Source organism: Anomalospiza imberbis, chromosome 5, assembly GCF_031753505.1.
Source record: "Anomalospiza imberbis isolate Cuckoo-Finch-1a 21T00152 chromosome 5, ASM3175350v1, whole genome shotgun sequence".
Lineage (NCBI taxonomy): Eukaryota > Metazoa > Chordata > Aves > Passeriformes > Viduidae > Anomalospiza > Anomalospiza imberbis.
Genome location: NC_089685.1, coordinates 50,618,500 through 50,903,000, shown reverse-complemented (window position 1 = coordinate 50,903,000; position 284,501 = coordinate 50,618,500). Strand labels below are relative to the sequence as shown.

The 284,501-nt window shown below is 45.9% G+C and overlaps 10 protein-coding genes and 2 long non-coding RNA genes across 44 annotated transcripts in view; 4 read left to right on the top strand and 8 right to left on the bottom strand.

Moving 5' to 3' along the window:
* The window catches only part of STK38L (serine/threonine kinase 38 like), a 14,626-nt gene extending 1,448 nt beyond the window's left edge, over window positions 1-13,178 (top strand). Inside the window, exons 2-13 of the mRNA XM_068190725.1 lie at window positions 478-529; window positions 1,807-1,929; window positions 2,458-2,541; window positions 4,161-4,284; window positions 4,833-4,987; window positions 5,877-5,979; window positions 6,587-6,648; window positions 8,143-8,260; window positions 8,433-8,556; window positions 10,779-10,874; window positions 11,767-11,858; window positions 13,033-13,178. Of these exons, the coding sequence (XP_068046826.1) occupies window positions 478-529; window positions 1,807-1,929; window positions 2,458-2,541; window positions 4,161-4,284; window positions 4,833-4,987; window positions 5,877-5,979; window positions 6,587-6,648; window positions 8,143-8,260; window positions 8,433-8,556; window positions 10,779-10,874; window positions 11,767-11,858; window positions 13,033-13,160 (1,261 nt within the window). The 3' untranslated portion in view covers window positions 13,161-13,178. The remainder of the gene's footprint in view (window positions 1-477; window positions 530-1,806; window positions 1,930-2,457; window positions 2,542-4,160; window positions 4,285-4,832; window positions 4,988-5,876; window positions 5,980-6,586; window positions 6,649-8,142; window positions 8,261-8,432; window positions 8,557-10,778; window positions 10,875-11,766; window positions 11,859-13,032) is intronic.
* An 11,726-nt stretch (window positions 13,179-24,904) lies between these two features.
* Window positions 24,905-57,033, top strand: BMAL2 (basic helix-loop-helix ARNT like 2). 2 transcript variants are annotated; one of them, XM_068190727.1, is made up of 17 exons: window positions 24,910-25,125; window positions 33,202-33,349; window positions 34,597-34,632; window positions 37,437-37,475; window positions 39,895-40,052; window positions 41,733-41,812; window positions 42,710-42,802; window positions 44,693-44,810; window positions 45,663-45,806; window positions 47,390-47,630; window positions 48,556-48,662; window positions 49,218-49,368; window positions 50,579-50,640; window positions 51,423-51,531; window positions 51,989-52,076; window positions 53,376-53,484; window positions 54,495-57,033. In XM_068190727.1, exons 1-17 carry the CDS (start codon window positions 25,065-25,067, stop codon window positions 54,629-54,631), a joined length of 1,881 nt encoding a protein of 626 aa, XP_068046828.1. In that variant the 5' UTR covers window positions 24,910-25,064; the 3' UTR covers window positions 54,632-57,033. The 2 variants fall into 2 exon arrangements, with proteins under 2 accessions (XP_068046827.1, XP_068046828.1); XM_068190726.1 differs by lacking the exons at window positions 51,423-51,531; window positions 51,989-52,076; window positions 53,376-53,484; window positions 54,495-57,033 and having other exon boundaries at window positions 24,905-25,125; window positions 45,675-45,806; window positions 50,579-51,413.
* Window positions 57,034-77,868: 20,835 nt separating this feature from the next.
* On the bottom strand, window positions 77,869-80,001 carry LOC137474283 (uncharacterized). Its single transcript, XR_010999273.1, has 2 exons — window positions 79,435-80,001; window positions 77,869-78,929 (listed from the first exon to the last, which is right to left on the bottom strand). It is a non-coding gene; the product is annotated as an uncharacterized lncRNA (long non-coding RNA).
* Window positions 80,002-83,192: 3,191 nt separating this feature from the next.
* Window positions 83,193-85,705, bottom strand: REP15 (RAB15 effector protein). Its single transcript, XM_068190724.1, has one exon. The coding sequence runs from the start codon at window positions 85,019-85,021 to the stop codon at window positions 84,281-84,283; it is 741 nt and encodes a 246-aa protein (XP_068046825.1). The 5' UTR covers window positions 85,022-85,705; the 3' UTR covers window positions 83,193-84,280.
* A 106-nt stretch (window positions 85,706-85,811) lies between these two features.
* Window positions 85,812-188,090, bottom strand: PPFIBP1 (PPFIA binding protein 1). Of its 24 annotated transcripts, none has more exons than XM_068190705.1 (30): window positions 187,886-188,090; window positions 133,405-133,565; window positions 131,359-131,564; window positions 120,556-120,642; window positions 119,256-119,369; window positions 118,580-118,711; window positions 113,991-114,083; window positions 113,412-113,504; window positions 111,504-111,618; window positions 110,262-110,294; window positions 108,938-108,999; window positions 108,138-108,213; window positions 106,823-106,977; window positions 105,746-105,876; window positions 104,400-104,453; window positions 103,719-103,779; window positions 102,620-102,649; window positions 100,399-100,573; window positions 98,953-98,985; window positions 96,585-96,726; window positions 96,180-96,308; window positions 95,440-95,590; window positions 94,086-94,197; window positions 93,855-93,943; window positions 91,952-92,074; window positions 91,045-91,170; window positions 90,031-90,219; window positions 89,326-89,505; window positions 88,631-88,696; window positions 85,812-88,157 (listed from the first exon to the last, which is right to left on the bottom strand). In XM_068190705.1, the coding sequence occupies exons 2-30, from the start codon at window positions 133,466-133,468 to the stop codon at window positions 88,071-88,073; spliced, it is 3,108 nt and encodes a 1,035-aa protein (XP_068046806.1). In that variant the 5' UTR covers window positions 133,469-133,565; window positions 187,886-188,090; the 3' UTR covers window positions 85,812-88,070. The 24 variants fall into 24 exon arrangements, with proteins under 24 accessions (XP_068046806.1, XP_068046803.1, XP_068046800.1 ...); XM_068190702.1 differs by having other exon boundaries at window positions 108,129-108,213; window positions 133,405-133,496; window positions 187,886-188,087; XM_068190699.1 differs by having other exon boundaries at window positions 108,129-108,213; window positions 187,886-188,086.
* A 374-nt stretch (window positions 188,091-188,464) lies between these two features.
* Window positions 188,465-199,522, top strand: LOC137474277 (uncharacterized). 2 transcript variants are annotated; one of them, XR_010999270.1, is made up of 2 exons: window positions 188,465-188,771; window positions 199,125-199,522. It is a non-coding gene; the product is annotated as an uncharacterized lncRNA (long non-coding RNA). The 2 variants fall into 2 exon arrangements; XR_010999269.1 differs by lacking the exon at window positions 188,465-188,771 and adding an exon at window positions 195,483-197,173.
* Window positions 199,523-201,347: 1,825 nt separating this feature from the next.
* Window positions 201,348-224,206, bottom strand: LOC137474276 (NADH-cytochrome b5 reductase 3-like). 2 transcript variants are annotated; one of them, XM_068190697.1, is made up of 9 exons: window positions 224,058-224,206; window positions 220,590-220,721; window positions 217,488-217,560; window positions 215,164-215,270; window positions 214,244-214,373; window positions 213,325-213,408; window positions 213,115-213,200; window positions 210,723-210,822; window positions 207,735-209,706 (listed from the first exon to the last, which is right to left on the bottom strand). In XM_068190697.1, exons 1-9 carry the CDS (start codon window positions 224,076-224,078, stop codon window positions 209,534-209,536), a joined length of 906 nt encoding a protein of 301 aa, XP_068046798.1. In that variant the 5' UTR covers window positions 224,079-224,206; the 3' UTR covers window positions 207,735-209,533. The 2 variants fall into 2 exon arrangements, with proteins under 2 accessions (XP_068046799.1, XP_068046798.1); XM_068190698.1 differs by lacking the exons at window positions 207,735-209,706; window positions 210,723-210,822 and adding an exon at window positions 201,348-206,384.
* A 269-nt stretch (window positions 224,207-224,475) lies between these two features.
* LOC137474274 (poly(U)-specific endoribonuclease-A-like) lies at window positions 224,476-239,108 on the top strand. 5 transcript variants are annotated; one of them, XM_068190696.1, is made up of 7 exons: window positions 228,822-230,902; window positions 233,301-233,400; window positions 234,954-235,065; window positions 236,668-236,789; window positions 236,874-236,986; window positions 237,400-237,553; window positions 237,980-239,108. In XM_068190696.1, exons 1-7 carry the CDS (start codon window positions 230,628-230,630, stop codon window positions 238,235-238,237), a joined length of 1,134 nt encoding a protein of 377 aa, XP_068046797.1. In that variant the 5' UTR covers window positions 228,822-230,627; the 3' UTR covers window positions 238,238-239,108. The 5 variants fall into 5 exon arrangements, 1 of the variants encoding a protein (XP_068046797.1); XR_010999268.1 differs by lacking the exons at window positions 228,822-230,902; window positions 237,400-237,553; window positions 237,980-239,108 and having other exon boundaries at window positions 232,861-233,400; window positions 234,954-235,025; XR_010999267.1 differs by lacking the exons at window positions 228,822-230,902; window positions 234,954-235,065; window positions 237,400-237,553; window positions 237,980-239,108 and adding an exon at window positions 224,476-228,017 and having other exon boundaries at window positions 236,668-236,986.
* LOC137474273 (lactosylceramide 4-alpha-galactosyltransferase-like) lies at window positions 232,687-280,484 on the bottom strand. 3 transcript variants are annotated; one of them, XM_068190695.1, is made up of 4 exons: window positions 280,324-280,484; window positions 270,530-270,647; window positions 244,716-244,826; window positions 241,230-242,782 (listed from the first exon to the last, which is right to left on the bottom strand). In XM_068190695.1, the coding sequence occupies exon 4, from the start codon at window positions 242,777-242,779 to the stop codon at window positions 241,646-241,648; it is 1,134 nt and encodes a 377-aa protein (XP_068046796.1). In that variant the 5' UTR covers window positions 242,780-242,782; window positions 244,716-244,826; window positions 270,530-270,647; window positions 280,324-280,484; the 3' UTR covers window positions 241,230-241,645. The 3 variants fall into 3 exon arrangements, 1 of the variants encoding a protein (XP_068046796.1); XR_010999263.1 differs by lacking the exons at window positions 241,230-242,782; window positions 244,716-244,826; window positions 270,530-270,647; window positions 280,324-280,484 and adding exons at window positions 232,687-232,831; window positions 233,574-233,774; window positions 234,394-234,746; XR_010999264.1 differs by lacking the exons at window positions 241,230-242,782; window positions 244,716-244,826 and adding an exon at window positions 269,166-269,701 and having other exon boundaries at window positions 280,324-280,460.
* Window positions 249,514-250,738, bottom strand: LOC137474271 (lactosylceramide 4-alpha-galactosyltransferase-like). The gene has a single exon (XM_068190686.1). The coding sequence runs from the start codon at window positions 250,733-250,735 to the stop codon at window positions 249,602-249,604; it is 1,134 nt and encodes a 377-aa protein (XP_068046787.1). The 5' UTR covers window positions 250,736-250,738; the 3' UTR covers window positions 249,514-249,601.
* On the bottom strand, window positions 257,121-258,606 carry LOC137475015 (lactosylceramide 4-alpha-galactosyltransferase-like). Its single transcript, XM_068192010.1, has one exon. The coding sequence runs from the start codon at window positions 258,436-258,438 to the stop codon at window positions 257,308-257,310; it is 1,131 nt and encodes a 376-aa protein (XP_068048111.1). The 5' UTR covers window positions 258,439-258,606; the 3' UTR covers window positions 257,121-257,307.
* LOC137474269 (lactosylceramide 4-alpha-galactosyltransferase-like) lies at window positions 264,731-266,200 on the bottom strand. The gene has a single exon (XM_068190685.1). The coding sequence runs from the start codon at window positions 266,113-266,115 to the stop codon at window positions 265,024-265,026; it is 1,092 nt and encodes a 363-aa protein (XP_068046786.1). The 5' UTR covers window positions 266,116-266,200; the 3' UTR covers window positions 264,731-265,023.
* Window positions 280,485-284,501: the final 4,017 nt, after the last annotated feature.

Sequence of the window (284,501 nt, the reverse complement as noted above, 5' to 3'; positions counted from 1 at the left end):
AGTTTAGTTGGCATGGAAGGAAGGGGGACAGGACCGGGTGTGTGACTTGAGGGGGAGGTTGTCACACAGAGGGGATGGAAGCTGGAGCTGAGGGGATGGTGGCTGGTGTGTGGGAGATGAAGCTGAGATAGAAATGGTGAAAAAAACCCCAATTTTATTCTGTTTGTAATCCTAATTGATAAAAACAGCCTTAGTTCAATAAGATATAATCACTCTAATGACATACTTCTTCATATATGCTGGATGCCCGATTCTGCAAATACATAAGCATGTGCTTAAATTTGCTTCTACATTTTCCTCAGCTTTGTTCACAAATGTGTAACTGGGTGGAGTGGGGCTGTCTGCCTTCAAATTTCCATCTGAGGCAAATTCTTCAGTACTTGGAGTATGTGAAGCAAAGGTGTTGACTTGCTGTGGTGTTGTGTTTGGTTTTAATAAATAATAAAAGGTGTGATCCCCTGTTTCTCTCTTTGGCAGACAGAAGAAGCTGGAAGTGGCTATGGAAGAGGAAGGCCTTGCAGATGAGGAGGTAAATACTGCTTAAGTAACCTTACAAACTGCTTTGCTTTTGTCCCACTGCTTCGGATGGGCATTTGAAGAGCTCACAGAAGCATCAGCCGGAATGTCAGAAGGTTTTATTTTGTACATGAGTGTTGCCCCTGTTAATAAACTGTTTGTTAGGGAAGCTGGGAATATGCTTGACTGATATTTGCAATAGCTGTCCAAGGCTTTTCATGCTACCTGTAGTTCTGATGAGACATGGCCACAGCAAATAGCTAGCAAGCTTTACAGAGATTGAGATTGTTTGCTGTTGTATTTGGCAAGGAAAAAAAAGTGGCATGTGGTTAGAAATGGGTAGAAAGCAAAATGCTGACCTGTTTTTTCTTGATTTAAACAATAAACCATCACACCTTTGCTCCTTTTGGACACAGATGAGGAGGGATCTCAGTCTGGTTGCCACCTCGCAGAACTTTGGCCAATAAGTTGCTTTTCTGAGGTCCATTACACCATGTCTGCCTTCAGGATAGGCTGGGAAATAAGTAGGAAGAGTGTCTCAGTCCTTCTGGATTTTTTGTGGCTGCTGTAACTACTGAGAAGTGGGAAAATGAATGTGGGTGTGTATTGCCATCTTGTGGCTTTAAAGGATGCTGTAATCCCATCACGGAGTCTGGCAGGTGCCCGATCCAGGAACTTCCTTAGCAGACTCTGAGCTCTCAGCATCTTTGGGTGGAGCATCTGTCTTCTCTTGGGGTGAATCCCGGTGACATTTTCGTCAGACAAAATAGATTATGGCATTTGGACAGATTTTTCTTTCAGAATTGGTTGTTTGCCTGCTGTAAACCAAATGGATTTTGTTGTAGATCTGTAACCAGGGCCTCTGCTGCTTGCTATGCTCCTTGTTGCCTGTCATCACTTGGGGTACAAGTTTCAGCTTTTATTGATCCTTCACACTGCCCAAAATGAAGAGTCCTTGCCTCAGGCAGTGACTTTGGCCTTGGGACTGGTACACTTTGTTTGGACCAGTATGATAGCTTTTCTTCATAATTTTTCTTTTTTTTAAATAACCAAGTAATAAAAATAAAATACCACCTCCCACAAAAAAAAAAAAAAAAAAGGTGAAACTGTGCCTGAGGCTTCTATAGAAAAGACCATACTCGAGGATTATACTTTGAGAAATTCAGAAAGAAATGTAGAAGGAGAAGTCCTTCTCCTGTTGGGATTACAGAGAACTTCCCAGGAGGGGAGGGTGCATATCTTGACTGTCTTCTGCCACATGACTGACAATTCCTGTGCCTGTGTCCTCAGAAAAAGCTGCGCAGGTCACAGCACGCTCGCAAGGAAACGGAGTTCCTGCGGCTCAAGAGGACCAGGCTCGGCTTGGATGACTTTGAGTCCTTGAAAGTCATAGGAAGAGGAGCATTTGGGGAGGTTTGTGGCATTCTTCCTTGAACAGGAGATTAAAATGGGATTGACCACTGTAATGAAACATTGTAATTGCAACTTAATGAATTGTTTTATTGCAGAACGGCAGCTATGTGTGCCATTCTCCAAGTGTGATAAGTGTGGTGGTGATTAATCACATGCATTAGTTGCCCATGGCTTCCCACACTGATGTTGCCCACATGGCCCTCTGCAATTACGGATTTGCAGTGGCACAGCCTCTCTTGATAAACCTCCTTTCTGCCCTCTGTCGCATCAGTTGTTTCTCCTCCTGAATTTTAACATACACAGTCCAAGCTATCCGGAATTCACTGTGCCTACTGACTTTTCCTTAAACAGAAACTGTTCCTTGTTAGTGTTGTACATGGTGCAGAATAATTCCTTTTTCAATATTTAACATACTGAAATATGTTTTGAAATGTTTAACAAGAGAACTTTTCCATACCTGGCAATTGGGAGTGTTCCAGTGGATTTCTGAGGCAGAGAAGACTGACTGGGTTCTCTCTCTTGGTAAAGGTCCGCCTCGTGCAGAAGAAGGACACAGGTCACATTTATGCAATGAAGATACTGAGAAAAGCAGATATGCTGGAGAAAGAGCAGGTTTGTGATCTATAAGTCCCCTAAATTTCAAACTTAACCTTTCTAGACAATGTTTTCCACCTTTGAAAACCCATGCAATGGGCTGGAAGTCCAAAGGGTCTATGGTGTTGCTACCACAGCAAAAAAGCAGCAGGAGTTAGGAAATAAATAAGGTCATGCAACTGCATTTAAAAAATACTTTATTTACAAGCAGTTTGGAACAGTGACAAAGATTTTCTTTTTCTCCCCTTATCAACACGGAGCTTATAGTACTGAATCTGTAAAACTGCATTTCAAGGAAAGTACTTCGGGAAAAGTAATCCTGTGCCAAATTAAAAATGGAGGTATTTGATGTTTTCTTTTAAAGAAAACCAGCAGAAATCACATTGTTCATCAGCATTGTCCTCCTTGGGTTTGCTTTATAGTTGGGTTAATCTTGTTGGGGCATTATTAGTTTTGATTTTTTTTTTTTTTTGCTTTTACTTTTTAGCTAGCAATTCACTGTGAGGATACAGGAAGTACTTTAGCATCACAAAGCAAAGAAATCAAGGGTGGCTGTCTCAGGAGATAAAAGAGGACTTTTTTCATACTAGCCAAACCTTACCCATCATTTGCACATCATTTCCTTGCAGTAGTGGTACTTTTTTTTTTTTTCCTGACACGGATAATTTTGTCTCCTGCAGCCCATGCCCTGAATTTAGGGAACCAGAGGAGCAGCAGGGTGTGCAGAGCAGCCAGGATTTGTGTGGTGCTGCCCCCATTTCAGAACCTGATGTGGGAAGGAGTCTGAGCTCACGCTCTACGTTCAGTTTGGGACAGTGACCTTCACTGGCCAGTGTTTATCTGACAGAATTTTCATAGCCTGCCTTGTTCCATGCAGAGGCAACAGAGGACACAAGTAAAAAAAATAAATCTTCTAGTATTTTTTTCCAAGCCTAGTGGCACTGGGAGAAATCCAGGCTATTTTTAAGCAAAGTTTTCCTGTTGTATTTTAGAGCTGCATTGAGGAGTCGAGGGTGGAAAGAAATACTTTCTAATGAGACTAAATAAAGCCAGATAAATCCAGGCTGGAGTGTCTCCTGCAGAGGGAGAACCTTTGCCCCATGCAGCCCTCTGACAAGATTCATGGGAAGATGTTCCTCACCAGTAGAACTGGGGAACAGATGCAGAAGACTGTTGGCTGCTTTTCTTACGTCTGTCAAGAAGTATTTTTCCATGCATATGTCTTTAATTTTTCCTCCAGGATTAGGGTATATTGTAGTGAAAACACACACCTCTCCACCCAATCTCCATTATTCTTATGGGGTAGCAGCTTTCCATATATTTTCCAAAACCTTAGCTGGAACTGGAATACCCTGAGCAAGGTCAGATGTTCCTGAACTCACTTGCACTTTTTCCACCAAGCTTTGTCAGTTCTTTCTAAGAAACAGAACCAGCTTAACAAGCTGTGCTTTGTGTTTCTAGAGAAACCCTAGGATCTTGTAAAAAATAATGGAAAATGTATGGAAAGAGCTAGAAAAATAGTTCCTTTGCTAAAGGTCATGAAAATATGCTGTAGGGCTAGGAGTGTAATGTGATGTTCCTCGTTTAAATATTTAAATATTTGCCCTTTAATAATAATAATTTTTTTAAAATTTTAGGTGGCCCATATCAGAGCAGAAAGAGATATTTTGGTTGAAGCAGATGGAGCCTGGGTAGTGAAAATGTTTTACAGCTTCCAGGATAAAAGAAACCTTTACCTGATCATGGAGTTTTTACCTGGAGGTAAGCTGGGTGCTGTGGCATCAGGTGATACAGGTACTTCTTCCTTAGCTTTTGTTGGTAGCTTTACAAAATATTAGATAAAAACATGGTGTATAATTTGTGAAAATAAACTTGTTAACACTCTTTTAAAAGAAATTCCAGTCATATGACCATTCCTGGTTTTTAGGGGAAGGAAAAAGCTTAAAGGGGTATTAAATAGACTTGAATTAAGTAATTATTCTAATAGAAATTTCTGCTTTCTATGACTGAGGCTGTTAACAGTAAAAATAAACCAGAAGAAAAGCCCTTGCTCAAACAGTTTGTGCAATAAATTTAATGTGTGTAAAAATCCACTGTATTTTCCCAGGCTGTTCAATTAAAATTCCTGTTAAGAATTTTCAGCTAAAAAAAGTAAGTTGGGTTTGTAGGTCCTTGGAGTAATAGTTTTATGATTAGTAACTATAAGGCCAGTTACAAGGTTAAATTTAGATTCTACTGGGGTTTTTTACCCCAGTTTTGTGATTGAAAATGTTCTGATCCCTAAGCTGTATTTTCTTCTCTTTGATGAGGTGACATGATGACCTTACTAATGAAGAAGGACACTTTATCAGAGGAGGAGACCCAGTTTTACATTTCTGAGACTGTGTTGGCCATCGATGCCATTCACCAGTTGGGATTTATCCACAGGGACATCAAGCCAGACAATCTCCTGCTGGATGCCAAGGCATGTACTGGGCTCACCAACTGCTGGTGCTTCCAAGATCCCAGGCTGCACATCCTGCTGAGGAGCAGTGAGAGCCACTGGTGCCACCCCACAGGTTTAAACTGGCTGAGGGAAGGCAGGGAGTGCCCAATGTATTTTCCTTGGAGAACACCAGTATGTTTAAACAAAGGCAAATCTTACTCAGAAACCTTTTAACCAATTTAAGGCAAGGCTTTTAAGGGACAAAACCCACTCAGGGTGACCAGATGCTGATATTCAGACACATTAAAAGGTGCATCATTCCTTTCATGCACCTTGAAGTAGCTGGGGACAATTCAGACAACGCTAAATGTTCAATTTCAACAGTTCCATTTATTTCATCACCCACTCACTTGTGGAAACTCCCTCAGTTAGACTGACCATGCTGGCCATGAAGTGCACCCAGAAAACATCACCAAATCATGGAATTATCTAGGTTGGAGAAGATCTTTAAGATCATGGAGGCCAGGCATTATCACAGCATGCACAGGTCTGTCAGGTTTGATGGGTTCTATTTGCACTGATGTCTGGAAACCTGATTAAAGCCAAGGTTACTATCAAAACAAAGCAAAGGAATTTTGTCCTGAGGCTTTCTCAGTCACAGTGGTATCCAGTTCAAAACAAAACCAGGCAAAGTAGCTGCCCTCAGCTATTGGGAAATTGTAGATATAACCATTTGTGGGAGGCCATAGCCTGTTGGAGAGAAAACAGACCCTTCCAGTACACCAAGGTTCAGTGTTTGCTTCCCTGCTTGTCCTGTGCCAGTCCATCATGGCCTGAGAGGGCATGTGCAGTGATTAAAACTCTTTTTTTTTTTTTTTTTCAAGCACTACCTATCTAAGTAATGGTTTTGTGTTCTCTGTTTTTTTAGGGTCATGTAAAGCTGTCTGATTTTGGGCTCTGCACAGGTTTAAAGAAAGCCCACAGAACAGAGTTCTACAGGAACCTCACACACAACCCCCCAAGTGACTTCTGTGAGTATGAGCTGTCCTAGTTTAACATGTAAATGGTTTTGAGCTGGAGCTGTACATTGTACCTGTGTTTCTGCTGGGATAAGCAAGATGGGGCAGGCTGATTGCATTTAATTGGAAAACTGGAAATGCTTGTTCCCTGGGTCATGGGAGCCTTTCACAGACAAGAAATGATGATTTCTGCAGTGGTCATGTGTATTTGCACGTTCATACGCAGATATGAACACACACAATGTAAGGTATCTATATTTTAATGTATTTTTCATAATGTTGGTGAAGTTACAGAACTGCTCTTTCAGGAGGAGCATGGGTTCCATGTGCCAAAAGGACTGAAGTCAGTGACAGTCTCATGAAACTTTTCAGAAGCTGATCTAAAAATTTTAGCAGGTTCTAATTTAGAATTGCTGATATGTGTCCTACGTACATGAGTTTCAGCTGTGCATTGGACAATAGTTATTCTCATGCTCCCATTTTCAGTTATAATCAAGTATTTGTTTCTAGACTAGGGTTCTAAATATAAAAAATAGTTATTTAAAACTGGAGCCCTATAAATCTTTTCTCTTAATTCTCACAAATACACTTGTTATTTAATAACTGCTTTGTAAATTAGCATTTCAGAATATGAACTCAAAGAGGAAAGCAGAAACATGGAAGAAGAACAGGCGACAGCTGGTGAGTTAATTAAATAACATATAATTCTGGGATTGCTTTTAAACTAGTTACAGAAAGTGTTAAAACTCAGTGCTAATGCTCCTGGATTTTAAAACCTGCAAGGCCCTCATATGTGGCTCTCTACAAGCTCCCAAAATCACAAATAACTCAAAAGAAGGGGGTCCAGGTTGGAATAGCAGACCCTGCTCTTCTCTATGCCTTTGTTTGCCTCGTGCGCATCTGGCCCAAGCCCTCAGGTGTCCTCAGCCCCTGGCCAAGCTGTGTCTGGGGCTCTCTGCAGCACTGGCCTGGTGTGGACAGTGTGGACTCCTGGCTCTGATTCCTGCAGCTCAGTCACAAGCAGAGGCGTGGCTGCAGGATTCCTTTTCAGAGAGCTCATTCTGCTGAACAGGAGTGTGGTGGAAAGGCTGTGGGAGGGTGCTGGTGCTGGAGTGCTCCAGCCTGGGTTTGTGGTGAGGAGCGGTCACACAATGGGGGACTTGTGGCATAAACTGAACCAAAGCAAAGTGTCTGTCAGCCATGGCATTTCAGACCTCCCTCCCTGCCCATGATTTTCACCAAAAAAACCTCAGCTGTCAAATTTTGGAACCCTTTATTTTTCCAGGCCCTTTTTTAAAAGTGATCCACTGCAGTATTCCCCAAAAGCTTTCGGGTGGTCTCTTCTTTCCTTATGAGACAAAATGAGATTACATTGCAGCCACCACACTGCCTCGTGGGGCTGTATTTCACAGCCTTATTCCAGCCTGGAATTAGATCCCAAAAAGGATTTCTCTCAAGTCCAGTAAAGACTGATGTGGCAGAACTGTGTGGTGAAGAACAGCCCCACAGAGGCAATAAAAGGCCAAAATGACAACTTGCATCAACAGTGTAGGAAAAGGAGCCACATTTTCAGTTTTCCATTGGTTCAATCCTAAATATCTCGGGTCTGTTCAATCAAAGTGTTTCTTTATGGTCAGACAAATGAAAGTAAAATATTTTTGTGGCAAAACTACTTTTGGGGGACTTTTTTGTTCTTTTAAGGTTTTTTTGTTGGATTTTGGTTTTTTCTCTCCCTCCTGCCCCGTGGAAGATTTTTCATCAGTAAAGAGAAATTCCCAGTACATGGCTTGTGTATCATGAGTGTCACACCTGGGAATCTACCACTGATTATGCCTTTAAAAATAAACAAAGACCATAACAATAGGACTTCTTGGGTATTTTTGTAATGCAGCTACCTGAAACTTAAGCTAAGATGACCTTCTGATATTGCAGTTGCAATATTCTATGATTTCATCATGTTTAAAGAGGATGATTTCCATTTATTTTTGAGGTTCTCTGTGTTTATTAATATAAAATAATAATGTTCTTGGGACTTGAGTTCCTGTGAATTCTCACATTAAGCATTCTTGCTCACCCAAACAAATAATATCCTCTGTGTAAATCCCCAGGAAAAAGTATTGCAAAATGTAAAACCACAGTATTTCTCTTTTAAAGAGATAATTCTTTTTTTTCCAGGCATATTCTACTGTGGGAACCCCAGACTATATTGCTCCAGAAGTGTTTATGCAGACTGGGTACAACAAGCTGTGTGACTGGTGGTCCTTGGGAGTGATTATGTATGAAATGCTAATAGGTATGTTAAAAACCCCAACTTAAGAGTTGTTCAAAGGTAACAGAACCATTTGTTCAGAAGAGAAAACCTCTGGCTAGTATTTGTTATATTTGGGAGTCCCAGTGACAAAAGCAGAGGCCCAGGTCTCTGCTCTCCTGGAAAAAGTTTATTATTTTTTTGTTTGTTTGTGCAGGGTATCCACCTTTCTGCTCAGAAACGCCACAAGAGACTTACAGGAAAGTTATGAACTGGAAAGAAACGTTGGTATTTCCTCCAGAGGTGCCCATTTCAGAGAAAGCAAAGGATTTAATTCTAAGGTCAGTAAGAAAAACCCAGTTCTGGCCTCTTGCCCAGCCAGGGTCATCTTCCATCAGGGGAAATTCCTGTTGTGTGTGAAGGAAGCTTTATGTTGGAGGAAAGGCTGGTTTCTTCTGTCGCTGTCCTTGATGGATTTGTAAAGTCTTTTTCCCTTTGCCATTTGTTTAACATGAAGGAATAAGGTGGAATGATCTTGATTTGTACCATGGTATAAGGAGAAACAGAGCAGACCAAAAATAAAGTGATCAACACAGAATTTTTTTCTTCTCTGAGGTGGCAAGAAAATAACCACTCACCAGTATTTAATGCACTGAACAGAAATCTTGGGAAGTTTTGGATTTACTGACTTCTTTCAAAATGCCAATTTTTAGTTTGCATTGATGTTTTTGTGAGGGTTTTGGAGACAAAGTCAGGCAGAAATGGCTCTCTTATCCTGGAAGGGTTTGGGGGGCACATTGCTTTTGGTTTTGATATTTTTTTGCTCTTTTTTCTTTTCAAAGCTAATGTTATAGCTTTATATAATATTGTTACAGGCAAAAAGGGGAATGTGCTTTGCAAAACTAGAATTTATAGTTAGTTCCAGCAGTGCTCCAGTAACTACAAAAACATAACAAATACAAGAGGCAGTTATCCTGCATCCAGCTAGTGATACTAACAGCTCAAATAATTGAATTGTCGCTAATCCTCACAAATAAGTCTGTGTCAAGCAGTTAATATTGCATTTTCAGTATCTATTTCTCTACTGTTCTGCTCAACCTTCCTTGTCAGCATCCCAAGTTCTCTGCTGAAGAGAGTAGAGCGTTACTGCTGAGGATTTTTTCCTCCTCAGTCCTGGCTGTGTTTGGGGAATTTTTAGAGATTTCAGTGTATTTGTTAGCATGTGTTGCTCATGCATCTACTTACACAATGACTACTTGAATTTATCATTGCCTCCACAAGTAGAAGGGTTAAAACTGGGGTAAAACATCATAGTTATAGGTAATCTATTAAAATGAGGTCAAAACAGGCTGGACAGCAACCACCTTGGGCATTTTGGGTACTTTGTCCATTACAGATTGGAGAAGTTAGGCAATGTGTGTTCTAGCTTAAAGAGAGATGCAGATAAAGCTAAAGGGCTATGGATAGAGATAAATCCAAACTAAAACAAGCTCAAGTTCAGACAAAGCCTGACAAATCCTGTGGCTGAGTGTTGTTACAGGTTTGAGGTCTGTTGTTAGTCCTTGGCACCACCCAGCCTGCTGGGCTGCAATACAAATACAGGCAGGTTTTCTTCCCCAGTGACACCCAGCTACAAGCAAAAGAACTTTAATTTATAATTGTGTACAGTTTATTGCCTAACCTGCTGTGCTACACATGCAGAAGATGCTGGGATTTATTGAATTCCTAGGCAAATGTTGGTATTCCCATCTCCTGGATGAGATACTTGAAAGGCTTTTCCAGTCCAGAGGAGAAGGGTCAGCCTCTGCTTTTCCCTGGAACAAATCCCTGAGGTCACTGAGTTGCTGTCAGAGAGCTTCCACCTGCCTCTTTTCCTTCTTTAGGATTTTAGGCTTTTCCTTCTGGTCTGCTGGAGCAGGTAACAGTCCCCATCTCACCAATCCTGTGTCTCTTTTTCTTCCTGCTATTTCATGGCTGCTTCTCATAAACTGACAATTTCTTGTGGGGTCTGAGCTGAGGTTACGCAGCAGGGCTGTATCAGAAACAGGCTCAGGGTCTTTGCACCACCTGCACTTCTGAAGAGAGGGAAGGGGGAGAACGCTTGGAATGGGCTGGCTCACTGGGATTCCAAAATAAGACATCAGAGAGCAGTCCTGATTTACTAAGTATATCTATTCTTAGTTTGACTGTGAGACAGGGATGTTCATTTAAAATAGTTGAGAGCATGCTAGGGCAGTTCTCAGTAGTAGGGACTTAAGCCTCCATTGCAAAGTGATCTTGCAGGACCAGAACATGTAGCAACTTTTCACAAACATGGAAGATGGGGATGCAGCAGTTTAGAAAAGGTGTCAGTTACTGGCATCATAGCTTTTTGTTTCAGGATTTAACAATGTTCTGCTTCTACTGTTTCCCTTCTCTCTCAGATGCAATGGGCTGCTTTGATGTTACTTTGATATTAGTGGTGGAACAATTTGACAGAACTTGTTGAAATTCTTGATACTGGATACTGTTGCTTCTGTTGGAATTTATCGTAACATTCACTTTGTTTTTTCCCCTTTTCCAGGTTTTGTATTGACTCAGAAAACAGAATTGGTAGCAATGGAGTAGAGGAAATAAAAAGTCATCCATTTTTTGAAGGAGTAGACTGGGGCCATATCAGGTATGTATATACACATATGTTTTACAGGGAGAATAAAAGCCATGAAAGCAAGAATTTCATGCAGTGTGATGTCAAGGACAATTTTTTCCAATTTATCTTTCATTTTCAAAGGCAGCTACTGGTAGTAGGGAGGTGACACTGAAGGTTTTCTGTCCTTGCTGACATGCATAGAAACAGTCAGAGTTTAACTGACTTGAGATACCTCAGATTGTTCCAGACTGCCCAGAATGGAAAGAAATGGTTGTAGGGTGGCAGTGGATTTAATTGTAAGTGTAGTAATTAGAACTGTGGTGAGTTTGCAGGTGTAAATCACTGCCTTTCCCACAGTGCTGTGTCCCAGTGTGAACGTTTTGCTGGCACAGATTCCTTGGGCATTTTCAAAAGCCACCTTAGAACTCCTTCAAGGGCTCCCTGACTGTGGAGGTGCTAAAGCAGAGCCAGCCTGGTTTGGGAGAGAGATGCTGAGTGTCACAAAGAGGAGCTACAGTCCAAAGGTTTTGGATGAGCTCCATCCAGGCTGATCAGCACTGGAATTGTAAAGCTTTGGGTGCAAGTGCAATCCTGCTGGGCTGGGTTTGTGAAACAGGGTAACCACAGTGGTGGTTGGTGACAAGATCAGGGTGATAGCTGTGTGGCAGATAAGTGTGGGATGCTCTCTCACTTAAAGATGTTTGCTCCAAGCCTGCCAGGAAGACACCAATGGGGACAGGGAACCAAACAATCTCCCCATGGTGTCAGCAAACAGGAGAGTCAGATTCATCTGTGATGCACTCAGTGGAACCGTTGTGCTCTGCATTAGGGAAAGTTGTAAGTGTAAAAAGCTAAGTTAAAACTGGAACTTAATGTCTCATTTCCCAGTATTCACTCTTCTGGCATTTATCTTTATTTGCAGGGAAAGGCCAGCTGCAATCCCTATAGAAATCAAAAGTATTGATGATACTTCCAACTTCGATGAATTTCCTGAGTCAGACATTTTACAGCCAGGTGAGACTGCCATTGTAAATGCCAAATCTCCATCTGTGACATGCCCGAATACTGCACAGATGCCTTTGTTCTTGTTTATATTAATTTTTCTGATGCCCCAATCAAGTTAGTCTCTAGATCAAGTCTCTATATTTTCTTTGAAATATGAGTGTAAACCTGTAATCTTTCATAGCTGCAAAGCCCAGAGATTTTAAGAGTCCAAACTCTAGGTAAAAATGGCTTGCACAGGTAGTGAGCACAGAAAGCAGTGGAGTTTTCTGCCAAGCAGTCTGTCTATCCAGATTCTGGTAAAACATCATGCACTGATTTGCTTTTCATCTTCAGTGACTTTTGAGGTTTGTGCCAAACCTAATTGTTGAGACATTTGTGGGTAAGAATTTTCAGACAGTTGACTACTTAATGCAGTATTTGATGAACCTGAGTTGCTCTGTAAATCACTTCAGGGTTTTTTTTTTTAGTTGTTGATTTCTCTTGGCAAGTTACAGGAAATTTTCATATGTAAAAGACTTGCTTCTGTGACACACAAATAGTCCCATGTCCCACTGTTTTCAGGTACTTGAAGATTGGCAGATGCTTAACAGTGATTAATTGCTGTCTGCTAAGTGTAGCTGTGTTAACAGCCATAAGAATTATTCAGTAGCTGTTGTTTATTTTTTTTCTGAAATGGCTTTTATTTAATGGTGAGGAAGTTTGTCCTTTTGATGCAAAGCAACACATGTCCAGTGCCTAAGCTGGTTAAGTCCATATTTGGATAATGCCAAGAACATTTTTATTATTTTGGCATTGCAGACCCACTGAAAATGGTACTGTACATGTAGATACCTAAAAAATCAGAATATCAGAAATGTCATGAGGTTTGTAACTCTGTATCCTGTGGGTGTGTTAGAGGCTTCTGTCAAGGTATAGAAACCTGGTAGACTGTGTAGACGTAATTATTTTTAAAAAGGCAAAACAAACCCCCCCCCTTTTTCTGCTTCAGAATTCTCTGCTGAAATTATAACTCAGACCATTGATAAAAGGCAACTGACCCGATTAGAAACAGGATTTCTTCCAGGAGTTTCTGCTGACTAAGGAAATAAGAGTTCAGGGCTGTTTAGCTCTGTGAAAAGTCCTCTCAGAAGCAGCCTGGGTTTAACTCTTTTAATGTGTGTTTGCTTTTGTTTCTGAATTCTAGTGCCAAACACGACGGAACCTGACTACAAATCCAAAGACTGGGTTTTCCTCAATTACACCTACAAGAGGTTTGAGGGGCTCACCCAGCGTGGCTCCATCCCTTCCTACATGAAAGCTGGGAAGTTGTGAAACAGAACACAACCCCCCCCAAAGGAAATTGCAAACACAAACCTCAGGTAGCTGCATCACCAGGCCCGCTTGGCGTTAGTTATCAACACATCGACTCTGGTGCGCATCGATTACACACGGAAATTCTACAGGATTAGGATTTCTAGGACTACTACAGGAATTAGTTGGCAGTGCCAGCTGGCTTTTTTTTTTCCTTTTTTTTTCCTTTCCTTTTTTTTTTTTTTTTTAATATTTGAATATTTTTGTTAACTTTATTATACAAAGGTACTGGAATAAAAGGAACGTGCATCGCTTTTCCTGCACTGCCTACGTGTGGATAACGGTTAATTATGCCTCTCTGTACTGTGGCTTTGTTTGTACTGTAAACCATTTAATCCACCCAGGAGGGAAACATATCATTTGATGCAGCATTGTTGTTGTACTGCTCAGCTGGTGGGGTTTAGATATGCAATATAAAGAAAACTGTCCACATTTGCAAACCTCTCTGAGCAGTTGCTCAAGGGTGTTCCATTTGTGGTCTGCAGATCCCCCATGAGTGTAGCACATGGAATTATTTTAAATAGCAGTGTTCTCTGGGCCTCCTTGTGGCCTGCGTGCCCTCTCTTGCCCTGAGTGCAGGACTTTATCAGCCCTTCATCATCATCCCTTTTGTCCCCTTTCCCGCAGTGTGTGGCAGTGAGGCACTCCCTGTGATCTGTTTAGTGGTATTTCTGCTTTAAATGGTCATTGGCAGTATTGCTGTTGGAGGTGATGATGCCTGCTGGCAATTTCAGAAGAAAAAAGGAATCTGAGTAAAAAGTATCAATATTTTTAGCAGAAGGGAAAGGTTCTGATACGAAGTTTTGAGGAGATGGCAGAGTTTCCAAGACTGCATTCCTGCTTCTGCTCTGAAGCAGATCATCTTTGAGCTGCACATAATTCAAACATTCTTTTCTCTCTGTGCAAAATGTGTTCTAGAGAAGTGATCAGATTGGTGCTTTTTCTTTTTTTGCCTCCCTGAGCAGCTGCAGGCAGAAAGGATCCTGCTTTAACCTCTCCAGAATTGCAGCCTCTGCTCACATAGAGGAAATGGAGTGTCCCACTAGATTCAGACTCTCCAGTGGACTCCTTTTCTTCCAGGATCTCCACCTGGCATGGCCATGGGATTAGAAGGGATCAGCTGAGCCTGCAGCCCAATTTCCAGGGACCACCTAAATGTTCTTGTGGACAGTCTGCAGGATGGTGACAACCTGACAGCCGAGCCAGGTCTCCTTTCCCCAGGCAGAGGAAACAGAAGCAGAAATACCACCATGTGCAGGATCTGGTTTTGTTCATCAGCCCAGCAGTAGTCAGGACTGAGTTGTACTCCCTGAGCTGTTTGCAATTATCTGGTCACTGGTGACTTTCTCTGCCTGTATTTACAGCTTATCTGCAGGGCTTTGAATCTGTCACAGTACAGCAGAGGTCTCTGCTGTCATTTTCTGGTCAAAAGAGATGTACAGCAGTGAACAATTCCTCAGTGACTGAACAAGCAGAGTCACTGTTGCTGTCTCCCTCCTCTGAACACCAGTGAAAGGCACCCTAAAACCTCTGCAGCCTCCTCTGAGTGGAGCACAGAATGTTTTGGCATACAGCAGGAAAGATTCCACTGGACAGACTTTTGTAGCAATATGGGAACTACTGCTATAAAGCCATTAGAGAAATATTTATTGCTGTTAGGCACTGTGATATCAGCTGTTCTGAATTATTTGTATGCTCTGAAAAACAAAATGGGATGTTGATGTGTTGCATAAGAGCCCATTTGCCAGCAAGGTTTCTGTGCATCTGTGATGGGCAGGTATTCTTCCCTGATCCAGCCAGGATCCCTGGTCCAGCCTTTCCTCCATGGTTTTGTCTCCCTTGAAGCATCTAGTATCTGTTGTATAACTGTTTATACCAAACAGTTTCAGTCTTCAGCTCCTCAAAGAGAAGTAGCCACTGCCTCAGGCCCATCCAGTGTTACAGCAAAGCTAAGCTGAGCTTCTGCCTGAGTGCTGGACTGAGGTGGGAACAGCTCCTTGATCTCCCAGATTTGCTTCCCAGACCTTACACCAATTAACATCCCTGTACTGTTGTTGGGGCAAGGTCCTTAAAAATTCTCCAGTGTTGTTCTTAGCCTTGTCAGAATGCTGAGGCTCAACCTGTGGCCATCTAAAGGCTGTAGAAAAACAATAACTCACTTAAATCCACCTTTCAGGCATTGTTCTGCCAGTGCCCCAACAGCTCCTGAGGCTTCTCAGGAAAGGAAATGCCTTTCCTAAGGCCTTGACTCCAAAACAGAGAAGCTCAGGCAGGAGAAAAAAAAATCCTGAGATGCAAACTTGGCCTCAAAGGACACTGCTATTCAAAATAATTTTCATTGCAGTCTCATCCATGGGGCACCGTGTGCTCTGGAATTGGAATTCCTGGAACCACCACCTTTCAGAAGAGCACAGTAACCCCATTAACTGCAAAGAAGTCTTTGCTCAAACTTGTTGAGACAAGCTCAGTTTCATGGAAACTGCAAATGCTCAGTGATACTGGTGATTTTTTTTTCTTGTGGGGCTTAGGGGAGGGCAGAGAAATACACACTTAATTTAAAGCTATCTATTAAACAACTCTGTCTGTACATACTCACTGGTTTACAAACTCCGGAAAAAGCTCAACCCTTCTACTTGCAACACTAAAGACAATACTAATTTAAAACTGCAGATGATTAATCATATCAGTGCTCACATAGGAGTTATATCCATAAGGAAACAGCCTGCAGCCTATCTAGCATAAACTCCTGTATTGTGGTAGTTGAGTTTTTAAAATTTTTTTTGTAAACATAGCATTATTTTAATCAGTAAGTCAAGTTAAACAATATTAACTACTGCTTTTAGGATGATAGGGGTTTTTTTAAAAGGTGAAACTGTGACACTGTAATGGATTAAAGAGAAGAGCAGGTTAATCTACACTGGCTTTCAAAAAAAATGGAAGTGCAACATATCTTTAATTTTGTTTTTTCTGTCTGATTCCTTCGGATGGTTGTGTGTTTTCCTTTGGCAATGTTTGTCACTGTGCCATTTATTTTTCTTATTCTTGGAGTACCAAAGATCCTGAAATGGCTTGATGATTGCAACCATGTGAAAATTTATTTTCTGGAAGTATGTTTTGTTAAACTTTTGTTAAAACGTGAAATTGTGTATGCAAATTGTTATCAGAGGTTTGCTGGGACATTTACCTATTCCAGCAGGGAAAACTTGAGTGCATCAGTGGAAGTGGAGAGCCTGAATCCAAATTCTGGATTGGAATTCCCTGAAAGTGGGGAGGAAGCTTGGATTGGGAACTGCAGCTGAGCTTTTGCACTTCGTTCCATCTCCAATCAGCATGAGTGAGTGGCCTTAGGTACAGGACATCAGCAGAGGTTGTCTCATGTGCAAAAGGAGTTAAAAAAAAATTGCCAGCATTCAGAAATCAAATCTTGTTGATACTGCATTTGCACTGTTCAATTTGCCTTGCTGGAGAGTTATAGAAGTGTTATTTTTATAGGTCAATCGTTCCCCACCTGAGCCGTTGGAGACAGTCTGGGATAAGGGCACCTTATCTGCCAGGGGGAGTTCAGCCAGGGGGCACCAGGAATGGGCACCAGGAACAGCACACAGCTCTGCTGTCAGCTCCTTCCCCAGGGGTGGCATTCCTCCTGTGCTCAGCAAGCAGGGAATGCTGCAGTCTAGCCCAGGTAATGCTTAGGAAGTGCTCTCACTTTCTCAATAACACAAGCAATTACAGGCGGTGTAACACACTGTACCTTGTCCTTTTACTGTCGGGATCTCACAGCAGCTCGTTCTTGGAGTCAAAATGGCAACTGCTATATTTTTCCTAGACTGTTTCATTAGTTGTGGTTGGGAAAGTTACATAGAAGCATTATAAAAATTTATATGAGGCTTTTTACAGCATTTGAAAATAAAAGTAGCATTCTTTTTGTAAAGTTGCAGTTTTTGTTTCTTTCACCCCAGTGTACTGGATTTCTTTTCCAGAATGGGAGACGACTAAGGAATTGAGATCCTATTTTTTGGATTCTCATCTTGAATTCCACGGACAACAAAACACCCCAGTGTTGTTACACTCAATCAGAAAGTAGAGAAAGCAAATATTCTTTGACTTGTCCCACCTGCAGTCACGCGAAGAAGCTACTTCTCAAATGGATACTGAGGTTCTCCAGAGTCTTACCTTCCCCATAGGCTGTAATTCATCCAGGAAAGGCTTCCAGGGGCAGTTGTGTCCTTTGATCCCCTATATAGAAGCCTTTCTGTCCTACTGGTCCACTTTCCCTGCCAAGTTCAGAGCAGCAGCAGCAGTGAAAGTTGTGTAAAAAGATGATCAGAGTGGAGCAGCTGAAAGCTAAGAGAAGTGAGCAGACGCTGGCCTTTTCTGGAGCCCTCCTGAGAACAACAGGAGGCCTCTCTCCCTCCACTCCAGAATTGCTGCTCTCAGTAAAGGTAAAAATACAACAGAAATTTGCAAATTCTATTTAATGGGATCACCCTTTTCTTCCCTTGACTGTGCATGATTGTATGGCAGAGCTACACATCATAAGGAAATACAGGTTTAGTACTTCACCTCCTTGCATTACCAAATCATTTATTCCTCAGAAAAAAGCACTTGAATGGCAAATATGAAGGCTATGCTTTCAGCATGGGTAAATCTCTTTTTAAATCTAGTGTTAGTTTAGGGTTTATAAGACATACTGCAAATTTCTACATTTTTCATTTCTTTGTACCTAAGCAAAAAAAAAAAAAAAAATGCTTTGGACAATAAAAGGCTTTTTCTGACAATCTTTCTAAGGAGGGAGAAGGGAGGAAAATCCAAAACAGTCTGTCTGTCATGGGAGTGGGGACAATAGTGGCAAGGGTATATTTGCAGTTCAGTAAGTGCTTCATGTGTTTGGAAATGTAGAAGGCTGTCAGGCATTGGAAGGGGCTGCCCAAGAAGGTTTGGAGTCCCCATCCCTGGAGGTTTTTAAGGAAGGACTGGATGTGGCACTCGATGCTCTGGGCTGGGTGACAAGGTGGGGACTGGGCACAAGTTGGACCAAACAATCTTGGAGGTCTTTTCCAGCCTTCGTGGTTCTGTGATTCCATTGTTCTAAGGTAATGAGATTCATCACACATGTAAATTTTAAATATCAGAGAGGTACTAAAATGCCTGCCCCACAGCTGAATTTCCCAGGGGAAAGCAGGTTCTAAGGGCAGGTGCAGGCCCTGTTCCTTGTGAGCCACGCTGGGTTCAGCTGTGCCAGGCTCTGCAGCATGGAATGCCTGCTCCTAAAATCCATCAGCTTCCAGGTGCATTAATACTGGGACAGCTGAAGGGCAAATTGATGTGTCTGTCACACACTGAACTGGCACCAGGGTTTGGATGCTTTATCACTCAGGAGCACTGCTGCAGTGGGTGTGAGAGGAAATTATTCTCTCCAACACAGAGGGAGCTCATCCCTGCTGCCTCCTGCTCCTCCCAGTGCCACTTCTGGGTTATCTGAGCTCTTGGAGGTCTCTGTTCCTGGGAGAGATGGGGCACACAGACTTCAATCTCCTTGTGCTGAGGAGGGAATGAGCACAGGGTTCTCCTTTCCCAAGCAAGCCCGAGCTCTGCTAGGAACAGTTTGTTTCGGATCTGAACCGACCCTCGGTGCCACATCTTGTTTCTGTACCAGCTGCTTTAATCTGTTTCTAGTGAGCCACCATCTGCTGCAGCTTCTCCCTCCTCCAGGAATACGTGCTTGCTTTCCATGCTGTCCCCAGGCAGTTCACTTCCACTGGCAGCATCTCCTTCCCCTCCAGGTGCCTCTGCCCATCCTCCCTGCTCCAAAGACAAAGTCTTTGCCCTTGCTTTTACAGTTCCTGCCCTTGGAACTGAAGGATGAGGGCGGCTCGTCAGCAGAGTGAGCGCTGAGCCCTTGAAGCTGTTATGTAAAAGTGTAACCACAGCCCCAGCTCCACATCTTGCAAGAGAGACTGCAGCTACAGAGAGAGTGTTACAGACACACGGAGGTAACACCATTCCTTCCTTCCTTCCGGAGCTCTGTGCAGGACCTGCCCCCAGCATGGCTGTACAGGCTGGGAGATGGAGGTGATGGAGCTCCAACAGGAGGCAGATGCCAAGATACCCCCCCCAACCTCGTCTGGGCACGTGTGGCCATGCACAAAACCCACTGGAAATGGGAGCAGTGATTTACTGGGAGTGCAAAACTGCAACAGCTTCGGACACTTCATTTCCCCAGTTCTACTTCTGACTTCACTGAATCTGCTCAATACTAGTGGATGATCAGATAAGAACTTCAGTGACTCTTTTGATCAGGACAGGGTGAAATCACTGGCAATCTAGACACTCACGTCAAGATCTTCAGTCCAGCAGGCTTTCTTTGAGGTCTCATCCAACTCCCATTGACGTCAGCAGAAGATCCCTATCTAAAGCCTAAAGAAACCAGGAACAAGGATGCTCTTCAAAGCAAACTGGTTGCTGATGCCATGCCTTGGCGTTCCTTACAAATGAGACAAAAAGATTTCACTATTTATACAACTCAGCTAGTTGAAAAGCAGTGTATGGAGAGGAGGCCTTTTGGCTTCAAACACAGTGGTAACTCACATGGCACTTCTGCTGTTAAACAGGACAATATTAACTGGTTTTTAATAACCAAAATCAAACTAATGCTTTGAGGAAACTTTGCAAAATGTACTATTTATTTAAATGCCACTTTTAGGCTCTCATTAGGCATTCAGAAACTACTAGTTTCTGCCAGGAGCAAAAAGGCTATTTCAAAACTGAAGATTATTTTGTTTTTAAATCAGAAGTGGCACTGTCAAATTGAGAGACTTTGGGGTAAGAGATTTACAAGCCAGTGTATTATTTTGTGGGCAAAAACCTTGCAAGTCTGGACTCCAAAATTAAGCAGGCACTTTGGAAAATGTTAATCCTTTGGACTGCCTTTGATTTTGTTAGAAAATCACACACTAAATTGTCATCCTGCTGGCTCCAATACTGACATTAGGAGAGGGAGAGCAAGTAGGATTTGGATGCTTTTCTCAAGCTAAACTTGTTTCATAATGAAAGGAATTGTCCATGATTCCCAGATGTCCAAGGCTAGAGTATATCCCTGTCACAATCCAGTTGGATACTGCAGAACACAATCCATGCTCCTGGTATTGTGCCAGCACAGCACAGTTCGTTGCTAGTGAAGCCTGATTTTTATTTTTTGGTGCTGTTTTTTGCTTCTCTGAGGGGCTTCCATAGTAATTATTGAGCACAAATGATTTTAAAAAGCCTATTTTTACTGTAGGCCAATGACAGTATGATTATGCTATTTATATAATTTTTGAAGCTAAAGACTCTCTGATTTGGGGAAGAAATATTGCTTTAAAGTGACAGCAAATTTTACCGATACATAGACACAGAATTTGTAGCAAAGTCAGTAAATTGCTTGTAGTGCCCTTAAAAGTAATCCAGTGACCTAGCAGAATATAATACAAATAGACTGAAATAGATTTAAAAAAAAAAAAAAATTAATTCTTGTAACTAGCTAACTTGTTCATATGTCCTCTACAAAACCACACTTGATTCTGTACTTTCAGCCATATAAGCCCACGGTCTTAGGGGAAACCATAAACATTAGTGTTCTGGGAGAGAAGGTTATGAGAAAAATCTGTTTGAACTTACAAAACTGAGTCACTTCAGTTTCCTGCTATTAAGTTTCATCAGAACAAAGTTCTCTGGCTTGCCCCAAGCAGTCACTCGGGTGTTTTTGTGAGAAGTAGCACAAGTCACCCTAATAATGCAGAGTGACTCCCAGTGTTCCCCCTCCCAGGTCTTGTTAGTGAGGTGTGTGTGGGGCCAGCTTGGCCCCAGCAAATACACAAAGAGATCCACATCGTTGGGACAGCCTCTCCCACGTGCTGGGAAACAGCTGAGACATGCTTATGCTTTGGATGTGACAGGAGAGGAAAAAAGGAGGAATAATACAGACACTTTAACTGCTCAATCCCAGACGATTATTTAACTGCCCTGAGGTTTGATTGTTATTTTTGCCCCTTTAGCACGTTGTTGTATAAGTTGTTTGGAGAAAACAGGCTATCTGTGGCTTACATAAAGCGTTCTGTTCCCTATTTTATTGCTGAAAGCTACTCAAGAGAAAGTGTTCACCTTAAAATGGGGCAAAAATATCAAGTGTGGCCTACTCAAAATCAGTGCCTTACATAAATTGGGATCCTGCTCTGCCAAGACTGGAGGCAAACTGTGCTATAAACACCAGTTACTGTCAAGTATTAAAGGTTCGGTGAAGAGCCCAATCATCACCTTTGAATAAGAAACAAGTATAATAAATGATGTCTCAGATCTGTGTTAATGATCTGGCAGCCCTTTATGTTTGTAGGAATTATCCAAGTGCTGGCTGACATGACACTGACCATGGAGGAGGAACATGACAGGCAGAAATACTGCCAAGAGACTGATCTGATTTTCTGACCTAGTGCCAAAAACGTCCGCAGCGAGAATCTGCGAAACGTCTGCACTGAAAAATATGAAATAAAATGCTAATCAGGTACAGTAGTTCTGTTTCTAGCGAGGCAGTTAAAAAAACCCCAAAGATTTTAAATGTCCTCATTAATGTTCCCATGTGGAGAGTTTGTATTTAATAGCTGTTTAGCTATTAAGCTTGTTAAAACACTTTTGGGGAACTATTTAAATGTTTAACTCATCGAGCTTTATAACAACAGCCATTTTAAACTTTCTGTGGTTCCTGAGTCCCTGAAACATTTTTCAGTCAGTGTGGCTGACTCACTTCTGAAATCCCCTTAGCATTTGGGTGTCCACTGATGATGCAAACATGGAGGAGGGATCTCCCAGCTTCAAAACTGGGGCAAGACAGTATTTTAGCAGGACAAAAGATGACATTTAAGCTTCCTGGGAATAAATCCTTAAAAAATTTTCTCAGTATCAGTTGTGGTATATGAATAAAATAAGTGTGCATTAATGCTAGCAGTTTTCTCAAAGACAGCAACAGCGTCTTAACTGATCTTTAGCTCTCCCTTGTGTTTTTTATTTCATTTAGGGCAGAAAGGGTTTGCAATTCCTTCTGTTCAATGCAAACTCTGCAAGAGCAGCTGAACTCATAATGATGGAAATACCTATATACCTAGATAGATAGATAGATAGATATGGTTGCAGTAGTAACAGTGGGATTACATAAAGAACATAAAGCTCTAAGGAGAAAAGTCAGATTTCCAAGGGAAAAAAAGCACCCTATGAAGAAGTGTGCATTGAGACTGTCACAGAAGCACCATGGGATTTCTTCAGCAGCGACCCCAACTGGAAGCCACGGATTGATTCCCTGGCCTCTTCCCTGGAATATTCTGTCAGAGCCATGCACCCACTCCTTCCACGTGCTCTAACCCTTGGGCCCTGCCACAGGCAAGATGCTGAGCTGCCCGCTCCCACACAGACAAGGAGCTTCATTGAAGAATTTTGTCCTAATATTTAATCTAAACCTTCCCTGGCACAGCTTGAGGCTGTTCTCTCTCATCCTATTGCTTTTTACTTGGGAGAAGAGACCAATCCCAACTGCCTTTTCGTGTGTATTTAGTCACATTTTCTTACTCAGCTTTAGCAAAGGGTGTTTTTATCTTAAGCGTCTGCCCCTAGATCTGAAAAGACTGATTCCTTGTCTGCAGCTCTAAAGACATAAAATTTAACTTAGATAGTGACCACTAGAACTGATGATGAAAGAACATAATATCCTTTGCAAAATACTACAGCTACTCTTGCCAGCTCCACAGGATCCCCATTACTAACAACAGGCAGGGGAAATCCCCCAGAACAGTGGGAGAAGAACACCTGCAGAAGGAGCTTCCTCCACACACACACACACGTCACCAACTCTGCAGCTCTGGCCTCACTGGTGAGCAGTACCAGCTGCACCTTAAGTTCCCTCGTGCCTGAGTTCATAGAATCACGGAGTATCCTGAGTTGGAAGGATCACTGAAGTCCAGCATCTGGCCCTGCACAGACACCCAAACAATCCCATCCTGTGCCTGAGAGCGCTGTCCAAACGCTCCTGGAGCTCTGGCAGCCTTGGGGCTGTGACCATTCCCTGGGGAGCCTGTTCAATGCCCCAGCACCCTCTGGGGGAAGAACCTTTTCTGATATCCACCCTAACCCTCCCCTGACACAGCTCCAGCCGTGCCCTGGGTCCTGTCCCTGGTCACACAGAGCAGAGATCAGGACCTGTCCCTCCTCTTCCCCTCGTGAGGAGGCTGCAGAACTGCTGTGAGCTCTGGCCTCAGTCTGCTCTTCTCCAGCTGAACACCCCAAGTGCCCTCAGCTGCTCCTCGTGTGGCTTCCCCTCCAGACCCTTCACCATCATCTCCTTAACCCTACTCTGGACATTTTCTGAGAGCTTTAGGTTTTTCTTATATTGCGGTGCCCCAACAGAGAGAAGCGGCACCTGTGCAGCCCATGGAGATGGCACAGCTCAGGATTTGTGTGCTTGAGCAAAAGCCTCTTCTGTCCCAGCTGCAAGTGGAACTGAGCGGGCACAGGCTGCACTAACACGGGGCAGGACAGTGACAGAGGCTCTGTCACGTGGAAGAGGCACTGCTGAGGTCCACATGGCTTGTAGAGGTTTCATTTCCGACTGGTTCTCGTGGGATCTGCTGGAGGGAAGGAATGCCTGGGAGCAGCTGGAACACACTAATCTTTTACAGGTGCACCTTGAGGTGCACAGGGAACACCCCTCGCTCACACCAGCACTCCAGGGTGTGAACCAGAGCACCGTGACGGGCAGATTCACTTCAGAAGCGCGCTCCTGGTACTGCCAAAAACCAGCTGCAGCTCTGCTAACACACTTCAGCACACTTGTGAAGGTTATCTCTATTTTTGCTACTTTTCACTGATAGATGGGACTGCTCTCTGACCACTCAGAGGCCTCTGCTGACCAAAACTATTCCAAGATCCTGACGCTTCCTCAGATGAAGCATCCTCTGTACAACACCTGGCGAAAGGAACACCAGCCCTGCCCAGCCCGGGGATGTGAGCAGGGCACCAGCCCGAGTGCTGCAAAATGGGGAATATGCCAGGATTATCTTAAGTCAGGATATTCTTTCATGTAAGGTCTTTGTATATTTCCAAGCCTAAACAGCAAGAATGGAGACCTATCCATTGGAAGAGGCAGCTGCCAGCATCCCTTACTCAAGGACATCCTGGAAATAACATATTTTAAGGATGTAGTAAATCAGTGTTGATGTATGTCTCTGTATACACTGCTAACTTGGCAAAACACTCCAGGTCGATGTGTTCTACAGCTGAATTATATTCCTTGTAACACAAAAAAAAAAATCACGTCTATGTCGAAAAGACCCTGCCAGGTGAAGACATGCGTAGAAGTCAGCTGCATGGGAAACTTACATGGAAAATCCTAAACAATCCTGAAAGAGGTGCTGTGCTTGGAAACTTTGAATTTCCGTGTGTAAATAATGGCATGACAAGTCCTGCGGTAGTGCTGTATTTGCGGTAGCACCACAGAGCACCCAGGCTTGTGCAGCTCTGAAATAAGCCATCGGTGTGTCTCTCGAGGAATTACTCTCACTGCACTTGTCACCGAAGCCCGGGGGTCTCTGCAGGCCGGGGATCGAAGCCGCTCTGCGCGGCCACCGCGAGGGGACGGCAGCGGCGGCGCCACGGCCGCACATCTCGCGAGAGGCGGCGCGGGCCGGGGGCGGGAACATGGCGGGGCGGGGGCGCTGAGGGGCGGCTGGCGGGGCGGCCCGCGGTCCCTCCCCGGCGCCGGCGGCTCCGCCTGTGCTCACCTCAGCTCACCCCCTGCATGCCGGCGGTGCCGGGGGCGCTGTGGAGCGGGGCACGGGGCCGCCCGCCATGGCCGAAGCAGGAGCGGGAAGCGCCGAGGGCGCCGAGGAGGAGCGGCGGGCGGCGGAAGGTGGGAGCGGGTCCGCCGCAGGAGCGGGCGGTGGGCGCCCCGTTTCCCTCTCCCCTCTCGCGGTTGCTCCGTGCGTGGGGGGCGATGGCGGGTGCCGTGTGTGGGGTGTGTCTGCCTGTTTGTGTCTGTCTCTCTGTCTGTCCGCCCGCCCGCCTCGGTGATGTGGCACGGGCGGGTGTTGTCGTGGGGCTGGTGCCCGTGGGGCACCGCCGTCTTTCCGTGAGGGCGCTCGGGGCCGGTTCTGTGCCCGGTGCCGCTCTGGGGCCGCTCGCCTTTATGGCTAATTCCCGCTGGGCGCTCCTCGCTGGCTGCTCCCGCTCAGTGGAGTTCAGCGGAGATACCTGGAGCGCCCACACGGAAACACAGAATCACGGAATGGGGTTGGAGAAGACCTCTGGAGATGGTCCAGTCCACCCCCGTGCCCAGGCAGAGTCACCTGGAGCAGGGGACACAGGAGCGCGTCCAGGTGGGTTTGGAATCTCTCCAGAGAGGGAGGCTCCAGGCCCTCCCTTGGGCTGCTGTTCCAGGGCTCTGCCACCCTCAGTGTGCAGAAATTCATCCTCAGGCTGAGCTGGAACTTCTTGTGTTTAGTTTGTCCATTGCTCCTTGTCCTGTCCCTGGGCAGCAGTGAAAAGAGCCTGGCAGCATCCTCTTGGCATCTGCCTGTGTAATGGTCACTGTGCTGTACTGCGGTGACAGATGTGTCATCATACTGATGCGATGTGCACTAAAAATCTGGGGGGCTTTGGGGTTTTTTTGTTATTTTTAAACTTAGTTTGTAGTTCACTGTTTCTGGTACGCACGTAGCCTTGCCTTCCTAAAACTCTAGTATGTTTTTTTTTTTTTTTTTTTTGGGTAGGTAAACAGAATTTAGTATTTTAGGTATAGTGATTCTGGCTTTTCTCTGTGTGTGTGTGTATGTGTGCCCACGCTTGTATGGCGACCAAGGTTTGATCTTTCCATGTTTTTAATCATAAGTTTCTGGTACTAAATCGAGGCTGGTTGTAAACCACCAGCTGCTGCTCGTGTTCCTGCTTGGAAACTAGTAGAAGGGAGCGTTTTGCACGGGGTGTGGGGAAACACAAATGGTCAATCCCTCCTGAGCTATCACTGCAGCTCTGTGTAGTTAGCACCAATTCTTCTAGGCTTAGTAGTTGTTTTCTAAATGCCTCTTGGGTTATGTGTGCTTTAATGTATGTGGGGATCCTTGCTGTCTCAAATCCTTGATGTATTTCTGTCTGTGCTGCTTTATTGTTTAACTACTGTTGTAAAATTTTGTGGCAAATAATGTAACGTTTGAAAACAAAGTGGTGGTGGTGGGGTGGTTTGGTAGCGTTTTTGTAGTCTGCTCAACAGTGCTTAAAACTTAGATTGTTTCTACATCATGCATATACTGAAAGGAGAGAAAACCATCAAAATGAAGAAAGCTGCAAATGCACAGGCATTTCCATTTACAAGTAGATTTGGGAAATCAGTGAACCACAGGCTTTCATGTTTTATTGTGAGATAAACCCCCATCCCTGCTTTCTTCTGCTGCCTGTGTTTATACCTGTTCTTTTAGTGGATTTTAAAGAAACAACTTTTGGGTTTCTTTGTTTTCATGACAAAAGTATCTTAATTCTTTGTGGGTTAGTGCCACACTAAAATTACCTGCCTAAAAGTTTTTAGGTTTTTTTTTTTTTTTGAGTGTACACCTCATTGTTGGTACATTTGCACATTATAAAAAACTCTAAACTGAATATTTCACATTCAAGAATCAAATTCATTGTAAGAAGAAATAATTTGGTGGGTGATTTTGGAAGCAAACCATTGTGAACTTTTGAAAATTCCCTGTTTGGACTGCAGGGCCAGCTAAAACCATGGAAGTTCTGCAGCTGACTTGATAGGACTCAGCATTTTGCAATTACATGATTCCAAAATTCACAAGAAAACAACTCTCCACCATTATTCTAGGAGTATATAATTGAAGGGGATTTGTGGTTTGTTTTTTGTTTGTTGGGGTTTTTTTTCAGAAATGAGCTATGATACATGAGACGCCCGATTCCTATCAGTGCTTTCTACCTGGTGTGAGCATGAAAGTGCCTGGGAAAGCAGGCTACCCTTTCCAGGCCTTGGGGAGGATCTTTTCATTAGCTGGTTCCTGCCTTATTTTATTTTTTAATACACTGATAGATTTTGCCAAATATTTTGTGTTTGAAATCTGTGAAGTAAATGTGTCGTTTAACTGGTAAGTTGTGATTCTTCACTGCCTCTCTTCCAACTGATGAAAATAAGTAAAAATAGATGCAGAGTAATCAGTTGCCTGTGTTATTATTTGATTTAAATGTATGTAATTCAGAGTGTTTTAATTTTTTCTTTTTTTCATTTTGTGAGATTAAAACCAAATCCAATGTTCTTAACATAGACGAGTTTATTCTCTGGATAGTGTTGTTCATAAGATGCTTTCATTACTGAATTCTCTACATCTTGCTCCTGCATTACACATACTTATAAAATCTGGGCAAAGAATAAGCTGCTTTAGTCCATACATTTCTACTATTTTCAGAACTTCATTCCAAAGATTGTTGTCCCAGCTTTCAATAAGAGATACTGTAGGTGATGAGCTTGATGCCAGACTTGCTGTAAGTAATTTGAAAATGCTTTTCTTGGCCTATTTTAAAGGTCTGAAATAAATAAATTTAAAGAACTTTTTAGTCCAACTCTCAGCTATGTGTAGAAAATACAGTTCTTTGTTGTATAGGTGTTGAGATGTGCAGGACCTTAAGCTGATCTCACAGCACCTGTAACGTTCTTCCTCGCGCACTCCTGCACGTGTGTAGGCTGTGTGTGTCATTGTCACGCTCTCGAATGAATATCTGCAGCAAGAATTCATTAAAATAAACCAAAAGTTTAGAAATTTAACTCCAGAGTATAATGAAACAATTTATGTGGTGTGGAGTTATTTGCCTCTGTCAATGTGAAGCCATTCCTCCTTGTCCTGTCACTCCAGGCCCTTGTCCAGAGTCTCTCTCCATCTTTCCTGTGGGCTCCCTTCAGGCACTGCAAGGCCACAATGAGGTCACCCCAAAGCCTTCTCTCCTCCAGGCTGAACAATCCCAGTTCCCTCAGCCTTTCCTCCCAGCAGAGCTGCTCCATCTCACATCTTAGAAAAAGAAAAAAAACCAAACCCAAATAAACAAACAGAAAACAAAGCAAAACAAATAAAAATCAAACAGAAGGAAAAGAAAACCCAAAAACAACCCTCCCCCCCCCCCCAAAAAAAAAACCAAAAAAAAAAACCTAAACTAAACAAGAAAAGACCTACTCAAAAATGATGTTGATTGTGATAGAACTCTACAATCTAAAAGGAGCTGCTCTGGCTGGGCTGCACAACCCTCCGGGGCCACTTCACACTCACTTCTACAGAATTTGGAGTTCTTTAAAATTGGCAGAGCTCAGATTCCTAGGGGTTTGGAGGGTTTTGTGCATACCTTTGGAAAATACACATTTTAGGAGTCTGTGCTATCTGTAGTCTTAGAAATCTGAATTCAAAACAGCCTCTTTCTTCTCCTTTCCTTTTAAAGTGTTTCAAAATAAGAAGCTGGATTAAAAGTTCCTTATTTTTGGAAAGGTTGTGCCAGTGTTAACACATTATTAATTTAGTTAGTTGCAGAGCTGCCACATTTCTCCAAGTCTCACTTATTCCCAGACTATGGAAAGTGTCACCATAAGCTTTATAAATGTACTTCTTTAATGATATTTCATTTCAAGCCCATTTTACTGTAAGATCTTGGTAGCTGAATTGGATGTTCTTTTTTAACCTGGCTAATAAATGAGGGCTGACTGACAGCTCTTTTAATTAATTTATTTATTTATTAATCCTACATGACTTGTATCTTCCTGCTGATTTTGGAGTGCTAATGTGTATCCTGCAAACCTAGACAGAAAAGCTAACCCTGCTAGACGAGAGTGGCCTTGAGGTAGTGCATAATTAGGCCAGTAATTTGGAGAGCCTGTCTTGGGTTTGAACTTGTTGCATGTGATGCAAACAGGTGCTGTCTGTGGCTCTTTTGTTTTAAGAGTTGTGTGCTATTTCTGTACTTGGGGTGAGTTTCATCTCACTTATCTTTAGGTTTCCAAGTCTGAGGCAGTTCCTTTGGTCCCTATGTAATTACTGACAAGAGATAGGCACTCTTGGGCTGTATCTCATCTAACCAACTGGAGGAATCTATTTTAGATTGAGATGAATCACCCTAGAACTGTTTTATTTCATCTAGCCAAATGTAGGAATCTATTCTGGGGAGAGATGAATCATCCTAGAAATGTCTTCCTCCCTCCAAGAGGGACCAGAATGGCTACTTCAGATGTGGACATCATTATTGGTTCAGATGAATCTCCCTTTTTATGGCTGGTGGAGTTTGGCCATAAACCTTTTCTAAAAGCTTGTGCTTGCTTACGAATTGAAAACCCTAATGTTGGTAGAGAAAACAGTTCAGGAATGTTGCATGGGATTAGAAAATATTATTATCAGTAATTGGAAAAATGTGGAGTCTCCCAAGCCTTGTTTCTCAATGCATTGCATGGGATTGACACAGAAACTTTGACACAGGAACATGGCTGATTTTGTTTGTCTTTGTATCTCCCCCAAACAGCAGTTTCATGCGGTTCCTTGGCAATTGTTCCCTTCTTTGCCAACCCCTTGGGGACTCTAATTATTATTTCTTTTCCATGTAGAAAAACACAAGAGTAGGGGATGCTCTTGTTATGAGAAATATATATTGATAACCATCCCTTAAGTATTTTGTTTGCCCAGTTATGAAATACACTAAAATGAGTGTTGAACTAACATTTTTTTTCATTTCAGATACACTTACTGGGAAGGAGGTATTTTCCATTTGTATTTGTACTGTTTGGATGGTCTTTGCTTTTTCACAGAGGGAATGACTCCAGTGGGGGAGTTCCTGTATTCTCCTTATTTTCATCTGTCCCAATGTGCATAATATGCTTTAAAAATATTTTTGATTTTTACTATAGATAAGCATATAGACTTAATGCTGAGAGACACAGATCATAATAGACATGTATTTGAGGAACTGTTCACTTGCCATTAAAATCTGGTTATCAGTATTCCAGGGCATTGGCAATGGAATGAAAAGTAATAAAATGTCATTTTTCAGCTGGAATTTTATTTGGCTTGCAAACCAGACTAGTGTAAGTAACAGCATTTAGGGTGGTAAAACAAAACATCTCTAGTTGACTTAAACTGTTTCTAGTAGTTTTAGAATTCACTAATGATTTTGATTTTGTAGAAACATCAACTTGTAATAAAGATTGGTCTTCATGGATATAATTTCTTGTGAAGCAAGTGTGCTATGAAATTTGGAATGATTTCAGTTTGCTTCATGTGTGTTTAGAGGTATTTGTTGTGATGTCAGTGGCATGAAAATATTCACAGAAAATGCAAGTATAAGAAATTCAGCCAGGTGCTCAAATGACAGGTAAAAATCTGACTTTCTCTGATCATAGAAGCCCATCCTGGTTATTTGGGTACATTCTAGACCATTCTCTTTGTGAACCTAAAGAATGTTAAATCCTTTATTCAGCTCTCCCAAAGTGGTGTAGCCAGAGAGGGGAAGAAATCTTTCATCACAGCCTACACAAGGTTGGGACACTCCAGGGAGAGAGTGAGCACCCTGGAATCACCCAGTATCATAATGATGGCTCTTACAGAGCCCTCAGAGATTATTTTCCATCACCCTTCCTGACATCTCAAAGCTGGCTTGGCTTTAGAAGCTGTTTCTGCCCACTTCTTGCTCAGTGAGTGATAGGTATTAAAAAGATTTGCTCTGTTCTGTTAAACTCCACATAATCACAGTTCAGCTATGCTTGGTTGTTCTGAAGGTTTACATTTATTTCTGTGTTTATTTTCTTTTGCATTGTTGATGGGTGTTTGGGTTTGGTTCATGGGTTTTTAAAGAAAAAAAATATATATATGTATATATATATATATATATATATAAAAAGAATATAAGCTGCATGCTGAGCATGTCAGGGATCAGTACAGATTCTTAGCCTTACATTTTTGTCCAAGATCAGCCACCCATCGTACTGGCATTTAGTTTGTCCCAGGGATAGTGTTAAGGATTTAATTTATCAACTAATAATTGTAGTGTAGAAGTTTTTTATAGGTCACTGTTACTGGTAATCTGAACATATTTTGTTTTCTCACTTAAGAATAACGAAAATGGGTGTTGTTAGTAAAGGTAGAAGAGAAAAGTGCAGTATTCAGAAATTGTCGCTTGAGTGCGAGGAAAAAGATTTTATTGTTTAATAATATTGAAGGTAAATTGGAAAACCTGTAAAAGAGGCCTTGGATTTGTTCCTTTTAAGGGAAGTGTTTGGAAAGCAGGCTGGCCATCTGTGTGCAGAGCAGTATTTAGGTCAGTGGGTCTGTGCTGTCCTGCTTTGTTCCAGGACGGAAGGATCTGTTGTGCTGAAGGCATTCTGGTCTTGAAACCATGTAGGTTGCTGTTTAGTAAGTACTCTTTTATGAATATTCATCAAGACTGATTATACTTCAATAGCTTAATCCGGAATTATATGATGCTGTGACCTGGGCAAATTAAAACTACTCCTTCTAAATAAACAGTTCCTTTGGATCTGTCAGCATTTTTTGTTTGTTTTGGAATTGTGTTAATAACAGAAATGTAAAATGAGACTTTTAGGGAGACTCATCATAAAAATATTTCAGACATCTACCACTGTCTTGTATAAATACTTATTATATTTATGTCATTTCTTTTCATATATTTTTAACATCCTTAATTTGAATGTGATGTGTATTTGAAATAACTAGATTTTCTTGCTGTCACAGATGTCCAAAGGTTGTCACTTATTTGTCAAGTATTTTTTGATTCTTTGTTTCCACCTCTTTTTTTGAAACTTCCTGTGTGACTTAATGAGTTAAAGAGCTTTCTAAAATAAAACAGGGGCTGACTTTGTGTTGTCTGATTTGATAGAGAGAGGATTAGTGGAAGACCAGGCAAGCTGTTGTTGGAGTATTAGCCTATTTTCATTTAACTCTCCAGAGCTGTATTCCAACACCAAATGAAAACCTAGAAGGGAATTTTTCCGGTGTGAGATGTGTTTACATCTAAGAGGGGAAAAAAATATCCTTTGTATCATTGGTTTTGCACATTTCTACATTTTTGCAAACAGCACAGATGCTAAAAAAAGAGAGAAAGCTCACAAGAAATTGTCCAGTTTTTCTTCTTGCTGGATTATCAAAGTACTCTTCTTGGTTTTTGCTGCCTGCTAGAAGCAGGAGATGCTCACTTCCTTAATTGACATCTCCTCATCTCTCATTTGTCCTCGCTGGCACATGAAGCATAAAGGAGTTCCTGCATCTGCTGAAACAAAGTTAATTCTGGTTCTTTGCCTAAACATAAGCTGGGTGATTCCTTGTGATGGCTGTGTTGAGACAAAAAACCAGTGTGATACTGCTTATGTTCCTTGAGACTGTTCTCCTTTCCCAGTAGGTTGCTAGGATTCCTTTGGCTTGTGTCTTCTCTTCTGTCCTTCCCAGAAACAACAGTTTTCCTTAAGAGAAGAATTGTGAAAGGAATTTGACAAATTTTTGAGACTCTTCCAACTTCCATGGCAGATGTTCTGTATAACTATGGATTTTATGTCAGCAATATGATTGTAGCAAACTTCCATTTTTTTGGATATCCCACTTGATTAAAAAACATAGTTCACAATATATTTTTAATTTTCATTTAGTTTGAGGCACAGTATTTTGATCTGCTGACAAATGGCACAGCTGGTGATTTTGCAGCAGGATGTCTGAGGTGGGGGGGAATTTAAGAGCAAAGGTTGTGTGAGGGGAGAGCTGTTCTGTATTGCCTCGGTGTGTTGATGGGGTTGGTGAGATCATTGCAGCACTGTGGGAAGGTGGTGCACTCTTTGCTGGACTTGGCTTTTTGTGTCAGAGACACAGCAGCCACGCACAGACAACTTTTTGTCCCAGTGAGGATGAGAGTGGATGCAGAGCGATGCAGCTCTTGCTGGACACTGAGTCTTTATTGTCGCTGCCAGATAAGTTCTCCGTGGATGGAAGCCCGTGCGTGGCCTGTGGAGGGCCCAGCCTCATGAATCCGGTCTCTAAGGCTGCCACCACCACTCCTTTCAATGCCGCTGTGCCTGACATTCCCAGGAAACGCAAGGGAAGTGATTCTGATAACCAGTAAGTGAATCAAATCTCTGGGTCTCAACCTAAATCTGAGACATTCGTTTCTTGTTTATGCAACATGGTCACTGTCTTTCCTTCTCCTCTTCTTTCCTCCTTTCTAATCCTCTTTCCTTTGTTCATTACCATTACATTTACAATGTCTTCCAAATGTGTTCTTTGGCAGTCCCCAGTTATTAAAAAGAGAAAAAATAATCCTTAAATCCATGGGATATATGGAGGATTCTGTAATGCCATTTCCTGGCTTGAAGTGTCTGGATAATGTGTCTCTAATGCTGAAATTTCAATCCTAATTTTGAGGGTTTTTTTCTCCTACTTTGCCTACTAGTAAAAGCAAGTTCTTAAGTTGCTTGAAGTTTCCCAGGCACATACTAGAATTTTACCTTCAAGCATGAGACAAGATTGCTGGTTGAATTGTTTCATCTAGAACTGCTGCTTCAGTGACCAGAGCAGCCATTTCCTTAAATGTGGAGACAGACCAGTGACCTAAAAGTGGGGACTGTCCTTTTGTAGCGCTCATTCTTTTCAAGTGGGTCATACCTGACTGCTGAGGGGACACTGTCAGCTGTTTTATCCTGTTCTGTAACTGCCAAACAGATGCCAGTTAACCAAAAAGTGATGTGATGTGTTCAAAGCTCTGTAAATCAGGCAGAAGTAAGGGACACAAGGTGCAGGTGTAGTGCACTACAAATATCTCTAAACTAGTGCAGAATGTCCATGTTTAAAAAGTGGGGAATAGGAGATTTACATGTATTTGTGATTATTAAAGCTCTTCTTTTTAATCACTGCTTCTTCCAGAAGTAGTCCGTTGATCTGCAGTAGCTGTATTGTGGGTGTTGATGTAATTGCCAACTTGGAGATTCAAGTGTGTTGTGTGGATAACTAAAAACTCCAGCAATATGTTAGTTTCTGGGGAAAAAAACATAGTCTCCTCCATTCTTTCTCAGTATCACTTGTTGAATTTTTACCTGTTCAGTAAAAGTGATGGTTTCTTGGTAATGTTTCCCTGAAGTTTGGATCTTCCTGATAAAAAAAAATTATTGTCCAAGTTGAAAAATTAATTGAAAAAGTACTGGCTAATAAGAAGTAGTAATTAGGTTCTAGGACTAATGATCCTGCTGAAAATAACCAATCAAGTGAAGTTACCATAAAAATTTTTCTGTGACTTTGGTTTTTTGGGTCTATCAAGTCATCTTGTTGTGCTTCAAACTCCACTTTACTTACTTTGTGATCTGTTTCTGCAGAGATACAGTTGAAGTTGATGGTGATCCTCAGAAAAGGTACTTTTTTATGAATGAATCCAATTGTGTTTTGTCTTCTGTGAACTTGTCACCCTTTGCTGTTTGCCTAGATGAGCTGTGGGGTTCCTTGAGGAGTGCTTCATCCCAGGGCAGGTCTGTGTACAGCACAAGGTGATAAACATTTAGTTAAGGAACAGGATGGACAGGTCCATTCAATGTTAAGGGTTCCTAATAATTCTTTCTAAGATGATGCTCTTACCAAGCTTGTTAGTATTGAAGTTTAGAATGGGAAGGAGTGAAAAGTACCAGTTCAATAAGAAGACTTAGGGAGGTGAAGGAAATATTCTCATATTCTTCCAGGACTGGTAAATGTAAACATTTTCGTTTAGATGTTTTAACCTTCTAACCTTCTAAGGTGATTTTAAAATTACAAGTATAATAACTGTGTTAAAATAATGCTGTTACAAAGTGGCTATGCAGCATAAGCAAACCCTTTGTGCACTGTATGGGCCAGGAGGGTTGCTAATTACATGGTTACTTTGTTGCATTTTCTTTTTCTGTATCTGGATACCTTACTTGGGTAATATTGTTTGTAAGTAGCCATGCAGTGTTTTTATAGAATAGACTGTTTCACTTGGAAGGGTCCTACAGTGATCATCCAGTCCAACAGCCCGAGCACTTCAGGGCTGACCAAAGGTTAAGGCACATTGTAAAGGGCATTGTCCAAATGCCTCTTCAACACTGACAGGCCTGGGGCATTGACCACCTCTCCAGGAAGCCTGTTCCAATGTTTCCCCACCTTCTTGGTACAAAAATGCTTCCTAATGTCCAATCTAGACCATCCCTGCACAGCTTTTAAACCATTCCCTTGTGTCCTATCCTTGGATACCTGGGAGAAGAGCTCGGCACCTCTCTGTGCACTTCCCCTCCTCAGGAGGCTGCAGAGAGCAGGGAGGTGGCCTCAGCCTCCTTTTCTCCAAACTAGACAAACCAGGAGTCCTTGGCCACTCCCCACAGGACATTCCTTCTGTTCCTTTCATGAGCTTTGTTGCCTTTCTCTGAATTCATTCAGGGACTTTCCCATCTTCACCAAACACCTTCTCACATTTTGGGGCCCAGAAGTGCCCACAATATTCAAGGTGAAGGCACACCAGTGCTGAGGACAGCAGGACAATCACCTCTTTGCCCATCTGGTGTTTAATGAGCCCAGGATGTGCTTTACCCTCTGACTGCCTTGAACTGGGCCTGCTGTCAGCCAGCACCTCCAGGTCCCTTTCTGCAGGGAAGTCACTCTTTGGTACATAGCTTAAAGGAGAGTGTAAAAATCTTTCTTTGGGGTTTAATGGGTTGTTTCTTTGTGGACTTTTTCCATGGTGCTCATCATGGAAAGTGTGACTACAAAACCTCCTTTTCTGCCTTTAAAACATTTGCTTCCATTTTAGAAGAAGTGGGGAAGTAGATTTAGTAAATCAATTGAGAAAGTAGAGAAAAGCTGATGTTCTTTATTTTTTCTGATTAACACCCATTCTGTCCTTTCTACTGCCAATTAAATATACCCACATTATAGCCACAAAGTGGAATTTCACCCTCTATTCATGTAGTCAAGGTGGTTTTAATTTAGCTATTCATATCAGCAACACCACAGCTGTTTGGACAGAGGCTATAAAAATCCATTGAAAGCTGGGACTGATTGCTTGAGCAGCAAATTTGTGCTAGATTTTTTCCCCAAGTGGAGCTCCCGAGGGAGAAGGAAAGTTAATTAATAGGGCACATGCTGCATTGCAGCTGGTCTGGCTCCTCCTTACCTCTTCTCTTATGGTCAGAGAATGTAAATTCAGTTGGAATTCACAGTATATGGATATTTCTGGTAAGTTTCTTTTAAAACGGAAGGAAAATACTAGTTACTGCTAACTTGTTTAAATGTGAAACAATTTCAATGAATGAAAGTCTTGGGGTGTTGTGAGCCAAACCTCCTCCTGTGTTTGGGTTTATCAGACTGTCTAGAAGATTGCTAGGTTCCAGTGAAATCCCAGATTCTGCATTGTTAATTTGGCTTCTGGATCCTCACTGGGTTCAGTGCTCAGTTACAGGTGGCAGCAGCTTTTGGCACCTTTCCTGAAGCTGTAATCTCCAAGGATCCTCCTGCTTCCATTTCCTCATGGGAGACACCTGCTGCCTGCTTGGCCTCTCCTCTTGATCCTCATGGTACCAAGGCCATGAATTCTTCAGAAAGAGTGGGGAACAGTGCAGTAGTCATGGGGAAAGAAAAGCTCACTGCCCTTGCTTGAATGATCCTTTATAGTTTCCAGTTGCAGAGTGTTTATTGTGCTGCAGACACTTAGGACTGTGTTTCATTTACAATTTTATTACTTTATGACTTCCCAGTCATTGCTGTAGGGTATGGGAAATAGCTTAGGTGTTTTGGGTTTTTTTAAATATAATTTAGGATTGCTTATTTTATAACTTGACAATAAGATATGAGAAATAAAGCCGTAAATAGATAATTTCTCTTATAAAACTTTAAACAAAAAAAAAATCAAGTCTAGTCTTAAGTTATTTGAGTGTTCCAGTAATGTTGTTTTCTCCAGAATAAAAAAAGCCCCATAAATATGAACTATGCCTTTAATATGTTCACACAATTGTGAACATTGCCAGTTGTGCTCTGGTCTCATTCTGTTATGCATCACTTGCTAGGTCAGTTATGGTTCAGAGATTTTGTGGGTTTGCTTTTGCTGGAGCCACAGTAAATTTGTAGCATTTTCTATCTTCTGGAATTTGTGGGAGGAAAGAAGTGCCTAGTATTAAATATGTAATGTAAAACTCTGTATCTTGTTTTTTTCTAGGAGTGAAGATGAAGAACATGTTAAAGTAAAAGATTTCAGGTACTAATTTTCAATAGACATACATTTTGCTAGTGAATACTGAGATTCACAATAGTAAAATATGAGTTTGTGCGTAACATTCATTGAAACTGCCAAATATTTAACAGTAAGCTTTTCCTTTTCCTTGCTAAATGTATAGTAATTTTTAAAGCCTCCTTGAGGATTTTATTTGCTAATAATTGTGATAAAAGTTGCTTTAGGATATCTCAGATGGTTTAGCAAGGAAACATGAGGTTGAAGTTTTTAAGGTGAGAATTAAATGCAGTACACCCAAGTCATGTATGATCCTTCATCTGATTGAATTTGGGAATTGTTTTTTCTAGATTTGTCTGCTTCTGGAGGTATTTAGAATTTATTCCACATAGAAATGGATTTGGCTAAAGCATGACAAAGATTTCATGTTCCAGAACAAGCTTTTGTGTAGGAAATTATTCAAGTTTTGCCATTGAACTTTGAATTCACATAAATTGAAATTCAATTACAGCACTTGCAAGATTTGAAATATTGTGTGACCACAGTTCAGCCAAACAAATATTTTAAACTACAGACAAACCATGTAGTAAAACCAGAGCTGTGCTGTAAAGTCGATTTTAAAATAAATCTTTCATTTTTCTTGTGAGCAGAGATGTCAAACCAGAAATATATAATCCACTCAGCATGCTGTCAGAAGTATTATTTATATAGTATGCTAGCTACTAATTATGAAGTGTTCCTGTAATTGAAACAAACTTAAAGAAACTAAAATGTTCCAAGATATATTTACAGTTTCACTTCAAAATTATTTTTTCTTCACAGAGTGTCCCAAATTGCTCTATAAGATTGTTGTCAATTGCTTTAATGGTTTTTATGTGGTATTGTTAACTTTTTTCCTTACTTTTTGGTGCATTAGTTGGAGGGAAAAAGAATCAGTACAAAGGTGTGTGAAGGTTTGCTTATCAGTTATCTCCTTCCAGTATTATTTGTCTCAAGCTTATCGTGGAACCTGCTTTTCTCCCTCTGCCTTTGTGGCTGTGGCAAGCAACAGAAGGCTTTTTCAATCATTCAGTCATCCCCTGAATTTCTGCAGCCACCTGTTCAGTTTTTTATAATTCCTTATTGACCCTCAGAGATGTGGAAGGTTGTTCCCTTTCCTGGAATGCATGTATCTGTCTTCCTGAGGTTCACAGTTCAAGGAGCATACACAGGCTATTACTTGATTGTTCTTACCTGACATAAAGGAAGAGTTGGGTGAACCCACAGATATGAGCACAACTCAAAAAAATAAATCTAAAAAAAGGCTTTTGAGAGAGAAAAGCTGAATGCTTGGCAGAATGACCCAGAATTAGTTGTATGATTAAGACTTTTTTTTTTTTTTTGAAAAAAAAAAATTAGAATAGTATTCAGGTAGATCTTTAAAACTGTACTTTGTTCTTTCTCAACAGGCCAGCTAGTTAATTTTATTACCTTTAATAGCTTCTGTTGCAGTATGCCTACAAGGAAAGGTTTTGGAGATCAATCAACCAAAACCTATTCCTCATTTTGCATAACTATACTACTGTGTCTGGCCTCAATCAGAAAGAAAAATCATCTGGGTTTTAACTGAGTGGCTGGCTTGTCTTCTGTGTAAGGAGGAAGAGAGTGAATGAAACTTTCCATGATCTGTTGGAGGGTTCCAGAGGGGAGGAGATGGGCTGAAAAGCTGACATAGTGCACTAGAAAGAAGTAAAGAAAAGGTGACCTGAGCTATAAATGCACTTGTGATGTGCAGCCATGTGCCCTAGAAGGAGTTTCCTGATGAAAACTGGCTGAGAAGTGCTTTCTGTGGCTGAGTTCTTGACAGGCTTACCAAGAGATGAAACCTGAGACGGCCTTTGTACCACCTTATCAGGAAAGGGAAAGCTTTCTGAGATCCTTCTGGTTAATTACACCAGGACACCTTTCTTTTTCAGTTTCCTCTCCATCTCTTAGAAGCATGTGGAAAAGTAATGTTTATTGCTGTTGGGTTTCTTAAAAGGCAGCAGAAAGAACACCCCATCTTAGTTACACAGGCCAGGCAGAGGTGGGAGCAGGAATATCTTTCATTGATTCCCAATGACATCAAGAGTTCTCTGGGATACACTGAGGTGTCCAAGTCATCACTTGCATGGCAAGGGTCACAAGAAGGGTTTAACTTTTAGAAGTCTTCATAACCTCTTGTTCCTGCCAAATATAATCATACTGTTGCTCAAGATATCTCTTCTCCTCAGTATTTCACATCAATATTGGGGCCATTTTGTCTTTGTTGAAGTGAATCCAATTCAATTGTCCAATATAAGTAGCATATGAAGAAGTGTTTCAGTGCAGTAGTACTGGTGATAGTTTCATTCCAAAAATGGAATTTAATATTATGGGGGAAATCATGTGTTCTGCATCACTCTTTGAAAATAATTTTTCTTCTTAGAGAGGCTCACAGTCAAACAGAGAAAAGAAGACGAGACAAAATGAATAATTTGATAGAGGAATTGTCTGCCATGATACCACAGTGCAATCCCATGGCACGAAAGCTGGACAAACTCACAGTGCTACGGATGGCTGTGCAGCACTTGAAGTCTTTAAAAGGTGAGTTTAGGAAACATCATCCTATAAATCCTTGTTCGAGTAGGAGTTACTGTGTGTGTGTCTTCCCAGCTTTTAAATAAATCAAGAGTATTTGATTTTACATTTCCTTACTGTATTTAGTTCCGAGTCTGCTCCTCATTTACATGTACATGTCTGTAGCTGTCAGAACTTAATTTTAAATTTTTGCTTAATATAGCAGGAAAAAAGCCACCCTTCAGTGTCTGATATTTTCTGTCTGCTCAGGGCATGCCTTACTCTTGGCTCACTCCTTGATTCTTTTTAGAAAGTACAGGAGTCAAAAAGAAAGTTGCAAGACAGAACATAGCTTAACAAAATGATCAATGAGTTTGATTACATTAAAGTCTTAAAAACCCTCACATGTTGGAGAGTAGCAAGAAACAGAAATTTCTGATAGCCCAGTCAGCTGGCAAAGTTAATCATGGATCTTAGGGAATGCTTTAGAGTGGGGATCAACCCAGGAAATATTTTTGCTCTCCTTTTGCTATTGCTAGGTTTTGGGATTTTGTTTTTCCTCTCCCACAAAAAAAATATCCAAATACAAGTTTCATGTTGCAGAGTTTATCAGCTGCACACAATATTTAGGTGTTTTGGCACCACTGTTTCAGAATAATAATTTGGTCAATTCTAAGAAAAGATCAAAGATCCTCTGCATTGCAAAACCCGCTGATTATGAATAAACAGGTCTAATGAGAACCCAGTTAGTTTTGGGTCAAAGAATTGTAGAAAAATAATTAAGTTGCTACCTTGACAGTAATAGAATCATGGAAATGGCTCAGGTGTAAAGGGTTTTGAGGGTTTTCCAAAGGGCTGAGAGTTCTGCATGAAGAAATAATGTGAAGCAGCAGGAAATAATGTAAACCAGCAGGACAATAACTGCACTTGCAGTTTAAACAAGAAATCTTCTGATCAAGCCTTTGTATTTAACAACAGGATGTGAAAACAAGACTTCACCCAGCACAGTTGTATTTACCTCAAAACAAATGGTTTAAGAGAATACAATATACTATGTGGAGTTGTAGTTAATGATGAAATTGGCTGAAATGTTGGACTCTTACAAAAAATGTAACAAGAAAAAAAATCTAACGGATAAAAGTGTAATGAACAAAAATTATTTTACAGAGTACTTGCCATGGGTGCTAGGACAGTACATGCAGTGAGTCAGTCTCACTATATTTAGTGAGGCATTTGATTTAACTATAAGAGTCTGTTTTTTTGATTGTTGTCTTTATAGCATTAATGAACCATTATTAATGCCAAAAGATAATAATAGTAATATTGATAATATTGGAATTATTCTGTTTCAGCAAAGAGAATTTAGTTAAGAGGTCTGAAATATACCTATGAAATGTTTCTAGAAAATTCAGTTCTCATAATACCATTTCTCTAGCAGTACATTAATGATACCTGAACAGAAGTTTCCTTGGTTTGTGTTAACAAAGGGCAAGGAAAAAATGGTTGTATGTCTGTTTTCATTACCAGTTATGTTTGAGATTTGTTTTAATTTTCTTCTTAAAATTTCTAGAACCTTGAATTACTTTTTTAATTCAGCTGTTGGGGTCATAGAGAAAAATTCTGAAAGACATAACAAGTATAGCTCCACTAAAAGTGAATTTAAAATGTAACTTTTGGCATGATCTCTGTGAATAATCCATTTTCCAGGTTCCAGTAGCTCCTACTCAGAAGTCCGGTATAAACCTTCATTTTTGAAGGATGATGAACTGCGACAGTTGATCCTTAGGGTAAGTGGAAGGAAACTCTCAGGTAAATCATGTCCTTGTTAAAGCTTGAGTTTATAGTTGGACAGTGCTTTTTCTCCCATCTTTTCCTTCAGGCAAGTGTTTTGTTGTACTGATTTCTAAACTCTGTGCACTACCCAGGCTTACATGAAGGTGTGCAGAGATGGTTTGGGAGCACAGCAGGCAGCAGCCCTGGAAGGGCCAATAATCTGTGTACAGTCTGCCTGTTTAATACATCCATTATTAAAATCTTCATGCAACTGCAGAGAATGCTGCCAATTATGCAGGAACATTCTCACAGTTGTTGGCTGTCCTTCATGTACATTTTTAAAGATGTACTTTGAAAATGGTGTAGAAAATACCTGGAATAAAATCTTCCCTCTTGTTTGCACACTTCATCATAAACCCACACACCTCATTCACAGCTAGGTTTGTGGTTTTTTCCTTTGCTGCAATAATGCTTTGCCAAGATCTGTGAATGGCTCCCAAAAGAAGCTGTTTTGTAGCTAGACTTTTGCCAAAGATGTGAGTGTTTAAGAAACTTTAGCTGTGGTTGAAGGCCTCATTTGGTCCTTGCAATTTTAATTGCTTTTTTAAAATAGAATCACAGAACGGCCTGAGTTGGAAGGGGCCTTAAAGTTTATCTCATTCCACCCCCTGCCATGGGCAGGGACACCTTCCACTATCCCAGGTTGCTCAGAGCCCCATCCAACCTGGCCTTGGACACTTCCAGGGATGGGGCAGCCTCTGTCAGTGTGAAGCCATTTCCTCTTGTCCCTCACCAGCTTTCTTGTATTTAATTTTAAAAGTCAGGTTTAAAAGTGTGCTTCCTTGTAGTTGTTAATATTTATTGTTTATTTTAATTGTATGTTTTTAAAGGCAGTATCTTTATATTTTCAGGCTGCAGATGGATTCCTGTTTGTGGTTGGATGCAACAGAGGAAAAATTCTGTTTGTCTCTGAATCAGTTTGCAAAATACTTAATTATGATCAGGTGGTTACAGTTGTTTCTTGCTTGCTTTTACCTTGCATTTTCTTAGGAATTTTAAAACTTTTATATTTTATTCTATATTGCATCAAACCAATCCTTGTGTATAATTTCTTGGAATTTCTTTGATTTAACCTTACTTGGAGTAAAGCTGAATATCCTGTAAGAAAATATGTGCAAGAACATCAGTGTTCCCAACCTGGAGGAACAGCACCAGATTTCAGCTGATCATCCTTAAGAAAACTGCCAGTCTGAGAGGAAGGGATAATTTGAAGATGTCCTAATTTCTGTGTGCAAGAGATTTTCTCTCACATGGTGCAGTGATTTTGGTTTTTTTTTTTTTAGGCCAAGGAAAATGGGTAGTTCAGCAGTGGAAGTTAATGAAAGCTTTCCTTGGTGATGCCTTTATGCTCGGATGCACCACGTAACACATGATGCACAAAAACTGTCCGAGTGTGTACCCTTAACCTTAAAGAGTCTGAATGGGAGCCAGCTTAGCCTGTAGAACAAGGGAAATTGGAAAAATAGAAATACCTTCCATTAGTTGGTGTTTAACACGATGGGCAATTACCACAAATAATCAAGGCATGATAATTTGTTCTTGTATCAATGACTTCTGTTTCACAAACAGAGGCTAAAAGAGTTAGTGCTGCCATCTGTCTACTTTTGTAACTTTGAAACCATTTGTGCTATCTTTGTTTTCTTTATAAATGTACAGATAACCAATCTGGACTCTTTCATAGATTTATTTTTATCTTTCTTTTTTTTTAAAGTGCAAAACTATATGTTTTTAATGAAAGTAAAATGAATCATCCTAGGGGAATAAGCATAAAGCAGAGTTTGGTTTTTTTTAACTTCTACACTGATTTTGTTCAAGAACTAAGTGCCTTTCTGGAGTCACTCATGTTAGACATTCCTACTTCCAGACCTTTAAGATCTCCTCTATTCCAGATAAGGAGATTCAGAGGACATGACTGCCTTTAATAATACCCATGGTTTGGGAGTTGTTCTAGGTTCCAAATCCCATGCTGCAGCTTTATCTGTTTTGTTACATCTGTATACTTTGGCAAGGCTGCTGTTAGGCTGTCTCAGCAGCACTCAGCATTTTCCCATTGCATTAGGATTAAATGGGGACTGGGAAAAGGCAGGAGACTGGGTGTTCATCCTGAGTTTGAGTCTAGAGTAGATCTTGTCAACACAGCTCCTTTCTATCCTTTGATTTGGTTGCTGTGCTGAAGATAATCAGTGGAAAACCCAAACCAGCCCACTTCTGTGAGAATTCCTTCCTGTTTCAAAAGAAAGTGGTGCAGCAGGTCAGTTACTTGGGATGAACAGAGTGAGCAGGTAGAAGGCATCCCAGCTGGAGACATCCCCATAAATATCCTCTGCTAAGGAGTGCTGTGGTCAGCTGAGCCCTGCTTCCAGCCTGCTCCTGGCACAGTGGTGCCAGTTGTCCAACCAAATTAGAGCTCAAAGTCATTAGATAGTTGAATATTTCATCCTCCTTCCTATTTCTTCCCTCCTTCCCCAATAGTCCAAGAATGGAATTACTTTGTGTATAACCTTCTTTGGCTAGGAACGGGAATTGCATTATTTACATAAATAAAGCATTTGGTTGTACAGAACTTGTTTAATCTCCAACTAAATCTGCTGTTTTTCAAAGGGAAGTAACAAACTATGTTTTTACTACCCTTTTAAATGAAAATTATATTAAACAATGACAAATGAAATGTAAAACAAAATATTGATATTTGAAGTAGCTGTGGTGTTGACTATTTTTTTTAGTTGTGTAGACAGTTGTTTTCCTGAGATAAGTAATGTATGGGGTCCTGTTCCAAAATGGTGTGGTTCTCATCTCTTTTGTGTTTTGTTGGTTTTTTTGGGTTTTTTTAATAGGCCAGTTTAATTGGACAAAGTTTATTTGATTACTTACATCCAAAAGATGTTGCAAAAGTTAAGGAGCAACTTTCTTCATCAGACGTCTCACCTAGGGAGAAGCTCGTAGATGGCAAAAGTAAGTCAGAGCCAGACGTGCTCAGATTTTTTCAAGAGATGTTAATAAATCTAATTATTAGTCAGGGTGTGTTCAGGTGTTTGTATGGATGCGTGGATGAACAGACATGAGGTATTTCTATGAAACAAGCATTTGAATGCATATCTGCTGCTTAAAATGCATTTAGAGTTGAAAAGCTAGCCCAGAAGAGACTTGATTTTAGATCATAAGAGTTACTGAAATTCTGTTAAATTACTGAAATCACTGTTAAGCATTTACCAAGATGTAGTCTGACATTCTTCCTACCAGCATACTACTTTTTTTTCTTGTATTTGCTAGGTCTTGTCAATACAAAAGACCTGATGTAGTCGAACATGGGATAAAATACTTCAATATCAAGAATCACTGTCTTCTCTGAAAATGCTAAGTGTCAATCCCAATGTAACCAAACCTTCTTTAGTTTACAGTTGTTTCTAATAAGGAAAGCATTGTGTACTGTGCAGCTAATGCCTGTTTGCGTACTATGCAGCTAATGCCTATTTTATAGCTGGCTTTTACAAGCATCTTTGCAGTTCTTCCTTGTACCAAATACAAGATGAAAGTTTATAAAGCAGCTGTAGTAATATTCTAGTAAGAATATCAAGAAGGCTTTAAAAATAGTTTAGTAGTTCTTTCTAATTTTGGAATCTGTGTCAATCATGTTTTCTTTGCCCTGTTTAAACTATTCGACTTTTTAAATTTTAAGTACAAAATTTAGGCTGCTAAACAGTAAGGACAACGTACTGGGAGGTAAATGCAGAAAGCATCTTGTTTTTCTGAAGTTTTATTGCTTGGTTTTGGTTGTTTTTAACTACTTTACTAAATCTTTGTAAGCTGGCTTGCAAGTACACACAGATTTCCAAGCTGGACCAGCTCGGCTGAACTCTGGTGCTCGACGTTCCTTCTTCTGTCGCATAAAGTGTAGCAGGACCACAGTCAAAGAGGAGAAGGAGTGTTTGCCCAACCCAAAGAAGAAAGGTATTCAGAGAGTGGAGATGAAGTGGGGGCTTTGTCTCTTGAAACTCGTTTAAATTCCGAGTCACTAATGACTTCCTGGTTCCTACTGATCTCAGCAAGTAGCTGTAGAACAGTGTAAATGTGAGCCAGGGACACCTTTTGAAAAACAGTCTAATTGTTCTCTTTCTCCTCCTGGTGCCCTCCTGGAAAGAGGGAGGGAGGAACTTGAGGTACAGTGGCTCTATAGGAGCATGTGTTCTGTTGTGGTCAAATTTGAGAAGTTTCAGGGAAATATTTGAAAGAACTGGAGCAGATCAGAAGAATGAAACTAAATAACTTATGTCTTGAAGATTAACTGAGTGAAAAAGCCTGCAAACTCTACTATTTTGAAGGGAAAAAAGCAAGTAAACAAACTTCTTTTTCTGATTTTCTTTTTGTGTTGTGTATATTTAAGAGTATGAATTTTCATTTTTTTCCCCTTTTCATGGTAACGTTAATTTATTGGTGTAATTCCATTCATTTTCCCAGTAATTTTACTTTAGTTCATATTTTGGTATGCCCATAGAGCAGTATAATCTTGTCAAGTTTCCAGGGAAAATTTACATTTCAATTTTAAAATGCATTTTCCAGCTTTTGTTTTAATAACTTAGTATTGATTTTCGCAAAGGTGTGCTGAAATTGTTTGATCCTGAAAAAATCCTCCAAGTTCTGTTTTTCAATGTACCTGTTACTGTTGAGATACACCACAAATTTTAAGAGGCCCGTGATTGTAAGTAAATAGAATTTGATATCCCTTGATGTGTCAGATAACTCAGTGAGATAAGAATTTACCTTCTGTAAGTGTTTCTTGGGAAAGAAGTTTTGAGGGAAGGCACCTGAGCAACTGTGACAAAATCATAGTTGGATAACTCAGTTTCTCATTTTGCAGAGTTGATCTGTGTTTTTTTCTAATAGAGAGGAAAATCAAAGCTGTGGAAAGCATCCTGTTCAGCATAGAGATGTCAAGAATGCTTTGGCATTTTTTTGGAACGACTACTGTAATGTCAAACCTTGATGCTTATGAGGGTGTTTGCATGAGAGCAAAAAGGGATGAATGACAGTGTGTGCTGGAATTTAGGATATTTCAAATATTTGTATTCCCATAAAATATCAGAAACCTGAGATAAATAGAAAATAAGCTGATTCTTTTAACAACTGCAGTGAGCATATGTTCAGATCACTGTGCTCACCAAAGGTAAATTGATTTGGAAGCTACAGAGGGCCTCAGGTTAATTTTAATTCACAATCCATTTAAAACCATGTCAAACCAGAGTGATCTGTGGTTTATCGCTTTGTTTTCTGTCTAACTTGTGTTTGAACTGCCAACACCCATAATTCATCTTCCTAAATCTTACATAGGGTTACAAGCTCTCTCTGCAGGTAAGCCCAAACTGAATAGAACAAAATTAGTTGAAAAATACTCTGTAAAATAATATGTAGCTTTGTACAGTTAGCGTAGGTAAGCATGAAATATAGTTGCTGGTCTCACAGCCAACAGAATAAAATAAGTAGTTTGGTTTACTCTTTGGACAATAACTGCTTCTTATTTAATTTCTTTCTATTAGATCACAGAAAATACTGCACCATTCACTGTACTGGGTATTTGAAGAACTGGCCTCCTAATGAGGTGGGAGTAGAAGAGGAAAATGATGTAGAAAAAGACAGTAGTAACTTTAACTGTCTTGTTGCAATTGGGAGGTTACACCCTTACATTGTTCCACAAAAGAGTGGAGAGATAAAAGTCAAAGCAACAGAATTTGTTACACGATTTGCCATGGATGGAAAATTTGTTTATGTAGATCAGCGGTAAGCATTTTGTTCTTTAATGAAGAGAAATGACACAACTGCTTCCATTTTCTGATCCTCTGTCAAAACTGTAATTTCTCCAGCAGGGTAGAAGTTCTAATTAGAATTCTCGATTTTTGAGAATTTTTTGAGAATTCTCAAAAATTCCAATTTTTGGAATGTTTTTCTGCTCTACACAAGAAGCAGTTAATTCTTAAACTATGTGTACTTGGGCTATTTGTCAAATAATACATAACGGATAGAAGTGTATTGTCCTATAGAAAATGAACTCATTTATTCATAAAGAAAAATCTCAAGTTAGAGCTTCATAGCTCTGCACGTGACTGAAGTAATAAACATTTAACCAAAAGTTATTACTTCTGAGAGTCTTGCCATTTGTAACAAATACATTCTATCTAAATGAGATACCAAATTATTTTATTAGAAGTGAGAACTAAGTTCCCATTTTCTGTACTCTCTGAACTAGACTTTTATTTGTTGTAGAGACCTAGTTACCACTTTGCATTTGAAATTTCATTGTCACTGGAAATGTTACTCCTTTCAGTCTTCTTTTCTTTCTACTAAAAGTGACAGTTTGAAACTAATCCCTTTGAGTGGAAGAGCAAAATTCAACTGCTGAGTTTTTAATTGACTCTTATGTGTGACCAGTACTGTGACTGGCAAAGGGAAGCCACTAAACAGAAGTATTTTGTGTGTACATGTGGTTTGCATGTTTAAGCATTTTCTTTACCTTCGAATTCATTGCAAAGGGATCATTTGCTATGAAAAATAAATAAACTGCTGTTTTAGAGCTGTACTAATGCTATATTTTTTCCCCAAACATGAACACAGGCATCTGTTTGTTTAAATATTAATGTTCTGCTTTATCTGATACTGAAGAAAACAGCTTTGAGTCTGCTGTAGTTCACTTTTATATTTCTAACAGCGCAACAGCAATTTTAGGGTATCTGCCACAAGAGCTTCTAGGAACTTCTTGTTATGAGTACTGCCATCAAGATGATCACAATCACCTAGCTGAAAAACACAAAGAAGGTACAAAATAATTGGTCCTCCCATAGTACTTATAGCTGCGTGTAACTGCAAGTGAAAACACTGCAAACCCAAACTACCCAACCTCAGCACTGCCCTTTGTGATGTTTGTGTTAAGACAAGCCTGTGTAAGGCTTGTAATAAAGGTAGGGAGAAACTTGTGTTGTTTTGGCTCCTGGTGCAGGGCCTTAACTGTGGGGAAATAATGTCAGCACATCTGTCAAACCCTCTGCTTCCATTCTTTGTAAGGAAAAGGAGGAATCCTGAAAACGGGTGTCTGATAACATAATTAAAGACACAAGTTAAAGCTCACCAAGTCATGAGTCTCCTAGTGTTTTACAGGAGTTTAGTATTTGCTTTTTAATGTAAGATTTATGACCCTGCTGAAACTATATCATTTGATTTTAGAACAGGTCCCAGTTTGTTCTGGCATGTTTATTCTATGTCTGGTGAACAGAAACATTTTAGTTTTATGATGCTATAAAATAGATTTATTACTTCTAACTTTACCTCTCTAAACCTAAATATGATGATTATAACTTTACTTTTCTTATCTAGTGTTGCAGAATAAAGAAAAAGTATTTACAAATTCCTACAAATTTAGAGCAAAAGATGGGACTTTCGTTACTTTAAAGAGTCAGTGGTTTAGTTTCATGAATCCTTGGACCAAAGAGCTGGAGTACATTGTATCAAACAACACTGTGGTATTGTAAGTAATTTATATGACTCTCCATTTCTTTTTTGTCATAATTACAGCAATAAAATAACCTGCTTAGAAAGCAGAACAAGACTAGAAAACATCAGCCTTGCACAAAAAGGGGCTGAAAAACCTGGACAAAGATCTTTTTGGCATTTACTAGCTATTTTTGTTTCAGTCCTAAGTTGTGGATTTGACTCTGAAAACTATGCTGTTTCCCAGTAGGAAAAATGAGGTGAAAGAGTTTCTTGTTATAGAAAGAAGGGGAAGGATCTTTAAGAAAAGTAGATTTGAATAGATGGAACTGTCAAGTTAATGCTGCTTTTCCTTCTGGTCCTTACAACCCTCTGTGTGTCAGTTGACCCAATTCCAAGTGCTGCCCTACCCCCAGGTGTCAGAAGGTGGAGAAGCACAATTGATAGATGGTGGAAATGCAAGGCAGGACAGAAAGATCCTCTCCAAATTGATAGCAAGGGTGGAGCCTGAGTAAATGCGTGTGTTTAATTATTTTTATCTGTAGTTCTTTTTCATTCTCTGCACCTTGCAATGGAGCTGTAAATGGGATTGTTCCAGCTGCTGAGGATCTTTGCCAATGATTGGGGTTTTGAGTGGGAACAGAGGGGATTTTATTTCCATTAAACGAAGTTGTTATGGGGGCCTTTTGCCCATTCTGTATCTGGTTCATGCCTTAAGTCAACGTCACCCACCTCTTTTGCCCATGTCCTTATTCCCCAAGAAAAAAGAGAAGAGCAGTTCAGACAGTCTGTGCTGGCCAGTAGCCCAGGGACACTTTTTTGCCTGCCCTGGAAATGTGGGCATTTGCAGCTGTCTGCAGGAGGGAGGGAGGGCAGCAGCTGCTGACACGAGGCAGCCACTGACCTGTCCTTGTTCCTGGTTACCTGATTTCCCTCCTAACACTAAAAATAACAGTCCTATTCCCTTGTCATGGAACACAGACAATCCTACTGCCTTTCTTTTTCACTTGGAGAGTAAGTGGAAATTAGTATTTCACCCACTGCTCAGAAACATTACAAAGAATTGAACATGGAAATATGTGAGGAATATCTTATGTTTCCCTAGTTTGAGGGTGTTAGCTTTGGTTCTGTGTAAAGTCTTACTGAAATTAAGCATAAATATGTGCTGGATTTTGCTCTTGGAAAAAAAAACCCATGCTGACTTTTTGTGGTTTGTTTGGGATTTTTTTCATTTCTTTAAATCTTAGAGGTCATAAGGAATCGACTGAAGAAGAAGTCCTCTACAGTTCCCAGCCTGCAGAAGGCAAGTGTCACTTCTTACAGTTATCACAGCTCCTGATCAGTCAGTTTAAATTTATCCAGTCCAGGGTTTTTTTTTATTCTAGGTTGTGTGCAAAGAAGGATTAATTTTTTTTAAGTTACTTCTTTTTCATTGTCTAGTTACTTACAGAGTCCTAATTGATATAATTCACAGAACTCTAAAAAGAAGTGCATATAAGCTACTTGTAATTTCCAGCAGCTTCTCTTAGAGCTGGGGATTTGGTTAGTAGGATATTGCACTTCTGTCACAGACCTTTCATATTTTGCCCAGTTTTCTGAACAGATGCAACTGTGCTGAGTTTATCTATAAAATACAGGGCAATACTGATACAGAACATATTTTGTTATTATTTTTCTGCTATGCAAAGTTTCTGCTTTCTGCATGCTGTTCTACCATCTTGCTGTCAAGGCTTTATATTTGATTTCAAAATGTTCTTTCAGTAACTCATTTCAGTTGGTGAGAAATCCAAGGGTTTTTTTAAACTCATGTTCTTTGCAATGTCTGTGAGAGACACTGGAGGCGGCAATGATTAAATATATTTCACTACTGGAGAACAACAATTTTCACAAACAGATTATTCACTTTATATTGCAACATTCTCTGCCATGAATCAGTATTTAAAGGAATATAATTTCTGAATATATATATTAAAATATATACTTGTATATGTATATCTAGAACAAAAGCTGCTTTAAAATGAATCATTGCTCTGCAATGAAAGTGCTCTGGTTTAAGGTTTTGTTTGGGCTTTGTTTTTTTTTTATCTACAGATGCTGTAAAACAGTCTTTAGTAAGTGTACCTGGAATGTCCTCTGGAACAGTTCTTGGTGCTGGAAGTATAGGAACCGAAATTGCAAATGAAATATTAGAATTACAAAGGTAATAAATGCATAACAGCTTCATTAGGCTTTTCAGTAAAGATAGGCATGAGGGATATATGATTATTTGAGGGTTGCTCCAGTTTCACTTTTATTGTATGGTATGTGTAACATTTTTTAGGTTGAGCAATAGCATTATGAGATACCATTATAATTATGTCAGTCTCACGCCTGGCAGAGCACATCACTGTGCTGGTGATTCAACAGAGGAAGAAAACTGTGCTCAAGGAATAGAATTGTGACCCATGGCCTTTTCTGATCTCTTCTTTGTTTTCTGCTACCAAAACTTGGAGCAGGATAATTTAGAATCTCCAAGAGAATTTAAGATATTATTGTTTCCAATTATCAGACTCATGCTTTGTCACTGGGGAGGTCTGGTGGGTTCTGCACCACACAGTCTGTTTTTCAGTGTTGGATTAATGTGACCTGGTAAATCAACTAAACACATGCAATTTTAGGTTGCATTCTTCACCTTCTGGAGAGTTAAGTCCATCACATCTCCTCAGAAAGTCACCTTCTCCAGCTTTAACTATAAACTGCAGTGATGTGAGTACACCCCTGCCTGTAAAAAATCCAAAATGAAAAGATTAATGTCAGCTCAAAACCTGTGTTTGAGCCAGATTGCCCTGATCTGGTTTTCTGAGAGAATGTGTACTTGTAATCTTATTTGGTTTTGAAGAGACTTTTTAAAAAATCTGTGCTGTTTTGAAATGTTTAAAATTGTGACTTTGAAGGTACTTCATTACTCTTCTAAAAATGGGTAGTTACGCTAATCCAGTGGTGCTTGTAAATCTACTAGTGCTTGTAACACCACAAACTATAACTAACATTGTTAGTTGTATAAATAACATAGTTATTGCCCATATGGAATAATTAACATATCTTCTTACCTACATATGTTGTGTGTTTTGTACTGGACACAGCATGAACAAACTTCTCCAACAGCTCTTTGAAATGCAAATTTCTTTCCTCTTAAAAACAGTTTATCTTTCCACTGCAATTCTCATTTCCTATGAAAAAACCCCACTATTCTGGCCTAGGAGCTGCTGTGACTGCCCCCTTTTTTTTATGATCTGTTCACCCCTGTGTTACCATAGATCTTTCTCCTAAAAAGTTGTTTGACTTACTTATGCTGAACTCTCTAAATCATGTAATGTCTCATCATAAGGACAATTTAATCATATTCACTGAGGATTTTTCTTGATTCTCGGCTTTGGTATCCCATTTGTTCCTAAAATACTTTTGGAAAGCATTTCACCTTTATTAATTTCCTGGTAGAATATACACAAGTCAGGCAATCCTAGGAATCTCTCCTGCTAAATTACATGTATGTGTTAAAACAAATATCAGGAAAAAAATTATCTTTTTTTGGGGTTGGCATGACTTCCATCTCTATTGCTAAGATGAATACAGTTTAATGCATATAGAATCTAGGAGGTATGAGGGCTTTTTTAATCTCTTAACTGGGATGTTTTGACAGTGACAAACATCAGGTCACTGGGAATTTGTAGTTTTTGGTAGTAGATGTGGAAAGTGCAAACCAGTACATTTGGTGCTGGATTTATTTACTGAACACTGAGTTAGACCCTCAAGCAGTGCCATCACTGTGAAGTAGCTTTGACAGCTGTGTAAGTCACAACTATCATTTAAGCCAGGTCCAGTGCTATATGAACTTCTGAAGTGTTTGTTTCTAAATGCAAAATATCTACCTGATGAGGTATCTTTTTCACTTTCTCTATTCAGTTCTTAATAATTTGACAACCATCTATGATGTTTCTGTAATGTAATATTTGGGACTAAATTTAGGATCTAATTCTGTCCTTTCTACCAATTCTGCTCTTTCAGGTGCCAAATAAAGAGTTGATTCAGTTATGTCCTTCAGAAACAGAAGCTCTGGAGAATTCAGAACAAACCCAGGGTGCTATTCCATTTCCCAGTAATGAACCTCTCCTCAGTAAGATTTATTTCTCTTGGGGATATTCTGGGGGTTGCAGGGGCTGACATTTCTGATCACTGGTGTCATTTCTGAGCGCACCACTTCACAACCATGTATAAACTGTAAAGAGCTTTGGCTGGCTGGCTGAAGATGAGACCACTCTGAAAACAGATGTGTTACTGCTGCAAGGCAAACAGCAAAATTTGATCAGTGAGGCAATCTCATGACAAAAGACAACATCTATAACTAAAGTTTACCATTGCATTCTTACACTTTTCATGGCACTTTACTGTTCTCTCTCCAGGACAGAGATAGAGATGGGGAGGGAAACGTATTTCAATGCAATGTCAGAGAACTTACTGGAATTTGTGAATTACTGTCCTTTAGCACTTTACCTCTTTCTAAGCTGCAAGTTGGGAGTAGTTGATACAAGGATTGCTCCAAATGTTTCAGAAGGATTTTTTTTTTATCTTTCCCTTGTTAAGTTTGTCTGGATACAGGATTCTCTGGCCCTGGAAGAGGAAAATGCCACTGCATTATGTTTGACATAAAAGGCAAAATGCTGTAAAAGCCATGTTTATGCTGATCCTGTATTTCAGTGCTTAGAAACTTTTCCATCTTCGTCTTCTCCATCATTTGCCAGGGTTTTATTTGTTTATTTATAACCTACAGCTTTCTTCTGGTTGATCTATAAGCCTTCTCAGAGAAGTTTAAAAACCCAAACCCTGACAACCCCAAACCAACCAACCAAAAAAGAAAAACACCGAAAAAGGAACACAAAGGAGAAAAAGCTAATTCTTTAATAAGTGTTTGGGAAAAAATAATTAAAAGCACCCCCAACAACACAGAACAAGGAGTTTTAAACTAAAAGGGAGTCAAGTTAGGGGTTTTTTAACATAGAAATATTTGCCTTGACTTCATAGGCAGGTTCTGCTTCAAGCCAGTTCTGTTTTGCAAGTTACCATGTTCTCCATGCTTCACAGTGTTCATATGCCTGCTTCAAGCTCCCTGTTTTAATCACTGTGTAGGTGGCAATTCTCAGCTGGACTTCGATGCCATCTGCGAGAACGATGACACTGCCATGACAGCTCTGATGAATTACCTGGAGGCTGATGGAGGCCTGGGAGACCCAGCTGACCTCAGTGATATCCACTGGGCTCTCTAGAGCTGCTTCTGGGAGTAAGGAATGTCAGAAACCCCTCATGCACAACAACCCTACATCCTCAGTACTGTATTAGAGTTTTCTAATGGTTCCTTTGAATTCAGACTTGCTGTCTCTAAGTTTTTAGAGACTGGAGCCTTGTTCACAGAGAGACATCATCTGCTGCACCTACGGACAAATGCAATATTTTTTTCATGATGAGGAAACCTTGAAATTTTAATATTGAACCATCTGTAACTGGAATGCTTAGAACACATTAGTATATTTTTGCTAAGAAGCTTTAACCAAAAGGTACTGTACAATGTACAGGATTACTTTTTCTTAGTTTTAATACTTCAAACTTTTATTTATTGTTTTTGTTTCAAGTTGCAGAATATTTGTTATCCATGTTACTTTCTGTAGAATCTACTGTACTTACATGGTTTGAGAATATTTGTAACTATTACATTTAACTGAAATAACTATTTGCACACACTACAGTTGTAAAATAAGGTATTGTAATTCTCAAATGATGCAGTTTGTGATTCCTTGCACTTCTCAGCAGTGCAGTTTTTGCAGTCAAAGGTGAAAATGAAGCCTACAGTTCTGGGAGCAAGGATTGGGGTTGATCACCCTAATAAACAGAAGCGAATGTTTTGAGAAAAACACTCATTTTCCCAGTGCACAAACATGAGAAGGGTATAAGAAAAGAGCAACAAACTCTTAATTACTGTTTTGTATTATTTGTAATGTATTATTAGAGAGGTGGTGCATAGAACCAGAGAAAAATAATGCTCTATTTGTAATAAAGCACTTTGGTTTTGTCCCAGGTTCTTTACTAACTAAGAGAAGTGGGAATGGATAGTCTTGGTTCCAGAGTGAAGCTTGCACTGTCTGCTGGTTGAAAATGTTAAAATTCTAGAGCATCTTTTATGTTTTTGGAGAGATTGGGAGAATTTTCTACTGCTTGAGTGTGTGACTTTTTAAAATCTCTCTGTACTATAGCTTTGTAAGTAAATGCTATGCAGGATGATCTTTTGGGAACAGCTTTTGGATTGTATCCATTACAGCAAATGACTCAAGAACATGGCACTTTAGAGGTTGCATTAGAACAACATAGCACTAATATAGCAAGAGGATCTTTTTATCTCTGGTATTGAAGGTTTAAACAAATTTTTGCATCGATTATATATCATAAAAATACAGATTTTTTTCATGTTTTCTTCATGTTTAGTTTTTTTTTTTTTTTTTTTAATTCAGGTAGTGAAAGGAAAGCATTTGAAGATATCTGATACACGTGCATCTTTTTAATACAGACATTTAAATGTAGGTACAACCCTAACCTCTCTCACTCCAGGTGAGGATGGCAGCCTGGGCTGGTGTTTTTAGGAAGGCTGGAGTTGGGAACAGATGGATGTGGCTGTCACTAGATGTCATCCTTGTGCTGCTGGGGAGCCACCCTGTCCTCATGGGGACACAGTCTGGACATGAAGTGGCTTCCTCTGTTTGACAGAGCATATTATAGATAATATGACTCCTTTGGCAAACGATGCATTTTTGGTGGTGGTGATTTGCTAGAATGGCTTCTTGGATTGATTTTTTTTCTTTTTTATAACTCTATAGACTTTTTTTTTTTTTTTTGCATTTAATTTGGATGTCATTTCCTGCATTCAGATCTTTTTTTTTTACATACATGGGGCCAAAATCATCAATTCTCTTGCTTTATTAGAATAAACTTTTCTGCTTTTTCTGAATTTTGGGCTATATCATGGAACAAAGTGGAAGAAATAAACAGGCACTTTCTAAGAACTGTTAGAAGTCTATTTGTGTAAATGAAATTTGAGATTCTGCCATTGTAAAATGCATTTTCTCTTTTCTATTCTAGAAGTAAATTCTAAATAAACCAGCAAATACTGTAGCTCATAGATAAATGACTACATAAATAACTTAAAATTATACAGACTTTATTAGAACAGGTTTTTTAACTGGATTAGTTTGGAAACGTGGCAGCTGTTGTTACTGCAGGAGCAAATTAATTCTTTCACAAGATTTGTAGAAGTGTTTAGACTCAAACCACTATTTTTGGATTCTTGGCTATCCCTGAAAATAAAACCAGAAATGTAACTGATTCTTTTGCAGTTGATGACAAATATTGTGACTTTCAATTCATTTATTAGATTCTCCCTTTACTATTTGTAATTTTTTTTTCTGGCTTAAAGCAGCCTTTTCAAGAAAAAGTGTCACTTGTAAATATTTCTGGTGAAATTAATAGATATTTTTTAATACAATTGAGATAGTATGTGCTTATCTTTGTATAACAACACAATTCTAGTAAGATACTGACAGTTTGTTCCTGGCATGGTGCAGGTAGTGGTAGGATGTGGTTAAACTAGGTCAATAAATACTATTTTGATGCCCTGCTGTTAGTCTGCTGGCAATTCTGTCTAATAGTGAACTGAAATATAAAGTACTTGTTCTTTCAGATCCCAGGCTTCTTCCTCAAAACATAAACAGGAATGTGGAACTCCTGTGGATTTTGGTAGCTCAGTGTGATGCTCCCCAGGCAGGGAGAACCTGTAATCCAAGCTAATGTGCAATTTTGGGGATTCAAACAGAGCTTCAGAACACCCTTGTGCTTTCCAGGAATGAACTCTGAAGGTGTTTACACATTAACCCTGAACTTTTCCATTTCCTGCTGCAAGCACAAGGCCTGTGAAGAGCAGCTGAGGGAGCTGGGAATGCTCAGCCTGGAGAAATGGTGGCTCAGGGGAGACCTCAGCACTCTACAGCTCCCTGACTGGAGGTAGGTGGGGGTCAGGCTCTGCTCCCAAGGGACAGGATGAGAGGAACTGGCCTCAAGTTGTACCAGGGGAGGTTTAGATTGGATATTGGGGCAAAGAAGGGGTTATTAAGCATTGGCAGATGCTGCCCAGGGCAGTGGAGAAATCATCATTCCTGGAGGTGTTTAAAAGATGTGCAGGTGTGGCACTGATGGACAGGGGTAGTGGTGGATTTGGTGGTCCTGGGTTATAGCTGGAGTTGATCTGTGAGGTCTTTTTGACCTAAACAGTTGAGTACCTATGAACATTTGTCACTTGATGTTCCGGGGGCAGGGAGGATCCTTTTGGGGTTCCCTTGTAGGGTATGGTCAGGGACAGTGCTGGTGCATGCTACAGCAGAGATTGATTCCAGGTTTCCTTCATGTGGTGCTTTGTAGTTCTGGAATTTGCTGTGGATCTTAACACCTTTTAGAATACTGGAAAATTTGGTTTACTCACAAGCATAAAAGGCTAAAGTCATTTGAGTGACTGCTCACAGAAGGGTTTCTGTTCATGATCCAAAGTGGGACAGAAAAGAGAATACCTCAGCCTGCCTGATCTGTTAAAGGTAAGTTCAGGTATGTGGGCACTGCACATAACTTTTTATTATTCATTTGTTTTCACGACAAAACCACCAGAAACAGTCACAAAATCTTTGGAAATGGTAAAAGGTTTTGTGGGAAAGCTGTGCCTTGGCTGTTGCTGCCACAGTGCTGACCCTGTTGGGGTGGTAACTTTTCTTTCCTGGCACTTGCAGATTCCAAGTGTACAGGACCCAACATCTGTAACGTGTCCTACACCACTCAGGGAATCTTGGCACAATGGAGAGAGAGTCACATAATTGATGGGCTCTTGGGTAACACTGTTAATGGGTAACAGTGAGGTTTGTCAGGGTGCTCCTGGAAGGTGCTGTAAGGTGAGCAGCAGGACCCTGAACTCTACAACAGCTCAGGTAACGCGCAATGCTTTTAAACAAAAAACTGACTTCAAACATTGCTGCTTTCATAAACCTTACAGATAGGGAAGGCACTACCACTGGGCCTTTAATATTTAGCAAAATACTTTCAGATGAGGAATTATTTGAGAGGAATGGTTCCATCCTTAGACTTCATCTTTTCACAATAGAATAAGCAAATTGATTTCTTAATTATGCAATCATAGAATCTCCTGAGTTGGGAGGGACCCATCAGGATCATAGAGTCCCACTCATGGCCCTGCACAGAAACCCAACAATCCCACCTTCTGCCTGAGAGTGTCCTCCAAACACTCCTGGAGCTCTGGCAGCCTTGAGGCTGTGACCATTCCCTGGGCAGCCTGTTCAGTGCTTGACACCCTCTGAGGGAAGAATCTTTTCCTGATATCCAGGCTGACCCTGCCCTGGCCCAGCTCCATTCTCCTGGGTCTTGTCACTGGTCAGCAGAGAGGAAAGATCAGTGCCTGCCCCTCCTTTTCCTTTGCGCTTTGTATACATTTGATTTGCCAGATATTTAAGAATTTTAAGAATTTTTTTTTTTTTACTCTACAAATGCAGTTCCCAGTATCAGATGCTGTTTTCAGTATCATTGAAGAGATGATAAATCCCTTATCAAACACAAAGCCAGGTGAGCTTAGTGTTGTTTCAGCAAGCTACAATCAGCTTCTAAAGCTTTGCTCTGAACAGCTCTGGGCTACCCACACTTCATTCTCCATGGAATTTGTGTTCCAGCCCCTCTGCTGGTCAGGATGCCCATTCTGCTGGGGGCAGCAATGCACACAGACTGACTCCTAGGAAAATCGTTGCAGGAAGAGCTGCTTCTCCTCTTTTGGGCTCCTGCTAGTTTCATTTGCAGATTTCTGTTTGATTTCTGGATTGCTGCTTGTGGAGCTGGAGGAGCCAGCAGAGTTGTTTCTTATCTTCTGTCTCTCTGTTACTCATGACCACTTAGGTCTTTGTGACAGTGCTCCTTTATGAACCCCCAGCTTTCGAGCTTTTAAAATCACAGCAGTTTTCAGGGCTGCCTTCCTTGTGGTTTTTTACAGTAATTTACTGCCTGCTCCTAGATTGTCTTTAAAAAAACCAAAACAGGTTTCTCGAAGTGTAACCTTTCCTGTCCTCCTTTTGATGACAGCAATGATTCAGAGTAATGGGAAGACAGTAGTCTGGAACACCCAGTCTTTTCAAGCAGTTGTGCTATTGCCATGGTATGGATTCCTCCAGCTGAGCCTGATGTGATTCCTGCTCATGTCAGGAGGTTTTCTCTTGCTCACTTTTTACATAAAATATGCAGCATCTTCTGATTGGTAACACTGCTCTTTGTGATTTCCAGATCCACATTGACATCTCTGAGGTTCATGCTGGAGAGGTTTCCTGCAGCTAATTACATTTTCACCCTCACAGGTATGTGAATTTTATGGAAAGCTTCCTTGTCCATTGGAAAAGGAACTGGAGTTTGCTTTTTCTTGATTTTCAGGGGTTAATTACACAACATTCCAGATCAAATACACAAGACTGATCATCTGAAACTGGGCACCCGAAATGGTCCCAAGCGCTGGGGCGGATTGGTCACTTGTTAAACGACCTTCTGCTTTTTGGGGGGTTGAAACCAGAAACTTCAGGACACAGAAACTTTAGACCAGAAACTCTGCAGCAGAGCCAAGACAGGACAGCATCTCTTCCATCAGTTCAGCAGCAGGTTCAGCGTGCAGGGCTTTTCCTCGTGTGTTCAAACTGTGGAAAGAGCCAGGGATGGGACAGCCGAGGTCTGAAGATTGACTGTTTCAGGGGTACAGGTTGGGAGCACTTTGTATTTTCAGCTGCTCTGGATTATGAATCCTTTAGGCACCGAATCTCCCCTGTCCTTTTGGGGGGTAATTTAAACATGAGAAGAAAGGTTCAGGTATGGATTTGACAGCTAGAAATTGTTTGTGCAGCACTTTGTCCCAGGACTGAACAGGGTGTCACACCGAAGCTCAAGGCCAAAACAGTTTGCTCTCTTGGGTATTTAACAACAAGGATACTTCAGGCAGCTGAAAGCCAGGAGGACAGCTTTGACAGCCCAGCTACAATAGCTGGTCAGAAGAGCAAATATTTCCAAGATAATGACTCCCGTGGGGCGGTCCCGGGGCGGGACGGCGGCGGGGGCTGCCCGCAGCCGGCGGAGGCGCGGCCGCCGCGGAGGGTTCTGCGCGGTTCGGCCGCAGGTAAGGGAAGTTCGGGGGACCCGCTCCGAGACCGCTCGGAGCCGACTGCGGCAACTTGGTGTCCCGGCGGGATGAGCCCCGCCGTGCCCTGCCCCGGCGGCTCCTCCTCTGCCGCCGCCATGGCCCGGGGCCCCCGGCAGCGGGGCCGGAGCCGGCCCGGGCCCGGGGACGGGAGCGCCGCGTGTGCCCGGAGCGGGGGGCAGCGGGGGGGCTGCGCCGCCACATCCCGCCAGCCTCTGTCCCCGCTTCGTGTCCCTGTCCCTGTGCCATGTCCCACATCCCGCCAGCCTCTGTCCCCGCTTCGTGTCCCTGTCTCTGTGCCATGTCCCACATCCCGCCAGCCTCTGTCCCCGCTTCGTGTCCCCGTGCCCCGCCACATCCCGCCAGCCTCTGTCCCCGCTTCGTGTCCCTGTGCCATGTCCCACATCCCGCCAGCCTCTGTCCCCGCTTCGTGTCCCTGTGCCATGTCCCACATCCCGCCAGCCTCTGTCTCCGCTTCGTGTCCCTGTGCCCGTGCCATGTCCCAGAGCTTTCAGCACTCCCGACCTTCTGTGCCTTGTTTCTGTGCTGGACCTGACGTAACTTTTCGGGAAGTTTTGGGGAGAGGTTGGCGTTCTCCGGTTTAATCTTTTCGGGCTCTGGTCGGACGCTTCAGGCACTGGTGCTGTGAAACTGCAGTTATGAGTTTTATCTAGAGCTAACAGATGTGGTTTGATTTAAGGCCTGGGGTTCTTACATCCCGTGATTATTTTTTCGAGGTCTGTTTCTGTTGGAGCCGTGGCTTCTAACAGCTGAAGTAGCTGTGCTTGCTCAGGCCGTGGCTGGGCGCAGCTGGAGCTGTAAAAGGTGCTTTGCACCTCCGTGGCTCTTTCTGGGGGGAAGGGACGCGTTGGTGTTCAAGGCTCGGCTGTGCTGTAACACGTGTGTGCTCCCTCGTGTGAGTGAGGAGCACAAGGAAGAGTTTCAGGCTGGGCTCGGCTGTGCCTGAGCCTTCAGAGGCTCTGCAGGCTCTCCTCGTTCTGGCCCGAGCACAGCCACTGCCAGCAGCGCCGCGTGTAGGCTCTGTGATTGCACTGGCAGCACATTGAGCAATACAAGTGTCGCTGCATTCCAAAAAGTAAACAGCAGAAATGGGGCACGGAGTGGGAATATTCTCCATGCTTACACCGTGGAGCTTGGGGGAGGAAGATGTCCCAGAGTGTCAGCTCGGGATTTATTGCCTCTATTGAAGGGAGCAGCTGTATCATGAGGATTTGCATTTGTGGAGGATGTAAGTAGAGGTTTCAGTAAAAAGGTGTCTCACTGAGGCAGCATGGCAGGTTGGTTTGAGAAGCATTCTGGAAAGTAGGATAGCAGAAATCTGCTTCAACTCTCTGTTCCAAGTGCAGCAAAGCTTTTGACCTCTTGATTTCTTCACATCACTAAGAAATGAGGAGCCAGAGCAATCCCTACTTGAGCTTAGTACCCATCCCAGTGGAGTTTTGGATTTAGCACAGCTTCTTGAAAAGCTGTATCAGAGATCAGCTGCTGGCAGTGACAGTGACTGTCAGTGGAGTGCTGTGTGCTCACACATGAGGATTGATGCTCCCATGCCAGGAGGGTGAAGTTGGTGTTTCTCTCCTCCCTGAAGGCAGCAGGAGCCCCAGCTGTTTGCCTGGCTGTGCGGGGGGCCCTGAGGAGCAGCTTCCCCCTTCGGCAGCCCATCTCCTGCCTTGAGCCCTGGGATTTCATCCATTTGCTGCACCTGGGTGTAAGAGTTGTGCTGAGGAATGCTGAAGTTGGTGTGTCCTGTGCACTTGTGTCTGCAGCAGGTCCAGGCTCTGCTTGTCCCTGACACGCAGGGTGGAGCGCCTTGAAACCAGGGCTGTCCCGTGGGGCAGGGAACCGTGGTGAAAATCATCTTTTTTCCTACTTAGCTGCGAGTCCTGTTTCCTTTCTGGGTTGTGCTGCCAGGGCAGTGTGACACACACTGCAGGAAGGAGAGGGGTGCCCCTGGAAATGTCTGTGGAGGTGCATGGGGAGGCTTTGCCTGTGACCCGTGGCAACAGGAGGGTAATTGCTGGCATTCCTGAAATGACAGCCATTCCCAGGGGACTGAGGTCCCAGGTGGTGCTGCCGGCCTGGCTGGTCCCGTTGGTCCCTGCTGATGAGCAGGACAAAGTCTGGGCACTGCTCAGTGGCCAGCTCAGGGTGGCCTGAGGACAGGCAGAGCTGTGTGTGATGAGGTGCTCGGTGCAGTGTCCTTTAGGAGGTTTAGTCTCTTTAATCCATCCACGTGGGGCTTCTCCGGTGCTTCTGTCCCCACCTAAAGGAACACTTTCAGTGAGGTGGAAATCCTTCCCCTGAAGAGCTTTGAAAGCAGCGAAGGTTTAGTCACTTTCTGGTTGGTGCTTCGATTGCATCAAACCAGGCCTTTGGCTTGCTGAGCACAAGGGAGTTGCTGTGAACTCCTTTGAGGAACTGACTGATTTTCTTTGTTGTGCTTTGTGTGTGTTTTCTGGGAAGGTGGAGGGAGCACAGCGAGGAGACCAGATCCCAGATCTGGGACAGATGTTCCAAAAACATATCCCTGGCTCCTGAGGTGGTTCAAAAGGAGAGCAAAACCCCCAAAATGCCTCTGACTGGGGAGTCTGCTGTTTTGCAGTAGTTTTCAACAGAGAGAGTAGGAGCCAAATATTAGGCAGGATTTAGGTGGGTGATAAAACATCCTGCGGTGTTAGGGGTGGTCAGTAAAGCTCCTGTCCCACTGCTGAATTTGCACGCCCTTCCTCAAGGAGGTGCTGGTAACTTTTGCCTCAGCTGGTAAATGGTGATGTGCAGGTTAGGTTGGTGTATCTGAGACAGCTTCTTCTCGTACTTACCTTGGTGACTGTCAGGGCTTCAAAGCAAAACTGAAGTTATGTGGCTGCTTTAAAGTGTGCAATTATGATCTGACCCGTTTCTGCCTGGCCAAACCACATCTCTAAACTTACAGAAGCAAGGAACAGGTTTATTGGAAGGTTCAGGCAAGTTTTGTTTTGTTCACTCCTCTTGTGTGGAACGTGTGCATGCAGCTGTGCATTAAGGATACATAAAACCACTTAATACCTTCATAAGTAAAACTGCTTAATACCTTCCTGTACTTGTTTCTGTATATGTACTTCCTCTACGTGTACTCTGTCTGGCTGGGGGGAATTGTTTGTGGTAAGGTGAGGATGCTCCTATTCCCTTCTCTGCCTCTTCCTCGTTAAGGAGGGCAAGTTGTGTCAAGGAACAGCACCAGAGGCCACTTCAGCAGTCTCTGGCTTGTGGTGTTTGAGGGGAGATAAAAATAACAGACCCAGTGACTTTAAGCAGCACTTTGCTTGCATTTTGATGGTAATCCCTGTTCCAGCAGGCACAGAGTTGTAACTCTTGCATGAATAAAATCCCCTTGCCAAATGGTACCTGTGCACAAAAGGCTCTGAGGTCAGGTGTGCTGATGCAAAAGTTAGTTTGCATTTGCATCTCTCTTTATAGGTTTTTTCCCTACATATTAGTGGAGAACTGAAGGCTGAGACTGAAGCCGGCTGCTGCAGCATCTGAACTCCAAAGTGGAGAACTCTGTGCTGCCAGCCAAGCTGTTGAATTGTGTCACAGATGGGAAAATCTGATAACCACTAGTGTGAATCGGCATCTTTTAAATCCAGCAGTTCTCATGGCTCCAAGTGCAATGGATTTGGGAGAAGAACTTTGCTTTCTTGCTTTGTTACAGACACATCAAAACAAGAGGAAAGTGTTAATGGTCTGGTCTTCTCTGCCTCATCTCAGACTGATCAGTTCTGAAGCAAAAGCATAGGGAAAACCAGGGTATATTTTATATGTCAGTGTAGAATTAGCCCCAGATAGTTCATGGGCACTGCAGTGGTTGTGAAGGGATATACAACAGACACAATTTATGGTTGGTAACAGAAAAATAACTGTAAAAGTATACAAACTGCCAAACAACCAACCCTCATTCTCAAATCTTTCCCTTGTTGTGCTCTGTTATGGAAGACAGAACCAAAAACACACATGCATTTACCCAATCAGCACCAGAATCTGCTTTGGGGGATGAGGGAGGGCAGTTCCTTTCCTTGGTCCTTTGGGAGGCAGAGGGTGTGAGAACAGGAGCTTTGCCCATTGCCTTGGGGGAGTCTCTGATGTCCCAAAGCCCCACAGAGCAAACATTTATGGTTTAGCATCCCAGGGATGTTAAAAGGAGATGCCAAGCCAGGAACAGGAATGGGCCACAGAGCAGGGATGGTGCCCAGCAGAGGTGTGACCATCCAGAGGGTCCCACCAGTCTGTCCCTGCTGCCCAGGTTTGGAATAGGCTGGTGACTGTCCCTGTGTTTGCTCCACAGGATGAGGAAGCCAGTCCTGCTGAGGAAGATGAGGAGATGTGGAAGGATGGAGACAGCGGCCACCAAAGGCTGGGGAAGGCACAGAGCCAGGTAGGAGATGTTGCCTTCCAAGGAGAGGGACTTGTCTGTCCCATCGGAATTTGGGCTGTGAGGCCAATGGAACAAAGGGGTTGAGTTCATTTTCTTACTCAGGTTCTTATGTGCCTTGAAGAGATTTGTGAAAAGGTCGTTATCCCTGATGGACTCTCTGAAAAACAGGGGTTGAAGCTTTCTGAAGTGGCCCAAACCTGCCTGCACATATCCAAATGCAGCCCCTGTTTTTGTGTACAGTTGGAATGAGACCTCAGCTGCTGTTACTTACCAGCTCCCAAGATGTGTAGCTCAGAGTCTGCAGCCCTGAAGAGCCAGGCTGTGATTAAACAGCATGAGGTACCAGAGTGCTGGAGTAATTTCCTAGCAGGGAACTTGACTTGGAAGTTGCGTTCCAAACTTTTGTCCACATTTATTTTATCTCCCACATGGAGTTGCCTAAAGAAGCAGAGGTGGGGTGTACCTAACAAAAGAACATCCAAATTCATTGGTGGTAGAGGGCTTAAAATTCAAGTGTGAGTGGAGGTGCCTTTAGGACACTTCCTATTCTGTAGCATAGGAATGGAATTTAAATGGAGTATCCAAATCCTGACAACCTTCTATGAACTCCAAAGCCTCTGCAAGTGTTTTACAGCCAGGGAGGGAGACAAGAGCTTGGAGTCTCCTCCCTAAAACTTGCTGCTGGTTTGTTGGACCAGGCATAGGAATGATTGTGTATTCCCTAGGGCTGTCCTTATGGAGAAAGGTTTATTGATGTGCCCTGGGTTTATTCAGTGTATCTCCAAAATGATGGAAACTGATTTCATTGAAACGCCAGGAGTGCCAAATGCTTTCCCCAGCCAGAGCTTAGAGCCAGGCCTGTGGGAAGGGGTTTAATCCCCATTTTCCCAATCTCTTGAGGCAGCAGCACTGGAGCACTTGCACCCAAACATGCCCAAGGTGCTAAATGCTGGCAGGAGGCAAATCCAGGGATTGGACAGTAGGAGTTTGCACTGCTCCTGTGATCCCAGACCTGGAGTTGTGCTTTAGAACTCCCAGGAGATGCTGCCTCACTCAAACCCCATTTAAAGCCCAACATCCCTCCTGCTCCCTTGGAATTATTGTTGCTTCCATTGTTGCTCTATCCCAATACCATTATGATTATTATTGTAAATTCCCACTCTATTTCTTCCATAGCCCTTTGCTTCCCAGAGATGGTGCTTTAGGAAAACCCCTCCAGCCTGGGAAGATGCTTTTGGCTCTGGACACATTCCCAGTCCTGGGAAGAGCAGGACCTGTACTGTCCCCAGCAGGTGAGGCAGAGGTACCTTCCCACCCTCCCTCTGGCATCTCTGGAGGTCTGAGGGAGTTCTTTGTCATTCCAGGGCAGAATAAGCTCTGGTCCCACTAAAAGCAGGAGGAATAATTTTATCCTTGGTTTTGGATACACATTTTGTGTTTTCTCTCTTTTGCTGACACCATGGTGGTGAAGCAGCAACTCCCAACCTTGTCAGTGCTGCTCTCTGGAATAGTTTATATTTGTAAAACAATGAATTAATTCCCTGCTGGAATCCCAGTCACAGCCCCCCAGATCAATGTGCAGTTTAAGGTCTTACACCCTGACCTGGACATGGGAAAACTCAGCCTGGATTGAAGCCAGAACCCAGAATGGGGGAAAGTGAGGCAGCATGTTCAGCCCAGGCTGGGGTTGCAACAGGGGGTGTTCCCTGTTGGATGACTCCCATGTGGAACAGATCCTTCCCCTCCTTTGTCCAAAGTCCAATGGCAAAGCATGGAATAACTCACAAGTGGGGCCTGGAATGAAAATGGGTCTGTTAAAATTAGGCAAAGAATGCAATGAGAAAAATGGGCATCCTTTTTGTGTATGAAAAAAAGCAGGGGGAAAGAGTTGAAAAATGGCACTTTTATTTGGTGCCACCTCTCATTTTTTATGGATAAAACCCTATAGTGAGCAATCAGAACAGAAGTGGGAAAGCCAGGAGCCTTTGCCTTCTACAGTGGACTTAATTTCCATTTTCTCTTCTCTTTCAGGACAGGAAAAAAAACACTTAACTCATCCCATCTTTGCCAACAGCTTTGGTGTTTGAGCAGCCCAGCCCAACAGGCTCCAGAACTGCTGGCCTGCACTGGAGGGCCCCAGGTCCTGCCCATGGTGTGGGGTGAGTCCCCAGCTGTCCCCAGAGTGTCCCAAATGCAGAGGGATCTGCTCTGGTTTCAGGCTGTCCTTGCCCTGGTCCCTGCAGTCCCCAGGGCCAGGGACACAGGGAGAGCCCTGTCCACAGGGGCCTTTGGCTCCTTGTCAGGAATGTGGGGGCAGCCCCGGGGGCAGGTGGAGCTGAGACCTGGGGCAGTGTCTGAGGCTGAGCCAGGGCAGGGCAGTGTTTATCTGGAGGGGGTCGGCCCCACACGCTGAGTTTCAGCAGGATCAGGGTCACAGATGCTGCATTTTGTGCATCCTGGGAGTTTCTGTCCCCCCTGGAGATTTCCTGCTGGGATGTGGCAGCGAAGGGAGCAGAATTAAACCTGCACCTCCCCTGGGCATTGCTGGCCTTTGTCTCTCTGTTGTGCCATCAGACCAGGGGACTCTGCTGCTGTCACTGCCACTGCCACCCCGGCTGGGGGCTGTGTCCTCCTGGCAGCCCTTGCCAGCCCCACTCACGAGCTCCAGAGGTGCCTCTGTGCCCTGTTGGGAGTGTTTGCTGGGAATGTGCCTCATCCCTGGAGGATCCCTTTGTTCCAGAGTGGCCAGAAAGAGCTTTTGGGCTTGTCGGCTTCAGAGTTTGAGGGCAGGAGTCACTGAAAGGGAGAAGGACAAGGAGGTTTGTCAGAGTGGTGCTCTCAGACCCCACCTGACAGTCTGTGCTTTGTGTGTGAGGTCGTTGTGGATTTGCACTGCAGGGAATTAATGTCCCCTTCCCAATTCAGCCCAGCAGACCCTAAGGGCTCTTACAGGAATATTTATCCTTTACTTGCCTTTGTGACAACTCAAATTCCACCCTGCCATGAGCAATTCCTCGATTTCTCCTGGAGAAAACCTCATGGCAGAGGCAGTTTGCAAAGGAGCCCAGAGTTGTGTTTGGAGCAGAGGGTGCTGAGAGCTTCACCTGCCTGTGCTGCTCCAGCCTGGCAATATCCTCATGGAACAGCCTGGGCAGATGGGATTAGATGGAGCAAAATCCCTTCATGGAAGAGGTTTTCTCCTGTGCAGATCAGGCATGGGGCAGGAAGTGAGCTGTGGAAATCAGCAGATTTCCCCCAGAAAGCATCACTCAGCATCATCCTGAATGATGTGACCTGTGCCCACTGCTCAGGATTCACCCACCCAAAATCAAGGGCAAAGGTTGGTTTGGGTTTGAGGACTTGAAATAACTTTGAAACAGAATAAATCACCTTTTTCTTCTTCTTTCTTTCAGATGCTGGACTTGCCTCTGTGGATACGTGCTGAGCTCTCACTGCAGGGAACTGTCAGGCCTTGATGGCTGTGAGTTCATGTTCTTCTCACTGGGGAATTGGAAATAATTATTAATTAATTGCAGAAGAGTTTTCTCAAACCTTTCCCCTTTCTCCCACAGTGTGGAACAAGGGCAGAGAGAGTGAGCAGAGGAGCAGCCTCAGGCTACATTTTACAGGAAGGAAAATTTTGGGGGTAAAACTCGATGTAATCTGTAGGGGACAGAATGGATATTTTGGGGTAAAAATGAGCTACTCAGAAGTGGATAGGTGGGGAAAATTTTGGAGGCACAACCTGACGAAATCTCTAGAGCAGAAAACAAACATTTTGAGGCAAAAATAAAGTGATGAGTAGTGGGTGTGTAAGGAAAACTTGGGGGTTAAGTCTGAGATAATCTTTAGGGGAGAGCATGAACATAGTAAGGTAATATGAGGGAATCAGTTATGGGCAGCTAGGGAAATTTTGGGGGGTAAAAATAATAATAAATTATCTGTAGGGCAGAAAATGAACATTTTGAGGTAAAAATGAGGTCATTAGTAGTAGGCAGATGGAAAATATTTGGGGGGGTAAATCCTGAGAAAAGCTACACTGTAGAAAATCAATACTGAAGTAAAAAATGAGGGAATCGGTAGTGGATAGGTAGGGGAATTTTGGGGGCTAAATTTGAAATAATCTAAAGGTTAACAATGAATATTTTTAGTTAAAAATGAGGTAATAAGTTGTAGATAAGTAAGGAAAATTTTGAGGGTAAAACTTGAGTAAATCTCTAGGGAGAGAGTGAACACTGACAGACTGAGGCAGTCAAGGAAATTTTTGGGGGTATGACTTGGGAAAATTTGTAGGACAGAAAATGAACATATTGAGGTAAAAAGGAGATGATTGGGAGTGGACATGCAGGGAGAATTTGGAGGCCAAACCCTGATATGCCAGAACAATAAATGATTTTGAGAAAAATCTGATGTGATATATAGGGGGCAGAATGAACATTTTGGGGATAAGACAGACATAACTTGTATGGGTTTGGTTTTAAACTCTAGTTAGTGTGTAGGGGACAAAATGGACATTTCAGTCACAAGATATGGGTGACCCTGTAGAGGAAAAGAATGCATCTTTTGAGGTAAAAAGGAAGTAATCAGAATTGGGCAGGTAGGGAAATATTGGGAGGAAAAAAGTGAGGTAGTGTCCAGAGCAGAGAATGAATACTTGCTTGTAAAAATTGAGGGAAGCAGAAGTGGACACACAGGGAAAATCTGGAGGGGGAATGATAAATAATCCCCAGGGAAGATAATGAAAACAGAGGTAATCACTTGTGGACACATAATGAAAACTTTGGGTGTAGAAAGTGTTATTTTCTCCAGAATGGAGAACTAATATTTTGAGGTGAACAAGAGATAACTAGTAGTGGACAGGTAGGGAAAATCTAGGGGGTAAAACTTGAAATAATCTGTAGGGCAGAGAATGAACATCTCAAGGGAAAAATAAGATAATCAGTAGTGGACAGAAAAGGGAAATTTTGGAGTAAACCTTTAGGTAATCTCTAGGTGAAAGAAGAAACATTTGAAGGTAAAATGAGTTGATCAGTAGTGGACATCAAGGGAAAATTTGGGGGCAAAAGCTGAGATAATGTGTAAGGGTGAGAAGTATTTGGAGAAAAATTCTGACATAATTTGTAGGGGACAGATGAAGATTTTGGGGATAAGACAGACAGAACCCGTGTGTTTCTTGGTTTTAAAAATCTAGGTAATATATTGGGGAGAAAATGTACTTTTTGGTCATAAAATCAGAGATAACTTGCAGGTGAAAGAGTGACTATTTTTGAGGTCAGTGAGGCAGTCAGTAGTGCACAGGAAGGGAGAATGTTGGGGGTAAAATCCAAGGTCATTTCAAGGTGAGGGAATGACTGTTTGGAGGCCAACTCAGGACTCACCTTGTCCCCCTTCCTTGGCAGCAGCCGGCAGGGAAGGGAGAAGAGGCGCCTGTGTGGGACGAGGCTGGAGACAGCGAGCAGAGGAGCGGCCTCGGGCTGGAGAGGGGCAAGAGAAAGGCAGAGGGACCTCCCTGGTGTCACCAGGGCACCTGTGACAGAATGGACACTGTGAGGGCAAGTGGAGGTGAGGAGTGGACAGTTTGGGGCAAAATCTGAGTTCATCTGCAGGGACATAAGTAGGGGATATTTTGGAGGGGAAAGCTCAGGTAATAAATTCACCCAGCTTGGCCCAAGTTGTGTTTGCACAAAGTGGGACCAGAGGTGAAGGTCAATCCAAAGCCAACCCTGCTCAACCTCTAAATTCCAGAATAAGTTCTACAAGCTGCCCATGGAGGGACTAAAAATACATAAAAACAGAACCAAGAGCAGGTTCCTGGGAATCCCATCCCAGTGTTGTCACAGCCTTTTTAACAGATCTTTAAGATCTGCATTTCTTTGTTGGGATCATTCACTCCATGGGCTGTGAGGTTTGTTTGGATTTGAACTCCCTCACAGTGGCCCTGACCCTGCTCAGGAGCTGGGAGGAAAAGCAGAGTCAGAGCTCCTGGCAGGGTCAGGGTGTTTTCCCCCAGAGCTGCTGCCCACCAGCCTAGCCAGGAGGGATCTGCTTGGCTTCTGCAGGGAAAGAATGTATTCAGGATTCAGATGAGATTCCAGCAGCCTCGGCGCTTCCCAGGCAGCCAAGCCGCTCTCCCGCCCCTCCTGCTCCCAGCCCCCGCCCAGCTAAGGGAAATTTGTCCTGCCAGCAGCAGGGGAAGGACAAGAGCTCCCATCCTGGGGCTTGGATTGTCCCTCTGGGGGATGCTGGGATTTACATCATTCCATACATTTGGCTGCTGAAATTTCCCAGCCCAGGGGCTTTAGCTGTCAGGGCAGCACAAAGATTGTTCTCTGTGTGGCACCCAGATCTGGGGTTCAGTATCAGCTTTGCTGGTTCAGATGAATTATACCCACAGCCCCAGATTCCCTGCTGAAATCCTGCTGGAATAACCTGACAGTGCCTCGTGGAGTCTGGATGTTCCCATGCAGAGCTGCCACTTGAACAGCAGCTGTGGCAGGAACCAGCAGAGGTTCCAGGACAAGGACAGGTTTATATTCCATAGAATTTGCCATTTATAACCCTCATCCCCCAGCCCCACTGATGTCCCTGGGGGACACTTGACAGAGCTCCCTGGAATTCAGCTGATTTCATCCCCCTGAGCTCGGGCTCCAGTTGATGTTTCAGAGCAGGAGAAAGGCGGTGGCCGGACACGCTCCTGGCCCGTGCTGAGGCAGCCCCTGTGCCCAGAGGAGGACATCTCTCCCTGCAGAAGCTGAGTCCATTTCAGAGCTTCTGCAAGTTCTTTTCCCTCAGGAAAGGGATGCACATCCCTGCTTGCAGCACACCTCCAGTGGGACCCGCCTGTGAAAGCTTTCCATCAGTTCTGTGGTTCCGGCTGGCTCCCTGAAAAGCTCCAAACTTCATCCAGACAAAACTCCATCCGACTCTAACCTTGTATTTGAAGTCATCTCTGAGGGCATTGCTGGGGATTTAATTTCTGTGGGGAAGATTCCCTTGACTTTAACGCTGCTGAGGGATGATGTTCCCAGGCTGGAAGGGAAGGGGTTTGGGGGGCTGGGACACACCTGGGGGTGTGCGGGAGCTCCGGGAGGTCGGCACCGGGAATTGCTGCCTGAGCCTCTCCGCAAACGCACCGTGCCGACGTTCCCAGGCAACGCCAGCTGTTCCAGCTGTTGCTCCGGTAATTCCGGGGTGGGGGCGGGGTCTGTCCGGGCTGAAGCATCTCCGGGTGCCTGTGCAGAGCAGCCCCTGGCCGAGGAGCCGCGGGCAGCCCTTTATCCACGTCCATCCCAGCACTGCCCGGGCATCCCAGTGCCCATCGCCGGGATGTGTGGGTGGCACGCTGCCTGCCACGGGCAGGACACTGAGGCACAGCTGCTCCCCTGCAAATACCGAGGGTAGGAGGTGCTGGTTCCCTTCCCGGGGCTCCCAGCCTCCTCCTGCCCCGCATTCCCAGCCAGCTGGGACACACTGAGGAAACACCAAGGAACATTCCTGGCAGGGAGTGGGAGTCACCAAGGGCTCCATGCAGCTCTGGGCCAGAAAAGTGGCCCCAGCATCAGCACCTGCAGTGATTTGGGGCTGTGAACACTCACCTGCAGGAAACGCCCCTCTGCAGGTGGGAACAGCTCTGACACTCTCCAGAAGAACTCCGGCCATGGACCAAGTGAACCCTCAGGACTTGTCCTGCTCATTTCTCCTTGGAAAGGGACATGGAATGAGCACCTTTACTGCTGTGGGGTAAATCCTGGAAAGGGCAGGAAACCAAGGTTATTGGAAGAGCCTTGTGCTGTCCTGTGAGACACCAGCCAGTTCTGCTCTAGAGCCATTCTAGGGGCTGGTGTGCAAAGCAGCACTAGCAGGAAAGAAGGAGCTACATTTGCATAGGAATTCCTATGCTGGCAGCAGCCAACCCCATCCCAGGCAGGACCTTCCTCGTGAGCCTGAGACTGGCTCAGGTGCTTGGAGCAGGGTGCTGACAAGGCCAGGATTCTGAATGCAATCCCCACGTGGGCCAGTCACTTGTCACCGTTGGACTCGCTGATCCTCGTGGCTCTTTCCAACTCAGAATCTCCCGTGCTCCGGAAATAAAGAGCAAACAGCTTCCACAGGCTTTTTAAACCCCCTGGTTTTTCCACTGGGGAGTGCGAGGCACAGAGAAAGCATCAAGTCTCACCCGGCAGGTGTCGGATGAGCAGCTGGAGCAGGACCGAGCCCCGGCGGGGCCCCGGTCCCGCACCGGGCACGGTCCGGACTCGGCCCCAGCGCCCGTCCCGGAGCGGCTCCTCCCGCCCGCGGCGATCCAGCCCCGCTCGTTCGGCGGGGGCGCGGCGGGCGGGAGCCCCCGGGGGCTCGGGCACGGGGGAGGGGGAGGAGGGCGCTGCTCTGCCCAGGGCGGTGCGGGTCCCTCGGGGCTCCGGGGCGGGGGGGGCTCCGCATCCCCGGGGCGCCGCGGGGCCGGGACCGCGCCGGAGCGCGCTGCTGCCGCCGGGGGGCGCTGCGGGAGCGCCGCCGCTCCGTGTCCGCCAGGCGGCGCCCCACGGGCCGGGGCCGCGGGCGGCGCTGAGGGAGCGGCGGCGTCGGGAGGGTCCCGGGGCCGGCACGGGCGGTGCCCGCGCCCCGCCCGCTCCCGGCCGCGATCCAGCGCCGCTCTGGGGAACTGCCGCCCTACTCCTGGGCCCGGCACCGGCACGACCCCGGCTCCCCGGGCCGCGCCGGGACCGGACCCCAGCCCCGCACCGGCCGAAGCAGGAGCAAAGCGGCAGCGCCGGGCTCGGTCCCAGCGCCCGTCCCGGAGCGGCTCCTCCCGCCCGCCGCGATCCCGGTCCTCACCCCAGTCCAAATCCCGCACCCCGCCCGCCGAGCGGCTCCGCCCGGGACCCCCAGCGGACACCGGCAGGACCCGGGTCCAGGTCCCGGTGCCGGCCCCACCTCAGCGCCTCGAGCTCCGAGCGGCGGTCCCGCCGCACCCCGGGACGCGCATCCACCGCACCGAGCGGAGCGGGCGCGGATCCGCCGGGATTTATGGGCGGGGCCGGGCCGGCACAGGTGTGAGGGGCGGGGCCGGCACAGGTGCGCGGGGCCCCAGAGCGCCTGCGCGGGGCGGGGCCCAGGGGATTTAAACCGCGGGGAGGGGCCGGCAGAGCCATTTGCTCCTCGGCGCTCGCTGCGGCCGGGCCGGACTCTGTGTCTCTTTTCCTCTCTATTTCTTCTACGTTTCTTTGCTTCTCTACTTCTTTTCCTCTATACCTCTCCTTCCTCCCCTCCCTTCTTCCCCTCCCCCACCCCCTACACCCTCCCCCCCCCCACCCCCCCCTCCCTCTCCCCCCTAGCCCTCCCCTTCCTCCCCCCCAGCCGGGTCCCCCCTACTCCTCATCCCTCTACATACCCCAACCCTACCGCACTCCTCCATCCTCTCATTCCTCCCTTCCTTCTCCCCCACCCCGGCTCCTCCTGCCCTTTCTCCCTGCTCCTCTTCCTTCCCAGTCTCCCCCCAGTTGCCTTCAATCCTCTCCCTCCTTCCTCCACTTTTCCTTCCCCCCTCACCCCGGTTCCTCCTGTCCCCCTCTCCGTGATGCCTTCCCCCCTCACGCCATCCTCCTCTTTCCCCGCAACCTGCCTTCAATCCTTCCCCTCCTTCCTCCCCCTGCCATTCCCCCAGCCCCCTCCCCTGGTGCCCTGCACACCCCGACCTCCCCCCACCTGCCCTCCGTCCTTGTCACTCTCCTCTCGACCACCCCCTCTATTCCCCTGTTCTCCTTCTCCATCCCCCGCTCTCTCTCTTTTCCCCGCAGCCGCGGGGCTCGGGGTGCCGGAGAATAAAGCCCAGAGGGCCGGAGCCCGGCGCCCCCCGCCCTCGCTGGAGTCCCCCCACACGGGGCCGGACCCGCTCGGCGGGTCCCCCCATACCGGTCTAATACACCGCCCGACACTGCCGGGGTTGCGGCTTTCCCGACATCACACTGGGGATCGGGGCTTTGGGTCAGGGAGGGCCCCTGCTCCGGAGGGGGTCCTGGGGAGAGGGGTGTGGGTAGCTTAGGGGGGACCCCCTCCTCCGGAGGGGGCGGGGGGGGAGCGGGGTGGGTTAAGGGGCCTCCTCCGGAGGAGGGGGTCCCGGGGGGGTTGGAGGGGGGGTTAGGGAGGGCCCCCTCCGGAGGAGGGGGTCCCGGGGGGGGTCGGGGTGGGCCCCCTCCGGAGGAGGGGGTCCGGGGAGGGGGCGGGGCGGAGGAGGCCTTTCCCCCCTCCAGGCCCCGCCCCCTCCCCGGACCCCCTCCTCCGGACGGGCCCCGCTCCGGGCCCTCTCGGGGACCCCCTCCTCCGGACCGGGGCCCGGGAAGGGGGGCGGGTGAGGGGGAAAGCAGAGGGGGTCACGTCACCCTGCACCGTGAGCGCACGTACAGAAACGGCCGGACAAACGAACAGCCCCTCCTGCCCCGGGCCACCCACCCGCCCCCTCTCCCTCCCCCCGGGGGGCCCCGGTCCGGAGGAGGGGGTCCCCGGGAGGGCCCGGGGCGGGGCCCGTCCGGAGGAGGGGGTCCGGGGAGGGGGCGGGGCGGAGGGGGCCTTCCCCCCTCCAGGCCCCGCCCCCTCCCCGGACCCCCTCCTCTGGAGGGGGCCCACCCCGACCCCCCCCCCGGGACCCCCTCCTCCGGAGGGGGCCCTCCCTAACCCCCCCCCCCCTCCAACTCCCCCGGGACCCCTCCTCCGGAGGGGGCCCCTTAACCCCCCTCTCCAACCCCCCCGGGACCCCTCCTCCGGAGGGGGCCCCTTAACCCACCCCGCTCCCCCCCCGCCCCCTCCGGAGGAGGGGGTCCCCCCTAAGCTACCCACACCCCTCTCCCCAGGACCCCCTCCGGAGCAGGGGCCCTCCCTGACCCCCAGCCCCGACCCCCAGTGTGATGTCGGGAAAGCCGCAACCCCGGCAGTGTCGGGCGGTGTATTAGACCGGTATGGGGGGACCCGCCGAGCGGGTCCGGCCCCGTGTGGGGGGACTCCAGCGAGGGCGGGGGGCGCCGGGCTCCGGCCCTCTGGGCTTTATTCTCCGGCGCCCCGAGCCCCGCGGCTGCGGGGAAAAGAGAGAGGGAAGGACAGGGACAGAGCAGAGATGGGGGGGTGAGGAGGGAAGGGAAAGGCCAGGTGGGGAAGAGGGAGGGTGGACAGGGGAGGAGGAGAGGGGAATAGAAGGGGATAGCGGGGTAGTGACAGGAAAGGAAGGAGTGTAGGGGTCAGGTTTGGGGGGAGAGGAGGGAAGGGTTTCGGGGCGAGAGGGAAGGGGGAGAACGGGGGAGAAAGAAAGGGAATACGGGGAGAAGGAAGGAGGGGTAGAAAGGAGGACAGGAGGGGAGGCCGAAGCCCCCGAGCCTCACCTGCGGAGCCCGCACGGGAGCTCCCGCCCGCACCGTGCTCTGAGTGAGCAAATGGCGGCCGAGGCGATAACCGGGGCTTAAATCCCCTCGGCCCCGCCCCGCGCAGCCGCCCTGGGGCCCCGCGCACCGGAGCCGGCCCCGCCCCTCACACCTGAGCCGGGCCCGCCCCTCACACCTGAGCCGGCCCCGCGCACCTGAGCCGGCCCCGCCCCTCACACCTGAGCCGGCCCCGCCCCTCACACCTGAGCCCCGGCCCCGCCCCCGAAGCCGCGGCCCCGCCCCGGCCCCGCCTCACGGAGCCCCGGCCCCGCCCCGGGCTGAGCCCCGGCCCCGCCTCACGGAGCCCCGGCCCCAGCCCGGGCCCATTCCGGGCCCCGCCTCACGGAGCCCCGCCGTGCCCGGGATGGGGCCGGGCCCATCGCTCGCGTTCCCGCCCCTCACACCTGGGCCGAACCGGGGCTGGCACCGGCGCTGGGACCGGGGCTTCGGGTCCGGGTCCTGCCCGTGTCGCCGGGGGTCCCGGGGCCGGAGGACCGGGGCGGGATTGGCGCTGGGATGGGGACCGGGCTCGCCGCGGGCGGGAGGAGCCGCTGCGGGACGGGCGCTGGGGCCGAGCCCGGCGCTGCCGCTCCTGCTCCGGCTGCGGCCCCGCCGGGGCTCCGGGACCCCCCAGACCCCGCCGGTCCCCGCAGAGCCGGGGAATTTGTTTTGAACTTTTCATCCAGCCTAGGCAGATAATTCTCATGGAGAAACCCCAAAAATAAAGGATATGGGATCGGGGGACGGGGGGTCGGGGCACGGGCAGTGTTCTGCTTGAAATTAAAAACCCTCTGGGAAGAAGAAATCTGTGGAACAGCTCATTTCCAATCCTGGACCGGCTTCTGTGTGATTGCCTGTGATTCCAGCTGCTCCCGTGGCATTTTAAGCCTGTGGCTCTCTAATGAAGTGTCAGGTACTGAGCACGACAGAAAATAATGGGAAAACTCTCGGGATCAGGCAGTGTCCCAAAGAGCTGGCAGTGCCCAGCATTCCTGACTGGATTCTGGGGATCCCAGCAGAGCCCTTCCATAGTGTCCCCATGGAGCTGACACTGTCCAGCATTCCTAGCTGGAATGTGGAGGTGACAGTCCCCCCTTCCATAGCGTTCCTGTGTCTCTGGCACTGCTCACCATCCCTGCCCAGGGTTTGGGGGTTCCAGCACAGCCCCCCCAGCACATCCCACTGCTTCCTCAAGTCCCCTTTAACCAGGATCATTTTTCGGGGTGGGGGCACCCAAAGCCAGCAGAATTGGCTTTAACCAGTTTTGGGGGATCTCCCCTCTCCCCTCCTCACTGAATTCCTGCTGCCAAATCCCAGCCTGAGGCTCAGCTCCCCGTCCCCTCAATCCCTCTGAGGAACTGGACTTGGATTGCCCAATCCAGCAGGGCAGCAACGCTGTTTCTCCTCACTGTGTATCTTGATTGCAGGAACTGCTGAAGAAATAATTCAAAGAAATTCAGAGAACGAAGAGACACAAAGGAAGAGAGAGCTGCCAGCTCCAACCAAGGGCTGCTCAAACCCCTTCTCACCGATTTGCTTTAATTAACCAATGCAAATGAACCAGTCCAAACCACACTGATGCGGTTTTATTCTTTTTAATCAAATTATAAATACTGCAGAATATAAAAGAACACTTTTGACCCCAAAACTCTTCTAGGAGATACACAGGGCAGGGCTGCACTGCACCCCCAAAGTGAGGATTGGGAGAACCGAGAGAAAAGAAAATCCAGGCTGAGATTCCTGGGAGATTGCTGCAGCTTCTGCCAGCCAGAACAACCCTTGGTCTGAACACACCTGCGGGATCTCATCAGTATCCTCCCGGGCCTTTTATTAAAAGCAGATTTCCACAGAGAATTAATGACATACAGAAAATTAAATGGTAACGGAAAGGAGCAGCTCCCCCAGCCCATCAGGCTGCATCAATCAAAAGAAAATGAACAGGAAGATTATGGATTATGGATTGGGACCATCCCAAATCCCAAATTCCCCGTGTGGAATACCACTCTGCTCTGCTCTAGAAATCACCACCTCTCTTGGTGGACAAACCCTTCAGCTCTGCTTCCAATTCACCGAGCTCCCAGCTGTGCCACCGAGACTGTCCGCACCGTGTCCGGGGCGGGATCCAGGGAGACCGGCAGGGAATTGCCGCGGGAACGCTGCCCAGGAAGCTCCCGGCCCTGCCCTGTGCCTGCAGCCCAGAGGGAGATCTCTTCCCACAGCTCCGGCTGCGCTCGGCGCGTCCCGGCGCTTCCCACGCAGAGCCGCACGGCTCCCTCCGCCCGCTGCCTCGGGAGCGTCCCTGCGGTGCCAGCAGGAAAGGAGCCTCTCCGGGACACGGACTGGGGATCCAGGGGGAGAAAAGGAGTTTTCGGTCTCCAGCCTCACGCAGCAGCTGGGCCTGGCGATCGCTGGCAAAGCCCCGGCAGAGGCCACCTTGTCCAGGGCATCGCTGCCAGAGGCCATTCCTGCAAAATCAGGGGAAAAGGGGATGAACCTTGGAGCTCCTGGAGTTAGCCAGGAGCTTGGCCAAAAGACTGGAAGAAAACTCACATCCCCGGCAGAGATAAAAACAGAGGAGGAAAATGCAACCTGAGGTGATGAAAAGAGAAGGGAATGATCGGAACCATTTGAAATGGGTAAGAGGAAATGGCCTGACGTGATCCCAGGGGAGGTTTAGGCTGGATATTGGGAAGTCTCACAGTGGAAAGGCTGTCCAGCTGACAGGATCCAGCCAGTCCTGTCCCCAGCTGCTTGGGAAGCTCCCAGTCCCTTCCAGCAGCAAGAGAGGGAAATCACCTCGTGCCGTGGGACAATGACACGAGAGCTGTGGGGAGAGAGCGGCAGAGACGGGACAGGAACAACACCAGAGCTTTCCAAAGGGAACACCTGCCAGATCAACCTCCAGGACCTGTGGAAAGCATTTTCCAGCTGAGCTGTGAGTCCATCTACTCCTGTCTTCCACTCACTGACCTTTCAGCCACGGCCAGGAGCCTCTCTGGAAGGAAGGTCCCCTCTGTGTCCATGGATGTGGCTTTTCCCTCGCTGCCCCCGTGGTCTATGGGGAGCTAAAGGAGAAGAAAAGGATTGAACAGGGAATAAATATCCATAAATACAGCAGATATGGCCACATGCCCTCACTGAGGTCATATAACAAATAATATCCCAAGCTATTGTGATGAAAGTCCCTTTCAGCTGGGAAGAGCAAGAGGAAACATTCCTGATCCCATCTCTGACTCCTTCCCTTTGCAGTACCTGTCACCCTGGAGTGCCAGGACAACGGGGAATGGCTTCCCACTGACACAGGGCAGGGATAGATGGCATCTTGGGAAGAAATTCTTCCCTGGGAGGGCGCTGAGGCCCTGGCACAGGGTGCCCAGACAAGCTGAGGCTGCCCCTGGATCCCTGGCAGTGTCCAAGGCCAGGCTGGACGGGGCTTGGAGCAGCCTGGGAGAGTGGAAGGTGTCCCTGCCCGTGGCAGGGGTGGAGCAGGATGAGCCTTTAAGGTCCCTTCACCCCGAACCATTCCGGCATCCCACGGCTCCAGCTCTGGCGGGCCCTGCCGGGGCCAGCAGCGCCTCCCGGTCCCCCGGCCCGCGGTCCGGAGCTCCCCGCGTTCCCCGCCCGGGGTCCCCTCCCGGTGCCCAATTCCAGCCCCGCTCCTGCCCCTCAGGCCCTGGACTTGCCACGGTCCTTCGCCACAGCTGCCTCCCCAGCTGTTCCCCTCGCAGATCCCCGGGGCCGTGCCGGCCCTTTCCGCGCCCCTGCCCTGAGCTGACAGCCTTTGCTTTGCACCAGGGCCCGCCCCAGCGATTGCTCCCGCTGGAATATCCCCCCCACCGCGTGCGTGGCTGCTGGAAGCCGGGACGTGCCTCGGGGCTGGGGTTTTGGAAGGATGATGGGGATTCAGCACCTACTGCAAGCGCTTGAGGGACTGCCCAGTGTGTAGAAAAATGCTGATTTGTGCCCAGGGCTGCCTAAACGGCCATCCTGCAGAATTCCAGGGCTTCTTCCTTCTTTCTCCACTGCCATTCGGTTAAACTGGAACCTCTGGGAGATTGAAGGCTCCCACGGAGAGCAGAGTTCATCTAATCCCACCTGACCTCTGGTTCTTCAGCTCCTCCACGTAGTTCCATCAAGGGCCCAGGAGCTGGGCACCCGGAGCAGCGGGAGCCGGGGCTGGCAGGACTCTGCTGGCTGCTCCTCGGGGCTCAGCCCTGTCTGCAGCTGGGAGCAGGCAGGGCACGGACACGGGGCTGGCAGGCGGCTGCTGTGCCCCGCAGGATTTAATCAGCAGCTCCAGTGGCCTCCTGCTCCTCGGGGTGTCCCGAGGTGCCCTCACAACCCAGAACAAACACCCAGGCTGGGAGCTACCATCCCACGCATCCCTGCCTTTGGGGGAGCCCATTTCCCACCTCTGAGAGCAAATGTATTTTTCTGTCCCTCGTTTGCAGACCCTGAACGGCGAAGCTCCGGCTCTGGCGAGCACGAGGAGTCTGGAGCCACGTTAGCACAGGAGATGGCAAAGGAAACGGTGGGAACAAGGACACCGCAAAGTCCACGGGAAGGAGCAGAGGGAGAAGAGAGGCAGGGAGCAAGGGGCTCCTCCCCGAGCAGGCATTTAATGCATCCTCTGGCCATTTCTCCAAGTGATACCCGCTGTGCACAAAGATAAGGTGGCCAAAAGCAAATCTCCATCACCGGGCCAGTGCCAATGTCCTCTGACCTGAGGCGGCTCTGCTGATTCCAGCTCTGCTCCTGCCCATCCCACCTGGGTTATTTTCCAGCCGTCCATGGGTCACTTGTCCCCTTGGGAAGGACAGCACACAGCCAGGCCCAGCAGCTCCGTGCTTGCAGAGGGATGCATTCAGCCGTTTCATGCCTGGATTGCCCACTCCTGTGCATCCTCCTGGGAAATGCAGCAGGCCCTGGGATTCGGGCTCCCAGCCGTGCCCAGCCCGGGCTCGCTTTCACCTCGGTCCCTTGGGTTTCTGTCCTCACAGCAAATCCTGAACTGCACCCCGGATGACATCCCAGCGCTCCTCACCCGGCTCCAGAAGGCAGCAGAGGATTCCCACAGCGCAGCCAAAGGAGGAAAGGGAGGCAGAGCCAGAGGAAAGGGCCGGCAGGGGCAGTGCAGCAGCCGGAACAAACGGGGAGCACAGGGGGCTCGGACGAAGGCGGGGGGACACCTCAGCTCCCGGCCCAGCAGGGCCGCATCGGTGCCGCGGCACCGCCGCGATCCTGGCGCAGCAGCTCGGGAGGTGCCGCTGCTCCGGGGGCGCCTCTGGCAGAGCTCACGGAGCGGAGCCTCCGGCACACGGAGGGCGTTTGCCTTTCCCTGAGCCCCTCGTTTTCAGCAGTTCTGGTCTCAACACCCATTTCTGCTGTGCCTTCCGCACGGCAGGGGGATGGAACCTTCCCAAGGGGGATGCTCTCACCAATGTGTCCTTCTCTGCCCCTCTTCCTGGCAGAGGGAATGCTGACCCTCCGAGCAGGACCCCGAGCAAGGCCGAGTTCATCGACTGCCTCCAGAAACCAAACGGGCTTTGAACCTCTTGGTGAGACACGGAGGAGTTTCCATCCCATGCAGGGACAGGGCTTTTCTCAGTGTATCCCAGCAGCGAGTGTTCAGAGGGAAATTAGAGCAGAAAACACTGCCAAGGGACTAAGGTGTGAATTCCAGGTTCTTCAGAAACCAGGACAAACACTGTGTCATGTTACTACACAAACTGCCTGGGATTTCATGGGCTGGGGGCTGCACCTTACCTGGTCCATCAGCACGTGCAGTCACAGAAGCCTGGGGATGGCTGTGAGTCACCTGAGCTGAGGCTCCAGCTCAGTTGAGTGGATGAGAGTTACATGGTTAAATACTTTTCACTATTGCTAGCCAGAATCCAGAGCCTTGGCCAATTCCCACTATGGCTGAGGGCCCAGGGGCCTGAGCTAAAGCTCACAAGGGAAAGGGCCAGAGTGTGGTGCAGGCTGGGCAACATAACCCAGCTCCCAAAATAATGTACCAAGCCTATGTGACATCTCTGAGGTACCAGAGCCCTTTGAGGGACACAAATCAAATCAACAACTGCCCCAGTGTGTAACTCTCATAGCTCAAACTCTATACAGTCAAGACATTTTCCCCTTCCCCTTCTATTACTGAGAAAGCGTGCAAAGGAAAAAAAGCCCAGTTTTCAAGTGAGCCAGCTTTTCTAAAGAACTGGATAGGTGAAGTCACAGTAGTTATAATATACCAATTTAATGCAAAATTAAAGCTTTCTGCAGGTCTTTTATAAACCAGTCTCAATCCTGCTGCAGTGTTGATTATTCTGTTAGTTTAAACAGGCAAAAAATCCCAATCCCCCACAGCTATGCAGGGTCTCCGTGCAACACACCAGAACTGTCTCCTCTGTCCCACCAAACCCAGAATACACACACAGAATACAGTGACAGCAGCTCTTTAAAAACAATTCTATCTCAGTGAACTATTTCAGGACTGAAAGGTCACCCTCCTCCAAATCCAGCTACGTTTGTGACTCAGCAAAAACGTCACAGTTCTCTGTTTGTTTTTATTTCAGTTCTCCTTTCCCTGCCTCTGCCACGGAATGCTGCAAACACTCGTGGCACTGATGCCTCAGCCACTTAGGCTCTTTTTTAATGGCTTTCTAAGTAACAGCCTCTGATCCTCAGCTCTCACAGCTGCCCCCATCTTACAATGCTAAATAGTGAAAGATTAATGTGTTTTCACAATTATTTTTATTCTGTTAAATGACTGAATTTATATAAAAATTAGAGGCAGGTGAGTTTTGCACTGACAAGACTATTCAGACAGCTATAACCGAAGTGAGTTTATCAGTTTGAATATGGATCAGGTCCTCCTTCACTGGTTAACAGTAAAGCACGTAATTATAACTGCATAACCCAAAAGCCTGACTTAGTCCAGAAAAAGCAGAGGGAAATAGAATAAATCAAGCCCATAAATGCCATCAGCTGCTAAGCTACTGAAAAGAAATTCCAAGTGACATAATCTTGCCTCCCCCAGATTTGCTCTCTGCTGTGAATGGTCAAGGGCTGCCTCTGTTGCTGTGAAAAGGTCCCACCCACATCAGGCCTGGTTTTTGTCCCCACTGCTCGATTTTTCCTAAGTGCTCTTGAACACCTGCCCCTAGCTTTTGCCACACCTTGCCCTGACACAGCCACTCAGTGAGAAAAGCTTTGTAGCTGGCTCCAGCCCTGCCTTTTGTTCACAGCTCCAAGGTCCTGTGGAGCCTGGCACCAATTAGGGAGCAGGTAATTAATAAGTCTCTCTCAGAGCCCATTTCTGGCACTGGGAAGGGCTTTCCCCCTTAATTGAAACCAGCTCATTCCTTCAAATCAGTCATTTTAAGGCCTGGTATTGTCCTTCACACTCATTGCAACTCTTCTGACCAGCACCAGCACATTTCCATTATTACAGACTCACCCTCCTAGGACAGAAAAAAAATCTGCCACACTGCAAACAAAGGCTCCGAGTCAAATCCACCAGGACCTCCCCAGAGCTCTGGCTGACAAAGCTTTCAGCAGCTCCAGCCAAGACTTAATGTCTGGCGAACAAAATGTTCTGGAAAAACGTCGTGCCTTCTATAAACACATTTTTCTGGCAGGTCTGTCCCGTTGTTTTAAAACCTGGAGAGGCTGACTCAGCCTGGCTTCTGCAGGAGCTAAGGGAACACGATGGGTCGAGGGGAAGGTGGAGGGAATGGAGCGTCGGGAGGAGAGAGAGGGGCAGAGCTGAGCCCCGTGTGGCCCCCGGTGCTGCACGGAGCCGCTGCTCCTGCCCAGCTGCTCACACAAAGTTTATGTACACATTGCCCACGTCCTTCAGCCTGTTTTTGGTGCCCAGGCAATTTTCCAGCATGTCTTTTGTGGGCAGGAAGCTGTCAGTGCTGGTGACAAATTGCCGCAGCGCATTCCTGCCCGACAGGCGGCATTTTTGCTCCTCCTTGGCAACGCTGTCCAGCAGGACTCCTCGGATGTCCTTGGGCTTCCCTGGCACGCCGAACATGACGAACAAGCCCAGGCAGTCCCGTCCCACCAGGCGGCAGAACTCGGCCAGCTTCTCAAACCTGCTCATGTTCTGGAAGCACTCGTCGGCCAGCGCGGCCTCCCGGCAGCAATCCTCAGCAGGGCCCTCGCCGTGGAAGAGCTCGGCCGGCTGCAAGGCCTGCACGGCGATCTGCAGCTTGATCTGCTTGTCAGACCCACAGAGAGTCCAGATCCAGTCCACTCCGAACAGGGAGGACTGCTGCTTGGTCATTTTGCTGGTCATGATCTGCTCCTCCACGCCCTTTCCCACGCAGAAGCCGATGAAGTTGACCAGGAAGATCTCACTCAGTGTGTTTGTGGCTGGCTGGAATTTGCTTTGAGGATCCACAAAACCCAGATAATCCTTCAGCCTTTGAGATGCATGGAGCACACCCTGGCTGAAGACTTCACAGATGACCAGAGTTTCAGCCTTGTTCTCCTGGTTGTCCTCCTGGGAGACCTTCTGGCCCATTTTCTCTGCCGGAGGAGGTCGTTTCCACATGCAGACTGCCTCAGGGACAAACCTTTATTTTCCAGCAAAGGCTCTGCAGGTGCTGGGCTCAGCCAGACCTATTCAGCTGCACAAGGATACCTGCAGCCTTCCTGGTGAAGCTGATGGCAGAGCTGAGCTCTGTGTGCCCGCGGGGCAGCCGGGCTTTCTCCTGGGTGTGTTTCTCCACAGCTGACTGAGCAGGGACCAGCCCAACAGGCCCCGTAGCTTTCACACTTACTGAATTCATCTGTGCTTGTTTTCCTTATTGTTAATTCCGGCACCATTTCTTTGGTTGATGTTATCTGATTTCAGTCTGATCTTATCTCCTTGGATCTCCTTTCTAGGACTATTGCACAGAAACCATTTTTTTGGCACAGGGTGTTGCCTGGAGATGAAAACATCCTTTTTCTTTTAATCTCCCAGACAAGGGAGATTAACACTTGGGACTAGAGAGAGTCTCTTTCACAGCAGGAAGGGACAGAGCACTCTGGGAGGGCTCCCCCTGGAGAGCACACACTGAGCAATGATGATGCCACTTCTCACCACACCAAACAACCCAAGATGGTTCAAATTTGGATCGCAGAAATAACTAAAAAGTCTTGATAGAGTTGATTCCTTAGCTGTTAGTCAAGCCCTGCTGCAGGCACTACTGACAAAAAAATTAACGAGTCAACAAAAAAACATGTGGTTTTGCCCCTTTTCCCTCCTTTGTTTTTTGAATAGAACAGAACAAGCTTCCTTGGAAAAGTAAAAGAAAAAAAAAGAGGACGTAAAAAAGGGAACTGGCTTCCAGAAACACTTGGCATTTCCACAGACTTTATTGGATTTCACGTGGCGATACACAGCAGTTACGTTGCCCTCTCCAAAGAGGCACCAATTAAACACCCGACGGTATGGACAGCGTGCACACACGCACATAAAAACCTCCTGACTTCATCACCTCCCTCGTGTCCCTGCCCTGTAAGGGAACCAGGGCTCAGGTGGCAGCCCCAAGGGGATGACCTGGCTGCCAGGAAAGGGTTGTTTGGAGCAGAATGCTGCTTACACTGCACTTCAATAAACAATCACTGCCCTCGCTGATAACACTCCAGAGAAACTGGAGAGTGTTTGTGGCTATTTCAGCACACAGTATTGTGTCACTAGCTCCTTTTTTCCCCCCTGTGAATACCCAGTCCTGTCCAGTAGCCAGTGACTAGTGAGAGCCATCCAGAGGAACACTTGTTTGGAAGCCTGCATCACATTTCCCAATGCTTCCACAGGGTTTGGTGTTTAACTTCCATGTAAATAATAACAATATTGCAGAGTATTCACAGAAAGGGAGGCCTGAATCCACATCCCAAGCATCTGCACCCTAAACCTGCCCACATTAAATTTTGCATCTTGGTACATCAATAATCACCTACACTGCACATCCGTCAAAGGTCCAGGTTATCAGCTTACATCATTCTAGTGCTGGAATATTCCTCTAATCTGAGGGGAGTTCCCTGAAAATCCTGGCAAGAACCTTACTTCCTTTTCTAGCTTTTGTAACAGTGTTTCAGAAACACCTCCAAATTCAGCACAAACCCCAAATTCCCTGCACGACACCAGGAATGATCTCACATCCAGCAAGGAGAGCGACAAAACAAGTGACAAACGCTTGGCAAAGCAACACCACTGCAAGGAACAATTCCAGCTGGACTTTTGTTTGCCTTTTACAGAGCAAAGCAAAGCTTCATGCCATTGTGCTAAAATACATGCAATGTTCAACACCATACAAATGACCACTGGAATAAAAAGTTACTTTTATTTGTTTGTTTGCTTTTGGCTAGAACACTTTGCAATACTGGAAGTCTGACAAAAGATTCCCACTGGCTAGTTAGGAATTTTAAAACCTGATGATCCTCAAGAGCAGAGGAGCTGTGCTTTAAGAAGGTAAAATGATGAGCAACACATTTGATAGCTGACTTTTGGAGGAAAAGTCCCACCTTAGGCTTAATAATATGAAATAATATATTTCCTATACATTTTTCTATATAACTTTTTTTTTTTTTGCAACTACTCCATCTTCACATTAGTCACAGCACAGAAATATTCCTTCCATATGCAGGGAATACTCTCAACTTTAAGGAAATTTTTTAAAGTCATGGAAGTGTTAATAACCTTGCTGAATGCACTAACTACTGCTGCTGGGGACAAGAAAGAAGACATTCTAAAATGTGTAGTTTCTGGATGAGTCACTGCTAGAAGAAACATGCTTTAGAATAGTTTCATCTCAAATGGAAGATCATTAAACTGTGCACTCAGTAAAAAGCAACGAAAGCAAACAGTTCCAAAGGTCAGCCTGCCTTTCCCAGTAACCAGCTGGTCTGCAAACTGGCATAATTTTTTTACAACCTTCTCCCCTTCCCTCGCACACCTTCAACTTTCCATCACTCTATCTCACAAAATTTAAATTTTTGCTTTTATAGGTACTTCATATACTTATTTTTTCTTTTCTTTTTTTTTTTTTTTTATAAAACAGTATAAAAATAGGAGCAACAGTCAAGAGCTACTGGGGAGCTTACACAGGGCACAGACGACTAAAATCCTACATTGGATAGGGCTGAACTGGTGTTTGTGCCGAAGAAAAGCACTTAGAAAAGAGCAGTAACTTCTATTTTTCAGCTGGGAGCACAGAGAGAGCTGATGTGCGCTATCTACAGACGCAACACTTTCACCTAACACCTTCTGTTCTTTTCAAACACTATAAAGGATTATCTGAGGCCAGGGATAAGCAAAAGGAGCACTAGCATACCACATCAATTTCAACGCAACACTCTGAAACATATCACCAGTTTGTACATTAAATAGAGTGAAAACGATTACCATTCACCAGTGTCTGGGTGGTTTTTATGGCAACTTAAGTAGGCACCTTGTTTTTTCTCCTTTTCTCTTTAAAATTATCCACCCCTCAGTGTTACTTCTAACAAACAGAAGCAAGAGCAATGTGAAGTACATGATCTGCTGCCCGTCATGTGGAACAGGGATGTCCTTGCACGCAGGAGAACGAGCCTTTGTCAGTGCCTGGTGGTGACTGTCACACGTTGGAGTCCTCATCTGTTATACTGGTGCTAGGAGAGCGCGTGGCAAAGTCTTTGAACATTTCATCTTCCTTCAGCATGTGCTGGAAAGGAAAGGAGGGAAGAGTCAAGGTTTCTCACAGCTGGAGTCAGTCACCTGTCCTGTGCTGGGCAGCAAACACTGCCTGCCAGCCACTGCTTTGTTCTGCTGAGGGAGGTTTTCACCCACCCTGCTGCAAAGCCAGCTCACTGCTGTCTGCTGGCCCCACTGGCTCGGGGCTTCCACCCAGAAAATGCAGCCTGACTCCCAGCTGGAAACCCACCGACCCATGGGCAATGGCAGCTGTGTCCCCTGCCCTCCCCGGTGTGTGAGGAGCCAGCACAGGCCACAAACCTCTCCACCAGGATGGGCAGGTACCTTCCTGAACCTGAAAACTTGGTTTTCTTGTGCCCTCTGTCCCTGCAGGAGACCCAAAGGACCTCCCTGACACTGTTTAACACGAGTGACTGCCAAGGGGTTCACACCCATCCCACAGGAACAGACACCTTACTGCACAGACCCCATTCACACACTTACTGTCAGGTTGTTGATGCCTTCAGAAAATGCTCCTATTTGCCTCACCGTCCCTTCTGAATCTTCCATCTATAAAAACCAGAATGAATCATGAATTAATAACAACCTATTTGTATCATCGAATGGAATCATAGAATGCATTGGGTTGGAAGAGACCTTAAAAATCATCTCAGTCCAATCCCCTGCCATGGGCAGGGACAGCTTCCACTATCCCATGTTGCTCCAAGCTCTGTCCAACTTGGCCTTGGACATTTCCAGGGATGGGGCAGCCACAGCTTCTCTGGGCAACCTGTGCCAGGGCCTCACCACCCTCACAGGGAAGAACATTTTTCTAATATCCTAAACCTCCTAACATCTAAACCCACTCTCTGTCAGTGTGAAGCCACTCCCCCTTGTCCTGCTATGACAGAGTGACAATTAAGAGCAGTACACAATTTACTGATTACACCTGAGCCATTCAGACCAAGGGAGAAGCATGGCCTGTCAGGAGAGGATAGTTACTCCAGAGCAGGCTCTAACGTGCTGCATTCACAGCTTCAACCTCCTTGGGAGCAGACCTTTTTGTCACTAATGCTGTGTGACAGCAAGCAGTCAGGGCCTTCACGGGCCAAAGCAAAAGGAAGACTTCCCTGGGAAATGGAAGGTTTTCCCACCAAACCTGACAGTTCAAAGACTCAGAATTGTAAGAACTGGCTCACCTGCTCCAGCCTGTCCAAATCATCATCATCATACACTCGGATATCCAAGCCAGGTTTAAAGCCCTTCTTTGATCCACTCCCAGATGCCCGGCCCAGCTCCATAGGACACACGTACTCCTCCACATCATCCTGCTTCTTCTTCCTCAGGTTCCCAAAATTGCTGAAGGTAAGTTTCTTTGGCTTAAAAGTGAAGAGAAGTTTGCCAAGGAGTTAGAAAATCAGCAAAGAATTAACAGGCCTACTTGTGCCCGCTTGTGTTTCCACGATGAAGGGTCAAAACCCCAGTGCTCTCCTACACAGATCTTCTGAATTTCATGACAGTGGCATCTGAAAGGACAATGTGTCCTCTCATTCTACCACTGTTAAGACACCACCATTTAACAGATCCCAAATGAAGTGAAAATTCTACATTAAAGCATGAGTCTGTAAACAGTAAGGGACAGTCTCCCTCCCAAACATCTCTCAGTACAGACAAAAGGACAACACGAGTGCTGCCTCTTGTCTGTGCATGTCAGAGAGGCTGAGAAGTGGCCTGTTCATGGTAGACACAAGTGTCAGACCTGCCAGGTCCTGCTCTCATGCTTCTTTCCTTAGGAACCAACCCCTCTTCTCTGTCCTTACTGATGCGCCCTCCCAGCACGGATAAAACCAGAGATCCAAATGCTTCCCTGGAACTTCCCACTCCTCCCAGAACAAGTGGCCTACCTTGACTTTGGCAGTTGCTGTCAGGAGGACGTAGTCTGGGGACTCCATGGCTTCACGTTTCTGCTGCTGGGCCTCCTGCCCCACCAGGAGGTTGAAATGAGTGGCCAAGTGCCGCCTCAGCAGTGTCTTGTTGGGTGGGATGTTCAGCAGCTGGGCCATGGTTTCTACATTGAAACGGGGCTCCAAAACCTGGGAATCCAATCACAGAGAATCCAGCTGAAGCCAGTACTGTCAGATGAGATCTCAAGTACATCCAGGTCTATCTTGGTCACTCCCTAAGGCTGCTTTGGGATTTTTGTTAGTATTTTAGAGGAAATATACAATAAAGAAGGAGGAAAGAGAGTTAGCTAATAAAAGGATTCCTAAAATACTACCTCCAGGCTTTCCTTCTGCAGTTATAAATGGGAACAAATTGGCAGGTAAGAAGAAATGAACAGATAAATCCACCCTTAACTGAAGTACTGTGTGAAGCTGCCACAAAATGTTTACCCAGTATCATCTTCCAATTCTGGAAAAGGTAGCCAGAGGAATCATGGAAAATAAACAGACACAAAATGTCTGGAGAAGGGATACAACTCCTAATCACCACAACAAAACTCTGCAGATACAAGTCTCTTGTCTGGAGTATGTGATGCTCCAGCAATTAAAACCAATCCTGGTTTGGCAGTGCAATCCCAAATTTTATAAAGGTAACCAGCTTCCCCCACAAAAGAAAACCGTATCCAGGTTAGGAAGGCAGAAAGTGGTTGTTCAACAGCATGGCAGCACTGTAGGACAGGAGGTGGAGAATGCTGTACCAAAACAGAATTGTGAGGGAAATACAGAGTATTAAACCACACTACTTCCCCTCAAAGCATTCAGATCCTTTAAACCACAAGATAAAGAACTTCTTATTAAAAAGAATAAGCAGAAAAGGCGTGTGCAGCAAAGAAAATGTCAGAACATTGACCTAGTGATTCCCAGGCATCTTTTTTTTTTTTTCCTGAAATGGAAGAAGCCACCCCAAAAGCTCACCATCAGCCCCCCGTGCACGCCGCTGCCCCGCAGGTTGGGCGCGTACTCTGCCAGATCCACGGAGCGCAGCCACTCCATCACGCGGTGGTTGGTCCACTGGGTGACCTCGGAAGGTGTCACATTATTCTGCCAACAGGAGGGACAGGCAGGTAAGGAGATGTCCCAAATCAGCTGAATCCCAGCCCCAATCTTTACTGAAACATACTTCTCCTGCCCTTAAGAAATACAATCCTACTTTGCACTTGAGAAAAGACTCTCTTCCTGGATTGCTACCTTGCAGCAAGAGCAGCATGGGGATGGGTCTGGGCAGGGGGCAGGGGTGTGTCTGGTCATTTGATTCTTGTGCTGTGCACTAGGGTTATTTGCCATTTCTACCAGTAGAGCTGGAAATTCACCTGGTTCCATGAGCTGCTGTTCTTGCACATTGTGGATCTAAATCCAAGAGTCTGGGTTGTTCTATCATCCACTGCCCTATCCAGCATTCACTGCTTCCAAAACACAATAATGGAGTCTCCTGCTTGGTAATGGGGCCAAGCTCCTTTTACACAGAAAATTTTGACACAGCCATCAGTTTTCCAGAGAGTTGCACAAGACTCATGGCAACAGTGCACTGAGTTCAAGATTATTTACTTTCCAGACAGCACATCAGAGACTGGGCCAAAACAACCAGCTGTTGGCTTGGAGGAGAAGCAGGAGACTTGGAAAGGGGAACATGAGTTTGGGGTCATGGCAGGTAGAGGAAAGTAAGTGATATCAGGGCTTGAGGTTAAAAGAACAACATGAGAAACAGGAAACTAAAAATGAAGCAGAATGAGGAGACAGGAGGAGAGGGCAGAGTAGGAATAATCAAACACCATGGATAAAACCCTAGAGGATTCCTCTTCACCGTTTCCTCATAAAGCAGTACCTCATCGGACGGCCTCCTGCGCAGGCAGTTGGGCTCAAAGTTGTTTATTCTCAAAACCTGAATGGCTCTTTTGATGCTGAGGTGGTGAAGGACACTGATGACCTTCAAGGACAGCAGGTCATCCTGTCAAAGAGCAAGAAAAATTTGATAAACACAGATATGTTTATTCATGGGAGCAGCATCCTCCTGGAGGGGACTCCTTTAGCCCCTGGCTTAAAATCGCACATCTGACACATCTGGGGAAGATTTTAATATGTCAGACAGGCAATTCATATCACACCATCTGTCCCAAAATAAAAACTTCCTGTGTTGCACAGTACTAGCTCTTGGGGGATGTTTTTCACACAGGGTACAGAGCTTAGTACAAGAAACATGAGGTAACAAGGAGGGGAAAAGGGTGAGATGACACATCCTCAGTGACAGGATAAGAGCCAGGGCAGCACCAGCACACTACACTAGATTCACCTGGCATTTAAATCCTGCCAGAAGTTACCTCAAATGTCCAGCTAGAAGTTTAACTGAAAAAATAAATTACCCTGAAAATTGGGACATTCTCTATGGTTAAAATAAAAAAGAGGGAAGAAGAAAGTGTCTCAAATTCTAAGTGCAATTTGGCTAACTAAAATAAATGCATGCACCCTTGTTCCAGGGTTAGCCTGGCTTAATCTTTCAGTTTTACTTATATGTTATGAACACTGGAATCTATTTTGTTAGATATTTAAGACAAGATTCTTTGCTTACCCAAACATCCCACAGTGTCTAGCTAACTTTGTGATGAATCTGACAGTAGGTTACTATGTCATGGCTTGCTATTTCATTTATTATAAAATAATAAATGCTCCTTATTATTTAAGTCAGAGTAACTTCAAAAGATCATAAGAAGTATTAGTTTAATACTTTGCATATTTTGTTGTCAATCTGATGTCATAATTTGATGTTAATCAATCTGTTGTCATAACTTGATGGTTAAACTTGCTCTAAAAATATGCCCAGTGATCTACAGTTAAAGGGCAGTGACAATGGTAGTAAAGTCTCCCAACACAACATCAAACTTAAAGGAGGCTGCTGGCATCACACCTCCCAGGGTTAAAAGTAGAAACAATCTTATAATAAATAAAATTGCAAACCATGGCATAAAACATATGCAAAACAAATGCAAGTGTAGCATGAAAAGGTAACTCATGGTTCATGAGAGAGCAGGGCTGTGATTGATTTCTTCTTTCTTGTACAGAAAGAATTAATATTAGCCATGTTCAATTTGCATTTGTGTCCCCAGAGAAGCAAGGTCTTATCTCATCTTACCTGAGCCCTTGCACAAAGGAAACCTGACTGGCAGTGAAGTGGGGAGTGGGGAGGTGATGCCTGTTCTGAGCACTTTGAAATGCAAAAGCTGTTAAGTGTAGCCTGCTTTCAAACAAGCTGGCTCTCAGAACTGCAATTTTCTTCAAAGGAAATTGCTTGGGTTTTCTTCACCTAAGCTCCGCGTAAGTAAGCAAGCTGATAGAATACTTGCTCACTGAAGAAAAAGATTCCACCTGCTTCTATTAATTAATAACAACAAGAACAGCAAAAACATGAATGGCAACCACAGCATTTGCACACCTTTGTGTACAAAAGCCCTGCCTCAGCACACTGGTGTCACACGCAGCTGTTAAGCTCAGGATTGCCCATTTCTCATGCATGAGTCCAAATTCTTGTTTACCGTGTTTGCTCTTCCACCTCAACCTAGTAGCTCTAGAGATGGAAAGAACTTAGGAAATGCTTGCAGGTGTGCAGCAGTATCTGATTTCTATAGGTTACAGCTACTGGCATGAACACAAGTTTAAAGGGGTCCTTAGAACACTGGAAGGGACTGGAAGGGACATGGAAAGGACGTCAGGAAAGGAAGAAACCATTTACTCACCACAGTCATGTAATGGAGCATGCGGCCATCCACCTTCCCCTCATCAAACTGGGTCTTATACTGGGGCAGGCCAATGTCATCCAGCCACCCTAGGGCAGGACAGACACTCCTGTTAGAGTGGCAGCCACGTTACCCAGCACCACTTACTGTTCCCATCCTCAGCGCCCCAAATTAGCCACGGTTAGGGACCCCTGTGCACAGCCACTGCCTCAACATGCAGTAAAATCTTACTGGTAACCCAGTGGTAATCCAGTTTTCCATGGTTGTTCTCCTCTTCAGATCCCAATGCCTGCAGAGCAAGCTGGAGCTTCTTCCGATGCAAAGGGTGCTTTATCCCAAGCTCCTGTGAAAGGAAGAAAAGCAGTAAATCGAGAGACAATACTGTTTTATTCTTCTCTCTGCTGAATGACAAAAGGTTTCTGAGAGTCACACTTTCACAGCATTGCTGTTGACCTGGCAGGTGCATTTTGTTTTTGCTGAATTTCAGCATCATTTTAGCACACATTCAGCACTAGGGAAAGGCCCACTTACTGGGGTGGGTTAGTTTCACAGTGTAGCAGATTAATTTCAAGGAGTGATGGATTCCAAATTGCATTAAAATGTTGGCCACAATATTCTCATACCAGGCTAAAAAAGCCCCCAAAGTATAATAAAAATGTTAGCATTCAAAAAAATACTTGCTGGGATTAATTCATCCTCTCCCACTTAGGCAGGTAAATTTAAAATAATTATTTAGTTAAGAGCACAGGAATGTCCCAGGAATTACTGAAATTCATTAATGCTTCCAAATGCATAACATTATTCCCCAGTTTAGTTACAAGTGCAGCCATTTCAGGATCTCTTCAATCCCATTTTCACTTCCAGGAGTGCCTGCTGGTTAATGTTACCTCTGATAACACTATTGCGAGCCACTATGTTCATAATGCACTTCTCCTATTCCAGTTGTAGTGTAACTACCCAATTGAGAAAACAGGCTTACTATTTGATGAGGAGAGTGATTTTTTAAAAGCTGAAAATTCAAACTTGAGCAAATACTATGGATTAGAAGTGTAAATTGGATCAATTTCTTCTGTGTTTCTCATTTTTAAAAATAGACAAGCGATTCCGCAACAATTAAAGACAGAGACTGATCAACCTGTGTATAACAAATCCTCATTCCTCTTTGTAAAAAATGGAGAGAAAATACAATCAGGACAAAACAGCACCTTTTTACATCCTTCCCACAGGCATAAAATAACTGTAGCACATATGAGAGCTAATGAAGCAGGGCTACAAACCCATATGATAATGAGGCAGTCTCACACGCATATTTTTAGAGGGTGCTACAGTCAATTGATGTGTCCATGCTTAATGAAGTTAAATCACATATTTGCAATTATTAGCTTCATTACAGAGCATTACATTTCTACAAAACTTCAGCTAAAAAGAAATGGATTAGGCATCACTGCAAGTGACAGTATTTTGAAAACTCATCTAGTTTATATTTTTTACCAGGTGCACTTTACAGACCTGATTTACATGCAAAGAAATGGCGATATTTTTTTTGGTACCTTTATTTGAAAGGAGTGTTTCTGGTATTCCTCACCTTTTCCAGATCTTGCTGAGAAGCCTGCAGAAGTGTTTGCCCAGACAATATCCAGTGCCTGCCATTATTGATGTAAGAGCCAAGCCCTTGGTCCTGGAGCCAGTTGCAAACCTGCTCCTTGGTCCACTTTGCGAATGGCATGTCCAGCTCACTGCGGGAGATGTTACCCAAAAAAGACTGATAAATCCTGAGCTTCCAATCTCCTGTTCTCACAAATAATGAGAAAGCCAAAAGCTAAGCCTAATTCACATCTTGTGGGAGCTGGGACAATCTCTGAGGGGGAACCATCATCATGACGAAATGCTGGGCGCTGCTGATCTGTTGCCACTGTCACAGTAAACACATCTTCCTATAATCCTACTGAAAAGAGCCACCTCTGCTGCCTAGCATGGCTACAGCTCTGGAGTGAGACTGGAATGTTTCACTTTCTCCTTTAACCCCTGGAAGTGCCACAGAAAAGGCACAGAAGGAGGATCTGTCACTGCCACACAGGGCTCACACGCTGCCTCAGGGCCCCATCCTACGAAGGCGACAGCTCAGCAGCAGGACCCCACCACCCAGACCACCTCAACCCTGCAGGGACCCTCTCTCAGAGGAGGAATTGGCCTGGATCTGCCTGGTTTTGACCAGACAGGAGAGAGGACGTTTCATTTTGGCACTGCCCTCCTCCTTTGGGCCCCATGCTCGGCCGGAGCCGCCGGGATCCAAGCACCGACATATTGGCCCCACTGGTGTCTTACCTGTGGGACTGCCCCAGGTCCCGAGACCAGCCCAGCCGGGGCCCTGCAGTGGCTCTCGTCCCTCCCCTTTTGAACTCTGTCTCAGACATGTCATCTGGGTTGAAGGTGGTGGACTGACTTCTTTTCAGCCTAAAGAAAGTAAGCACATTCACATTTGGCTAAGGAAAAGGCATGTCACTGCTGCCACTGCACCAACACAGGCAAGATCTCCCCCAGGGCTTGTAGCCCCTCTTCTACCTGCCCCCAGCCCACTGTTATCTCTCCCAAATACCACATGGGCTCCTGCTCTCAGGATGTTAAACCATGGAGCCGCACGCTGGCAGGGGAGAAAGGAAGGTGTGTCCCCAGCAAAGCCCTGCCCAAGCCCCAGCTCTGGAGAATGGTCATCTCTCATCTTTTACTTACCTTCCAAACAGCTTCTTGATCCCCCTGGCCTTTTTCCTGGAATCTGGAGAAGGTGGTGTCATCTGCAGACTATCTGCTTCTTTTGGGCGAGGGGGCAAGCCAGCCAGATCCAAGTGGTCTGCAGATCCCTTCTCTGTTTCAGCTGTTAGAAAACAAAAGTTTTGTCAAGACCCTCTTGTGCAGGACTGTACAGACATGCGCCTGACCTTGGGAATGACTCCTGCTAAATCACTGACAGCCACCATGTCAAGAAAGTGGGGCAAAGAGGAATGGGAAAATGCATGAGAAACGCCACATGTTCCTCCTTCATGGGCCTGGCTGGGAATGCTCCAAGGCAATGCTCTGCTTCAGTTAAGTGCCTTGCACCCAAGGTGGGAAAATCCACCTCGTGAATCAAGCAGTGAATTAAATCACAAATTTACTCTTCCTCAGGAAGTGCTCCTACAGTGCTTTCACAGACAGAGCCAAGGCACGTGGGTGCCCAGAAACAATTCAGTGCAGTGGCAGGGAACTAAACCAGGAGTCCCCAAAGCACAGAAAGCCAAGTAACTTCCCTGCAGATATCCCTCCCAATAACCTATAGTATTTCATTCCCTGGCAAGGAAATTCCAGCAACAAAACTCCTGCTCCAGAAGGTGGTCCCTTTTCCCCTCACTTCTTCAAACTGTGGAATATTTTGTTCTTCCTCAGAGGAACACCATGGAGTTTAGGCTCTGTCTGAACTGTATCTTCTAAGTGAACAAAACATCTCTGATCAGAGACCCTCAACACTACCACCCACTCTAAAAGCATTAAATCCTTGATCTGTAGCTGATTTCCATGACAACAAACCTGAGGGCTCTTGTCCCCAAAGGGGAAGGTGCAACAAAAGCTAAACTATTAAAGGAAAAAACAATTTAAAGATCATTTAAAAAGAAAACTAATAGAATTGCAGTATCTACTAGACTACGTAAGCAGAGATGTGTCAGCAAGTGCCAGATAGCTGAATAAAACTACCACGTGGAGTTTATGCCAGTTGCTTGCTGGGGAAGAGTGAGAGCATGAGCTTGTTCAGCTGAAGCAGCTGTGGCAAGGCAGTCAGGCCTGGAATGACTTGCAGCATCATTTAATATAGCTCTGTAATTAAATGACCATCATTTGTGTTTGAAATTGACTTTCAAACTTCCAGGAGAAAAGTAAACAATGCATCAAGGCAGAGCTTATATTGCTGGCACACATGGTCTCAAGCCACAGAGTTAATGCTGAGATGGCCACAAAAGTGCCATGACCAGCAACAAACTCTAGGCTTTGCCAGTGTAACCTTCTGCTGGGCAAACTTTGGATGGTTCAACCAGAACACCTATGACCATGCCCCATTTTCCACCTTGTCAAACCTTGCAGTGAAGCAACAAGGTCACACAAAAGATCATTTCCAGGCACTTTGGTTTGGCCACTATTGAACACAGGGATCCTGCCAGTGAGAGAGACAGCACTAACATCGAACCAGGCTGTGGCATTCGTGGGTTTTGCTTTACTTGTAGAAGGTAAAGTGAAAAAAAACAAAAACATGGAAATGGCATTCTAGAGAGAGAACACCAGGACGAGGTTGGGTGCATTAGTAGCAGAGATTTGCGGGAATTGCGCTGTTTGCTCCTCATACCTGGCTCCTTTTCATGCACTGACACAACCCTGTAGAACAGATAACCTTTAGGGGGCCATGTGAGAAAAAGAGAGGGTCCAGAGCACTTGGTCTCTTTGCCACCCTGCGTGGCTGTGCCAGCACCCCACTGACACAGCTCTGCTTCCTAAGGCAGGCCTCACCTGCCCTTGCCAGAACCACCCAGGGAATGCTCACATCACAAGACTGGCTTTTATTTACTGTGTGAATGGCTCCTTCCCCATCCGCCCCAATTATTTCTCATTTGTTTTATTGTATCGTAAATACAACTACATTTAGAAGAGGAATTACATATGCTTTCCCTCAGAACTCCCTTAAATGAATGCCTGGGAAATACAGCTCATTCCCTACTTCACCACCCTTCAAACTCTTCCAGTGGATCCAGGACAGGTGGCAGCACAAAGGCAACTACTAAGCATCACCAGTTCTCACCTGGTACCTCAGTCTGTGGTAACTTTGTGCTCAAAGTTACAGCAAAAGTCTCTGCAAATTGACCCGCAATCTCTCATTAGTAGCAGCTACTCAGGAACAGCACAGCTGACTTTTAGCAGAGGGCAGATGTTACATGAAAACTCCTTTTAGTGATGGGCAGAAGCTCCGATGCAGAGCTCTGGTGCCTGGCTGTGGTTTGGGAAGAGAGTGGCCACAGCCAGCTGTTAGCAGCAGTCGGGGCACAGGGCTGGCACGGGCAGACATGCAGGATTACTGTACCTAAAGTAGGTGCACTGGCACTTCGACTGCGATCTTCAGATATCCACACAAGGCACAAACCCACACGCAGCACAACGGGAGAGAACACGCAGAGGCACAAGGTCAAACACAATTCAAAACCCATGGCGACACAGTACGGGACAAAAGGAGAGAGGGACGGGAGACACAAGCGCCACACGAATGCTGAATTCACACGGGATTAGGAGCACCAAGGCACTGGGAAACTCCCTTGCACAACAAAGGAGTGGAGCAGAGCTCTGTGGTGGGGAGGGAAAAACGGCACCGCAGTCACTTCAGTGGAAGGAGGCCACCTGCTCCAGGACCCACTGCTCCTGTGAAGTGGCAAATACCTGGACAGCAGCTTTAGAGATGGAAGCACTGAAATCTGGATAACATAAATAACTTAAAGTCACAGCACCCTGATTTAGGTGGCCCATCTTCCACTCCTTTATGGTAGCCACAAGTATTGCGCTTTGTTAGACAAATAAATTTCAGGACAACACAGGGGATTACACAAAAGCAAAGACGAAATAAACCAAAGTGAAGAGTCTAACCCTCAGAACAGACTGTACATCTATTCCAAGTAAGCTAGCAACTTCCCAGGCTGTATGTCACAGGCAAATATGCACAGCATATCATCAATGTGTAGGTATGCTACTTGTTTTGAACAAAAATCTAAAATTCTCTTGGAGTAAGTAACAAAGCAGAAGCTATCCCCCTTCCGGCTTCTGAAATAGAGAGCTAAATTCCTGAATCTCGTGCAAGAGAAAAACAAAAACCTCAGATGTCTGGCAGTAGATCTGATGCAGAGATTCACTGGATGCTTGAACTGGATCAGTGGAAAGACTGCTAGAGCAGAGCAGTAAATGTAAGTAGAATTCCAATTAATGGCAACAGCGACTTCTGCATTAAGCAGAACATTTTGTTTATTTCTTCATCATATGCAAATGTCACCAAATGACAATACCAAAATAATCCCCCCACCAACACTACATGTAAAAAATCAACGTGAGCTTGAATGACTTGCCAATCCTGTTCCTGTTGTCACCACCTCTTTTGCAAGGCTGCTTAAGTACAAAAAAAGGAGAAAGACTAAGTGCTGCTGTCCTGTTTCTGTATATAGGAAAATCTTACAAAAGATAAACCAAGGATGACCCAGGGGAAAAAAGCCCACAAATCCCATGTGTGAACTACTGCCAGACAGCATCAAGCCCCTACAAGGTCCCAGGGGAGATACCACAACAGAGTCTGAACCACATCAAATATTTACTTACATCAGTGATTTTCTTTTCTTGCTTTTTGATATTTTCCAAACATTCTACTGTCAGAAGTGCCACCAAGTCACAGTGAGACTAAGGCTGGCTTTTTTGCTTCTTAAGGCAGTTACAGCAGTTGTTAAGATGCTTCAAAATGCACAGAATCTGAATGCAGAGGCACGGTACCTACCCAGATTGGGGGCACTTGCAGTCCTCTTGTTATTTTTTATCTTGAAAAAGCCTCGGCCAAAGGAAGATCTGGCTTTGCGTGTGCCAAAACTGTCCTCGTCACCTGTGCCACCGTGAGAAGGAGACTTGGGAGGGAGGGTTGCAAAATTATTGCCTTCCACAGGAGGTTTAACCTGCTTGAATTAGGGAAAGAAAGAGTCAAAATAAGGGAATTGCAGAAAGCCTTTTGAGAGCCTGTAAAGTGACTGCTGACAGATAAGCTGGGAAGTCCTTCTTCTCTGTCATGACAAGAACACAAAATGTAAAAACCATAGAGATCTTCATCTGAATATGTTGTCCTGGTTTGGGCTGGGATGGAGTTAACTTTTTATTTTTGTTTACAACACTGTGTATGGGTTCAGTGCTGTGTTTTGGAAGTAGTAGGGAATAATGTCTTCTCTCTCTCTCGGGGCTCCTATAGGTCCGGGTGACCCCAAGAGAGATCCGAAAATGTCTTTGCTTCCCTAGCCCAAACGTCACCAAAGAAGAGGTCTGGAATGCTTCCAGTTGCTTTTCCAAGGTTGTTTATTTCTTCTTATCTATAATATTTTCTCTCTGACCTGCCGAGGTCCTCTCAGCAAGGCAGCCATGGCATTCTGCTCTGCCCTGTCGGGCGGTGTTTACCTTTTATATCAAAAGTTATGTATACTGTGTTTACAATTTATTACCAATACCTAAGATTTGTGTTGGACAGTGTGTCCCTACCTTAAACCAACAGAAAAGTGTCACTTTCACAACAAGACATGGAGGACAAGAAGGAAGAAAAAGGCTAGGACACGCCCAAATTTCTCCATCTTGACCCCCTGAATTATATTCTAAAAATCCCAAAATTCTACTTTTCCACCCTGTGTTAATCTGAGTATCACACTACTAAAACCCTTGTGACTTGTAATCTCCCATGCAAAATTGACAGCTTTTTCCACAGGCTAAAATTGAAGCCACAGGTGTTTTTGACTTCATGCCAGGGTCTCCAAGACCCCTGCCATAATCTCGAGACAGCCAGGGCAGCCAGAGGGATTCCTGGACTCCAACATTATTTTACTTTGTTTCAATTATTAAACTGTTCATATCTCAATCCCCAAGTTCTATCTTTTTTTTTGTTGATTCTCCTCCCTGTCCCACTGGGGCAGGGAGGGAGACCAGCTGTGGGGTCCTTTGCTGTCAGCTGGGATTAAACCCTGACATATGCTCAGGATCCAGGATTACTATCACTACCTGCTAAGAGTAAATTGTGTTTTTTAAGATGTTCCTCAATTTCTGTAAGGCTGACTTAAAAGCATGGAAAAGGCAAAAACAGAGTCCTGAAGGGCTTTGAACTTCTCCAGCTTTCCAGGGTCTCTGTCTCCCCCACTGGCAGCTGTAGGGGCAGTAAGTGGGAAGCAGAGAGACAACACCCCACAGTACATTGGTTTTCTGCCAAGTGTCAGAGAGCTCTTTCTGTCACTGCTCTGCAATTTCTTAATTAATGGATTAATTGACTGTGTCCACTGCCAAAGCAAAGAGGAAATTACAGATTAAGCAAGGAGTATAAATGCCAAGAGAGATATCAGACACTCCAGTTAGCCAATTTAAAGCAGTACTTTAACCTTGCCAGCTGTTTCACTGTCTCTTTGAAAGAAGGAAGCAAAACCTTTCACAGCCCAAATACAATCCTTTGGCTTTTGCTGAATCAATACAGCATTCATCCTATGAGTGGTATCTGAAGTCCGTCACCTCTGCTCAGGTGTTCCTAGAGGTAAGAACTGCAAGATGTAGCCTTAAGGTACCAGAGGGTGACTGTTCTGCAATGACAGGCTTTTCAGAAACACACTTGCTACTCACAGAAAACAACTGAGAAACCCAAAGGTTTTTAAAGAGACACTAATCAAAGATAATTACAGAGTCAGTAAAATGCTTAATGGTTATCTTTGCTAATTATCTAGTGGGGGAAAAACATTAGCTTAGCTGGTAACCTTATGCTCAATCAGACTGTAAGATACTCCGTGTGTGAGGAGGCAAGGAGGTACTGAGCACTGAGCAGTGCCACTGATGGTGACAGCCACCAGAGACTCCTCCCTGTCCTCTCTGCAGGACTTCCATTCCCCCTCTGGACCTGCGTGTGGCAATTCCACACCTCCCAGCCTGCCAACACCTCCTCACTGCCTGTGTTTCTCCAAGGACACATCACCACACACAGACATTACCTCTGTTGGCTTCTGTGCACAGTCTCTGTCCTGTTTGGGAAAGATTAAAACATTGGAAAAGTCATGGTTTATAGCCAGTATTCAATTCATTATGGTTAACCCCAGTTAAGTTCTGACAGAAATACCCTTCTCTGACTGTTCCTTTTCCCCAAAATAAATCTCTTCAGAGCTGTATTTCACACAGATTAAGCCTTGCTTACTTTGAGGTCAATGAGCTGACATGGAAATAGAGTTGCTTTGGATCACTTTGTGAAGGATTAGCTGTGCACATGATTAGTGACACACAGAATATTAAGGCACTCACGGGCAGAGCTGCCTGAGGGGACCCAGAGCAGGAACCAGACAGGGTAGAAGCCACGTAGATAAACCATCCACAGCCTCTACTTCTGTCTGTCCAAACAAACAAAAAATCAAAGATCCTCCACCCATGAACTCCAGCTCTTATCAGATTCTGGTGACATTTTCAGTCCTGTCAGCCTCCCCCCTACACTGCAAGGCACAGGAGGTATCAGGGAATTCAGGAGCTTCTTGGAGTTCAGGCTGTCACAAAAGAGCACCTGAATTGCACTGATTTGATTGCATTGCTAGAGTTTAGCTGCTTTTGATCACTTCCACAGAAACCTAAACTGAAGCTATCCCCAGCCATCCAACAGCTCCGTATTCTGTTTCTGACTACCTAAAACATACTCAGCCCAGATTTATTTTACAGCGCATTAATTACATAGCCTCCCAAAATTATTCACCTTAAACACAGGTAGGAAGTGGTGGTGGGAGTTATTTTTTTCTTGTCTTAAATCAGAAAAGCATATCCAGTAAAAAAATCCCACCTCATTGTCTGAGCAAAAACACAGCAAGAGAGTCTCAGGTAAAAGCCTCATACAAAGAGATAAAAAAAAGCACCTGTGTTTTCAAGAACAGATTTTCTTCTTTACTAGAATGTGGAAGACATCACATGTGTGTGACCACTGCCAACACATGCCACAAGGAGCCCTGCTCTGACTCAGAATTTCTCAGAAGGCAACACAACACCCACAGGGTCACAACAGAGATGTCACACCTATGTGCAAGGAGATGGGAGGAAGTAAGAGACCAAACCTACCACTTCAGATGCCTCTTTCCTCAAACTGCTCAGACTGCTGGACTTCTGCAGTGTGGAAATTCTGAAACAAAAACATAAAAACCAAGCTCAGTTATTAGAATTAAACTTGCTAAGATAAAGACACTCGAAGGAATCAGCTTTAAAGACAGCATTATAATACATGATGAGATATACTAAACCCAATGATATTTTGAATTAAGATGCAGTAATCAGTGCAGTAAATTCAGTAATCAGAGCCCATGCAATTTAATGAGATACTGTAAGAACTTCCACACTGGAATAACTGCTGCTTTAGGGAATATGGATATGTGGCAGAAACTAAAATTATTTTCTCATTGTAGTCAGCTGATCACCTTCCCCTCACTATCAAAAGAAAAAAGCAAACCATGTGTGCATGCACTGTGGAATACTATAAATTTCAAAGTATATTGACAGTCTACCACCAAATTAGAGATGCTTCACAATGTAACAGGAAGTACCACGTGCCCAGACAAAGCATTGGAAAATAATGATCATGAAAGCATGGGGCATGAGCAGACACCTACCATCACCAAATATCATCTTGGCTAGAATTAACTGACCTATTTACATAGGTATGGAAAATAAAGGGGGTGCTTAGTGGGGGTTCAGGTTGGCCATCACATTTAAATATGTCCCCTGAACAGATTTGATGGCACTTACATTGGACTATCACACAGATGAGTTTCAGGGGAGGAGCCTGCTGATCTTCCTTCACTGTAAAAACAAAAAAGATATGAAAAAAGGCTGAGACAGAAATCCTACGATCTCAGCCTGCTTTAATTCTGTTTTCAGTTCAGCTCTTATGGTACTAACACATGGCAAATTTCCCCTCACTATGGTAGCAAGCCTTGTAGAAGATAAAGGACATAGGTGAGGTCAAGAGCCCCAGGAAAGAGCTCTCACTGTAAGATGATGACAATACTGAACTATTCAGCTTCAATAAATGCAGAGGTTCCAGCAGGGTCTGCAGCAGCACAAGAGTGGAGGTCACCATCTCCTGGTCACCATCCACAGCACAGGGCACTCTGCTGCAGTTCAGTGCTTGCTTTGGATTTTTCCAAGAGGAGACACAGGTGAAATCCCTACTGCTGATGGCTTGAGCTGCATGAGGAACATGCACAGCACAAACGGAGCAAAGCTGGGCTTCTGGACAGGATCCTTTCCTCAACTGGAACTGGAAAAATCACACGTCAAATTGAGCTTGCACTGATGCTTCACATTGAAATTGATGATTGTTTCAAGTCAACAACATCCCCTTGCCTCTGGATTCTTAGTGTTTGATACTTCTTAAGATAAAGCCAGGGATTTGGACCCAGAAGAAAAAAAAGTCAAGCACAGTCTTTGTTGAGCTGTGAGTCTGGGGTGCTTTTCTGTACTCCCTGCAGTGCCAGTGCAGGACTGCAGGGACTGGGTTTCCTCCCAGGACAAGGAGGGTGCAGGATTAGAAATGCTGGTGAAAGGTGACAGCCACTCCTCACCCAGCAGCTGTCACTGGTTCCTGGGTGCCACAGCTCAGCCACAGCCCCAGGCTGCAGCCACACATCCCTTGGGTTTCCTCCCCTCCTCAGCTTAGAGCTGGAAGCCCTTTTGTCCTGGCAGTGCCTTACAACCAACTTTAGCAGCTGTGCAAAATGTCTGAGCACAAATCAGCAAGGTTGGCAGAGCCAGCCAGACTTCCATGATGCAAACCTAGACAAAAATAATGATTCTGTGGCCTTCATACATTAAATCAGCTTCCCTCTCCTTCTGTTCGTTCCTTGTGAAGCAGCTGGTACAGACCATGAGTGCTGCTACAACAGCAACCAAACCAGCCCTTGCTTACTCAGGATTTAATCAATGCTTAAATCCTGGAACATTAGCTTGGTGTGCTGCAGCTAGCCAAGGGACTCCTAGCCTTGTTTACCTGGCTAATGACTTGATAATTCAGTGACTGACAGATTATTGCTGTCCTTAAATGTCATAGAATACTGGATTTACAATTGAAAAATACACAGAAACCATAATACCTCATTTCACTTGCAGGATCTGGCCTAGGGTGTGTTTTCAGTCTCTCTACAACAGTTTCTGAGCTCTTGGGTGCTGATGAAAAGGAAGGGATTGAAATCTGTAAAATGCTGGTGTGGATCTGTAAGGAATTCTGAAAAGAAGGAAGAATATGTGTTACAATCTTCTGACCTGAAATTAAGCAATCATAAATGTAAATGAAAAAAGAGTAACAGATAAACCATGAAGAAAAGGATCTGAAATAAGGTTTCAAAAGTGATTTTTTTCCATATTCTAATAGAATTATTTGCTCCTTGAAAGATGGCACTGCAGATAAAGCATGAATCATTGCACAGCTAAGCTACAGCACAGACAAAAATCTCACAAGGCTCACAAGACTGCCTGCTAAATGTGTCTCTACCACAGACACCATGAAGGTTAGTCCATGTTTCAGCTTTAATCCTGTCCTCGGAGACTTAGAGAATACAAAAAAGCTGCTAAACATTTAATTTAATTCCATTTTCTTCATAGTGTGTTCTTGCTGTTTAAGTAAGTCAAGACCCTGCTCTGACTCAGAGCTTAGAGAAGAGGTCTATAGTTTTTGTACTGGAAAGTCTGATGGTAAAAATCAGAGATTGAACCACAACCTACATAACATTTAACTGAATGGATGCAATTATGATTGCATCCTTTTAAATACGACAAGATATATTTAGTAAGTCCCAACATATTTACTTCAGCTTGATGCCAAAGGAAATGTAGCTCCTAAAACAGCAATGTTTGATAAGAAAAATAATTTCTATGACTAACAGAATAAGTCATTTAGATCTGTTCTCATGATAAATACAGCTATTTCTGTCTCCTGATCCCATTTGCAGATTAAGAAAAATAAGTTTAATTGAAATTCCTCAGTAGTTTTCACAAGAAAACTACTTTCCCCAAAAGGATATGAGACATTACAAAAAACTGAGAAACCCAAAAAAAAAAAATCTTTTCAGAAACTTGAGTTTTGTCATCTGCAGCATGAATCCAGCACAAGCCAGTGTTTTCAAGGAACGATGGTATTAAATACAGCAAAAAAACCCCACCCAACAACCTACCTCTTCATGAATATTCATATTGAACTCATCATGGATTGGAGATGCGGTTACTGGGGTTGGGGATGGGCTTTTCTCTGGGTCAGTCAGACTTGGTGTGTCCAATAAACCCGTGGAAACAGACCCTGAATTCAAGTCTTCACTTTCACTTTCCTTGCCTGAAGGGAGAGAACATGGAAACTTGTTGGTTTTGCAGCCCTTGCTCCCACACAAGCTGCAGCCAGCGTGCTCAGTTATGGGCCGAAACTGGAAGGATTTGATTGTTGGGGTTTTTTAGGACAAACTACAATAGGAGAAAGGGAGTCATGACCAAGTGTCACTTCCCAATTCAACCATCACAACACAGCAGGGTTGGAACAGAGGGAGGTCAAAAAACCCAGCAAACACCCTCAGGGCATTTAGAGGCATCAGTTTCAACAAGCTGAATAAACTGGAGTACTACATTCCTGCCTGTTCTGGAATTTTGTTCTAAATACTTTGTTTCCCTTATTTACTACGGAAAAGTAAGACGGTCCAGTCTCCCTGAAACTTAAGACATCTCTGTGGTATCTTCAAGGTACCCTGAGGAAAAATGCAGCTCACTGCTCAGGAGTCTATCACCAGCCTGGAAGTGACCACATCAGGTCTGCAGCCTGTCACAAACTGAGTGTGTCTCATTCAGGTAGTGCTGAAGCCCACACCAGTGTCTGCATCCTCTGCTCCTTCCACCCTGGATGCTCCTGAGCTGCCTCAGTGCTACCAAAAGGCTTGGACTGGTTGTGAAAGACAACCAATACTTTCTAAAAGGTGAGCAGATATCCAGTGCTCGTTGCCAAAACACAAACCGAAGGCAAACACAAACCGAAGGCAAACACAAACCAAAGTCTGTTCACAGCAAAAACCTCTCTTGCCCATTTGTCACTGCCTGAAATCTCTGTCCATGCTCCATGAAGTGACCATGGAGCAGAGTTCCCAGAGAATCAAGGTCTGTTCTAACACCCTCCTGTGCTTGAAGGCACAGCACTGCAAGAAAGGGCAATACTTGTTTAAAAATTGCTCCCCCTCCAACACTCAGCATGGTGTGAACTCAACACAACAAAAATACATATTTTGCTTCCTCACTCTTATTGGGCTGTTGACAATCTTCACCCTCTGAAGGGGTCTGGAAACCTCCACCAGTCTTAGAATATATGGAATGGGCCATTACATGTTGTGATATAGATACAGCTTCTGCTTCAGTCACACGGTTAAGCTCACCACCACAACATACCTGGAGTTTAAATGACAGCGGAGTTGCTTTTTTTTTTTTGGTTTTTTGGTTGTACAATACCTTTTTTACCTTGAGCCAGTATCACCATGTCTTGGACTTTCTTGTACCTATTCAGAGATTGCCGAAGCTCTTCTATCTTCCGATCCTAAAATGAAAGGAAGTTGGGACTGTGTTTCCTCCCCCAGAAATAAGGAGTACAAATACTAGATCCTTTAGTTTAACTGGCTGTGAGACTAAAAATGGGAAGTGTGGATGGGACAAGACTCAGAATGCTGAGAGGATTTGAAATATCAGAAGTTGTATTAAGCAAAAACTATCATCTGGTTAATCACGAGAACTGTCCCAGCCTTGAAAGTGGATTTCAGCTCCCTTATTAAGTCAAAGGTAGAGCATAATAAATTTGCCATGTACAAAGGATTTAGGGCTTTGGTGATCAAAAGAAAACATCCTACAAAATGCACATGCATATGAAAGCATAAAACCATGTATGAAAATAATTCATACTTCACAGAAAAGCCCTTTTGGAAACAGCATGTGATCTTGCACTTGTATGGAGATCTATATATTTACAGAACACAGTGCAAATTAACCACACTGAACTCAACAAAACAACAGTGTAAGGACTCTGAACAGATCCTGTGCACATGCACAGAGCTCATAAATGCTCATAGCCCCTGAAAGGCACTGCAGTGCTTCTGACTGCAGAAAATCATCGATTTGTACAAATCTGATTTTTCTGACTGCAGAAAATCATTGATGCTTACAAATCTGGTTTTTAGGTGAATTGTGAAAAGCTCACATGTGAAGGTTTTCTTAGAGATTGAAATCAATCTGATGAATGATTACTGAAAAAATAATGACTTTGCTACCTTCTCTTCATTTGCTGCCATTAGAGATTCTACCGCCTTCTTCATTTTCTGTACCTCTATATCTAAAAACACAATACAGTTCTCCAAGTCAATTTAAATAAGACAGTGTAAGGAAGTAAGAAAAACAAAAAATCAAGAAGCAACTCAGGAATATCTGAAAGTAGATTCACATAGTTGCAAAACATAAGCCACTTAAATTTTTTTTTAGATGCAAACAAAAAGAAGGAAGCTATTTTTCTTCAAAACCTCTTCTCTGACATTTTTATGAAGGAAATGATGAAATCTAGGAAATTTCCTTCCTCCCCCCACCCCTCTCCAAGCCTTACAAGAATGGAAAACTCAAGAGTAAAACTACTGCTTGATTTTCACTATCTCCATCTTTAAAATAACCAAATACTTGCCAAACAAGAAGTTCAAAATAAACAATATACTACATTTGGAATGCAATAAAACACATCCTCAGTACAACAGTCAGTAACCACCCCAAAACCCACTCAACAAAACAAGGGGATTAATGGATGTGATGAAGGAAGCACCGTGCAGTGATGCTCAGCCCTAATTCAGCATGGATGGAGAAATGAGAAGGGCACAGTGGTGTTTGCTGTGATGAGCAGTCATGCTGGAATATTACATGGCAGTTCAGGCCTGGGAAAGGTTCCTAACACAGACAACAGTGCTTCATCTATAATCCTTATTTACCAAGAAGTATAAAGACATGGGAACATGTATGCTCTGGAGGTGTTCTGGGCTAGGAATTCAAAAAGAATGGAAATAATCTCCATTTTTTCCTAAAGATCTACCTTGCATGAATGAGGTAAAAGTCAAATTTCACTACAAATGTAGGCAGGTGGCCAAACTCACAGGCAGAAAAGCCCTGTTTCAACTTCCTAAAAATTAATGGAAAGCAAACAGGCAGGAAGAACATTCTTCTCCTTAATGAAATACAAGAAGAAAAGAAGCTGCCTGGCTGGCTTTCTAGATGAAAGACATTTAGACACATCATTGCAGTGATTTTCCCTCAGTTATGCTGGCTGAAAATCTGGTTTGCTGGATTGCAACTGCATTTCACTGAGAGGCAATTGCTTTGTGAGCCTTCCTGAGACCCAATCTTCCTTTATCTATCAGATTTTCTTCAGAAAATTTTGTGTTTTAAGTGTGATGTACTCCCCCTTGTTCTCCAGTTTTACTCTAAGTGTAATTAAGGGTTATAGATGATGCAACCTAACAATGTTTGTTAAAGCAGTTTTGCAAACACATGCAGAAAGCTATTCTGGAAAGCACTTCTGGAATGCAAATGCTCATGGAAAGACACCAGGAACCTTACTTTTATCTTTGAGCTTCTTTTTACAATTTTCATCTGCGCGGGAAAAACCCATTGGATTGGAAATTAGCATGAAGGTTATGACATGAAATAACTTTTAAGACATTATTGATACTTTATGAGTCAACTCTTCCTCACTTCATTCAGCTAATGAGGCAGATAATTTGTTATCTGGAAGCAGCATTTTTTAGTATCAGTCCAAGGCACATACAACATGTTTCATCACAGCAAAAGATCTTCTGCTGAGCTACACTGAAAACCATAAAGCTGAGGACCACAGGGTAATAAGAGTTCAAGTAGCTCCCCAGGGAAAAAAGCCCTATATAAGTGGTCATGAATGCAATGAAGTCAGACCCTGCTCACATTTAAATGTTCTTTAAAAAAAATGGAATCACAGCTCATTGTGATCATTTTTAGTGATCTTAGGCAGTGGTTTTGAAAACACCATTTCACGAAATAAAATGTGACAATCTACACATAGCATATTCCTCCTCAAGTCAGGGGAGGAGACTAATCTCTTGTGCATTTCTTTTTTAAAAGAACATACTTTAAAAGCACAATCTTAAAATCAGCAACAACTATCAGTAAGATGTATTTAGAATTGAAATTGCATCAGGTCAAAAAATCTGTGGAAAATTTCTGTGATGTTTTAACAAAAAAAATTCTGGTTTTAAATAAGATTAAGTCCTCAATCTAAGATTCCCTCAAATAAATACTAATAATTTCTTCTTTACAACCCAAAAAAAGAATTACCCAGCATGTAAAATTTTTGTCCTTATTCAAGCCTAATTGAGATTTAGACTTAATGAGCACACAAATCCAGAATCAATCCTTGATTTCACCTACTCACAGTTAGGTCCACATCATACTTTGCTCAGCAGTATGGCTTTTCCCCTTCCTTACCAGGAAGTTTCCTTTTCAACACAATGTTTTTGGAGCATTTGTACAAAGTAGTTTAAAAATTTCTCAGCCAGTATAAACTGTATATTTTGAGGCCCCATGCAAGCCATGTAAGGAGCTAATTAGGGATTTTTTTGGTCTTGTTTAAATTTGACCAAGACCTTGCTGTGACAGAACATTTAGCACTTGCATCATCAACAGCCTCTAAATATGTTTCAAGAGGTAAACATCAAGACAAAGTTCAGAAAAATTCAAGCTTTTATCACTTATTTCCTGTACAAGGAAACATGACCTCAGATGAAGTGACGGAGGAGGACACAGTGATAGAGCCTCCCTCTTTCTTACCTCTGTCCAGTATTTCAATTCCTTCTCCTTTCAGCTTGGAAACCAATTTTTCATGCAACCTTTTCACCTCGGCTTCCTTCTGCTCTAGTTTGTCTTTCAGAGCTGACAGCTCATCCTGTAAAGACACAGAGCCACTTAGTGACAGCTTCCACAGGCAGCTGAGATGTTTCCACAATTCCCTCCTAGGAAGCACAGTGGACAGGTCCTTAGCTGGTGGAAGTGACTGGGAGCCCCTGACATTTACCACTGCCTGAGGGTGCATCCACCAAAGTGACTCTGAACATCCCAACAGACTTCTGAGCCCACAGCAGAGCAAAATCAGGGGCTCTGTGGTCTGAAATTCTTGGTCTCGTGTATAATTGAAGAGAAACTTCACACCAAAATATAAAGACCAAAGAGCAAAAGGGAAAAAAAAACCAAACAGTTTTCTTATTTATTTAACCTTGCAGAGATAGGAAAAAAAAGCAGGTGAAAAGGCTGAATGCTAACATTTCCATACATTGTTTTGGTATTTATAGGGCATTTTGCGTGTTCAAAGCCGAACAATTCTGAAACTCTGCTTATACCAGGCTGAGGAAAGTTTCAGAAATAACCACTGCTTCTATGGAAGAAAAATCAATCACAACACCAGCAAGCACATGGACACATACTGGAAAGCAGTTGAGACGAAAATGTGGTACCTCTGCCACAGTTTGGGTTTGCTGATCAAGCATTAGGAAAGCAAGCTTGGAGCTGAGATTCTTGGGAATAAGACAGATGGTGTTTGCGGGAGTTGGGGTGTATTAGAAAAATGCTGTCAAGTTTTAACTTAGATCTAACCATCTGCACTAGCAAGTGACTGGCACAGATCCATGCATTTAACTTTTTAAAACTTGAGTCAAATCCTACCCAGTTTAGTAACATGTTTCTTTGATGTCCGAGGATATCTTGTGCAAAAGCATCATCAAGACAGGACCCTCATTGCAACTGTACCCAACACTGAAAATTTAATTTGTTCAGTTTGTAAACAAAGCAAAACAAGGCAAGACTCATCATTTTGGCACTTACAGCTTCTAAATGATGTTTCAAATCCATAATGGAATAAACCAAACTACAGTACTGTGGCTTAGGTATTTTCCTGAGCTACCCTCAGACAATCTCTTGCAAATACATAGTGATGTTTGCAACCCAAACTATGGCCCAGCTATGGAATATCCTGAAATTGGTTCCTGTTTGCTCTAAAGCATCATTAAAAAAAAAATAGATCAATCTTAAAATTGTCAAGAAATCAAAGCTTTTTCCACAAGAGTGGCTGGGGAATAACAATAATTCGCTGGTGCTCCAAGTTGGCACTGATTATGATGGGATTTCTGCCAGTGTAGGATCCATGTTACTCCAAAACAAGATCATTTCTTGGTCACTTGAGAAGCTGCTGTTATATCCACAGGCAACTAGAGCTGCATGTGGTTGTCAATGTGCATTTCTTTCCCTGAATTAGCAGTATGATATGCAAATTTATATGTGGGAGAGGGGACAGTATAAAAAAAAATCACTATTTCCCAGATAGTTTTCATGAATACATTTTCTGTAAAAGGGTGATAAAAAGTTCTGTTTGAATAATGGATGTAAGCTACAGACGAGGCAATTTTCCTTTGGAAGGGGGAGTGATTTTAACCCAAGTCTAATGTCATTATGTGTAACCTATGCACGGTTCAGAGCAGGAAAATCCTCTCCCCTGCAATATAAAAGCTGTTTACAGGGCATATCTACATAAAGAGCTATCCACATCTAAGGAGGAAGGGCACAACGCATACCGACACACAGCAATTAATGAAGAACAGAGCACGACAGCACAATGCAGGACAGACCAGTAAAGGGTGGAACATGAAGGATTCAAAACAGCCCAGCATTCCCCAGAAACTACCACACCTTTAGCATCTGGCTTTTTTGCTCCATCCGCTGCTTTTCATACTGCATCTGACCCACTTTGATTTTCATGCTAGAAAGTTTGGCCATTAAAGACTGGTAACAGAGACAGAGGAGTGAGAGGAAACTAAAGGTAGAAAAGAGACAAGGCTAAATGGCAAAGAGAAGTTAGACACTTAGAGAAACAGGCTGCTAGAAGTACTTAGGTGAATGCTTTCAGTTCAGAAGTGGTTTATTTTTAGCACGTTTAGGAGAAAATAAATGCTGTTTTTAACAGCTGTGGCATAGACCTTACATACTGCAACTGGTATTTCTTGACATACATGCAAAAAAAGGTCTAAACAGGTAATAAATTTATTATTAACAGCATGGTACGTTTACCCTTCATAAGAAACAATGCTCAAACTGAAAACCACAGCATGAAATTTGGGAATAGCCCCTGCTGCTAAGTGAGAACCATGGAACCCCAGGACCTGAGAGTGCTCAGGATTTTGCAGGGTGCAGGCAAGGATGAGCGAAAAGAGTGAATTCCTAAAACCTGATTTACACTTATCTCTGCCTCTTCCCCTCAGCCTCACTTACTTTGGTTGTTTTCAGTTTTTTCTCATACTGGAGTCTTTCATTGTCCATTTCTCCCACCCTCAACCGCAATTCGTTTATTTCCTGGATCAAATCCTGAGTGGAGGGAAAAAGACAACCAGAAACAACAAAGAACTTCAGTAAACAAAACAGAAAGATAGCTATGACTGTAACAACAAGAAAAGCAGGCATAAAAGGAACTCAGTACACAAAACCACACCCCCCAAATCCATCACTAAGTCAAGCAACTCAGACCTTCCTAAATATCCAGGGACTGAGTTTCTCAGTTTCTGTGTTACTGCACCAAATGTAAGAGGGCAGACGACAAAGGGGGACATAAATTGAAGTTATATTCCCTGTGCTGAGGGCCAGGAAAGGCCTCCTGCTTCTCCGTTCAGTTGTCTGGAGCCCAGTACTAAGGATGGGCAATGGAAAACAGTGGCAGGCATCCTTCAACACCTAGAAGCCACATCCTCCCTCCGCTGTCCCTCCTGCCCCAGCCATCACCTGCTCTTTCAAAATATGAAGCGATGACACTGTAAAACCTGTGATTCCACCACTTAAAATAGCCCTCTCACCGAGGGCTGAACAGGGGAGCCACCACAGGTTTCTACAAGCAAAAGCACCTATGTTTAAGCATCAATGGCACCACTACATCTGGGCTTTCCAAATTCAGCCTGGCTTGGAAGAAACTCGGAGCCAGCACAAACTCACATCTGAGCTCTTCAGGAGACCAGCTTGACCTCCTGGCCATCCTGATGGATCCTGCCAGGTTTGGGGGTCACACCTGAGTGTCCCCAGCTCCCTTGGTTAAACAAACCCAGAGTCTGACTTCTCCACCAAGCCTCCTCATCCTCTAGGTCAGAGAATGGTTTGGGTTGGGAGGGGCCTTAAAGCCCATCCAGTTCCACCCCCTGCCATGAGCAGGAACACCTTCCACTATCCCAGGTTGCTCAGAGCCCCGTCCAACCTGGCCTTGAACACTTCCAGGGATCCAGGGACAGCCACAGCTTCTCTGAAAAACCTGTGCCAGGACTTCAGCACCCTCAAATAAGGATTTTTTATGGTCCTTATGTTTGCTTTCCTTCCTACATCCGAGGCAAACCCTATCCATGTCAAGCAATGGTGTACATTGAGCTAACCGGTCTAAGCACAATTTCCCAGAGCTAACAGTATAATTAATAGAGATTTATATTTATAAATTAACAAGCCAGCAGCTGACATTTAGAGGGTATTCATGGGTCCCTGATAACACCTGCCTTCCAATCCCACACCACCCTTCCTAAGCTTACAAGCCTCTGTTTGTTGTTTTGTGCTTAATGAACCTGATGCTAAGAGAGCAGCATCTGTATTTCTCCAGAAAGATCCAGGTTCAGTTCTCAGAACTATGAGCAAAGTGAAAATACAGAACATTTTAATGCTTTTAGTAATTACTATTTCAAATCTATGACTTTCTAATTCAGCAGCACCTGAAATTCCTCAACAACTGATTTGTTTGGGGCTTTTCTCTCCTGAAGCATGATCCAATGTTAAAATATGCTGTGTGGAACTCACTGCTGAGGCTGTTCTCCACATATTTGTCACTTGAACTATGTGACTTTTAAAATACTCAGTGTGACCCAGGAAACAGAACAATCTTGCAACCAGATTGGAGGTGATGGTGGATAAATCGCAAAGAATTCCCTGTGAGTGAGTCAGTTTTACCCTCTGGCTGCTGCTTCAAAGGCCCAGTCTGGCTATGGACTTCTTCCCAAATAAACTCCCTCTCAGGGTATTTTCTTACATAAACTCAGCCCAACTCAGACCACCCGTGTTCCTCAAGGAAAATAATGCTGGTGTCTGCTGAGAAAGTGGAAATACTGGAATAATTCAAAGAACAGAACAATTACAAATCTCTATTAAGTACACAATTAGCTTTGAAAAAGCTGGGTGTTTGTGAACATCTAGACAGCAAATCCTAGAGCACAAAGATCTAGGGAGGCATCTGTTTAGACAAAGAATGGGGAATATGAGTAACCAACCAAGCTGGAATGGGAAGTTGTAATGACAGACATAAGTAACAAATGGATAATATGAAGGATTTAATCAGAATGGTAATTCTGTAGGAGACAGTAGCTGCACAAGTTGTCAGACATCAAATTTTTTTCTTTTCCCTAAATAAAACCAGAAGCAATATTCATAGTTTTGCTTGCCTAGTCTGGGTATGAATCTTTTTCCATTTCAATCACTCCACATAAATGCCATAATGTGTTTTAGGGTCAAATATTTTAAATATTCATTTAAATACTCAGCTCTTCTAAAATAATTGATAAACAGCAATATAATTAGATCAACACTGAATAAAATACTGCATACTTCTGAATAAGTACTGCCTCCAAAATATCTCTACTTCTGAATAAGTACTGCCTCCAAAATATCTCTTAGAGATTTTGTAAGGGCTGAGACCCTCCAACTAATTAGATATTCATATTTTCACTGAACCAAATGGAAATTAAGATATGATATCCCTTCCAGCATTTAAGCCTAAGCATTTTTAAAGCTATAAAGTGTTGAAATAAAGAAGAAACAGTATAATAATATATATCACACTAAACTGCATTATTCTGGATTTCAAATGGACGGAGAAACATTTTAGTAATAGTTCATTAGTTCTGGCACAAATATCCGTGATGTAAATCCATATAGTCCCTAATTACAGCAACTACTATTTAAATAAAATTTAGGTTATTTTTATCAAAGGATTTTAGTGTATTTCAAAGTATTTCAAAGAGGAATGTCATCATAGAAGATAAGCCTCTTGCACAGAGATTACAGATTTGCAGTTTGTGGTGTGCTCCCCACACTGGAACCATTTTCTGGGAACCTGTAGCTCCATGTCCACCTTCTTGGTATGCTGAGCTGTGCTATGAAATTATGGAGAGACTGCAGTTCAGGGGGGAAACAACAAAGAGGGAATCCAGGAGAACTCTACAATATTCAGTAAAAATAAAGATAGAAATAGAGGAATCAAATCACTCAAAGCCCAGTCACATTTGTTAGCAGTTCTGGAAAGCAGAAGAAACCACAGGGTGTTTGCAAATGAAGATACACAGAACCCAGGCCGGAAAGCACCTGCTCCCTGTGGTCATCTGGACCAAGCCCTGCCTCCCCACAGTCAGGTACTGCTGCTGCCAGCTCGCTTATCCCTCGTTTGGGCTGCTTAGAGTAAGTGTCAGCCCACAGAGAGTTATTTGCTGTGTGCTGTAATTCATGAACGAGCAGAGCTCTGTGTGGGCAGAGTCCCAGGAGAGCTGTGAGAGCAGCCAGCTCTCACACACACCTCCCACGGGTGCAGGAGACCTTCAGTGATTCCCTCCACCCTTCCCCCTGCCAATTTCTCCAGCGACGCCATGCACAGAACTCGTCTGCACTGCAAAATCAGCTGCTTTGAAGGCAGTGCTATGATGCTGTCACATAAAACCTGTTACCAACTAGAGGGAAAGGTAACAGGAGGCAACAGGAATCCATCCCAGAGCTTGACAGTGCCCACGGAAAGGTGCTGCACTGCAGAAATGAACACTGCTATCACTACCTAAAGAATCACTTCCAAACCTGGAAGTGATACAAGTCATTCGTTTTCAACCTGTGGATTTCTTTGGGTGTGCAGATTACTTCAGACAGGCCCAAAGAGCAATCCAAAAGCAAGACTGACTTATGTTTTTGTGCTTGCAATACAAGTGAGGAATGGTGCTTTACTGGAAACTGAGCAGTTGGAAAACCACTGGCAGAAGTGGAAACGGCAATTTTGTGTCCTGTCATGGCAATACGGCTTCTTTCCTTCTAGAAACAAATGACACCGGGATCATCCACAACCATAACAAACACCTGACATTCCAGCTCAGTTATGAATCCAGAACTGGAAATTTTGTTCTGCTTCATAGGCAGACATTGAGGTATTTCTGATACAGGCTCTATCATCCTGTCAGGACAGCTGAGCTGATACTTGGACTTTCCTGGGTTTGCCCACCTGCTTTGAGCCTTTCTGGTTTCCAACATGAGCGAGGTTCACACAGACCTGCAGCACAGAGGGAAATGCCTCAGGAGAGCACTGCCAGGGATGGCAGCTCCACCCGGCTCTGTTCCCCCAGCCTCTGCTTCTGGGCTCCCATAAGGCTGGGGTCTGAAGTCAGGCTTCCCAACAGCCCCACAGCGAGTCAGCTCACTCTCTGTTAGCAACCCCAAAAGTTCTGTTCCTGTGCAGTGTCTCTGCACATGGGTGCTTTTTGTACTTGCCTCAGACATGCCTTACTCAGAAGGTTACAGTTTTATGTGGGCTCAGGAGAGTGCAGTATGTTCATGATTTCATTTAAATCCAACCTAAATCCATCCCTCCTGAGACCTGACAGCCAGAATCAAAAACTGCCTTTGGAAATCTTCCTTGGTAAAACCAGAATTTAACAAAGAGGACACTTTTTACTTTAAAAGGAACATGTTCTAACCTTAAAGATGAGCCCCCTTTCATGCCTGACAAAAAAGAAAATAAGTCCCAGAAAACGTTCAGGTAATGTGAAGACACACAGCTTTCACAATTTATCTTGTTGGGGTTTACTCACCTCTGTGTCTCTGAATCTGTCCTCATAGTCCAACCTATCCTTCTCTACAGATGTAAGCTTTAATTTCAGAGTGGAAATCTCTGCCATAAGATCCAGCTTCTGAGTTTCAAGGGTTGTTCTACTTAAAAGCTCCTGATTCAAGATAAAGAGGAAGAGAATGGCATTATTTACCCAAGGGGAAGAAACCAGTTATTTATTTTGACAGCTAAAGGTCTCCATCATGGGGAATAGCATCACCCTCATCCTTGCACTATGTGAAGCTCTGAGACACAGCTATTATCCATCTGACAGATTCCAGGCACCTAGGAATCTGGGATCACAGGGGCACTAGCACGGGCTGGCTGCCAGGACAAGAAAAAAGCCTTTCTGCCATCACAGTGGCTCTGGGCAGCAGGGAGCTGTGAGGGCAATCCACCCATCCTGCCAGAGGCTTTAATCTAAGGCTCTTAGAAGTTCAGTGGGGAAGGACTCAAAGGAGGGCAGAACTGGATTCCTGCAGCATAAAGCAGCACTAACATTACTAAGTACAGAGACTTGAAAGCCAATGTGGTAGAAAATGATCCCTTAGTTAAGAAACATCAAGGGCTGCAACACCTTGGAGGGCACTGCTCTCCCCAAAGTTTGTTAAGACAGAAGGAAGAGAAGACAGCAAGGCAGACAAGGAGCTGTGAAATACCTGCTGCAGCATCTCCTCCGTGGCATTCAGCTTCTCCCTGTGCTCCTCCAGGCAGAACTCCAGATCCCGGATCTTTTCTCCTTGGGCCTCCACCTGGTCTGTAAGCACACTTACCTGGACAGCAGGAAAAAAGGGATGCATGTTTAACACCTTGCACCTGTGCCATATGTGTCAGCTGAAGAACTGCAGGTGAGCAACAGTGCTGGCTGGGCCAAAGATTAACTGGGACCATGCAGGGGGGAAGAGGAGGAGGAGCAGAGCTCTGCAGTGGACACACCACGTGGCAAAGGAAACAGGAGAGGAGGGAAGGCTCTCCCCTCACACTTACTAGAATTTCAGCCAAAGTTCTGGCAGATACATTGCAATTCTGCAACTCCTCTCCTCACTGGAGGTTTTCACAAAGGGTGGCTGCTGCATTTTACTACCAATAATTATGCCTTTGCTGTGGCAATACATTAACTCAACCCATTAGCTCCCGCCTTAACCACCACATAAACTTCACTGCTTATAATTTATTCTCCTTCCCAAGTGATTGTACACAGTGTATCATAACAAGCACTTTCCCCTTTTCAGAACAATAAAAGCAAAGAAGGTTAAAACACACAGCCAGAGGCTGGGTAAGACCAAGACAACATTTTTAAGACTGCAGACAGATTCCCATTTTGCCTTTTCTGAATGAATTTTTTCATTTTCAACAGGCTCTTCCTGCAGTACTGCTGGGAAGGAGGGTGAGCTCAGGGCTGTCACAGCCCCTAGGCTGGGTCCACATCAGGGGATGCCACCTGTGGAGTCCAAGGGGTGCCAGGTATTCCTGGCTCCAACAGCAAGAGGAAGCCAGCAGTCAGAGCAGCCAGGGCTGAGCCCGTCCAGCCCAGCAGCATGGGAGCAGGACCACCAAGGAGCTGCTTGGCTCCTTCTGCTGGCTGGCCAGTCCTGCAGCTTTTGTCACCTTTCCTAAGGACAGGACAACTGTCTCCTGATGCAGACATCATGTGAATGGCCCTGGGAAATGGTGATCTTAAGGATACACATGGATCTAAGTAGGTGGCTGCTCTGCAGACCTGCTCCGCTAACCAAATTCAAAGAGAACAGATACACAGACAGAAAGACCTTTAGGTTTTTCCTGCAATCTAAATTCATACCTTTCTCTAATCTGGGTTAATTCTCACATATCAGCAAGTCTTCTGAACACTGTCCAAGACATCACAACCCCAAATAAATTCTCAGAGGTTTTATCAAACACTTTCAGACAGTCTCGTGAATGAAAGAGCCGAAAAAAATTATTTGGGTGACAACTCACTTGCAGAACAAGAGATTCCTTATCATTTTCCAGACGAGCCAGCCTTTCTTGATAAACATCTCCATTCCCAGATATGTGTCCATTAGTCTGGAAAAGACAACAAATATTGTATAGTCAGCTGTTGTGCCACAGTATCATCTAACACTATCAAAGAACCTAATGAGAGCAATTTTAGTCTGCACAATTTAAGAACATGTTTGAAATATTCTCCAGCCCCCTAAGAGTTACAAATCAAACAAACTGTCAACAAAGGACAAATGACCACCCTTCAGGAGAGAATTCTTCAGGGGCTTAAAGATGAGAAAGGAAGAACCTTCTGTTGACCCAGTTCTGCAAAATTCACTTACTGTGCATTCAGCATTTTGCTAACAAAACTTGGACTCATTGCTACACAATGCTAAGCCATACTTGCAAAGAGACAAATACCCTGAGACATTCAGCAAGTGAAAAAAGCCAAACATACAATCTACAAAATGTGTATTATGCTTCTTGCAAGTCATACACACAGTCAGAGACATCCTTTTACATCAGGCACATTCTACTGGGTATGGGTGAACGTCTGCACTCTAAACACATCTCTTTGTAAAGCTGCCTGAGGCTAGAGAGAAACAAGAATACATATTAATGCTATCAGAGAGTTCAGAGGAATCAGCAACTTTCTTCATAATAACTCCAATGCTTTTGAGCAGCGGGAAGGATTTGGTTCTATCCATATTCAAAGCTGTCTCAAAGTACTCCGTGATCCAGGCCACAATCAGATCTTGGCTCAGAAAAGGAAGTCTTGCTGCCATCATGGCATAAATTGCTTAGAGGAGACTTAGAAGCTGCTCTGAAATCCAGGGTGATCAGCAGAGACACCCAACAATGTTGAGGGGCCCTGATTTCTTTCTGAATATGTGATGAAAAGAAATTGTGTGACTGATCCTTGTGCTCCTGTGAGCCTGCAGTACACCCTGCCTTGAGAGGCCATCACCACTGAGGAGCTCCAAGCCTCCAGCTCCTGCTTTGGATCTCCCCTGATTACAGAGGATACCTCAGGAAACCTGCTGGCTAAAACTCCTTTTCTAAGTTACATGTCTGACCTTGGGTGGTGGGAGAAACTGCCTTGTTTGAGCCTGAAACAATAAAACTCCCTCCAGCATCACTTAAAGATCTGACATAAAGCAAACAGGAGAAGGTGAAAGTGCTTAACCTCACCTCAGTGCTCTCAAGAAATCAGGCTTTAGCCTAGCAAGCCTTAAACCACTGAGCAGTACCAAAAGCGTCTCCCAAGCATGAAATTTCACTCGGTGACCATAATATCTCCCCCGAAATTTGCTCCAGCAGACATAGAAAGGATGCTCTCTAGTAATTTGTACCATTACCTCATCACAATTATCTGAATTATGACCCTGTATCTGAATTATTTAGCAGCACAATAGTAAGCCACCTGACCACCCAGACACTAAACCCCAGGACAAAATTCCTCTGAACTTCTGAGTTTGCCATATCTTCCCCCCTGACCTCTACCAGAATTTAGCTCATGCCATTCAAGATCAGTGAGATGTTCCATTTTGTAACACTTCAATTTAGGTGAAAGGATTCAAAATGAAATAAACCTTTTAGCTGTTCAACCAGTAGATTATGCTTCGGATTTTGTGACCTGAGTTGTTTGTGAAAACAGAACTGAGGGTTTTGTCTACTTTTACTGCTCTGCAGCTCCCTTGTCCATTAAGAGCTCCAGTACACCTGAAGCACTTACTCAGCCTGCATAAGAACAGCATCTGTATTTTGCAATACACAACACATTTATCAGTCCGGTGCGTGTGTCTGAAGTGGGAAAGTGGTATCCATCCCTCACTACAGGTAGCAGAGCTGCAAAGACACCTCTCCATGCTGCTGGGGCTAACATGGAATTCCCTGCCAAAGCACAGCCTTGACTCACTGCCTCCCAACCACCACATCAACACCTGAACCACTGACCCTCTGGATAGCTCCAGTCAGCGTAACCAGACACAAATTAAATAAAACCAAAGACTGCAGGAAGAAAATGTGGGGAGGGAAGTCTTGGTTTCACAGCACGATTAAAATGTCTGTGAAAACCAACGAGGTGTGAAAGCACAGTGTTAGTCATTGTGCACAGCATCTTGCCAAGACACCTTTGTTGTTAAACTCCGCTCACATGTCTCAGGAAAAATCTGCTTGGCTCAGCACAGCAGCCTTGGCTTTAAAGTAGGAGTGTTGGGAGAGGGAGAGCTCAGGCTGCAGCTGCACCCTGACATTAGAAAGAGGTGATGGGAACCCCAAACAGGACAAGTGAAAAGGCTGTTCTCCCACAAAACAAAAATTAGTGCTAACAGAATCACAGACTCCTTAAGGCTGGAAAATACCTCTAAAATCATCAAGCCCAACCATCAACCCAGCACCATCACCATGTTCACCACTAAACCATGTTCTCAAATGCCATATCCACACATTTTTTAAATCCCTCCAGGGAGGGTGACTCCACCACATCCCCAGACAGCCTGTTCCAATGTTTAATAACCCCTTCAGGAAAGAAACTTTTTGTAATATCTGACCTAATTCCACCTCTGGCACAACTTGAGGCCATTTCCTCTTATCCTGTCAAACACTTAGGGCAGTTCATCTATTCTTTGGGAGAAACCTTACAGAGATGCCTTGGTTTTGCAAGCTGTATGTACTGGGTGCAAAGATCTCTTTTCTGGGTATTGCCAGAAATATTTTCTAAAATCTGCATAAAACCAGACCTCCTGTAGCGCACCAAACCCAGAAAATTCTGTGTAAAACACAAGAATTGTTTGCTTTTTGTCTGAAGTATTGTAACTTCTGTATAATACCCGTGAGTGACTATTAATTTGAGGTATGAAAAGGTAAGAAAGCCCCTGACTTTGCTTTCAGTGGAGAAAACGATGACAGTTGGAGAATGGATGATAGAGAAAGAGCATGGCAGCTATTTCCAAGAGCAGCAGCCTAAGCACTGCTTACAGAGGGGCACAGACCCAGGACCTGCAGGCACTGGACACACGACACCATGCCAGATCTTTGCTCTGGAGGCAAAAAGTTGATTCCTGGTATGATATTCTTCCCAGAGAGATGAGGAAGGAAGAGGGGAGATGAAACATATGTGAAGAACAGAGCAATAATGGTAGTGAGCAGGACTGAGGAGAAATGGAGCAGGAATATATTCAAACACTGGATTTAGGGAAGTAGTGCATCAGGAAATGGGGTGGAGGGAGCCCCAGTGGGAAGGAATGGGCTGCAGGGAGGTCTGAAAAATGCCAGGAGACCTGGTATGTGCAAAATCTGGGTGAGCAACACTCAGCATGTCCCTCAGGAGCATCTCTCCACCAGGGAATCTGCATCCTCCCCTGGGACTGAGCCCAGCAACTACTCACTCTGCAGAGCAACAGCTCCGCTTTCAGGAGGGGGAAGGAAAGATATAAAACAGTACGAGAAGCAAAAAAGAAAAGCAGATATTTGATTGACCAGCAACTGCAAGCATATTTAGGGCACTTGGTAGTTCTGGATCAAATTTGCATTGTTTAAGTCTATAAAGGATTAGCATACTTTACGAGCTGTGTTAAGAAAGGCTTTCCACTTCCTGAAGAAGGCTCTTTTCATCAGTAACTTAAAATTATCTTCAGCTAAGCAGCTAGATTTTGCTTGTGTTTTCAAATGTTAGTGATTAATTGCAAAACACTATATGAGAAGAGAATGCAGATTTACCAATACTGATTTTAATCCTAAAAACAAAAGAACAGTTGTCACAATGCCACAGAGGCTTCACAGAAGTTTGAGGTCAAGCATTTACTTAAAATGCCTTGTAAAATCAGACCCAGTGCACTTATAAACTCTGTAAGATCAATCCACAGCTAATCTGTTTAACATGTGTGTAAAGCTTTGTCTGTAATCATCTAAGTGTAAAAATCCACGCTGCTCTGGAGGGAATTATTCCTGTAGTAAGTAGAAGCATCACCAAACTTTCACAGCTTGCCTGCCTTCAGTCTTTAATCCCTTTTCCCTGGAAGTGAGTTAGAATTCCAAACCACAGGAACGTTTCTAGTGGCTGCTGGTTTAAACCTAATAATAAAAAAATAATAATTTAAAAAAATCAGTTTCCTTCCAGTTGCTAAATTCTCCTTTAAAAATAAACCTCATTTTTAGCTTACCACAGCTGATACGCTCATTTTCCTTCATTTTCTCTTCTGCTTTGGAGATGAAATAAGCAGCACAAATCACACTGCTCTTGCTGTATGTGCAGTTTGGTTTGTATAGAAGGAGCTGCAACTCCACAGCATCCTTTCCCTGTACAGCAGATTGCACTGACTGTTTTGACCACCACAGTCAAGTCACAGTTGGGCAAGTGAGCCTTTCCCAACACCTCTTTCCTGACCATCTGGAGTTAAATTAGAGCTCATCAACATGCTTATGTGGTTCAGATCATTACAATACACATTACCTATGCTCAGTTAAACAAAGCTGCTGCTGTTCTGCTTGTTCCCTCAGCTTTAGAGCCCCTTGCAAGAGGGTTCCTCCAGCCTCAGCTACCTCAGCATCAATTGGTGTGCTTTGGGCAGAGCCTCCGGGTCCCCCAAGCCAAGTACCCACTACCTGTGATACAGACCCGTGACAGCTTTACTCTCTGTCAGCATCAATCCCATCCCAAATTCATAGTGGTCATACTGTCTGAGCTGGGGTGTAACCAGTTTATGTGGGAGCCCACCTCTGCCCTCCCAAACCAGCCTCTCCTGCATTTCCCACTTCCCTGCTCCTATTATTTGCAGCCTGTTCCATATACTCCAGCAGCAGACCTGCTGCTAAGCTTTTCCTAAAGTTTGCAGGTTACTTCCTCCCCAGAGAATAAGAAGGGGAAAAATAAAAACAACCACACACCCACTCAAAGGCCCCAGATGATATTTTAAAAAATAAAAGTGAATTCTGAAAGAAAAGCAGCTGAACACAGCCCTTCACTCTGAGGCATTTACCTGAAACATTTTGTAAGCATAAATAACACGCTGCTGAGCAGGGAAGATGCAACCTTTCCACAAAATTCTGTTTCCTCAACAGCAGCCCACCTGGTGCCTGGTGCAGGAGAAGGACGAGAGGCTCATTCCCAGCGCTGCCCAGCTATGGCTTGTCACTGGGAGAAATGCAGGAGCCAGCACAGGCAGAGATCTCCTTACCTTATTTAGCCAGACGCAGTGGCCGTGAATGTCCCAGCTATACTCCATGCTGGTCATGACTGTTTTCGTGCATTCACAGACGCCAGAAACTGAGGCTGAGGGCTCCGGGCTCCTCGGAGCCGAGGTTAAGTGACAGCAGGTCCCCTTGCCCAGCCGAGGATGGAGGCGAGCAGAGTGGGAGACGTGGGAAGCAGCAGCGCTCCTCAGGCGGAGCAAGCAGCTCTGGGGAATTAACACATCAAAGCCCGGCGCGAAACTCCTCCAACCCGGCACACACAGGAGGAGGATGCAGGCAGGGAGGTGCAGAGCAGCCAAAACCTGACCGGGAGCAAGGACAGCCCCACGCAAGTGGCACCCAGCCACCTCCACCCTCGTTCTTTCACCAGCGCAGCTCCCTCCTCCGGACCCTCCCGGAAAGCATCCGACCCAACAGCACAGGAGAAAAGAGCAATTCCCACCCCCTTCACCTGAGCACAAAGTAAACAGGAGGGGCTTTCCTAGTAATTGTAAAAGCTGCAGGAACACATGCAATTAATTCACGTGTAGACGCCCAGAAAAAATGGAAGAAGTTGACTCAGCTGTCCCAGGTCTCACAAGTGGCTTGTCCCAAGTTTATGTCACACTTTGGAGTGATGTAAGAAGCCACAATAACAACCAACCTCTGTCCTTGGGTTTCAATTGACCCACTACCAGGAGCAGCATGACAAATTCTTAGTATTTCTGACCACAGAGCCCAGCTCTGAGTGTCCTGTGATTATCTCAAAACCAGTTTTATTATTATAATGAAATGCCTACAACTACCATTGATAGAGAAAAATCTCAAACCCATGAGTGCTGAATAACTCTGGAGATATCAGGAGAGCAAAGGACGAGCAGAAGCTGTGCTTTTTAAGCCAAACTGATTCATTTTGGATTGGGAATGGTGGTTTTCGATGGGTTGTTCTTACTGCCAAAGAACTCATCCCTGATGCATGAAGATGTGACAGCAAGGCATACCACAAATGAGCCCATATTATCTTCCAGTGTTAAAAACACACCAATCTGGATGGTCACCTTCAGCAAGAAGCAGGGTCCTGTGCTTCCAGAACTTTGGGAGGTGGACAGAATGCATTGCCAGCAGGGAGTGGATGATGACAGGGTATCACAAGACTCCTTTCATACTGCAGCTCAAGGAGAGATCTCAAACTGTTTGGTGGTAACACCCTGGTGTCGCACATTAGCATAGGACTTTTGATACACAAACTCAACATAAGCAGAAGCTGAATCAAATGACTGCACTGCACGCCCACACCAGGATAATCAAACAACAAACTTGAGTTTGAAGACAAGATTTATTTTTTTCCCCATGAATAAGAGATGATTTCTGGCTAACCAAACCGCTTCCTCCACTTGGGAATCACCCTCTTGTCCAAATAGGTCAGCATAACTCTGTAAGATTACAAAGCTATATCTACCCAGCAAGGAAAATTCCTCTCTGAGAGCTAATAGCCCCTCATATTAACTCTCATTACTCCCAGCTACTGTCTGGAAGAACCAACTTAAAGGAAAAATGTCAAAATCTGAAGCTGGTCTGTGAGGCAGCAGCAACACATTGGATTGCATGAGCCACGATGGATACCTCAGCTCAACCATCATCCTGAGATGAGCTGAAAATATTCTGTGTCTGGACTTGATGGTGATCTTAAAGGTCTTTTCCAACCTTAACGATTCTATGATTTTATATGATTCAAGAAATCTTTGGAGGCCATGAAGTTTTGCTTGACTCTAAAATCAATTACAGAAATTCACTTATGGAGTGAAAATAATTATTAAAATACGCCTTATAACATATATATATTTAAATTCAGAAAGTCACTTCCAAAGCTGCACTTGCTGTGGGTTTTAAAGAAAAAATATTATGTTATCCTGGCTCTTTCACTTCAGGGGCACATCCTTTAAAGAAGAGAAGGCACACACCAGGAAGACACACACATACACAAGTTCAGATCAGAAGCATGGGGAAAATGGCTCTGAGGTGTGGGAAGGCACTGTCCACCCACTCCTACCCTTCACTCTTCTTTTTAACAAGACACAGTTGGTTTCCTCTTTCTGGGAAAGTAGTTGCATAAGATGTATTTTTTTAAAAATGCAAAAAAACTCCCAACCACTTTCAGGAAAATTAATAACGAGAAGGAAAACTGTCTCTTGTTTGTTTCAACTGAAGAAAATCTGGAGCAATGCTCATGGCTGGGAGCAAGGTTTGTGAGAATTACTCTTCAAGAGATGGATCTATCAGCTTTCAGCTGGACACAACAAGGCTGCCTTGGTCTTGTAAAACGTAGAGTTTTGTTTAAAATGGTTTTGCTACTGGTGCTGATGTTAGAGATTACTCACACACTGCCTGTAGTGAAGCCAGAAGCTCCATTTTCACAGAGTACAGCACATGCCTTATTAAGGTGCACACTGAAATACATCAAACATTTCTGCTGACCAAGAGTATTCTGAAAAAACTCCAGAACTTTGGAATAGCTATGACCTGGCTATGGATTTCAGGCCTGGTTCCTGGTGAAAGCATAGAGTCCAAACATGTTTGAGCTCAGAAAGGTCTCAGTCCTTTGCAGTCTTGGAACAAATGGCCTCATTTGTAATTTCACCCACGACATTCACCATTTGCACATGGAGATGTGAGAAGGGTTTCAGCAGCACAGATCAGTTTGAGCTGCAATGACATGTTACTGTTAAACTAACTTCTTTCTGCAGCAGAGAGCTGCATGTACAACTTCTCCCAGCTCCCCTTGGGGACCACATGATGGATTCTGCTGGAAGAACTGTGCCAGATGTACAGGCACTGTACGTGTGCTCTGGTGTCATGTGGCCATCTGGCACCCACCCGTTAAAAAACAAAAAGCAGCACGAGGTGTTTTAACCCACTGGCCCTTTTTGAGTGCTTGCACCCACACACGGAGAGGAGCAGAAGGGAAGAGGATCAAGGACTCATGGCAGCCCATTCTGGCATGGCAGGACTGAACGCTCTGCCCTATTTTACAGAAACTTTGGGGCACTGCTGTCATCCCCTTTTCCCAATGTGGGCACCAGTAGTTTGGCTGCAGGAGCCAGGGGAAGATTTTTCTCCTGTGACACACTGTTTGGAAGCAGCAAACACTATTTTTGTTTTCCTCTGAGACACAAGAGGCTTACAGCCTCACATGGGATGTCACACACCAGTTCCAGCATTCTAGGGGATGCAACTTCATGCACGGAGGATTAAACCAGTTTCAAACAAAGAAGGTGTCTGCCCTTCCTCTGTAAGGAGGGGCATAGGTGCAAAAAACCTTCCTGCAAATCATCCAGGCACTTCATGTGACACCTCCCTGCTCAGACAGGGACTGGTGTCACCAGTGACACCTGCAAATCCTGTAGCTGTAGCACACTGTAAGTGGAATCATACGTTTTTTCTACAAGGGGCTTTAAGGATGACAGAGAATACAGGGTAATAATTTGAGGCAGAATAAGGAGTAATTGAAGCATAGATGGAATAGCAATTTTCTGCAATCTTTGGTACTCACAACCCCAGCACATCGTTTCCAGTGGTTGGGAGGCACTAAACTGCATGGTACAACAGAGCCCTTCCTCTCCCACTGAGCCCATGGGTGCAATAAAAACCCACTGCTGTCTCACTGCCATTAGGTGATCCACATCCTGTGGGTCTGAAAGGCCCCATTCCAGACCCCACCAGCCAGGCAACCCTGAATCACACATCTGCCATCACAAGGGGCAATGACTGGTCTCCACCTCACTAATCTCGGCAGGCACTGCAGCCTCAGCCATGCTGCTGGGCCCCTTTACTCCAGAATAACCTGCACCACTAAACATGGCCTACAGATGACTGTGGACACCATGGGAGAGTGCAGTGTCCAGGACTGTCTATTTGGCATATTTTTTATTTATTTAGGCCATATTTGCGTGAAACCTGTTATGTCCACAGAGAGCAGCGAGTAGTTACAGCGATGTTCACGGCTGTACGTTACACAGGCAGGGAATGCTGATGTTAGCAGGAGCTCTGCCTGTTTTAAAGATCCAACTTCAATGTCACTCCTGTCTCCTCCTCCTGATCTCAGCATTGGCTGCCACACTTTGACAGTGGGGGCGAGATCCAAATCCCACTGGAGGCAGTGGGAGAACTCCCACATGCTTCATTAAGTTTCAAGCATTTCCAAATGAGTAGTTCAAAGCAAAGATTTACAAAAAGGAAAAAGAAGGCTCTTCCTTTAGATCTTTCTGCAAGGGCTACAGAAGCAAGTCCAAGGTGCCCATCTGTCCCTGCACTGCTGTACTCAGCCCCCATGACAGCAGATGGCACAAAGGGCTGCCCAGTGCCAGCCGCAGCAAACACAGCCCTGCACCCAGCAGTCCTCTGGGCTGTGACTGAGCACTGAGATCAACACATTTTCGAGATAAAAATGCTTTCTGCGAGATCAGCCATGACTCCAGGGAGTTGAGTCCTTCCCAGGGGGTGTAGCACTCATCCTGGCAAGGGAGCAGGTGATGATGGCCGTCTGTCTCCTCAGCAGTGGCACACGGGGCACAAGGAACACAGAGCCACCACAGTCCTGCAGGAGCCCCAGCCCTCACCAGGGCTGGCACCCCAATTTCAGCAGCACAGTGTCACCTTGGCCAACACCCAGTGTGTGACACAGCAGGACCTGGCCACGGCTGCAGGATGGATTTGACAGAACATGTGGAAGTACCCACTCACTGCTGTCACTGTGACAGCTGTGGTGAGGATGGCTTAAAAACCAAAGTGTGGCCTCTGGGAGCAACTGCTGACTTCCACTGCTGGAGCTTCCCCAAAACCTGCACACACCCGAACCTCCACAACACAAACCTTGCCACACACCACGAGCACAAGGACTCTTCCTTGGCCCTGCTTGGAAGTCACCAGTCACAGGGCATCTGGAGGCAAACCCAGCAGCTTCTTCAAAAATGATGCTGTTTTAACTCACCTTTTGGTAAGCACAACATTTTATTTCCCAGCGCAGTGTTTGGGTAACCTACACTAGGATAATAGTTGATTTTTTGGGAAAACCAAGTCTTGGGGAAAGAACTTCTTTCTCAGTTATATTTCTGTGTATTTTTAAAGTAAGATGACAAAAACTAGCCAATTCACAAATACAGAAAATAGAAGTTTGGTTTGGTATCTAGATTGAAGGAATGTAGAGCTTACACCACTCCCTTATGTTATAAAACAGGTGAGAAATCTCAGTAATAATACTAATCCTCATATAAAAACCACTGCCAAAAAAGCTTTTTACTGAAAAGAATTCAAAACAACTTCTTTGCCCCACCTAAGCATCTGATTCTTAAAAAAAGTCTTTCCCCATCCCTCTGAGATAAACTGCAGTTACCAAGTATTGTTTGCTCCCTAGATTGAGGCACAGTGGTACATCAAAGACAGCAAAGGCCAACCCACTGCACGAGGCATTCGAGCAACAGCTTTTCCAAGACTCCACAGCAGTATGTCCAAAACAAATTCTCTTCCCTGATACCCACTCTAAGCCTTATAAATAGCTGTGTGAAACAGAGCCAGTCTACCCAACACCCAAAATGAGCCTGGCAGAGGTAAAACAAGGTGAGACTGTACCATTTGACTTTGGAGCCATTCGATGAGAGCCTCTGCCGTGGAGTCTGGGACCTGGCAGCGCAGCCCCTCCCTCTCGTCCGCTTCCATCATCTCCAGCAAGCCCCGCAGGTCCTCCACGAGGTGCAGTGCCCGCAGGCCCCCCATGAACGGGGAGGTGGGGGACTGGCAGTCAAAGATACCATTGGAGTACTCCAGAGCCTTGGAACCTGCAGGGAGCAAAATCACACAGCGTCAGACACAGGACGAGGGTTGGGCACACCCCGAGGCTGGGAAGGGGCGGGGGTTGCTCCCGGTAGGGTTTATCCCAACCAAACTCAGCACTGGTGCTTGGGGAGGGAAGCTCCAGCAGGAACAAGGTGGGCTGGTCCTCAGGGAATGGGAATGCCACAACCTGTCCGTGGGGTTGAGGTGTGGACTGGGCTCCTGCTCCCCAGGATGAATTCCCAAGGCAGAATGTGCTGCCAGGGATGGAACATCCTCTGCCAATGCCCTGAGTCACCCTGCAGACACTGAATGATCCAAGTCACATTCCAGTGATGGTGTCCAGAGGAAACCATGCCCTGCATTTTCCATGCAGGAATATGTTATGCTGCTCCAAGGCATTGGAAATTTTTTAAAATAATAAAAAAGATGAAGATAAATTAAAAGACCAAATCGCTTCTGCACGGGAATAATTTTAAACCCAGCAATTTGACACAGTAGCACTGACATTTGCATGTTAATAAAGAGAAAAATCTCTCATTTGCATAAACTCACAGGATGCATCTTTGACCTACATTGGAAGTTGCTATATATTAAGTTAGAAAGGAAACTGTCATTTTAGGATTAAGGTTGATGTAAGTCAACCTAGCTAATTCCAACTGTAATTCCAGTACACTGATTTGTGACCTTAATTCTGTAATACCTTGGCACAATGAGATGTGCTCATGACAGACCTTCATTTGTGCTGTCAACTTCTAGAAACTACAAGGATATGCCATATATGCACTTCCATGAACTTTCATTCACCCCATCTGGCAAGCCATAAAAATCCAAGTATTATGCTAAATTCCCACTGAAAACAATAAAGAGAAAACTAACCTCCCCAGCACACGAGCTTTGTTATAATATTCCTTTATAGATCTATTCACAGACACGGGTAAATGAAGTCTGTGGAAACTTAAATCTTCCAACATCACATTTTGTTTTTATATTAAACCTCATCCTGCCATAACCAACTTGGGCTCTTGGAAACACAAATACATGATCGGATCCAAATACCAGTGTCTACTTATGGAAATTAGTGAAGTCACAGCTTACAAGTATTTTTAGAGATCATCATGATCAAACTGAATCCCCTTTACATTTGTTCCTGCTATGTGTCCTTAATATCTTTAGGCAGAGAAGAGTTATTGTTCAAACAAAGCACACACTGTATGATTATTTTTTCCCTAAGGAAAAGTACTTAAGTGGAACTACTAAAAAATTTATAACTGTGTTGCTATACTTGCAAGGGCATTTTTGACTGCTGACTTCTTGATCTTTCCCTCCTACGTGTTGGGTATTTATATTATTTTCTATCTCACTAGATTCAGCTTAAAAACAGAGGTTGCATTCTTTGTAATGCCTCTCCCTGGGCAACTTATAATTTACAGGTAATTATAAAAAATCCAGATGTTCAAGGCAGTTCCAAAGTTTGGACCCAAAGCATTCCAATTTTGAAAAGAAAAAAAAAAGAAAAAGAAAATTCAATAATGTTTTAAGTCTTCTGAGTTGAGGGAAGCTCAGAGTAGCCACTATTGTCCTTGACTCCCCTGGTGCTCCATGCAGGAGCTGAACTGCATCACTCAGCCACTTCCAGCAGGCCTTTGAGAGAGGGTAGGAGAAAACTCAATCCATGGAGCCTGTGTAATCCCTCCACTCTGGTCATCTGTTAACTCTAAGCTAGAATGGAAGGCACTGAAAGCAATTCCCAGCATATTCCCTTCTCTGTCTAGAACTCTGTCCTCTGGGTGGGAGAAAGGAGGACCCAAAAAAGCAAAAAAAACACCTGTCCCAGATGTTTACCTGCTATAATGCCATCCATCTGCTCCAGGGCCGCAGCGAGCATGTCACTTGCATCACTCATCATCTTCTCTCTTCTCAGGAATAATCACCAGCTACACCATAAGGAGCTGTAAAACGTCGATGGTATGAGCTGGTCCAGAGTCTCAAGTCTGTAATTTAATCTGCAAAAGAGAATTTAATTTCACTGCCTGTTCTCTGAATTCAGGCATCACTGCTGTCAGATCAGAAAGAAGATTGGGGCCATTTGCTGGCCACAATAAAACCCAGAGGTATTCACCTCGAGGCATGGACTGAGATCGAGGAATCAAAGCACCAACCTGATGACCCAGTTCCTAGTGGCCCATGGCCTGCTCTGCCCACAGGTCCATGCCACTGACCGGGCATCCCACAGAACACCTCAGAAATCCCTCAGGGCACATCCAGGAAGCTCACAGAGAAGACACAGGCCTCCTATCACTAAAAGGGAGCTGCAACTCAGCAACAAATCATATCTGTGTCTGCTGGAATTTTCTCCCCAAGAAACAGAAAAAGAGAAGTCTGACCACTTGTCTGAGATTTTTGGATGTCTGACACTCCAGGAGGTCCTGGCATGGAACTGTTTGCCTACAGGCAGGATCTCTCAGATGCCCACGGCTTGCTGGATGTAGCGTGAGTGCATGGACTATCCCTGCTCTGAGTTTAGCCGATTCACATTGTAACAATGCAAGCTGATCTCACGCTCAAAATTCTACAAGCCAGAAGTGGCCCCCAAAGGAGTATTTCCAGCAGGCTGGAAAAGCAAGCCTGCCCAGCATGCTGCCTGTAGGTGAGCTAGTAAACCAAAAATCCTGATGGGCTACAAGTTAATTTAAGCAGGTGCTTAGGAACTTGGCTGAAGTGGAGCTGCAGGGGTCAGAGGCATTCCCAATCCCTCCAGCCCACCACAGCAGACACACAAACCACCAACATGGCCCAGATTGCCTTGGCTTTCATCTGATACACATGAGACTGCTTCTGCTATAAATACAGCTAGGGAACAAAGCTAAACAAACACCAGGAAGGAAAACTCGCTTTAACCTTTGCATGCCCTACCATTTGGTTTTTGTATTAGGCCACACCACTGCTGACATTTGCCCCAACAGGAGCAATTAAGAAAATCGTTCACGGTATCTCTGGCATGAGTCCTGAAAAAGAGTCTACTAAAAAACAAATCTAACCAAAAATCCCTGTTATAAACTGATTTTTCCCTCCTACAAGTCACCTTATTGGTCTGACCCAGCTGGGAGGTGGCTCTTATTGGAGGCTGCCAGCCAGCTTTGCTGAAATGTTATCCTTAAAATGCCAACAAACATTTCATCTTTCACAACAACATTTTTATTACATGAAGTAGGTCCAAACCCTAAGGTAACCTTTGAAAGGCAGCACAAAGACTGCTGCGCTTTTGGCAAATGCCTGGTTTTATTACGTGTCTGTCAGAGTCAGAAAAACCAAGAGAACTTTAAACAGTCAGAATACCTGTAAGTGAAGATGTTGCAAATCCTAAAAAATGCAGTAGCATCATAACTGAAGACTTTCAGCCTTCAAGGAGGAAGCCCCCAGTTTTAAGCATTCAGCTTCAATCAGTATAAGACCTGCCAGAATATGCAGATCCTACAAGACAACTGGTTCGGTGCCTCCACATCTGATAAAAATGAGCAGAAAATGCAGCTTTTGCACACACATTCATTTGGACAACACTGAAGACAGTCTCTTTTTTTATCTGCTTAAGATTTCCTGGCTCTGATATCAGGTCTTGCTCAAATATGGGTGTCTATGAAGGCAGAGTGTGAACAATCTGCTGTGGATTTCCCTCCAAGGGCAAAGAACACAGGAGAAAGCCCGGGGCTTCTACAGCCCCAGGCAAAACACTGATTCCTCATAGCTCTAAGTGGGAAAAGACCGACAGCACAAAGCAAACACAAACCCACAGAAGCCAGTCAATGACTGCCAATCAGAAGTGCACATGAGCTTTTCAAAGTGCATACACACCTCATGGGGCGAGTGAAGAATACAGAGTCTGGCTCTTCTCAGAGGTGCCCAGTGGCATTGCAAGAGGCAATGGACACATGTAAAAACACAGGGAAGTTCACCTTAGAATTAAAAAGGGGAAAGGAAAAAAAGCCTAAATAAAAAGAAACCATTTTAAAAGCTTTTTTACTATGAGGATGGCAAGTAATTGAAAGGGTTGCCCTTTTGGGGTCTCCAACCTTGGAGCTACTCACAGCCCAGCTGGAACCTACATGGCACAGCCTGCCCTGGGCATCCCTGCTCTGGGCAGAAGCTGGGCTGGAGATCTCCAGTGGTGCCTTCCCACCTCAGCATCAGCGAGCTCAGTGCAGCTCATGATCAAGCATTAAACACAGTCCTGGAGGCTGGTAGGAAAGGCTATGTAGGATAAAAACACACAAAGGAATAGAGTGTTCCCTCACCTTATTTGTTCACAGCACACCCCTTGATTCCCACCTTGTGGCTAGGAAATGCATATACTGGGGACAAGGAACTGCTAATTTGTATTTGCACAATATAGCCGTGGCTCATAGGCACAGAAAAATCACTATCCTTGCACTTCATCCAGGTACAACCAGCCCTGATGTTTGCCAAAAGCACTCCTTGCTTTCCTAAACAGGGAGTTTGTCCATGGTTGTCAGAAATCCCTAAGGCAGCCCTACTGATGGGAGCAGACAGTGGTACCAACAGCATCCAAGAGACTTCCAGGTTACCTGCCTCTGCCTCCAAGGAAAGACACGTCGGTTTGTACAGAGCTTCCTCCACTGCTGCTCCCTAAGGAGCTGCACTGCTGAGAGCAGCAGGGAGAAATTTTAAGATAAAACTTACTGAAGCAAGACCCTGCAAACACACAGACCTCCAAAAACGCTTCCACCATTCACAGAGCATCTGTTAGCAGCCTGACCAAGCCCACAGCTGAGAAACTTGGAGAGGTGAAATCAAAAAGAACAAAAAGCCCCCAAGCCAAACAGCTGGGGATGACGCAATAAAATCCCATTTCCCTGGTTATTTGGTCCTAAAAGTGGCCATTGAAAACTAGCCTGGAACAGCACATCCTGCTCTGGCCACCTTCCCAGCACAGTGCAGCACATCCAGCAGTCAGGAAGTAAAATTGCTGTGATAGAAGAATAATATTGGAAGTATCCTTCCCTAGCAAAAGCGTAGAATTATTTTTAGTCTTTGCACAACTATCACCAGCATGTGGGGAGGGAGTGGGCAGAGGGCAAAGAGGACCTCATACACCAGGGGTGCAAAGGACCAAACTGTATGGAACCAGAAAAGACAACAAACCGCAGGAGGAAGGGGTGGAAAGGGGAGGTGCAGAGGGAGCCAAAGACACAAATTAGCAATCAACAGCCCTCTGTGGGCTACAGGAAAGGGGACAACAATAAAACACCAGCAGATTAATCCCTGTGCCTCCTGAAGGGCACCCTCTGACTTCACAAACTTTGAGAGAAGCCTCAGCTGGCCACTGATGCAGCAGAGCTTTTCCAATATGTATGTTCCACTCTTTCCTGTTTATGGCTTTGGTCTAATACAAATAAAACCTAAGAGAAAACTCAAGGCTTTGGGGTTTTTTCCTTGGCACGGATTAAGGAAAACCACACAGGTAACGTGAACAAAAATCCATGCTGGAGGAGTGCAATGGAGCTCCTTAGGAAAATAATGCATAGCTAATGATGAAAAGCAGTTTAAATTCCTTTCATCCACAAAAGCAGGAAGGTGGAAAAGCATAATTTTAACACAGATTGATCTATGGCATGGCAGATAAATGAGATATCAAGGTGCACACAGGAGACAGAGAGGCAGATGCATGAAATCCAGCCCTGGCATAACGTCACTGACAACTCACCTGAGAGGAAAGTACTGACAGTGCCCTGCCTGACAGACAATTTAAAATAAGTTTTCTCTTGCTTTCCAAGAAAATGACAACACTTACCTTCCTGTGTGCACAACCAGTGCAAGGTGGGGTGTGGGGGACTGTTTGTACATAGGCAGATCCCCCTTTTAGAGCTCCCAGCTGAATACCCTGCTCATGCCGACAAGAACAAGCATCGCTTCATCAAGCCTGTATTTACAACCCACCATAAAAAAAAAAAAAAAACAAAAATACAATACAAATGCAGTTCTCTCCACTATCATTTATGATTAATCTTATTACTAGCTGGCATTTCTACACCATCCCTGGCTGTAACAGAGACAGCATAATGTGGTCTTACTTGTTTAATGTCCCTTCCTCTGGTTCAAACGCACCAGCCGGTTGCTAGGGCTGTGCTGTTCACTTTTCAGTAGGTGGAGATTTTTTTATTTTTATTTTTGAATGACATACAAACCCTCTGGCTACAGCGCTGGTGAAGACGTATTCCAAACGGCTTACAGAGAAAACAAAATGCTGCCCTGCAAATAAACACAAGGAAAGCTGGGAAAAAAAAAACCCAACAAGGGACTCCGTGAATAGAACTGCAGTCTGTTGGATGCAAAGAGGAAAGCTGCCTGGATATGGATTTCAAAATCTGATCTTTAATTAAGATGGCAGACTTCAAAAAGAAGGGGAAAAAAGTGCTTAAGCATTTTACATATGTAGGAAATGGTAGTTTTCCCACCCAGAAGCTGCCTCTTTTCCAGATCAAACAGCACACACAGAGGCATCGAGGGCCAACATCTTCAAGCCCATTTTTTTGTTATTTTGGGGGTGGTCTCATTCTGGATCTCCACCTGCAAAACACACCACCCTTTAAAGCCCAGAGGTTCGCAGAGTTAAAGGAATCAGCTGCCTGCTGGCAGGTCTGAAGGCCCAGAGGACACACCGTGCCCTGGATGTCACTGCTCCGAGGGAGGGAGGGCTGGTCTTTCGTCCCACTCGCCTTCCTCTTTGTGCACGTGGGCTGCAAATGCTCAGCACTGGGAAATAAAGCATCAGCTACAGATTATTTTTATGACATGATGCAGTAAGATGGATGACTTAAGTTTCCCAGTTCTCCCATTCACATTTAACACTCCTTAAGCCAGGAAATTTTGATACATAGAAATTAAAAACCTTGTTTCTGAGGGCTGTTGAGAGTAAAAGAGGACCCCGCAAGAGCTGGCTGTCACCCCAGAGCAGCCTACCACAAAAGTAAAATAAAAAAGCTAAGAAATTTCAATCATCTTTTCTGGGGAGAGTGGAGGGAAAGGACCTGTTCCACAGCAAGAGTAAGACCCTAAATGCAGTCAAAATCCATGTCCTGCATTCTCAGTCCTACACGTACCAGATGACTGCATGAGAGGTCTAAAGCAACTTCTGAATTCATCTCTCTTGCCTCACTACACTAAAACAACACATCCTTAGCAATTAACTTTTACAAAATAAAGCTCTATTTCATGAAGACAAATGCCATTTCAGACATCTATTTCTGGTTTTTCTGACAGGCCAGAAGATAAACACAAACACACTGAGACTTATTTACAAAATACATTTCAATCACAATTGCAAATAGTTTCAAATTAATTCAATCCATATCCCTGGCACAGTTTCTCATGGGATGTTTTGGAGATGCTCAACTACAGTGCCACCAGTCAGTAGCAGTTTAACACTTACTAATGAATATATTCGGGTAATTTACGCTTGGAGTCATTAACATTTCTTCTAACTTAAATGATGACTCCATTTCAATCCTTCCAGGCCTGGAAGAATAAGCTAAAAAAGAAAATGGATGCTAGCTGAATACATTGCTCTGGTGTTTTGAAAGAAAAGAACAAATCAAATTTAAAAAGTCAAGTTAGGAAATGCTGGAAATACTTCAATGGGAATAATATAGAAAAATATCTTAGAGTTTGCAGCAGGGATGGGAATCTAGTAAGGTCCCAGATATGCTTTTGGCCAAGTAATTGAGACACTGTCCCCCTCATCATGTCATCATGTGGAGCCAGGTGTATCCATAACATCATTATGGATAAAAACAACCCAAATGTTGGCAAAGGCCTACTTTAAACTGATAATGTCTATTTATTTTTATAACTAAAATTGTTTTTGAATTTGCTGAGCTGTAGTCAGTGACATCAAAGCAATACTGCTCTCCTATTATGCAGGACTACAAACAAAGCAACAAATGTCCCTTTGTTCCCTAAGCCTAGATCCTTTCTTTGTTCCCCGAATCTCATTTCTTTATTATACAACAAATGCTATTTATTTCCTTTAACTGATAAAAATGAATGGAAACACACTGAGGATAAAAGCCCATCCCATAAGTACGTAAGAACACGTGTAGAGAGAAAAGGTTTCAAGCTGTAGAACTTACTTTAAAGTACTTTAAGAGTACAAAACACAGACGTCCTTCCAAAATATAAATGTTTATACCTGGGAAAAACTTACCTCAAATCACACAACTTTTACTACAAACCAGCTGAGTCGCATTCCGCAGTTTGCCTTAACATTTGTTAAACACTCTGGTTGCAAATCAAAAGCTCAGCCTCACAAGATAAGCATCCTTGAGATCCTTTGACAGAGATGCATACACAGCAAACAGCTTATGTAAACATCCAAAGTCTCTGAGTCAAGGTTTATGGCTTAGATTCATAACCACTTACAAAACAAACCCTTTATTTGGGTCTCCAGCACTGAAATCACCCCGGTTGCTTATCTCTGCTACCCTTCTCCAGCAGCTCTTTTGTTGTTGTTGTTGTTGTTGCAATTGAAAGGAAATTTAGAAACCCCGGTTTTACACTGGCAGGTGATGATGTTTCGTGGGCTCTGAGTGCTGTGACAGGGAGGCAGCTCCTTACCTGCACAGCAGCTGTGTGGCGCTAATTCCTGTCTGCACATCCTCTCCAGACTCACTTTCACTCTTTTCACACAAGCAGTCCAAGGTCAAATGAAGCCTTGTAAAAACAAAACAAAACAAAAAACACCCCCCACAGACCACTTCAGGCTGTTCCTGTTTTACTGGTTAACTGTTAGTCTTCAACTCCTCACCTCAGACAGCCTGAGAACCAGTACATTATTTTCTCACTTGTTTTGCTTGGGTCCACTGATTAGAAAAACAAATGAGATATTCATCCCTGACTCCAAGACTGCTAATTCAAGCAAGGAAATGCCTCACATTCCCCAGCAACGTGTTACTGACACACTGTGGCCACACAGGCTACTAAACAAAAGGGGCACTGTTGTGTGACAGGCCAAAAGGTAGTTCTTAAAACTTACCTTAAAACCCACCTAGTCCTGAGCACTGACCCACATTTAGATCCCATTTCATTGCTTGTGTCACTTTCTTTCAATGAGCTGCATCCAAAGGTCAAATTCACAAGCCTCCAGATTTGAAAGGATTTGGCTCTAGATTTTGGACCTTCAGGTCTAAGGGTTTCCAGATGCATACTTTCAGACATCCCACAAAGCTGAGGTAGAGGGCACCACCCATAAAAAGTCCATAAATAAATAAAATACATTTAGCCTGAACAGTGTTTTAATAAGTGTCTGCAGAAAACAACAGAAAATCCAATGCCTTGTAATTTTGCAACATCAACTGTTACAAATGGAAAATCTGTGTATATATTGCATCTTTCCCCTTCTACCTGCCTCTGATTTTGCTGTGTTAAGATTTACCTTTCAGGAGTGATATGTAAAACAAGAGTGTGATATATGAAGCACACGTTTGTGAGTGAGGATACTTTTGTTTTTCAAAGACTCATGATCTCTGAGAACCTGAGGCTGCCAGTACCACCAATGCACCACCGCCACAACATGATTTACCATCTCAACTCTCCTGGCATTTTAAGATTGAAGCAGGTTAAAATTCAACTTGGTTAAGGAATCTTTTTTTTGCCATGTAATAGAATGGGACTGAATTTTAATGAGTAAAAAATAGGGGAAAAGTGAAAAACAATAAAACAATAAAAAACAATAATAAATTGTAGGCTAACCTTCCCCCTGATTTTTTCTCCTCAAAAACTTGTGGACCTCTTCATCTTCTCCAAAACTGAAGCCCTTTGCCAATAACTCACACTGGAGCTTTGCCAACAGCCTTTGTTTAGGTAGCACAATTGAGAGTCTGAGAGAGTCCACATCAAGACAAGCTGCTTTAGGCAGCCATGGACTTTAATCACTATTAAAAATGGACATTCTACCTTTGACACTCCTGAAATACTGCAAGTGGGTTCAAAACACAGACTTCAAATTTTGCATTAGTTCTCAGCTTCGAAAAGGGACAAGTGGTTCATGGGCAAAACACTCTGAGAAGTGTGTTTGCTCTCCTCAAACAGTAATCTCTGATGTTTGATAACTGTGGAGTGTGCTATCCCACAGCCAGCCAGAGCTGCCACAGACTCTGCAGAGCAAGCCTGCACAACAATGGGATGCCTCTTGCCCAGGCAGCTGGCCCTGTGGGGATGCACTTCCTCCCTCATCCCCTCAGGACCATCCTCTCCTTGCTCTGGGACACAGCCTGTGCTGACTGCCCAGCTTCAGAGCCACTCATTGATGTTAGGGTGAAGAAGAGACAGGGAATTTTCCCAGTGCTGCCCCTCCCACACTTTCTCTCAGCCACTTCTCCTTCCCACATCCTTTCTCCAATCCCTAACAAAGCACAGCTCCAGGGATTTCAAAGCAAAGTTTTTTATTCTTTTTTATTTTCAGCCAGGGAGCAGAGTGCTGTTGATTTTGTCTTGCTTTTTCAGCACCAAAGTCCCAATGCCAAGAGATGAAGGACAAAAGCTGTGTGCTCTCAGCTCCAAAAGAGGCCCTTTCTCTTCTGAATGCTGCACTGGTGAGTAGCAAGCAAACAAATCCCAAAACCCCCTCTACTACTACTACAGAAGCTTTAAGGAACCATATGATTCCCACACCATTGCTTGCCTGGGAAGCCATGTGTCCTGCCTACCCTTGTGCCAGCTTTGCTCCTCAGCACAGAAGCAATTTAGCAGCCAGGACACAGGAATAAGCTCTTCTGCTGCTCATTCCTTTCTCCTGAAAGCCTACAGATGGCTCTTAGGGGTAGAGATGTTGTCTTCACCATCCTCCTCTTTCACAAGTGACACCTCCTCACCATCCCTTGCAGAAAGATGGTTTCAGTCTTGCAGCTTCTAGCATCACCCAAGCCTAAAAAACTCGGTGAAGCAGGGATGGAGCTGTGCTTGAGGCTCAGAGTTCACAAGACAAAGACATCAGTGCTGGGGGAACAGAAACAATGCTGGAGTGGGCTGGAGGGCTACATGGGTAAGGATAATACGTTCATGGTTGAGACTGAAGGATAGGAGGGCTTCACCAGCAAGGCAGAGGGAGGCAGCAGATCAGCAGCAAGCCAGAGCTGTGGCCTCGGCAGGAACAGAGCTTTAAACACAACTGGGCCCAGCCCCACACTCTGCTCTTTCTCCTGCAGCAGGAAGAGGAGAGAAAATGGAGGGGAAATGGCTGGAAGAGAAGAAAGTGTCTTCTTTCTGCTGCTTCCCCTGTAAGAGAGAAAGGTCTAGTGATGGAAGGGAGCAGCCACTCTCCATCCCATGGCCAAGCCTCTGGGCATATGTAGGAGGGGGGACTATCTCATCCCTCACCACATCAGCAAGATGAGCAGAAAGTGCTGGCTTTGCAACTGAGGAAGATGCAGTCCATGGGATGAAGACAAATCCTAGCACTCAGAAAATAAAGACATGCTTGCATCAAGAGATGTCTGATGCCCAGCTGGGGCAGAACTGCAGCTGCTGCAAACCTACATGGATTTCTCTGGGATAACAAGGCACTGAGACTGGAGTTATTTACTACAGGTATTCTAAGCATGAAACAATTTTTTTATTATATAAAACAATGAAAAATATCTGTTTCTTTAGATACAGCAATAAAACATGGTTTATTAGTAACCTTACCAATAGTGGGCTGCCTTTAGCAGACAGGGCTGTAACACATTAAAATGGAGAAGAAGATAACTTTTAAGAGCAGTTTACAAGAAAGTTTACAGCCCTATCGCAGCAGTTCAGTGTGAATACACCTGTAAATCACCTGGTTTGGGTATCCAGAGCACTCTAATTGAAGGGGCTACAAAACTTTCTTTGTAGGCACAGGATCAGCAGTGGATGGGCTAGCACACAGCACAAGTGGGCCCACAGTCCAAGTCAACAAGTCTGAAGCAAACTTAGGTGTGGCTAAATCCCACGACAACAACAATGATGTAGAAATACCATCACATGCAAGAGCTGAACTGCCCCTCTCCATTATTAAATATCTGCCCCATGTTTAAGGCGGTCAGATTTACTCTGGAAAGACTCTTCTGGAAAGCCAGTTTTACTCCTCAAACTCTCTCAAAACTCGAGGTCTTCCAGAGGAGCCATTCCACCAGGATATTAGCTTTCATTAGGAAAGAACAGCATTATTGAGGCACATGGATGCTGAAGGAAGTTTTGTGATCTGTGAATATTCTGAAAGTTTGAACATAGAAAGGTCCTTATTTGACATGAAATATAGTAAGGCATAGAAGGGAAGGAAGGCATGGGGAAGAAAGATCACCTGACTTTTTTAAAGTCTGTAATAGAGAAAAAAAAATCCTGACTGTTTAACTATTTCCATTCCCTCAACCTACAGATCTAATTAAAATAAACCTTCAAAAAATATAAAAAATAATAATATTTTAAGATGTTTTTATTAAAACACTGAATAAATTCAAAGATTTTTTATGACATAGAAATACCAAAAGCAACCTCACAGTTGTTTCAAAGTTGTATTGGGAGAAAGTGGCTCTTGTGTAACTTTATACTTTTCTAACTTTCAACAGTTCCACTGTAAGAAATGCTAGCAAGGATGGAACAATACATCTAGGATTAAAAGCTCCCAAGCCCATTATTTATACACATCTAATTAGCTCCTCCTGCACACATACACACACATCCCCCCTGAACACTGGGAACTGCTAATATAATTCCTGCAATTAAAAACTTCAATGCCAGAATCCTTGTCTGCCAAAAGAAAAAACAACTACTCTCCTCCAGCACAGCTGGGCATGTTCGTACAGGAGTGGATGCCCAACCCTAAAACAAAGCTCAGCTCCAAGATGTGAACTCTCCCAAAGTTCAAGGTATTTACTAGAAACCTGTAATCCAGCACCACAGACCACCTTGGACTCCAATAGACTGACCAATGCAAATCAGAAATCTGGGGAGTTTACACAGTGTGGTTTTGTTCAGCCATATCAGAGATCTCTGCTGATCATGGGATAACAGTACTGAACAAGTTTCACTCAGTAACAGCTTTTGCTTTGGTTTCCTCCTCAGAGGCCATGTTAACTTTTGTTGTGTCAGGGACACTGTCAGTGCAGACAGATGGGTAAAGGACAACTTGCCTGCCACCATGTGAAAGCAAAACTAGCACAGAACAGCTCAAGGCCAACATTCATAAAGGCTTGTATGCATTAATGACCCTCAGTATTTCCATACAAATCTTCCTCTGAATACATAATCTCAAGATAAAGCTTCAAAAACCTCGAGGGATCAGATACACTTATAATGTTACACTTCTTTGAAGTACTTTTCCCTTTGTATTTCGCCCACACTTCAAAGTTTTCCTACTTACATACAAATCAAATTCAACATCTGATGCTAAAAGAAGCAGACACAAAGTGCTTCACACTTTCCCAACCTTTGGGGGTGGTGGGGCAAGACTCAGTCTTGTAGAAAGAAAGGTATATATTAACCATAGGCTGATTTTCACTATACCAGATGGCCCAGGAGGAGTTTTTCATGTATCAAAGGTCTAAGAGAATCAGGGTACACCTCCAGCCCCCACCTGTGCCTGAAAATCCTGGTCCCAAAGGGAAACACAAGTTTAACCTGCAGGATGCAAACTGACTTGCTGCCAGCAAGTGGGAATTTGTGATTAATAGAAGTGCCCAGTGCATGAAGGCAACAGGAGGGAGGAGGCTGGGACAAAACCAACGTACACCAGCTCTGGCAAAGACCTTATGTGGTTTAATTGGGGTGAGCTGATCATTTTCAATGGTTTTCTTAAGAGGCAAAGGGAAAAACTCAACCCGACTCCCAAACTCTGCGAAAGTTGCCATGGAAACGGATAGGGGGTGGCTGGCAAGATGCACCAGGTTTTGTGCTTCAATTGACGACCTTTTTGGAACGACTGAAATAAAAGAATGATCCTAGAAGTGTCCTGTACTACCATGCCAAAAAAACCCACAGGAAACAAACCAAACAGAAGAATGCAAAACCCCACCCCAAAGAACAGAAGTACACAAATCATTGCATTTTCTCATAATGAACTGGCAGCTTCCTCAGCAACCACGCGAATATCTGGGGCCAAATACTTTGTGGTATACAAGGAGACACTGGAATTACCTGGAGATAATCTTATATGTTCTCAAGCACTAAATGTGTTTTAAAATGTCCATTCTTGCTTCATATATAACAGATCTATACAAATAACTATTTAAAACTATCGCCTCCTGTGCTTCCCTTTTTGGGGCGGAGTGTTTTTCCATGTGTTTACTGAGCCATCACTGGAGGGATGGTTTCAGGGAGGTTATATTTAGCTCTGAAGGACTAAAGATGTTTTTTCACTGGCTAAAGTTAGGAAGGGATCCTCCCTTAGAGGAGGATCTTACACTCACTGTGCTGAACACAAAAAGCACTGAGACAAGTCTAGTTTGGGCTTGCAGAAGACACTGGCGATGCCAAGGCCTCAGCCACGATGATCCCGCTGCTTAAAATGGCAAAAGAAAACCCAAAACTGGCACAAAAGTTTGCTTTACATATACAACAGAACTACAGTTTCATCCCTGTTTAGGAAAAGAAACATCACTTATTTCAGGGTGGAATTGTCATACATCTGTCTTCACACAGGGCTCGTGTCAGTACAGCTCCTCTCAGGGACAGCTCAATGTTTATTTACCACTCCATGGAAACAGGCTGCAGCAGGGGCATTTTGGCAGCTCTGCATGGCTGCCACTTCAGTCACTGGACAGAAATGGGGACAGCTCTACATCACAAGCACATTGAACTGCTCACAGAAAAATCTATTGCTGCACCCACCCCTCCAGCAGTGCTACAAAACCCCTTCAGCCACCACTCTCCTTACAGTACCAAACTGCCACCAACCTACATGGATTCATCCACTTCAAGATTTTGCTGGTAAGACACAGCTACCATGGTGGTTTACCTCAGAGAGGTTCAGGTCTTCTTGATAAACTGTTATTTTTGCAAATTAATTATTACCATAGAATCAGAGAATGGTTTGGGTTGGAAGGCACATTAAAAATCATCCTGTTCCATCCCTCTGCCATGGGCAGGGACACCTTCCACTATCCCAAGTTGCTCAGAGCCACATCCAACCTGGCTTTGGACACTGTCAGGGATGGGGCAGCCACAGCTGCTCGGGGCAACCACGGCCTCACAGGGAACAATTTCTTCCCAATATCCAATCTAAACCTCTCCTCTCTCAGTGTGAAGCCATTCCTACTTGTCCTGTCACTCCAGGCCCTTGTCCAGAGTCTCTCTCCATCTTTCCTGTGGGCTCCCCTCAGGCACTGCAAGGCCACAGTGAGGTCACCCCAAAGCCTTCTCCTCTCCAGGCTGAACAATCCCAGTTCCCTCAGCCTTTCCTCCCAGCAGAGCTGCTCCATCCTTCTGATCCCCTTGGTGTCCCTGCTCTGGCTCCAGCAGCTCCCTGTCCTTCCTGCGCTGGGCCCAGGGCTGGATGCAGCCCTGCAGGGAAGGGGGTCTCAGCAGAGCGGGGCAGAGGGGCAGAATCCCCCCTGCCCTGCTGCCCTGGGGCTCCGGGTGCAGACCAGGATGCATCCCTTAACACAAGTGTGCTCCCTCCTGGTACTACAGCTTTGGAAGTACTGAAATGTTATTTAGTGTATTTCAGACAATGAGCTCTTCTCTCTGGTGACCAGCGACAGGACCTGAGGGAGCAGTACAGACCTGTTTCAGGAAGTTTAAGCTGGGGCTTTTAGAAGCACACACAGAAAAAGAAGGGAAAAAATGTCAGAACAGGTATCTCTGCGTGGTAACAAGCAGAGATCTCTGGCAGAGAAAGTATCTAAGTCATGCTGTTGGATTTTGGGATTTGTTTTTTTGCCCTTTATTAAAACTTTTGGCAGGTCTAATTTTCTGTTTCCTGCAAAAGTCTCAATGATCATAAATGCATTTAGGCCTCTCCTAGTATTTTAATGAAATATCAGTTCCTGCTCCTCTACTTGACTTGCAGGCAAAATCTGCTATTTTAAGGAGATAATCTTAAGCAGCTTTCTGAGAAATGTCAAGAATTCTAAATTGCCATTTCTGTGCTCTGGTTTGGGGTGGATTTTTTTTCCCTCTCCCATAATAATCTATTTAAACTGTCTTTAAAAAGAAAATGGAGTGTTGCCCAAGATGTAGTAGCGTGATGTGCAGTATTTTACAGATTGTGAGATCTTAATCCATATTTTCAGCTAATTAAAAAACCTTCCAAAAAGTAAGGATTTCATTCCCTGCTGCATTATTATATTTAAAAAATCAAGACTTAGGAAAGGAACATGAACACGACAATTACTTCCATAGCATCCTGTTTTTCTAAACTAAGTCTCAGTATCAATGAAACAAGAGCTGATGTCCAGTCACACTTGTAACCATTGATGAGGAGTGGAAGGAAGTGATTTAGCACAAGTGTGCACTTGGCAGGGAAGAAAGAGGTGTGAGTAAGGTACCTGGGATGTCTCCAAAGGCAGCCTGCTTGAGTACACAGGTAAGGAAGCCAACCTGATCTGACCATGCACCTGAGGGCTTGAGAAGGAGACAGTTACCACCGGCCTTACAGTGAGCGACCAGTGACTTGTGCCCAGAGGGCAGCGCTCGGCTACCTGGGCTGCCCAGGGAGCTTGCAGGGGGAAGGAGGAAAATCAACAGCTCATGGGACAGAGGACTTCTTCAGGCCTGAAACCAACACTGAGAAGCCAGACCATGGCCAGACAGCTGCAATCCTCCTTCCAGCCAGAGGAAATAATTCCACATGGTTGCTGGCGAATTCCCATGCCACAGGCACTCCTCAGGCTGTACTCAGCAGTGGTTCTGGCAGCTGAGACCACCTGCGCTGCACTCACACAATACCTCAACCTGTGGTAACCCTGCCCAAGAGGCTCTCCTGGTACGGCAGCAGTGTGGGCCAAGGTAGGAAACTTCCATCTTAGTCAACAATTTTTAACTTGTACACAGCAGTGTGCCAACAATATGCTGTGAAACAGCCATTATTTTCTAATTCCAGCTGCCAAACTCAAGAGAGCTAACCTGACTGAAGACAGACATGAAGGTGAAGTAAACTGGGCATTAAATCAAAAGCAACAGCTTAGCTAAACCAGTCACCCTGAAGGGCTTAGGTTAAAAGTTGCTCACTTGAGTTGGGTCTCCTGTTACTCTGGTCTTCATGGCTATTTTAAGGGGTGAACCTACCCAGGTAGAGCACACATTCAACTTAGTGCAAAATTCTTACCAGTGGGAACTTCTCACTTGTGAGAACTTTGCACCAGTGCGGAAAAAAGACAGCACTCCATGTGGTAATAGCACCCAGGAATATGAAGCACGTCTCCACACTGCTGTTAAAGCCAAGCTCAGTGCAAGTGGATATTCAACTTGTGCCTGAGCAATTTTTATATCATAAACAATCAACATTCGTTTCAAAACACTCGTTTCAAATCCTTTACAACTGGCCATGGTACGAGGGAGAGAAGAGTCAACTTATTTCTCACTGACACTAGAATTGTCGTAGTGTTCTTTTGAAGTCAGAAAATACCAAGTAACAACAGAAAAAGAGAAACACACCCAGCGTGCACGTCAGAACGCACAGGGCACCACAAGGACGTCTGTGGTATCTCTGCATCAGCAGCTTGTCCCCTGGAAGCTTCTTGTCCAAGAACTGTGACCCAGCCTGGTGCTCCTTTGCTTGCAAGATCTGACTAGATCCCAAGATGCCGGTGTGGCTGCGGGCCAGCAACCTTGTGCTCCAAAGAGCCACATGCAAATATCTACTGAGGGTAACATGACCACACACGTTCCCTCTCCTCCTGTAACACCAGCAAGGCTCCAAACTCCTCCTGGATACACAGGAGATAACGCAGCCGTATCCCAGCATGGATCACGGCATTCGCAATGGCTGTCACAACACTGTGAATTATACACAGCACACACCCTTAACAGCACAAACCTCAGAGCTGTCCCCATGTTCTGTGGCAGCAGAGATTAACACATGTTGACAACTGATCAGATAGGGGAAGCATTAGAGGAGACAGACGCAGCCCATTACTGCTGTTTGTTGCGTACCTACATGGTTTCTCACTGTCAGAACTGACTGCACTCATAGTTTCTCCTGATGTAGCAATGTTGTTGGGCTTCCCTTTCCCATCCTCCCAACAGGCAGCTATTTCAGCTGCTCAAAGCAGTGCTGCCCCTACCTTTAGTGACAGGGGGATAATCACTGGCTGACAATGTCCTGCTAACAGGAAAACACACCTTAACATTGCTCCCAGGCACCAGGAAACCCCTTGGCACCAGGCATGTGATCCAGGCAAGCGCTTGCAGGAACTATCCAGAAGACACAATACCACGTTTGTGCTGGACTGTGCACATCACTCCTCCCAATTACCTGCCCAGAGCACTGCAGCACAGCTGGCGGAGATTCTGTTAATGGCAGCACAGCTGCAAAGAAGGTCCCTAAGGGAAATTATGAGGCAACAGAGGAGTGGAAACATGCAAGAGTAGCTAGTCTGGATACTCACAGGATGCAAAGGTGTTAAGTTTATACATGACACAGTCCTTGACCAAAAAAATATGAGAAGAGAAGGTTTCATGCAGATCTCATAGCAGCCTTCCAGTATCTGAAGGGGGCCTACAAGGAAGCTGGAGAGGGAGTCTTCATTAGGAACTGGATTGACAGATAAGGGGGAATGGCTTCACACTGAAAGAGGAGGTTTAGATTAGATATTAAGAAAAAATTCTCCCCCCTGTGAGGGTGGTGAGGCCCTGGCACAGGTTGTTGCCCAGAGAAGCTGTGGCTGCCCCTAGATCCCTGGAAGTGCTCACGACCAGGTTGGATGGGGTTCTGAGCAGCCCAGGACAGTGGAAGATGACCCTACCCATGGCAGGGGGTTGGAACTGGATGGGTTTTGATGCCCTTTTGAACCCAAACCATTCTATGATTCTAAAAATTCCATTAGTGCCCAAAATTTTAAAGGGAAGCAATAAAACACTAGCACATTGTTGCACTGTGAAGGACAGGGTGGGAAAGGGCAACAGCCAGGACAAGGGCAAGGAAGGAACCATGGAAATCTCTGCTGAGGTCTCGGAGCAAAATGCAACCAAATCCACAAAGAGGCTCCTGCAAGCACTTGCAAGCTGCCAATTTGTTCTGTTGCCAGACTATTCTGAGGCTGAGACACTGACAGTCAACAAAGCTCTTCCTCAGACAGGGATGCAGCATTCCCACCTATCAGAGCTTCCTCTCCTGTTGGGAGCTGGGAACAGATACAAGGAGACTGAGCTGCCATAAGCATAGTTTTGGTATTCCTGGCAACGCTGCAGCACCCGATGGGATGCACCACACTATTTTCCGTCCTCACAGGGACAGACAGCTGTTCACTGCCCAGATGGCAGAACCAGGATGGCTGCTTTACTACTGCCATCCCCCAGTGTCCCCCAGGCACAGTGACACCGAGGGCACGCCAAGCCTCGGCCACTCGGCACCCAGCCAAGCAGGCAAACCAGCCAAAACACCCCTGGCACCGAGCCCTGGGAGAGGAGCCAGGAATGGTTGCCCAGTCCTGCAGCAGAGTTGAACTTTCCAAATATTTTGAACGGCTCCTTATCAGCAAAGCAGCTTTGCACCAGCTCAGCATTTCACAGTGTTTTTAATCTGGTCCCCTTAAATTGGATTGACAGCTGAGCAGAGCCACAGCCTGAAATAGAGACAGTCTCTCTGCCGGCACAGGAGCTTTTCAGCAAGACCCACCCAGCCTGAGATCAGCAAGTTGCACAAGCCCACATTTGATGTCAAGCATGTTTCTAATGCCACTGAAGTCAATGCTGCTGAGAACATGCTTAACACTGGATTCCTGTTTGACCAAGTGACCAAAACAGGACCTCAAAATACAGATCCTGGCAGCTTCGTGCAACCTGGGGATCCTGTCAGTAATAAACAGCAGCCCTCTCCTCACCTTGACGGACTTCAGACCGTCTGTCAGACACGGCCTCTGCCACAAACACAACATGTGAAAATCTCCACAAACATCCTGAACATTATGGTGACAATCTGCCTTCCTTCTCCACTCAGAGGCACCACCAGAGCACAGCTCTGGGTGTGTGTGTGGGTGTGGGCGTGTGTGTGTTTGGGACCATGGGAAACACTGAAGTTCCAAAACTCACACCAAGTCTGCAACAAAGACATGTTTACTTCAAATATGGATCTTGCTTCACATCATTCTGGTTCAGTGTGACACCACCATCACATAGAAAGGTAACTTCTCTACCAAGATATTTCAAGGCAAAATTTACTTAGAGTTACACAGAGCCACTGTTACTGCACAAAGATCACAAATCGAAAATCACTCAGTGAATCAGGGCAAATAAGTGCAGCTCTGTTACACTGAGGGAGTTCACAGGGTGGGAGAGCAGGCTGTGTCTGGGAAAGGCAATGAGTCACAGAAAGCCTCCACTGAACAAAGTTCACCCATCTGCCCAGCACTCACAGCACCTGAGCTAAAAGTTAACAGCCTGTGCCCCTCATGGTGTGGAGAAAACAAGCACTGGCCACTGAGTCATCACCCCGTAGGGACATCCTGCAGTATTACCACCCCCCTTAGTATATCAGGGACTGACTTTATTAGCCACTGAGGCTTATATGACTATTGGTTCCACTGCTGTTACTTAAGAACAGTTGCTAAGGGCATAAGAAAAAGCACCTCCTTCAGGGGTCAGTTTGGAAGGGGCTCCGGGCATTAGAGATCTTGGATGATGCCCACCTGCCACAGCAAGGATGATTCCACTCCCAAATTCTCATCTCGTTCCCAGCCAGTGCTGCTCACTGTAGGTCTCAGAGGAACAACTTCATCTCCCTCAAACAGGGTGTTGGAGGGCATCAGCCTAAATCCCTACTGCTTAATGTACCTCCAGCTGGTGGGCACTGACCTCCTCAGGGTGTGGAAGAAGGGTGTTTCTCAACTACCCCATCATACACCTCAGAAGAGGTGTACCACAGGAGGATCAGGCCTTTGAAATATGGCAATTGTCGTGCCATCCTAGGGAAACAGACAGAATTCTCTGGCCTTACCATTACACTAAACACTAGATGATTCAACTGAATTTGCTCTCCCCTCATGGGGTAAGGCTATTTCCTACTTTATTCCAGTAACTCCAGATTTGTCTATGTCCTATTTTTGGTTTCTAAATTAAGAATATTGCTCATTACCAGATTATATGGTATTTATTCTGAGGAGCAAGAGATACTGATGCAGCTAAAAATTCAATATAAACACCCTGTGGATGTAAGCCATGACATTTATATACCGGATTAATAAGCACTAAGAGGAATTTCTGATGTAGGGCACATGACCCTCCCTTCATTTCAAAAACAATTATTTTAATACCACGACTTCAAAGTGTGACATGTCCTTGGAAACACTGGTAGACAGACAGCTTTAACAAAAAACTTCCAAGTCCTGGAAGGACAATTTCAGGTGCATCTCAGGTTTTGAGATAAGAGAACATCTGGACCGAGTGTGTGGGCTGGTCAGCAGATAAGCAGGCTGAGACAAACACCAATTTAATGCAGAGTGGGTCTGAGCCTCCCTTAGAAAGGGGGGAAAGACTGGACACAGAGCTCCTGCTCCAGCCCATCTCCAGCTGCATCCAGTACCTCTCCCACTGCTGTCACTGCCAGGTTTCTGGAGCGCTCTCACTGCTTGGAGTAGCCCTCGCCTTTCACACCTTGTCACCTACCCCTTGATATTTTCCAGATACCTCAGCCTGGAAGCCACTTCCTTGCTCATTTTAGAGGGCCAGCTTACAACTGGAATCCCCCCAGAGAGCACAGCCAGGCTCCCTAGTTATCACTTGTCAGACTTGGACTGCGTCACCTCAGCCTTTCAAACACAGGAGAAATGGGGAGCTCGCCAATTTGCAGTGAGGAGAGCTGAAAAAATGACAACAGTTGGTTTTCCACTGAAGACCCCAGCGCTTTCTGACAGTGGTTTGATGCCCCAGGGAAAAAAAAAAGCCCCATCCAACCCTCCCTGGGCAATCACCCTCCAGCCCTTCCAGCCTGTTGGTCTCTTCCTCTTAATTTCAAATACCTAAGGAATTCCCAGAGATCCTAAAAAATCTCAACAAAATTCCTTGGGTATCAGCATGATCCAAGCAATTCGCCCTGGGCACATTCTTGGAGACACTCACCACTTTTGGATGCAATACCTCAAAAAAATTACAGAACACAAAATTAAAACAAACACAACAGAACAAGCCCAGATGCACATGCAGCTCCCCACATGCTGAGCTGACATTTTTCCTAAGCAGCTGAAATCAAAATCTGGTGAGAGAAGCTGTCAGATGACAAAGGAGAGACACCAAGACCCCACCACAAGTACTCACACCCTGCAAGCAAGGCATGAAAGCCTTCACCAGCTGCTCTGCACTCACTGCTGCAAAGTCCAGGTCCCAACTCAGCCCTGAGGGCTTCCCAAGCCCAGGGAGGGAAAAACATCCAGATTCATGAAAAGCCACATTCAGATCCTTAAAAAATCAGCAGACAATAATCAGCAATTTGGGTGCCATGAGACGCAAAGGGTGAAAGCAGAGCCCTGGGAGCATAGAGTGGTTCAGGACAGCTCTGCCCAGCACTGGGAAGGAGCATGCACAAATGAGGTATCAGCTATAAAAGAAAGTCAAAGAAAAATGAAAATAAAAATACTGGCTGTGATACCTTGGTGCTGCTGTCCATCGCTGAAGGTCTCATCTAAGGCATTAGAATATTGTCCCACACATCAGAAACAGAAAACTAAATATAATCTTGGAACTAAATCTTGAGCCCCTAAAAAAGTCTCTGCAAAGTTTTACATCCCCAAAAAGAGCACATGGCTGGAGACAGCTGCTTTCTCCACCACCTTCACTAGCATGGCATACCCAGAATAAAGCTGTGATAAAGCCAAGCACGGCTTTTTGCCTGAAAGTTTATCAAACAAGGCATCTGAAGCCAGTCAGAAGGTGGCCAGGGAACCTTTGAGAGCCTGCAGAGAAGCAGCCACAAGATTTTCCTAAGGAAGATGAAGGAATTCTTCATGTGATTTCCCTACTCCTCTGCACCCAGCGCATTATCTGCTCTCCCCAAGAGGACTAAACTGTCCTAACACTCCTCAGTGCTCTGAAACAACTTTGTAAAGAAAGCCAGAATTCCTGAAAAAAAAGTTTTAACTAACTTCTAGCAAGTAGGCAATGAAACTGTTACCATGACTTCCCCTGTAACAGAGTGACTAATGCCACAGTTTACTGCCGACAGCACTCACCTTTTCTATATGCCATGCAATGCATTTGGGGGTCTTGTCAGTTCGTTAAGCAGCTGTAAATCAAGGCTTATAGCCTAGTGCAGTTGTATTAAATTATTTCTGCAAATGACATCATTCAAGACACTACTCTGAGCCAACAACTTCCACTACAGTCCATGGGGGGAAAAAAAATCTTAGCATGGCATGTGGTAGATGAAACAAGAAAGATCAGTTTCCATGTATTGACACAGTTCCCATTTTGAGACTCACTTTTCCCATCTTAGTCTGAGATGGAAAATAAAATGGGGGAAAATATTCCCAAATAATACAGAAAAGGTTTCCCGTGCCTCTGGTTTGAGAGGAAAGAGGAGGGAAGGAGCAGAGACATCCCCCAGACAGCAGTGACACGCCACAAACACGACCCCATTAACATGCTGCTTCACCTTTATAAAACTTCAGACAATTCCTTACACACCTCCAACCACTCACTGAGAAGGGACAACCACATCAGTCAGTGAGAAAACTTATTTAGGGGAAAAAAAACAAACCACCAAAAAACACCACCAGCAAATGCACTTATATAAGTAGTGAAGAAGATTAGGAAATATCACTGTATTTCCCTTTGTGTCAAACTTGAATCAAACTTTCTTTTGCTCTAGTAGAAGTCAGGAAGGTGGGAACTCAAATTGACCTTGTTTCTCTTTCCATGGCCTAAGCTCACTTGACTTATTGTTCACTTTGCCCATCCGTAGAACACAGGAAATGGCAATGAGAAGCTACTACACAATGTTATAGGAATTATTCAATCCACAGCCACAGAGTTCTTTGAAGATGCCACGTGCCAAGTATTATTGCTAGATGAAGAAATTACATATTTTCTCCCCCAAGCTATATAGAGGAAGAAAAAAGCCATGCAAACAGCCAACTGTATTCCTAATGAGATGCAATACTCAAAAAGTGGGGCATCTTTAAACAGAATGGACAATCTTTTTCCAGCTCACAAAGATTATTCCCAATACATAAACCTCAGAGGATTAGAAATGCGAGCAAAGAAACTTAGCTTTTGAGGTTTCTGCAGACAAAATAAGCTTGTGTAAATAAACAGGGAAAATGTACATTTTTTGTTTTAAAGAGAGCAAAAAGAGTTTTTCAAAGAATAAGGGAAGAACTGAAATCAGGTCTGCAAGCTTTGTGAGGGATGAATTTATGTTTTCTGAATATAAAGCAATTTCCAGGACTGGGAAAGTCAATAAAATAAGAAGGACCGGATGGGAGGGAGGCAGGAAAACGCTGTGTGCAGCAGAGGGGTCACACGCTGGACAAACAGGGCAGGCTGCTCAGTGTTTACAGATAAATACATCCCCCCCTCCTCTCTGAAGAGATTTAGGTGTATTAGAGAGCCACCATCAGAATTGTGGGTGAGCAGAACTTTAAGTTACATTAAGGTTACCCAAACCACATAAAGTGTGAGGAGCAAAAGCACAATAAAATACTTCTTTTGTGCAAGCAGCAGTATTTCCTCTCAAAAGAAGGGGAGGGAAAAGATAACAGAAAAATCCCATCATAGCCTGCCTGGGGACCCTCCCATGCCCCAACCACAGGCAGTGCTGCACCTCCTGTAAACATGCAGAGCAGCCACAGGCTCTGGGGAAATGCTTGAAATTATTACTATTTTGAGCACAATTTAGTTTAGCACAACTATTAAAAGCCCAAGAAAAGCTGTGTGTGGGCTGGGCCCTGCAGGACAAGCCATCAAGTGCCAATAAATGGAACACAGAGAAGTAGCCTTGTGCGTCTTTCCCTCCTGTATTCAATGTGACATTGAGGGGGGAAAACCCAACAAATACTGATTTTTGCCTCTTGCACACAGGCACTGTAAGAGGGTGGATTGGACACTATTTCAGTGCTGCATGTGATGCTCTGTTTCAGCTTTAGACACACCAAAAATCTGCTGCCACTGAGCACAGACCTAACATAGAGCTGGTGGAGGAGGGTGAAGACACCTGCAAACCTGCAGGGTTTTGCTAGGAAAGAGTAGGAGCTGCAGGGAGTACACCTGACTCTGGCTACATGGACTTAGCCAGGTTTCTGTGTCTTCATGGCACCATGCTGAAGCAGCTGTCTCTGCTAAGGATTATTTTAAAAGCCTTATTTAGCTTTTCTGGATTATTTATACATGTGGCCTTACTGGGGGGCAAGGCTGAACTGGCAGCAGCACATTTAACATGGAGCTAGCCAAGGAGGGAACAGTGGGATGGAAATCCATGCTTTTATGGATAAACAGACACTGTGGGCAGAGGCATTGAAACTCCACTCTAAATACTTTGGTGTATTCTGTGTGGTGAGATGGGAGGTCAGACATCTGTGCTGAGCTTGTGGTAACCCAGCAAAGAGGCCCATGTTCCTCTCCATCTGGGAGAAGCAGCCAGCAGCCCCAAACACAGTCCCCTGCCCCTGTCAGTGCTGAGTCAGGCATAGGAATTTCCTGCCACCCCGTTAGGAGAGGCTCTTATTTATCTGTTTAATGGGGAAAGCAAGCAGCAGCTGGAGAAATAGGCTTTTCAGACTGATTGCTGAGGGCAACAGGTCTGACTCCTCCAAATGCCAGAAACCTGCCAGTCCTGGAGCCACGGGAATGGAGAAGGGAGGACTGAGCACCTGCTACTACAGCCATGGGTGGACATGGACACACACACCCCCTCCCAGGGAGCAGCAGCACCAGTGACAGGGAAAACCAGGCAGATTTATGTCCCAGGCCTTCTGCTGCTCCTGGGCAGGGGGAATCAGCACAGCATCTGAGGAGCAAAGAGGAAGAGACTTCCAGCAAAGGCAAGGCATTTGCACAGTGAGGCCAGCAGGTTGAAAGTCTCCAAACACACATCCTGCAGAACGTGGCTGCTAGCCAGCATCAGACTTTGAACCATGTTTTTAGAGCTATGGTGGATGCAAATCCAGCTGGAGTGTAATCCCACCAAGCCTGATAAGCAGTGATAAAACTGAACAAATGTGACCAGGATGGGAGACAATAGGTGACAACCACTCCCAGAGCCAGCAGACCTCTGATTAAAAACCCAGGGAATAAAGGCTTTTGGCAATGGAGTTTAGGGCTTCTGACAAACAAGGAGCAACAACAACCACTTATTTCCAGGTCTGGTGCAAGACTTTGGGCAGCTGTGAATCCAGAGAGAGCTCATGCACTGTGATTTAGTGTGGGAAGGGTTGGAGAGACACGAAGAAGCACTCCAAGGGTGATGGAAAGGGTAAGAGAGTAAAATAAGGGAAATGGGATTTTAAATGAGACACCAGTCCTCACATCCTGTGGGACTGGGAGTCCAGCTGTGGAGTTATGGGGTGAGCACATCCACGGGATGCACGGATCAAGTGCAGGCAATCGGGATGCAGGATCAAGTCAGCAATCTGACCCAGCTCTCCAGCTGGAATTTAGGGAGCTAAATCATACCATAAAATCCAAACCAAAGTAGATGAGGTCAAACCATTCCCAAAACAAAACTGCTAGCTCTGACATGCACTAGGCTACTTGGATCAAATCAGTCTAGACTGAATGCAAAATGCTGCTCCTTGAAGCCATCAGAACTGGGACATTTCCAAAGGATCTCAGAACACATACTCTGTTTTGCTGAATGCATTTTCTCATGAACTTGCCCCAGTAATCTGAAAGCTTGGCAGTTTCTCTGCACATTGCCATAGACCTGCTGAGTCAGATTCACTGCACATGCACAGCGGCATCAATCAGTCACAGCATGTCCAGGGGGATCTTGTGCTGGAGCTGAACCCTCCAAACTGGGGTGCACTGGCACTGCTTGAACCCTTCACAGGCCACAGAACAGCTCATTTTAGTTTTGCTTCTTGGATAATCCAAATATACTTCATTACTCTGCCACAGTCCACACCCTAACCCTAAATCCACTGTCATTAACATGTGGAAACACACTTTCCATATTTCTCTGACTATAAACAATAGCTTAGACTGTTTTTAGTAAGGACCATCCTTTAAAAGATGCAAAACCAATGGATATTTGCAGAAGCAGACTGACATTCTTCTACAACTCTTACTGGAAGTCATATGCAGCACCATTTTAATGACATTTGAAATGAAAGCCCAAAGGAGCTGTTGTGTAAGATATCAAAAAGCAAAAAAAGCAGCAGATAGTAGTTAATAGACATCAGCAATGCAGTGGGTTTAGATTACTCACTCACAGGAACAGACTTAGTGTTGATCTCCACTGTCACTCTTGAGCAAGTACCACTGATCCATATAAACATCCAACACTGAGAAAAAGAGAAACAGAGATTTTGATTAATCACTCAAAGACTGAGATGACTTAACAGTGATATCTTGTAAAAGTTTTTTATCATGTGACACAGGGTACAGGAAGCACTGTGGATGATGTACATAACAGCATTTAAAAAAAGCTAATACCAAGAGATTAAAGGAGGACAACTGATGTACAAAAAGGAAATGAGCCTGTTAATTCTAAATAATTCCCAGCAACATTATTTCTCAGTATCTCTACATTACACAGTTGGCCTATGCCTGCCCTTGACCTCCCCAGCTGATCACACACATATAGCACAAAACAAAGGTAAATAATGCCTGGCAAGGCTTCCTTCTCACTACTGCAATCTAAACAAACCCCAAACAAGCACCCAGTGTTGCTGAACATCTGAAAATCAGGGTGTGAAGTAAAGCCAGTGGAAGTCAGAGCAGCCCATAGCACTCAACCAACCCCACAACTCACTCCCAACAACTATTCCTGAGTAACTTTACTGTGACTATTTTGGTAAATCAAAGATGTTCTCTGTTCCTGTGGTTTGACAGGAAGTTTTAGTTGTGGATACTCCCATTTACAGACTGTGGACAAAAGAGGAACTATTTGGTATGGGAAATCTGACAAAACTGTTACAGGAGAAGGTTCTGGGTAGGCTTTGAATCTGAAATGAAAAAGGGAAGTTTGGGGAATAAAACTTCAGGCTAATAACTAAAAACTTCCACACCTATGCAGTTACATGAGCTCCCATTAGAAAAGGCTTAAAGAATAAGTAACTCAAATAAAAATGCTCAGTGAAATATGGTTGGTAGAAGGATGGAAACAACCAGGAACACCCCAATGTCCCCCCCCCCACCCCCATGACACTTCACTGGCACACTGAGACACTGCTCTCCAAACAAAAATCAAGACAAGAGCAAGAGCAGGAGTTTAAGACAATCAAGTAACATGATCGGAAAGCAAAGAATCAGCTCAAAAATATAGGCACACTAACTAGTTGTTGACTTGTGGCAACAAACTGCAAATATCCAGAGGTTGTAAACTGGAATTCAGCCCTTGTATGACTGGGAGGGAAAAATCCCCAAATATTTTCAGGGCTATACAGTAAAAAGGTAAAATAGATGCTCTCAAGGCACACAAATGTTTGGGTGCTCCTTACTTCTCAGAACAGTTTTTTAGAGTAGATTGAACAAAACCACCAGGGGAAAAAAATGACAGAGAACTGAGCAGGACATAAGAGCCTGTACAAGCAGACTCCGTCACAGGACTGGGGCTCCAGGCTATTGCAACAGAATAATTATGTACTGAACCCTGTGCATCACAGGGGAAAAACATCTGCCAGATGGAAAAAGACACAAAATGTGGTAGGCGGGGAAAAAAAAAAATTTGAGGTTTCTATAAAGGGCACTGCAGAATGTCATGTATGAAACTGCAAAGCCAGGGAAAAGAAGTTAGTTAACGGTGTTATTTTAAGCCTGCCTAAAGTAATATGAAGGGCCGTAATTAAATAGAGCTTCTCCCCTTCATTACAAATATCTGACTGGAGCTGAGGCTCCCAGATTGACAGGACATTTGGGATTGCTGTTGCCCGGGCTGCCAGGACACGCGGGCAGCAGTTGGGCAGGGGGAAGGAGACGTGGAGTGTGGTGGTGTGGGATTCTGCAGCTGCACCTTTGCTGCATGGGACTGGCCACTTCTGCCCCTCACAGCTGGCCTGGCCCTTCTGCTGCAGCCACCAGTGCTGTCCCAACTCCCTCAGCGTCCTCTGCAGCACAGGGAAGCCCCAGCAGCTGTTCAGAACCAAGCTCCCTGCCAGGTCAGTCTCCCTCCATCACTGCAAGAGACTCACACTCTCCACAAGGGCCATTCTCCAGACTGACTCGCTACTCCCAGCACGAGTGGCAGCTGCACAGCTATTCCCAAGCCTCTCCACCACACTGTTTTGGTAAATCAAAGATGTTCTTTGTTATGATGGCTTGACAGCAAGTTTAGTCATTTCCTTCTCGACACAGTTACACACTCGGCCCACACCTTGGGCAAGCTGTACAGCCAGGGCTGGCTGATGAGGAAGGGAACGTGTCCCTGCATTCCTCAAAAGGGAACAAACTGCCTCAGACCATGGCAACACAAGGATTCAGTTTGTCCCCCAGGCTGCTAGGGAAGTGGGCTTCATTTCCCATTCCCCCACATCCTTCCTTCCTCAAACTCAATTTAATTTTGACTAATGAACTTCCAGCACTGGTTTTGGCTGGGACAGAGTTAATTTTCTTCACAGCAGGTAGCCTGGGCTAAATTTTGGACTTGTGCTGCAAACAGTGGGGATAACACAGGGATGGTTTAGCTCTTGCTGAGCAGGGCTTGCACAGATCTTTTTCTGTCTCTCAAGCCACCCCAGTGAGGGGCTGGGGGTGCACAGGGAGTTGGGAGGGGACACAGCTGAGACTGCTGACCCCAAGTGACCAAAGGGACACTCCAGACCGTATGTGGCATCATGCTCAATATATAAAGCTTGGGGAGGATGTTCAGAGTGCTGTGTTTGTCTTTTCAAGTCACTGCTACCTGTGATGGGACCCTGGTCTCCTGGGGATGGCTGAACCCCTGCCTGCCCATGGAAAGTGGAGAATGAATTCCTTGCTTTGCTTGTGTGCATAGCTTTTGCTCTCCCTATTACACCACCTTTATCCCAACCCATAAGCTTTGTCACTTCTACCCTTCCAATTCTCCCCCTGATCCCACCAGGAAAGAAGTAAGTGACTTTTTGGGTTTTAGTTGCTGGTTGGGGTTAAAACCCAACACTACCCCTAGCAGACACCCTCTAACCCTAAGCTAAAGAAACCCCTCTTGCACACCCTCACCTCTGAAGACTGTTTACAGAAGTATTTCCTATAGAACTGCCTGTGATGTTCATCCCAGCATTTCTCCAGCCTGAACAGGGCACAGGACACAGAGATCCAGGGGGCTTCACCCCGTGCCCTGCATTGGGATGCCAGGAAGGCTGACGGCACCCAGGGAAAGTCGGGAGTTCAGGATGATGAGTGAAAACTGGGACTTGTTGGGACTTCTGGGAAAGGGTGGGGTTTTTCTGGTTTAACTGGAAAGGTAAATTATCATCCAAGAACAGGAGCTGAGGGAATAGCTGCTCCCATGTCACACACAGCCCTGACCTGAAGGCACACCTGTGGCCAGGGGCTCTCCAGCCTGGACAGCAAGAGCAAAGCCTTCCACCAAGTTCAATCCAAGTTCACTTTCAGTATGAAGAAAACAATCTCCAGGAAATCACACTCATAACCAAGAGCCAGCCATTAGGAATGATCATTAAAGAAGAGCAGGACTAGTCAAATCAGGTGAGAGTTAATTGGGTTTTTGCTTTCATAGAGAGAACATCACAAAGTATAAACACCCTGGGGGAACCTCTCCAGTATCTCCAGGAAAGAAAGGTGCTCAATATGGTTTTCTTCATCTTTTCCAGACTCTAATTTCTTAACCAGGAAGAAAATGCAAATCCTAATCCCACAATCTTGCATGTTCAGCAGTAATATTTTGCCAATCAAAATCAAATACCTTGCCAATCAAATGTTTTCTGCAATAGCTACCCATTTCTTTTTCTAATCCAAGATGCACAACTGCATGCAATTAATTGCATGCTGTGTGAATTTAAACAGGACACAGACCTGTGCTCAAAGACCTGAAAAAATCACATGTTGCACTGTGGTTAGGGGCACAGCTTAACAAGAAAGGTGCAGCACTATTTCTTAGCTATGTGACTCCTAGGAGCTTTGTTTCAGGAATTATTTCCAGAAGAATGCAAGAGCACTGCAAGCAAATAGTCTGATTCACATGTGTTCTTTACGAGATAAAAATAAAGATCTGTTTTGCCTAATCATTTCTGACCAAGAAAAGCAGGGCTTTGAGATAGAAGATATGAAAGAGCCCCTCCTGTCTATTAAAAGCTAAAAAATGACTCTCTAACATGGGACCCAGATAGTCACAGCACGATTCAAATTACTGCTCCTTCCCACACACTTGCCTTATGTCTGTCTGTTTGTATTTCAATTAAAAAGCTACTATGACATTCTTCCTACGTTTTAAAAAGAAATTTCCACAGGCAACAGGATTCGAAACTACTAAGGAAAAATTATTAACATTCACAATTCCAAGGAAGCCACTGATGCAAGCTGATTTGTGTCCAGCTATCTTGCCTGGGAAAGGTGGGAGGAGGATTTAAAGCCAAGAAGCAAAGCAAGGAAGAAACACTAACAGTTTGAATGCTCTGCAGAGCTAATGGTTTTCCATGGAAAAAGCCATTGACGCGTGTCTTACACTATTTTTTGTGAAAGGCCTTTGGGCAAAGGCTGGTTTGAGTCTGAATGGAATCAATCAGGACTGCAGCCTGAATGTTTTCCTCACATCAGTATACACCATCCATCCATACCAAGTATCACCCATCAACAAAGCCTCCTTCACCTTTAAATCACCCTGTCCCAGGATGCATTTTTCAGTCCCTGCAGACCATGTTGCAGATCTCTTATTTACGCTGGGACAGGCTAGCTGCACTCAGACAAATTAGACAGGAACAGAAAACACAGATGCTTGAGCCCTTATCTTTATTTTTGGTTTCTGGAAGGCCGCAGACATTTTGACACAGACGAAAATCACACAGCATCCACGGTAACAAGGCAGTCTGGTTTTGGGTCTTACTGCCCCCTCAGCTGAAACCCAAAACTTGTGCATTTACAAGTGCCAGTCTTGAGCTTAAAAAACAAGTTTTGATCCAAACCCGGGGGGTCTGGCACAACTGAACAAAACTAACCACATCATTAACTCCAGTGACCCAACCAGCTGATAGCTCACACATCTCCTACCACAAAACAGCACATTTGAACAATGTACATGCACAAAAGTCACTGAATCAACACAGCAGCACTGAAGAATACAGACAACATAGCCAATCACCACAGCAAAGAAACACTTTCTGGAAGCATAGTAAAATATTCTGAATAATTTCATGAGTCAGAGATTAATAACACAAGATAGACCATTCAATGAAGTCCTTGTAAGACGAGCAGCAAGAACAAACTGCAGAAGGTTTAAATAAAAGCTTTCAAATCACTAACTTATCAGATATTAAGTGAAACTAGACATGATTTACACAAAGAAAAAATATGACTAATCTATGAGTAATTTTATATTAATCACTGTGTCCATCTCTGAATTGGAGTGCCACTGCATGCAGTTTCTCTCAGCTAGTGCTTTGTTTTAATTCTACAAGCCAAAGCAACAGATTGTGCAGTTCATCATCTGTGAAAATGCAGATGTTAGTTGAGGAAGATGCAGAACTGTCTGAAAAAACATGGAAGACTACTTAATTCATTTAACTGAAGATCTCATTCCCAAAACCCATGATATTTAAGCAGGGTGATGATAAGTCTGTGGAATCAGATATGAGAGAATGACAGATCTGAGAGCTGGTGCTGGTGCTGTCAGTGTTCTCCCCTCAGAGTTGTGTCAAGTTTGCTGGCACTGAGGTGACTAAAGCCATGGATCCTGTTAATCAGACAGCAACTCAAAGCACGCAGAGGCTGCGAGAGCTCTGTTAGAGGAGACTGCTTTTTCTTTAGGGCAAGGTATCACAGTGAAGCACTGCTATCACCACATGAACACAGAAAGATCAAAGTGTTTTCTTTCTCAGGCACCGTTTTGGTTTTATTCTACTATATATGCAAAAGAACTGTGGAAAAGCCTCCATGTCCCTGATCCCTTCAACCCTGGCACACTTAATCAAATGCAAAAGGCACTGCCCTATCAGTGGTGTTCATCTCCTAAACCTCACTGGTGTTGCCACACTCTGCTTTCTGTCTTCCTTCCCAACTCTGCTCAAAATAAGCACAAGATATTCCTTGACAAAAGGAATCGGGCATCAGGCTCTCACATAAGGTTCCCCATAACACTTTCCAGGAACATGCCTGCCCTTCAATGACCCTTAATTGTTCTGGGCATCCTTCACATTCGCAGCAATACTTTGACATTCCTCAAAGGAACTTAAACAGCTCCAATCACCCCAAGCTTACACAATCCTGTTATTGAAGCACACATAGCCCAACTCTGTGTTTCCAGAGCTGGGAAGTGAGGAGGAAGCATTGCAAGAAGCAAAACCCAAAAGCACTTACCAAGAAAAAGAACAAAGCAACATCCTTTTGCTGCTGTCAAGAGGAGGCAGCCAAAAGACTGGAGTTGAAAACCCCAGAAATTAGGATCAACTTAACTGGATGTTTTGCCAGCTTCACAAATAAGTTTCATACCTGTATTTTGCTTTCTCTCCATGCAGACACTTGGGCTGTTTCAGCCCTTTTAAGTTGGTTACATGCTAATACATATGCACACAACAGGATTCAGCTGTCGTGCTTTCATATGCACTGCAAATGATCCTGAAAGTACCATTTCTACTAATCACATTGTTCCACACAATTTTAAAGCACATGATTGCAGAATAAAACCCTCAGCACATATTTCTGGCCTGGATTCTTAAGGAAATTAAGCTTATGTGGTAGTGTTGTTCATCAGTCCTCACCCTATTAAATGTTCAACTTGCTTGTCAGTTTTGACCACATTTGGCAGAAGGCGAAGAGATCCGAACAGGTGTCACATTCCTACACCTTTGGGGGAAATTATTATGCAGGTAGAGAAGACACATCCAAATCAGCCTCTCACAGGAGCAGATTCTGCTGCAGGAACCCAGCAATTCCCTCCTCTGGCTGGCTCAGCAGCTGCTCCATCAGCAACTTCAGGGCAAGTCCCATGGCCACCAGAGGCAAATATAGTTAGTCCCCCTTACTAATTTTATTCAGGAATCTGCTTTATAACTAACCTATTACAGCACTTTAGTTAAGGAACAAACAAGGATGTTGCCACCAATATTAAAAACCGTGTCACTAACAATTAGAGAGCATTATTCTCAGAGGAAAAACTTTATTAGCTTTCAGTCTGGCCTTTTTTAAAGAGGTCAGCGTCTTGCAACAACAGAAAAAGCAGCTTTTCACTCAGAGAAAATAGTAAGGTGGCAGTTTATGAGACAGAAAAGATGCAGGCAGAGTACAAGACTCAGGGGCTAAACAAGATGCAAAATCATTTTCCACTTCTAGACCATCGCTCCAAGGGCATACCAATTACACAGCAAGTTAAAAAGTCACCAGCAGCAGCTTCCCCCCAAGCTCTCCAGGGTCATAATATGCAAAACCACGTCCACCACTTGTCAGAGGGCACTTCAGCCAGCCTCCAGACAGGAAGACAGCCACAACAGCTCCACTGCTCCTGCAAACACCCCAGGTCAAGAGCAACATGTGTCCTGATGGCAGCATGGAGAAAATGCTGGTCCTGCCAGGAGCACAGATGTGGCCTGTGATGAGAGGATCTCTCTCCAGTTGGGATAGTCTGGCTCCACTTATTAATAGCAGGTGCTGGCATCCACAGCCCAGGGCTCTGAGCCAAGCACTGCAGTGTGTCAGGATCAAGGAGGTTTATGGAAAAGAGCTTCCAAACACTGGGCCTGGGAACAAGATAGAGCCTGGGCATAAAAGTGAAGTTACCCCACAAAAACAGTGAGCCTTAAATCACAATGAATTTCAGCCAACAAAATTCATTGTACATCCTGAAACAGAGTCAGATGGGATATCAAGGCCAGGCTAGATGGGGCTCTGAGCAACCTGGGATAGTGAGAAGTGTCCCTGCCCACGGCAGGGGCTGGCACTGTATGATCTTTGAGGCCTCTTCAAACCCAAACCAGTCTATGACTGTATATCTGACCCCAGAAAACAGCATCTTCACCTACAGCTTTCCACTCAGCTTAGTCCAATAAACTCTCCTACTTCATCCACCCAATTTTCACTCTCATGGAAGAACAAGCCCTAGCCACCATAGCAGCCAAGCAGAAACCAGCTCAATGAGAGCCACTTTCATATTTCACATGAAATGTGGATAAATAAATATTTCATACTTAACTGGTTGGTTTGTTTTGTGGAACAGCAGTTGTTTGTTTCTTTAAGGAAAGAGGTGAACTTTGCTTAGACCCCAAAATGAAAGGTCAGAAGTGGAAGAACTACTTAGAAGATGCTGAGGGTAAACAAGTGCACCATTAAGTATCTGTTGTGCTATATATTCATTTAGAAATCACCTAATAACCATCGTTCCCACAGGGAAAATTTGGTTATTTTCCACCAGGGAAACTGGGGAAGGGACCATCTTCAGGAGAGGTAGTGGAGCACAGGGAGATCCATCCCCTGTGCAGAAGGGCTAGGTGAAACCTAAGCCTCTCACTGGAAGGCTGCAGGGTCTGTCCCTTTGAGCCCTACCCAGGAGCACGTGCTGCTGCCCCATGGAGGGGATGGTGGAAGCAATGGAGATGGGAGAAGGTCTTTCCAAGAGGTCTTTTCAGAGCAAGTCACCACCATATCTCTCACCTCCTGCAATCCAAACCCACCCTCATTACTGTACACAGTCATTTAGTCTCATTAGAGACCCCTCCACACACAACATGAGAGATTGATTCAATGATTGGGCTTCTGTCTCAGTTCCTTTTATCCTGAAATTTCCTCTAAGAATCCTACAAACCTATGAGGGGAGAAAATAGCCTTCCATATCTGACTAAATAGTAAAACACAGCTCCTGCTTTGTCTGCAGGGCAAGTCATCACTTGCAAAAACACTGCAAAAACTTGGATTTCTATGAAACCCCTTAGCTGCTGAGCTGCAACACAACTTTCACTTCCCACTCATTCCTTGTTTACTATCCTTAGGTACCTAGCATCTCTCTAACCCAGCAAAGACAAGGTCTAGGAGACACTGAACTGGCACCCTCTTCTAAATGTGGGGCTCTGCAGGTCAAGAGGAGCGTAAGAGAGGACTACATCAACGCAGTGCTCTACGGAGGGTGGTCTAGATGAACCAGGAGAACACAAGAAATAAAGTGCAGGCAAGAGAAGGACAAATTGGGAAGATCTGTTTGAGCTGTGTGTCCAGCACTGCACAACTCGCCACATGAAGATGCCTGCTACCTCACTTCTGCAGAGAAGGCATCTCAAGCACAGGGCTCCCAACATGCAACACCACACTGGTTTTTAATTCAGGATTTTCCCCCGCTCTTCATGCAAGCTGGGGACCTGCAGGCTGAGATCACCTCCTGCAAGATGGAATTACTGAAAGAGCTTCCCGCAGGTCTTCATTAAACCCCAGTAATCCTCAGAGACATGGCAGCAATGCAGCTGGTGATAATGCACTTCCCATTTCTGCTTTCATCACTGATTATTACTCATTAGGGCACTTATAATCTTTATATGGAGTTCTTTTATGTAGCCTAATTTGCTAAGAAGTAATCACTCTCCTCCTCCTCTGGTAATACAAAAGAGGGCTGTAAAGTGATTTCATTTGATGTTTATTCCAAGACTCTCCTTCCCAGAAGTTTCTTTCAGATGTTCAGTCTGAAGCCAGATACATTTGATCATTAGAAAATGTCTGAGACAAGCCCTACATTTCACCAGTTTTGTGTGGAAATGATGAGTAATTTAGGAAGCTTAACATCTCTGAGTTTACTTCGATTTGCTTGCCAAAAGAAATCCATGAACTTCCTTCTTAAAAAAAACCAAAACACCACTGCAGCACTGAAGAATTCAACTCTCCAGGCAGAGCAGGGTAAATGGAGTTTACCTACTGCTCAGAACGAGCACAGGACAGGAGAGCAGCACAGACACCAGCACCACACGCAGCAGGAGAGCGATGCACTTGTGCGTCTGCCCAGAGCTGTGGCTCCAGAATTACTGCCTGGTGATCACACTACAGCATGCTCTGACTTCTGCCTTCGGGTTCAGGGCTCTGCTGCCAACCCGTTCGGGAGTTCCAGCACATCTCTTCATCTCACTGTTCCAGGCTTCCCTCAGGGAAAGCAACAAAAGACAGCCTAAACCCAGAGCTGCTACTCTGTGTTAGACTCCAGTCCCGTGCGTGCAACCCAGACTTTGAAGATGCATCTCACTATAGCTTTTCCAACAGTTCTTGGACAATAAATATGCTGGATGCTGAAAAGGTCACTGCTTTAATAATCATTGTCTTGCACTGACTACCACTCCCTACAAGTTAGTTGAAAACAGGGAATACAGATTTGCATCCAGCCTTCCCTGTAATCCAAGAGTGTTCACGACAGATGATTTTGCTTCAGGATGAGTCCAAGTCCTCGCTGAGTCCTCAAAATTTCCGTAAACACTCACCAAGGAAGAGAAAATGAATGACTGCATTGCAGCACCTCATGACACACAAACCTCAAAGCTTTAGCTGTTTAAAACCACCCACGCCAAGCAAAGGAATAGGCTGTAGTTACAAACTCCAAACAGCAAAAATAGTACTATTTCAGACAAAAGGGAGAAAATGGTTTTTTAAGAGTAGAACAATTCAGGCAGTTGGTATTTGCAAAAGCCTCCTTCTACATGCCTCTATGCTTCTGTTTCCAAACAGAATTTTGAATGAATTTCGTGTAATTACTAGCTAGGTACTGAGAAACCTAATTGTACTGTATTAACAATAGAGATTTTGACTTCCTATCCAAAGGCTCTACTACTTTTAATTAAACTTGTACCTTTGAACCTTGTTAAGCTTATGCAAATCCAACACTGTGAAGTTGGCTGTAATAAATCCAGAGGCAATACTGGAGCCTCCACACAAGGATGCTGATACAGAATTCAAAATAAGCTTTGTTAGTACAGATAAAACCTAACAAATGCACCACAGCACGGGATATGGTTTTGAAGACTGAACATTGCACAATCCATCCACCTTTGTGTTTTCAAAGGGCCAATGAGCCACTACAAGTCTCCTCAACTCCTTGTTCAAGCTGAACAACAAAGTTTTCCATCAGATTTGCAGCAGATTGAGGACTGCAGCTGATTTCCCACATGGCAGCCATGCAAACCACAGGACCCAAGTGAGGTATGATCTGACAGCACTGTAAAGTCAAGGAGGGAAAAGAGCATTGAACAAAGATAAGCAGGGGAGTCTGCTAACCCAGGCCAACACTGACCATTCTCTCTGTCTCAATATAAAGGAACCAGGTTTGATTCAAAGGGCACTTTTTACAAAGTCATAGCACTGACTTAATGGAGCACCACCTAAATACCCATTTCCTTGAGCCAGCTGGATTAGTCCCAGAAAGCCAGGTTGTGATGATCACACTTGTATGTCATGAAAGCAAAGGGAGAAGGTGCCAGGGCAGGGCTAAACCAATTTTTAATGTTTTCCAAGTCCTTTCATGTCAGTCACAGATCCTTTATAGTCAGCGTTGTGGAGATGCAGTCTAGTCCCAAACCCTGAGGGAGAATGATCCAGACATGCATGTGCCCACTGATTCAGCAGCTGGAGCTCTCTGCTCCCCCAGTTATCCCCAAGATGATGTGAAGGGGCAGGGTGGGGTGGGAAAAGGAAGGAAGGTGGCAGTATGGCTGCCTGAGAGCCCTCCCCGAGGATGCTGCCCTTAACCTGGGCTGCAAGGAGAGGTTATCCCCATGGCCCACTGTCCTCCTGCTCCAGACTGCCTGGCCAGGGGGAAGAAGGGCTGCACTGCAGACAAGCACATTTGGCAGGCAGCTCCAGTGGGGTGAGACTGCTCTGGGACAGATGAGGCAGCTGGGAACTCTGCTGCAACCCCTCACCAGTTGTCCCTTCTGCCTTTGCTCAATCTAAATTTGATGGAACTGATCATTTGGGTGAAGGCAGATATCAAAACAAACTTAAAGCCCCATGTGGCACTACAGTTGTACTGGCTAAGAACCAATTTTGGCAAATCATGGGGCTTTCTGGAAAGCGGAGCCAGGAAAACGACAAGTAAAGGGCCATGTGATTGTTGCACTGATCCTTCTCAGTAGCCATTTCATTACATCACTATTTTCCTAACTAATAAAGGTCAAACTGTAATTTTTGTTATTTCAGATTTATCGTTTCTCTTAAATTATTCTTAAGCCAAGAAGAAGCGAAAAGGAGATTTGTTTGCCTTAGAGATACTATGGCAAACTTAGCTCAGAATTAAAAAAAACAAGGAAACCATTATTTCCCCAGCCTCCTTAAAAAGGGAGAGAACAGTGAACAAGAAGCCAAGATTATTAGCAGGCAGAAGAAGAAGAAGAAAAAAAAAAAACAAACCACCAAATTGAAGAACAAGAGCAATAAGAGCCTTTGTTCCCAGGAAATCCTTTTAAAGAACTGAGGAGACTCCAAGCGACGCAGCTGTACTTCCTGTGACCTGCAGCGCTCAGTTTGGGAACACTAGGAGGGTCACAGCCTGGGGACGGCTCAGTACAGCCACGCTGCACACACAGAGATCTCAGCACAGGAACCCCTCACACCAACTGGGACATCCTGGGCTGTAGGGGCAGGGAACCACACAGCTTCGGAGCTGTCCTGCACAGGGGACCTGCTCAAGTCACACATGGTAGCAGGATTCTCTCAGGACTCAGAGCTGGGGCTGCTCAGCCCTTAGACCAGGCGGCTCCAAGGAGACCTTAAATCACCTTCTGGGGCTACAGGAGAGGGACTTTTGACAAGGACATGTACTGACAGGGCAAGGGGGAATGGCTTTAAACTGAAAGAGTATGGGCTTACATTAGAAATTAGGAAGAAATCCTTCTCAGTGAGGGTGGTGAGGCCCTGGCACAGGCTGCCCATGGAAGCTGTGGCTGCCCCATCCCTGGAAGTGTCCAAGGCCAGGTTGGACAGGGCTTGGAGCTGCCTGGGATAGTGGAAGGTGTCCATTTGGCAGGAGGGCTGCTACTGGGTGTTGTTTAAGATCCTCTAACCTAGGCCATTCTATGACTCCTTTAGAGCAGAGTAGCCAGCAGCAGGAGACAGCAAAGCTCTTCAACAACACCCAGTAAAAAAAAACACCACCTGGATACACACACACCAACCTTGCTCCCAGGGTTGGGTATTTGTAAGAGAAATATCACTACGTGATAAATTCAGTTCACGATGAACCACGCTGCATTAGCAGGCTTCTTGCAAGGAAAAGCCTTTGGAAATGATACAAGCAGCTATCCACACAATACACTTTATGAAGCACACACAGCCCCAGGAACATCACTTGATGTATTATTGATAGGCAGAGCCGCCTCTGAGGCGACATGGACTTTGAACAGCAGTGCAGCAGGAGGGGAGAGTACAGGCAAAGGGACCAGACAGAACAGGAATGCTAAACTGCTGCAGGACATAGATAAGCAGACTGATTACCAGAGAGTTTGTCTACATTGAAGAACTAACTCCAGCACTGTCCCCGACTTGCCCTCCCATCTGTATCTTGAATTTGAGCATGATGCTTAACTTCAATTGGCAGGAGACACAGGCAAATGTTTGATTAAGCACTTTTAAGCAGTGCCTAAGCACCACTGCAGGCAACCAACACTCAGGGACCCCAAAGCTCTCCAAGTACTCCCCCAATATTTTCAACACAACTCCATCATACCCTGTGGACAAACTCAGAAAGCAACACAACATTTTTATGCATATTTTTATATACCTGTTTTTAAAGTTCAGTGCTGTATATAATTACAGCAGAGCTTTCAGACCCCTTGGCATCCTTAAAAGCACAGCTACTGCTATCCAGAGCAGCATTCTTCCTTCTAAGAGTGCCCAAGATCGCTCATGTTTGACTAATTTGAGAGGGGCCAGCTCCACTGGGACACACAGCTGAGGACACCTCTCCTCAGCTGCTCACCACGGGAAGAGTGGCCAGACAATCATTCAGTATTTTGGGCACACAAGCCCTTCACTGCCAGCAGGAGTCAAATTCAATATATATGGATGGGTGAGATCACTCAAGCTTAACTCAATTCTGAAGGACATCAGCATGAAAAAAATGGGAGGAGAGGCTGCTGGTCCCTGAGGAACAGGAGGGGGAAGCAAGAGTTACTCTTGCCTATGGAAAGGAGGTATTTCACCCCAACTGAGATCCCTTGAGCTGGAACCCAGCCAGAAAGCCCAAATAATAGCCCTTCTGCTCACAAAACCACCCCTGAATTTTGATTGTTCACAAGCTGTCTGAAACACAGTTTTAAACTTGTTTAAAATACAATGAGGGGAAAATTTCCTGCTTCTCATCACTCAGAGAAGATATTAAAGCAGTGTTTTCTTCATTCCCACTTTGCCTGGGTTTCATTACTCATTTTTCAGCTTTCTTCAAAACTGACAAATTTTAAAGTACAGGGATTTTATGTATAATTTTTTATTTTGTCCCTGCACAGGATGTCATTAGAAGTATGCAATATTTAAGCATTGCATATGCACAGGTACAAAGATTTTGCTTTTACCTTGATTAAGCATTTGCTTTGTTTCTTTAAATCACCCAGCTTGTGTCTTTTACAGGAAATTAAATTAACACAAAGTATCTTTTAATAATCATGACAGCTTTCCAGCAATTCAATTTGCAAAATGACAGACCAGCATTCTGCATCACAGTAAGCAGTTTATCAAACTGTTTTGACAGCAGATCTTGTTCAAAGCCTTGTCCAGAAATGTAACACTACCTCCTACTATTCCAGGCGTGCAGTCAGTGACAGAAAACAGTTATGAAGACACAGCCAAGCACAGGCTCTCTCTTCACAACATTAAAATCTGGAAGTCTCTCTCTCTACCAGCTGTGACCCAGCTAAGCTGCAGCCAGGATCAGCTCTGTGAAGACAAGTTAATACCGACCTGCTTTATTCTGTTTTCCTGAAAACCAAGCCAGCTCTGCACTGCCGGAGGCCCCAGCCTTGCGCAGGAGGGAGCCTGGCAGTTCCACTCCCTAAACCTGCACGAGGTCTTGGCAGGGACTCCTCAGCACAGGTCAGCTCACAGAATGCACACACAAGAGGAAGAGGTGCAGGGAAAGACAGCATCAAGGTATAGAAAGGACTTGAAACCACAAAGTAGCTCCGGGGCAAAGGCTGCTAAGTGTGTGTGAGGACATGCCCCGACCAAACCCATAAAACATGGCCAGGGCCAGCAGCCCAAAGCACAGGAAAGGTCTTGCAGTGACACACTGACCTCTTCACATGCCACTTGACTGGCAGTGCCCCCACCAAAGTGTTGCTTCTGCTCAGACAGGACTTCTGTCTGCCCTCATACAGCACAAAGGCTTCAAGAAGCCAGACAAAAGCCCTGATAGCTGGAAAGCAGTGAAAACAACGAAGGCAACTTATCTCAGCCTCAAAGGCAATGAGTGGTGGAGTTCAGAGCTCAGCCTGGCACCACTGGCTTTTCTGCAAACGCTGAGACAGGGAACATACTCCAAACAAATATTCCTCAGTGCAGAAAAAAACCAAAGTCGCATCAAGTGAGACTTATGGGATAACTACTTTCACTCCCGGGTTCACAGCTTTAGCCTATTTTTAGTAAGCTGCCTTTGCAGATGCCAAAATAACATCTCTCCCCCTCTGTACATACACAGCTGGACATGAATCCCCACAGCCTGGCCGGCAGCATCTGCATTCAGCTTCACAGATGTGAATTGCAAGAGGAAGTCCAGAGGGGAAGCCTCTTATTTGGAATTCCAAACACAAGTAGTTAATATGGTCCAAGTGCCCAGCATACAGCCCATGGGAAGGAGGGACCCACAAGCAGAGAGTTAGAAAGTTCCTTCCTTGCCACCAGCAGTATTTCCTTGATCCTTTACTCCTCCAGAGGAGCAGAGTTCAAGGCCAGAACAAACTCATCTGCAAAATTACACTGGTCCACCTCTTGCCTCCACTGCTCCCAGCACACCTTCCTGAGCAAGCACATCTTCGTACACTTTTTGTTCTTTGAGAGGCGTAAAAACCTCATTGGGAGAAATCTGTCCACTCCAAAGACATGAACCAGCAGAGCCCCACGCCTCTGGGAGCTGTCTCTGGCTCCATCCAGGGAAAATCACTCCAGCCTACGATGGTTCCTTAATGCCACTACTGCTGGAATGCCCAAAACACCCTCACGCCAGTGCTTGGAAAAGGGGGCTAGGGCCAGACCCAGTCCCAGCAACACAATTTTCCCACTGTCCTGGGGAATGCTAAACTTCCCATTGAGAGTCTGGCCATTAATCGACCTCCAGCATTTCCTGAGCCCCACCAGAGGCTCTGCAACAAGAATAAGGCTGTCACCCACTCACTGGAAAGCTGTCCCGACCAGACTGTTCTCCCCTGCCTTCCACATCCCTGCCACATGTGCCATGGAGGAATTTGCAGGTCCACAGATTCACCTTGAGCAGTCTCATAGATTTTTAGTTACTTTAGTTCATCTCCAGCACTCCTCTGCCTCCCTGTACCCACAGTCCCCTCCCAGAAATCTGCCTCATTTCCCACAAACGCCTACACAGCGAGCTTGGCGTACTGGCTTGTCTCAAAATCTCATCAGGCCTCAAACAGGGACAGCCAACTTTTAGAGGAGGATTCACGCCTCATTTTTCATAGTCTCAAAGCTATGCCACATGTTGAGTCTGTGCTGTAACCTCCTGTTTATCAGGGAATGACTAACAGTTTAATTTGGATTAATTTCACGTATGGCTTCTATCAGACCCAGCAGAACCTCTGGCTGCCCTCACGCTTCTGTATAAACACCAACAAAATCCAGGCATGAGGATCTGATACGAGAGGAGAACATCTGCCTCAAAACTTTGCAGCACAGGCAAGACAGGAAGGACTGAAGGAAGGACACCACAAATTACAGTACTCTGAATTTCCCTGTGTGCCCGTGGGAGGGCAGGGACATGCACTGAGAGGATGGACCCTATGGCAGGTAGCACTGTCAACTCCAAAAGCCAGCAGGGTCCCCTGCTCTGCAGCAGCTCAGGTGGGGCTCTCACCACCCAACAAGCCAGTCCAGTCCCCCTACATGCCCTGGGGCCCCTGTTTCCTTGCTCCTCACTTCCATGCCCAAGGACTTCAGCAGCAGAAGCCCCACCATCCCTTTGGTACCCGGGTGTCCTCCTCCCTTCGACAGCCATACCCCCTAACAGCTTGTCCAGACAAAAGGGACACCAGTAATGGCATCTCCATTTAGACCATCACTGGGTCTCCATCCCCAACGACTTCTCTCTTCCAAAAACATATGGCAAGTCAAACAATGCCAAGTGGAACTCTGACTAGAAGCAGAAGTGGTACTTTCATTGGCTCTAGTAGGTTTTTTAATGGAAAGCACTCCTATTTCTCACTCTGCTTACAGCGAGTAACGCCTCATCCACAAATGGCTCCACATCCTAGGGCAAAGAGATCACAAAGTAAGGCTCAGAGTGAAGGTGGTAGGACCCCATTCCTTCCTTTTAACACAGATAAACAGAGACAGACCCCCTGTTTTGCTCCTAAATGCACACTCTGCAGGAGCTACATGAACACAGTTGGATCTGAGGAATGGAAATGTTGTTCCTCACCATGTGCAACAGCAAAGCCAGGGCTAATTACCACAGCCATAGGAAAATTATATGGAACACTTTTAGTAAGAATAGAAATTAACTGAAATATCACAGCCAAATTCCAATTTAGCATCAGCAGTCCAGCTGGATACACCGTCTTAAACAACTCGGTAGCTGATCCCAAACTACCACATGTGCTGTAGCTTCCCTACCCTTTTTAGTTACAGAATGAGCTGAGTAGGGAGGGAACCACAAAGATCTTGAAAGTCCAATTCCTGGCCTGCACAGGACAGCCCCAAGAATGCCCCCCTGCACCTGAGGTTGTTGTCCAAAATCTGCTGGAGCTCTGGCAGCCTTGGGGCTGTGACCATTCCCTGGAGAGCCTGTTCAGTGCCCCACCACTGTCTGGGGGAAGAACCTTTTCCTGATATCCAGGAAAACAGCTCCATCTGTTCCCCTGGGTCCTGTCCCTGGTCACACAGAGCAGAGATCAGGGCCTGCCCCTCCTCTTGAGGGGAGGAAGCTGCAGAACTGCTGTGAGCTCTGACCTCAGTCTGCTCTCCTCCAGCTGAACGCACCAAGTGCCCTCAGCTGCTCCTTGTATGGCTTCACCTACAGGCCCTCCACCATCTCCATATCTTTCCTTTGGACATTCTCTGAGACCTTCACATCCTTCTTATATTGTGCCTCTCAAAACTGCAGAGTCCTTTCCCTCTGAGAGGCATGGAGATACAGCAGCCTGCCAAGGCAAGCCCCTACAGAAACATCCCCTTGCTCCACCTCCTGCATGTCCAGGTGCTCCACAGTCAGCTCAGCCCTGCCTGAACAGGGCAGGCCCAACTCTGCCGCCTGTTTTTCTGCTGCCATGGCCCAGAGTGAGGCACGCACACATGCCAAGCACAACACCTCTGTTCTGACAACTGCACTTCCACACCAGCACCAGGTCCCACCAGGAGCAAAATTACTTCCTAGGACAGCACAGGACAGAGTGTCAAAGAGCTTCTCTGCACAGAAACACAACAGGGAAAGACATCTGTTGCAAGAAAGCCAAACACACAGCAACTGCAGTTTTTGTTCATCATATCTCTGTGGTATTTTCACTGGTGAACAAATAAATCATCATTTACAGCAAAAGCAGGATTTTCAGTTGGATGTTATTTACTTTCACCTCAATCACAGCAGCCCTGGCAAGCCAGATGATGTACAAGCCAAGCAGCAAGTGCTTGCATGCTGAGAACTGTTCAAACAGGAATAATTCAATCTTTTTGTAGCCTCACCCTGGCTAATTTGCCACAAGCTGTCTCTTTTCAGATGCTACATGAAACACAAGGGGAAAACCAAGCTGGATTAAGCTGGTCCATTTACAATCAGTTCATCTACAGAGAGTTCAGGCCAGTTTGTTTTCTATGTAAAACAAATTCATTTTTTCAGCTTCACAGGGTTTAAGGAACAAAAATTTATTGCAGTTACCAAACATTGCTCACTGGACAAGCGTGCAGCGATTACTTAACTAATGCAAACGATTTTCAGTCTGCGTGCAAGGAATGCATGGGATAATTCCAGGGCACTCTCTTCCACCAACATTTTACAAGTACTTTTTAGGTAGCTATGGAGACGTTACAGCCTTTTTCATTTTGCTGTCATAACTAGACAGCTATTGATTTCTTTGCAAAATTCCTTGGAAGAGTGGGGAAGGGAGGGGGAGTTTCGAGCACCATGAGGTCTGAGAGCAACAAGAAAACAGGAACAGATTTCAGATGGGAACATCAGCATGCAGGCTCCCTGCAAAAGATAGCCTTGAACCTGGTCCTGCTTTGGTACTTCTGCAAAAAAAGGAGGTAAACATACACACATGTAACAGGGGCTGTCTTCCAACAAGCTCCAAAAGGAAAAACATTTTCAGCTACCACTGCCGTCACCCTGCACAAGAGGAGGCCCTCCACAAGGCCAGGCTGTGGTTTTGCTCCAACACAAGTCTCTCTGGAGGCATGGTGGGCCTCCATCCTCAAAGTCGTGCTGGGCTACAAGATGTTTCCCTCTCCCTCTGAGGAGGTTACATGGAAGTCTCATCCCTGACATGCCTTGCAAGTAATCAGTGCCTCCTCTCCACCCCCAGCAGACATTAGAGCTTTGTGATGGACAGGATGGACAGTTCTGCATTTCACTCTCCTTCCAACAACAGCCCAAGAGCTTGCTGTGAGCTCAGCACTCCTGGTCCTCAGCAGCTGATTCTGCCCAAAATGATGCCAAGAGAAATGCCTTTCACCTTATTGACCCTTTAAGATAAATCATTCCTGCATATGCAGATTTAAGACCGCACACCATGACAAGAGGAGAAATAGACAAGTCTGAAACATGAGATACCACCCTGGAAAATCCTGTGTCACACAGATAAGGACGTGCAAATAATTATGGATTTAGGTCTCGTTCAGAAACTCCCTCAGTAATGAGAACAACAGATCAGGCTCTGAACAGATACTTCCCTTTGGATTAAACAGAAAGGAAAGCCTGTTCAACCAAAATATTTTTCTTAAATTCACCTTAGACCCAGCCACAACAATGGAGCCAGAACCTGTAGAACTATCTCTACCACAAGCTGCAGGAAGTTTACCAGCACCACCCTGAAAACAAATCTGAATCTTCACATCTCCACACTGTGTTTACAGCCTCATGACTGCTCACCATAAGGACATTCAAGCTCCACTGCACATGGAAAGAGAGCAAGATGCTGCTGCTGCAGAACAAACCCATGACCCTCTGTCCACCTAACGCCCATTCAGAAATGCAGCCACATCTTCAATGCTGCTTTTTTAACTCTTGTGAAGGCTGGAAAGGGGGGAAGAATTAATCATCCTCTAAGCTCCCAAGAAGCTGGCTGAGGACAGGCAATGCCATGGGGAAGCTTCAGGACTCACCCCAAATCGCAGCCAGCTGCTCCCAGATGTTTCCACCACCCTAACACTGCCAGCAGCATCCCAGCACTAGAGCAGTACCACAAATCTGGTCACACCACCCACCAGCTGCCAGCAGCAAGCCATGAGATTGCAGTGTTCCCACACCACGGGGCACAGTCCCAGCCTCAGCCACTGCTGCTGGATGGCTGCATGACCCCCCCCAGGGCACTGGGGAGGGAGGGGGGCACATCTGCACCCCAAACCCAGCCGCAGTCCTCCCACTCACCCGGAGCACGGCACACACCTTCCTAGGCTCCTTCACCAACATAGGCTCCAGTCCTCCCAAGGAGGGGGACAGGGAGTGGTACAACTCCCCCACAGCATCCAAATTCCTTCTGCACATCCTAAAGATATTCCAGAAAATATAGTTCCGTCCAGCACCATCAGAGATTGCAATGGCCCTGCCCAGCACAGGAGGTCCAACACCATCTCCACCATGAGTGTGGAAACCTCTGAGAAGTTGCTTTTGGTTATGACCTGTTAGTTACATGTTTCACATCCAAGAGAAGATGGACACCAAGGTAAGCCACTATATGCTCCTTCTGGAGAAGAAAACAAACAGTAAGCCAAACAAAAATTTTGCAATATAAAAAAAATCCAGCCTTTCTGTATAAAATACAAAAACCAAATTCTTAGACACAATTAAGCTCAGGCAAGAAATATAAATATGCATTTCTGAACTTTCCCCTGTGATGTTTCCTTTACAAACATAATAAATTAAAAGTGCTGTCATAAATTAAACCAGCTTTGGATAAGTGGAGGGAAAAAAATGCTGATAGCTCTAAGATCCAACTGACAAGCCTTTTCAAGTCTGCTCTGATGCAAAACCAACTTCCCAGGGATTTAAATTAAGAGTAAAGAAATATTTTCCTTGGCTTAATCCTGGTTTGGAAGCAGGACAGAGGATACTACAACAAAGCCAGCACCTGAACCCACCAGGAGCCACCCAGCTGCCACAAGCCTTTCCTGGAGATCAGCTGCTCAACAACCCCCACCTCTTCTTCAGCAAGACCCTTTCTACACTGTGCCAACAGCTGTGGGCAGCAATGGGGAACACTCAGTGTGCCCTGGCTGCTCCAACACCCCCCCATCCCTCTCTGTAGGCCACTAATGCCATGACACTGCCTATGATGCACATACCAGGTCCACGAGAACATATATTTGGACTTGGTTCTTGAGGGAAGCCACTAAGGATGGCTACTTCAGCCTCCAGCTGCAATGTGGAGGTTCCCCCTCGCAGCACAGAGGTCCCAGGGTGTAGATCACACAAAGGATGGAGCACCTTGCTTTTCCTAGGGAGGATAAAGTTTCTGTCTGGTTTTTCCAAAAGAAGCACTGTGTACCATCCCTCCCCCACCACTGAACAAAAGCCTACCAGAGATGCTTCCAGCACATGAGGGAGAGCAAAAAGGTTGAGCATCAAGGCCATCAAATCACCACCTCCCCTGTGTTTTCCAGCTTGGAATGCAGGTTCCAGCACCAGGAGTGTTCCCTGTTCCCACACAGCCACAGCCTCACCCACACCCCAGCCCTTGCCTGCCCCAGGATCCTGCACACAGCAGCTCTCAGACACAGCACACTCCCCCTGAGGCTGGGGATGGACGAAGATGAATCCATCCTACTTTTAGCACAGGTCTAAAACCTAAACCAGGAGAACAGAGGAGATGGATGCTTCAAAAACACAAACAAATGTTCCAAAATCACGCAAAACACAACCACACAACTGACATCTATGAGTACCTGCTCACCCTCACATTGAGAAGGACCCAAGGCATTTGCTCCCTTTCCCTGTCTCCACAGTACTTCCATAGGAACAGCCCACCCGATCCAAGCCTAACAGAAATCAGGCTCTGATAGTCTCCATATGGCCAGAGGGATTTTTACCAGCCCATGACAGCTGTGTAAGGACATGGCAAAGCTGTACAGAACCCAAGATCACAAAGGCTACAACCACGTGAGATCATAACTACTTTTGGAAACACACCAACAGCTCAAGGTGTTTTAACAAAAAAATACTCTTCTCACCTGCTCTTCAAGACAGACATGAATTAGCAGCACTGCACTCTGCAGAACCTTAATTTCATCCTACAGACATCTTCACATGCCAGCCTCACGACACCCAAAAACATGGAGACCAGCCTCCAAAGAGAATGCAGGCTCTTCTCCCTATCCCTTACACTCTGTATGACCTGGGCTAGTCTAAATAGCTAATATCCTTCAACAGTGCTCACACCTTTCCCATGTTTCACAAAGGCCGTACTTCTGTCAAAACTTCTTACCTGGCTGTACCTAGTGAGTACACACACTCTAGAGAGAAAAGTCAAGATTCAGCAGAACAGCCTTTCTGGATTACTCTGGACTCTTTGGACAGACTCAGCCCATGTACCACAAAGCTGGGAGAGAACCAGACCCCCATGGCCACACCTGCTGACAGAGCAGATGTACAGCTGTGTGCACAGTTACCACAGCACCAAGGAAAGAAACTGCCCTCCCTCATCCCCCAAAGCAGATTCTGGTGCTGATTGGGTAAATGCATGTTTGTTCCTGGTTCTGTCCTCCATAACAGAGCACAACAAGGGAAAGATTTGAGAATGAGGAGGTTGAGGGGTTGGTTGTTTGGCAGTTTTTATACTTTTACAGTTATTTTACAGTTATTTTTCTGTTACCAACCATAAATTGTGTCTGTTGTATCTCCCTTCACAACCACTGCAGTGCCCATGAACTATCTGGGGCTAATTCTACACTGACATATAAAATATACCCTGGTTTTCCCTATGCTTTTGCTTCAGAACTGATCAGTCTGAGATGAGGCAGAGAAGACCAGACCATTACACTTTCCTCTTGTTTTGATGTGTCTGTAACAAAGCAAGAAAGCAAAGTTCTTCTCCCAAATCCATTGCACTTGGAGCCATGAGAACTGCTGGATTTAAAAGATGCCGATTCACACTAGTGGTTATCAGAATTTTCCCATCTGTGACACAATTCAACAGCTTGGCTGGCAGCACAGAGTTCTCCACTTTGGAGTTCAGATGCTGCAGCAGCCGGCTCCAGTCTCAGCCTTCAGTTCTCCACTAATATGTAGGGAAAAAACCTATAAAGAGAGATGCAAATGCAAACTAACTTTTGCATCAGCACACCTGACCTCAGAGCCTTTTGTGCACAGGTACCATTTGGCAAGGGGATTTTATTCATGCAAGAGTTACAACTCTGTGCCTGCTGGAACAGGGATTACCATCAAAATGCAAGCAAAGTGCTGCTTAAAGTCACTGGGTCTGTTATTTTTATCTCCCCTCAAACACCACAAGCCAGAGACTGCTGAAGTGGCCTCTGGTGCTGTTCCTTGACACAACTTGCACTGCTTAATGAGGCAGAGGCAGAGAAGGGAATAGGAGCATCCTCACCTTACCACAAACAATTCCCCCCAGCCAGCAGCTCTGGTGAGGAGCCCTCTCCAGAAGCATCAGCTCTGTCAGCACAAAGGGACCAAGCACCCCATGGCAAGAGCTCACAGGACTCACAGCCAGCAGATACATTGGTTTGGCAAGGCTGGACTACACAGCCCAACATTTCCCAAGCTCTCCACCTGCCTCCCTCACTGCATTGCTCTAGGCTGGGGCAGAGTGGCTGCAAAGTGCCCAGCAGAAAAGGACCTGGAGGTGCTGGTCAACAGCAGCTGAACATGATCCAACACCTGCTCAGGTGGGCAAGAAGGCCAAGGGCTGCTGGCCAGGGTCAGCAATGGCGTGGCCAGCAGGACCAGGGCAGTGACTGTCCCCCTGTCGTGTGCACTGGGGAGGCCTCACCCCAAGTGCTGCGTCCAGTTCTGGGCCTGGCACTGCAAGATGGACATGGAGGGGCTGGAGCGTGTCCAGAGGAGGGAACGGAGCTGGGCAAGGGGCTGGAGCACAAGTCTGAAGAAGGGAAGCCAAGGGAGCTGGGAAAGAGGCTCAGCCTAGAGGAAAAGGAAGCTTGGGGAGATCTTCTGGCTCTCTACGACTCCCTGACAGGAGGGGGCAGCCAAGGGAAGTCAGGATCTGATCCCAAGGAACAGGGACAGGACAAGAGGAATGGCCTCAAGCTGTGCTGGGAAGGGTCAGGTTGGACATCAGCAGGAATTTCTTCATGGAAAAGGTGGTCAGGCATTGCAAGGGGCTGCCCAGGGAAGTTTGGAGTCCCCATCCCTGGAGGTATCCAAGCAAGGACTGGATGTGGCACTCAGTGCTCTGGGCTGGGTGACAAGGTGGGGATCAGTCAAAGGCTGGGTTCATAGACCTTGGAGGTCTTTTCCAACCTGACAAATGCTGTGATTCTGTGATTAATGATAAAGATGACCCAGGCAGGGGTCATTCACTGAGGAAAGAAATCAGCTTTTTACACAACTGGTTTATCTTAGGCTTTTAACAGAAACAGAAAGACAGCCAATGGAAACAGGAGAAAGCTTTAACCCAGCATACTTTCCTCATGTACTGCAGGAGTCAGAGAGGAACAAAGTGCTCTGGAAGCTAAAGGACACCAGGAAATTTTATGTGCCCATAGCAAGAGCAATACGTAGCCTGAGCAAGCAACTGTGAATCCAGTATGACGACTGAACTATTAATTGAAAATTCCATTATTTAAGCACAAACAAAGTACTATTTTGGCAGTAAGCACTGCTAGAGAAGTAACAAACAGCCACTGTCTACAGTATGAGGTGAGTCAATACACAGGTCAACTTGTGAGAGGGAGGAGGGGGAATAAAAAGGAGAGAATATAAAAATGCATCATTCCCTACATCTCAAGGTATGTTCCCAGCTGAGTACTCTCCCTAGGGAGAGAGAGATCTAAAGCAAAGATCCCAAGAGAGACCCACTGGGAGATGTCAGGACTTAGCGTGATCTCTTCTGAAGTTACTTCAAAACGGAAACACACAACAAGTGCAGGTAACAAACCCATGACAAGAGAAACACTGACCTCCAAGAAGGCCAAGTTTTCATTCTGGATTAGATGTTGACTTTTCCAAACACAGAGAAAGAGATGTAATCTCTGGGGCATAGCACAGAGCCTTTTCTGTGTGACGCAAAGGTTAATGCTTGCAAGCCAGACATCTCTGAAGAGCTACCTGTGATTTTGGAAGCTGTCATTAAATGATCACCCTGTCTTCACTCAGCCAGGGCAGGAATTTATAGTAAATGTTAAATAAACATGTGGGCATAAACACCAGCAGTAAGCATGAGGCAAGGAAACGGTAGTTCACCTCTCCTGGGCTGGATTCAAAAGCAAAGTCACTAATGGGATGACTAATGGGATGACTAATGGGATCTCACAATTACTAATGGGGGAAGGGGTTCACTATTCAGCCTAAGTACAGGAAGGTATTAAGCAGTTTTACTTATGAAGGTATTAAGTGGTTTTATGTATCCTTAATGCACAGCTGCATGCACACGTTCCACACAAGAGGAGTGAACAAAACAAAACTTGCCTGAACCTTCCAATAAACCTGTTCCTTGCTTCTGTAAGTTTAGAGATGTGGTTTGGCCAGGCAGAAACGGGTCAGATCATAATTGCACACTTTAAAGCAGCCACATAACTTCAGTTTTGCTTTGAAGCCCTGACAGTCACCAAGGTAAGTACGAGAAGAAGCTGTCTCAGATACACCAACCTAACTTGCACATCACCATTTACCAGCTGAGGCAAAAGTTACCAGCACCTCCTTGAGGAAGGGCGTGCAAATTCAGCAGTGGGACAGGAGCTTTACTGACCACCCCTAACACCGCAGGATGTTTTATCACCCACCTAAATCCTGCCTAATATTTGGCTCCTACTCTCTCTGTTGAAAACTACTGCAAAACAGCAGACTCCCCAGTCAGAGGCATTTTGGGGGTTTTGCTCTCCTTTTGAACCCCCTCAGGAGCCAGGGATATGTTTTTGGAACATCTGTCCCAGATCTGGGATCTGGTCTCCTCGCTGTGCTCCCTCCACCTTCCCAGAAAAACACACACAAAGCACAACAAAGAAAATCAGTCAGTTCCTCAAAGGAGTTCACAGCAACTCCCTTGTGCTCAGCAAGCCAAAGGCCTGGTTTGATGCAATCGAAGCACCAACCAGAAAGTGACTAAACCTTCGCTGGTTTCAAAGCTCTTCGGGGGAAGGATTTCCACCTCACTGAAAGTGTTCCTTTAGGTGGGGACAGAAGCACCGGAGAAGCCCCACGTGGATGGATTAAAGAGACTAAACCTCCTAAAGGACACTGCACCGAGCACCTCATCACACACAGCTCTGCCTGTCCTCAGGCCACCCTGAGCTGGCCACTGAGCAGTGCCCAGACTTTGTCCTGCTCATCAGCAGGGACCAACGGGACCAGCCAGGCCGGCAGCACCACCTGGGACCTCAGTCCCCTGGGAATGGCTGTCATTTCAGGAATGCCAGCAATTACCCTCCTGTTGCCACGGGTCACAGGCAAAGCCTCCCCATGCACCTCCACAGACATTTCCAGGGGCACCCCTCTCCTTCCTGCAGTGTGTGTCACACTGCCCTGGCAGCACAACCCAGAAAGGAAACAGGACTCGCAGCTAAGTAGGAAAAAAGATGATTTTCACCACGGTTCCCTGCCCCACGGGACAGCCCTGGTTTCAAGGCGCTCCACCCTGCGTGTCAGGGACAAGCAGAGCCTGGACCTGCTGCAGACACAAGTGCACAGGACACACCAACTTCAGCATTCCTCAACACAACTCTTACACCCAGGTGCAGCAAATGGATGAAATCCCAGGGCTCAAGGCAGGAGATGGGCTGCCGAAGGGGGAAGCTGCTCCTCAGGGCCCCCCGCACAGCCAGGCAAACAGCTGGGGCTCCTGCTGCCTTCAGGGAGGAGAGAAACACCAACTTCACCCTCCTGGCATGGGAGCATCAATCCTCATGTGTGAGCACACAGCACTCCACTGACAGTCACTGTCACTGCCAGCAACTGATCTCTGATACAGCTTTTCAAGAAGCTGTGCTAAATCCAAAACTCCACTGGGATGGGTACTAAGCTCAAGTAGGGATTGCTCTGGCTCCTCATTTCTTAGTGATGTGAAGAAATCAAGAGGTCAAAAGCTTTGCTGCACTTGGAACAGAGAGTTGAAGCAGATTTCTGCTATCCTACTTTCCAGAATGCTTCTCAAACCAACCTGCCATGCTGCCTCAGTGAGACACCTTTTTACTGAAACCTCTACTTACATCCTCCACAAATGCAAATCCTCATGATACAGCTGCTCCCTTCAATAGAGGCAATAAATCCCGAGCTGACACTCTGGGACATCTTCCTCCCCAGAGCTCCACGGTGTAAGCATGGAGAATATTCCCACTCCGTGCCCCATTTCTGCTGTTTACTTTTTGGAATGCAGCGGCACTTGTATTGCTCAATGTGCTGCCAGTGCAATCACAGAGCCTACACGCGGCGCTGCTGGCAGTGGCTGTGCTCGGGCCAGAACGAGGAGAGCCTGCAGAGCCTCTGAAGGCTCAGGCACAGCCGAGCCCAGCCTGAAACTCTTCCTTGTGCTCCTCACTCACACGAGGGAGCACACACGTGTTACAGCACAGCCGAGCCTTGAACACCAACGCGTCCCTTCCCCCCAGAAAGAGCCACGGAGGTGCAAAGCACCTTTTTACAGCTCCAGCTGCGCCCAGCCACGGCCTGAGCAAGCACAGCTACTTCAGCTGTTAGAAGCCACGGCTCCAACAGAAACAGACCTCGAAAAAATAATCACGGGATGTAAGAACCCCAGGCCTTAAATCAAACCACATTTGTTAGCTCTAGATAAAACTCATAACTGCAGTTTCACAGCACCAGTGCCTGAAGCGTCCGACCAGAGCCCGAAAAGATTAAACCGGAGAACGCCAACCTCTCCCCAAAACTTCCCGAAAAGTTACGTCAGGTCCAGCACAGAAACAAGGCACAGAAGGTCGGGAGTGCTGAAAGCTCTGGGACATGGCACGGGCACAGGGCCACGAAGCGGAGACAGAGGCTGGCGGGATGTGGGACATGGCACAGGGACACGAAGCGGGGACAGAGGCTGGCGGGATGTGGGACATGGCACAGGGACACGAAGCGGGGACAGAGGCTGGCGGGATGTGGGACATGGCACAGGGACAGGGACACGAAGCGGGGACAGAGGCTGGCGGGATGTGGCGGCGCAGCCCCCCCGCTGCCCCCCGCTCCGGGCACACGCGGCGCTCCCGTCCCCGGGCCCGGGCCGGCTCCGGCCCCGCTGCCGGGGGCCCCGGGCCATGGCGGCGGCAGAGGAGGAGCCGCCGGGGCAGGGCACGGCGGGGCTCATCCCGCCGGGACACCAAGTTGCCGCAGTCGGCTCCGAGCGGTCTCGGAGCGGGTCCCCCGAACTTCCCTTACCTGCGGCCGAACCGCGCAGAACCCTCCGGGGCGGCCGCGCCTCCGCCGGCTGCGGGCAGCCCCCGCCGCCGTCCCGCCCGCGCCGCTCCGCTCGGTGCCCGCCCCGCTCCGCCCCGCTCCGCCCGCTGCCCCGCGACCGGCCCCGAGTCGCCGCTCTGCCCCGCCCGGCCGAGGCACCGCCCGCCGCCGCTCCCGGGCCAGCCATGAGGGAGCCGGCGTGGGGTGGTGCGAGCGGCCGAGTTCCCAGTGCCCCTCACGGGCAATCACAGCATCGCCGAGGCTGGAAGAGACCTCAGAGATCAGCGAGCGCAGCCCGTGACTGGACAGCACGGCGCGAACCTCACCCGGTACCAAGCGACACGTCCAGGCTTAGAACAGCCCCAGGAACCGTGACTCCGCCACCTCCGGGTGCTCTGCCCGGGACCCGGCCTGCCCTGCCCACCTCGGCACCCCGAAGAATGTCCGCGGTCTGCGCTGCGCTGAAGCGGCCCGAGATCCCCCGAATCGCTCCTCGGCAAGGGAAGGAGGCGGCACCGCCGCACCGGGTGACACCCTGGTTAAATCTGCAGTGCACCCATGCCAGCGCTTTGCCTCAGTGAGGATAAACGTGGTGCAGGCTTTAGTGCAGCGATCCTTGCTACATTCGCACGAGTGTTACTCTCTCGTTTATACAGTGTAAGGGACTAAGTGCCCTCCATCAGCAGCCTCGCAGCCACACCAAAAGCCCGCCTTCGCTTTACCGGCTCCATGGCAGAAAGGCCTGAGATGCTGCGCACTCAGGAGTGGAGCCACATAAAGAACAGACCAAGGGGTTCAGCCAACTAACTCTCAGTTTTGTTTGGAGTTGACTCAAAGCTCTTCCTCCCATCCCTTCTCCAAGAGCTGGGTGAGAGAAAACTTTTCATGTTTTGTTCATGGAAAAGACAATTTGCTTGTGCATAACATGCAAAAAAGTGGAAGTTTCCATTCAAAATTGAAAAAGTATTGGTGACCTGTTGAAAGCACACATTCTGAATTCCCAGCAAAAGTGGGAAGGTATCATTTGCTTTTTAAGCACAGTTTGCAAAGAGGACAAGTCGATCCAAACCACTTTTTTTTCTGGCAAGTTACCAGCCTGTCATATTGGCCACACAGCTCCAGTGTGTCTTAGGTTAAATAGCAGGACTGAGTTTTAGACTATGAGAAAAGAAAGGCAATTGAAAAATACCTGGGTTTCTTTGGTATCTTCTCTTTCTAGTACCTCTGTTTCAAAACGTTGGTGCCTGCCTATGGTTCTGATGCTCTGCAGTTGGTCTTTTTGCCCATTTTCCTCAAATTTTCATCAGTTCTCCAGCAAATGTTACCAGTTTGCTGTCAGCTGATGGGTGACTGCTGATCACACTCCGGGTCACACCAGGCTGAATCACAGGGATCCCACTTCAGCATTCTATCCTTCCTGAAATGGCTGGGCTTGGACTTGCCTAATAACAAGCACTCGGAACAAATATGGATCTACTATTCTTCAGCCTTTGTTTTTTGTTCTTTTTTTTTTTTTAATTGAATATTCTGTTGATTGTTTTTTGCACTTTGAATTTTCAGTTCAGAAAGTGAAGATCTTTATTAAAAAACCTAATGCAGAAGGGCTTCATTTGTCAGGATGGTGTGAGAGAGATCTCTCTGTAAACAAATCTTAGCAGACAGAATATTTCAAACAAATGTTTGGATTCTTTCATCAAAGAAAATACCTTTGCAAGTTAAGACAAATCTCTGATAAGGCTTTCTGGTGTGCTGATCTCTCATCTCCCAAAATAGCTTAGCCCTTTTTGCTCCAGGCTGGTTTGCAAGGAATGGTTGATTTTCTCCACCTTTGTGAAAATGCAGCAGTCTCTGAGAAGGCAAACAATTTGCTGGTCCCTCCTGTGAAGGCTTGGGGAGGTTACAAGGAGTAAGAGCATTTTCCAGCATTGTTCACTCCATGAGGAGGTGAAGGAAAAGAGCTTTTCCCTCACTTTGCACTGGGAACATGCACCGTCTCCGTGGTTACAAATCAATAAATGGCATTAAGCCCAGTATTTCAAGAGCTGTCAGAGGCATTTTGAAGGAGCAGTGTACACTTTCTAACAGGATTTTCTTTGGGCAGTACATCCCATCTCCCACACACTCATGGCATGGTACAGCCAGGAGTAGTGTCCTAGTGCAGTTAATTTTCAGCTGGATCAGTGGGGTGAGCAGATGAGCTCCAAGATCCCTGTCACAAAGCAGGTCATTTTAAGAAAAAATTCTTCCCTATTCCGGGTGGTGAGGACCTGGCACAGGGTGCCGAGAGAAGCTGTGGCTGCCCCATCCCTGGAAGCGTCCGAAGCCAGGCTGGATGGGGCTTGGAACAACCTGGGACAGTGGAAGGTGTCCCTGCCCATGGCAGGGGGTGGAAACTGGATGATCCTTGAGGTCCCTTCCAACCCAACCCATGCTATAAATTCTATGATTCTATCAGTGCTGGCTCACGAGGAAGGCAATGAAAAACAATAACAAGCCATGTACATCACAGCCAATTTTTAAGTTTTTTGTAAATAAATGCAGCACCTTGTTGGGTCTCAAATGTTTTCCTTTAGACCAAACCCGTTCCCCAAAATACAACAGCTGAAAGAGCTGAGGGATCTCCTTCCCAAAGAACAATGGTTTCCCACCCAGGCTGTGCATAGCTTTCAGGACAGCTGAGAAAGTGGACTCAGTGAGTCCCTCTTTTTATTCCCCGCTGGATATTAACCCTACAGCTGAGCCAGGGTGCTTTCAGGTCAGGGCTCCACCACTGACTTCTCCTGGCACAGTTGTGTCAGTCAGGGTTGTGATAAGATCCTCTGAAGGCAGAGCTGTGCCAGCAAAAGCACCTTGTGCAGATGGAGGTATAAGCAAAGAAAATGGTGCTTTTGTCCTGGGAGCTTCTTTCACAGGAGGGAGCTGGAATTCACTCTCTCAGCAGCAGCAGCACAGTTTTACTGTTAGAAGCTATTACCTTGGAAATATTTGCTCTTCTGACCAGCTATTGTAGCTGGGCTGTCAAAGCTGTCCTGGCTTTCAGCTGCCTGAAGTATCCTTGTTGTTAAATACCCAAGAGAGCAAACTGTTTTGGCCTTGAGCTTCGGTGTGACACCGTGTTCAGTCCTGGGACAAGTGCTGCACAAACAATTTCTAGCTGTCAAATCCATACCTGAATCTTTCTCCTCTCCTTTAAATTCCCCTCCAATCCCTTCCTAAAAATGACAGGGGAGATTCGGTGCCCAAAGGATTCATAATCCAGAGCAGCTGAAATACAAAGTGCTCCCAACCTGTACCCCTGAAACAGTCAATCTTCAGACCTCGGCTGTCCCATCCCTGGCTCTTTCCACAGTTTGAACACACGAGGAAAAGCCCTGCACGCTGAACCTGCTGCTGAACTGATGGAAGAGATGCTGTCCTGTCTTGGCTCTGCTGCAGAGTTTCTGGTCTAAAGTTTCTGTGTCCTGAAGTTTCTGGTTTCAACCCCCCAAAAAGCAGAAGGTCGTTTAACAAGTGACCAATCCGCCCCAGCGCTTGGGACCGTTTCGGGTGCCCAGTTTCAGATGATCAGTCTTGTGTATTTGATCTGGAATGTTGTGTAATTAACCCCTGAAAATCAAGAAAAAGCAAACTCCAGTTCCTTTTCCAATGGACAAGGAAGCTTTCCATAAAATTCACATACCTGTGAGGGTGAAAATGTAATTAGCTGCAGGAAACCTCTCCAGCATGAGCCTCAGAGATGTCAATGTGGATCTGGAAATCACAAAGAGCAGTGTTACCAATCAGAAGATGCTGCATATTTTATGTAAAAAGTGAGCAAGAGAAAACCTTCTGACATGAGCAGGAATCACATCAGGCTCAGCTGGAGGAATCCATACCATGGCAATAGCACAACTGCTTGAAAAGACTGGGTGTTCCAGACCACTGTCTGCCCATTACTCTGAATCATTGCTGTCATCAAAAGGAGGACAGGAAAGGTTACACTTTGAGAAAATTTTACATTCTTAAATTTCTGCAGGCCTACCAAACTTTTTTTTTTTTCCCTGTCCCTGGAAGTCTCTCACTCACTAATTTAGGTATAAGTTCACTTTAACTGGGCTGAAATCCTCATGAGGTTCACATACATGTACTTGTTACAGCATTCTCTCAATTTCAGTATCAGCAGATAATCCTCAGGAGAGGATTTCTGGTGCAATCAGAGCTCATTGGAGCTGAAGAGAAGCCCTTTGGGTACTCAAAGTGTTTAACTTCAAACACAGCACAAAATGTTCAGCAGAGGAGTCAGAAACTGGCATAGAGGTGCCAGCAATAACTTTTCCTGGTAGCCCCTATACTGGAATGTCCCAGATAAGCACCTCTCCACTGAAATGCACACACGTGGCTGGTACAGCAAGGCACATACCCGAGTCTGTGAAGCACAGCAAAGTGTTATCAGAGCAAAGCAGGCGTGCTGGATGCAGCAGGACATAACAACCCTACCAGAAACTCCCTTTGTATCATCTGCCTAATCTGGAGGAGACCACCTTCTAGCCAAACTCATCCCTTGCACAACGCACACTGTTAATCACGGCTGACCTCACTGCCACCCTTCATCCATGCCTGGCTGCTGATGACAGCCTACACCTAAGCCTTGCTCTCCAGCCATCAGGATAACTCTCACTTTTCACTTCCCACTAATTCTGAGCACATATTGCTTTCATTCCTTTCAAAATGTCTTTCCACATCCCCATTGCCTGGGGAATTGTGTGAATATTTTCCTGAAGTTTCTCAGATTCCCAAGCACATCCCCTGGTTTGTTCTTGGCATCAACTTCGAGCGGCTAATGAAGAACCACCTGAAGTGCTGCTCAAGGCAGTCTTTCCACAGTCCTGACAGAACCAGGCTGACAGACACTTCCCAAATCCCTCCAGCACTAGGACAGCCACGAAGCTCCTTTCTGAGGAGAATCTCGAACAGTGTAAGTACCACGGCGGGGCCGTGATGCTGCAGAGCAGCCGAAGGGTTCGTTCCCCCCGAGCATTCCCTGCAGGAGCAGCCGTGCTGAGCGCGGATGTCACCGCCTGGCATGCTGCAACAAGCGCAGCCGCTCGGTGCAGCTTGCACAAAGAGGCAGTGTCAGAGCCGGCTGGGCCAGCCGGGCCCTGCGCTCAGGCTTTAAGTGGCCTTGGGGAGCGGAAAACAACGCGCTTCAGACATTCCTGAAATATTGGGGCTGAGAGGCCACGGAGGAAGGCGACAGCATCCTGCCCAGACGGGAGCAGGAACTGCGTTTGCTTCCCATCTCCAAGAGATGCGTTCACATCGTTTGTTCCTGGACTGACCTCTCTGGAAATGCCTTTTGCTGGTGACTCACTGAGGTGGGAAGCCAAACCAGGCTCCCCGGCTGAGTCAATCAGGTGGCAGGACCCAAGCAAGTTAATCACTTGAGATTACTGGAATCTTCTGCTCTGGAGAGACAAGAAGTGATAAGGAAAGTCTTAGGGGCTGACTGGAGTAGTCACTGAGCTGTCTCACTGTATCAGTCAGCACGGTGCTTGCCATGCTCCAAGCAAAGTGACAGACAGCCAGAAAACAGGGATTATGTTGTCCTGAAAGAAGAGACAAACATGGAAAATACAGCTCCAAGGGAGCACAAAGAAATTATGATCATCGATTTAGCTATTATTGGTTTTGATCTCCCTCTCTCTCTCCCTCTCCACAGATGTGGAGAATAAAGCTTTCATTCATGGAACATACCTATTTTTTAGGTTAGAAAAGACATCAAAATGATCTTTATTCTCCACTTCACTTGTGAGCTCTGTCTTTTTGTGTTAAGGATAAGCAGAAGAAGAAACAAAGGGATTTTGTTTAAGTGGGGAGTAAGACATGTCTGAATGAGTATGGCTGATAGGAATAGTTTATAACTATAACGTCACTAAGCCTATAAAATGAAAATATTTACATTATATACCTAAAACAAACAATTTGAGAATGATCCATGAGACAAGCAATGGGGTAAAAACTAAAATCACCCTTCAGCATTCCTGCCAGAAGGTGTGCAGGATGGACTGAATTTCATTTCTGCCGGTGAATTGGAGGTTTAGTTGCCTCTTTCCATTGCAAAAATGTCTGAATATCTCACTGAAGTCATTACACAACTGAAATCTGGATGGCTTGGGTTGGAAGGGACCTTAAAGCCCACCCAGTTCCATCCCCTGCCATGGGCAGGGACACCTTCCACTATCCCAGGTTGCTCTGAGCCCCATCCAACCTGGTCTGGAACACTTACAGGGATGGAGCGTCCACAACTTCTCCGGGCAACCTGTGCCAGGGCCTCACCATCCTCACAGGGAAGATTTTCTTCTGCTTTTTCAGATTGCACTTATTCAACAATGTCCCTCTTAAAGCTGGTCAAACATTTTAATTTCTACCCCTGACAAAGCATTGATTTTAACATTTTGAGAGAAACAGAGCAGTGCATTTGGGATGAAGAGATGGATATTTAGGACTTTCATGAAAGCAAATATTCCAAGAACAACAGCTAAGCAAAACAATACGAAAATCACAACGTAAACATCAAGCTATTTCATGGGAATGTACATGTGTTCATCCACGGATTAGCCTGGAAAAGGTGGTGGAGACCAGATGAGGAGGTGAAGGCTGGGACAAAGAGCACAGGAGTTCTGCCAGGCTGCAGGGTCCCTCTGTCTTGTTCAGCTGTACCTTCTGTATCCATTTAATGTGTCCTGCTGCCACTGCAGCTCCTGCACAGGGACAAGAAGAACAGCCTGGATGCAACACACGTTGTGAGTGATAAAAGGTCAAACAGGTGTGGCAGAAAAAGGGAGGCACAGAAAGCAGGTGAGAACAACATAAGGGCAGATAAGCAGACATGCACCAAGGCCTCCAAGAGCAGAAAGGTCTCCTTCAATTTCAGGGAACAGCTGTGTCCATCTTCTAGAAAAGCAGCCTTGGTTCCTAAAAGAATAGTTTTCTCTTACAAAGGTTCTTTAAAGAAGTTTCAAATGTGAGTGATCAAAGTCATTGCAGTGGATATTTTTTCTAATCCTGGGTTCTGGAAAGAACTATTTCAGCATTTCCAAATAATTTGGGCTCCACTTTCCCTTACTCAGATTACTTCTTGTGTACTTTCATACAGCACTCCTATATTTGTACACAAACTACCTGAAAAAAAAAAAAAAGCAGGAAATGATGATATAAGGCCTTTAATTTATGCACAAATCACCTTCAGGGGACATTAAAAGATATTTCAGTCCATCTCAGGCATCTGAGGAATGATATTTTCCCATTTAAGGTAAAACAAGTCAGAAGTAATCATTATCTTCTGACAAGTGTTTTTCAAACACAAAAGTCTCCCTTAATGTTTGGGAATCAGGGCTTTAGACTAGATGATTTTTAAAAATCTTGTCTTCTTTTAAAGTATATGTCTATACTTTTACATATATAGAAGTAAATACTTAAGCTGGATTCATTAGTAGTTCAACAGCATACTTAAGATATAAGCCTATTTAAAATAAAGTGTGAAATTCTTACACTGCTTATTAAAACATAAGTTTAATATATATTTTTAAAAATTAAATAAAACTCAAGGTGAAAATCACAAACATTTGCTACTAAAGTTGTAAGAATATAAAATCAGCCCAGCTGATGGAATTACCATCTGAACATCTGGAACAAGAATTGGCTGAAGTGAACCAGCTTTTGATAAAAGGGATTTTTCTGCATGTGCAGAAAGGATATTGGAGCAGAACAAGCTGAATAATCTGAAACAGAAATAGCAATAAGTTCAAAGCTGAGAAACTAACTGGAGACTACCCACCAAAAGCTTGTGTTCCTGGCTGAACAGTGAATAAAAGCAGGGAATGGAAGTGCCACCTCTCTTCAGGATTACGTTTTGAGGCACACTGACCAGTGGCAAGCACTTTGATTTGCCACCTGTAAATGATCTGTCTAAATCAGCTCCATTTTATGAAAAAGATAGGGTGTTGAGCTTTGCATGGGTTCTTCTGTGGACAGCACACCTGTAATGGTCTGCCAGGTTAGTCAGATATAATTAATAAATAAACACTGATACATGGGCATGTCCCTGCAGGGGACAAACTGAGCTCCCCCTCTTCTGCAAACACAGGAGATCATGGGAATGTTCCAGTAACACAGGGCAAACTATTTTGCTTTTCTTATGATAAAGTATGATGGAAAAAGGACTTAAAAATCACAGGCCTTTCCTGTCCCCCATTGTCACTCAGCCCACAGAATCCCCATGGGCTGCAGCAGTGTGGGCCCCCACAGTGAGCTACCAAAGCTGCATTAAGTGTGTGGGGGCCTTTTTAAATTCCACACATTATATTTGGCACGTAGGAAGACATTAAGGCAAGCTGCCCTCCTGCTTCCCATGAAAATTATGCAGCTGATTGCTCCTGCATTAACAAGCTGGGAGACACACACCAAAGGAGAGCCGGGAGACTGACACGGGCCCCAAGTGACTTCAACCAGCATGGGTTTCAGGCAGTTTCAAAACATTTGTCTCATCCAACCCAAAGGCAGTCATGGCATTCCCAAAAAGGGGGTGGGTGTCAGAATTGAGATCTTGCTCGGCTCAGAGCTCACATCCCCTTCTCTGCCCCAGGTCTCAAGACTGCTGCACCTGGAATTTGCTTTCCTTGGGAAGGCAGCTGGCACAAGTGTCGTGCAGGCCTGCCAGCAGCTTTTGGAGTGTCACAGGGGGAAGTAATCTCTGTAAATAGTGATCTGAACTTCCAGCATCAATACAGTGTTATTGTGAAATGGCTGAATGAGACTCCACAGGCTGTTGCTGTGGGGAGGATGAAAATGAGAGGAAGGAACCTAGGAGGAAGCCAGCAGGGGGGACAAGCATTACACACTTCCAGACTGGGAGGGATTGTGTTCACATGCACCTCAGATGGACACACACCCTTTCCAGGGACTCCAGCACTGTGGGAAAAGTTGGTTTACATGTCCTGATGTCCCTCACAAGGCCTGGGCCAGGGTCAGCAGCATCTCCAGCAGGGCAGGATAAGCAGGGGGATTGAGCATACAAAGATAATGTAACTTTGAACAAAACCCAGAAACAAATCACAGCAAGAGGAGATGCTAAGTGACAAAATGGCAACCTCTAGTCATATTATGCTTGCCTTTCCCCTCCATCCCTTGTTGTAACCTGTTGTAGGTATTTGTCTTTGAAACCTACACAAACAGATTCTGAAGGCAAGAACCTACAGCTGCAGGACAGCAGAGTGCCTCTGTCTTGGTGAGGTAAATACTGTGCTGGTGCAGGAGGAACAAGAACATCTCTGTGACAGCTGAAATTTCCATCTGCACTCTGTTTGGTGAGGGCTGGTATCATTTATTTGTTGGTGCCCTGCAGCAGATCTGCCTCTCTGCTTGAATGCTCCCACTTCACAAAAAAAAAAAAAAAAAAAAAAGCCCCTTCAGCTTTCTAGACCAGCTATGTAGCTGGCAGGAGGGGGAAATGTCAAGCTAGCACAGAATGGTATTTAAAGAGAAGCATTACCCAGCAGAGCAGGCAGATCTGCAGGGGATCTTTCTGAACTGGAGCTAGGACAAATTCTGGAATAACATTTCCCTGCATGACTACCGGTGCCCTTACTGGGGGTTTACCTGTCTCTGTGGCCATCCCTGCCTGTCAGTTAAACCAGAGGTTCCCCGTGGTGACAACACCAACCCAGATGCTGAGGAAGACAATGCCACTGTTGTGATTTCCCTGGCTCTGTGAGCTGGGGAGCAGGTGCAGCACCAGGGAGGATCTCCCTCTGACACATTTGGGTTCCTTGCATATTCCCACCTTCTGCTACACACACCCTGGCAAATCTTCTGTTCCCACTTACTTTCTGGTGATCAGGACCACCATCTGATCTAATCTGAGCTCTGCCTGGTGGGAATGTTCTGGAGGACTCTTTCAAGGGCAGCACTGCTCAGCTCAATGACTGGCTGTAAACAGGACACTGGAAGTCCTGACTTCAGGAATCTCCTTTAATAAAAGCTGGGATTTTTAAAAGAATCCATTAATCCAAGATACATCTCACAGTAGCTGTCTGGACAGTATTAGCTGATGAGGAAGAATGGAGAAGAGACAACTGAGATGAGCTATTACCAATATGCCCAAATATTTTATGGGTGTATGTCAAGAAGATGGGAACAGGCTCTTTTCAGTGGTGCCCAGTGAGAAGACAAAGGGCAATGGGCACAAACTGGAACACAGAAAGTTCCATTTGAACACGAGGAAAATTTTTTTACCATGCGGGAGACAGAGCACTGGAAAAGGCTGCCCAGAGAGGGTGTGGAATGTCTTTCTCTAGAGACATTCAAAACTCACCTGGATGTGATCCTGTCAACCTGCTCCAAGTGAACCTGCTTGAGCAGGGGGCTTGGACTGGGTGATCTCCAGAGGTCCCTTCCAGCTCCATCTGTTCTGTGATCAAGGCCAGGAGCAAAACAGAGGTTAGCTCCATCCCCCTGAGAGAAATGTGCAGAATCAGGTATTTCTACATACAACCTTCTCCAAGAGATTTCAAGCCTCTCTCAGCCTGAGAGAGGCTTGAATTGTTTGCTACATCAATTTACACTTTGCACTCCACAGGGAACGTGCTAAAATCACTCGAGGGAACAATTACAAGGACAAGCCCAGCAACAACCCAGGTACACCTGCAAAAAGGGCGCTTTGGCCACACAATTCTTTGTAGTGGGACACTGAAGCCTCTGTGTTCTGTACTAATATGGGGGGACAGCAAATCTACAGCTGCCATTGGCACTCTGCTGCATTGCAGAATTACATCTTCTGTGCATCATTACTTGGGGATAAATATTCAGCTATAGAGAAGACAGCTGGGTGGGCTATTGTGAGACAGGAAATCCTATAGATAGCACAAAGCTCATCTCCACATGCCATTTTCTCCAAAAACCTTCAAAAGTCAAGTCACAGTAAGAACTCAGACTCACTGTCAATCTGATGAGTTTTAAATATAAACAGCAATTGATGTAACAGCAGTGCAGGGCCAATGTGTGCACAAGTTCTTATTTTCTTCAGATGATCACAGATCAGTTCCATATGCTGGTTTTCTAGTCAGCAGCTGTGTCCCAGCTATTGATTAAATTTTAATTAATCAAGCTGAAAAAGGGTGTCACTGCTTGCATGTTCAGCTTCTCAGACTCAAGTTTGCTTCATCGTGCTTATTTCGCTTTTCAGGAAGAGCTACCAACAAAATCATCACTGTGAGGCTGCAGCAGCATTCCTTGTCAGGCAAGGAGCGCCAGCAACAGGAAACAAGTGACTTCTCCAGGCCTTGAAGCCCAGCCACTCCACTCTTCTTCGATACTTCTCGTTATTGTTTTATCCTAGTGGTACACGCATTCATTAACAAATTGGCATGAACTTTCCATCCCATACCTGAGCTACAGCACAAGCTGTGACACTGATTTCCTTATGGCATTAACTGTCTGCCCTGTACATTGCTCAGAAAGGCAGCCTCAAGCTTGACAGTAATTACATCTGGCAATTATTAACTCTCCATCTGTGCAGCCTTCCCAGGTAGAAGGAGCCTTCCCTCAGCTTTGAGCACTTTATGATTGTTCTTACTGTAACAGTGAATTGATTCTTCTCAAGGAAAGGCCTTTGAAGTGTGGAGTGCTTTAGGCTGTGTTTTCACAGGTGGGAAACAGAGACAATGTATGAAGTCCAAAGGTCACCCAAGATGCAAAGCTGAAGGACTAAACACAGAGATCCCAACACCAGGCTCGTTGTTCAAAATGCACAATGGCTGAACTCAGTATCCTTGTATGTGGGATGTAAGCCAGAATAAAATTAGCAGTGGAAAGAGCTCCCTCCTATTTTCCTTTTCTTTCATGGGTTTACTACAGCATCCGCACCAATACACATAACATCATAATAACAATAACAATAATGCAAAGTGTGCTCAAGGAGCCTGCTCCAGCTCCTTGTGAGGCTGAGGAACAGCTATCAGTAGCCCTGGTGAGGCAGATGATGTTGTAGACACTGATGTTAAAGCACTGGAGTTCATCCATCTCCCCAGCCACTGTCAAGAAGCAAAGCTACTGTAGTCAGAACATACCCAAAATATGGGACGCCCCATACCCAAAATCATGGGACTTTATGAGAAATAGAGTTGTGCATGGTTGGTGGTTTCAGCCTTATCATGCCAATGAAAATAGCAAATAGGTTCTTGATGTTAGCTCCAGGGTCCTGGTTTTCAAACAAAAAATCTGAGGAATCCCAGTCCCAAGAGTTTTCCTACCTTGTTTTGCCTCAGCTCAGCATTTTTCTTTCCTGCCTGCTCTCAGAAGCACCAGTGGAAAGGATCACCCTTTACCTGGAGAGTCTCAGAACCAAGAATTACAAATTACTCCTCTGCACAGCACCCATTGACTACCAACCTACTACATAAGTGAGGATCCAAACCAGCATTATTATTATTATTATTTCATGTATTATATATGAATATGTATAATATATAATTATACATATATAATTGATACATTATCTATTATTTCATATATTATTTCAGCATTAGTAGCAGATTAAGAAGTAAAGACCTCCTTTTCCCAAACTCTAGGCAAACCCCACATCACCAGGATTTGGTGAGCTCCAAACAGTAGTGACACCCATGCTATCTTAGCAGGGTTTCAGATTCGATGGCCTAATTCCTGTTCTCAGCATTACACTAATTTAAGTGATGTCATTCTGCCCCAGCACTTACAAATCATCCCAAACAAAAAGCCAGATAATGAGATTTTGCAGATTAAGTCCAGGTTTCTCATTATAAAGACTAAGTAGAAACCCACTGGAATCCTCCTTATTTCAGAAGGCAGATAAGGTGAGACACTGAGTTACCACTGCTACACCACGCAGTGAGGCTGGGGGTAGGACAACACTCAGACACTAAAGTGTCAGTCTTGTTGAGTTTGTGTCTGTTTTCATTTGGACTCATCGTCACACCAAGATTTGCTGCATTTGGAATAACACAGGTATGTGCAAGTGGTTGGAGAGCAGATATATTTCTCAACTGTGAGGGGGTCAGACCCTCATGGAATTGTGGCCAGAGGCAGCCCCTCCCTCCATTAAACACTGAAAACACAAGCCAAGGGAGAGTACTAAACTAATCCTTTCCCACAGAAAGGCTTGAGGAATGTGTGGAGCAATCCCAGCTGGGCAACTCAAATCCCAACCCACCGTTAGCCTGAACTTTCCTCACAATTCACATGTAGATAGAGATGTCACCAATTTGAAAAAGACACCACCTTCAGCAGCCAGTGATCAGTTTCCGTTCTGTGGAGAGCCTCATTCCTCCTCGTGCCAGGAGTGTGCTGCCTTCCTCAGTCTCCTTCTAGCCCCAGGAATCTTTCCTTTATTCCTACACACGGTGACACTTCCAACAGGCACGACTAGAAAATGTTTTTGTTTTGGTTTGTGGGCTTTGGGAAAGTAAATTCATCACTAAAAATGCCCAGCAAGGATAAGAATGGCTGTGACAATGAGAACCAATAGGCAAAGCTAAAAATCTGGAAGCAGTATCCTAAGTTGACAGAAGGGGAGGCACATCTGCTCAGTAAAGTTTGCAGCTATTTTTGTGTGGCTTTGCTTAAGCTAAACGATGGCTGAATCCACATGTTTATCCTGGCTTTGCTCTGCAGCCAAGTTTCCTATTTCCATAGGAGAAGCTCTTATTTTTTAATATTTTTAATTAATATTTTAAATAATTTTATAATATTAATAATAATTTTAATATTTTTAAATATTTGTCCTGGAATTTCATCAAAAGGCCCTTGAACTCCCAAGTACTGTCTCTGATGCAGAAAGAACTCAGCAATTCATTAGTGTTTACGCATTCTTAAGAAAATGTTACTAATATTTTCCTAATGTTAATAATCCTGTGTATTTCTTGGAGAAATATTTCAGCTAAAATTTTTGCATTAAAAATCAAAGTAGGTTTGAAATTGAGGTGCAGATCACTTCTACTTAAGTTTTAATAGATCACTTCTTTAACAAAAGTTCTTTAATAATCATTTAAGTTCTATAATTTTACAAATATCTCAATATAGTTAAGATGTTGTAAACATTTGCTATAAAGTGATTTTTTTGCCTGTAGCTCCACCTGTTTTTCTTATTTTGTCTCTCTTCTTACTTTCAGTGCAGAATTACTCTACTGCCATGAGCTTCCACTTAACCACCAACTAATGCAGCAATTTAATTGTGGAGTTTAATTTTACCATGTACACCCCAAGTGTAAATATTTATTTTAACATGGGGATAACTCTAAACAGAGCCAGTCCAGAATAAAAGCTACTTACATTAAAATATCTGCCAGATTAAGCTTCTAGGCAATGTTGACACCATCCTGAGAGTGCTGTGTGGAGAATCCCAAGCTGGATCTGGAGGTAGGTGGTGGGAGAGAAGCCAGTTGGGTTGGTTTGGTGGGCTTTGCTCCTGTAACTGGATTATTCCTGGGATTCACTGGTGTGCTGATGGTGCTGTACTGGGCCAGACACAACGAGCCTCATTTGAACAACCCTGGGCTTTCTCAAGACAGTGCTGCATGGCATTATCACATCATTAGTGGCATCAGGAAAGCAGGGATCTTTCTGCAAGAAAATGCTCCATCATTTAAAAAATAAACAACATCCTTCCATTCACAGTAGGTAATTTTAAAGCAGTTGTTTATAAAAAATATTGGTTATTCTATTTCCAGCTCTACGAAATAAACCATGTGAAATGTGAACTAATGTCATTGTTTTGACACAAACTTCTTGTCCAAATGCTGGTTTTGAATCTGACTTGTTCTATGAGCCATTACCTGTGGCACTGACCTTGAGTGCAGCATATCAGCATTGCTGCTTTTTTTTTGCTCCTTCATTATTAACAGCTGTACGTGACTTTAACCTCTCAGTTCCCAAGAAGCTTAACATGTAGAAATTTTGGATTATTAAGAGATGCATTACTGTGCCTACAAGTGACAAAGTAAGTTCTGTTACAATGATCTCATCTGCAGCCTGTGTGACTTAAATATATATTATAAATATATATTGATTTATATGTCTAAATGCCTATAAATCTGTGCAATGATAACTGCAGAGGAAGAACAAGGGAAAAAATACAGCCTGTATGCAGAGAGGATTTATACCTAGCCCATTTTTCTACCTTGAACTTCAGTTTTAACAGCTACCTTCCAATTACTCTTAATATTGATCTTGGCCACACTGAAGGCAAAGACTCTCTGACTGCAGTGAGGTCAAATTTGCACTCAGTTTTTTTAGTATAAATCAATTACAATGTGCAAGTTCACTTGGTTCATACTAAAAATCTTGTAAATTCTGGTCTGCATTCTCAGTGGAAACTCAACTTTCAGAAGACGCAAAAGCTCATCCTCCATTGGAATTTGAAGGGTTGGGAGATGTTTCCCAGGTATTTTAACGACAAGGAAGTGTGTAATCATTCATTGCTGTACACAAGATTACAGGGCATTTCACAGAATTATAGATGAAAGTGCCATAAAATTCTTTGCCCAGCAGTGACCAAATGAAATTACCTATGAAGGCCTGATCACTTGGGGGATTAAAGACAATCTAGCCATCCCACACCCACATCTGTAACCTATTCTTAGAATTATAGAATCATTTAGGTTAGAAAAGACCTTCAAGATTGTTCGATCCAACTGTAAACCGAACTCTGCCAAGTCCAGCATGTGAGTAAGTGCCACATCCAGACACATCTGATGGACTGGTTTAGGACTACTGGAACAGGTTAGAAGTTCTGTCCTATGAAAAGCATCCTGCCACGAGACTGAAATGTCTGAACTCTGGATTTTTAAAGACACTCCTATGAGAATCACAGAATGGCTTGAGTTGGACAGGATCTTAAAGCCCATCCAGTTCCACCCCCCTGCCATGGGCAGGGACACCTTCCACTACCCCAGGCTGCTCAGAGCCCCATCCAACCTGGCCTTGGACACTGCCAGGGATGGGATGGCCACAGCAGTTGTGTAACAGACTAAGTGGGAAAATAATCCCCTTGGAAATATCTTTCCCTCCAGCTGCTGTCAGTATTTTTTTCACCATTTAAAAAGTTACCAATCCTTATCACCAAGTCTGGAACACCAGAAAAGTGCACGGGATGAGAAAGTTTACCAGAATGAGTAAATACTTGGTTTAAATGCAGCAAAGATGGAGAGAGAGAGAAGAGCAAACAATCCATCCCCTTTTGCTTTATCCCAGCAGAGCTGAGGCAGCAGCACGCCACACACTCATACAAGTATCTTGCTTGCAGCATGAGGTAGAACTGTATTTTAGATTATTTATATAAGTAGTTGTCCTGACTTTCTGCCACCCACCCCCTCCCCCACTTTTTTGGTGAAAAATTTATGTTTCTTCCAGCTGCATCTCGAGTTTCTTTCTCTTTGATCTTTCTGTTTATCTGCAAGCTCCCACAACATGGGAGTCTTTCCCATGGCTACTTACCAAAGCAACTGTAAGAATCCTACAATAATGACCTTTGATCTCTGACATACACAACATGTGTCTTTATATTGGAAACTTCACATTCCTTACAGAACATGGATACAAAATATATAAAAAACACCACAGGAGACTAAAGACATTGTTTTGAGTTTTTTTAAAGACAATCTAGGAGCAGGCAGTAAATTACTGCAATAAACCACAAGCAAGGCAGCCCTGAAAACTGCTGTGATTTTAAAAGCTCGAAAGCTGGGGGTTCATAAAGGAGCACTGTCACAAAGACCTAAGTGGTCATGAGTAACAGAGAGACAGAAGATAAGAAACAACTCTTTGCTGGCTCCTCCAGCTCCACAAGCAGCAATCCAGAAATCAAACAGAAATCTGCAAATGAAACTAGCAGGAGCCCAAAAGAGGAGAAGGAGCTCTTCCTGCAACGATTTTCCTAGGAGTCAGTCTGTGTGCATTGCTGCCCCCAGCAGAATGGGCATCCTGACCAGCAGAGGGGCTGGAACACAAATTCCATGGAGAATGAAGTGTGGGCAGCCCAGAGCTGTCCAGAGCAAAGCTTTAGAAGCTGATTGTAGCTTGCTGAAACAACACTAAGCTCACCTGGCTTTGTGTTTGATAAGGGATTTATCATCTCTTCAATGATACTGAAAACAGCATCTGATACTGGGAACTGCATTTGTAGAGTAAAAAAAAAAAAAAAAAAAGTATTCTTAAAATTCTTAAAGACCTGGCAAATCAAATGTATACAAAGCACAAAGGAAGAGGAGGGGCAGGCAATGATCCTTCCTCTCTGCTGACCAGTGACAAGACCCAGGAGAATGGAGCTGTGCATATGTCTGTAGGGGACAGAATGAATATTCTGGGGGAAAAACAAGGAATTCTGTAGTGGACAGGTAGGGAAAAATTTGGAGGCAAAACTTGACTCCAAGAGTAGAGAATGAACACTTCCAGGGAAAGAGGAGGTGATGAGTAGTGGGCATGTAGGGAAAGTTGGGGTAAATCTTGAGAAAAGCTCCATTAAATAAATACTTTGAAGTACAAATGAGGGAATCCGTGGTGGAAAAGAAGGGTAATTTTTCTACATTGTAGATAATTAGGGAAAATATTTGGAATAAAGAAATGAAGTGCACAAGGGAAGCTTCATTTTCACAAGGGAATGCTTTAGGGATGGTGCAGTTTCTGAACTGCACAAGTAGAGTCAGGCTCCCACAGAAACCTTCCAAATCTGGAAGGGACAGGGAAGAAAATTCCAAGAGTGGTATGGGAAGTGCTTTCTCCCAGGTCTGGACACTGCTGAGGTTGGAATGACTTAAAAATATTCCTTGACCCTTTCTTGTTCCCAGCCCAGGACTACGTTGGAGTTCCCTGAGTGGCTGCAGCTCCCTGGATGTGGAGGGAGGAGGTCTCTGGCGGAGAGTGGAAGAAATGTCCCTGCTGGTTGCTGGGTCCTCGGTGGGCAGAGAACTCTGATCTTGGCAAGATGGGATTGTGAGTATTGAATCAATCCTACCTCCTTTTTAATCAGTTGTTTTAATTAGTCAGCAGCAGGGACCAGTTTCAACCAGCTTTAGTAAGGGTCTTCCCAGATTTCCAAGCCTTGTGAGGCAGGAGATTGACCTGGCTTGGGAACTAAACGCTCCTGAGTAATTTTCTGCTAACATGTCCATGTCTGACAGCTGATCCTTGTGCTGAAAGGATCCATCTTTCTGCTCTTCAGACAATTCCAAGGCTCACTGCTCCCATCTGGGAACAGTCCCCAGTCTGGATCATCTCATGGAATATCCCATGGGGTTCAAATTTAGCAGTTAATTCTTCTCACCCATGCCCAGTTTTAATTCCAAAGGATTTGGTGTCTGCCTTACCCGGCGGGAGTCTGGTTCCAATTCTGCTCTTCCTGCTTTCTGCTGCTTTCCATTCCCCAGGAATTCCACCAACGGAGTGACAGTGTTTTCCACCTTCTCCAGGATTCCCGCTGTTGGGTTTGGTTGCTGGGAGAATATCAAAACCTGGGCCTCCAGAGCTTTACTAGCAGGAATTACATTCCTGATTTGGATTTGTACATTTCCAAATATTTTCTCTTCCCAACAAAGCACTGGGCATCTAAGGAATACAGACATGGGTGTGCTAACCACTGGTTACCCCTCTGGAGTGTCAGAGCTTGGAAAGAAGGGCAGCTGGGGCTTTTCCTGGTGGTACCCGTGAGGTGTATTTTACCTAAGAGCCCCTTCCCACATCTTCCCCTGAATCCACCAAAAATCCACCTGTTCATTCCCCAGCTGCTTCCTCCCTCTTTGCCTTTATCCAACAGAATTTTAACAGGTGAATATTCCCCTCTGGAATAGCACCTTTCATTCCAAACCTAATAGCAAACAAATAATTTCCTCTGACCTTCATTATTAGGATTTCACCATGAGCTGGTGGGTGGAAAATGATCCTCTCCTGGCCCCTGCTGGATTCCTGGAGCAGGGATTCTTTCCCCTGCCCCCTTTCAGGCTTTATTCCATGGCTTTTGCTTCCTATCCTTGGATCCTTTCCCTCTCTCCAGGAGCTCCCAGCAGTCCCACACCCTCTTTTCTCCCATCCTGGTAATTTCTCCAGGAATAGATCTGTGCATTTCAATTCCCGTCTCTTTCCTCCAACAATTCCCACCAATCCAGACCTACAGTTGACACAAAATCCAAATCCAGACCTTGCCATCCCTAAAGCAGCAACTCCAAACACACAATCCTGGGAAATTTGCGTTAATTCAAACCTAACATTTAGGACACACCAAATACTTCAAAATGCCCAAGAAACATCCTCTTGCCTTCAACTCCCAGGGGTTTTTGCTTTAAGCTCCCATGGATTTGGGATCAAATCCATGGATTTCCCTGCAAAAATCTGTGCAGTGCACACTGGAATGCCCGATCCTGTGAATCCAAGGAGTGTTAAAAGCTTAGTCCAACCTGGGCCACCATAAATTTTTGCCAAATATCCCCCAAACCCTTGGGATAACAGAACCCTCTGGTACTACATTTTTAGTGTTGGAAAGCCAGGAATTACTTTATTATCCTACCTTCTTTTTAATGAGTTGCATTAATTAGTCATCAGCAGGGACCACTTTTAGCCAGCTTTAGTTAAGTTTCACAGATTTCTTGTTGTTTTGATCATGAAAACGCCAAAACCTTAAACTGGTTAAATGAACAAATCCTGAGGGAACTGGGGATTGGATATCTTGGATCTTATGGCCCTTCAAGGACATGTTAGATTTACCCACTGATTTCGGTGCCAAGGGAAACTCCAAGTTAAGAATAATCAAAATATGAACCAGTTCTCATGAAACTCAGCTTTCCAAAACTTTATTCAGGATAAAAAAGGATGAGAATGACCTTGGCAAATACAATAAAGAAAAAAATCTATGCATATCCCACAGTGATACAGACCAGCAGCAAGACTACTTCTCTCATATCTCTGCTTTTTGCCTTCCAAGAAAGGGACTAAAACTTGAAAATTTGAGTAGTATTTCAACTTTGGAGAATAGTATTAAAGAACAAGTTTCAGAAGCACACATCAAAAATTCAAGACATGAGGCAAATGTCAAATTAATAAAATTAATAACAGTATTATCTAGTTGAGGTTTTTTAAATCAACTCTAGTATCTTTGCTTTTGAATTCTTGCTGAAAAATGAACCTTTTAAATACACAATACCCACCTGCTGTAGGGGCACAAAAGAAAACACAGTGAGCTATAACTTCGAATCCCTACCCAGTCCTTAAAAATTACTATTGTACATTGACACTTGTAGCTACCTCAGCACCCACAGTACTTCATACATGACTAAATATCCTTCCAGTCACTCTGATGTCGTCACCAGAACAAGGTTTTTAGTTTCCTAGACCCCTTGCAGGACACCTGTAACCTCAGCAGCATCTCTGCTGGTCAGAAGCAGAAGGCTGGGCACGCAAAATGCCTGCAGTGTCCTAAAAACTAGTAAAAGGCTGCTGTAAAAAAAAAAGGTATTTAAAAAATAAGAATTGAAGCTGTAGTAAACAGCTTCTATGAAAGAGTTTTAGACTCAGTGAGACACTTGAACTTGCTGTCAGTTTGGTGATTTAAGGCTGCCCCCGTGCATTCTTCCCAAGCAAACCCTGGAGAGCTTTGCCTGATCAAGACACGGAGGTGATCGGGTGCTACTGCACCCATGCAGGGCTGCCTGCCAAAATCCCCTGGCAAGGAAACCTGGGCTCCCTTCAGCCCAAATCCACCTCTGGGAAGCAACTAAGAAGAAAATCTCATACAGTTTTCACCCAGCATTTTCTTTCACTGCACAGGGCACACAGAAGAACTGTTTTTGTACTCCTATGCCATCGCCCAGTACTTAGGAGTAAATATAAAATTAAGAATTTTTTTTCAGTATCCCACACATTATCAAGCAAAAAATTCAAGGTACTTGTGGAACAGTACTCAAAGCCACCTTCTGTAATTTCTTCCATTGCCCAGGGATGAGAACTGTGACCAGATGGAAAAGTGTTTCCACTTAAGAGAGGCTATTCCAAAATACAACGGAAACCAATTTTTATCACTGCCTACCTCTCTGTTTTGATTAGGCAGCTGCAACACCTTCAGCCATAAATGGTTCATTGGCACCCTTCAACTCAACAAGCATCTTTAAACTGATGTTGCAAAGGTTATGGATACAAGGCAAACACTCCTGGCCCTCAGAGCTCTGTAAGGATTACAATTTGGCATAAGCAAGGTGAATAATCCAACACTTGTCATTGTTTTCATAGTTCATACTGAATAAAATCCTGGGTATGCACAGTGTTAGGAAGTAGGATATTACTGCCACTTGATTACAGCACTAAAAAAAAGCATAAGTGAGTGTGTGCTGCCCTGAGCAGCTGCACTGTCCTCCCTGGACACGGAGCACACAACACAGAGCACGAGGCATCGCCACCTCTCCACACACAGGTTTAGCACAGTTATGTGTCTTGCCAGAGAGTCTGAAAATATGAAGCATTTTTAATGTAAATGTATTTTCCCAGCACTGTGCATCAGCCACCTCTGTAACTTTGTCCTGTTCCCCATTAAACTTTTTTTTTCTTCCCTTCTAACACAGGATCCCTGAATAACAGTTGTGTTTAGAAGGAGAACCTCATGTCCTTGGCATAGCCCAGTTTGTCCAGGTTGGGAATGCAAGCATACTGGATCATTGGAGGAGGTCCACACATGAGGATCAGAACATCGTTCTGAGGTGGGGGCAGGTGGTCTCTGATCATCTCTTGGTTCACAAATCCTTGGCTGTAATCCCAATCTGTTAAAAGAAAATGAAAGTAGGGGAAGGGGAATTAGGTAAAAAGGAGGAAAAGAGAGATACAAGTCACTTTAGAAAGGAGAAATCCTGCTGGTGAAGTTGTTCCCAGTTGGAACACTTACAGTGACAGTCAGTTTTACTGGGATTCAGGTTAACCATCACATCCCCAGCCCTGGATGCAGAACAAACTTGTGCTGCTGCTGACCTAAACTATTGGGCACCATAAGACTGACACATTTTTTTATCCTAGTTTTGGTCAGGTTCCACATATGACAGTGAAAGCCTGCAGAACAGTCTTGAAGAGGTCCAAGGAGGAACTTTTATCCCAACTGCTAAGATCAGTTCACAATTTCCCAAAGAAGGAATGGCAATCAGAAATTCCAGGAAAACACTAACTGCAGTGGATGACACAAATAGAGCCTTCCCTCAATGTGCCAGAGGTGTATTCTTGGTCACAAGGAAGAGGAGGCACATGGCTTTTACTTCTCTGCCCCAAACTCCCGCTGAATACGAGTGTGAATCTATCCTCACACGGGTGGGCATGACAAGGAATGGGAAGAAAGGAAAACCACAAGGAATGACACTGTTTAGCCTTCTCTTCCTCAAGCTTGTTCAGCAAGCTCAGGCAGGGATCTGTGCCCGTGAACTACACAGTGCCTCTGGCACTGGAGCTGCCTCAGGGCAGGCTCCAAACACAAGGATAGCACGTTGTATTTATGTCTGTGGGGAAGGAGAAAAGAAGGTCACCCTCCACAGGAGACAGTGGAGCCACAGGAGACAGGTGTAGCCACAGGAGGGAACACTGCACCGCCACTAGCCAGAGGTGAGCTTTGGAAACACTTCTCTGCTTACAACAGAGCCTGTGTGCATCCCTGAGTGGAGAATGATGCTACTCAGACATTCACTAAGCAAGAAGTGAATCATGAAGCCCAGAAAGACACCCATGACACAGCATGTCTCCTGTAAAGCACATTAATACTCCTGAGCTTCACATGAAGTGGCACTCCAGGTCTTACTTTCAGGTGCTCTGTCCAGCGTGTACCAACACTTGAAGCGACCGGGATTCTGAGCCTGGATCTCGTCGAGCTCGGAACGTAACAGGATATCCTTCTCAGTCTGCAGGACAAGGAAAACAGTGATCACACCCTGCATGTGAGTGCAGCCCTCAGATGGCCACAGAGCAGCAGCTACTGCATAGCCCTGAGAGATGGAAGAGATGATTCAACTCCATTTTAAAGGCTGAAGCGGCCAAACCCAAGGTATTTCCACGCCTAGCCTGTGGCAGAGCTAATAGAAGTCTCATAACTTTCCCAAATCCTGACCATGCAATGCCTTCCCTCTAAAAATAAAATAAAGCAGAACCATCACTTAATCAGGGAATCAGAAGAACAAAGCCCGTTTTAGGACTACCACATCAAAAAATTAATCACGACTGCACAGAAATCTCTCCCTACCCCTTCATACTGTGCCATCCAGACAGGGAAATGTCAGTTTTTTCACCTTTGCCAATTCAAGTATCATCAGCACTGCCAAATGGAGACTGCTTGGCTTTTAAAAAGCATGTGGAATGAAAGCCCAAAAGGGTATCAAGTTCTGGTTGGAACAATAAACATTACTCAGGGTATCAAGTTTGGCTCCTCCCTGGTGCAGCATCACTGAAGGCCAAAGGAAAGCCTTATTTCCCTAAGAGCAGCTGCAGTGTGGGCAGGAAGGAAAAGGGCAAGGACTGAAAGTGCTGCCATCCCCTGCAGCCATAGTAATTTGGCACGGAGGTCACCACTAAGTCTGTAACTGTGGGGATAAGGAGGAATGTGCAGCAGCTATTCCAGAGAAGGTGCTATTCCTGGATCTGCAGCTGTGGGTGCTCCCGAAAAGCTCTACTGGCTCTGGCCAGCTCAAAGTGTGCCAGCCAGAAGCACAGTAGGAGCCCATGTACACTGTTTTAAACACTTTAAAATATTTCAGAAAACAGCTTTCTATTTGTGGAGTTACTGGGTGCAAGGACTCTTTAAAGCCAGGGACTGATGTTTCCAGAGGCTGTTGCTAACAGGCAGGGAACTGTTCCCAGGCTCTCCTTCCCAGCTGCAGTGGGCTTCCCATGCTACTAAAGCAGCTCCAGCCCTGTGTTAGCCATTCTGAATCACTCCTAGCAAATCCTGGCCCTCCTGCCCTGATACCACTGCACTTTATGCCAAATCCAAGGGCTCCAGCCAGCAGCAGAGAGCACTGGCAGGGCTCCTCAGAACAGGGAATCTCAGCACTTGGATCATAGCTCCTGGGCAGAAAAACCTCAGGTTATAACTCAGGTATCACAGAACTGCCTGGGTTGGAAGGGAGCTTAAGGCCCATCCAGTTCCACCCCCCAGGTTGCTCAGAGCCCCATCCAACCTGGCCTTGGACACTGCCAGGGATCCAGGGGCAGCCACAGCTCCTCTGAGCAACCTGTGCCAGGGTCTCACAGGGAAGAATTTCTTCCTCATATCCAATCTAAACCTCTTCTGCCATTGTGAAGCCATTCCCCTTTGTCCTGTCACTCCAGGCCCTTGTCAAGAGTCTCTCTGCATCTTTCTTGTAGGTGTAGATATGGCACAAATGAATGAGCAAACACTGAATATGAGAAAAAAATAGAGGAGAGCCTAAAGAAGCTAAAAACCACAAGCATGAAGTGAAGCTCACCACAAATAATCATAATCACTCATAATCCAGACACAAATATTCATTAGAGGGAGAAATTAAAAAGCAGAAAGATTCACAGCAGAAGAACATCAGGCCAAGAAGAGGTACTGCCCAGCAGCACACCAACATTTGGGTTATCCGAGAAATCTCTCTTGCAAGGATTCCATGGATAAGAGCTTCTCTCTGGCCAGCATGCAGGATGCCACACCTCAAGGAGCAAGAGAAGCAGTGAAAAACTGACAGAGGGGGTGGAAATAAAAACAGACAGCCAAGAGGAATCATAGCTCTGTAACTGAGGGAGCTGCTGGAGACCACAGTTTTAGCCTCCCCCAAGATATCCTCAGACAGAAAGATTCCAGACAAACACTGCTGCAAAGCTGGGGAGTTGAAATTGCTGGAGGAGACAAAGGAGTCCACCTCTTTCATGTTTCCACTAAGAAAGACAGCTCTGCAAGTCTGCCCAAAACATTAACAACTTGCACAAAGGAATGCAGGGCTTTAACATTCATAAACGGGATTAGAAACAGAGCAATGAGTCACAGGAAGGCAAATATTAGCAAATCTTTCTGCAGTAATGCTAAACCCTCAATTTATCACAGTACTTTTATATGGGAGGTTTCCAACACTTCAGTTCACTTCTCCATTCAGGGTTTGTATCTCTGATTTCATTTGCTGAGCGGAGTCCTGCTAGGTAAGTAAAACGCTATGAACAGAAAAAAAAGACAGAATTACCTGATTAGCAAACAGCAGCTGGCAAGTGGTGGGGTCATCTTTGTCCTTTATGATTGCTCGAATGATCTGCAGCATAGGTGTTATCCCTGGAGGAGAGAGGCAGGTCAGTGATGTGAGGATGGGGAGTAAAAGAAGGGACAAGTGGGAAAATGTGAGCAAATGCATCTACCAGCTGTCAGAAACCACAGATGAATCCTTACAGACACCTACCAGTCCCCCCTGCAATCATCCCCACGTATTTCACTGTCTTGGTAACTGGTTCAGCTTTCTTTTCTGGCCGAATATCAAACTTGCCTGAAGAGAGAAAGAGATGGAAAACACTGAAGCAAGCAGGAAACACCTCCTGTTATCCCTTTCCAGCACATCCTGCTGAACTGACTTCATTTCAGCCCTGCTACCCTTCCCTCCCAGAGAATAGAAAAGGTGAACATGTCCTGAATTAGAGCAATCCTGAAAGATGATTTTAAGACATGAGGTGGGAACATCAGACACTGACACAGGTTATGACTTATACCTGACCACAGCCTACATACACACCACCAGTATTTCAATTTGCTCACATCCCATACCCTCAGTGACATTCACAAGCCCAGATGCTGGAAACAGTTCTACATTAAGGAATTGATTTGAATTATTTTAAGGAAAAACATAAAATATGCAGCATGGTGGGGTTTTTTTTTCTTCTTTTGAGCCAATTTGCCCATTTCAGCCAAACACAGAGAGTCTGAAACTCTCCAAAGTGTTGGGCTGTATTCACAGCTCTCTTCACCCAGGATAACATGAATGCTACATACAAAGCTCTGGAAAACCACGTGTCAGAGTTCTGCTTCACACAAAACTACCAGAAGGTTTTTGTGACACATTTGTGGCTGCATTATACTAACATCAGATATTTTACGTTGACATAAAAGCAATGCCTACTCAAAGTTCATTTTTACTTGGGAAATTAGCAGTGGACAGTGCAAATACCCAGTGTTTTTGTCAGTGTATAAACTGTGCCCATATAAGCATGGAAAAAAACCCATCCCTTACTTGAGAACAGCATCAAGAAAAAGCACTTCTATAGTAAGAAGACATTTTTCCTGCACTGTTTACTCTGGGTAAATTCTATCTTCCAAACCAGCCTTGCCTTTTCCTTTGTACACAAGGAGGCCACTTGGTCCTCTGAAGTCAATGGTGTCCCCTATTTTCAGGCTGTCCAAGTATTGAGACATCTTCCCTCCATCAGGAAACTTGGGATGGACACCTCTGAAGTAGACCTGTTAAAAACAATAACAAAGCAATTCAGTCTCACAGCTCAGAGAAGAGCATTTGCCCTTCAAATTTTTAGGTTCAAATACTCCTCATGCAAAGAACAACAATTACTCCACAAAGAAATGCAATGTCTGACTGACAAAAGATCAAAATGCCCCTCCTGCCCCAATTTTTGGACAGAGACCAGTGATTTCTCCATTGTAGTTTTGCAACACAGAAAACGTTGATAATAATCAACACAATTTACATCCAAGTTTAAAAGGGGCTAGAAAAATAAAGAAAAAACCCAAAACTGTGATTCCAAAGAGCAAAATTCTAAGAGGAAATCCAGTGCAGATATTAATATTTTAAATTCCTAACAGCTTTAAACGATAGGTAGTCTAGCTACCAAGAGGCAAAATGAAAGTACATTATCACAAGTGTTAAAATCACATTCTTACCAATTAAATCAATCATTCCCACTGCCTGGATCAGTAATGATAATGATCATCACTCTCAGTGATCATAATGACTGAATTCCATTAGCTTCAGAAGCAGCTGCCCATTCAGGAAAGGTTAATTCCTTTTTCCAGAAGGATTAAAAAGTGTATGAACATCTGCAGGTCTACACAGAGGGTGGAAATGATGCAGCATCTCATGAGACACAATCACTAAAGAAGTGCCTGCAGAATGCCATGTGGACTGTAGGTAATGGCACATTCCTGAAGAGAAACCAGCGCATCAAACTTCACATAAAGGCACTGTAAAGGTGGCTTAGGAGTTGCCCAGCCTGGGAACACAGTGTGACATTCTCACCTTGACAACAAGATCCACAAAGCCCTTGTCATCATCACTGGAAACTGGAGTGTAAGGTCTGACAACCAGAGCTCCATCAATCCGTGCAGACAGGTAGATATGCTGCCCTGTTCCAGGGAAAAAAACACCAAAAACTAGTTTTCTTTCAAGAGATTTTTCTTTCAGTGGATGTGCTGAAATGCAGGCTCATAGCTCTAACTATCTTATTTTGGGGCATCAATTCTTCCTTTCTTATTTTCCTGACACTGCCACACCTTGCCAGAGTTATTAGCCATGCACAGATCTACCTGGAAGGACAGACAACTCCTCTGCTAATTCTGTGTGTGTCAATCACAACTTCAAGCATTTATATTTACCAAAGCCTGAACTGTACCCAAGATCTTTCAAAAGATGGAATTTGTCTCTCCTGTACAGACAAATAAAAGGGACACAGGAGGGGAAAACTGTCCAATGCTGTTCATACATCTTTATTAATGCATTAGCTGTAAACTGCCACAGTTTAGTTAAAACTGAGTTTGTAACTACTCTTGCTTTGACCACACATCCCTCACGTCTTCCAGGAGCTCTCCAGCTGCCTTTGCTAAGGCTGCGTAGACACAGAGCACTTTTCTAACCCTGCTATTCCTCCAGCTTAACATGTGAATGTAGCATCCATGTTTCCATCTGTCACACATCCTCTGAGCTCTCTACAACATCTTCTCTTCTCAATGTCTACATTTTTTTCCTGAAAAAAAAAAACAAGGAAAGAACTAACTTCTATGGAAGGTTTTCCTATAAATTTCCAGCATTCTGAAGACACCTAAGTGAAGATTACCCAGGAGGGGAGGGAGAGGTTTTGAGTTCTGTTTTTTTTTCACTATTAGATCAACAGAACTAAGCATCTCCAATGATGGCACAGCTCCTCTGCCTGTTGTGGGAACACAAAGAGAGGATTTTACCTGAAGCTGGCTTGCAAATTATCATAATGACCATATTACATTAGCTCCAGAAACAGCTGATCCTTCAGGCATGGTTAATTCTTTACTTCAGAAGGATTACAAAGTGCTAGGTGAAGGAAGATCTGCTACCTGGTGACTTGGGGAATGAGCAACCATAACTTACCTGAAGCTGTACAGGGACATCATATTCCAGTAACCCTCCCAGCAAAGCCTACAGACATCCTGCTAGGACAGACCTGGAGGGAGCTGCAGCAGGGAGCTCCTGTTCCTTCTCTAGGGCAGAAGTGGCTGCAGGCACAGACCTACAGACCCCTGGTGACCACAGACTGTCAGCCTGGATGGTGGGGCTGCTGCTGGGACACATCTCACAAGAACTGGTACAAAGCAGAAAAGGTGCCCCTCCCAGAGGGAAAACATGCCTTATGCCCTCACCTGTTAGAGCTTTACCCCACCCTGACAGGACATACCTTGGCAGCCTCTGCATGGGGCCACATACAACCCTCTCCCTCAGAATGAAGCTTTCAGTGTTTTTGGGGATAAAAGGCAAATGCTGGTGCTGGACTAGACAGCATCTGCCATCCAACTGCAGCTCTGCTGTTCCCAGCTACTTTTCCATCCTCTGCAGCTTTCAGCTCTCTCTGCTTCGAAGTCTCACCCTGCAAACCACTCCTCAACACCCATTTTGGGCAAGCCAGGGAAAGGAGCTTTACTTTCATGGCTACTAAAAAGATCAAGAGATTTTTAACACCCCAAGTAAGATGGAACTTCTGGAAATAGAACACCTGGAAAAGGCGCTGACAACAACCACAAAGCACAGGATCCATGGATTACTGCAGCAGCTTGTTAAAGCAGAAGTCCTATTAAACACAAGTCACAATTAAAAGCTCTTTATACAAGCAGGAGGAGACAATGGCACTAAGCTGTTATGAAAGGCACCACACCACGTGGCAGAGCCTTTGGAAACAGCTACCCCTGGGTGATCCACAAGTTCCATGAAATTCAGAAGTGAGTAGATCATCTGGTAAACCACATGTGTTAGAGGAGAAGTGGATGAGAGTGGTGCCTCAGGGCATGGAATGGGACTGCTGGGATTTAGCCCCACAGGAATAACACATGCTGGAAAGCTGAGACTGGAAAAGTACAAGTGAAGACCTGTGTTTGTTCCTCCTCTCTCCACAGAAACAAGCTGGATGTTTGCTCACATACACTGCATTTCAGAGCCTGCAGATTACTCACAGCACGAGGATAATCTTGCAGAGCTCTCAGTAACAGCTCCAACCACATGAGCGGTATTCCAAATACAAAACATAGTGGGGAAAAAACCCCACAAACCTCTTATAGTGTAAATATTGCAAGCAACACTAGGATTCTTCATAAGGAACTTACCTAGAGGGAGACCCAGAACGTGCTCCATGGAAGGGAGAGCAAATCGAAATCTCCTTGTGTCATGACTAACTTCCTGAAAGAGGAAAACCAGAACAGTCAGCTCTGTTATTGGGATTTAATGTTTGTGATTTCACTTCTAAAACAAGACAAGTCTGTGTCCTGCAGGATTAAAAATTAATGAAACAATGATACTTGCAGGCAGATTAAGACAAAGTGATAACTTTCCAAATATTACGGACATTTACACCACCTTCTGTCAGAAGGCCACAAATATAAATTAGTTAGTTTTTCAATTCTCATTTCAAGTTTAAATATGCAGCAGTTCAAGGCCAAAGTATTCTGATTTTCATCTCTCAAAAATGAGATGAATGAACCATTTCAATGGAAGCAGCAACCTGGTTCCTTTTGCTATGGTAAGGTCCTTAAAGTATTTTCCCAGTAAAAACTGAATTAATCCGTAAATGAAATTGAAAAGAGCGCCGTGTTTGGATATGAACAAAATTATGACAAGACATCCAGTCCTGCTGGGATAGTTATTCTAATCTTTACTAGGAAAGTCACACCTTGAATAAAATTTTGGCAGAAAGTAACTGAACATTATTTCTTATATTATGTAAATTTTATGTTTCAAAAATCAGGTCATATTCATAGGAATGGAAAACACAGCAAAAAATGAAAAAGAGAGACAAAAACATCATACAGCTTAATGCCTCATCCAGTGACTTTCTGTTTTTAAGGGTTTTGTAACCCTTATTTTGTTTGCCTAACAGTTTTTAAAGTAACCAATGGATACAAATTTCTTCCTCACAGTTTGTCTCATCTTCCCTTACTACGGTCATACTGATGACATTTTCCTCAGAGTACCTAATTTTAAGGCAAATCCTGAAGGAAGAAGGGAATTGATTGGCAGTCTCAAAAGGGCTTCTCTGTACTTATGTCTATTCAGGAGCAGTAACTGCCACTGAAAATTCCTTTAGAATGACAACTAATGTGGACTTAATACTGCTGCTCTTTCTGTACTGAAATTTCAGCACTGTATGGAAATCACTGGATTTTGCCAATAATGCTGCATTTTTATTATGCTGTCTTTAACAGTATGCAGAAAGAACAAAGCTCTGAATTCTCACTTAATCACCTCACCAACTGAAGCGGAGAGAGTTTAGCTGAAGGTGAATAAAACAAGTATTTTGGTGCATCATGAGGCAATTGTGAGAAACGAAGAGGCTCAGGGAATCCCCAACACCAAGATCAGCACACCTGTGCCTCTCTCTGTCACACAACCAGGACACTGAGCCTGCCACTCTGCAAGGTGTCATCAAGGCTGGATTACAGACAGCCTTGGATCAGGATGCACTTCCAGCACGAGGTCACTCCCCTTTGGCACTGCCTCAGGCACCTGCAAGCCCTTGGCCACACACTTCTGTCTCAAGGTGCAGTGCCAAGGAGTCTTCCACCCTTGCCAAATGCAAAGCTGGAGAACAGTTTTTGCAGGCTGGTGCTTTGCAGAAGCCACTGAAAGGCAACAAATTAATGACGCACACCATTATAAAACCAACCAAACAAACTGATGTAGTTGGCTTTTTTATGGCATGAACTAAATTAGTACACCTAACTGTATTATAAAAAAATTTTCCTATGCTATGCACTAGGAAGCAGCCTTGAGACTCCTATTTCTCTGTTCCAAAGACAGGTGTGGCAGACTCAATTTGGACACAGCACAGAATCACAGAAGGATTTGAGCAGAAGGGACATTAAAGACCACCCAGTTTATCCCCCTGCAATGGGCAGGGACACCTTCCACTAGCCCAGCTTGCTCAGAGCCCCATCTGGCCTTGGACACTGCCAGGGACCCAGGGTCAGCCACAGCTGCTATGGGCACCCTGTGCCAGGGTCTCTCCACCCTCACAGGGAACAATTTCTTCCCAATAACCAATCTAAACCTGCTCTCTGTCAGTGTGAAGCCATTCCCCCTTGTCCTGTCACTCCAGGCCCTTGTCAAAAGTCTCTCTCCATCTTTCCTGTGGGTTCCCTTCAGGTACTGCAAGGCCCCACTGAGGTCTCCCCAAAGCCTTCTCTTCTCGAGGCTGAACAATCCCAATTCCCTCAGCCTTTCCTGACCTCGTGAGAAGTAGGGAGTCTATAATAGTGTGGTTGCAGTACACCTGGGAAATAAATTCAGCAATGCAGCCCAGCCCAAGCCACAGGAAAGCTCTCAGTTCCCACAAACCCAGGATTCAAAATGACAGTATTTTTTTGTTTCCTTTGACAGAACCAGTGAAAGCCAAGCTATCAGTGCACCCTCTAAACCTCAAATAAAATTCTGTTCCTGTCTAAAATCTTCTGATGAATTTCTGAATAGCTCATAGCCTTAAAAAGTCATCACTAAAAATATCCTCAGGTGTGACTTTACACCTGAGAAGACAAGATTTCTCTCTCATACATTTGATGGTGGGTTTATCCAATAGAAACCTAGATTTTTCAACTTTGATGGCTTTGGCTCACTTCCCACAAGCTTAGTTACCAATTTCTGATGGCAAGATCCACCCCTGAAAGCATCATGACCTTCTTCTGGTATCCCACTTGAGCAAGCATTTAATTTTGTACCGGGAGGCTTCACTTTGAACAGAGAGTAGAGAAGCTGAGACAGCTTGGGTGCTGTCAGGACTGCATGACTTAAATACCTTTCTTCCTGTAGAACATTACAGTACTTCAATTCAGTAACAGGAACCAGCATCAACATAGTTCTGGCAGCTGCTGTTGAATGCCACTGACCATGAAAAAGCTGCCTGCTCTGCCTGACTTGTGGTCCTTAGCCCAGTCAGTGGTGCAGAGTTTGGGAATTTCTGCTGATGTGCTCCACAACATGAGACACACGTGAGCGTGCATTTGATCATTTCCAAGCAGCATTCTCCACTCTAAACTGTTTGGAAACAAGCTGCTTGCAGAACTGCAAGTTACACCATACAAAGAGCTTTTATAAAAAAGTCCTTTCCTCAAGACAAAAGTATCCACCCTGTTGGGACATCACCCAAGACTTCAGAAGCTGTAAGCATTTCACAGCACCCACGGAGAGGTCATGCTGAACACTGCACATGCACCTACCTCCTTATCAATAAGCCTCAGTGCATACTTCACTTCTGGGTCCTTGAGGGTAATTGCAGGCTGGGGATTCCTGAAGAGCCTCATGAAGGTGGTGTAGATCAGCCATATTGGGTATGTCACAACCTGACGCAACTGCAGCAGCACAGAAAACAGCCTTAGACACATGTGCAGAATGAGAGAGAGTTATTTGGGTGACAAGGAATAGTGTCCTATGCCATGGCACTCTAACCACCAAAAAGAATGAGTTTATTTGAGCAGGAAAAGGAAGCATTATTAATAGAAAAAAAATCCCAAACCCACAGATTTGCTTTATGAAGACCTGGCATTACTACTGTGTTGAGGCAATTGCACACCAGCACAGGGTTGCCACGCTGGCAGCTGGACACAAAGTGAGGCTGTCACAGCTCCATATCCCCAGGTGCCCTGATAGGGAGGCTGAATCCCCATCTCCAGCAGGCACACAGACACATGTATCACACGTGTCCAAATACACAGAATATCCTGAGCTGAGAGGGGCCCATCAGGATCATCCAGTCCAACTGCACACAGGACACCGCAACAATCCTGGAGAACGCTGTCCAAACATTCCTTGCACTCTGTCAGGCTTGGGGCTGTGATGATTCCCTGGGGAGTTCCAGTGCCCAACCACCCTTTGGGGGGAGAACCTTTTCCTCATATCCAGCCTGTGGCAGACCACACCGATCAGCACAGCCAGACACACACAAACTGCACCAACGGGCTCATCCTGCTCCCCTCCCCACCGCTCGTGACGAAGGTCCATGAGGGGGAATTCCATACACACATTATCTGTACGAGGTGGATCCCCCAGCAGCTGGCTTTGCTCTGCAGAATGTGCCCACTCTCCAGGCTCCCCAGCTGCTGCCACCTGGACACAGGGGCCGCTGTTGCACAGACCCCTTCACAGGCCACCCCACATGCTGCAGACACCCCGTAATTTGGGGTCTCACACTCAAGCACAGACCCCGTTCTCCCTCTGGCAGCTGAGCAGGGCTTTGCCAGCCATGCCACACTGCTGCTGGGTGCTGGCAGCATGCCCACACCCTCCAGCTCAGAGTTTGGGTGTAGGCACTGGCACTGCCACCACCACACAGAGACGTGCACGCAGAGCGGCACCCCTTCCCTGGGAAAGCAGCTAAGCTTCAGGACACAGCCAAGGGACAGTCCTTGTGCCTTTACCATCATTTTCCCCACCTCTGAAGCACTATAAGACAGAAGAGATTATGCTCTGACACCACACCACCCTCTTCATAGTGGGGCAGGAGAATAAACTGCCCAACTACTTATAAAAATCCTCTCTGACTCAGTAATTTATTATTCGACACTTCAACAGAGGAGAGGGGAAAAGCTTTACTATAGCAAAAAAAAAAAAAATGAGCTCAACATTTTACCTGCTTAGCCTTCACTTTCATTTTATTTTAAAGGGACCTGAACAGTATTTTAGAATGGCATTTGTGCTACTGTGACAGTCCCTCAGGAGGCTATAAAAACTTCCTACGTTATAAATAACAAAACTGTGTGACAACATAAATTCTCTCTTCCTAAAGTGCTGCTGTACAAGTTTAAAATGTATCATCACTGTGTACAGCCTGAGGGCACACCATGTCATACACACACTGCACTTTTCACTTTTATTTGGGAATACTGAAATAGCTCCATACATGGTGTTTCTGAAGAAGCTGAAGTTTACAGGAAAATTATTCCTTAACTCTCATAGATCCACCAAATTACTGCAGCTCTGGGAAGAAATTTTGGTATTGAGTCACAAAAAAGGGCAGAGGGAGGGAAGGTGATAGAGCAGCAAGTAAACTCCTTAATGAGAAATTAACATGTGAGTGAGGGCTGGAGGCAATAGCAAGCTGACTCTGCAGCAGGTGTTTCAAATGAGACATTACTAAGTTAAAACAGTTTCATTTCCAAATGTGGCTATCTCAAATGAACAAAAAAATAGAGCTGCTGTTGTCAGGCAATGAGAAATAATTTTAACACAGTGTTAACCTCGTGGAAATGAATTTGTTATTCATGGTCAATTAGTGCAAAAGTCTCACGGGATTTGGCCTGGAAAGACACAGCACACCAATTCAGAAAGCTGTTTTAGTCCCTTACTCAGATCTATCACCAGGTGGGCAGAAAAAAAAGGGGAAGAACTGAAGGCTGAATGATCACAAAAAGCCATGTTTGCTAAGAAAAGCATTCTCTGGGTTAAAAGTGGCCTGTATACTCTCACCACAGGGCAGACCAAGATATAAATGAAGATAACTGCACAGCATCAGGTCTCCAGCAGCAGAGAGCAACAGGCTGGCCACAAGGCCTGGGAATCACCAAATGGGGACCTTGTGACTCATCATTTCCAGCTGCACAAATCTTTGCAAACAGACAAGGCAGAATTAGTAACTGAGCAGGAATTTTTATTAATGGAAAGAGGCCTCTGTGTGATAACAGAGAGAAAAGCCATGGAGACTGCACTGCCAGGGCGTGGTGAGCACAGCACAGTCCAACACACAGGCTCGGGGCTCGACAGCGCAGCACCGCCCTGCCCTACACACACAAAAACCAAACCCTGCTTCGGCATGAGAACCATTGTACCCTCGGCTTCAAACACCCTGGTTGTGAAGTAATCGCAGCTAACAGGTTATTCTCATCTCTTTCAGAAACCAACGAGAGGATAACGGGATCTCTTCACCTCGGCAGCTTTAGCCTCATCTCCCCTGCTCAAGGCACCTTATGAGCAGCTGTTCCCAAACGAGTGCATGTCGGATCCAGCTCCATCCTGCCCCCTCCCAATCCCGAAGAAAAGAGGGCTTGAGCACAGGAGCAAAGAGCCGTAACAGGCAGCTGAGAAAGAGGGTAACGATGCCTGGCAGAGATGACAGATGCAGAGCCACGGCTCAGCAAGCACGGTCATGGACAGAATCGTGGGACGGTTTGTGTTGGAAGCCACCTGAAAGATCATCTCGTTCCAACTCCGTGGGCAGGGACACCTGCCACTATCCCAGGCTGCTCAGAGCCCCGTCCAACCGGGCCTTGGACACTGCCAGGGATCCAGGGGCAGCCACAGCTCCGGATAATCGGTGCCAGGGCCTCACCACGCTCACAGGGAACCATTTCTTCCTGACAGCCACTCGAAACCTACGCTCCTACAGCCCGGAATTATTCCGACGGAGGAAAACACCACAAGCGTTCAGAGCCCGAACAATAACAACAGTAGTAACAAGAACAGATATCCGCGGAGCTGGGAGGGCAAAACGCCCCGGCCAGGCAGCCAGCACAGGCACCAACACCGCCCCGGGCGCGGCAGCCGCGGGACGGCCCCGGAGCCTCCGCAGCGCCGCGGGGCTCCCGGGCAGCGGGGACGCCCCGGGACACCGCCCCGCCCCGGAGCGCTGCGGGCGGAGCCGGGGTTGCGCAGGAAGGGACCCCGCTCCCGGCCGCCCCCCTGCACTCACTCACCACGCTGAGCTGTGCCCCCATCGCTGCCCCGGCACACCGCGGGCACCGCCCCGCTCCGGGCCGTCACACTCCGCGATGAACCGCGCCGGTCCCGCTCCGCCCCGGGACGACATACACAGCGCGGGGCCCCGCCCCGCCTCCTGACGTCACGCACGGCGATGAACTGCGCCTGCCCCGCCCCGCCCCGTGACGTCACACACCGCGCTGGGCTGCGCCCCGCCGCGCCGTGCCGTCTCCGGGTCCCCGCGCTGTGTGAGGGCAGCGCGGCCCGAGCGCCCTCCTGCGCTTTGTGAACTGCCTGAACAGTCACAGGCCTGCGGGTTTTAGGGATTTTCGAGATCATCCAGTCCCACCCCTCCTGCCACGAGCACGGACACCTTCCACTAGCCCAGCTTGCTCAGAGCCCCATCTGGCCTTGGACACTGCCAGGGATCCAGGGGCAGCCACAGCTGCTCTGGGCAACCTGTGCCAGGCCCCAGCACCCTCACAGGGAACAATTTCTTCCCAATATCCAATCTAAACCTTCTGTCTGTCAGCGTGAAGCCATTGCCCCTTGTCCTGTCACTCCAGGCCCTTGTCCAGAGTCTCCATCTTTCCTGTGGGCTCCCTTCAGGCACTGCAAGGCCACAATGAGGTCTCCCCAAAGCCTTCTCCTCTCCAGGCTGAACAATCCCAGTTCTCTCTGCCTTAAGGATTAATTAACAGCAATGTTTATCCAAAAAGCACCAGAACTGAGCTGTGCAATAAGATACGGTTTCAGCCAGGCTCCCTTAAATTTTGGTTTACACCAATGTGTGAAAATCAGTGACTAATAACCACATGTGTCTTTGTGTCTGTGCTAAACATGAAACACTTCAAATCTCTTTAATTAATATGTCTTCACATATTATGTCTTCACAATATGCCTTCAATGATTCCTAGACAGTTTCTCACAAAACCAAGGAAGGTGTATGCTTGGCAGTCCTAAGAATAAAATAATAAAAAAAGTCCTCCCTTATCCGCTAGGCCCACGCAGTGGTGCTGAGCCCCTGTGTGCCCAAGCAAATATTTTCTTCCATCCTCATGGTTTGCTGAGTGTGCAGCTGGCTCATCTGGCTGTGAGAGCATACCATAAGTCCATCATGATTTACTTATTAAACCTGGGAATTAGCACTGGGAAGTGAAAGAATATTAACAGACTAACCTAATGGTAAGAAGGTTGTGCCTCAGTCCAGGTATGCACATTTAGCTGCAGGGATGGAGTTATTTATTCCTGTTTTTTCTATGACAAGAACATGCCTGGCTCTGTAATCCTCACGCTTTTCTCTTTCAGGATGAAAGCTGCTGCACCAGAAACTCCCCAGTAAGTGCAGGGATTGTAACACCACTGGCCACAGAGAAGGACTCCAGGATTGAGAGGCTGAGGCTTAGGAAAAGGGAGATAACTGAGACAGGCACAGGGATCCTGGAGTTTGGTGGGGAAAAAATCTGGCAGGAAAGGCTCCAACTTGAATATTAATATTTAAGGAAGGGCGGCGACCTCAGTGTACCCATGCTCTGCTTTCACTGTGCTCTGACCTGGCTGGCTTCCAGCCCAGGCTGTGTCTCCACTGCTTTTCAGTGTGGGTCAGCTTGTGGGGACTTGGCACCAATAGCCAAAGCTCCCACGGGAATGTCCAGCATCCTCAGTGTCTCATAAACTTTCCTCCTTCCATGCAAAATGTGACCCAAAGACCTGCTCTGCCTCTTCCTGGGAAAGGACTGAGTGTGCTGTAGATCTGCAGGGTGTTTGTTCCAGCTGGCAGCTTTTACTGTCTCCCTGAATGAGCCTGTCCAGCCCAAACGTTTCCTTTGTGCTGGTGTGAGCCCTGCCTGCTTTGGTCTGGAAGCCTGTAAAACTCCGTGTTCTCACTCACACCTCCCTAGATTGACCAAAGAGGTTTAAATAACTCTTTCTCCCCTCGGGAAGTGTAAGCACCAGACTAGAGGTGGCAAACCAACAGTTATTCATTGGCCACCTTGACTGGAAAAGCAAAATATTTAGGCCAGAAATGCACAGAGATGTCTACATGCTTTAGAAACATGTTTTATTCCCAGGGTCTTCTTGATCCTTTATGTTGGCAAAGGTCAGCATCTGATGCTTGAGGTGGTGGTTTTGTCAGGCAGAACTTCTAGAAGTTCTTTGCCTCACTCCTTTGGAAATGCTGGCTACGTGTGAGTGAGACAGCACCAAACACTTTCCCCATTCCCTTGGGACAGAAAAAGAGGAACAGAGCACAGAGGCAGCCTGGCCTCAGCTCTTGCACAAAACCCACGTCCGCTGCCTTGTGCAATGGGTTTGACAAAGCACTGGCTGGGCTCTGCTGCAGAGGAAGCCAATATCTATAATAACACCCATGTAGATACCAAGGCTGCTCTCTGCACACTCTCCTTTTCTGTGTTAGACCCAGGAATGACCCAGATTCTGTGCTGATCTAATTTGCCTTTGATCAGTGCTTAGTTTCTGTCAGCAAACACACTCTTTCATTCTCCTCAGGATCTCTGCATTTTTCTTATAACACTGTCCAAATCAAAAGACAGAAATTTTAAAACACATAAAAGTACACAGTTGGTTGTGAAATTGCTGGTGATGCTACTGAGCTGTAATTTTATTAAAGATTAACTTAAATTCCTTGACTCCAGTGATGATGCTGCTTGTAAGTGAAAATTCCCTGGGCTCCCATCTGGGCTCTTTCTGCTAATGTGAGTAAAGAAGCTGCAATTTTTTATAGACAGAATATGTCCACTGGCTTTTGTATTTTAAATGAAAGCACAGAAGAAGAGTTCCTGCATTCAGTTGATTAACTGGGGCAGTTGACAAATCCAGGGCACTGGATTTTTGTTATTTAACTTGTTTACCCTGAACTGCAATAAATACTAACCAGAGATGGTAAAGAAAATTTCTGTTAAAATTAAGGATATTCAGTTTTGAGATAGTTTAATTTCTCCTACCAGTGTCAGAAGGAAGCTTCACTTTTAAGTGTTTTAAGTGGGCTGCATATCTTGTTCCCTGTGCAATTTTGTGTGTCTTCATCACCAGGGGCTTTTTATTTAGCCCTAAATTAGTTCTTTGAAGGGGTTCATGGACCACAGGTGCAGAACCCTTGTAAGACTGGTAGCTAGAATCAAGCCATTCTGGCTTCTCTACATACATATATCTAGTTTAGACCTAAAGCTATGCTTTTCAGAAATTAATTATGATGAAGGAGATGTCACAAGTACCAATCAAACAACAATAAGCTTTAAACCATCTGAAGGTTGATTTAGCCACATAATGAATGCAAGCTTCCCAGGACAGGCACCAGCACCTTCCAGCACTTGCTTCCAGTGGCACATGGAAAGTTCTGCCTTTCTAAAACATTTCCTGCTTATAACACCTCCTAATATTCACAAGATCACACTTAGCAGTTTCAGCTGTAAGTAGAGATGCATTTGTTGGGTTTTTTTCCTTCACCACCTTTGATTTTTTTTTTTTATCTCAGATTAATTATCATCTTCCCTTCTACTGTCAAATAATAACTGGATACAGAATAAACAGGACTAGAATGTCCTGTCCATTTCAAGGCTTTCAGACTTGCAGTGCTTCTTTCTGGGCTAAAACTTCATCCAGAGACATAAAACCCATTTGGCAAATAATCCGTGTTGCAAGATAAAGTGAGGCAGGAGCCTGCTAGTGGTGCCTCTGGCTTCCTGGTGTGAGTGTTCCTGCACTGAGAGCTCTGTGAGTTGTGGCGCTGTCCTCAGACTCTTGTGGGAATTGGCACCTCCTGCCTCTCCTGTGCCTTCCTGCCAGGCTGAGTGACAGTCCTCAGCGGGCAGGAGGAGCGTAAGGGGAGCCCAGCCCGTGCCTTGGACTACGGGAGGATTGCTGAGCTTCTGGCTGCCTTCTCCCTGCTCAGAATATTTCCCAAGAGAAAAACTTCTTCCTGGCATGGCAAGTGGGTAAGAGACAATCATACTAATTCTCCTCTAACAGGCAGGGTAGTGGGGATGGGATATGTAGTTTTCTGTAAAAAGGGTGAATATTACATGACATGCAGCACAGCAAGAGCCCTCTTCCTCTTTCTGTTCTGTTTTACTAACTTACTGCAGTGTAAAATATCGGTGAGGCTACTGAACCACTAGCTTAAAATAAAGGTGATGCTAAAATGAGATTGTGCTTTAATATAGCTGGTAACTCAGAATCAGTTCTTCAAACATCAGCTGCCTGCCCAGGACCTTGACAGATTGTTCCACTCTCATGTTTGCCCCTTGACATTGCCTTTTCCTTTCCACATACAAAACCTGCCTTATGTATCTTTTGGTATTTCAAATACCAGCTTTAAATGGAAAAAAAAAAAAAAAAAACCAAAAAAAACCCAAAAAACAGAACAAAACAAAAAACAAACAAACAAACAAAAACCCACCCCCCCCCCAAAAAAAAACCAAACACACACACACAAAAAAAAAAACCCAGCCACTGGACTCAAATAGAAGACATAGACACTGGCATAAGATGAAAATCTAGAGAATTGTTTCTATCTTCGGTTAGCCATAAAAGCTGTTTCATGTATTTCACAACATTTGAACCAAGTTTTTTAAATGATTGGAGACTTCTTGTAAAGGGCTGCTCATCAGGTGTCCCAAATCCTTTTCTTCTCTATGTAAAAGTTAAAGGCTGTATAAAATTGCATTGTGTTGAAAGGATCTCTGAAAGTAAATTTACTTTGGAGAAGGTGTTCAATCAGACCTTATTTGCAGGGCTTCATGTGACCCATTTGCAATACCTGTTCTTGCTCTAACACTGTTGACTTGCTCATATTATTTGCCACTGACCTTTAATTCTTTTCATGTCTCGAATAATTTCTGATTTATAGCAATGAAGTCTTCTGCTTGTAGCATTGTTTTGGGTAGAATGAAGAATAAAATGGAGATGTTAGATTCTTTGGCTCTAAACACACTGCTGGTGCATCAGTTGCTATTGCAAAGAGCCTCCCCCAGGTTTTCTCAGCTCTTAAAAGTGCAGACTGAGTGTTGTTACTGGGGTGGTGCTTTGCTCACGTAAGCACATCCAAGCAAAGCTCCAACTGGACAAAATCCAATTGGCCAGACTTCTCACAAAGAAATAATTAATTCTATGTGAAAGCATAAATCTAACAACTCAGAGCTTTCACCATAGGGAAGGGATTGAGAATTGATGATTAAAATCTCTGTTTTGAGTCATCCATGCCATTGTGTTGAAAACCAGGGAGAAAATACACAATACCATTTTCCAGGACAACCTCACCTACATGCTGGTGTGTCATAGATTTCCATGAAGGTGTTGGGCATCTTCTCATTGAAGTTGTGTCACCTTGTATGTGTAAGCTAAGTTTATGGCCCTTTTTAAAGAGATACTCTCCAGAAAGAGTTTTTACAAGATGACTGTGTAAGTTGCTAGACAAGTTTTTTGCTTTGGCAAGGGTATATTTTTTTTTAGTCTTCAGTTGCAGCATAAACAGGTGCTCTCCCTGTTTGGAAACTAAAGGGACAACAAAAAGGAGAGAAAAAGTCCATGATGATATTGTGGTAGCACCTAGCAGAGATAAAGGACAGTAAAGGCTTTTACTTGATAAAATGTAGTGATTTCAGTTTTGGGACAAGTTTCCTGAATGGAGAAATACATTTAGTAGAAGTATAGTTTATTGAACAAAAATGAGGATTGAACTATGTAGGTACACTCTTATTGTAATCCTCTCCTGAGTAGACACCTTGAGCTCATCTGATATTTCATAATATTTCTAAAGGAGGGAAGGTCAAACAGAGCCCTACAGTGCTTTATAAACACAGGACAAATCTGCTAAGAGCAGACTGAGAGCAAGTGGGTATTAAAGAGATGAGAGATCTCTCCTAGATAGGTGACTGTTACCAAAATATACACGTACTAAAAGATATGTATATAAAATACTGTATCTGTGGAACAAAATATTATAATAAAACCCAAGTGACACCCTTCCTAATGTTCCACATGCCTTGGATGTTCAGCAGGCAGCAGACTCCTCTTCACCAGCAGTAGTTTCTTCCAAAGTAAAAACTCTATTAAACATAATATGATGGTTCTCAAACAGACAGGATAAGCTGATACAGAGGAGCAGACAGCAGGAGGGTCCAGAACGCAGCATAAAAGTGATCCAATAAAATTAGGACAGTCCAGGGTAAAGGCTTGAAGTTTGAAAAACATCTCCAGTACTGTTCTGTGAGCCCACCAGCCCTGTCCTTTGGCCTTCAGCTGAGCTGCTGAAGTGAGCAGTTTTCTGTTTGGCGTTGGTTTGTAAGCTTTTTTGAGAAGGGCTTGCTCTTCGTTAGATTCCAGAAAGAATATGGAACCACAGCTGGAAATAAATAAAACTGCTGCTGTTGGTGGCTTCTCAGGCAGCTCCCGGGGACATTGAGCAAGGGCCTCGTTTGGGCTGCCCAGCCAGTGTTGACAGTGCCCCACAAGCCCCACTTACTGTACAACCAGAGCCTGGGGTTTGGGCAGCAGCTGAATAAAGCTCCTCTGTTACAGCCTCCTTCTTCTCCACTGTGAGATCCATGCAAGTACCTGTTCCAAGCACAAATCTTCCTTCACATTCCTGTTTAACCCTGGAAACAAACATATCCTTTGTCTCACATACACTAGAATTTCTAATAATTTTTTCAGGTATTGACACCTGTTCAAGCCCAGTTAAAAATTCAAGTGATCTTTTAGATTTCCCATCCACAGCTATCCCAAAGTACCAGAGAACCCAAGGGAAAATGGACCATCAGTGCCTCCAGCGTCGCTCAGGAACACAGCGGCTCAGATCCACAGCTGCAGGCGGGCTGAGGTGTGGCAGCTGCTGTAGTTAGCGTTATCTGCCGTGCCCTTGTGCCTTTGTCCCGGTCTTTGTTTGCTCTTCCTGCTAGAAAGCATGGAATTTGCCACTGGCAGGAGGATGCAGCAAGTTATCTCTATCCCGGGCAGAGCAGAAGGAGAAGACATTACATCAGTCAGAGGTTCAGAGCTGGGCTTGAATGTGCCTTGGTTCAGTCTGGGAAAACCAGTTGTTAAAATCATGGCAGGTTGTTCCAAGAGCTTTTTGAAAGAAATACCAATTGTTGACAGATTTCTGTACCTTTCTTCTTTTATGCAAAACTTCTTTTTTGGAGGAGAATTCAAAATTATCAAGCAGTTCTTCTCTAGGCTTTGATTCATATGCTGGTTTGTAACTGATTTCACTGTCAGTTAATTAAAGATTAAATTTAAGATTAATTAATTAAAGATTAATTACCTCTCTTTTTCTCCACTCTGTTGTCCTGGTCCCCTCTTACTGTGGACATAATGAACTTGAAACTGGAGCTACCTCTGGGCGCTTCATCACAATAACAACCTGTCATGGTTTGACACTGGCCAAATACCAGGCACCCACAAGAATCATTCCCTCACCCTCTCCTACCACAGCTGGGTAGAGGAGAGAAAAAAAATGAACAAAGGATTTATGAGTTGAGATAAGAACCGGGAGAAAACACTCCAAGGCCTAAACAGGTTCAACTTAGAAGTACAAAGTGAATTTATTACTAACAGAATCAGAGGAAGATAATGAGAAACAAAATAAGCCATTAAAACGCGTTTTTTTTCCCCAAGCCCCTCCCTCCTTCCCACCAACAACGCAGGGAGACAGGGCAAGGGGGTTTTTGGTTAGTTCATCACCCAAGATCTTCTGCTGCTCAGGAAGAGGAGTCCTTCCTCTGTGAGACTGTGGGGTTCCTTCCCACGGGAGACAGTTCTCCATTAACTCCTCCAGCGTGGGTCCAAATCTCACGAGCAGCAGTCCTCCCAAAACTGCTGCAGCGTGAGTCTCTCTTCCCATGGGGCGCAGTCCTCCAAGGGCAGGCTGCTCCAGCCTGGAAGCAAGGGCCCTCTCTCTCCACCAGGTCTTCCACTGGATCACAGCCTCCTCCAGGCATCCACCTGCTCCAGTGTGGGCACCTCCCCCACGGGCTGTGGGTGAATCTGCATCCCCCATGGATCCCCATGGGCTGTGAGTGGATCTCTGTATCCCCCATGGATCCCCATGTAGTTATGGGGGCTACATGGGCTGTGGGTGGACCTCTGCATCCCCTGTGGATCCCCACGGGCTGCAGGGGCACAGCTGCTTCACCATGGTCTCACCACGGCCTGCAGAGGAACCTTGGCTCCGGCGCCTGGAGCACCTCCTCCCCGCCTTCTGCACTGACCTAGGGGTCACCATGTTGTTTCCCTCACATAGTCTCACTTCCTCCTCTTCTCTGGCTGGGAATAGAACTGTGCCCAATTTGTGTTGATTTTCTTCTTAAATCTGTTATCACAGAGGCCTCATCACCATCACCTCTAACCGGCCCAGCCTTGGCCAGGAGCATGTCCATCTTCAGAGCCACCAGGGACTGGCTCTGCTGGACACAGCAGAAGCTCCCAGCAGCTTCTCACAGAAGTCACCTCTGTGTCCCCACCAGCTACCAAAAACCAGGCTATACAAAACCAACACACAACCCCACCTAAATTTTGTTAATAGACAAAAGGACAGACTTCTGAAAACTGTACACTATTATGCAGGACAAAAATCCATTAAAAATTAGGGAAGGAGAAGCTTGGGTAGGTATGTGCATAAGAGATCAGTGCATGAGGGATTTTTATTGTATGCAGACACAGTGTTTAGAGCCTTACTTACCCTTTGTCACCACTACCTTTATGCTGGGATAATCACATGGCAAAGGAAACCATTCTGTGTGGAATATTGCTTGAAGGAGGAAGGGAAGAGTTTATAAGACTGCTGCGAGAAAAGCATCATAGGGAGAATTTTTTACTTCCTGTTTTGCTGGCAGTGTTGCTGCATGCTGGGAACAATCTCCTGCTTGCCTCTGGTTTCTGCACAGAACCCTCGGGAATGAAACACCATCTTCCTTTTTATTTCATTGCATGAAAAACCACGGGAATACTTATCAACACGAACTTTGTTGTCTGACAATCTAAGGGAAGACTCAGGTTTCCTTACAGTTTACCTGCATTCTTTAAAAAGGGATGTGGACCATAAGTATTGTGGTTTTTACAGCAGCACTGACAGGAAGGTGTGGGGAGAAAGAGAAAGTTGATGCCAGGCTGATATCCAGAATATGGAGTGGCATTAGAAGACTCTAGAAGTGACTTGCAGAAATAACAGCATGTGCCTTTTTTGTGCCTTACACGTATTCCTCTGTATTTCTTGGCAGGAAGGCCTTAAATCGTGAACTTTCTAAGCTTTTCAATGAGATGTGGGATGCAGATGTTCACCGCTTTAGGCCTGGGAAAGACTACACAATTGACGTGCAGGTAACCAATTGCTAAGTCAGGATTAAGGGCAGTGTGGTACTGCAGGAAAGGTGCCTTTTGCTTTGTCATGTCTGCAAAACTGCAAAAAGTTGCCTGTGCTTTGTCATGTCCAGTGGGGAAAGCATCCCTTAGGAGAGGGAATGGTACTGAGAACACAAATGGTTCACACTTACCTGGACTTTGGTTACAAGTGGAGTCTCTCAGATGTCTGTCTTGGGTCCTGTAATATTTCATCTCTCTGTCTGTGAGCTGGAGGAGGAACTAGCCTGCAACCCTTCCAGTTTTGCAGATGACAACAAACTGTAGTGATGAAATCGGTATGCTCAGGTACAGGGCTTCTCTTCCACTTGTCATAGGCAGGCTGGAGGAATATGCTAAGAACATAATGAAATTCAACAAAGACAAAGGAGCAGGATGCCCAGAGAAGCTGTGAAATCTCCGTCTTTGGAGGTTTTCAAGACCCCAAAAGAAGACACCCTGAGAAATAGTCTGAATTCAGTGTTAACCACACTTGGAGCAGCACTAGAGATGTTCTGCTCCACCCTGTGTGTTTCAGCATGTGAATGACAGCTTGTGCATGTGGTCTGGGTGACTTGCAGCAAGGGAGAAAGGGAGATAAGTCCCAAACCATTCCTAGGGGAATAAGGGAGGAATCTGAGAAATTCCTGGGTTTCTCTGAGAGAGCAGGGAGTAGCAGAGAGGGGTGGGTGAAGATTTCAGGACTGTTGCTTCCAGTCCCAGGGGAATGTGAGTGAGGAGTGAGAGATTTCATAAGCAGCCATTTCACTCCTTGCTATCTCAGTGCATTGCAAACATGACCATGTGTTTTGGCCACAAATTGCAACAGGCCAGAATATTTGCAATCCAGTTTTGTACTCACACAAGAACCCACTTCACTCTGATGTTACTCAAACAAACACTTTATTCCAGTGTTGCTTCTTATTATAACAGATAATTTCCTATTGCTGATAAACTCAAAATAGTGATACCTACCTCTCACCAAAATGTGTGTGGGGAAAACTTCTCCCATATGGTTTCTCCATTTGTCAGAACAAGGCTCTAGATACCTCTTGCCCGTGTTAACAAGCTACTACTCATCTTCTATCTTCTTGCCTTGAGAATGCCCTTTATGAAATAGAAATTTGAAAATTTTCAGGAAAGCCTCCTTAAAACTGCAGAGACAGAAGGTACCCAAATCTTCTGTTTATTTATTTGTGGTGGGACGGAGTCCTTGCTCTACATTACTTCTGTTTACCATTTGTGATTTATGTAGTATAATGACACAGCTCGTTACTGAGCAGAACTGAACTATCACATGGGCCATTACAATCATCTCTGAGTAAACAGAAATTTCAGGCTCTTACAGATGTCAGAGATTGTCTTTTTTCTTTATGCTGGTAGTTCTGTAATGTTGTCTCTCATTTCACAGGAAGACAATTCCTAGCAAAGAATCCTGATAGCATTATGGGGTTTGGTTTGGCTATCACAAAGGCAGGCACTGTGTCCTCAAAGGACATCTTACTCCTTACATTGTTTTCCTCCATTTTTCCTAGGGAAAAGCAGGTCCAGCACAGCAAGGTGACAGTGCTGTCCAGGATAACGCAGCCAGACATCTGTTTCACAATGTAAGCGAAGAACGCCTGAGGAGTATAAAAACTTTTGCAAGTGAGACCTCTTATTTTGTTAATGGTGGATGTGATATAAAACAATCTGTGCTGTTTTTGACGTGTTTGCCTAAAATATAACATTATATATAATTTGGATGGTGGTGAGGATCATCAGACTGCAGGTTGTTTGAAGGGAGTTTTTGTAACAGTTGCTTGGAGATTACCTGTACTTGAGCCTCAGGAGGAACATCCTTTTGTGGCCCAGGCAAAATCTGAATTATCTGGCTCTTCCATTACAAAGTAAAAGGGATGAGACACTTACCAGCTTGAGAAGTGGCCCGAGGGAATTTCACAGGGTTCAACAAGACAAAGTGTTGGTGCTGCACCTGGGTCAGAACAGCCCCTGGGATCAATCCAGGCTGGGGATGAGCAAAGGGAGCAGCCCTGGCAGAAGGACTTGGGGGTGCTGTGGGTGAGATCTGGCCCTGCCCCAACCCAGAACCCCCCTGTGCTGGGCTGCACCCAGAGCCCCAGGGCAGCAGGGCAGGGGGGATTCTGCCCCTCTGCCCCGCTCTGCTGAGACCCCCTTCCCTGCAGGGCTGCATCCAGCCCTGGGCCCAGCACAGGAAGGACAGGGAGCTGCTGGAGCCAGAGCAGGGACACCAAGGGGATCAGAGGGATGGAGCAGCTCTGCTGGGAGGAAAGGCTGAGGGAACTGGGATTGTTCAGCCTGGAGAGGAGAAGGCTTTGGGGAGACCTTATTGTGGCCTTGCAGTGCCTGAGGGGAGCCCACAGGAAAGATGGAGAGAGACTCTTGACAAGGGCCTGGAGTGACAGGACAAGGGGGGATGGCTTCACACTGACAGAGAGGAGGTTAAGATTAGAATTTAGAAAGACATTCTTTCCTATGAGGGCAGTTGAGACATAATGGTGAACAGTTTGTCCAGAACACTGCCCCATCCCTGGCAGTGTCCAAGGCCAGGTTGGATGTGGCTCTGAGCAACCTGGGATAGTGGAAGGTGTCCATGCCCATGGCAGGGAGTTTGAACTGGATAATCTTTAAGGTCTCTTCCAACCCAAACCATTCTATGATTCCATGCATTGAAAAAGACACCGAATTCATCTTTGCTCCTTTACTCACAACTTCCAAGCCCTTTCAGATAGTACCAGACCCACAACTAAGTCTTGCATTTCTGTTGAGGGCTATACTTCAGCCATGTCTATGAATGTATATTTCCTTCCCTAATTTTTCTCAAGCTCAAGACATCTGATATAGGTTTATGCTCTGCTATTCCTCTACTGAAATCATGCTCACAAAACCTTGTGCCAGCATAGCTCAAGGTCCTAAGCCTGTGCCTATAATTGTGGTGGGCAGACGCGATTTGTTTTGGTAGAAGGTCATTATTACTTCAGCACTTGGCTCCATAAGGAAGCTCAGTAGCTGTTTATCTTTTAAAAGGTCTATAAAAAGTACAGCAGTGATCCCTTGAGTCACCTTGAGGCCTACACTTAACAGTATACCTGAGAGTAGAATCTGACATATAAAGGAGTGGCTTTCTCTAAGGGCTGTCAAGGCATATTCTATGGTGACTTTTTATGATGGCACTCTAATGTCTGGATCAGGCATATGAGCAGACTGAAAGTTTCACTTTTTCTGCAGCCTTTATTTCCTTATTGGACAACTATGAGACATCAACTGGTGTAGCAGAAGTAGTGACTCCAGAAGAAATAGTTGAAAACAATTGTTTCCTTGATGCTATCTTAGCAACAGAAGTCATGAGAGTGAGTAACACAGATCTTTTTTATCACTGAAAACCCTGATTAAAAAAATAAACTGTATATGTATTTTGGTTTTCTACCCTTCAGCTAGCTCATGGCTATCTGCTGAAAAAAAACCTAGCAAAGCCAAACCTGGCTGATTTCAAACATCAGCTTTATGACATCTGGTTCCAGCTCTATGCCAGGAAAGAAGGAGACAGGTATGTTTGATGGGTGTGGGCACTGATAATCTCTGTGCTATTCTGATTCAGGTAAATGTAAGCCCAAGTGCCATCTGCTACACACAGAACTGGAAGACAGCTTCAGAATGGCTTCAGAATGACAGAGAGCAGGTTTAGATTGGATATGAGGAAGAAATTCTTACCTGTGAGGGTGGTGAGGCCCTGGCACAGGTTGCCCATAGCAGCTGTGGCTGCCCCATCCCTGGCAGCATCCAAGGCCAGGCTGGATGGGGCTCGGAGCAGCCTGGGCTAGTGGAAGGTGTCCCTGCCCATGGCAGGGGGCTGGAATGAGATGGGCTTTAACATACCTTCTAAACCAAACCATTCTATGGCTCTATGAAACATACAAAAGACCTGTATAATCTTTTTTCTTTTTTTGTTCTTCATTACAGACCTGATTCTTGTGGTTTTGAACACGTTTTTGTTGGAGAAACAAGGCATGGTAAAGAGATCTTAGGTTTGCACAACTGGGTGCAATTTTACCTTCAGGAAAAGCGCAATCAGATTGATTACAAGGGATATGTGGCTCGGAAGAACAAAACCAGGGTAAGAACAAGCCTTTGGGGGCCTTTGCAAGTAAAACAAATGGATCCAGAGATAAAAGTTGTAATGAAACAAGTGTAATAATGCAATCATAGGCTCAGTGTTTAGAACAGCAATAAGTATATACAGTACATAACTGTCTATAAGAAGAATGAATAATAACATGTCTTCCAGCTTCTTTTTTTGCAAAAACTATTTAAAAAAGTAATGCTGGTGTTTACAGAATTGCAACACTGCTGAGGCTTAGCTGGGATAAATGGTCATGTATGCTCCAGAAGTCAGGGAAAAGATTTTGCCCCAACTATAGTATTGAGGCACACCAAGGATGACTAAATCGTACAAAGCTCTCAAAAATCTGCAATCAGAAATTCTACCTGTCCAGTCACAGCTGTATTGGAGATTATTCTGTTGTTTCATTTATGCTTTCAGCCTGATGAAGATGACCAAGTTTTGAGCATCCAGTTCAGCTGGAAGGGCTCAGTGAAGCCAGTCGGAAGCACCTTTATTGGTGTCAGCCCGGAGTTTGAATTTGCCCTTTACACAGTCATTTTCCTGCTGTCTGAAGAAAGGGTCACACGTGAAACAGTGAAGATAGATGAGTACGAGCTACAGGTGGTTGTCTGGCGCCATGGGCACCACATTGGAACAGCATATCCAGTACTCCTCAGCACCACTAGTGAAGATTAGTGGAGTGAGCAGGAAACTTCTTTTTTTTAATTGAGGGAAAGGAGGAGTGGTGGAGAGAGGAGGAATGGATGGGGGGTGGACAGGACCAGACAGCAAAGTTAATATGTTGTTTTATACAACTCATTTCAAATAAAAATTGATGACTCTGTCTCTTTTGGTCTGCAATGGAGTGTTTAATCAGTAGTGTGCTGTAGCACTGTCTGAGAAATCATGAAACATACTCCTGCTCACATTAAATTTACATATAAATTACATCAGTCTTCCCTTCTGTACTTTTCAGCAAATAATGGCATTTAGGAAAAGATTCTATTAAAATTGATATACATATTTCTCATATTTATTAGTCACTGCATATCTAAAAGAGCAATAACCACACATTGCTTACACTTTATCTTCCAGACAGAAGCTTTGATTTGGCACAGGCAGAATTCCAGGATGTTTTAGTCTCCTCTTCTCATTTCATAAGAGGTTAATTTCAAATACATGATTACAATACAATGACCTGGACACACAGGGAACACATTTAGGTGGGGAGATGGTCATCAGATCCACAGCAGGCCTTAAAATATTTTCTGTTTCTTTAACACAATTTTCATATACTACCTATGTATTCCTGAAACACCTGGATGACAACTTCATGCTACAGGTACTAAGAGGGCTGACTCAGAAAGATGCCCTCCCTCCTTGATTTGTTGCCTGTCAACAGAGTGGATTTTGTGATCTTCTTGAGTGGAGATTGGTGGCTGTCTTGGCCACAGCAACCATGAAGCCATCGAGTTTAAAATCTCTCGTGAGAGGAGGAAAAGTGCCAACAAAACTTCAACCCCGGACATGGGAAGAGCGACTTCAGGCTGCTCAGGGAACTAGTAAGTTAAGTCCCCTGGTGTAGTGGTTTTGGTTTGTCAATTTGAGATTTTTGAGGTCTTGAATTCAAGTTTTTTGAGAAAAAAAAGGAGATTATTTTTTTCCCCTCAAAATTTGAGATTTGATTTGAGAGCCAACACAACTGGGAAAATGGTTTTAAGGTCCTGGGGTCCATCAGTGCTGGTCACTTTTAAGCACCAACTCCTGAGGGCACAGGAACAGGCAATTCCTAAAAATTGGAACTCAAGCGGATGAGGCAGAAGGCCACCTTGGCTGAACAGGAATTTCTTTTGGAGATAAGGTAAAAAAGGAAGGTGTACGCCCAGTGGAAGCAAGGTCAGGTGATGTGGAAGGAATACGGAGATGCTGCTCACCACTGTAGGGGGAGAATTTGTGTGGCCAAAGCTTCATTGCAATTGAAGCCACCAGAAATATTTGGGACAATAAAAAGAGGGTTTAAAAAATACATTAATGGCAAAAGGCAGTGCTGAAATGACATCAGCCCATTACAGGATGAGGATGGTCACCTCACAAACAGGGCCATTGACAAGGCAGAGATGTTTACTGCTTTCTTTGCCTCTGTCTTCAGCTCTGATGATGAACTAGAGAGGTCCCAGCACACTGAGACAGAGGACTGTGACTATGAGAATGATAAACTCTGAGTTAACCCTGAAGGTGTGAGGGATCTGCTGCTCCAGCTGGATCCCTACAGGTCTATGGGGTATGACAGGATTGATCTGAGAATCCATAAAGAGCTGGCTGATATCATTGCGAGGCATCTCTTGATAATTTTCAAACAGTCTTGAGAATCTGGAGAGATCCCAGTTTTCAAAGAGGGCAAGAAGGATGACCCTGGAAGCTACAGGCCTGTCAGTCTCACTCCAGTGCCTGGTAAAATTATGGAGATGATTATGATTATTCTGGGATGTATTGAAAAACACCTGAAGGACAACACAGTTATTGGTCACTGCCAGCATATCTTCATGAGAGGAAAGTCCTGCTTTTAAAAAATAATTTCCTTTTATGCTAAGGTAACCCACCCAGTTGATCAAAAAACATCAGTAGATGTAATCTTTTTGGATTTCAGTAAGGCTTTGGATATCGTCTATCGCAGTGTGCAGCCCACAGCTGGATAAACACACTGGGTGATGGCTGAGCAACTTGCTCACGGGTCAAGCACAAAGAATGACAGTACCTGGGTGACACCAGACTGGCAGCCAATCACTTGTGGGGTTCCACAGGGCGCCTCTTAGGCCCCGTGCTCTTAAACATCCTCATAAAAACCTTGCATGCAGGACAGGAAGGAATACTAAGTAAGCTTGCAGATGATACAAAACTGGGAGGAGCTGTTAAGTCCCTCAAGGGCGAAGAGGCCCTACAGAGAGCCCTGGATAAATGACAGGGCTGGGCAATCACCAACTGTGTGAAGTTAACCAAGGCGAGGGCTGGATTCTGCACCTGGGACGGGACAGCCCTGGATGTACAGACAGACTGGGAATGAGAGGCTGGAGAGCAGTGTTGAGGAAAGGGACCTGGGGGTCTTGGTCGATGGCCAGGTGGACATGGGCCAGCAGTGCCCTGGAAGCCAGGAGGGACAGCCCTGTCCCGGGGCACCGGGCCCAGCATGGCCAGCCAGGGCAGGGAGGGGATTGTCCCACTCTGCTCTGGGCTGGGGCAGCCTCACTGTGAGTATTGTGTTTTGGGTGCTGCAATATAAGAAAGATCTAAAGCTGTTAGAGAGTGTCCAAAGGAGGATTTGGAGATGGTGAAGGGCCTGTAGGGGAAGCCATACAAGGAGCAGCTGAGGGCACTTGGGGTGTTCAGCTGGAGAAGAACAGACTGAGGTCAGAGCTCACAGCAGTTCTGCAGCCTCCTCATGAGGGGAAGAGGAGGGGCAGGCCCTGATCTCTGCTCTGTGTGACCAGGGACAGGACCCGAGGGAACAGCAGGAGCTGTGTCAGGGGAGGGTTAGGGTGGATATCAGGAAAAAGTTCTTCCGCCAGACAGTGGCAGGGCACTAAACAGGCTCCCCAGGGAAAGCTCACAGCCCCAAAGATGATGCTGTCATGCGCAGGGTGTGATTTTTGGAGTGTCCTGTCCCCAGGCAGGGCCAAGACAGGGCCATGATGACTGCGGGTCCCTTCCAACACTGAATATTCTGTGAAAATTTCAAATGCCACAGAGAGCAAGGCAGGGGTTCCTACAGCTGTTGAATCATCACAAAAAGCTGCTCAGGTTGTGATTTACAGGAGAAGCCATTGGAGAACATCAAGAGAGGACCAGCTGAGGGATGCTTATGAATGAGCTCAACCTTCCTTGCAGAAACTGGTCGCATGAAGGAAAGGAAGAGAGGGTGAAGCCAGGTCCAGCTGTAAATTTGAAAGACAAAGGATCTGAGTTATATATCAGGAGTATCAGGTACAAAACCACAGAGCTGTCACACAGAACACCTGCTCTGGGGACTAAAAGCCAACTCTGGGGTAGGTCAAAGGCACTTGGTTTCCTTCAGCCTGGGGAGCATCCCTGCAGCCAAGGGCCCCCAGGTCACACTGCACGCCTGGACAACTCTTCAGAGTCCTGTTTCATCTTTGCATAGGTGGCAGGGCAGAACTGGGAATAGAGCTGAGCCAGCAGAGCCTGGGAGGGGATCTCTAACTTGGTCCCGTGGCTCAGTTTGTTCCATACGTGCACTGCATAGGTGTTCTTAAGGAGTTTCTGAAGCTCCAAGGCACTGACTGCCTCAAACAACTTCTTCCAGTCCTGCCAGGGAATAGGATAAACAACTTCCCGGGCAAGAGCACTCACACCCTTGCAGTTCATACTCTTGATAGTCCTGAGGGAGCACCACTTCTTAAAGACACGAGTTACAAGCCCTGGGCCCTGGTGCCCCCAGGCCCAGCCATTGTAATTCTGCACAAAGTCCTGCATGCAAAGCTCCATGAACTCATGCTTGGCCTTAAAGGACAGAAAGGCCCCATTCAGTTCATCATCATCCTGAATCCCAAGGGCATTGGTGAGGTTCTCTAAGTTCTTAAGCACAATGAAGTCTGTATCCAGGTAGATGCCACCAAATTTCCACATGAGGACAATTCTGCAGGCGTCAGAGAGGACATGTAAAAAATGAGGCTCCTGTTGCCGCTGAGGCTGCAAGAACCACTGTGCCAGAGGCGTTCCAGAAAAGAGCTCTGTCAAGTCCAGGGGCCGGATTTCCACGTTGGGGAAGCAGCTCAGCAAGGAGAAAGCCCAGTGCTTGGGTAAGGAGGCGTTCCCTCTGGCCAAGCCTTTCATGAGCAGTACAATTCTGGATGCAGGGTGTGTCCTGGCCGCTGACTCCACAGAGCATGAGAACAGGTAACTTGGGGAAGTTTGCTCTGAGGTCTCCACAAAAAACACATTTCCTGTGGGAGGAGAGGGCCCACCAGCAATGTCGAGGGCAGAAGGCACATAGTGAGCACAGCTGCTCTCAGCAGACAAGCCGTAGGTGGGGGCTCTGCTCTTTGGGTCCTCCCAGACGCCCCAGTACAACTTGATGTAGGCAAAGGATACAAACCCAAGGATGAGGATAAACAGGGCACAGGGCTTGTGGCTGAGCACCACCCTGGTCAGCTTCAGGAGGCAGCTGGGCATCCTGAGCATTCTCTCTCCAGCCAGAGCATGCTCTCCCGAGACAGCCAGCATGATCTGAAGGCAAGGAAAGAAGAGAAAAAACCTGACAGAGGAGGCAGCAGAGTATGAGCCTCCCTGCACAGGTGTGTCCCAGCTTCATAGCAGTGCACAACAAACTCTGGGAACACCATTAGAGAACTCATCTGTCACCCTCTAGAACTTCAGGTCACTGTCAACACGAGACATGAGACAGGTACGCAGTGCCCTGGCAGGAGGAAATAGGAATGTTCCTTATGACCATTCCTGGAACCCTGTCAACAGACACTGTGTGGAGCTGCTGCCCACTGACAGCTGGTTACCATGAGCGGACTTGTTTTCTCCTGACACACAACGTGTCCTTCCCCCAAACCAAACACAAGCCTCAGTCTTCCAGATGTTGAGCCGGCAGTTGCTGCCTTTCCAAACCAACCACCTGCTCCTGCAGAGAGCCTGCCCCATTATTCATGGCAGCCTAGCCTGGCAGGATGGATGGAGGCTGGGAAAGGAATGGATGCAGGGCAGCTCAGGAGGCAGATGCAGACAATAAGGTCATGAACTGCCTTTGTAAAGGGAGTCCCAAGGCTGCTTCCCAACCCTGCACAGGCTACACTGGCTGTGCCCTGCTTAGTTCTCCCAGTGGATCCTGCTGGTGGACAGGCAATCCCTCCGCTCTCCTGCCCTTACTTCCTCTCTTCTTCTGGCAAAAGGGAGGGATGGAATGGAAGAAATCATTAACAAGGCAGCAACAAACAGGTAAGTCAGTCTAGCTCCATCCCCAGTGTTAACATCAGCATTGCTGGCCTTGCCTTTCCTTATAGCGAGGGGCAGCAGAAGCAGCAGCTCCTGTGCCCACCACTGGGCCCCAAAGGTCAATGAGCAAGGGCACATGAAGAAGCAGTGAGGAAGGTTGTTGCTTTTAGGACCAGAGGAAATGGTCTCAAGTTGTGCCAAGGGAGGTTAGAGTGGACTTTACTCAGGATTTTACTCCCTGGAAGAGTTACCAGGCATTGGCACAGGCTGCCCAAGAAAGTGGTGGAGCCACTGTCCCTGGAGGTATTTAACAGACATGTAGGTGTGGCACTTTGGGATTGCTTTAGCGGTGGACTTGGCAGAGCAGTCTTTGGGGTCAGGCCCAGGCACTCAAAGGTCTTTTCCATCCTAAAGAATTCCATAATTTCTCCTGCCTCCCTGAGCTCCATCTCCAAAGTCCCACCCTCCAGGACAGAAAGGTTCAGGAAAGGGGAAAAGCTTTAATCCAGCAGCTGTAACCAAAGTGGCAGGGCACACGACAAAGCACCCAGCTGGCACAGTCCCATTTGTCATTGCTCCTTGATCACTGTGCCTGGGTCACCTACGGAGCTTCCCCTGTGGCCAAAAATGCCTTGTTAGCCGCACTGGGAGGCACCCAAATGTCAGAGCATGGAGCCACCACTCTGCACCAGGCACTGGGGGACAGAGGAGAGGCAGCCAATACACAAATGATCAGCTCTGGATCCACACAAAGTTTTCTCCTCCTGCACAGAAATGCCAGCTTGTGCTGCCAGTGCTACAGGCAGCAAAACCCAGCCCACCCTGCCTTTTACAGACCATTTACATTCCCCACACTCCACACACCACAGCTGGGTCAACCCTGTAAATATTTTTTTGCTTTGCAAGCACAAGGAGAGAAATCATTAGAGGCTTGGAGGGAAGTTCCTGTGTAGCAGAGGGGCAGGAAAGCACCACATTAATCTAACCACAAGTAAGGTTCAAGGTTGTCGGCACATTTTGAGCAAAGGACAGAACTTGACTACTGTCACAACTCTATAAATTTAAAAATACATTTCTGCTTTTGGAGCGGACAAGGCAACGCTTTCGTCGCTGCATTAGCCAGTGCAATTCTTTTAAAAAACAAACACAGGAAGCCTGTCTTTATTTCTTCCTCTGCAAATACAACGGCCATTGCAAAGAAACTGCAAACTCTACTCACCTGTCCGTGCTTTCAAGACACCACAGAATTCAATGCTCAGCTGGAGAAGAGTTTTAAGAGGTTGGTGTCTGTGAGAGCGCCTACAATTCTATGTTCTGGCACTTCCTCCTTCTTAAAAGAAATTAGAAGTGAAAAAGTCTGAATACGTGGAAAAACACAATAGATGAAGGATGTGACATCAGACATTTATCCAGTGAGCAGTGCATAAAAAGGATGTACGTAGTGCGGCAAAGAAACCATCAAAATGAAAAGTAATCATAAAAAAAAGGACAAAATTCAGACCTCATTGTCACTACACTTGAAACTTTAGTCTGCGGCAGGAAAACTTTTAGTTTTGTTTTCTCATCCTCTTCTAAAATTTCCCAGCATTCACACTGCTTCTGCGGCTGCCGTGATAACTGAGCTGAGCCTTCCATAGAGCTGCCTGCTTCCACCCCAAGTCCTAAGTACAGAATGCCCCCTTGGAAACACACGCGCTTAATCAAATGCTCTACTCCTTCATTAGGGAATACTCCCTGATACGCCAGGGACCTCACTGGAGGACTTGGCCACTTTCAGGTGTTCCTCATTCTATGGCAGCTCCCCCTTGCCCCTGTGATCAGGGGTGGCTGACCTTCCCTAGCATGAGACATGCTGGCACATTCATAAAATCCCTCCTTTATCAGTACAGCCACTAAATTCAGGGATTACTGCAGTTCCTCCTCAGCTGTCTGTAACAAATATTGCTCTGTAGTGTCCCAGACCCCTCTCCTCTCCCCAAATCCTTCCATGCACAGCAGCACCATGGATGGACTCATGACAGCTTTTCTCCCAGCACAGGGACTCCACAACCACCTGATCCAGTGTTTCACCACCCTTCCTTTCATTCTAACTTGCCACACTTCAATGTGTGCCCATTGTGTCTCCTGCCATCTCCGCATTGAACACAGGAGAGTCTCACTTGTGTCCTTCACCCACCCACCTTCAGCCAGGTGTTTCACACCCTGACCAGACAGCCCAGCCTGCTCTAGAGCAAGAAAAGACAGCAGAGCCCTCCCAGCCGCTCGCCACGCACCGTGTGCTCCAGTCCCCTTCTCACCTTAGTGGCCCTTTGCCGGACTTGCTCCAGTACGGACACGCTTCCCTCATGCTGGGATCCCAGAACCAGCCCTCCAGGTGTGTCTCACCAGTGCTGAGTGGTGGGCAGTGATTTGCATTAGGGATAGATGGATGACCCCACAGCATCCCCTGCCTACATCCTCAGTGACATCTTCATCTTAGCAGGTGTCTGATGGAATCCCACCCAGCAGACAGGAGATGGCCCGGGAAGTTCCTGGAGCATGTGGAAGAGAACTTGCTGACACAGCTGGCAGGCCAGCCCACCTGGGAAGGTGTCCCAGGGGATCTGCTGTTTGCAAACAGAGGAGCACTGGTGGGAGATGAGGGTGCCAGAGACCATCTTGGGTACAGTGACCGTGACACGATTTGGTTTCAGTTCTCGGTGAAGGGAGGAAGAAGGAGGAAGGGGGTCAGCAAAACCACTGCCTTAGATTTGTGAAGGACAGGCTTTGGTCTGTTCAGAGCACAGGTTGAGAGAATCCCTTGGGAGGCAGTCTTGAGGGGCCAAGGAGCCCAGGAATCTGGACTTTCCTCAGGAAGGAGGTCATAGAGGTGGAGCAGGAGCCCATTGCAATGTGCCGTAAGCTGGGTCAGGGAAGGCTGGCCTGGATGAACAGCAAGCTTCCACTGGGACTCAGGGGAGAACAGAGAGTTTAGCAGCCCAGGAAGAAGGGCCAGGCAACTCAGGAAAACTACAAGGATGCCATGAAGTTAATCAGAGAGAAAACGACAAAGATAAAAGTCCAGCTAGAAGTCAGTCTGGCCACCAGGATAAAAGTCAAGAAAAAAAAGCATTTCCAAATGCATTAATGACAAAAAGAGGCCAAGGAGATTCTTCATCCTTTATTGCATGCTGGGGTGGGAACACGACCTCCATGGATGAGGAACAGGTTGAGGTACTCAATGCCTTCTTGACCTCAGCCTTTAACCAAAAGCCCAGTCACCCTCTGCATATCCAGCCCCCTGAGCCAGAAGACAGAAACAGGGAGCAGAACAAAGTCCCAACACTGCAGGAGGAAGTTGTTAGTGAGCTGCTGCGCTGCCCAGACATGCGCAAGTCTAGGAAGATGCCATCCTTCTGCTGGCAGCTGCTGAAGCAGCTCACAAAGGCCCTCTCTCCATCATTTATCAGCAGTCCTGGTGAACCGGAGAGCTCCGGGGTGACTGGAGGTTGGCCAATGTGACAGCCCTGTATGAGAAGGCTTGGAAGGACAGCTGGGGGAACCAGAGGCCTGTCAGCCTGACCTCGGTGCCAGGGAAGGGTAGGGAACAGATTACCTGGAGTGCAATGACACGATGCGTGCTGCACCACTGGGGCATCAGGCCCAGCCAGCAGGAGTTCAAGCAGGTCCTGCTTGACTGACCCAACCTCCTTCTGTGAACACCCAACGGGTGGGGAAAGGCTGTGGATGTTGTGTACCTGGGCCTTCAGTAAAGCCCTTGATCACCGCTCCCACAGCGCTCTCCTGGGGAGCATTGTCCTTGCAGCCCACGGATTTAACAGGTTCCCTGTTTGCTGGGAATAAACTGCCTGGATGGCTGGGCCCAGAGAATGGTGGTGGAATTAATCCAGCTGGCAGCGGGTCACTGGTGCTGTGCCCCAGGGCCCACTGTCAGAGCCAGTCCCGGTTCATATCCTTGAGGTTCAACAAGACCTGAAGTGGCAGGTACTGCCCCTGGGTCACAACCCCCAGCAGCTGCAGGCTGGGAAGAGCCCAGCAGGAAAGGGCCTGGGCCTGCTGGTCCACGGTGCATGGCCAGGAGGGCAGGAAGGCCAAGGGCTGCTGGCCAGGGTCAGCAATGACGTGGCCAGCAGGACCAGGGCAGTGACTGTCCCCCTGTCGTGGGCACTGGGGAGGCCTCACCCCAAGTGCTGCGTCCAGTTCTGGGCCTGGCACTGCAAGATGGACATGGAAGGGCTGGAGCGTGTCCAGAGGAGGGAACGGAGCTGGGCAAGGGGCTGGAGCACAAGTCCGATGAGGAGCGGCTGAGGGAGCTGGGGGTGTTTAACCTGGAGGAAAAGAGGCTCAGGAGGGACGTTACTGCTCTCCACACCTCCCTGTCAGGAGGGTGCAGCCAGGTGGGGGTCAGGCTCTGCTCCCAGGGAACAAAGGACAGGATGAGGGGAAATCAATAGAATGGTCTGGGTTGGAAGGGACACTAAAGATCATCTTCTTCCACCCCTCCTGCCACGGGCAGGGACACCTTCCACTATCCCAGGCAGCTCCGAGCCCATCCAACCTGGCCTTGGACACTTCCAGGGACCCAGGGGCAGCCACAGCTGCAATGGGCAACCTGTGCCAGGCTCTCACCAACCTCACAGGGCAGAATTTCTTCCTCATATCCAATCTAAACCTCCCCTTTGTCAGTGTGAAGCCATTCCCTCTTGGCCTGTCCCTTTAGGCCCTTGCAAAGAGTCTCTCTGCACCTTTCCTTTAAGCTCCCTTAAGGCAGTGGAGGGCCATGATTATGTCACCTCAAAGCCTTCTCTTCTCCAGGCAGAACACTCCCACTTCCCTCAGCCTTTCCTCCCAGCAGAGCTGCTCCATCCCTCTGATCCCCTTGGTGTCCCTGCTCTGCACTGGCTCCAGCAGCTCCCTGTCCTTCCTGTGCTGGGATCCCAGAGCTGGATGCAGCACTCCCTGCAGCACGGTAGGTTCAGCTTGGATACAATGAAAAATTTCAGAGTGCTTCAGCACTGTGTGCCACAGGCTCCTAAGGGAAGTGGTGGAGTCAGCATCCCTGGAAGTGCTCCAAAACATGAGTACACATGGCACTTTGGGATAAAGGCTAGTGGGTGTGGTGATACAGAATTGAAGGATGGACTCCCTGATCTTGGAGGTCTTTTCCAACCTTCATGTGCTTCTGAGTTTCTATTTTTGTCCTTGGGGACACTGCTCGGAGTCCTGCACCTGGTCCTTCTGTTGATGTGGACATGTTGTCCTCTGGACTTCCACAATGGGCTCAATATTCCAAGGAAAGGGATGGAATGCTCCTCACAGCACTGCAGAAACACGCAACGCTGAGCCCCTTCAGACTGTGACAATGGCTGCTCAGATGTTGGTATCCACAAGAAATACTTCAGCAGAGCAAGGATCTTGATAATTTCCGCTCCTCAAGGAACTGCTTTTGCCTATTTGTTTTCCTGAGGAGTCCCAGACAAGTCATCCCACTGCTGTGGAATCAGAAACAGTATGGAAGCATCATTTGAACTTTTCTCACTTTAGAAGTTTAGAACAACTTCACACTGAGCCACGCAGGGACCTAAACTCTTTTCGGCTTCTTAAAGCAAATTTCATATACACTTCATGTATTTCCCCATGTGTTAAGGATCTTTGCCAGCCATGGAATTCTGCTCTGAGCCCCAGCAATCTGTGCCCTTTGGCACTGCCTGCTATCAATTCACAAACTCAGAAATGCCACAGAGAGCAAGCCAATGGTCCCCACAGCTGTTGAATCATCACAAAAAGCTGCTCAGGTTGTGATTTACAGGAGAAGCCATTGGAGAACATCAAGAGAGGACCAGCTGAGGGATGCTTATGAATGAGCTCAACCTTCCTTGCAGGAACTGGTCGCGTGAAGGAAAGGAAGAGAGGGGTGAAGCCAGGTCCAGCTGTAAATTTGAAAGACAAAGGATCTGAGTTATATATCAGGAGTATCAGGTACAAAACCACAGAGCTGTCACACAGAACACCTGCTCTGGGGACTAAAAACCAACTCTGGCGTAGGTCAAAGGCACTCGGTTTCCTTCAGCCTGGGGAGCATCCCTGCAGCCAAGGGCCCCCAGGTCACACTGCACGCCTGGACAACTCTTCAGAGTCCTGTTTCATCTTTGCATAGGTGGCAGGGCAGAACTGGGAATAGAGCTGAGCCAGCAGAGCCTGTGAGGGGATCTCTAACTTGGTCCCGTGGCTCAGTTTGTTCCATACGTGCACTGCATAGGTGTTCTTAAGGAGTTTCTGAAGCTCCAAGGCACTGACTGCCTCAAACAACTTCTTCCAGTCCTGCCAGGGAATAGGATAAACAACTTCCCGGGCAAGAGCACTCACACCTTTGCAGTTCACACTCTTGATGGTCCTGAGGGAGCACCACTTCTTAAAGACACGAGTTAGGAGCCCTGGGCCCTGGTGACCCCAGACCCAGCCATTGTAATTCTGCACAAAGTCCTGCATGCAAAGCTCCATGAACTCGTGCTTGGCCTTAAAGGACAGAAAGGCCCCATTCAGTTCATGGTCATCCTGAATCCCAAGGGCATTGGTGAGGTTCTCTAAGTTCTTAAGCACAATGAAGTCTGTATCCAGGTAGATGCCACCAAATTTCCACATGAGGACGATTCTGCAGGCGTCAGAGAGGACGGGTAAAAAATGAGGCTCCTTTTGCCGCTGAGGCTGCAAGAACCACTGTGCCAGAGGCGTTCCAGAAAAGAGCTCTGTCAAGTCCAGGGGCCGGATTTCCACGTTGGGGAAGCAGCTCAGCAAGGAGAAAGCCCAGTGCTTGGGTAAGGAGGCGTTCCCTCTGGCCAAGCCTTTCATGAGCAGTACAATTCTGGATGCAGGGTGTGTCCTGGCCGCTGACTCCACAGAGCATGAGAACAGGTAACTTGGGGAAGTTTGCTCTGAGGTCTCCACAAAAAACACATTTCCTGTGGGAGGAGAGGGCCCACCAGCAATGTCGAGGGCAGAAGGCACATAGTGAGCACAGCTGGTCTCAGCAGACAAGCCGTAGGTGGGGGCTCTGCTCTTTGGGTCCTCCCAGACGCCCCAGTACAACTTGATGTAGGCAAAGGATACAAACCCAAGGATGAGGATAAACAGGGCACAGGGCTTGTGGCTGAGCACCACCCTGGTCAGCTTCAGGAGGCAGCTGGGCATCCTGAGCATTCTCTCTCCAGCCAGAGCATGCTCTCCCGAGACAGCCAGCATGATCTGAAGGCAAGGAAAGAAGAGAAAAAACCTGACAGAGGAGGCAGCAGAGTATGAGCCTCCCTGCACAGGTGTGTCCCAGCTTCATAGCAGTGCACAACAAACTCTGGGAACACCATTAGAGAACTCATCTGTCACCCTCTAGAACTTCAGGTCACTGTCAACACGAGACATGAGACAGGTACGCAGTGCCCTGGCAGGAGGAAATAGGAATGTTCCTTATGACCATTCCTGGAACCCTGTCAACAGACACTGTGTGGAGCTGCTGCCCACTGACAGCTGGTTACCATGAGCGGACTTGTTTTCTCCTGACACACAACGTGTCCTTCCCCCAAACCAAACACAAGCCTCAGTCTTCCAGATGTTGAGCCGGCAGTTGCTGCCTTTCCAAACCAACCACCTGCTCCTGCAGAGAGCCTGCCCCATTATTCACGGCAGCCTAGCCTGGCAGGATGGATGGAGACTGGGAAAGGAATGGATGCAGGGCAGCTCAGGAGGCAGATGCAGACAATAAGGTCATGAACTGCCTTTGTAAAGGGAGTCCCAAGGCTGCTTCCCAACCCTGCACAGGCTACACTGGCTGTGCCCTGCTTAGTTCTCCCAGTGGATCCTGCTGGTGGACAGGCAATCCCTCCGCTCTCCTGCCCTTACTTCCTCTCTTCTTCTGGCAAAAGGGAGGGATGGAATGGAAGAAATCATTAACAAGGCAGCAACAAACAGGTAAGTCAGTCTAGCTCCATCCCCAGTGTTAACATCAGCATTGCTGGCCTTGCCTTTCCTTATAGCGAGGGGCAGCAGAAGCAGCAGCTCCTGTGCCCACCACTGGGCCCCAAAGGTCAATGAGCAAGGGCACATGAAGAAGCAGTGAGGAAGGTTGTTGCTTTTAGGACCAGAGGAAATGGTCTCAAGTTGTGCCAAGGGAGGTTAGAGTGGACTTTACTCAGGATTTTACTCCCTGGAAGAGTTACCAGGCATTGGCACAGGCTGCCCAAGAAAGTGGTGGAGCCACTGTCCCTGGAGGTATTTAACAGACATGTAGATGTGGCACTTTGGGATTGCTTTAGCGGTGGACTTGGCAGAGCAGTCTTTGGGGTCAGGCCCAGGCACTCAAAGGTCTCTTCCATCCTAAAGAATTCCATAATTTCTCCTGCCTCCCTGAGCTCCATCTCCAAAGTCCCACCCTCCAGGACAGAAAGGTTCAGGAAAGGGGAAAAGCTTTAATCCAGCAGCTGTAACCAAAGTGGCAGGGCACACGACAAAGCACCCAGCTGGCACAGTCCCATTTGTCATTGCTCCTTGATCACTGTGCCTGGGTCACCTACGGAGCTTCCCCTGTGGCCAAAAATGCCTTGTTAGCCGCACTGGGAGGCACCCAAATGTCAGAGCATGGAGCCACCACTCTGCACCAGGCACTGGGGGACAGAGGAGAGGCAGCCAATACACAAATGATCAGCTCTGGATCCACACAAAGTTTTCTCCTCCTGCACAGAAATGCCAGCTTGTGCTGCCAGTGCTACAGGCAGCAAAACCCAGCCCACCCTGCCTTTTACAGACCATTTACATTCCCCACACTCCACACACCACAGCTGGGTCAACCCGGTAGATTTTTTTTTAAGCTCTAGAAGGCAAAGAGACACAGACCAGGCAGAATAGAGCCAGGGCTGTAGAGAAGGCAAAAAACTCACCTATCCCCGCTTACAAGACACCACAGAATTTCCTGTTCAGCTCGAAAATATATTTACAATATGAAAATCTGAGAGGATGACAACACCTCTAAGGTCTGACACCGCCTTCCCCTTTGGAAAAGGAACGAGGACAGATGGGAGTCTGAACAGAAGTGGAAAAGTGAAGGGGAAGGGTGCAACACCTTTTATGTAACCAGAAAAGAAGCAAAGGTCATGGGAATTCACCGTTAATAAACCAGTTAGTTAAAAAGTAATTAAAAAAAAAAAAAAGGAGGAAATTGAAACCACACTGTTGCTACACTTTGAGCTTCAGACAGGTGGGAAAATGGCTCAATTTGTTTTCTCCTCCTTTGCTAAGAATTCCCAGTGCTCACACTGCTTCTGCGGCTGCCGTGATAACTGAGCTGAGCCTTCCATAGAGCTGCCTGCTCCCACCCCAAGCCCTAAGTACAGAATGCCCCCTTGGAAACACACGCGCTTAACCAAATGCTCTACTCCTTCATTAGGGAATACTCCCTGATACGCCAGGGACCTCACTGGAGGACTTGGCCACTTTCAGGTGTTCCTCATTCTATGGCAGCTCCCCCTTGCCCCTGTGATCAGGGGTGGCTGACCTTCCCTAGCATGAGACATGCTGGCACATTCATAAAATCCCTCCTTTATCAGTACAGCCACTAAATTCAGGGATTACTGCAGTTCCTCCTCAGCTGTCTGTAACAAATATTGCTCTGTAGTGTCCCAGACCCCTCTCCTCTCCCCAAATCCTTCCATGCACAGCAGCACCATGGATGGACTCATGACAGCTTTTCTCCCAGCACAGGGACTCCACAACCACCTGATCCAGTGTTTCACCACCCTTCCTTTCATTCTAACTTGCCACACTTCAATGTGTGCCCATTGTGTCTCCTGCCATCTCCGCATTGAACACAGGAGAGTCTCACTTGTGTCCTTCACCCACCCACCTTCAGCCAGGTGTTTCACACCCTGACCAGACAGCCCAGCCTGCTCTAGAGCAAGAAAAGACAGCAGAGCCCTCCCAGCCGCTCGCCACGCACCGTGTGCTCCAGTCCCCTTCTCACCTTAGTGGCCCTTTGCCGGACTTGCTCCAGTACGGACACGCTTCCCTCATGCTGGGATCCCAGAACCAGCCCTCCAGGTGTGTCTCACCAGTGCTGAGTGGTGGGCAGTGATTTGCATTAGGGATAGATGGATGACCCCACAGCATCCCCTGCCTACATCCTCAGTGACATCTTCATCTTAGCAGGTGTCTGCTGGAATCCCACCCAGCAGACAGGAGATGGCCCGGGAAGTTCCTGGAGCATGTGGAAGAGAACTTGCTGACACAGCTGGCAGGCCAGCCCACCTGGGAAGGTGTCCCAGGGGATCTGCTGTTTGCAAACAGAGGAGCACTGGTGGGAGATGAGGGTGCCAGAGACCATCTTGGGTACAGTGACCGTGACACGATTTGGTTTCAGTTCTCGGTGAAGGGAGGAAGAAGGAGGAAGGGGGTCAGCAAAACCACTGCCTTAGATTTGTGAAGGACAGGCTTTGGTCTGTTCAGAGCACAGGTTGAGAGAATCCTTTGGGAGGCAGTCTTGAGGGGCCAAGGAGCCCAGGAATCTGGACTTTCCTCAGGAAGGAGGTCATAGAGGTGGAGCAGGAGCCCATTGCAATGTGCCGTAAGCTGGGTCAGGGAAGGCTGGCCTGGATGAACAGCAAGCTTCCACTGGGACTCAGGGGAGAACAGAGAGTTTAGCAGCCCAGGAAGAAGGGCCAGGCAACTCAGGAAAACTACAAGGATGCCATGAAGTTAATCAGAGAGAAAACGACAAAGATAAAAGTCCAGCTAGAAGTCAGTCTGGCCACCAGGATAAAAGTCAAGAAAAAAAAGCATTTCCAAATGCATTAATGACAAAAAGAGGCCAAGGAGATTCTTCATCCTTTATTGCATGCTGGGGTGGGAACACGACCTCCATGGATGAGGAACAGGTTGAGGTACTCAATGCCTTCTTGACCTCAGCCTTTAACCAAAAGCCCAGTCACCCTCTGCATATCCAGCCCCCTGAGCCAGAAGACAGAAACAGGGAGCAGAACAAAGTCCCAACACTGCAGGAGGAAGTTGTTAGTGAGCTGCTGCGCTGCCCAGACATGCGCAAGTCTAGGAAGATGCCATCCTTCTGCTGGCAGCTGCTGAAGCAGCTCACAAAGGCCCTCTCTCCATCATTTATCAGCAGTCCTGGTGAACCGGAGAGCTCCGGGGTGACTGGAGGTTGGCCAATGTGACAGCCCTGTATGAGAAGGCTTGGAAGGACAGCTGGGGGAACCAGAGGCCTGTCAGCCTGACCTCGGTGCCAGGGAAGGGTAGGGAACAGATTACCTGGAGTGCAATGACACGATGCGTGCTGCACCACTGGGGCATCAGGCCCAGCCAGCAGGAGTCCAAGCAGGTCCTGCTTGACTGACCCAACCTCCTTCTGTGAACACCCAACGGGTGGGGAAAGGCTGTGGATGTTGTGTACCTGGGCCTTCAGTAAAGCCCTTGATCACCGCTCCCACAGCGCTCTCCTGGGGAGCATTGTCCTTGCAGCCCACGGATTTAACAGGTTCCCTGTTTGCTGGGAATAAACTGCCTGGATGGCTGGGCCCAGAGAATGGTGGTGGAATTAATCCAGCTGGCAGCGGGTCACTGGTGCTGTGCCCCAGGGCCCACTGTCAGAGCCAGTCCCGGTTCATATCCTTGAGGTTCAACAAGACCTGAAGTGGCAGGTACTGCCCCTGGGTCACAACCCCCAGCAGCTGCAGGCTGGGAAGAGCCCAGCAGGAAAGGGCCTGGGCCTGCTGGTCCACGGTGCATGGCCAGGAGGGCAGGAAGGCCAAGGGCTGCTGGCCAGGGTCAGCAATGGCGTGGCCAGCAGGACCAGGGCAGTGACTGTCCCCCTGTCGTGGGCACTGGGGAGGCCTCACCCCAAGTGCTGCGTCCAGTTCTGGGCCTGGCACTGCAAGATGGACATGGAGGGGCTGGAGCGTGTCCAGAGAAGGGAACGGAGCTGGGCAAGGGGCTGGAGCACAAGTCCGATGAGGAGCGGCTGAGGGAGCTGGGGGTGTTTAACCTGGAGGAAAAGAGGCTCAGGAGGGACGTTACTGCTCTCCACACCTCCCTGTCAGGAGGGTGCAGCCAGGTGGGGGTCAGGCTCTGCTCCCAGGGAACAAAGGACAGGATGAGGGGAAATCAATAGAATGGTCTGGGTTGGAAGGGACACTAAAGATCATCTTCTTCCACCCCTCCTGCCACGGGCAGGGACACCTTCCACTATCCCAGGCAGCTCCGAGCCCATCCAACCTGGCCTTGGACACTTCCAGGGACCCAGGGGCAGCCACAGCTGCAATGGGCAACCTGTGCCAGGCTCTCACCAACCTCACAGGGCAGAATTTCTTCCTCATATCCAATCTAAACCTCCCCTTTGTCAGTGTGAAGCCATTCCCTCTTGGCCTGTCCCTGCAGGCCCTTGCAAAGAGTCTCTCTGCACCTTTCCTTTAAGCTCCCTTAAGGCAGTGGAGGGCCATGATTATGTCACCTCAAAGCCTTCTCTTCTCCAGGCAGAACACTCCCACTTCCCTCAGCCTTTCCTCCCAGCAGAGCTGCTCCATCCCTCTGATCCCCTTGGTGTCCCTGCTCTGCACTGGCTCCAGCAGCTCCCTGTCCTTCCTGTGCTGGGATCCCAGAGCTGGATGCAGCACTCCCTGCAGCACGGTAGGTTCAGCTTGGATACAATGAAAAATTTCAGAGTGCTTCAGCACTGTGTGCCACAGGCTCCTAAGGGAAGTGGTGGAGTCAGCATCCCTGGAAGTGCTCCAAAACATGAGTACACATGGCACTTTGGGATAAAGGCTAGTGGGTGTGGTGATACAGAATTGAAGGATGGACTCCCTGATCTTGGAGGTCTTTTCCAACCTTCATGTGCTTCTGAGTTTCTATTTTTGTCCTTGGGGACACTGCTCGGAGTCCTGCACCTGGTCCTTCTGTTGATGTGGACATGTTGTCCTCTGGACTTCCACAATGGGCTCAATATTCCAAGGAAAGGGATGGAATGCTCCTCACAGCACTGCAGAAACACGCAACGCTGAGCCCCTTCAGACTGTGACAATGGCTGCTCAGATGTTGGTATCCACAAGAAATACTTCAGCAGAGCAAGGATCTTGATAATTTCCGCTCCTCAAGGAACTGCTTTTGCCTATTTGTTTTCCTGAGGAGTCCCAGACAAGTCATCCCACTGCTGTGGAATCAGAAACAGTATGGAAGCATCATTTGAACTTTTCTCACTTTAGAAGTTTAGAACAACTTCACACTGAGCCACGCAGGGACCTAAACTCTTTTCGGCTTCTTAAAGCAAATTTCATATACACTTCATGTATTTCCCCATGTGTTAAGGATCTTTGCCAGCCATGGAATTCTGCTCTGAGCCCCAGCAATCTGTGCCCTTTGGCACTGCCTGCTATCAATTCACAAACTCAGAAATGCCACAGAGAGCAAGCCAATGGTCCCCACAGCTGTTGAATCATCACAAAAAGCTGCTCAGGTTGTGATTTACAGGAGAAGCCATTGGAGAACATCAAGAGAGGACCAGCTGAGGGATGCTTATGAATGAGCTCAATCTTCCTTGCAGGAACTGGTCGCGTGAAGGAAAGGAAGAGAGGGGTGAAGCCAGGTCCAGCTGTAAATTTGAAAGACAAAGGATCTGAGTTATATATCAGGAGTATCAGGTACAAAACCACAGAGCTGTCACACAGAACACCTGCTCTGGGGACTAAAAGCCAACTCTGGCGTAGGTCAAAGGCACTCGGTTTCCTTCAGCCTGGGGAGCATCCCTGCAGCCAAGGGCCCCCAGGTCACACTGCACGCCTGGACAACTCTTCAGAGTCCTGTTTCATCTTTGCATAGGTGGCAGGGCAGAACTGGGAATAGAGCTGAGCCAGCAGAGCCTGTGAGGGGATCTCTAACTTGGTCCCGTGGCTCAGTTTGTTCCATACGTGCACTGCATAGGTGTTCTTAAGGAGTTTCTGAAGCTCCAAGGCACTGACTGCCTCAAACAACTTCTTCCAGTTCTGCCAGGGAATAGGATAAACAACTTCCCGGGCAAGAGCACTCACACCTTTGCAGTTCATACTCTTGATGGTCCTGAGGGAGCACCACTTCTTAAAGACACGAGTTACAAGCCCTGGGCCCTGGTGCCCCCAGGCCCAGCCATTGTAATTCTGCACAAAGTCCTGCATGCAAAGCTCCATGAACTCGTGCTTGGCCTTAAAGGACAGAAAGGCCCCATTCAGTTCATGGTCATCCTGAATCCCAAGGGCATTGGTGAGGTTCTCTAAGTTCTTAAGCACAATGAAGTCTGTATCCAGGTAGATGCCACCAAATTTCCACATGAGGACGATTCTGCAGGCGTCAGAGAGGACATGTAAAAAATGAGGCTCCTGTTGCCGCTGAGGCAAGAACCACTGTGCCAGAGGCGTTCCAGAAAAGAGCTCTGCCAGGTCCAGGGGCCGGATTTCCACATTGGGGAAGCAGCTCAGCAAGGAGAAAGCCCAGTGCTTGGGTAAGGAGGCATTCTCTCTGGCCAAGCCTTTCATGAGCAGTACAATTCTGGATGCAGGGTGTGTCCTGGCCGCTGACTCCACAGAGCATGAGAACAGGTAACTTGGGGAAGTTTGCTCTGAGGTCTCCACAAAAAACACATTTCCTGTGGGAGGAGAGGGCCCACCAGCAATGTCGAGGGCAGAAGGCACATAGTGAGCACAGCTGGTCTCAGCAGACAAGCCGTAGGTGGGGGCTCTGCTCTTTGGGTCCTCCCAGACGCCCCAGTACAACTTGATGTAGGCAAAGGATACAAACCCAAGGATGAGGATAAACAGGGCACAGGGCTTGTGGCTGAGCACCACCCTGGTCAGCTTCAGGAGGCAGCTGGGCATCCTGAGCATTCTCTCTCCAGCCAGAGCATGCTCTCCCGAGACAGCCAGCATGATCTGAAGGCAAGGAAAGAAGAGAAAAAACCTGACAGAGGAGGCAGCAGAGTATGAGCCTTCCTGCACAGGTGTGTCCCAGCTTCATAGCAGTGCACAACAAACTCTGGGAACACCATTAGAGAACTCATCTGTCACCCTCTAGAACTTCAGGTCACTGTCAACACGAGACATGAGACAGTTAGACTTTTTAACTAACAGGTACGCAGTGCCCTGGCAGGAGGAAATAGGAATGTTCCTTATGACCATTCCTGGAACCCTGTCAACAGACACTGTGTGGAGCTGCTGCCCACTGACAGCTGGTTACCATGAGCGGACTTGTTTTCTCCTGACACACAACGTGTCCTTCCCCCAAACCAAACACAAGCCTCAGTCTTCCAGATGTTGAGCCGGCAGTTGCTGCCTTTCCAAACCAACCACCTGCTCCTGCAGAGAGCCTGCCCCATTATTCACGGCAGCCTAGCCTGGCAGGATGGATGGAGGCTGGGAAAGGAATGGATGCAGGGCAGCTCAGGAGGCAGATGCAGACAATAAGGTCATGAACTGCCTTTGTAAAGGGAGTCCCAAGGCTGCTTCCCAACCCTGCACAGGCTACACTGGCTGTGCCCTGCTTAGTTCTCCCAGTGGATCCTGCTGGTGGACAGGCAATCCCTCCGCTCTCCTGCCCTTACTTCCTCTCTTCTTCTGGCAAAAGGGAGGGATGGAATGGAAGAAATCATTAACAAGGCAGCAACAAACAGGTAAGTCAGTCTAGCTCCATCCCCAGTGTTAACATCAGCATTGCTGGCCTTGCCTTTCCTTATAGCGAGGGGCAGCAGAAGCAGCAGCTCCTGTGCCCACCACTTGGCCCCAAAGGTCAATGAGCAAGGGCACATGAAGAAGCAGTGAGGAAGGTTGTTGCTTTTAGGACCAGAGGAAATGGTCTCAAGTTGTGCCAAGGGAGGTTAGAGTGGACTTTACTCAGGATTTTACTCCCTGGAAGAGTTACCAGGCATTGGCACAGGCTGCCCAAGAAAGTGGTGGAGCCACTGTCCCTGGAGGTATTTAACAGACATGTAGATGTGGCACTTTGGGATTGCTTTAGCGGTGGACTTGGCAGAGCAGTCTTTGGGGTCAGGCCCAGGCACTCAAAGGTCTCTTCCATCCTAAAGAATTCCATAATTTCTCCTGCCTCCCTGAGCTCTATCTCCAAAGTCCCACCCTGCAGGACAGAAAGGTTCAGGAAAGGGGAAAAGCTTTAATCCAGCAGCTGTAACCAAAGTGGCAGGGCACACAATAAAGCACCCAGCTGGCACAGTCCCATTTGTCATTGCTCCTTGATCACTGTGCCTGGGTCACCTACGGAGCTTCCCCTGTGGCCAAAAATGCCTTGTTAGCCGCACTGGGAGGCACCCAAATGTCAGAGCATGGAGCCACCACTCTGCACCAGGCACTGGGGGACAGAGGAGAGGCAGCCAATACACAAATGATCAGCTCTGGATCCACACAAAGTTTTCTCCTCCTGCACAGAAATGCCAGCTTGTGCTGCCAGTGCTACAGGCAGCAAAACCCAGCCCACCCTGCCTTTTACAGACCATTTACATTCCCCACACTCCACACACCACAGCTGGGTCAACCCGGTAGATTTTTTTTTAAGCTCTAGAAGGCAAAGAGACACAGACCAGGCAGAATAGAGCCAGGGCTGTAGAGAAGGCAAAAAACTCACCTATCCCCGCTTACAAGACACCACAGAATTTCCTGTTCAGCTCGAAAATATATTTACAATATGAAAATCTGAGAGGATGACAACACCTCTAAGGTCTGACACCGCCTTCCCCTTTGGAAAAGGAACGAGGACAGATGGGAGTCTGAACAGAAGTGGAAAAGTGAAGGGGAAGGGTGCAACACCTTTTATGTAACCAGTAAAAGAAGCAAAGGTCATGGGAATTCACCGTGAATAAACCAGTTAGTTAAAAAGTAATCAAAATAAAGGAGGAAATTGAAACCACACTGTTGCTACACTTTGAGCTTCAGACAGGTGGGAAAATGGCTCAATTTGTTTTCTCCTCCTTTGCTAAGAATTCCCAGTGCTCACACTGCTTCTGCGGCTGCCGTGATAACTGAGCTGAGCCTTCCATAGAGCTGCCTGCTCCCACCCCAAGCCCTAAGTACAGAATGCCCCCTTGGAAACACACGCGCTTAACCAAATGCTCTACTCCTTCATTAGGGAATACTCCCTGATACGCCAGGGACCTCACTGGAGGACTTGGCCACTTTCAGGTGTTCCTCATTCTATGGCAGCTCCCCCTTGCCCCTGTGATCAGGGGTGGCTGACCTTCCCTAGCATGAGACATGCTGGCACATTCATAAAATCCCTCCTTTATCAGTACAGCCACTAAATTCAGGGATTACTGCAGTTCCTCCTCAGCTGTCTGTAACAAATATTGCTCTGTAGTGTCCCAGACCCCTCTCCTCTCCCCAAATCCTTCCATGCACAGCAGCACCATGGATGGACTCATGACAGCTTTTCTCCCAGCACAGGGACTCCACAACCACCTGATCCAGTGTTTCACCACCCTTCCTTTCATTCTAACTTGCCACACTTCAATGTGTGCCCATTGTGTCTCTGCCATCTCCGCATTGAACACAGGAGAGTCTCACTTGTGTCCTTCACCCACCCACCTTCAGCCAGGTGTTTCACACCCTGACCAGACAGCCCAGCCTGCTCTAGTGCAAGAAAAGACAGCAGAGCCCTCCCAGCCGCTCGCCACGCACCGTGTGCTCCAGTCCCCTTCTCACCTTAGTGGCCCTTTGCCGGACTTGCTCCAGTACGGACACGCTTCCCTCATGCTGGGATCCCAGAACCAGCCCTCCAGGTGTGTCTCACCAGTGCTGAGTGGTGGGCAGTGATTTGCATTAGGGATAGATGGATGACCCCACAGCATCCCCTGCCTACATCCTCAGTGACATCTTCATCTTAGCAGGTGTCTGCTGGAATCCCACCCAGCAGACAGGAGATGGCCCGGGAAGTTCCTGGAGCATGTGGAAGAGAACTTGCTGACACAGCTGGCAGGCCAGCCCACCTGGGAAGGTGTCCCAGGGGATCTGCTGTTTGCAAACAGAGGAGCACTGGTGGGAGATGAGGGTGCCAGAGACCATCTTGGGTACAGTGACCGTGACACGATTTGGTTTCAGTTCTCGGTGAAGGGAGGAAGAAGGAGGAAGGGGGTCAGCAAAACCACTGCCTTAGATTTGTGAAGGACAGGCTTTGGTCTGTTCAGAGCACAGGTTGAGAGAATCCCTTGGGAGGCAGTCTTGAGGGGCCAAGGAGCCCAGGAATCTGGACTTTCCTCAGGAAGGAGGTCATAGAGGTGGAGCAGAAGCCCATTGCAATGTGCCGTAAGCTGGGTCAGGGAAGGCTGGCCTGGATGAACAGCAAGCTTCCACTGGGACTCAGGGGAGAACAGAGAGTTTAGCAGCCCAGGAAGAAGGGCCAGGCAACTCAGGAAAACTACAAGGATGCCATGAAGTTAATCAGAGAGAAAACGACAAAGATAAAAGTCCAGCTAGAAGTCAGTCTGGCCACCAGGATAAAAGTCAAGAAAAAAAAGCATTTCCAAATGCATTAATGACAAAAAGAGGCCAAGGAGATTCTTCATCCTTTATTGCATGCTGGGGTGGGAACACGACCTCCATGGATGAGGAACAGGTTGAGGTACTCAATGCCTTCTTGACCTCAGCCTTTAACCAAAAGCCCAGTCACCCTCTGCATATCCAGCCCCCTGAGCCAGAAGACAGAAACAGGGAGCAGAACAAAGTCCCAACACTGCAGGAGGAAGTTGTTAGTGAGCTGCTGCGCTGCCCAGACATGCGCAAGTCTAGGAAGATGCCATCCTTCTGCTGGCAGCTGCTGAAGCAGCTCACAAAGGCCCTCTCTCCATCATTTATCAGCAGTCCTGGTGAACCGGAGAGCTCCAGGGTGACTGGAGGTTGGCCAATGTGACAGCCCTGTATGAGAAGGCTTGGAAGGACAGCTGGGGGAACCAGAGGCCTGTCAGCCTGACCTCGGTGCCAGGGAAGGGTAGGGAACAGATTACCTGGAGTGCAATGACACGATGCGTGCTGCACCACTGGGGCATCAGGCCCAGCCAGCAGGAGTTCAAGCAGGTCCTGCTTGACTGACCCAACCTCCTTCTGTGAACACCCAACGGGTGGGGAAAGGCTGTGGATGTTGTGTACCTGGGCCTTCAGTAAAGCCCTTGATCACCACTCCCACAGCGCTCTCCTGGGGAGCATTGTCCTTGCAGCCCACGGATTTAACAGGTTCCCTGTTTGCTGGGAATAAACTGCCTGGATGGCTGGGCCCAGAGAATGGTGGTGGAATTAATCCAGCTGGCAGCGGGTCACTGGTGCTGTGCCCCAGGGCCCACTGTCAGAGCCAGTCCCGGTTCATATCCTTGAGGTTCAACAAGACCTGAAGTGGCAGGTACTGCCCCTGGGTCACAACCCCCAGCAGCTGCAGGCTGGGAAGAGCCCAGCAGGAAAGGGCCTGGGCCTGCTGGTCCACGGTGCATGGCCAGGAGGGCAGGAAGGCCAAGGGCTGCTGGCCAGGGTCAGCAATGGCGTGGCCAGCAGGACCAGGGCAGTGACTGTCCCCCTGTCGTGGGCACTGGGGAGGCCTCACCCCAAGTGCTGCGTCCAGTTCTGGGCCTGGCACTGCAAGATGGACATGGAAGGGCTGGAGCGTGTCCAGAGGAGGGAACGGAGCTGGGCAAGGGGCTGGAGCACAAGTCCGATGAGGAGCGGCTGAGGGAGCTGGGGGTGTTTAACCTGGAGGAAAAGAGGCTCAGGAGGGACGTTACTGCTCTCCACACCTCCCTGTCAGGAGGGTGCAGCCAGGTGGGGGTCAGGCTCTGCTCCCAGGGAACAAAGGACAGGATGAGGGGAAATCAATAGAATGGTCTGGGTTGGAAGGGACACTAAAGATCATCTTCTTCCACCCCTCCTGCCACGGGCAGGGACACCTTCCACTATCCCAGGCAGCTCCGAGCCCATCCAACCTGGCCTTGGACACTTCCAGGGACCCAGGGGCAGCCACAGCTGCAATGGGCAACCTGTGCCAGGCTCTCACCAACCTCACAGGGCAGAATTTCTTCCTCATATCCAATCTAAACCTCCCCTTTGTCAGTGTGAAGCCATTCCCTCTTGGCCTGTCCCTGCAGGCCCTTGCAAAGAGTCTCTCTGCACCTTTCCTTTAAGCTCCCTTAAGGCAGTGGAGGGCCATGATTATGTCACCTCAAAGCCTTCTCTTCTCCAGGCAGAACACTCCCACTTCCCTCAGCCTTTCCTCCCAGCAGAGCTGCTCCATCCCTCTGATCCCCTTGGTGTCCCTGCTCTGCACTGGCTCCAGCAGCTCCCTGTCCTTCCTGTGCTGGGATCCCAGAGCTGGATGCAGCACTCCCTGCAGCACGGTAGGTTCAGCTTGGATACAATGAAAAATTTCAGAGTGCTTCAGCACTGTGTGCCACAGGCTCCTAAGGGAAGTGGTGGAGTCAGCATCCCTGGAAGTGCTCCAAAACATGAGTACACATGGCACTTTGGGATAAAGGCTAGTGGGTGTGGTGATACAGAATTGAAGGATGGACTCCCTGATCTTGGAGGTCTTTTCCAACCTTCATGTGCTTCTGAGTTTCTATTTTTGTCCTTGGGGACACTGCTCGGAGTCCTGCACCTGGTCCTTCTGTTGATGTGGACATGTTGTCCTCTGGACTTCCACAATGGGCTCAATATTCCAAGGAAAGGGATGGAATGCTCCTCACAGCACTGCAGAAACACGCAACGCTGAGCCCCTTCAGACTGTGACAATGGCTGCTCAGATGTTGGTATCCACAAGAAATACTTCAGCAGAGCAAGGATCTTGATAATTTCCGCTCCTCAAGGAACTGCTTTTGCCTATTTGTTTTCCTGAGGAGTCCCAGACAAGTCATCCCACTGCTGTGGAATCAGAAACAGTATGGAAGCATCATTTGAACTTTTCTCACTTTAGAAGTTTAGAACAACTTCACACTGAGCCACGCAGGGACCTAAACTCTTTTCGGCTTCTTAAAGCAAATTTCATATACACTTCATGTATTTCCCCATGTGTTAAGGATCTTTGCCAGCCATGGAATTCTGCTCTGAGCCCCAGCAATCTGTGCCCTTTGGCACTGCCTGCTATCAATTCACAAACTCAGAAATGCCACAGAGAGCAAGCCAATGGTCCCCACAGCTGTTGAATCATCACAAAAAGCTGCTCAGGTTGTGATTTACAGGAGAAGCCATTGGAGAACATCAAGAGAGGACCAGCTGAGGGATGCTTATGAATGAGCTCAACCTTCCTTGCAGGAACTGGTCGCGTGAAGGAAAGGAAGAGAGGGTGAAGCCAGGTCCAGCTGTAAATTTGAAAGACAAAGGATCTGAGTCATATATCAGGAGTATCAGGTACAAAACCACAGAGCTGTCACACAGAACACCTGCTCTGGGGACTAAAAACCAACTCTGGGGTAGGTCAAAGGCACTCGGTTTCCTTCAGCCTGGGGAGCATCCCTGCAGCCAAGGGCCCCCAGGTCACACTGCACGCCTGGACAACTCTTCAGAGTCCTGTTTCATCTTTGCATAGGTGGCAGGGCAGAACTGGGAATAGAGCTGAGCCAGCAGAGCCTGGGAGGGGATCTCTAACTTGGTCCCGTGGCTCAGTTTGTTCCATACGTGCACTGCATAGGTGTTCTTAAGGAGTTTCTGAAGCTCCAAGGCACTGACTGCCTCAAACAACTTCTTCCAGTCCTGCCAGGGAATAGGATAAACAACTTCCCGGGCAAGAGCACTCACACCTTTGCAGTTCATACTCTTGATGGTCCTGAGGGAGCACCACTTCTTAAAGACACGAGTTACAAGCCCTGGGCCCTGGTGACCCCAGACCCAGCCATTGTAATTCTGCACAAAGTCCTGCATGCAAAGCTCCATGAACTGGTGCTTGGCCTTAAAGGACAGAAAGGCCCCATTCAGTTCATGGTCATCCTGAATCCCAAGGGCATTGGTGAGGTTCTCTAAGTTCTTAAGCACAATGAAGTCTGTATCCAGGTAGATGCCACCAAATTTCCACATGAGGACGATTCTGCAGGCGTCAGAGAGGACGGGTAAAAAATGAGGCTCCCAGTGCCGCAGAGGCCATGAGTACCACCTTTTAAGGGGTGTTCCAGAAAAGAGCTCTGTCAAGTCCAGGGGCCGGATTTCCACGTTGGGGAAGCAGCTCAGCAAGGAGAAAGCCCAGTGCTTGGGTAAGGAGGCGTTCCCTCTGGCCAAGCCTTTCATGAGCAGTACAATTCTGGATGCAGGGTGTGTCCTGGCCGCTGACTCCACAGAGCATGAGAACAGGTAACTTGGGGAAGTTTGCTCTGAGGTCTCCACAAAAAACACATTTCCTGTGGGAGGAGAGGGCCCACCAGCAATGTCGAGGGCAGAAGGCACATAGTGAGCACAGCTGGTCTCAGCAGACAAGCCGTAGGTGGGGGCTCTGCTCTTTGGGTCCTCCCAGACGCCCCAGTACAACTTGATGTAGGCAAAGGATACAAACCCAAGGATGAGGATAAACAGGGCACAGGGCTTGTGGCTGAGCACCACCCTGGTCAGCTTCAGGAGGCAGCTGGGCATCCTCAGCATTATATCTCCAGCCAGAATCTGCTCTCTTGGACAGCCTGAAGGGAAGGAAAAAAAAAACCTGACAGAGGAGGCAGCAGAGTATGAGCCTTCCTGCACAGGTGTGTCCCAGCTTCATAGCAGTGCACAACAAACTCTGGGAACACCATTAGAGAACTCATCTGTCACCCTCTAGAACTTCCAGTCATTCTGAACTTGAGACACATATCCAAATCTCTGGAGAGGAGGAAACCAATCAAGTCGCAAACAGGACAGAGAACTCAGCAGGCACAATCCCATTTGTTATTTCTTCCATGATCACTGTGCCTGGGTCATGAATGGAAACTTCTCATGTGATCAGAAAATGGCTTCTTAGAGGCAATGGGATGTGTCCTAATGCAAGTCACTGGCACTTCGGGGACAGAGGAGAGGCAGCCAATACACAAATGATCAGCTCTGGATCCACACAAAGTTTTCTCCTCCCGCACAGAAATGCCAGCATGCGCTGCCAGTGCCACAGGCAGCAAAACCCAGCCCACCCTGCCTTTTACAGACCATTTACATTCCCCACCCTCCACACCACAGCTGGGTTAAGCCTGTAAATCATTTTTTGAACTGCGGAAGACAAAGGGGCACAGATTTGGTGGGACAGAGCTGGTGCTGTAGGCAAGGCACAAAACTCACCTGTCCCGGCTTTCGACAGCACAGAATTCCCTGCTCAGCTGAAAGGATGTTTAGAAAATTAAAGTATATGAGGATGACTACAACACTATGGTCTGTCACTTGCTTTTTATGAAAAGGAATGGTGAGTATATGGAGAAAAAAAAAGGGAAGGATGTGACATCATTCATCCGTAATGAGAGCTGATACAAAGGTCACAAAGATGCATCGTGAACAAACCAGTTAGTTAAAAAGTAATTAAAAAAAAAAAGGAGGAAATTGAAACCACACTGTTGCTACACTTTGAGCTTCAGACAGGTGGGAAAATGGCTCAATTTGTTTTCTCCTCCTTTGCTAAGAATTCCCAGTGCTCACACTGCTTCTGCGGCTGCCGTGATAACTGAGCTGAGCCTTCCATAGAGCTGCCTGCTCCCACCCGAAGCCCTAAGTACAGAATGCCCCCTTGGAAACACACGCGCTTAACCAAATGCTCTACTCCTTCATTAGGGAATACTCCCTGATACGCCAGGGACCTCACTGGAGGACTTGGCCACTTTCAGGTGTTCCTCATTCTATGGCAGCTCCCCCTTGCCCCTGTGATCAGGGGTGGCTGACCTTCCCTAGCATGAGACATGCTGGCACATTCATAAAATCCCTCCTTTATCAGTACAGCCACTAAATTCAGGGATTACTGCAGTTCCTCCTCAGCTGTCTGTAACAAATATTGCTCTGTAGTGTCCCAGACCCCTCTCCTCTCCCCAAATCCTTCCATGCACAGCAGCACCATGGATGGACTCATGACAGCTTTTCTCCCAGCACAGGGACTCCACAACCACCTGATCCAGTGTTTCACCACCCTTCCTTTCATTCTAACTTGCCACACTTCAATGTGTGCCCATTGTGTCTCTGCCATCTCCGCATTGAACACAGGAGAGTCTCACTTGTGTCCTTCACCCACCCACCTTCAGCCAGGTGTTTCACACCCTGACCAGACAGCCCAGCCTGCTCTAGTGCAAGAAAAGACAGCAGAGCCCTCCCAGCCGCTCGCCACGCACCGTGTGCTCCAGTCCCCTTCTCACCTTAGTGGCCCTTTGCCGGACTTGCTCCAGTACGGACACGCTTCCCTCATGCTGGGATCCCAGAACCAGCCCTCCAGGTGTGTCTCACCAGTGCTGAGTGGTGGGCAGTGATTTGCATTAGGGATAGATGGATGACCCCACAGCATCCCCTGCCTACATCCTCAGTGACATCTTCATCTTAGCAGGTGTCTGCTGGAATCCCACCCAGCAGACAGGAGATGGCCCGGGAAGTTCCTGGAGCATGTGGAAGAGAACTTGCTGACACAGCTGGCAGGCCAGCCCACCTGGGAAGGTGTCCCAGGGGATCTGCTGTTTGCAAACAGAGGAGCACTGGTGGGAGATGAGGGTGCCAGAGACCATCTTGGGTACAGTGACCGTGACACGATTTGGTTTCAGTTCTCGGTGAAGGGAGGAAGAAGGAGGAAGGGGGTCAGCAAAACCACTGCCTTAGATTTGTGAAGGACAGGCTTTGGTCTGTTCAGAGCACAGGTTGAGAGAATCCCTTGGGAGGCAGTCTTGAGGGGCCAAGGAGATTAGTGATGCCATTTCAAGTAAATGTGTGGACACAGGAACTACAAACACCTGATGGGCTGTTTGTAAATTTACTACAAATTCGGTAGCAAAAAACAGATATGAGGGGGAAAGGTCCAGCAATCCTTTGCATACCTAGGTAGCTGCTAAGGGTCTGGAACAATGAATATTACCCATCACAAACAATCTGACAGAAATATTTTGGGGACCCACCAGAAAACAGCTGAAGATCTCAATTTTCTCCAGATTTACAGATTTATGAGAGTAGAAGAGGTGAGATTTGACAATAACAGCATTCAGTAGGGAACTAATCAGTCTGCTAGGCATAGAAACACAGAATAGTATCCAACAGGGATGCATCCACCAGCAAATTCCCCTAGCATTTAGGGGAAGTAGTTTTTAGCATTTTACCAACAGCTTTAGAGCTCCTCCTCCTGAACCAGAGAGGATGGCAGACCAAGCACGTGTGAATGTTTGAGGTAAGAGGAGAACAAATACTGTAAATGTAGTATATTAGACCAATAAAATACTGCAGCTGAAGGCAGAGGACATTTAAGGCACCTGTCTCTTAACTGCATCTTCTGTATGTATCATGACTTCACCTTTCCAGAATGAACCCTGCAATATCCAATTCACGTAGAGTAGGTTTAGAACTATGTTTTCTCCTGAAACAAAAGAAAGAAGTATACACACCCTCTTGTATAGCTGTAATGAAATGTTAGATAGACACTCTGTGGGATAAGATGCATTAAAAGCAAGCCACAGCAAAGAGTCAGAGAATGAGATTACCAAGTTTCTACCAAAAAATAAACAGATTGTGAGAAGAAATTATTTGGCAGTTTTGATAGCTGCTGATTCCCAGATCACTGTACACAAAGCAGCCACAGATATGATGGCATCTCACTGAAGCTGTCCAGAAAAAGTATCTACAGGCTCTGTTATTTGCAACAGAGAGTATCAATGATGTACCTAAGCAATGGCCACAAACAGAAAATCAGATAGCCAGACATGACAACATCATTACATTTCAATCAGCCTCCCTGAACACAATAAGCAGTAGCCCAAGATGAAGGGAAAATGCTCAGTACTGCTGTTACACCTAGACAGTCAGAAATTTGTAGGGTCAGGTTTGTTAGGCAGGACCTGCCTCTCATGAACGTGTGCTGGCTGGGCCTGGCCCTGGTTGGGGACGCTCAGTATGATCTGTTCCACAGCCTTCCTTGGTATCGAGGTCAGGCTCAAGGGCTTGTGGCTCTCCAGACCCTCCTTTCAGCCTTCTTGTAGATGGGTGTCACACTGGCTAACCCTCAGTTTTCTAGGACTTCCCCAATACACCAGGGCTGCCAGTAAATGATGGAGAGCAGCTCTGTGAGCTTGTCCACCAGCTCCCTCAGTGCCCTTAAGTGGATCCCACCTGGCCCCACAGATTGCAAAATTTTAAGTGGAACAGCAAGTCACTGTTTCCTCCTGGATTACAGGGGTGTTATCCTATCCCTATCTCCCAGCTCAGGGGGCCTGACACCCAGATAATAACTGGTCTTTCAGTTAAAGACTGAAGCAAAGAAGGCATCAAGTACCTCAGCCTTTTCCTCATCCTTGGTGTCAATGTTTCCCCTCATATGTAAAAAAGGATGGAGAATCTCCTTGGCTCTTTTTTATTAATGTATGTGGGGAAAAAATCGTGTTATCTCTTATGGCACTCGCCATTAAATTCTAGCTGGGCCTTTGGCCTTTCTGACTTTCTCCCTGCATAACCTAATGACACCTTTGTAATCCTCCTGAGCCACTTGTCCCTTCTTCCAAGCTGGTAATTTTTTTTTTTTCCCTTGAGTTCAATCAAAAGCTCCCTGTTCATCCAGGCCAGTTTTCTTCCCTGCTGGCTTGTCTTATGGCACATTGGGATGGCCTGTTCCTGTGCCTTTCAGATGTTGTTCTTGAAGAATGTCCAGTGTCCCTCAGGACTGCCTCCCAGGGGACTGCCTCAACCCTGAACAGGCCAAAGTCTGGAAGTCCAAGGTAGAAGTTTCGTGACTTCATTCCATACTTCAAGAATTGAAAACTCTCATTTCAAGACCACTATGCCCAAGACAGACTCCAACCACCACATCTCCCACCAGCCCTTCTCTGTTAACAAAGAGCAGGGCCCAGCATCCCCAAGTTCCTCTTACCTGTAGCCAGATGCAGAAATTAATTCTGGGTTGTTTCAAAGTGATCTCTGAACTCCCTTCCAATCTCATTCCCTACCGACCTTCTGCCTCTCTAGGAGGCTTCATGTTCCTTCTACAACTGGAAAAAGTGGATTAATAATATTGGTAGCTTTACTATCATTTGGAAATTGTTTTCAAACAGTGTTTTCTATAGTCTCATGGTGTTGCCATATTTAACGTGCCAGACCTCATGTGCCTACTTCATTTTCCCTCTGGTAATGGGTGCCATTTTGAAGAGTGTTTTATACTTCTCCTACCTCTGCCAGCATATTACAGGATGCTGTTTGGCTTCATCATTATACACAAATCTAACTGTCAAGATCTCAGCTTGGGTGGTAATGGCAGGGTGCAGCTGAGTGACTTCTTCCTGCAGTTCTCTTTTCTGGACTCTGCCTGTTCATCTGATTTCCAGGAATGGTTATAAAGCAAAAAAAACAAAACAAAACAAAACAAAAAAAAACCCAAAAACAACCAACCAACCAAAAAAAAAAAACAAAAACAAAAAAAAACAGAGACCAAGAGCCAAGTGAACAAGGGAATGGTCACAATCACTTGAGAGAGATAAACTTGAAGTGAAGTATGTGTGAAAAAATAAAGGGGTGATGTTCATAAATGGCATATCCAAACAGAGCACGGGGAGAGCTTGGCTTCCCCTCTTCTCTCCTGCTGAGGACACACCAGCCCTAGGCAGAGCTCAGTCCCCAGCACATAGCAGATTAAGACAGGTAACGGCACTTTCCCACAAGAATCTACTTTGCACCATGGCCTTCCAAGACTACACATTTTGGGAGGAGGGAAATAAAACAAGGAGGAAAATAAAAAGGGGAAAAAGAGCCCTACAGAGCATTACTCTTCACTGTGTGTCCTGGATGCCCCCAGCACGAGAGCTCCTGGCACAGGAGAGCTCTCAGGCAGCACAGAGAAAATAATCATCCTTCAGTCACTTCCCAGGAAGTGGGCAGTGATCAGGATTACCTTCCTGATCCTCCCATGCTCCTCTTCTGCTGCACTGGCCAGTTCTGCTCTCCAGCCTCACCTCTGGCTTCCCCCTTGAGGCACAGCACCCTTGTACCAGCTAACCTTCATGAGCCCAAGGACAGGAGACATGGCATGAAATAAGCTGTATAAGCACACAGTTTAATTGAAGGGCACTGTGATCAGTGTGGCAATGCTTTTCTCAGAAGTACCTGGATCTTAATAAAGTTAAAAACCCAGAAATATTTGACAAGGAATATATTCTTTGAAGAAAAAGGTTAAAAAGTCATCTGAAAGATGCAGAACATTTTAGTGTCTCCTCTGCTTTAATCCCTCTTTATCTTTTGGTAAAAGTTTGCATAATTAAAAAAAATAAAATTAATACAATTCAACAGTAAAAACCTAAGTTCTGTCAGTCAAATCAGAAATGTGCATAATGTAACAGATAACTATATTATGCCTCCTAAAGAAAGCTATGGGTCAACTTGATAACAGAATTTTCCATTTCAGATTAATTGCTCTTCAGTTGAAAACAAGAAGAAAACTCTGCTGAGAATTTTTTTTCTCTCTCATTTTCTTCCCCCCTCTATTGAACAAAAGTCTTATTGTTCTATGACTTTTCCAAGACACCTTCAGCCTCTCAGACTGGCCACTTTGGAATGTTTCTACACTACCTGACACATCACCTGGCCAGCAGCCCTGGGAGCAGTCACCCCCCGGTCAGCTGCCCTTCCCTCCAGACCCTCTGCTTTCCTTGGGACTCTGAAAGGGTAACACACATTTTCTGTCTGTACAGCTGCAAGAAACAGCAAGACCCCAGCAGCCCATCCCTAACAGCTTCCACCCTTTCTTAAAAATGTTCAAGCAGAGGCAGAGTGTGCTGCTCTGACCAGCTGCGGTTTTGGTGTACAGTGGGTGGGGTTTGTCTAGTTTGGAGCTGGTTGGAACCAGCTGGAATCATGGCCCCTTTCCACACAGGTGAGCCCTGCAGTCCCTGGCTCCCCAAATCCTGCTGGTTCTGCCTCAGAGCACTTTGCAGTGTTTAAATACAGAGAAGTCCCGAGGGATTTCTTTTTTTTTTTCTTCCTGTAAGGATGAAACTTGGATTTTAATGTTGGATTACCAGCTAGTGAGCTGCTCTTCACTACCCAGCGCAAACAAAACTGGTTATAAAAGAAATGAGGTGGTGACGGTTACTGATTTCCTGAATTACTCATATATTTGTTTCCCTTCCCTTTGTGGTAACACCAGTTTCCAAAAATGACCCATCCAATTCTTTAGAAATTCTTTAAAGAAGGAAGATGAAGGATTCTAAATTCCATGTCATCATTTACCGACCTGAACGCAAAGGACTTGCCAACAATTTATTGATGGCTTCCTATGGATATTCTCAGTTCAATCAGAGAGAAAAAGAGGTTTCAGCTTATACTATAAATTCTCTTTATAAACTTAACTAATTATTCATTCCCGTCCTGCCTCATTCCTATCCCATATTTTATTATTTGCTTAAACCTGTCAAGAGCTTATCCCAAGCAGCTCCTTAGCACGTACCAAAGGGCTCTCTACCAGTTAAACAGGAAGATAGGGACATCCCAGCACTGCCACACACCTATGAAGACTTCCCAGAAAGCAAGGCTTTGTGTCACAACTAAACCAGCCCAAGGAGAAGTTGTCAACAAAGAGGGGGTTACCTCAGTAATCTGAGGCAGAAGACTTGGCCTACAAAATAAATATGAAGCTTCCTTGAACATTTGGTTTCCCCAGAACAACTTGACTGAAGCACAGCTGTGAGGGAGAGTAGTTAAAAGCACTGCTTCTTCCTCAGCACTTCTCCCTCACAAACATCAAGGAAATAGTGATGATCTGGTTTGGTTTTCTTAAAAGATACTCCACAGCTTAACAGGAGAGAAGTATAGAAGTATCTCAGGCAGTAGATAGGTGCAGCAGGTTCCAACAGCTGTTTCAGCAACAGCGGTGAAAGCAGCAGGGAAACTGCAGGGTCCTCTGGGGCACTGCAAACATCCCCGAAGCCAGAGAAAAAGCTCCATTTTTTTCCCATCATGTCTGATGTAGTTTCAGCAGAAGCTACACAACAGCTGATGGTGATGCACCCCTGAGGTTCTACCCAGCAGTTTCAGTGGAGGAAATAAAGCAAGAGGAAAGACCACAAGCCCAGGAATGACAGCCACGCCAATGCAAACATGCAGCTGTGTTTGCCTGAAATTCACTCTTGTTTTTACCTTAGAGGTTCTTTGTGACTGCCTAAAAAGTAAAGCAAACATTAATAGATTTCCTGGTCCTGTCAGAAAGAGGCGCTTTAGGACTGTGCTGGGACAACAGAGAGATGACTTGGGAACAAAGAGGCATCACAGCAGCCAGAGACAAGAGCCAGGTCCTCCCTCACTGAACCCAGGCTGTGCTTCTTCCCACGGGGCCAGGGAGTGACCTGTTGAGTGCTTTTCTTGTGGCACACAGGGCAAGGAATAAACTTGTTTATTTTTTTCAAGTCCCTTTTGTGTGGCACTTGCTGTGCAGGACCATGTACCACATTCCAGCAGCAATCCCAACAGGCACAAAGCAGCTCTCACGCTGCCAGAGCCCCATCCCGTCCCAGCCCCAATGGCTGGTTGCTCACAGCTGCAGCAATGTGTTGTTGGCTCAGCAAGACACAGTTTCCATCCCAGAGCTTCCAGAGGCAGACAGGGCTGCAACCCACTCCAGGTGATACAAGACAAGTTTAGAGCACTTCCACACAGGTCAGATGAAACACCGTGTTTAAATGCTTTGTTAAATATGGCCCTTGATATTGAGTACAGGATATTTTCCCAGATTAACATTAGAAAAGATCCAGAGCACTTTTGCTGCTGCTTCATGGAGAAGGTCAAATCCATGATTCCATTCCTACTTGCTAACAGGTTTTGCCCTTGCTTTTGTTTTTCCCAGAAGGCCAAGATTTTTATTTTTTAAGCTTTTCCTTTAAAAGCCAATGGAAACATTAAATCACAGGAAAATTCACAAAATCTTAAAATCTCAAACTAGAATCAAAGCACAATTGTCAAGGCAGACTTTTAAATAACATTTGGTACACCAAAATTAAACATACTAATCTTGGATCTAGAGCTAAGGCAATTTAGAAATAACCAGTGGGTGTAATCTCCAACAAATACATTTGGTGTTAAGGCACCCTTAAGTGAAATTTAAAAAAAAAAAAAAAAAAAAAAGGCTGCTGAAAGTTTACATAAATCAGCTCCCAGTTACTGTGTTTCAGAGCAGCTACAGACAGGCATTTACTTCCTTTTGAGCACAATGGTAATTTCAAGACTGCAAAGCTTTCATCAAGAACAAATTAGAAAAACCCTCCTAGAACTACAGACTGCACAAATTGTCAAAGCAAAGCATGTGGGTTCTTTCCTTCCAAAGATCACAGACAAAACTACCCCGCATTGCACCTTCTGCTTTTACCCCTTTGCTCTTTCCAGTCCACCGCGTTTGCCACGAGCTGAAATAGGAACTGATACTCTGAATTGCTACCAAGTGCTGTGGAGAGCTGTGGTAAAGACTGTTCTCTAGGAATATTCAGAATGAGGCAGTCTGCAGCAGAGAGATGGGCTCAGGACTTGTGTTGTGATCTGTGCTTCTCCGCTCCTGTCCCAGTGCTACAGACTGCCAGGGAGCAGCTGCAGGTCAGTCTGTGTGAAAGCATTGCCACAATCACAGCCTAAGGGAGAATCACGGGGCCTTTCCCAAGGCTGCACCACGTACTGTCCTTACCACATTTCAAATGCCTTGACTTTTTACACCTAAGTTATAGCTTCCTGTTTGTTGAGGAATACCCAAACATTTGGAACACCGAATACCAATATGGATACCTGATACCAATATTGATAGCCCGATACCAATACATTTGGAACACCAAGAGCTAATGCAATTGGTTCTGTTTACTTCTGCACACTCCATAAGAATATGCCATTTGCACTTAGCTCAAACAGGGCATATCAGGATCACTGGTGAACTCCCTGAATGCCTCCTTTTAAAATTCTATACTGTTCATGTGCCACACGGCACTTACACAGAGACTCCACCTGCCTGATCAAGAGCAGAGACTTCTAACACTGAAATTGTAACTACCTGTTCAAATGAACACACGGCTAAACTATGGGAGGGAACAGCTGGAGCGGTACCAGGGCAGGGTTTGGGTGGATTTTGGGAAAAGGTTCTTCCCCCAGAGGGTGGTGGGGCACTGAACAGTCTCCCCAGGGATTTGGTCACATCACGAGCCTGAGAGAGCTCAAGGAGTGTTTGGACAATGCTCTCAGCCCAGGGTGGGATTGTTGGAGTGTCCTGTCCAGGGCCACGGGTTGGACTCAATGATTCTTGTGGGTTCCTTCCAACTCAGCTGATTCTACTCAAATAGGGGGCTGATGGGGAAGTGTCATTTCTGCCCTGCAGCTTTCCCAAAGCTTTCCAGGGAGCTGTGCAGGTATGAGCTGCCCTCCCTGGGCCCAGGCCACCAAGGTGTGGGGCAGCAGGACCCTCTGGTGACATCTGCTCCTCACTATTCAAGGGTACCTGGGATTACCCAGGAAGATTAATTTTCTTAACTTTACAAAATGCTGTTGCCAGTCTTAAGACCACTTGTTGAAATGCAAGATTCTGCATGTCCTTGCAAGGATCTCATATGATCTTGACTGTCTCTTAAGTGAAGGTTCATAAAAACAAACAAAACACCACAGCTTGATGTCTTCCTCAGATTTCTGTGCCTATGTCATGAATGGAGAGGTAAGATTTACTTGCACCAAGCAGACACAACAGCAGAGCAGCAAAGCCCCAGCAGCAGGAACTGCACAGCCAGCCAGACCTCCCTGCTGCAGAACACAGCATGCCAGTCATGTGGGAGCTGTAACCTGCCTCCCAGCTCAAAAAGGCCTGCAGCAATCTGAAGCCCACCCCATTTTTTATGATTCTTCATCCACCCCCTTCAGGATGGGCTGTGGCCCTCTCACTTCCTCATGGCAGTTGCATAATTTCCCAACACTGTTCTGCTCAACACCTTCCTCCCCAGTCTGCCACAGCCCTTGACCCCAGCACAGGAGACACTGGGGAGCAGCAGCTATTGAAGGATGGCTTCAGGAATCAGAGGTGACCACCAACCCACAACCCCTGAGCTCTGAGGCAGGACAGAAGATGGAATTGCACAACAGAGAAGAAAGCTCTGGTATCTCACTTTTCAAAAGAACACAAGAGAATCATTCTCAGCACCCTGTCAAGAAAAGTTTCCCGACACCTTTTTTTGTAGGCCATCTTTTAGGTCTTCTTTAACTGAAAGGAGCAGCTTTGTACTTCACAGGTTTTAGTTTTCAGAAAGCAACTACATAAATCCCTCACCAATACTTAACATGAAAGGGATGGCAGAATTTGGCTGTGTAAAGCTGCTGGAAAGGGCAAAGAGACAAAAGGACAGATGCGAGCAGTGGGCAAGCTGGGAAACTGATACAGCTCCATGCCACCAACAGCTTCCAAACAGTAGTTTCCTGTTACTGTGTTTCTGCAGGAAGCCATGCAGGCTCTTGTGTGCTGGGGTATAAAATTTAAGACTAAACACTGTTCTAACCCTCACAGCTCAAAAGAATACTGGCACATGGCTAGAAAAGGAGCTGCCCTTTGACGGCACATCTGAGGAGACCATGAGAACACAGAAGCCTGAACTCCACCTGATCAGGAAGTGAGAAAATTCTGTTTTTTCACACTATCACTGTTAACTACAAGGAAAGATGGTCTAACAGCAGACTACGCGTGGATTTAGGGGACCTCTATTTATTTTGCTGCTCTGGAACAGGTTTCTTACAGACCAAGGAGCAGATCATTTAGAACTGAAGCAGGAAGTGTCACCTCTGATTTGAAACTATACTGAAGTCAATGTCTAAATTTCTTCAAGGATCTCAGGGGTTGTATTTCTGTCTCACAACCTTCCTCCTATGAGTGTTGAGGAAGTACTTTCCTATCTGAGAGTGCAACTGCAAGGTTGAACTTATTAAAGATTGGGTAACATTAACCTTGCATAGACAGGAGGTGTTATGAAATTGTATAAAAAAACATGTGAATATTTTCTTTTCTAGGAGAAAAATCAAAATAAACATGACTTAATCCTTCGCTGACAGGGGAGTGGTTGGTTCACAATGCCATAATCTGAAGTTCCACCAGATCTCATTTAAACTGTTGGGTGGAGTTCCCAGCCCCAGTTTAAGATAATTATTAAAGTCAGTGAAGACAGGAAAAAATTAGTTACAAGAAATGAGTTGGTAGCATATCACCTGTTTCCCAGTGAAAACACCACCCAAAAGAAGATCTGTGAATCTGTTCTGGAACCTGAACAACCCAGCAACTTGAGGTGTTTTAGTGTTAATTTGATCAGGAGTAAAACACACCCCACTGATGAGAGAAGAGAAAGGAACCACAAATCCAGAAGACACTGTCCAAATTTTTGACAAACCTGAGAAGCACAACCCTTAGGGAGCTGAATAACAGCACAGCTATGTTGATTTACTGGGGGGCTGCCAGTAGAGATAAGAGGGGTGTCCCTGGTCTCTCCTGCCATCACATACTGTAACTTGATCCAAACCACCAGGGCACAGACAGCAAGGCACATCCAGCACATGGATATCCTGCTCCCCCGGTCTCACCTCTACACAGTCAACAGGCACATCTGCATGGTTTCTCATGGTGACTGTGACTGGCACAAAGGTTTCTCTCTGTTCTAGAGACCAAATGAAATGAAAGCAAGATGGAAGAATTACTCATAAGCACCTTGTGCCAAAATATTTGCTGGTAACAAAGCCAAGGTGAGGGCTGATTGCTGCTAAAGGAAGTGGCCCCACTCCCTCCTTCTTCAGGCTCTTCCTTGGTGTTCCTCTGAAACTGCCTTGACCGGCCTTGCTAAAGCTAAAGCAGCAAAAGTCTGCTTCTGCTGAAGGTTTAAATGTTCTTCCTTGTGGCACAGACACCAGTGAGACAGACACAAATATTGGCACGAAAAGGTTCTGTAACAGGCATCCAAGCAGGCTGCATCCTTCTGGTGTCACTGAACTTCAGTGCATGGTAACTTGGCACAATGATGCCCTTGAACAGGAAAAACTTCATTAGAGCCATAGAGCTTGGATGCAGAGAGCAAATGCCCCGAGAGTCAGTAGAAATCCCACAGGAAGGAAATCTTGAGGCACGGGGAGAGCTGCTCCCTGAACTGCACACCCAAAGCTGAACCTGGCAGGCAGACTGCTTCTCACTCAACTTCATACACTCCTGCTCTCAAGGGTAATGGCCATTTGTGTGTTGCTAAACAGGGCACATGAACAAGAGAAGTGCATTCACCAGTCAGTGTTTCCTCCTACAGAGCCACAGACTCGAGATGCTGCTGGGATTGCTACCAAACCCAAATGCAGAGGTATTTGAGTTTTTTGAGATTTCCTCCTCTGGCTTCCGTTGCAACAAGCCCCATGGATAATGGTGCAAATCCACCGGTGTCTTCAGAGTAAAGAAACAACCAACCTATTCTGAGAAACCTCTCACGCATTAGAAGGCAACATGTTCACTTAACCAGGATGGTTCATTTTTAGCCAAAGCTTCTAAACTCGTCTTCTTTCAGCAGCATTAATAGTTTTAGGTTACTACAGTTACAAGAGCTCTGTATATTTATTTTATGCCTCTTTAGTAGGTGCTCTCTTCCCCCTCTCCGACAGTTCTATTGTGAATCTCCATCTTTCTTCCTCAGACCTTAGCCCTGTCCAGACTCCGACGTTTTCCAGAGCACGTCTGCCCGGGAGCACGGCAGCCAACTGCACCCTCCCTGCTCACCAGTTCTGATGTCTTTCCACCCTCTCAGCCAAGCCAGACCTCTTAGTCACCGCTGGCAGAGCGGAATTCCGCTTTTCTCCCAGCTGACCCCTTCCTTTTCGTCCTCCCACTGCTGCCATCCTCCCAGAGCTTCCAGCGCCCCACCTGCGCTCCTGGGGCAGGATGGAGCCCTTGCAGCCTGCGGCACAGCCGCCCTCACTCGCCCCTTCACCACTGCCCCCGACAGCGCTGCCCGCGCCACGCAAACCTCACAGAGGTGCGGGAGACCCGAGAGGGGCTGCCCTCCACACCCCACAGCCGAAAAGCCGCCGCCCCTCCGGGAGGGAGCGCTGAGAGCCTCCCCCAGAGCCCCGGCGGCCGCACGGAGCCGGCCCGGCGCTGCCGGGGTCCCGCTGCCGCTCCGGCAGCACGGCCGCTCCGATCCGCACCTCCCCCGCCCAAAAACGCCCCTTTCCCCGAGCGGGACACGAGGGCCAAGCCGCCTAGCCCTGGTCCAGCCCTGTTCCAGCCAAGCCCCGCATCCCCCCGCAGCCCCGGGCTCACCTCGGCCGAGAGCGCGGCTCCGTCCCGCAGCCCCGGCGCCGCCCCCGCCGCTCCCACCGCCGGACGGGATCGAGATGCCCCTCCCGGGGCCGCCCCTCAGGTCAGGTCAGGTCAGGTCAGGTCGGGTCGGGTCGGGTCGGGGAGACCCCTCGGGAGGGACCCGTTCCCTCCCTGAGCCCCGGAGCGGCGGCGGCGCCCCGCGGAACGGCCCCACCCCCGGCACTGCCGCTTTCGGCCGGGCGCTCTGGGGTTTTTAATTCCCACTGTACCACTTAAAATTGTCCTAAGGATTTTTCCCCCCGCCACCTCGCTCTCTCCTTTCTCACTTCCAGGAGTTTGTGGTCTACCCCGCAGCCAGGTAACCCGAGCCGTCCCCGCGCAGTTGGTACCTGTGTTGTCTCGCTCGAGTGGCGATGCATGGCAGCGTGACCCACCCTGGCCAGAGACATCCCGACATCAGGAGCCGCTAATTACGGACAGGAGGAGGAGCAGGGGAAGGCGGAAGCTTCCCACACCTGTTGACGCCAAGGGAGATCATATACAAAGAGGACGGGAGTCACTTAAGAAGGGAAACTGAAAATTGCAGTTTAAAAAAAAAAAAAAAAAAAAAGGCAGCCCGTACCTGAGCTGCTGACGTGTTGCAAAGCAAGTTTCAAACGTACTCTCAAGCAGGAGGAACTTTTCTGTTAAATTCTTGACAATGATTGCTTGAAAAGTTCTTAATGAGTATGAACAAAGGAAAATTTGGGCTTTCATTTAGAAAAGCACCATTGACTACTAGGCTGCTGTAGGGTGGAGTAAATTGCATTGGAAGGTCACCAGAGATTTTGCGAAGCAGGTTAGGTGATATAGCCAAGAATGGTTTAGGCAGAGATATTCCTACCTGGAGCAAGAGTTGAACACGAGCTCTTTAAAGATGCCTCCCAGCCCCGTGTTTTGATTCCCGCGACATTTATGTGTTACTAAGGTGTTACAAATGTACCTGTGACAAACCTAACCTTTCCACCACAGAAATACTGACATTGCTGCAAACAAAAATGCTTTCCCAGCAATCAAGTAATCTGAAATTGCTTCTCCCCACCAATAATGTGTTATTTCTTTTATCAGAACAGGTCTTAATCAAATTTTAAGTTAAAAGAGATTTCAAGATATTTTTGTCTGTGCAGCTGAGCAGAATTTAAATTGATGACAGAGTTGCTGCTACTGAAGGTGTCAGTGCTCATCCTCCTTGGAGCATCCTGCTTGGATGCCGTTCCTTGCCTGGTCCCTGGGTGGGAGCAGCCCTCGGATGCAGGGAGAGGCAGGATGGGGTTTGTGAAGCCCATGGGAGCATTCAGGAGCCGGCAGCTGGATCATGGGGGCTCGTAGGGCAAGCGCAGTACCTGCAGCACTGCCACACGCAGACACCCCGTGGGGAGGTGACAAAGTGGGGAAGGAGGGTCTGGAGCCCAGATCTCTCTCCATAAGAGTTCCAGAGCCAGCATTTATGTCCCCTGGGGCTACTACAGCAGGGATGGTAAAATCTTAGTTTCTGGACATGGAGACGTATCTAACCAGCAGGATTCAAATCACACGTGTGCCTCCGGGCTGTTTTGCCACCAGCTCCTGAAACTTGAAGGGGAGGCAGTACTCCAAGGATGCCATGCAGCACCACTTACGGGTCTGGGCTGGGGTGGTCTCAGGGAGCCAAGTCGGGGTCTGGGAAGCAAATAATCTACTCCAAGTCCCCGTGGAGAGCATAACAAGGTGTCAATCACTCTCCAAAGCACCCGGCAGAGCAGTAGCATCATCACCTCTGAGTTAGTTTGACAGCTGCAAATGGCCTGAATAAAATAGTCTTTAAGCTTTTGGTCCGGTTTTGGTTTGATGAGCAGTTTCCTATTGCATCTGTCAGCCGGTGAGGCGACTCCCGTGTGACCTGGGAGGGGAAAGCCGCTGGGGAGGGGTTGCTGTGACAGTACAGGTGGCTCGTCCTCGTCCCTGCCTCAAATAAGCCAGCGAGCTGCTGGCCAGGACTGAGCCCTGCGGCTGGAAAGAGCTCCCACACAATTTATTCCTGTGAAAGCAGCAAGGTCACGGCACTGCTCTCCCAGCCCGGCACAAGCGCAGGGCTCGGGGAAGGAGGGAAGGGAGAAGGGCGCGGCGTGGCTGGCACCCAGCGATCCTGCGACAGGAGAGAGGGCTGGGGACACGGCAGGGCGGGGGGGACGTGCCAAGGGCTGCCTGCACACAGCTCAGGGGGATGGAGGGAAGGCAGGCAGGCGGCCAGCAGGGTCTCACAGATATTACACGTGCTGAGCCCTCGCAGAATCAGTCTCCCAGGTGCTTTACGTACCATTTCCTTGGAGGACAGATTCAGCCCAGATGTTCACGGGGCTGCACATTTACCAGTGTGGCACGACCTTGCCCTTGGGGCTGTTTGTTCCTGCCTGAGGGCAGTCTCCTGCAGGCACAGGGGGTCTGGTGCAGCACTGCTCCTGCCTTTCCATCCAGCAGCTCCTTATGGGGTCATGTCAGGGAGCAGCTCATCCTGGGGTGCTGCAGGTGGTGACCCTGGCTGCGCTGAAGGACACTCACCCCTCCTCTCCTCCCTCATGCTTTTCAGCCTCAGCTGTTGTCTTGCTGTCTCTTCTGACTTTGCATTTAGCCAAACAGAAATTTTTCCTCCCTTTGGAAAAACAGATCAAACCCTCTTGTGATGCTGCTAGCAGCCCTTCTCTGGTGTTCTCCTGCCAGGAGCCAGATTGCAGACTGAGACCCTTAAAACCCCCTGCATTTTTTTGTGCCATGGTATCCCCTATCAGTCTCAATGGGATGGACATTGGAGTGTGTTCCCATTACCAGGGTTTTTTGATCAAGTTTCTGTGAGAGGAAAGAAGAATAAAACCAGTGATCAGCTTTGCTTGCAGACACTCACACCTCGGAATGAAGTTCCTGAGCTTCTAATAAGAGCTTTTTTTTTTTTAAAAAAAAATGAAGTTGGCAGAAACAGAGAAATCCTTTTAGAGGCATTAGGACATTATAATATTTATTGTTCAGTGTGCACCAACTCTTGTTTATGCACTCTGATACATTTTGCCAGTTGAGTCAAGCATGATAATAAACATCAAGTCCAGCAAGTGGATTAATAATGGGGATGTGATGTGAGAGAAATTGGAGCACTGAGGGAAATTGGAACAGCGTGGTACCTTCAGAGAGAAGGCAGGATGGCTGTTACATAATTTAAACCCAAAGTGAGGTGTTCTACCACAGACAAAAGGCCAGCAGCCCCCTGCTCTGCACAATAATGGCCTAGCTTCAGCTTTCTCCTCGTTCCAAGAATCCCTAAGAGCAACTCCCCTGTAACTACAGCTGGCAGCAGGGAGACATGGAAACATTTGAGTATATGGAAATGAAGTACTTGTTTGTCCCTTTCTGCAGGAGCCTGAGATTGCAAAAGCTTTCCCTGGCCCAAGCCCAAAGTTAGAGAGTACTGAATTAATCATCACCGCCAAATTGGTTGGATCCTATTGTAAAGTGTCATGCTGATTGTATCAAATAATTTTAATTTCTATCATATTTAAATAGATTTAACCATATTCAAAATTCAAATGCCATTTCAAAAGGAGTACTTGTTTTGAGTTGGAAGGGAAATGTTTGTGTAGCAAGTGTCAAATTTGTAAAATTTTTGTGTATTTTTAATTCACCTCAGCATATTTCCTTTTAGTTTCAATTCTCATTAAAAGTCACTTCTTCCTGCCAGAACCCCAGTTTGAAAGAAATGCCAGAAAGCCCTAAATCACTGGAAAATCCCAAAGTAACTCCACCAATTACAGCAATGGATGAATTTCATAGCTACAAATAAGAGCCCAGACTCATAACACTGTGGTCAGTAAGAGCTGCCAGTTCCCATAAATCAGGTGGTTCTGATTTGGCTACCGGGATCAAGTTGCAAATGCCCAGTGTTTGACTGCCCCCACCCCTCTGTTTACATTTATTTGTAAACATTTTTTTCTTGTCAGACTGATGTTACCATTCACGGCCATAAAGTGGAGTTTTCTTGAAGGCAGGGAAGCAGCTGCAGCATGTGAGACAAAATGCTCTGTGCTTCACACTTAACCCACCGTGGGGTGTGGAGGTAAATAAGGCAGCGAGGACACCCTAAATCCAACTGGCCACTGCTTCCTACACAAATAAAGGTCTTTGTAAGCCTTTTGTTCTGCCCTCGGTCCTTAAGGATATTTGCTGTATTTCAGCAGTTCATGACTCTTCAGATGTGAATCACTCTTTACTCAGAGGCTATTTGGAAGACAAATACATTTAGGACTATAAACAGATGGGAAAGTCCATTTTCAGAAAACATGCCTGGCTCATTATTGATGCAGGGCTGCTCCTCCAAGGTGCTAATGCAAGAAAGAAGATGGTCTAGTCAGAGTGCTGGAGCTTTGCAGAGTTGGACATTTTCATTTAAATGTTTCCTCTTGAAAGAGGTGAATCATTTTGATATGAAACCTGTACCAGTCTGAAAGCAGTGTGTTGCTGTCTGAGATTTCTGAGCCACCAAAACTAGCTTGTGAAACAAACAAAA

Excerpts from the sequence above, each read along its gene's own strand:
- BMAL2 (XM_068190727.1), top strand. The coding sequence starts at position 25,065 with ATGGCCGAAGCAGGAGCGGGAAGCGCCGAGGGCGCCGAGGAGGAGCGG. Across the intron at positions 52,077-53,375 it reads TAACTATAAACTGCAGTGAT|GTGCCAAATAAAGAGTTGAT; the intron begins GTGAGTACACCC and ends CTGCTCTTTCAG. Across the intron at positions 53,485-54,494 it reads CAGTAATGAACCTCTCCTCA|GTGGCAATTCTCAGCTGGAC; the intron begins GTAAGATTTATT and ends ATCACTGTGTAG.
- REP15 (XM_068190724.1), bottom strand. The coding sequence starts at position 85,021 with ATGTGGAAACGACCTCCTCCGGCAGAGAAAATGGGCCAGAAGGTCTCC.
- PPFIBP1 (XM_068190702.1), bottom strand. The coding sequence starts at position 133,468 with ATGATGAGTGATGCAAGTGACATGCTCGCTGCGGCCCTGGAGCAGATG. Across the intron at positions 104,454-105,745 it reads GATCCTGCAAGTGAAATGAG|TGAAGGAAGATCAGCAGGCT; the intron begins GTATTATGGTTT and ends TTGTTTTTACAG. Across the intron at positions 94,198-95,439 it reads CTCAGCAAGATCTGGAAAAG|GAGCTTGGGATAAAGCACCC; the intron begins GTGAGGAATACC and ends TTCCTTTCACAG.
- LOC137474276 (XM_068190697.1), bottom strand. The coding sequence starts at position 224,078 with ATGGGGGCACAGCTCAGCGTG. Across the intron at positions 217,561-220,589 it reads TGAGGCTTATTGATAAGGAG|GAAGTTAGTCATGACACAAG; the intron begins GTAGGTGCATGT and ends TTCCTCTTTCAG. Across the intron at positions 210,823-213,114 it reads AGCTGCTGTTTGCTAATCAG|ACTGAGAAGGATATCCTGTT; the intron begins GTAATTCTGTCT and ends CTTGTCCTGCAG.
- LOC137474274 (XM_068190696.1), top strand. The coding sequence starts at position 230,628 with ATGCAAGTACCTGTTCCAAGCACAAATCTTCCTTCACATTCCTGTTTA. Across the intron at positions 233,401-234,953 it reads ACTACACAATTGACGTGCAG|GGAAAAGCAGGTCCAGCACA; the intron begins GTAACCAATTGC and ends CATTTTTCCTAG. Across the intron at positions 235,066-236,667 it reads GAGTATAAAAACTTTTGCAA|CCTTTATTTCCTTATTGGAC; the intron begins GTGAGACCTCTT and ends CTTTTTCTGCAG.
- LOC137474273 (XM_068190695.1), bottom strand. The coding sequence starts at position 242,779 with ATGCTGGCTGTCTCGGGAGAGCATGCTCTGGCTGGAGAGAGAATGCTC.
- LOC137474271 (XM_068190686.1), bottom strand. The coding sequence starts at position 250,735 with ATGCTGGCTGTCTCGGGAGAGCATGCTCTGGCTGGAGAGAGAATGCTC.
- LOC137475015 (XM_068192010.1), bottom strand. The coding sequence starts at position 258,438 with ATGCTGGCTGTCTCGGGAGAGCATGCTCTGGCTGGAGAGAGAATGCTC.
- LOC137474269 (XM_068190685.1), bottom strand. The coding sequence starts at position 266,115 with ATGCTGAGGATGCCCAGCTGCCTCCTGAAGCTGACCAGGGTGGTGCTC.